Below are 262,199 nucleotides of genomic sequence, written 5' to 3' on the forward strand. Positions count from 1 at the left end.
CCCTGAAGTAACTGATTTGAATGACAAGATCCAGTTGAAGAAACTCCAGGATTTGAGAAATGCCTTCAGAGCATCTTAAATTGCTTTATTTATTCTTGCTTAGTTTACATCTAACGATTAGGTGTATGAAATGAAGAAAAATATTTTTATAGGATCAGTTAATATTATATTATAAAGTAGTTATACAAAAAATATTCGATTAAAATTCGACTGATCGATCAAAAATGTTTGATTAATCAGTTAAAAATTTCAATCGATTCCCAGCCCTAGTCTTAGTTAATGGCTATTGTTAGATCAAGGGAAAATGTTCGATCAAACAAGTCTTGCACCGAGGACTGTTATCTGGTGGACCAGACACATGCCTGTCGTGATCTCACGATGAACTTTCATATAACGATTTCACACGGGAGAGTTTCTTTCAAGATGCTTTCTACTTGTTTTTAATAATAGAAAAAGAGATGTTATAAATAATAGAAAAGATGAAATATTTCTCTTCCTCGGTTTATTGTTCTCGGAGTTGGGAGGAGGGAGCACTATCACCTCCACAAAATCGGAAAAAAGGTTTTCTTCTTGGCATTTTGTGAGCATTTTTTTTTTTTTTTTTGGCTTATGTGGCATTTTGCAGAGGGTTTGGTTGGATAGGGTTGATATTTCATTTCGTCTAAGGTAATTCGATTCAGTTTTTCATTGAAGACATTTTTTTATAGATGCTTAAAAGGAGCCAGGAATGGCGACCTCTGAACTCGTTAAGGTGGTCTTTATGTCCTCTCGCGTGTTTTCAATAAATTTTTTAACTCTTCTCCCCCCCCCCCCCCCGTGTTTCATCATCTCAGACAAACCTTTGACTATCCCGGTGTTTCTCAAACTTTTCTCGCTCGCGGCTCCGTTGGCCAATTCATGGTTCATCTGCGATTTCCGAGAAGAGTTCAGTACATATTGATATTTTCACTTATAAAATAACTACTTTAAAGCATAAATAGGCACACAAACCAATATCTCTAGCTCGCCGCTACGACCCAAACAAAGGTTGGCGATGCCCCTAGGAGCCACGGCACACACTTTGAGAAATACTGGGCTATTCATTAAAAAAATACTAGTCAAGAAATCGGGGATTCTTCTATTGCAGAGGGCTCTTTGCTTAACGGTCACGACGCAAAATTGGGTCGCAGGGGCTTTCAAGATAGGTCGTGCAAATCCACTTCCAGCCGGGAATGTCTTGAGCTGTCGGTCACGGCGCAAACTATCTGCTGGAACTTCCTGGATGAGTCGTACAAATCCAGTCAGGGATTCTTGAGCTACTACTACTACGATTACATCACACATGTGCCCTATCCACAGCATATTTCCCTATGGAACCTGCAACGAATTGATACATGTTTTTATAGTGTCACTATCTGCCATCTAGACTTTGGGACTCTGGAGCTATGGGTTACGATCCAAACTTGATTTGCCGGAGCTTTTGAGATGGGTCGTACAAATTCACTTACACTCCTGTTATAAATGAACCTATTGCGTCGCTGATTTCCACTAATTTCGCAAAACAAACAGTTACTGCAGGGGCGGTTTAAGCGAAAGTGCAAGGGCGGCAGGGTGTAAGGTTTGACAGCCTAAGCTTTTGTTTCGATACATACATTTGCAAAATTTTGGAATAATACAAAATTCACACGACACTACACGCTGTCTCTCTTTTGAGCCATAACATGACAACCGAAATGTTCAGAAAACTTGGGGGAACAGATACGACCTGTGTGTGAGGCCATAATACTGTACTAGAAACAAGAATGGACTCTATGAGCAAGTGTGGATTTGGCATCCTACCCCTCCCCCTTTCCCCTCCCCTACATCCTTAAGCAGGGCCTCTTAGGCTGGGATCTTTGGCAGTCCACCTTGTTAGATTTTTCACAGGGTTCTCTGTAGTAAATTTACGGTGTGAAAAAACAAAAAATAATAAGAATCGTCCCGGGCTGGAGCCCTGTCAGCCCCACTCAGTAATTTTTCGGGAGTGGCCAGATAAAGGCAAAGAAAGAATTTGGGCTCTCACTTGTCCGGAGTCTGAAAAAAGCACCAGGAAACCTTAACTCCGTTAATTTCCGCCATGAGAACCTTGGTGTAGGTATTTTGGCATTCACGAGGTTCAATTTTAGCTGGCATAATTAAGAATAGTGAAATCATTCTGGACCAAAAAACAAAAAAACATGACAGTTATCAAAAGCGGGAAGTATGATTAATTACATTTTGTTGTTAACCTTCGGACATGTGGAAGATCAGATTTATCTCAGAGTCCTCTTGACTGAAGCCCTTTTAACCTTACAACAGGGACGGACGTTTTTAGGGGCGGCACATGAGGTTTTGCAGCCGGGCGACAGGTTAGCTAGAACCAACCGTCCCTGGTCCCATGAGTCGGAAAGCTGATTTTGTTGTTGATTTTATGTCATGGCTGAAAAACCTTTATTGTTTTACGTTTTGCGGAACATTGTTTTTTTACCATGCGTAGTTTTACTTTCCTGACATGACACAAGAACAAGTTTTTCTCATATTTTTACATAGTCATTTGTTTCTGCGCATTTTGACCTAATTGATCCTTGCGCCAATAAAACCAAAATCCAGTCCAATCCATATTACCGTCATAGCAATAAAATCTAAGACTTTTTAAATTAACTCTCGCATTACCAACAGTAAACACGTTAGAGACACGTAATGCATGATGTAACGTTGTTGAAAAAAATCGAAAGCATCCATGGGAAAATTCGAAACTCTCGTGGTTTTGTGGTGTTTAGTTGTCGGTGTGAAAACCATTTGGTACTTGGCAAAGCGTGGGAAAATGAGTCTCTTGAAGAGTGGAGAAAGAGTTAGTGAGAGATCATTTATATATCAGACTCAAAAGAGCATAATACATGACACCAGCAAAAAAGGAAATGGTCGCTCAATTTGTTTATATTTAGGTTTCCTCCTCTCTCTCTCTCTCTTATGGAGTCTAAAATCTAATAGTATCATTGACACCGAAATCGGCACTTTGAACTTCGCACTTTGATGGCGATCATCGGTCTCTTTCGCTCACTCAAAATGATGATCTCTCTTCTTCACGTTCCGGAACATTCGTATAAATTGTAATGTTATATTTTAATGATAGTTTATGAAGAATCCATAAAAAGAAAAGGAAAGAAGATCCAATGACTCACAGAAACTGCATCGAAAAATCGTTATTTCCCCCAGTATAAAAATTTTCCTATTCTTATTTTTTTACTTCTTACATCATTTCGGATGGATGCGTAATTCCGGAGCGATTCGAAGTTCCGCTGATGGCTGCGTCCTATTACCAAATAAAAAAAATTTCCTAGACTCGATTAGGAGATGGTTTTTTATGGGAATGTGATAGTCAACTTTCGCCCAATGGTTAGTTCAGAAAGCTGTTGAATATATGTGCTCATGAATACGCATTTTCGTCCGAACTAATACCACGTTGACGGCGAGAGCTTCCTAGTCGCTGTATAATCCTCTTTTTCCTGGGCCTCGTATTACCGCATCAGCAATCACATTGTATTCGATGACTCACGTTCGATGGCTGAACAAACAGCAATCATTGCCTGGAAAATGAGCTTCCAAAAATACTGCATTTCTTATGTGGTGGAAACCCCGTTTATACGACTCTCATTTATGTGACTTTCAGATTTTTTGGGTTCGGTCACAAACCATTCCTTACATCATTTTTGTTCCCGAAGACCAGTGAAATGTCAGAAATAATTCTGCGGACCACTAATTTATAGAATTGAGTAGTGTGACCACATGTCCCGTTTTCTTGTATGGTATACCCATTTTTGGACGTTTCGACTTTATGCAATCGTTCCGTTTTTCAACGGAACGCATTTCAATTTATAATCTTTACTAAAATCCGTTAATGAAGATAATTTTAACTTTTTGATCTTTACGGGTGAACGAGAAGTCCTGGACACATTTTAAAACTTGGTAACAAATCAACCAATTGGCATAAAAAGGTGCAATTTGCACTAAAATACTAATCATGGCCCGGAGTTTTTTAGTTTTTTTTTGGTAAATTAAAAAAGAGGTTATGTCCCCTATTTTGTTTATATTCCAATTTTCCGTATCTTCTATATTGATCTACCGAAAATGAACGATTTTTGTTTTCAATAGTGTTTTGTTTATTACGATTAATAGAGCCATTTATCCCCCCCCACCCCGCAATTCATCAATCATTTTGTGCAAAACTGCATTTTTCCGCTACAAATAGCGATATCCCTGAGGCTGTAAAACGTACTACTGTCGAATCTCGTTATAACGAACTCTGAACGAAGAAATCACATTGTGATACCTTCGTTGTAAAGGAGTTCCAGATTTGTGCATTGTTTCTATGTAAACTTATTTTGGAGGGATTAGAAAAGCTTTCGTTAAAACGAGATTTTCGCTATGACGGTATTAATTAAAACGGGAATCAACTGTATATAGCCCCTACTACACTCGATTCCGTTATAACGAACTTCAAGAGACCGGAGAAATTACTTCGTTATAACGAAATTACGTTATAAAAGAATTCCAGGTTTTTGCATTGTTCATATGTAAATTTATCTGGCGGGATTAGAAAAGGGTTTGTTAAAACGAGATTTTTTCACTATAACGGTATTCGTTAATACGGGATTCGACTGTCTGGGAGAACAGTTAGCCTCAGTTGTAACAACAAAATTTAGTGGGAAGTTTGATTGCATAAGAATCCTCAAAATTAATTTAAAAATTAAATTTGGTTTCATGATTTATACCCAGTACAGAGTGTGCCATAAATTCGCAAACGGTTTAAAAGTTCATAAAAATTAAATGAACTAGCGTATATATGAATGTGGCTTGTGTAAAAAGTTATTCTCATGATGGAGGGAGGATTTGTTTTTAATACAGAAAAATAGTTCAAAATTTTGTTGATAGAGGGCATTGCATGAAAGCCAATCACAAGAAATAAGCAAATCAGAGTTCTATAAAATGCAGAGTGTGCAATTAACAGCTCATTTCTGAATTTTCCGGTTACTGGCGGTTACTTTAAGGTTTTCATTGCTGTGATTTTATGAACGTTTCGGAAACCGAAGAGATTGAAGAAAGGTTAAAATCCAATCACTCTTGATTTGCTTTCCATGCAATGCTCTTTGTCAACGAAAATTTGAATCATTTTTATATACCAAAAAAAATTCCCCTCATCGTGAGAATAACTTTTTTGCAAACTGCATTCAAATATACCAATTCCCTTCAATTTTTATGGATTTCTAAACCATTTGCAAATTATGAGACACCCTGTATTGTTCATATTCGCATCATTTTTTAAGTAAAATCCGAAAATGAAGAGAAAATAATAATTTTTGAGAGTTTGTAGGTGTAAACTGCAAGTTTCAATTATGCGTTTTTTCCATTTGTACGATTTCTCGCGATTTCTTAAACGTCGTATAAACGGGGAATTTCCACTGTATATTTTATAAATATATAAATAAATGTTTTATATCACATATTGTATAATGCCTCATCAAATGCCCGCGTGTTATATGAACGCATTAAATCTGATGAGACACTTCGATGAACTTGACGGTCGATGGGCCACATTCTTTCATATCTGATGCTATAATGGGTTAGTTTTAGAGGTTAAAACACGGGGCCATAAAGAGTAGACAGAAGTTTTAAAACAAGGTATGGTCACTTCCTGCATTATTAGTTAGGGCTTTTATTTGCGTCTGGGTAAACAAAAGATTTGCTCGAATTGAAAGCGTGACGTGTATAGTCGTTGTTTCGAGGAAGTTTTTTCAACTGATCGGAGACTAACGACTTCACAACTCCGAGGAATGGCCAGAAACTTCCTGATTGGATTATAATTCCATGCGAATGGAAATAAAAGGACCCTGTGAAGTTTGTTTGAATAGTGAAAATATAAAAAAAAAAAAAGGTATTTTCAAAAACTTCTTCCTCAATTTAAATCTTTGTTCTGCAAGAACAATGGGATTACGCGGTGGATTAAGTTCTTAGCACAATTTTGTTTATTTAGTGAATATTGTAATTATTTTATTATTTTTTTCCATCTGTAATGATAATAAAAAGTATTCGAGTATGAAATGTGTGTTTGAGTTTTCTAAATACACATTGATAAAATCTATTGAATTATTATTATTAAATGCTTTGAAAATTAGGCATATTTTAGAATAGAAGCGTTGTGATGCAATTAGAATGTGACGAGGGCTGCGGGAAAAAATACACACTTTGTAGGTGCCGGAATGTGGTGTTTTGCATCCACCTTAGGTCTTTAACCAGGGGTGCACAGCCTTTTCAGTCCGCGGGCCAGATATGCGGTAATTCCGCGCTCGAAGCAGCGCCCCCGGGCAAATTTATTTTTTCTAAGCTCCCATTCACGTGTTTAATCTCGAAATTCTTAACCAAATCTCATTATCATGAGGCCTCCCTCTTGCACTTGTGGTCCCTTCCCCAGGCCGAGCCCGGGTGGGCCCATGCGTTAAGATGGCATTGGCTCGCGGGCCAGAAACTTGTATATGTTGGGCTGTAATAGTTCGGTTAAGGGGGACATTTCCGTAATTCTGATCGGCTCAACTTTTTCATAACATGTCCTGTTCCCCCCCCCCCCGCCCCTATTTTCAAGGAGGCTTACTTTAATTTTTGAGATCAACACCACAATCAAGATTATATTCATTCCTTTGACAATTTTGGTTGTAATTTGCAACTTTTCTTTCGTTTGATAATCTTTTTCTTCTGGGGGGGGGGGGGGGGGGAATGAAAAATATGTAAAATTCAATTCAAAAATATATTTTATCGCTATAATTATCACAATGTAATTTACAAGTTACGGGAATTGTATTTATCCATGATTTCTGTAAAGATTTCAAATTCAAGCACAAGCTTGTAGATTTCTTCAAAATAAACGAGAAAGGAGGCATTTCATTAAAAATTTGTGGCAGCCAAAATTACGGGAAAATGTGGGTCATGTAGTCACGGCGTTTAGCTGCTGTGGTGGTCGAGTGGTCATAGTGACGGACTCGCATCGCTCTGTCCCCATAGGGGGGATATAAGCTGGTCACCCAGAGGGTTTCGGCCATGGTGGAAGAGCGATGCAACGTCCGGAGCACTAAGCACGGAAAGACCACCAGCGGGCAAGAACACAAAAAGTTGAGGTCTCATGGGCAGGTGCATATACGCAGGTCACCAGCAGGCGTCGAAGGGGGGCCCCACGAATAACTATAGACACATATATATATACAAACATATAAAGACTTATTTATATGTAATACATATAAGACAGGCAACATTGTTTGTGTCCATCGACAGCAATGGGAATAAAGGAAGTTCATTGCTCGAACCCGGGTTCGAGCCCCACCGTCACCACAGGTTGGCTGAAGTTGATTTTCTGTGGTTCCCAACTTCGAGGTACAAAGGCGAACCGATCTCCCCGTTGAAAAAGTCTCGCCACAGAGAGCAAACAATACAAATATTCTACTACACTTCTGAAATGTAGATGGCAGAACTGAAAAATCAGACACAACACACGTACTCAAATTGTTAGGTACACACACTTAACACTTACACCACAACTCACTAGGTAGTAAATTGCCCATGTCGATAGACCAGAGTTGCGCTCGGTTTGAAAGAAAGTAAGTCACGGCATTTATTAACAACGAGATGGCAACTGCAGTGTAAATTTAATTATTTCACTTGATTGTGCACAGATTTCTCATTGAACATACTCATCTTGCACTTGCACAGATACTTATTGCACAGATCATTTTTGTCGCACCACGGTCATTTTCTGCGGTGTGCCCGGTCTTCAAAGGTCATTTTCTTCACACGATGGCTAATTAGACCAGGACCTACAATTCATTGCTGATTCCGAACGGCAAGCTTGTTTTTTATACTCGTCGAGAGGTTGATGCTATGACCCTTCGATGGTTGAACTCCCTGCGGTAGCAATTTTTTCTGCTGTCATGTCGCCATTTCTGTTGTACCCCAGTGTCAGGAAAATTTTCTGACAAGGACGAACCGGGTATCGAACTCGCGACACCTCTAAACATCCTTTGGTATTTCAGACGAGTATCTTATCGCCCTGGGCTACCTCGCCCGATACTTACTGGAAAGAAAATCGTATCGCTCGTCATTTAAGTTCTCTCTGTACAGTTCCTTATTCAGCGTATACTGTATGAGAGAGGTTTATACAAATTAACCTATTTTCCTACGAATTTCGCTACTTTCAGAAAAAATGCCGTTACTCAGTTCGCAGTGATGTGTATTTCATTCAACTATAATGAAATATTAAGAAATGTAGGAGGCTTTTTATCAAGTTTTTGTAAAAAAAAATGCCGATCGCACTCTACTCGCGTCTATGAACCCCATCCACACATAAATCTTTAAAAATATATTTTTCTTCAAACCAATTTTAAAAAGTACTTATTTGTATTTCAACCACTTCGGTACAAAAAAAAAACTCCACAGATAAAAGACGCAGAGTGTGCTACAGAGAATATGCAAATCAGAGTCCTATAAAATGCAGGATGTACGATTGAAAACCCATTTTTGAATTTTCGTTAATAGAGGGCGCTGTACGAAAACAAGTAACAAAATTCCTTAACAAACTTTCTTCGATCTCTTTTGCATCCGCGACGTTCGTAAAGCTTCAGTCGGCGTTTCGTGGCTGAGATAACACAACTTTATCCACCAATGTCAATATCAAAATGAGAACCGCTTAGAGATACAAAGCCCAGAAAATTAAATATGAAGTAAGTAGACGGACCCCTACTTTTGAGTTGGATATCCATGCAATAACATTGGTTTCAATTTTTTATTTATATCTTCTGATGCATGAAAATTAATGTCTCCGTATTGTCTTTTGATATTAAACTGCATAAATTCATAGTTTAGGATGTTTTAAAATTAATTATGGGCCCATAAAGTGCATCGAAAAAATTCCACAGCTTTAACTAAGCATTTTTCGAAGCAGAAATTGGCAGATCAATCAATAACTTGTAGTTCAAGGGGGGTGGGGGGAAATCGAAATACTTAGTGTCCCTGAAAAAAAAGGGAAAAAAACTATTCATTTCTACATTTCTTTAAATCTAGATTTGTTTCTTTCATGAGTCGCGCAGAAAGTCGCCATATTGGTTAACTTATACGGTGTGTATGTCCCTTCAAGAAGGAGGGAGATATCACGGGATCCAAAAAGCTTCATTGAAGAAAAACCAGGCAGCGCTGGGCATTATAGCTAGCACTGTATAAAGTTAAATTTCGTACGCTGGATAAACAAAGTCACAGGAGGTCTGAATGTCTAGATTACTCTCGAAGGGTGGAGACTCTCAGACGATCCCCCGTGAAACTGCAAACACACCCGTGGTCACCTGTGAGTCACCCCCCCCCCCCCCACATCCCAGAAAGTCGGAATCACACACACAAGTTTTAGGGTAAATGAAAAAAAAGTTTTATTTCATTGACCCAACTACAGTCTATTGTGAACCAGGCCACCGTGGCATTAATGTAAGAAGCTTTTTTCGTTTTTGGTGTTTCACAGTCACGATGCAGCCCTTCCATTATCATTACACAGCATTACACGTTGCCTTCGAGCTCACAATGAATTCATCAACGCGCACACACGAACGACCTCAACTGCCATAAATGGGAGATCATATGGTCCTGCGGCTGGCTAAATCATGATGGAAATTGAGTCTGGGGGTAATTTTGAGAACATTGGATTCTTTCAACTCTTTTCTTGGCTGGGTCCGTTGCACACACATATTAGGAGCGGACCACACAACGTCTTATGATGAAATCAAATAAACAATTTTTTCTACCCTCATTTGGGCTGTGGGTGGTGTCACAAATAGTTCACGAATCTACTTACTTCACGTTCTACTCTCGTAGAACGCGCATCTGTAACGTCACATTTTGAAGACCTCGGTCATCATAATCTTATACAGATTGCTAATCGTTCCGATGATTTATGCTTTGAGGCTTCACAAACCCGCAGTATAAGACCTGTATTTCGTATCTGGCCCTCGGCGAAATGAATGAGGGCCAGACATTAATAGAAGACACAAATGAAGTCAATTTAAGCAATTTTTTTTCTCCTGGTGCATATATGGAATTATCACAAAGAATCGCTCTTATATTATATTTGTTATAGGCATCTTTTTCTAAGCCATCTCGTTGGGCATTTTGCCTGTTGTGGCCTTGTATTTGTATTTATGGGTGTGCGACGGTGCGTTTGCACCGGCCCCGCACTTACGCTAATAATAATTTATTTCATAAATTCTGAATTTTTATGAATTCTGGAACTATTTCCTTCATGAATTCAGAATTTTTATCAGTTTTGCAATCATTTCTTCCATAAATTTTGGATTTTAATCAATTCAGGAAGAAAAGATTAATGAAATTTTTACGTGCAGATTTTATGCCGCTTTTATTAAGTTGATATTTTAGCCAAATTAACGAAATTAGAATCTGTGGATTACACGCAGGATATTAAAGTGCTTCACATTCAACAGCATATTTTAAAACATTAAAATAAGTCCCAAATCGCTATGCGGCAGCATGAAATTCTCGAATGGGTCAGATTGGCCCTCGGGCCAGAGTTTGCGCATCCATGATTCACATAAATCAACCAGACACCTTAACATATCACCAGTAATTTCCTAAGCTCTTATATTCAAAGAAACATATCCAAATGAAATGTTTCTCCTCACGAAATCTAAATGGTATTTATCATCATAATTTCATATATGGACGTTATAATCTTTACAGAGACTTGCATTTATCTGAACCAAAAAGATGCATTCCACTATTACATGCACCGATTACAGCGATTCACATCGGGCATAGCCTTAACAACTCGCATGAACTGCTATGAGCACATCGAGACGTAGCGTTTTCCCGAAACTATAATCAATCGGAAAATGATTTAAGACGATGTAGAATTATTTTCGATGCACTAAAAAAAAACAACGAGTGGTCACGAAAGTTCGTGGCAGTGAGATTTTATTACGGCCTTTAAAACCAACATGACGTGACCACCACAACAACAACTACAACCGATGGTGACCTTGAATCGGAACCATGCATATCAACATGGCTACAGACCAGTAGCCGCCGACGTCGCCTCTCTTTCGCTCTTTTATGTATTTTTAGTTCCTTTTAAATCAGGGCGTTGTGATGATAAAGGCAACGTTAGCGTAAAGCCATCTCGTTCATTCCCGAAGTGGTTGCGATATTTATGCATCCTGGTGTCATGAAACGGAATTTATTTATGTGACAGCGATCAGCTCCTGTGACATGAAGTGTCACAAGCATTTTGTTGCCATCTATTCTCAGAATTAATATCGTCTGTACATGTTTTTTTCTCTTTTGTTGAAGTTGTTGAGACGATGTAATTATTGTCTTCCTCGTGGAGTAACCTAAACGAAATCAATTGCGTCTCGAACTCTTCAGACAAACACCAGGAAACGGGACAAAACTTAGTGATGAAGCAGAAATTAATGTCATGTCATTCCTTATTGCTCGGGGGGTTCTTAACCTTTCGTGTTCCACGAAACCTTAGTGCCAGTGGAACAAAGGCTGGGAATGAAGACCACGGACTTCTTACAAAATAACATTAAATATACAGGGTGTTTCAAAACTCATGGCACATACATTGGGGGGGAGAGAACGCAAATAGGAAAAAACTCAATACGTAGAACCCATGCCTCAAACTCAAGTGGTTAAGCACTAGAAGGCAGATTCGCCCGCCGACATTGGGGGGGGGGGGGGAATCGAAAATCGTCATACGTCCAGTATATATATTGGACTCAAGCCCGTGCGCAGAAGGCCGAAATGGAGCTTTCCATTTTTTTTGGGGGGGGGGGGGCGGCTCAGCCCTCCTCGCAAAATTTATTGGAAGGGGAGACTCAAATGGCCTTAGCCCCCAGGTTCCGGTGCCTAGAGAGCGGTATGTGCTTTGTCATGGAATGGTGATAAACAAGACCAGCAGACAATGAAAGAGGACAACGATTAATTAAAGGAAAATATTTTATTTTACAACTATTTATGTTACAACTTTCAAATACACAGAGACATCACAGCAACTGCTAAAAATTGTGGTCGCCAACAGTGACGCAAGCTCCACACCGTCGCTGTGCACTCTCTGGGCCACCTTTGCATCACCGTCCGCAGCGCCGTACATGTTATGCATGTCGGTCTTCTGATTCATGTACGCATCCCTCTCGTCGGTGATGCATAGCACAAATGACGACGGTTACTGTGAACAGTATATTTATTGAGTTCACTGGGAAACGTCCTCTAGCGCTCGAGTTCCACGCACAAGTATGTATGGTGATTTGTGCTTGTTTAGTCGTGTTCTATTACCCCCCCCCCCCTCCACTAATGTATGAGCTATGATTTTCGATACACCCTGTATAATTATGTAAAAACACCAAGTTAATTACACATCATTTTATATTTGCACATCAAAGAAAGAAACTTTCTGGATAGTAATGCTGAGGTGAACTTTCCAACGTTCATCCAGAATTAAGTGAGGCTGCGATGTCTTTATATTATCTTCACTTGGCGCATCAGGTTTCTTCTCAGCCTTGATATCCAGAAATTTTCTCTTTTTATGATGTGCTCTAATGATAAAAAACTGCTAAAAATAATCAAGTTGCCAAAGAAGTTTCAATGGTTTTATGATATATCGAGGCTGCTGATTTCAAAACAGGTTTCGGTTGTGCCGAATTAACTCTACGTTTGAGTTAATGCATACTCTGAACATCTCAATATAGTCTCAAGCCACCAATGTTTGAGTCAAAATTTTTATATTTCCCTTTTTTATTCTTTTTTATATTTCATTCACTACATTATTACATTTATATCAACATCAGACATCAATAGTCTGTATGTAATGATTTCTAGAGGATGAACTGCCTACTGGGACAACAAAGCGTAAGTATACATGAAGTACACTGGATTATTTGCTTGTGGAATAGTATAAGGCTCGTAGAGATTGTAAGGGACGAGCCGAGCGTTTGTTTCTGCTATATACATTTACATAAGGAGTCAAATTCAAGGAATCCTTCCTGTTATTAGCAGGTGGTCGAAGACCTGGGCCATGCTGAGAAATGTGCGTGTATGTGTTGCGAACCTAATGTGAAGTGTTGTTTCTGTGTAATGTTTATAATAGTGCTACCATCTGCCATCAATTTTTCAAACTATGAGTGCAGTGTAATGATTGAATAATTGTAGGCCTGTTGCTCTCTGTGGCGAGATTTCTTAACGGGGAGGTCGTCGACCACAAAAGGTTAATGATGACAAGAAGATTCAAATTTGCAATGGTTCACCCTGATCTGTAGGTTGAAAAAAAGAACATAACCGATATTAAGGGGGTACATTCTCGATGCCATCCGGCTAATTTATTTGTCTTTAAAAATTTGTTGCTCCACAACTTGATCAAGAAAAGCAGTCTGACTTCTTGTACAGTTTTTCCAAACTGAATTTGCTCATACAAAAATTATTAATTTTTTTCTAAAAATTTAACTCAAGGGGAATTCGTAAAAGTTCGAATTATCCAAAATTTGTATTAACCAAGTTCTACTGTAGAAATCTCCCACCACTTCATACAAGACTTACCCGATGAAGCCATTCATCAGGACATTCAATGGAAATAATTGCTTATAATGCTTTAGTAAAATGTTTTCTGAAATGAACAATGAAAAGCTGTGAGTAGAAATTTTTTATAGTCTTCACATTTATAAAACTTGTTTCAGATTCAAAAATTTCAGCATCTTTGAGTGATATTGAATCTTTCATTTGATCTCATGTTTCATCTTTATTCATTTATTGCGCACACACACACCCAACACAAACACGAAAGTATACAAACAGAAAATATAACACGATAAAGACCCACACAAGGAAACATAGATAATACAAAATGGGCTGGGCACACACACACACAAAAATAGTATCTATGTGTCTATTTAATAATGTCTCTCCAAGAGACATTTGTCCACCCAGGAAGCCTCAATGTCCTGGTCCAATCTTATACATTACATGAGCAAAAATATTTTTTTTTCTTTTGACTCTTAGTATTTTACTGTTTAGCCACCAATTATACAATTGAACAAGTATTTTGCATTAAGAAGTAGTCTTATTAAAATTTTTTGGGGTAACCACATTGTGTAGTGAACTACGAAGAATTGGCACAAAATGCTTTTCATTCGCAATTAAATTAAAAAAAATTTTCAAAGTTTTGAAGGAATTTGTTGCTAATAGAGCACAAAAGTGTATTTTCTTCACAGTGACTCTGACAAATTTTCAGACATCGTGGGTCATTTTAATGAGGAACAAGGCGAGAGGCATCATAAAGACGTGAAAACAATGGAACAGAAATATCAAGGCAGGTGAGACTGGCATATGATGGCAGAAATACATACAAATAAACTGACACTGCTCAGACGTGTGTAGCGCTCATTCTGATGGACGTATTTTGATGAAGCTTGGTGTATATAGCATCAACTGAGTAGTGTCAGTTGAATTATACTGACACTACTCAGTTGATGGAATTATACTGTCTGTTGTTGTGGACGTATTTCATTGAAACTTGTATATACGTTATTTTTAAGATAGAAAAAAAATAATTGCGATAAAAGTTTGCCATTTTCCCACCTGGTTGTGAAAAATTGAACTATTTTTTATTGAATTTTTGTTTTCCCCATGTGGTCCAACCAATTTTCATCAAAATACCTCTATCAGAATGTATCTATCTATCTACATACGTCTAAGTAGTGTCAGTTTATTTATGTACATATGCATTATTATTATTGTGCACATCATTACCCTGTACATATCGTGTTGAGTGTATTGAAACTTTTCGACTGAATAATCTTTCCCGAACAATTAGAACATCTTGGCAGGCTGGAGGTTGAGTGCCCCTGCAGTGGAATTTATTCGGAAATCAAAATCTGCATAAAACTGAAGCCAAGCTCTCGCAGGTCCAAACCACTTCCGAAGTTCCTTGCGTTGCGTTCAACTAAAATCTAATTCCTTATATTCTCACACATTAGCGATAAGCGTAATGTCTGATCGACAAAATAACGCTCGGAACGAGTTCCTTATGTGAAATTACTAGCAATCTTAATTTGTGGTCATTTACCCAGACCTGAATCTTTCATTTATGATAATAATACAACACGCGGAGACAGGAAGGATCCTAATTCTCCAGATGGGGGGAATTGGGACGTTTGCATTTCGGCGCAATTAGAGCTAATTTAACAGCTCGAGAAGACACGAACTCTTCCAGAGACAGATGAGGAAATGCATCTCGGCACTTGGTCTTCGTATATAACTGCATATATGTATATTTTTCCTTAATTCCTCTTACGAGACCTAAATATGCTAATCGTGTCTGAGGGTCATGCCGATCCGAAAGTTAATTCCATAAAAACTGCCGAGCTCTCGTTAATGAACTAAAATGACTCGAGGAAATGCCTGGGTGTTAGAAAAAAAATTTACATTTGAGGAAAACTAGATACACATCGTTTAGGTTGGAAATTACGACTGGAATTCCTCAGAGTTAGCTTTTGGTAAAGTATTTTCGAGTAATAGTGGCATGGAATAACAGCATCAGAGAACTTTGACATGGGATAAGATTATGCTACCTGGGATGAGGATGTGCTATCCTGGGATTCAGCAAACAAGTGCCGTCTAATGACTTGTTATTGAAGTTATTAGTTTTACAAACAGAACACTACCTCTGCTAATCGGGAAAACTGATGGCTTTAATAACAAGCTACTAAAGAGCACTTGTTTGCTGAATCCAAGAATGGCACATTTTCACCCCAAGGGGCGTGATCTCATCCCATGTACTGTATCTTCTCCTGAAGGAACTTATTTCCTCTAAATTTTCAGGATTGTTTTTTCTAATCCAGTGCATTCTGGCTTTAGATTGCTTTATTTGATTCTACACCGCCATCAGATATACCTTTTCACCCGTCTTAATAAATCCACTTAAACAGGTTTCATTTGATCAACCCTTGCAGATATTTTAATAAATCACTAAAAATAGAACGTATCTAGAAACATCTGAATGTGATTCGGGGTTGTGTAGGGAGATACTTAAGATGAGCAAGCAACACGTGGGAGAAATAATAACCTTGAAGATTCGTGATCTTTTCATTACTCAGAGAGACCGAAAGTATGAGAAGAAGACGGACTAGTGCCCTTAATGCATAGTGAGATCGAAATCTGAGGATCTTCTTCATCCGAGGGACCTTGTACTAGATGATGGAGGAGAGAAAGAGCTAATTCCCAGTGTGTTCATAATAACCCCTATAATCACAAAACGTGTGTCCTGGTTCATGAACATTTCGGAATCGATTGAATCTTAAAATATATATATATATATATATATATATATAAAATGATAATAATGATAATGTACGTTTCATATCGTTGGTCAAAAGATGATGGTGGAATACAGACAACAACAAAAAAGGGAACCCGTTTTTGGAATCAGTGAGGTAGATAATGCTTCCGCCGTTCAAAATGGAGTGAGTGAGCAACTGGTTGAACTAGAAAGTTTCGGGGGTGGAGCAAAAAAAAAGAAAATACTCTCATACACATTGGGTATGGGATAGTAGATGGATGGTTTCGGACGATTGGAAGGTGTATAGGGCTTTTCTTTTCTATTTTATGGTTTATAGAAAAAGCGAGAGAGAAAGAGAGAAGAGCGCGTCCTAAATGACACAGATAGTCAGTCTACAGACTTCCTCTTCAATGATGCGATAGTTCCAGGCTAGATCGTGAACGATCTACTACGAGAGTGTTTCGGTTTTCTCTTTGCCGATCGCGAAAATACACACAGATTGATGATGTACATGATGTACCCTATTGTTTTGCCGAACTAAAGTGATATCATGTTGGATCTTCTTTGTTGTAAAACCGAAGAATGAAGAGCTCGAGATATTTATCAGCCGTCATTACATTCTCCGTGAATTTTCTGCTGTAGAAATTTTATTACATTGGTTGGATTTGAAATTACAGCGATAAAATGTCCAATTCCCATAGAGATCAATACTTTCTATTGTGGTGGCTTGTGTAATGGTGTCGTCACGAGTATTATTCTGAGACACTGTAATTTTTATTGCGAGTGAATCTAACTTACTATTCCCCCGTCTAATTTAGGGGTAGGTACTCATGGATCCCTTTCGCCAGGATTGGATACACGTCTGGTAGTAGTGAGGTTTTTGATTTTTTTTCGATCGGTAATAGACGATGTTGCCGTCTTATTTTCCTATGGACAATGTGAAAAGATGTTTAATGTTCGTGCTTTTCTTGATAAGCTGCTTGATTTTCGCTGTGCTGTGCGCGGCAATGTTCACACAGGAATGGACCCTCGCGAAGCCGGTTAGATCTGGATTGAACGTTAGCATACGGATGTCCAGTGCTAATGATTTGAAGGGCAACCGTTTCCAAGGACTAGTGTATTTCGGATTGTTTCGAGGAAAGAAGATTTTGAACTACGGTTTTGGCAACAGGGAATTTGATCTGAGAAGTGAGTTATCATCAGTTTTGCATTTTATTCAATTTGAACAAATTTAGTTTAAAGAGGAAATGTTATGGGAAATGGCTGTTGCGGTAAATGTGTGATAAATCCGATTATTGTGTATAGTAACCGGTTGTTATGCATAATCGCCAACCATTTTGGTAAGTTTGATGAATTTCTCTAAATTCATCACTTTCACTGGCTGTTATGCATAATACCTAAAGAGTCGTTGGCAACTTTGATAAATGCTGAAAAATTATACCAGCGATTATGCATAATACTCAAGCGTCGTTGGTAAACGTGATAAATCGCGCTAAGTTCATCACATTTGCCGGTTATTATGCATAATCGCCATTTTGTATTGGTAGATAGGATGAATCGATCCCACATTGTCGTGATAAGATTTATTATTTAGTCGAGCGTACTTGTGAATCAGAGTGTGAACCGATTACAATGAACTCTCATTTAACGAATTTTTCTGAACATCCCCGAAATAAATCCCATTTGATGAATTCGAAAATCTGACCTCGATATAACGAAGTCCTATTTAACAAGAAATTACCCCGATATAGTCATCTCTCTTTTAACAAATTTTACGATCGTTCCCCGATATAATGAACTCCTATTTAACAAATTTCACGACTGCATGCCGATATAACGAGCTTTCATTTAGCAAATTCTTCGATTTAACGAATTTTTACACGTTTTTACGCGTATGCAATCGATCGCTTTATAACAAACTCCTATTTCACGAATTCTACAGTCAGGTCCGATATATGCCTACTCATCTGGGAATTTTTTTTTTTTTTTTCATATTCATCAAATTCACTATTTGCATTAAGAAATTAGGCATAACCACCGATAAGAGCGATAAATGTCAAGTATTTATCAAATTCACCAATTGCACTAGGGTATTATGTAGCGGGTAAAAGTTATAAATTTACCAAACTTACCGAGACGATTGGCGATTATGCATAAAACCTGTTATTATGCATAGTATATAACTGATTTATCCAAATTTACTATCACTTTCAAATATGATTTTACGCAAAACATTCATTGAAGAAATAGAAAAAACACTCTGTAATAAAAATTTCAAACATCAAGTAATGCAGAAAATATTCCAATGCTAAAAGAATAATGCTTAAAAACCTGTACTTCAGACAACAAATACATGGTAATCATGACCTGTATTTAAATAAATTCAATTTAGAAAGGAAATCTAGGTATGAAATGCTGTTATACATATATATTTTTCTATTCCGTTCGAATATTACTTTGAGCACAGAAATAGGGAGAACCAGCTGTAAATTTCAAAAATCAAGTGACGCTGAAAATTTTGCAACACTACGAGAAAAGTCCTAAAATTTTTCCCTCTCTCCTTCTGGTACCTTAAGCAGGGGCGTCGGAAGTGTTTCTAAACTGTGAGTGCTCGTCTTTAGTTTTATACCGGAAATTTTAATTTCTGAATCAATTCTGGAGGTGATCGGATCCATGCCACAAATTACTGCATAATACCCCCGACAAACCAGTCACGGTCCAGACTCTGTCCCTCCAGGGATGTAAGCCTTTTACCCTTGCGGGTTGGGTCGCGCTGGGTAGCATAATACCCCCGGCTCCGACGCCACTGATCTTAAGTAACAAATATACAGGATACATAGCAAACAAGGGCTATGGCATTTTACTGGCAAACCGTTGATCCTAGACGTATACTTCCAATTATAAAAAATTTCCAAATGACGTTTAGTACTCAGATATGTCATTTATGTCTCAAGGAACAGTATAGTTATTAAGGGAGTTAAGTTACAGGAGTATAGTTATATTAGGGAGTGTATCATTATTAAAATAAAATAAACTTTTTATACGGCCATCCTGTTCCAAAAAAACCTAATTAGAAAGTTATAGAATGTTGCCCTCTCTCCGTTTTACTCGCATTTATAACGCTGTTTTCCTCCGAATTTCGCCCGTTTTTCAAATTCGAATATCTCAGTGAATATTGTACTTAACACGGAATTATTATTATTATTATTATTTTTTTGCTGGCATCAAGAGGAAACTGGACAACAACTTTATAATTGGTTTCTTGAGCACAGGGTGTCCGTATAAAAAGTTAACATTTTTACTTTAATAACTATGCAATCCCTTGAAACATGAATGACATGTCTGAGTACTAAACGTTATTTGGGAACTTCTGCTAATTGGAAGAATACGTCTAGGATCAACGGTTCGCCAATAAAATGTCATACTCCCTTTTCGCTCCACCCAACCTGTATATTCATCATGACCTGTATTTGAGCAAGTTTTCAGTTAGAAATAAGTTTGAAAGGAAATCAACAAAATTTTATTATATTTCTATTCCGTTCAAATATTTTAGACATAGAAGTAGAGGGAAAACCACCTTTAATGAAAATTTCAAAATTCAAGTAATGCTGAGAATATACCAATTTTATTAAAAGAAACATATTAAAAACTGGTACCTTAACTGGTAACAACAAATACATATTCATCATGACATGTGAGTAAAACTGGAATAACAGGCTTCATTGCCGTCAAATGTACGTAAAAGATGTTAGAACTCGATCTTCTCAAGTACGATTGGAAGATACCTAAAGTAATTATATTCAATAGGATATAATTCAATTGAAAAAACGAGTCACTGTTATCGTGATGAAATGGGTTGCATTAAATGCAATCTAAATAAATAATTTTCTCTTAAAAATCCAAAATGTGATTTTCTTCCTCATTTTCTTAAATTAATATTATTTCAATTTCCTCTGAAACGTCCAAATGAAAGAGAACAACATCGTCTTTCTTCTTTGAGAGCCTTTCGAGACTATGTATATTTTATGATATTTCTGGGGTTTTTTTTTATAAATCGGTTATTATGCATAATCGCCAATCGTCTCGGTGAGTTAGATAAATTTATCACTTTTACCGGCGATTATGTATAATAATACCCAAGCGTCGTTGGTAAATTTGATAAATATGAAAAAATGAAATAAAATCCCAAATGAGTCTGGTGTGTTTGATAAATGTCGTCGGTTCCCCTGATTTAACTGTTAAAATCGTTAATTCATGGTTAGAAATCATTTAATTCGAAGAATTTGGTGAATGGGAGTTCGTTATATCGGAAAACGATCGTAAAATGTGTTAAGTAGGAGTATGTTACATCGAAGTACGATTGCAAAATTTGTTCTATCGAGGTCCGAGTTCAGAATTCGTCAAATAGGAGTTATTTTTGGGATGTTAGGAAAAATTTCGTCTGATCAGAGTCCATTATACCCGGTTTAGACTGGCTCACAAGTACGGTACAAATCACACTAGACTGGGTCAATTCATTGTTATGAAAACATGTCACGGACCACTTAAGTGATCAGTAAATGTGCCGTGGGCCACTTAAGTGCTCTAGCATCGTGTCGCGGGCCGTTTAAATGCTCCGGAATGGTACCGCGGTTGATGTAATACATAATAATATGTAATATGCCGCATGTCACTTGAGTAATCTGGAACTGCGCCGCGTTTAACTAAAATGGTGTGAAGCTGTACCGCGGGCTGCTTAATAAGCGCCCTGTAACTTTGTCGCTGGTCACTCGAAGGATCTAGAAATATACCTCCAAAATCTGAAATGTGAAGCGGGGTGTGTCCGATTCCTCAATGTTCAATATACTTCGGGGTCCCTTAAGTAATCTGGAAATATGCCGCTTAGTTCACATTTTTAAATATTACGTTTTTAGGTCGTTGGCCACATCACATGACCCCGAGAACTACATTTGGCCTGCGGGTCATGGGTTGAGCATGTATTATCTAAATAAAGAATCCTATCGCGGCAATGGGGTCAATTTATAATATTTACCAAAACGAAACGGCGATTATGCATATACAAATACAAATACAATGCCACAACAGGCAAAATGCCCAACGAGGTGGCTGAAAAAAAGATGCCCGTAAAAATATGGATGTCATATATTTCAAAAATACAGCAACCCAATTAAAAATTCAATTAATAAAAATTATAAACAATATATACACGTGATAAAATATTATACAATGCCCATAAAGATACTTATGGTTGTCTTATTCTAAGTATGGACAGCTTCTCGATTTACCCCATAATAACCGGCAAATGAATTTATCACGATTTATCATGTTTACCAACGATGCTTTTGTATTATTATACATAATCACCGGTAAAAGTGATAAATTTAGTGAAATTGTTAAACTTACAAGAAAGATCGGCGATTATGAATAGTACACATTCACCGTAACAAATACACTAAAATACAGCAATTTTGTTTTATTTTTTTTTTCGAAAAGAAGACGTGAGATTCATAAGAAAAAAGAAATTTTTAGTCGAGGTTAAATTAACATCTACATTTTGAGAGAGCTGATGATAATCAGATAAAACATTTTATATGTATGTGTTTGTTCAACTGTGTCTATCGCATTTTTCTTCTCTATTTTTTTCCCCTTTACACTGCGTGTGCATCAATGTTTCCTTATTTGATGTTTTAGATGGAAGTGTTCTAAAACTAGAATGAATGGACACAAAAAAAACTGGGGTAGGCTGTGTCATAGACACGGTGGCCATAAGTTTTGACGTGAATACGTTTTTTATGCTTTTATCACGTGGTAGGTACTGACTGACTTGATGAAATTCGACGTGAAAGTTCGAAATTCAAATGCTTTAGTATATGATGTCTTGAAACTGAAATCATTATTATTTTAAATGCACCACTCAAAACAATTAGGGGATATGCATTATTTATTTAAATTTACTACATTTATTTATAGTCAAATCTCGATAATACGAATGTGCAGCGGCCGACAAAAAACTTCGAGTAATCGTTAATTCGACTTATCAGAAATTCCGATTTCAAGATGCATTAAAACAATATAGCACTATTTACGATTATTGTACTAGTAACACATGTCAAACTTCTATAGATGAAGAAATTCGAAAAGAGATTAGTTATTGTAATTTGATCACATTTAATTACTATGAATGAGAATGTTTACAAATAAAACTAGAAGTGTACATACATAATGTATTATGGAAACGGACGCATACACGATACTCCTATAAATCAAACGAGAAATTATAAATAAAAAAGTGTATACAAGATAATTTTCTGTCGGAAAAATTCAATAATTTTTGGCACAGTCTTTCTCTCTCTTTTCTGTCCTTCTGCCGTGAGAAAGTCATTCACTTTTTTTCAAGCTAAACTCTGCTGCTAAATGCTAATGTTAATTCAATGCACTCAAATGTTAATTCAATGCACTCAAATGTTAATTCAATGCACTCAAATGTTAATTCAATGCACTCAAATGTTAATTCAATGCACTCAAATGTTAATTCCATTCTTAAATGCTGAATTCTATCGCTTAATTCTAAATGCTGAATTCTGTTGCTAAATGCTAAATAATTATGTTGCTAAATGCTAAATAATTATGTTGCTAAATGCTAAATAATTATGTTGCTAAATGCTAAATAATTATGTTGCTAAATGCTAAATAATTATGTTGCTAAATGCTAATTAAATGTTAAAGAATTCTGCTGCTAAATAGTTCTGTTGCTAAACGCAGAATTATATTGCTAAATTTAAAATTCTCTCATTTCCGAAAAGTTCGACTTGAAGGAAGAAAAGTTCGAGTTAAGGGAAAATTTAACACTAAAATACAGAAAAAAAAAGGCTCAGTGAAAAACTTCGATTTAAACAAATACTCGAGTTATCGCGCATTGACTGTATTTAAATTTATTAAAGTTTAGTTGATGATTAACTCTCGTGACACAAATCTTTGTGAATGCCTAAAATGTTCTTTGTCAATATTTTATCAATTAAAATTTTTAAAAACCACAATTAACCTTTTTAACGGTAAATGTTCCAAATCGAAGACATCGGTTTTATTAATTAGAATTTGAAAAATATTTTTCGTACATGAAAGCATTTCTTTATCCTCACACCCTCCTTGAAAGTGTAAGATTCCGAAATTTACAAACCGAATTTTTTTTTCCCACTTGAATTTTTCATTCTATTCTAATTTTTCATGTTCTATATGGACATGATCAAGTCCTAAAAACATATAGATTTGTTTTTCTTTCATGTTAGTGTCCGAAGAAAAAACAGAAAAAACAAAGAAAATCAGTTCAATTCTCAATTTGGCCGGTAAAACATTAAATGAAACCTGCATTTTCCCTAATTGTTTTGAGCTGTGTACTTGAACGGAACTTTTGGAAGAAATTAAGGAAGATTATTTTGAATAACCACTCCATTAACCGATTGTAACTAGCTTCACAATGCTACCAATAACTGAAACTAACTCGCCCCCCTGAAACGGATAGCGTAAGAATCTTGTCCCTGAAACTAAACCCTCCAAGAACCTCAGCTTATTGATGAGGAAAGTTATGTCTCGAATCTTATATGGAATCTTCTTCATTTTATTACCGGTATCAAAACCAGAGTGGCATCATTGGTTTTGTCATGAGAATATCTACCGGATGACACCATGGGCTTATATTTGCATTGCTAACCTCTCGACATATAGCGTGAAACAATTTCGTTACGGATGAGGGCCGCGGGACTGGTGCCAGACCAGAGGAGGTAGTATTTAAACCAGAGTGGTATCATTTGGATTTGTCTAAAAAATATCTACCCCAGATTACACCATGGACTTATATTTGCATTGCGAATTTCTCAATATGTAGCGTAAAACAATTTCTTTACGAATGGGGGCAGGGGTCTGGTGTCCAGACCAGAAGTGATATCAACATCAAAAGGGTGCCATTAGATTTGTCTCACTGAGACCCGCAGACATAAAAAAACACTGATATATTTTGAATGCAGTGAAACTACTCGCTACAACGATACTCAATATAACGATAAATCATTCTACAGCGATATTTTTTCAAATATCATTTGACATTGTCTATACTCTAATGTACCCGGTTCGTCCTCGTCAGAAAACTTTCCTGACACAGGGGTACAACAGAAATGGCGACATGACCACATAAAAAGACTGCTACCGCAGAGAATCCCCCATCGAGGGGTTAGTGCAACAGCCTCTCGATGAGTATAAAAAAAACAAGCCTGCCGTTCGGAGTCGGCAAAAAATTGTAGGTCCCTGTCTAATTAGCCCTAGTGTGCAGAAAATGACCGTGGTGCGACAAAAATGATCAATCATCAATATACTCTAATGTTAAACTGCTGGCTCTCGATATAACGATAATCCCAAAGGAGGAGATAGACTTGGAGGGAGGGGGGGGGGCACAATGATGATGCTGTTGTGGAAGGATGATGTTAATCCATATATATGCATATACATTAGATCAGAAGGTTCAGTCATTACCGCTGTGGTGGTCGAGTGTTCAGAGCGACGGACACCGGGTTCAAACCCCACCGGTGTCACAGTGGTGGTCGGCTGAAGATGGTTTTCTGTGTTTAACAACTTCGAGGCGTGAATGCGAGCCGGCCTCCTATGTTAAAAAATCTCGCCACACAGAGCAACATATCTACAACGGTATAAATATTCAATCACTACAATTCACTCACAATTTGAAATAAACATGGCAGCACACAAAAAACACTATATGCTCATTCAGACTGTTAGTTACACACACACTCACACTTCCTGCTCAATTCTATCGGTAATAAATTGTCCATGGCGATAGACCGGAATTCTGCTCGGTTCGAAAGAAAGTCATTGACGCTGAATCACCCCCCTCATATCTCCGCCCATGGTTAATCCCTCTACAACAGCGGTTCTCAATCGGTGCTCCGTGTGCTGCACCTTCCAGGGGCTCCGCGTCGACTCGAGGAAAATAAAATGAATCAGTTAATTAAATAAGAGAGACCTAAAAGGTTCTGTCATAAAAATTATGTACAAAACAGGGCTCCGCCATAGAAATTATATAGTGGAAAAGTGCTCCGCGAGTCTAAAAAAGGTTGAGAGAGAGAACCGCTGCTCTACAACAATATTTTTTCATGGTACGCAGAATCGTTATATTGAGGTTTCTCAGTACTTCCTGAGATATGAACATTTAAAGCATTTCATTGCGCAATTTTTTTGCGAATGCATCCAGTATTGTCAAATGATTTAAAGGACGTATTTACGTCAAAACAGATAGCTGAATAGATTGAATTCTGAAACTTCCATCATTTTCTATCATCCATTGTTCATATCGCTCAGTTCCACATATGCCGTTTTACGGAACTATAATTTTTTTTTAAATCCTGGTGCTCTTTATCATTTTGTCACATTGACACATATTTCAAAGCATCTTACATACGATAAATCATGTCAGCACACAAAATTTTTCTTCAAAAATAATGCTTATTTAATTCTTTATAAAATATTTCAATCGTGCGTCTGCATACGTTAAAGGATTTTCGAGAGAAAGATCAATCACCTAATTTCCGAAGTTGTCTTCTTTACATTAACATGGCATTTCAAGAATGTTTAATTATTTTTGTCGCACCACGATCGTTTTCTGCACACGAGGGCCAATTAGACAGGGAATTTCAATTTATTGCCGGTTCCGAACGGCAGCCTTTTTTATAGTCATCGAGAGGTTGGTGCACTAACCCCTCGGTGTGGGATTCTCTGCGGTAGCAGTCTTTTAATGTGGTCATGTCACCGTTTCTGTTGTACCTCTGTATCAGGAAAGTGTTCTGACAAGGACGAACCGGATATCGAACTCGCGACACCTCTAAACATCCTTTGGTAGTTCAGGCGAGTATCTCATCGACCTGGGCTACCACGTCCGCGATTCGTGGCGGAGCTTGAACTTCACCAATGGTGATTTATCCACCGGTGTCAACACCCCAATGAAAACCTGACCTGAGCGCCAGTGACATGAAAATTTAAAAACGAGTTGTCAATTGTACACCCTGCATTTTACAGGACTCTGATTTGCATATTTCCTATGATCTTTCATGCAACGCCAAAAAGAAATTTCTGTTCAAAAACTACAACAACCTTCCTGGGAATAACATTTTCGCAAACCGCATTCAAATATACCAATTCCTTTCTTTTTTATCAATTTTTACACTATTTCCGAATTTATGAGACATCTTGTAAAATAACCGCGACTAACTTGTGTATCGATTGGTATGAAGGTGATTAATATATTTTTTTTTTCATTAACATTATGTTGAATTTTCAAGTTGTGTTTTTTAGAGTTCATAATAAAGTGTTGGCTATTTTAGTTTGTTTCTCCAGGAAATCGCTTTTGAATACGCCTGTATAAGAATTGACATTCTTTAAAAAATGATAAAAGTTCATCTATGAATTTTATATTTTTGCTCTGAATAAAAGTTGATTTTTACAATTATTTGAAATTTTGAGAATTAAAATAAAATTAATAATAATAATAATAACAACAACAACAAATAAGTAAATAAATAAAATAATGCTTGATCACCCTCTTGATTTAGAATTTTATTACGGACTTGTCATTTACCTGCTGAATTATACGACATCTTGAAATGGGCGAGGTCGATAAGTAAGATACTCGCCTGAACTACCAAAGGATGTTTAGAGGTGTCGCGAGTTCAATACCCGGTTCGTCCTTGTCAGAAACTTTCATGATATAAAGTACAACAGAAACGGCGGCATTGCCACGGAAAAAGATTGCTACCGCAGGGAATCCCACTTCAAGGGTTTAGTGCACCCACCTCTCGGTGAGTATAAAAAAATTCAGTTTTGAATGCTGCCGTTTGGAACCGGCAATAAATTTTAGGTCCCTGCCATTATTAGCCACCCTCCCCCCCCCCACCCCGTGTGCAGAAAATGACCGTGGTGCGACAAAAACGATCGATAGCCAACGGCCACAAATCGCCGGCTGAAACTATACGAACGTTTCTGACACAGAAGAGATTGAGGAAAGGTTCAGGTCCAGTCACTTCTGCCTATTTTCTCTCCCCCTCTACAGCAAAAAAATTGAACTATTTTTTTTCTTTCTGCACCAAAAAAACATCCCTCTTTGTGGGAATTAATTTTTCGCAAACAAAAATTCAAATATACCAATTAACTTCAATTTTCATGAATTTTCAAACCATTTACGAATTTATGGAACACCATGTATTTCAAAATTAATTAATAATAAAATTTCTGTTAATATTCGATTCAATGTCACCGGTTCGTTTTTGATCTACTCAAATGCATCCGAAATGATGCGAGTTCGAAAATAATTTAAGGTCGTATATTTGGTCCAGTAAATATGGTCGAACTTTGATCATATTATCATCACAACCCCCATCTGAAAAAAAAAAACTAACATTTTCGGAATATATCCACGGTTGAACTTGAACGGGATATATGTGTGTGGCCTCTATTACCCTTTTCTCCTGTCAAATCCATTTGCTTGAAGGTCAGAACGTGTACCAACTTGTGATTTCAGACACCATTATTTTTACTTCAGCTAAAAGGCTGTTAGAAACAAAAATCGGCTTCTTCTCTCCTTCACCTCCAGAAAGAGAGTTTGCCAATTTTACGGTTGGCCTATCCATCTACGTTTAGTTCGTACAAGATAAAAAAAAAAAGAAGATGGATATAGTGTATGTATATTGGAAGGAGATAGTAGAGAAGAGAGTTACGTATATAGGAAGCGGAAGAGTTGCGACTACGGTACCATATCGTCGTCCTTGTGATCGTTAGATATGATGGTTATGGTATAGAGACGACACTGTCTCTTCCATTTTTTTTTTAAACACTCTAATGGTACTTTTCCATACCTTCTTTTTTCTGACACTTCCGCATGAAACAACAAAATAATAGAGTTTCATCTTTTTCTCGTTTTTTGTGCTATTAATGAACTCACAAATAACGAATCGTCAAGGACATTTATCGTCGTTTTATTGCACATTTTATTACTTTGCCCTGTTTTGATGACGGTTGCTATGATGCTCTATTTTATTGCCTTTTTTTTTCCACAATGCAATAAGGAGGGCTGTATTCACAGTTGCTTTCTGAAAATGGCATATTCTTTTTTATATCAGGTATTAGATGAATTTCAATTTCTTTTACAAGTTTAATTCAAATATTGGGTCATTTAAGTTATCTCCGACTATCTTTCTTAGTACTTTTCTATAAAATGGTACTCAGGTGAACGATAATAACATTTTCTGATAGAAAGTGTCTTGGAATGGTCAAAATTATAATAAATTTTGGACTGCCTACGTCATTTTCTATGAAAAAATCATTTTTAAGTCAAATTTTAAGCAAAATTCATGTAATATTTGAAACATGATCGCAAAAAAAATTCTATGAATGTGATATTTCGCTGTTTTCACTGTACATTCAGCTAGTGATGTTGCAGGTTATGAACCAAAAATGTTTCAAATTTACGTAAAAAAAACTCAAATATTTTAAAAAATAGCCGTCTTCGTAATGCGTGTTAAAAGTTTTTATTCACAGATTACTTGATGTAAAAAAGCGACACTAAAGTGGACGTAACTCAGATTCTGACAAAAAAAAAACAACAATAACAACAAATTCCCTGTTTTGAAATCACGAGAAATGGGGCAGATGAAAATTAGAAAAATCCATATTTTCTTCCAAAATGACGTTTCGAACGTAGTCGGATACCTTAAAAGTTCTGAGCATTTTAGCGTTTTCTTGTAAAAAACATGAGAGATGGAGACAAGTTCAAAACTTAACTCTTCATTTGCTTTTTTGGTTTTGAATTTCAATCTATTGTTTTAGTATTTTCAAAATTTTGCCCTTTTAGAATTTTCAGGCAAAAAAGAACAATATCGGTGGCTTTTAACCTTTTGCGGTCCTTTTTCGAGGTGAACTCGATATAGATCCGCATCAGGAAACAACGGTACTTCATTGTTATAACGACCCTTACGATGATGGAAAGGCTTACGTGAAGTTGGCTTCTTAACAGAACTCACATAAACTATACGAAAACTGCAAAGGAAGAAGCATAGAGTAATAATAGTAATATTATTATATATTAGCATATATCTTTAGTCTATGGGAAGAAGCATCCAGGGGACTTTCTCATTACTGGGAGAGTGCTATAAAATACTAATTGTATCAACGAAGTGACGGGAAAACCTCTTGACCACAAAGGGTTAACACACACACACGCAACATCATATCAAAGAAACTTTATTCTTTGAAGTGTACTTCTCTTTTTTCTATTTGAGCTATTCTTTAGAATTCAAGATGAACGCAAAAATTCTCTGGGCTTTGACAAAGAATGCTTTTTCATATTACAAATTTTGAAAAGGGCATTGCAAAGGAAAGGGAGATGGGGCGATATCTGGTCAGTATACCAGTTATATTCTAGCCCAGTGGTTCTCAACCGGTGCTCCGTGTGCACTTCCCAGAGGCTCCGCGGCGACTCAAGGAAAATAAAATAAATCGGTAAATTTGATAGATAAATAAAAAAAAAGATGTCTGCAGGGGGTCCGCCATAAAAATTATACACAAAAAGGGCTCGTCGGGTCAAACAGGTCTCCGCCATAGAAATTATATATTGAAAAGGGCTGAGTTAAAAAAAGTTGAGAACCACTGTTCTAGCCTATCGCATGCAATTTTTTTTTCTTGAGTGTTCTAAGATGAATGGGCCTCAAAAATGTATCCTTGTATTTGTGTTTCAGAAGTCCAACTTACACTGAATATCAATCCATGCCCTTTTTCCCCGACTAGATCCATGGAATAGTTGTTGGCTGTATTGTCAGGAATGTTTACAATTCGAACTAATTTTCTAGTAACAACTTTTTGTTTCCTTCTGTTTCCACCTCTGAGACTTTGATCATTTTTTCATATATCTCGCCAAGGGGTCGGTGCATTAATTTCTAAAAAATAGTGGTTCTTAATCGGGGGGTGCGGGGAAGCATTTATGGGAATGCAAAATAGGGGGAGATGTAACGAGTTGATTGATTATTCAGTAAAATTAGATGTTGAGGAAAAACTACATTTTTCAATTCATTAGAAAATATGGATTGTACTGGCATTTTGACACCCCTTGTTTTTTATCTTTCGCTTGCAGAAATGTCTTGTACGAAATTCAAATTGCAAACGCTTCTTTCCGGTTAGGAAACGGTACTTGCTTTCGATTTTAAATGAAGGAAAATGCCAAAGTATTTTGTGATGTGTTTTCATTCGTACCTCGTGTTATTACTTGATAAAAAAAATTTAATCAAGTGTCAAACAAACAAATATTTACTGTTGTGCTGAATCAATAAGTTGAAAACAATTCACAATGAATCTTTTTCTTTGAAGTTTCGGGAAATGTTAAAGAATTATTTATTTTTTAAAAATTAGTTTTTAAATTATAATTTTTAAAAGAAATAAAAAGAAAAAGAAGCCAAAATTATAACTATTAACTATAATAAAACAGCAATTATCCCATTTTCGACCGCTCTTCCAATTTGTGGCCGAATTGCAGGTTTCTTTTTGTATATAATGAATGGTTACTTGAATAACATATTCGGGAAGTTTCACAACATTTGACGTCAATTTAGTATGTTTTTCATTGCAATTGGTTTAATTTTTGAATTAATTGACCCTCAAGTAAAGTAAATTATATAACTTAATTTTATTAAAATAATTAGTCATTATGATTTCGGGAAACCTCATGTGTCGTGTGACAATAAAAAATGGAAAAAAACGGGGTTTTTTTTTAATTTTTAAAAAATTTGTTTCTGTTCCTGGTTATGAATAATAGCACTAATTTTGAATTCCAGATTAAAAATCAGGAAAGAAATCTCCGAAAGCTTTATTTTTTGAAAAGGATCAAGTTTCTTTTCAAACAAATTTTAAAAAATACCATGACACTCATTAGACCTTTAAATTTCCAAAAATAATTGTTTGGTACAAAAATTTGCCTGAAAAGTTAGTTGTGAAACTTTTTCTAAACAAAGCATTGCGCAAACGCAATGTCAGTCAAAAATGGACGAAATAATATGGTGAAAGAATTTATAAAAATCAATTAATGGATGATTAATGTGATTAATTATAAAGAACTAAATTTTATAACAGATAGGAAACACATTATCCAAGATAAATCATATCGCACGGGGGTGCGGGATGGGAAAAAAGGTCAAGAACCACTGCTCTAAAGACCATCCTCCCACTCCGTGAAATTCTCGATTCGAAATGTTGAACTGATGATTCACGCAAAGAATCTTCTCCATAGATTTCATAAATATTTTACAAGTTTAAGCGAGATTACATTCATTTAAAAAAAAATTATGTTAAACACCCTATTGTGAAAATACACTGAAAAAACGAGAAAAAAAAACATACTAGACACCTATCAACTTTCCTGTGTTTCTACAAAATGTTTATTAGAACATGATAAAAAACACAGCAGCAGCTGCTAAAGCATATACGCCTACTAAACTTAGAACTTTTATTGACGACGTAATATGTCAAAGTTTATAATATGAAAAGATATGAAATGAAAATTGCATTCTCTTGAGAACGATTGCGATATTTGTTATACAAATAGGGCTATGTTTCTACAGTAATTAACTATACTTTCTTGAAGCGTAATATAATGACCCAGTAACATGGTTTGTCCGGCAAGTTTGTCGTAGTCTGTTTTTTTTTTTTTTTTTCTTTCGCAAAGGAATGCTTTTTCTTAGACAAAAAGGTTAAAATGTCTTGTCCAAAAATAGGTTTTTCATGGTTTTCTTGATAAGTCGACGTCAGCGCCACCTATCAGCTGATAGTAAACACCCACGCTTGAACTCACGATGATTTGACAAAGTGTGTGTTTTTTCTCCTCTACAACTTTTATGTGTGTTTCGAGTCAAAAAGGAAGAGGAAGACGAACGTGCAGACATGCGAATGGAAAGTGCTGAGGTCATAATTTCACCCAAAATCAGTCTCTGGCAAATGGCCACATTCCCCCCCCCCCCACACCATTTTATTCATTTTATTTTTTCTAATAGTGCGATTCTTTGTTGTTTGAGGATTTAGTACATGCAACTTCCTATTCGCTGGCACTCGTAGAGAATATCCGAGATTTCGGTTCACGTGATATCATCGTATTAACGTTTGCGGCGTCCTCTTGTTCATATGGTGTCTTTCCCTTTCATTCATTTGTGCAATCGTGTATGTTGTTCTTCTTGACGTAGCTTCAGAACATGAATCAAATCAAACAAAGATCAAGCCGTTGCCGATTTCCTGATGGAAAAAGTTAAACGCCGCGCACGAGCCTAGAACTTTATCAACGGCTTTTAAAATTGCCCCTTCTTTTCTTTTCTTTCTTTTATACCGAGCACAACTCAAGTCTATCGCCGTGGGCAATTTACTACTAAAATTGCCCCTATGTGGGGGGGATGTCTAAATTGAATGAATGTCGTAAAATTGGGGTAGAAGTTCTCAACCCGTGCAACGCCGACAATATTTTAGTGGCTCTCCAAAACACTTTGATCAGTTAGAAATGAAAGCATCATTACACTATCTGAAACTATGATTCGGATTCGCATTCATTTCCAACTTTCCTTCCATTCAGCGAACGATTGGTGTACCTACAGAAAAATCAAATCAAATCCTGACCAAAATTCATACTCACTAGTTTCTACTGGTTTTATATACCTATGATGAAAAAATATTAATAGATATATATACATCACACTCGCTTATAACGAACGCGGATATTACGAATTTCCGCATATAACGAAGTTTTTCCGGGTCCCGTGAATTTCGTGCCGCTTATCTATGCTATTTTGATTGCTTATAACGAACACCGATTTCAGCAAAGCACGTCTATAATTAATTTCCGATCGATTTTCAGACATGGAATTGTCACGGATTTCTTAGTAATCTTATATGAATCTTTTTATCTGTAAATTTACCTTTCTGCAATTGATAATGTCTTGTTTCTTTACCTGGAAGACATTCTAGTGGGGCTGTTTTCGGTACTGTAAAATCGTATTTTGCTTCTTTTTTCTACTTTTTGTTAAATCTTATTTTGTTTGCAGGAAGCCGTATTAGGAAGAAATTGGGTTGAGGTTGTTTATTCCCAAGAGAATCCAACTACCAAACCACCTTTAGTGCATATTTGCCATTTTCAAGCTAGATTCGGACGTTAGTTGTGATCGGCTCATCGTGTGAAAACTATTATTTTGAGAATGTCCAAGTGCAAAACGTTACTCATTGTTTCAAAAATTGTAGCTCTACCTTTGGTTTAAAGCCAAAAAAATTTAAAAAAAAAAGAGTGAGGATTCGAGAAGTACGAGATTACTTGAAGTTCGTAACTTTCTTTTCGAATGGTTCGAAAAAACAAGACGAAACATTTTCCGGTGTCCACGGGCTTTATACAAGAAAAGCATGCTTATTTGGAAAAATGATTTAAACACAAAACGTTCAAAGTCCGAAAAAATATAGAAGCAATATATAAAAAGAATATAGATAAAAGAAGCAATGACTGACGCATATTTTTTGATTGGTGTATTCAGTTATGTGAAATTTTAATTAGGGACCATTCAAGTATTACGTAAGCAGATTTTCAGCCATTTTTGACCCCCACTCCCACCTCCCCCCCACTTTGTCCGCAAAAGTCAGCAAAACACTGATCCCCCCTCCCTCCCGTCAGCAAAATTTCGTCAGCAGCTTAGAATATTTCATATCTTCAAAAAGAAGTGGTTGATGACGTCACAACCTTCAAAACCCCCCCCCCTTGTCATCAAAAGTCAGCAATTCCGAACCCCCCCCCCCCCCGATGATGACGTAATACTTGAATGACCCCTTAAATTTTTAATCTTTATTCAGCTCCGTATTACTGAAAAATGCTTTATTTTGCTTAAACGTATCATTTTTCAAGTCGGTACGGATATAACGAAGTTCGCCTATAACGAAGAGTTTCACTGTTTCTTCCGACTTCGTTATAAACGGGTCCGACTGCATATACATATATATAACAATTATTTATAATGAAATATAATACTTATTTACAATGAAATTTAATAATTATTTATAATGAAATATGACAATTATTTATAATGAAATATGACAATTATTTATAATGAAATATGACAATTATTTATAATGAAATATGACAATTATTTATAATGAAATATGACAATTATTTATAATGAAATATGACAATTATTTATAATGAAATATGACAATTATTTATAATGAAATATGACAATTATTTATAAATAATTCCAATTATATTTATCAAGAATAAAATTCTATAATCAAAACTTTATCGTCATCGTTTTGCTTATAGACCTTTTACACTCAATATTCTTACATTTGATTCATTTTCAGGAATATCGTTGTTTATATGCATTATTTACGTTATTTATTACTATAATTTAGTTCACTGTGATAAAATAAATTGAACTAATTGAAAAAGAGAAAAATTGAACATCAGTTCTCGAAGGACATGAATAATAATTGTGAAAATAATACCTTTGAATATCTATACGAGATGATGCTAGGAAATATTTAGTGATACATTGAATAATGTGTAATTATGTTACTGCCAAAGCCCGAAGTTGGCCGCTTCGCGAACTGGCTGGCCCAGTTGAACCGGCCAATGTCCGAATTTCGGACTTTCGTTGAGCTTTTGTGCCTGCCTATATATATATCGATCCCAATATACGGACTACTAGGATATCGATATTTAGATTCGTTTGATCGTTGAGGTTGACATAACTGACCATAATAAATATGGTTGGCTATGGGTAATTATAAATGGTCATAATTATCACAAAAATACACCAACGTGACAATGACCATGACCCCGAATCATAGGAATCGATATGTAGGGATCGATTGAATTGATCGAGGAATCGCTCTTATTATAATAAGAGACGGCCAATGCTCGGCGAAAGTCCGAATTGCGGACATGAGGCCGGGTCAACTGTGCCGGACAGCTCGCGAACTGGCCAACTTCGGGCTTTGGTAGTAACATATGCATGGTACATGCATTTATTATCATTTAATTTCGAAAAACTACTGTGATTTTCAATACCTAATAATTTTGAGGGTATTATATTGAAAATACAGAATGAACTAGAAGTCCCTATATATACTGCTGTAGAAATTCGTAAAAATTGAGCAAATTGTCGTAAAAGTATGTGGTTTGAATCGAAATTAGTGTCATAAATTTTGATTTCATTTAGTGATGAAAATATAATTAAATCAAACATTTTCCCGATAGGTGGTGGTTCTTCATTAGAACCATAGTTGTGCTAATGAAAACACAAAACTGTTGTCCATCCCCAGAACTTCAATTTTTGTTCTAGATTATCTTTTCAGACATTAAACCCTTAAATGCTCAATTTTTTTTCGAGCTGATTAAAAACCAAATAGATTGTTTTATAAAATTTCATTTCGAATTATACTGCTTATACAGGGTTTTATTGAAGACGTGCAAAGCCTCCAAAATTGCAGGTAAAGTAAGCGCATTGAAGTAATTTTTTACTTTCCAAATACACAACTACCTTCTTTGCGATTCAAACTATAGTAGGGAAAAAAATCGGAATTGCCAACTTCAAATTAAAACGAAAGAAATGCAAACAAAACATTTTAACAAAATTAGCAAAATCGTAGTCACACATGATCTGCAGTAAATAATGATTTGTTGTCGTTAATAGGGATATTTACCAGCAAACTCATTATGTAAAACAGAAACAATATGACCTCAGCTTATGTGTAAGGCAATTCTGAATTTCTATCTTCAAACTCACTGCAGTAATGAAAGTTCAGAGAACCCTTTATGCATATGCTAAGCTACGCATTGAGGGTGGTTTTTACTAGTTCAGATTGGATAAGATTTTGCTAATGGAATTATTCTACCTGAGCAACGGAGAATAAGCTATTTCAGTTCATAACAGTTTTTTGCTCAGACATAATCAAGATATCATTCGAAGAATAGCATGCTAGACCCATCGTCCACTTGAAATTTTGTACAAATATTTTGGTTTTCCCCCCGTACAAAAAGAAAAAAAATTCCAAATTCACATCATGAATTTTGATGCAAACCAAATACTCATTCGACAATGGTTAAAAGTCCAGTTACTTTTAGTTCACCATTTATATGTATTTTTTTCGTGCACAATAAATGATATAGTACTAATGTGTCATTCCATCGGATAATTTAAATTTGTCTAGGGGTTTTCCATATGGGAAAGGGGAATTCGCTGCCCCAAATGATCGACGTGAACCAACACATGCACCAAATGTTTCTTTAATCGTCTTTGTGACACGGTTTTTATGCAAAATGGCGCGTGAAAACGATAGTTTTGACTCGTAATCTCTGAAGTTCTTCACGTCTTTAAAAAATAAAAAATCTCAAGTTTCCAAAAAAAAAACAAAGCTAACCATTTTTTTATAGATAGATGGATGTTTGGTCACTTGAACCTTTTTTCGTTTATGTCACCCTAATATACTTGAACTTTAGAACTCCCATGATAAGATTACACAAAACAACGGTTGGAAATCATTGTCCCAAAATTCATGAGCTTCAGTATAATCCCCAAAATGTCATCTCGCTGCGAGGAGGAGCGGCATTTGTTTAGGAATCACAGCACTACAACAAACATAAAATTATTTTTCAGCATTTAAATCTCCGTCCTTCATTTAAAAAAATATTGTAATAAAATGCAAATAAATTCCCTTCAAAAAAAATTGCAATTCTTATATTCCCATTTAAATTCAAACTTCAACATGAAAATTCGAGGTTTTTTTTTTTTTGTATGAACAACTAAAACTTTTCACGTTTTCCCCCCACCCCGAATTCCTCAATTATAACTTTTTTTATTGGTTTACGTTACTATTATCAGTAGGATATGCAGTGGAACCTCGTTTATACGACGTTCGAGAGGCCGAGTCAAAACGTCATATACAGAGTCGATCTCGGTTAGAAGAGGCCGTTCAAGTATTACGTCATCATTGATGGAGGGGGGGTTCCGATTTGCTTACTTTTGATGACAAGGAGAGAGGGGGGGGGGTTGGATAATGCTTACGTCATCAACCACCCTTTATGAAAATATGAGTTGGATTCAGAGGGGCAGAGCTGATGACGAAATTTTGCTGACAAGTGGGGGGAGGGGGTCAACGTTTTGCTGACTTTTTTATAGATGTTGCGCACGCGCACGCACACACACACACAATTTTTTATATTTAAATCGGTAAGACCGTAACTTTTGTGTTTTGCTGACAAGGGGGGGGGGGGGTCAAATATGGCTAAAAATTTGCTTACGTAATACTTGAACGGCCCCTAACATTCCACCTTATAACGCTTTCTCGCTTAGTAAGATTTATTTCCGTGGTCTCAACTCTAAGTAATTATCTCTAACATTTTCCGTTCAGAGCGTTATCCTGCTTATAACGTTTTTTCATGCTGGTTTTTGAAAACGTTATAAGTGGGATCCACTGTAAATGTGTCAAGTCGAATAACTGGGACTTAAAAAAAAGACTTCTCCCTCCCCCCCCCCTCCCACAAACATACAAAATATTATAAAATTCAATGTTTTTAACTGCATTTCCAATTCTGTTATAAAAAGAAATATCCTACTTGAGGGGGGGGGGGAAGTTAAATCGTGCTTTTCAAATCACTTAAAGAAATAAAATTTAGTGGAACATTACCTTTGCGGCACAACATTGGGTAAAAAATTGCAACAAAATCTTCTCGACTTGGAAAAACTTTGTCATCTTGGACTCTCATTAATTGGCAGTAGAAGATTTGCAACCAGCAACTTGGTCCTTGATTTTGTTCCTCTACGTTATAATCTTTTTCAAAGTTGACATAGGGATCGTTTTGCAAGATCGACTTTCGTCATTAATTTAAAGTTCTTGTCGAATTCTTCCAAAATTTCCATTTTTTTTAGAGAAACCGTTTTTTGTTTTCTCGACATACGAACGGTGGATTTAATACAGCCAGCAAGCAAAGCACCACAACGACAGAAAATTCTACAAGAAACGATTGGAAGAACTTACTGTATATGTGTACCGTATGTGCCTCTTACCGGCAGACTTACTTATACCTTCCAAATTCTCACAATGTGAACTTCATTTACCTCTGGGGAGTAACGCTGAAAACATTGCGAGAAAAAAAAACTCTGAAAGGACATATGGCCATCAAAACAATGAAACCCGTTTGTTTTAAGACTCGTAGCCTTTGCGTATTCTTAAAAAAAAAAAATAAATAAACAAATCACAAAAGTGTCCATTCTCTAAATGGTCACCAGCCAGCTTACTGGCTATTTTCGTATATGTCAGCAATCACCCTAAAACTTATGGGTTTTGCGATGACCATATGTAAGAAGAACTGTATTCCAGCAAACGCGTTTCACTGAATACAAAAACTGTACATTTGATGGGTATAAATGACGTTTTTTTTCCAAAGGATTCGGAGTTGGAGTCGAAGAGGAAACGTCGAATAATTGAGGTTTTACGTCGAATAAATGAATTATTTTAACATTAAAACGTATAGGGACCAACTGAGACCTAAACCAAACGTCGTATAAGCGTGAAAGTCGTATCGCTGATCGACATATAAACGAGGTTCCACTGTAACATATCTTAAGGGTGTTTAAACTAAGTTCATGTAACTAATCTTTTGGACAAAAATATAATAAATTATAATGAATTAATGTTTTTTACGGGACATTCAACGGATCAGGTCCGTCTCGGTCCATAGCGTTACTAGATGACATTGACAAACCCAAGAAAATGACAACGTTAAGTTTTGTCTCATCCCTTGGGGGGGGGGGGGGGTATAATTTGGACAAAAGTTGTGTTCGGAATGGAATAACACCAAGAAAAATGATGACAATAATTTACGAGCAATTTCAAAAAACATTACGGAGGGAAGAATGACGGTTTTATCTTTGTTGACATCATGTCCAATGAGAATTCGCGTATTGTGAGACAATACCTTTTTTATTTAATTCATTGTCTTTCCATTATTCTTGCCATGAACAATGTATTGAAATTCAATAGTTGATATATGCAATCTGATTTGCATGTTTTAGCGAGATGGGTTGACAGGGTAAAGGATTACTTGACACGTATTTAGAAGAAAAGCATTATTAAATGCATTTTCCATTGCATGTTGTGGTTATGAGAAACATGTAGATATAATAATGCTTCATGAATTTTAAAAAAAAAACTGCAATTGTCAATAAATCAATAACAAGTCTATTTCGGTCATCGAAAGGTTCTATAGCATATATGGCAATGTGGTGCGGTTGCCTCCTGGTTCCATGTCTGATTCACGCAATAACAACTTTCCCAGTGGAAACATAGCGTAATTTAATTCAAAGGCAATCAAAAAGGTTGTCAGGCTCCATGAGAATCATTAATAGACATTTCGAAAAATGATTGATGGGATGCACAATGGAAGTCATCCATTTCACCTGTAGCCTATTGGATATAGCAGTCCGGCGTATGCGAAAAATCTTCACCTTTTTTTTGCAGTATATTCAATGACTATAGGTGAAATGAACGACTTTGGTGAGATCACGAGCTTCGCGAGGAGGCTTTCTGCTATAGAAGGTGTTTATCGTAAGGTGATTTAAAAGACGTATTCACGTCAAAACGTTTTAATGCTGTCTCGTAAAGTGGAAAGTCAGTAAGAGGGAGGAAGAAAAATATTTGGAAGGTGTTTTGATTACTTTTCATTGTATTACAAAAAAAAAAAAAGTTATATCAGAAATACACATTTTTTCCTCCAAAATGTGTCTAATTTTTTAATATCATCTTATATACGAGCTTCCAATTTTCTATCGTTTTGGTGGTCCTCAAGTTGGAGGGGTGGGGGGGTCAGCTTATATAAGAGTGTATACGGTAATTACGAAAATGGAGGGGGAAACACGTTCAGGGAACTTATATAATTATGAAAATAAGGGAGGAAACATGTTATAAACTCGCATAATTACAATAACATGATAGAAAACATTTTGCAAACTTGCATAATTACGAAAATATGAGAGAAAACATGTTGGAAACTTGCATAAATACAAAATGCGATAGAAAACGCGTCGCGAACTTGCATAATGACGAAAAAACTGACTAAGTATCAGCACATATTATTTCTCGCAATGACAGTCATCAAAGTTGTCGTTGCTCCATATGTCATACGGAATTCAAAATGATTCAAGTCTCTGATGTTTATAGGATAGATGCCAAGACTATCGCAATGCACCGCGTACCACAGACAAACGCATCTATTGTTGTACGAGGCATTCCAAAAAAAAAAAAACGCTTGTTATCTTATTACTGCAAGCTCTACTCCATTAATCCGATACAACCGATCCTCCTTTTTTTTTTATCATCACCATCGTGGCAAGTATTTTTTACCTTATATAAGGTCAGAGTTGAACAACCTTCCCTTGGCATACTGCCACACTGACTACAAACAACAAAAAATTCATAATATATAAAAAGCGGAAAACACATGCGAGACTGTTTTGTTCTCATGATATGGATGTTTTTTTCCTTTATATATTTTTTGGGCGGATATTATTTTCATATTGTGTCAGACATGGATTTTCTGCTGCAATGGGTGACTTCGGAAAAGAAAAATAGAGGAAGGTCCAATATAATTTTAGAAGCCAGGAAGGCCTTTAGTCATGTAGATTCGGTTGGTTTTGTTTGAGGTCATTCATTCGTGTATAGATGTGCGTACATCATGTTGCGCTTATTCATTGAAAAGCCGAACTCTACCTTTCTGCATTCATCAATGAGATTTTTAATTGGTAAATACGTATACGGACAATCGTCGATCATGACCCAAATATCCACAATTTTTTTTTCCAAGGCTATGGTCATCGTATTTTTGAAGATATAATAATGAAGTATATTGAGGTTATTCGGTTATAAAACTCGCATACACTGATAACCACTTATTAGCAACAGCTCGTTAGAATTTTAGTCCTTATAAAATTTGTAATACAGGGTGTTCCATAAATTCGTAAATAGTTCAAAAATTCATAGAAATTGAAGGAATTGACATATTTAAATGTGGTTGGCGAAAAAGTTATTCTCACGAAAGAAATTATTATTTTGTACAGAAAAAGTTCAAAAACTTTTCAACATGGAAAAACTTTTCAACTGTCAGCCTCTCATTAGGGTCGTCCTTGGGGGCGGGAAAATGAGGTTTCGCACTCTGCGGCAGGTAAACTTGAGCTGCCCCTTAACTGATGAGAGAAATTTGAAGTGAAGTTAATTTCAGACAATTATGATCGATATCACCATTTGATGGGGGCTTACAAATATCAGTAATTTAATTATTTTGAAGAAAAAAAGAGTTGCAAAAAATATCCACATCTTTGTTGTTCTTTTTTGTTCATTTTCCACCATGACTCGAATGGAAATGCATTATCACAACTCAACATACAATTTAGTGCCATCACCACTATTTTTAGTCACCGAGTTAGCTCTGTGATAATTTACGTAAGTTTCTTGCCAAAAAACAAGTCATGGGTTCTGAGAAAGTGCGATTTACGATATTTTCATTCCGTCTCGTGTTATGTTTGCGATAAAAAATTCTGCCATCGTGGATAAGTTTGTTAAACCTTCATTTATTTTCAACAGTATATCATTTTTATATATATTTTTATGCCGCACATCTCCCCTTAACGGACACTTTTTTTTCTTTTTTTTTAATTACGTCAACGGACTACAATGTACAGGGTGGCCCATAAATTCGTATAGTTTAAAAACTCATAAAAATTGAAGAAATTTATGTATCTGAATGTAATTAAATGTGGTTAATCGTACATTCTGCATTTGATAGGACTGTGATTGACATATTTCCAGTGATTTCCTTTAATGCAGCGCCGTCGACCGACAAAAATGTGAACTAATTTTTTTTTCTGTACCAAAAAAAATCCCATTTGTGAATAATAACTTTTTTGTAAACCGCATTCAAATATACCAATTCCTTAATTTTTTTGAATTTCTAAGCTATTTAGGGATTTATAAGACTATTAACAGACACTCCTGGTTAGCGGACAAAGTTTTCACTTCCGTAGGGGTCCGTTATCTAAAGGTAACACTGTATAGTAGCCTACTATTCTCAATCAATCGCAATTCATGGTAAAATTCAATTAATATATTTTTTACTGCACATATTCAGTGACCGAGTTTGCGGCCATTTCCCAAACTGCCTAGGTTTCAATCATTAACCATGATGTACCGTGACTCTCAAAAGCAGCATCTTCAGCCTCGTCAATATATCGTGGTTGTAAGAGCATCATGATGGAATCGAATAGCTAGGTCATAGGTTCGGACCCCACAGGCGATATAATGGTGGTCGCGGTTGAAGCTCTTTTTCCGCGTCTTACCTTTTAGGTACTAAAAAAAAGCAAGCCGGTCTTCCTTTTGTCACCACAGCGAGTAACAGGCCTACTAATATTCAATCATTATCCTTCGCTCATCGTCAAAAAATTGATGGCAGATGACAGCACTATAACAAGCATTGCACATAAACAAACTTCAGGCTAGGTTCGCAACACATACACGCACATTTCCCAGGATGTCCTCAAGGCGGAGCGGCGGGCCTCCATCTGGTTAGGAGAACGATGCCCCCCCCCCCTTGAAAAGAAAAAGAAATCTCGCCATGGCAAGTAACAGACCTTAAATGATGAGGATCCGAGTTCAACAAGATCATATTAGCTATCGCTTTCCTCAAAATTTCGTGGCATCCATTGCGTGTAAAAACGTGCGTAAGGAACTTGGAAACATTTTTATTTGCCGTTTTCTTTGGTTGTAGCGTCTAAAAGTCGACACTTTTGCTTTACTAGTTTTGATTTCAAAATATTTACTGAGTATGAAAAAGAAAAAGGTTTTAACCCGTTAGATACATAGTTTTGCATATGTTTTTGCACAAAAGGTGAGGTTCATTGGCGTACGCAAAGGTGGGGTTCTAATCCCCCCCTTGAGCCAAGATTACAGTGTTATTTTACAGGGAAAAACGTAACCCCCCCCCCCTAGAAGGAAACAGCTGAAACCCTCTCGAGAAAATTCTGCGTACGCCTATGGTGAAGTCGCATTCTTTCCGTTTTATACTGTGAATTTTCTGACAGATGTTCCAATTAATGACAACTCTTTGTTTGTTGCAAAGCATGTGAAGCTGTGAGTTCGCTAATTTGTTAAAGCATTTTGTTTGCATTTCCTTTTTTTTTCAAACCTTGAAATTTGCAATCTGAATTTTCTTCTTACTATAGTTTGAATCACAAAGAATTTGAATCAATATAGTTAATTTATATATTGGGAAAAAGATATTCATTCAAAATGCATTTATTTCAATCATACATTTATTCATTCTTCAATACATTTACTTTATATGCGATTTTTGAGGATTTGCATGTCTTCAGTAAGGCCCTGTAATAAGCAGTACAATTCGAGATTTTTTTTTTAAATAATTTTTCCGGCTTTCAGTACGTATTTAACAGAGGAAAAAAATTAACAGCTTGGAATGAAAATTGAGCATTTAGTTCTTCATTTGGAGGCTTTGCTCTCAAAAAAGCAACGCACACACACAACACGGTTTTCTTATATTTTTCAAATAGAGACGTATTATTTGAACTCGTTTCAGCATTGATGTGCTTTTAAACGAATCCTAAAAACATTCGATTTTTATTTGTGAGATGTTTATGAAGTTTTCTATAATTATAAGCAGACTGGCTCAAAAGTACACGTGTCCTATTTCTTGACAAGCCAAGCGAGAATGATTTTTGGCCCTTGTCTTTTGGAGGTAAATACCATGTGGTGTGCATTGAACATGGTAGGAAAGTAAACTGGTTAACAATAAATGACTTCACTGTATAATGACAGTGAAGTCCCTGAAGTGCAATATCCTATATTTTTCTTAAATATTGACAATCATTTTTTTTTTGTCACGTAAAATAGCATTCAGGGCACCCCTCATTTGCTTAATATACCTCCCTCAAAATGTTTATCCTCTGGATATTTCAATGCTTGCCAATTAGAGGGTTAAAAGAAATTCATAAATGTTTACATTATATGTAATATACGAGACAGATCTCGTAGAAAACACCTAAAAATGATATATTATTAATAAGAAAATGGACAGGTTAATGATCAGCCATCAATAGCTGTTCTCTCTCTGGAAAACGGAAAGGGAAAACGTCGAGTAAAAACTGAACACATAATCGTTGGGTGGCAATTTCGTCGAGGTTAACGACCAGTCGTAAAGATTGATCGTCGTATCGAGGTGTTTCAGAACAATTTACGTAACTTTTCCGATAAATTACTGCTAATCGATTCAGATGCGCGAACAAGGAAATGTTATATGCATTAACATGCCTTCCGTGCGATTTCAAACGCACTTCTTATATTTTCCCAGATGCCTTTATAAGAATAATTCCCCTAAAGGCCTTTACACGCTTCAAGAACAACTGCTTTTGAATGTACAGCCGTTAAGAGGGGGGAAAAAAAGCATTACAATGAATGTTTTACAGAAAATGTACTGAATCGAAGAAACATCAACATTTCACTATTGATCATAACGCACGTAACGCCTCGAGGCTGTGATAGAGTTTGACTTCCTGATATGGTTTGGTTCTTTCTTTCTTTCTTCCCGAATAATGCTTATCGACGATATTCACCACTTTGTTCTTTTATGATCAGTAATATACTGAGCTGCATAAATTGCATACATAGTTTTGAATGGAATTTATCCCTATACTTCACTTCTCATAACATTCTTAGTTTCACATCATGTGAAAAAAAAGGGCTGATATTGTTGGTTGTTATCTTCAGTATCAACAACTTGGAACATGTTGGCATCTAACTCTGGAAGTGGATGATTTTTTTTTCTTTGATTCGACATACTCGTCGCTAACTATTGTAAAACAACAGAAATACCTATACGATTATTGCCTGAGGCATTCGTGGCAGGCTTTCAATGAATTACATACCGTTTCCCGGTTGTTAGGCCAGTCTAAGAAAATCAATTCCTGACATTTCTCCCATATCTGTGGCAGACATCGTCAGAGGTTTAGACACGCGTAGGTCTCTGTGACAGGTGAGAAAGGCGTTGAGTTGTTCCGTCTGAGGCTTGATTGGACGAAGCATTTGTTACGGTAAAATATGATAAACCGGTTATTTCTTTTTTTCTTTCAAACCGAGCACAACTCCGGTCTATCGCCCTGAGCAATTTACTAATGATCAAGTTGTGCGAAATTGTGAGTGTGTGTACCTAACAGTCCGGTGCGTGTATATCATAGTTTCCCAAATTTTTTTTGTCCCATCGCCCCCTTCTTCAGAATTTTTTTCTCCCATCGCAATCTAACCCATAGGATCCTATGATATACCCGTAACTTATACCGCCCCCCCCGGAACATTCCATCGCCCACATTGGGAATCACTGGTGTATATGGTGTTGGGGATGAATTAGTCCTTTCATCTATACTTCAAATTGTGAGTGAAGTGTAATAATTGAACATTTGTGGCGTTGTGGTGCTTTTGCTGAGACTTTTTAACGGGGAGATCAGCTCGCATTCGCGCCTCGAAGTTGAAAACCACAGAAAACCAACTTCAGCCGACCACCACTGTGGTAAGGGAGGGGGTGTTCGGATCCAGGTCCTCGCGTTGCGAGTCCGTCACTATGATAACTCAACCACCACAGAGGAAAATCCTGTTATTATACATAATAGTTTACTTGACTCCAAACCTCTGAAGATGCCTGCTGTCGGAGCGATGACAGATTACTTTGGTTTTTGCTGCTATAAATGGGAGATCATTTCGAACACCGATGTTTCCGGTTGTCCATAGAAAATACAAATATTTCTTGAGGGGGGGGGGGGGAGATCCAGGACTAAAAGTATTTGGAAACCCCTGTTCAAAGTATTTAACACGTGAATTAAAATTTAATCACAGTTACACGTGACTTTCATTTGCGCAGATTTTAGGGGAATACAGTCATTTTAAGAACTGGATGGCAGTCACAACTCAAGTGATGAGTCTTTTCTGAAGTCATACGAAAGTACCATGGGTAGTACACCCATATAGTAAGGAAAAAGACACGTTTTTCCAAATTTCGATCCTAATTAACTAATACCTATGTATTTGTTATGCAAAATCATACCCTGACTCACGAGGTTATCATCGGTCCCTCCTATCGCCTAAATTCGGGGTGTCACTGTATTATGAGTAATGCGTACAGTATAGAGGTGGCCACTGTGTTGATCTAGTGGTCATAGTGACGGACTCGCATCGCGAGGATCCGGGTTCGATCCCCCACCGTCGCCGCAATGGTGGTCGGCTGAAGTTGGTTTTCTGCGGTTCCCAACTTCGAGGCGCGAATGCGAGCTGATCTCCCCGTTTAAAAGTCTCGCCGCCGAGAGCAACACGCCTACAACGGTATAATTATTCATTTATTTCTTCTTATATTCATTATTTATTCATTATATATTCATTATATTCATTATTTCTTCACTCACTATGAGTTGAGGAAGAAACTCATAGTTTAAAAAAACCGATTGCAGACGGCAGCACTACACAAGCATTGCACAGAAACAAACTTCACGGAAGGTTCACTACACACTCATTCGAATATGTACCAGTTCGTTAGAAGTTCCGCAGAGGAATATGGACGAGGTGCATGTCTGGTTTAATAGAAGTAGTATAGAGGTGAACGAACACACATGGACTGGATATTTGTTCCCCGTCGAAGACAGATAGGTCTGTGGGAAGTTTTCAATAACACATGATCATTTTTAGATTTATTTCTATTATAAAGTCATCTTCTGTCGTCAATACAATACATTGGCATTTCCAAAATACTGGAGCGAAATCCAATGGAGACAATACAAGACATTAATAGGTTGATGGATGTGACAATACATTGACAACGTAATCGTTTCAGATTTGAATTGGATCATCATTCATTGTTATAGCTATTGTGCAATATTGTCAAAAATATAAGAATAAATAAGACGGATGGAAGGAATTAAAAAGTGATGATAAAATGAAGATATTATGGTAGAGTGAGAACTTCTACTTTGTAACAATTGTACCAGCAGAAGGATTGCGATAAATCGACAAGAACAAATGCCTCTTTATTTTTTTATGCCAAAATTATCATCAATCCTATCCTTCGGGTAAGAGATGGGGGAAAAAAAGTTATTTTTCTCTACCTTTTACAAAAAAAAAGAAAGAAATAGATAAAAAAAGAAAAGAAACCTAAACGCTTGATTTAAGCGTCACGCCATCTTGGCCGAGCGCCCCGATGAGTTTAGTTCTGGATCTTCAACAGACCGAGAATATCATCATACGAATACTTTTACCCTTAGTTAAGTCGACACGTTCATGGTTGGAAATTAGCGTCGTTAGGCGCCTAAATTACAGGCGTCATTATTCTTGACATACACACACACACACACAAACGTATAGACATCACTGAGACACTGACTATACCTGCTAACAACTGTTCCAGAGAAGTCACGCGTATTTTTGTTTCTGCTTCTTAACAAACTTGAGTTGCCTCCATCTTCTCAAAGGATTAGCTTAAACGATAATAATTTTCTCTCTTTGTCCTGACAGAATAGTTTCGTAACGTGAATGGTACTCGTCGGAATCTTCAATGATTTTCACTGATGTAGTTATGTCATGTCTGTTAATATGTTTGGTGATTTTTCTTTTCCTTTTTTTTCAGTTGTCTGCATTGCCAAGTTGAAGGTATGCATGTATAGCACAAAAGAGAATGCTACAGAGAGAATCAAACAACTTCATGATAATCTCGTCGTTAAAACGTCACATGATGGGAGAGGCAAGTCAATTTTCCAATTTTTGTAGTTGTCTAACAAAAGTTGTGTCACCACAGAGACGCCGACATGAAGGAAACCTTGAGAGGTCTGAAAGTTGCCAGTCGTCCCGTATGTATGGGAGGGGAACGTTGCATCATATATTCATTAATTATTGAGAGGGGGCGCTCAGCCTCACCCCCTTCAAAACTTATTGAAGAATGCGGAAATAGCCTCTGCCCCGCGGTTATAGCACCTATATGGGTCATCTATTTCCTCCTCGGCAAACAAAATAATTTCTGAAATTCTGTGAGACACCAAAGTTGATATTGTCATCGTGCATTCCATGGCCGTAGCAAAGAGAGGAGACGTGAGGGGGGGGGGGGGAGTCCCCCACAGTCAAATTCCCCCCCCCCCCCCCGAAATGGTAGAAAATGAATGGTATAGACCAGGGATGTCTAGCGGGTCGCATGTGGCCCCTAAAGGAACTAGTGGAGGCTCGTGACGTCCCAATAAGATCCAAAAATATTGCGTTTTTTTAATTTAAAAAAAAATTATAAAACTAATAAATAAACTATTTATTAGTTTTTTTAATTAAAACAACTAATAAATAATTTTGTTTAAAAAAAATCATGAATAATTTATTTTAAAAAATGGCAATGAAAGCCTCTACATATAATGAAATCAGCTACATATATATGCGCAAACATTCGAAACCTGTCAACGACGAGGGTTCTTTGGTTAAGGAATGGATGATAAATGCATAAAAAACAAAATATATAAAACAATGATAAACAACCCATTGATATGTGCAAAGCATTTCAAGATATATGACATGAATACCGCTCTCCACTTGTTAATACAAGATATACGTAAGACTGGATGTTATGAAGATATTTATTATTTGAGATGTTACGTTTTTTAAGGAAGGAAAAAACCCATCTCTGCCTCTACCGGGAGTCGAACCCGGGTCCCTCGATTGCCGGACGAGTGCTCTGACCACTAAGCTACAGAGGAGATAGAGATTTTCCTTCGCTAGAGCGTATATGTGCCAAACAGAACCGTGCAATGGACGGTGAACCGATCACTAATAATAGCTCATGGACGACGAGCCACCAGATGGCTATGTATATGACATGAATGTCACTCTCCACTTGTTAATACAAGATATACGGAAGACACATAGGAAAAGGACACATAGTGAAGGCAAATCTCTATCTTCTCTGTAGCTTAGTGGTCAGAGCACTCGTCCGGCAATCGATGGACCCGGGTTCGACTCCCGGTTGAGGCAGAGATGATTTTTTTCCTTCCTTAAAAAATTAACATCTCAAATAATAAATATCTTCACAACATCCAGTCTTCCGTATGTCTTGTATTTCAAGATATTTTTGTATCGAGATACATATATTGAGGTCGAAAAATAATAACAGCAACATCCTATAATTTGCGTGACCAATTGGAAGTAATGCCCTCAAATGCTTATTGCTTATCAATGGTGCTCGTATATATTTCGGGTGTTCATGTGCTTGTCGCAAATGACTAATTTGAGCATCACTGAAGAATTTTTAAACATGTTTTCCATTAATGAAGCCACAACAAGATATTTCTGACATCGTAGCAAACTGTATCAAATTTGTACACCTAAGAAAGTACCAACCTTTTAAATGAACACCCAGGGCCGTCTGAGCATCATGGGCATCATGGCCAAGTGATTTTTCTGAGGCCTTACCTGGCCAATTCCAGAAAAATTCAACCAGTTCTCGTTTTTCTGAGACCCCTCTTCTCTTGAGGCCTCCGGGCCGTGCCCGGGTAGGCCTATGTGTTAAGACGGCACTGTGAACACGTAGCAGTGAGAAAGAGGTGGTACGCTGAATGAATGAACGCCAGAACTTTGCCACTGGACTTATCCCGTTGCCGGGATCTCTTCCAGCCCAGCTTCGTGGCAGAGTCTGGAACACTTTATTTTGTGTCAAAAAAAAAAAAAAAAAGAACAAGCAAAAATTCTTACAACATATTTTCCCCAGACAATTGGGTACTCTAGCAATTAACAAATTTTGTGGTGATTATATACGAGATGGGGTTGGGCGAGAGGTAGTACGCTAGCAATCGGCTGATAAAAATGTAAATTTTGCTTCAAGATTTACAGCGAAAATGAAGGAAATGTATTCAGAGACATTTTTAAATTGCCAATTGCTATTTAACAAATTTTTAATCAGCAATTACATATTTTCGTGAAGAGATAATATTGAAACAACTGGCCTAAGGTCCAATCGAGTCTGACACCTCTGGTATGGACTCCATGGAAAGTGGACGGAAAACTCATGATACATTTTTAAAGTTGATAAAATAAAATCAACCAATTCACGCAATCAAATCCTAGCAAACATTAATTAGGCACTTTTTTGTGTCGCATTTTACTCTGTCAAGTTTCTATTGATACAGCGCCATCTGTGAGTGAAAAATCCACTGATCTTTTTACCGCTTTGGAACCGTTCAAGTATTACGTAAGCAAATTTTTAGCCATTTTTGACCCCCTCCCTCCCTTTTCAGCGAAATTTCGTCATCAGCTCTGCCTCTCTGAATCCTAACGCATATTGGTGGAATCAGAGACATACACGGGGGGGCATAGAGGGCACTTTCTCCCCCCCCCCCTCGACGATCGAAAAAATTTTTTTAATAAAATTTATTTTTTTAATTGAAATTTCGAAAGAAAACACCTTTACATATTGTTATAATCAATTTCTGTTAATTTCAATGTTATTTGAAAAGACTGAACTCAAAATTTATCTTCAATGAATTCATCGCGATCTACCCTCTATATAAGCCATATAATGATAAATCGCATAAAGGTCCTTGGCCCGTGGACCAAATATGGCCCTGGGGGTTATCTGATGTGGCCTACCTTTTCAAACCTAATTTTGTAAGAATGAACTAAGCGGCACATTTACAGATCGCTTAAACGACCCACGGTACAATTCCATAGCATTTAAGCGGCCCGTGGCACATTTTCAGATCACCGGGACAAACACTTAAGCGATCCGTGACACATTTAGAGATCCCTTGAGTGACATGTGGCATAGGTTTAGAGCACTTAAGCGGCCCCCCAGTGCGGTTCGAATTACCCGCGGCACATTCTCAGATTATTCAAGTGATCCGCGGATTATTCAAGTGATTACGGATCACTTGGGTGATGCGTGGCACAGTTCCAGAGCACTTAAGCGGCACGGACACATTTCCAGACCACTTGGATTCGCGAAACATTTAGAGATCACTAAAGTGACTCTGTAGGGCACTTATCAATAAGAAGGAATATTACTTAATTAAGTGCCCACAAACTATCGAAAGGTTTTTTGGTTCACCGAGTATAAGATGCCACTAAAAATATTATTTCATATCTCCATAAAGGGTGGTTGATGACGTAAGCATTATCCAAACCTCCCCCCTCCCCCTTGTCATCAAAAGTCAGCTAATCGGTAGACCCCCCCCCCCCCATCGATGCTGGCGTAATACTTGAATGGCCCCCCTTTATACCAGAATATGATATGCAGAGATGAAAATTTCCATACATCGCCAAGAGGTGATAGCGCTGTGAACACACAAAAACGCAGCATATCCTTTCGACTCTTCATGGAGATACTGTATAATAAAAGAGTAGGCGTAGACACACTTAAGGGACAACGGTTTGAAAATCGATCAAGATTAAAGCTTGAAAAATTTACGCTTGGAAAAATACAGATATCCTCTTTCTCGAATAAATATCGGAATCCTTCTCTTGAAAAGAGAATTTGCATATATTTTCTCGATTTGAAAATTATATGAAATTCAAATACGTAAACATCAACCTAGAAGATGGTCTTGTGGTATTCGTAAGTTTTATTTACGTTTATGGGTATTAAGTTTACATTTTTCAAAAGCACAAGCACTACGTAGTCAATCATATTTTCTATCTCCGGTAATACATATACTCAGGGCTCATACGTATAGAAGTGGGTCTCTAAGCCCAAAATGCCAGGGTGTTTTGCTGGGGACTTTTTCAACTTGATATATTTTTTTTGTTTTTAAATAAAGCCTTTTTATCAATGAAATTGATCTCTCTTGCCCTTCTGCTAGACTCCCGTTAGCCTTTCTTGCCCCATTTGAAGGCTACGATGACCATAGATGAGGGGCTTCTGACCTTTTTCGACCCAAAATCAACAACAATATAAGCTTCGTGACCCATGGGTCGGTTTACTTTTCGAAATTGGTGAAACCAGTGATGCAACGAGTGCGTCTATAACAGGTCTGCAAAAAAGAATTTGTATTAGCCATCTCGGAAGTCCCTGCGAATCTAGTTTGGGCCGTGACCCATAGGTTAAGAACCCCTGTCATAGATAATGTAAAATAATTATTAATACCCGTTAATAGGAGATTTTAGCTGTCGCAATTTATCAAGAATTCTGGAAATATTTTACATTCACCGTAAGAAAAGTAATATTACGATTCTTATAACATAATTTCTTCATAAATTCCAATATTCATCATGTAAAACCATTGATCTAAGCTTTGGAAGAAACAAAAGTTTTTCGGGCCGTATTTTGACAGAAAGTTTATTTTGGCCACATTCAAAATCAAAAACAACTGATCACCGAAAGTCTTGATGAAATTTTCGATATCACTACTTTTTGTGTGATACACCTAAGAGTATTGCGATAAACCTCTTTACAGGGGCAATTCGCATCTAAGGCCGGTGTAAAAGTTTTATATATTTATAGAAGTTTATGAAATTTATGAAGAGGTGATAATTTATGAAGAGAAATTTATAGTTTATGAATAGTCTTTCTATAGAAGTTTTATGAAAGTTCTTTTATAAAACAGTAAAATGCAACCCATGAGCGTATCGGTTATGTTCGAGTTTAAGTTTCTTGATTTCTTTTCAAGCTTTGTAAAAGAACTTTTATCACACTTTTAGTGTAATACTGGCTTAACTGAATTTTGTTAACCAACTAATCAGTTATAAATTTTTGAAGCGAATAAATACTCAAAAGTAAATTTTTTGGTGGTACTGACAACACCGATATTTTTTAGAAAAGATGCCAACAGCAGTATAAATTTGATGGCACGTGATGATAATGTCACCTCTCGACGTAACGATAATCCCTCTACAACGATATTTTTTTCCTGGTCCGCAGAATATCGCTAAATCGAGATTTCCACTGTATTTCATATTAATACCTAGAATTATTTGGATAATAAGAACGTATTTTTGAACTTATAGATCCAAAGAACATTGTAATTTATATTCATGGGGAATAAAAAAATATGAGTACATAATACATCAAGAAAAGGGCGTGGCACCTGATTCCAAAACGTAGATAATAGTTATAATATTTATTCTAACCCCCACAATGTTTCTTATAGCACTTCAAACATTGATATAACAGCAGTCATCCTTCTTTATTTTGTACATTTTGCCCTGGATGATCCATCCGATAGCAAAAACTACTTATTTCGAGTATAATCATAAAAGACTTTCAATCAATGTTTAAAAAATATATATTTACGTATTGTATGAGTATTTTTTTGCAGTCTGATGGTTGATGAAACCGGTAAAAATATGAATCATATTTTTATCGATGTAGTCTATCTCTGTAAGAGAAGCCGTAACAAAAAAAAAAAAAGGTGGGCGTTTTTACCTGAAATCGAAGAATTCTGGGGCTTAAGGATCGGCTCAAAAAGAACGGGGTCAATGTAACGTAATAACATGTGCTATGAAAATGATACTCTCGATATAGAACGTAAAATGAGAGAGAAAAAAACATATTTACATAATATTGTACTTATTTTTTGGCAGTTAAACCCGTTGTTTTTTTTTATGGAAAGTGTATTTTTAAAGAAGAAAAATCTCTCTTGCGGAAGAGATTAGATATGCATGAAAATAAATGCTTTGAATTTTTCTTCGGGAAGCTAGGAATTTTCTGCAAAATATATATAAAATAAAAGAAAATGTGCCAGAGAAGTTTCTTTGAATAATGTCAAACTCGATCATAATGGCACTGGAGATTTGGTGAAATCTATTCGTTATAACGGAGGTGTCGTTACAACCGAAGCTGACGTTCTCACAACCTCTTTTTTGATGAAAAATGCAATATGTTACAGTGAAGTTGTCATTTCATTGTGATTTAGAGTCACCATATTTGATCGATGAATCTTCTTAATTTTTTGTCCTAAAGAAATATCACACTTGTATTAAGAATAACACTTAAAATAATAAGAAATTAACACAGAAATATCGATATCAGGCTAATTGTCATTTTCACAAATATGTAGGTTGAAATGGAAAGAACATAACATCTGGTAACGTGATCGAAAACCGAAGTTCCCCACAAATTTAGTCGTCTTGTAACATTCTGTAAGCGGCTTGCGTGCCAATCACATTTTTACTGAAAAATAAAGTACAAAAGCAAAATTACACCTGGGACCGTTCCCAGAAAGGAAGGGTATTTCTATAATTTTATAAACTCGGGATTCTCTCTCCTATACTTTGCTTCCTTGATATATTCTAAATTAATATTTTGCGGGGATGGAACACGGTTTTGTTCAGACCAGAGTGAAAATTACAAGTCAGATAAGTTAATGTTGGTTTACTGGTTGATTAACGAAACAGGAATCATGACATGCCAAGTTAAAACTTCAGAAATGAAATAATAGATAAGCTTTTACTGTCCTATGCTCTGAAGAATTTCTGCCAGACTTAATTTAAATAAGTGACAAGGGCGTTTCCTAACATCCATTTTGCGATATTTTCTCTCTCTCTCTCTTTTATGTGATGAAAGATAGACTCCGCCTCAATCGCATTTGCAATGTGCAGAACATAATAATTATCCCCCCGACTTACGAACATGTTCTCCCGTAAGCTACAAGCGTGATATCAATTAAGCTTATATAATAACTCATTTCAAGACAATGAGGATGGCGCTCGGAAAAAGCTGCCTTGTTTTCAAAAAGCGTTAAGAATTCAATAGATCATAGGTTTCCAACTGGTGTTCCGTGTTTGCCACGGAATCCGGTGAGCTTTTTTGAAGAAGTTTTCTTGTTACTGGTACTCGTAAAGCTGTTCTTTATTGTGAATTTTGATGCAAAAAAAGTGTCGTTTGTAGAAAAACATTTATTCACTCGGGATGGCCGCTGTGGTAGTCGATTGGTCATAGCGATGGACTCGCATCGCGAGGACCTGGGCTCGCATCCCACCGTTGCATAGTGGTGGTCGGCTGAAGTTGGTTTTCTGTGGTTCCCAACTTCGAGGCGCAAATGCGAGTCGATATTCGTGTTAAAAAGTCGCGATGTGGAGAGCAATAGGCCTACAACGATACGTTATTGAAGAATCATTACACTTCACACATAGTTATAAACATGGATGGCAGATGGCAGCACTACAAATAACAAGCGTTACACACAAACAAACTTCCCGGAAGGTTTGCTACTAGTATACACACATTCCAACACGTACCAATTCGTTTAAGTTCGGCAGAGGAATATGGACGAGGTGCGTGTATGGTTCAGTAGTAATAGCAGTTACTTGATGACAAATGACTGCACAAAACGGAATTTTCAATAGTTTTCTCTCCAGAACTCGCCGGTCAGGGACTGAGGACATTTGAACCATGGAAAGAACCCAAGAAAGGCATTGCACTGCAATTTTTTTTCCTTCAAATTATTCTTTTGTGTAATGCTAAGATTCAAAACATATGGGACATTTCACGAGTAACTATTACTGTATGCGAATGGGCGCGTGAAAATTGTGAAACTCTTGTAAATCCAGCTTCTGAGATGGGTCGTTCAAATCCACTAACAGCCGGGGGCTCTTGAGCTTGAGGTCACGACCCAAACTTGATTCGTAGGGCCTTCCGAGATGGGTCGTTCAAATTCACTAACAGCCAGCCCTTGCCCTATTCATGGTTCACCTGCTGCTTCTGCTTCCCAGAATAATTTAGTAGGTATTGTGATGCATTCATAAAAGAACCATTTCCACGACCCATGATTGTACATTTATTTTCAATTATTTGTTTTTTCTTGTCTTTCAGAGAAATCCAAACCTAACGACAGTTTATTGTCGTTCGGATTGTGGGCATCTACAGTGAGTTTCACTTGCCTGTCCGCCATGTTCTCCTTGATCGCTGGAGCCTTCTCTATAGTCAGTGCCGTCAATTCTTCGGCTGAGGTTGTCACGGGTTTCGTCGGTCTCTACCTGTGGAATATTCTCGGAGGTAAAGTAATGTTATTTTTCATTTTTACATTATATTTTCACCGTTATTATTTTTCGCCTTTCTAAACCATACACCCGATTCTAGAATGCTTTCAAGTTTAAATGTGTATTATAAACACCTAAAAAATGTTATCACACAACCTCATAATGCACCTTCGTGTACTAATTCATCACACACGAATTGGAAATGTTGAATAGGGCTGTCTTAACACTTATAACCCCTCATGAGTAACTTACAGGGAGCCTCATATGTAATTTACAGGAAGCCTCGTGTCCAATCGGGAGGGAGGGGGGGGGGGGGGGACCTCCATCGCAATGAAATGTGGCAGGGGCGGATTTATGGTTTTTTCCGCCCTTTCAAGTCCAATTTTCTTCACCACTCAAATTTGCCACCCCTCTGAACTTGTCAACTTAGGCTACAGCCCGGTTTGTCCCCCCACCATGGATACGCCTCTAAGTCTCTTTTTTAGTCGTTCGCATGCCTGCACACTCTTTTGGATGCTGACTGTCCTGGTCCTTTGCTCTCTAAGTCACTCTTTTTCTCGCTTACTCTCTCTTAACCCTCTCTCTCTCTCTCTCTCAGGACCCTCTTAAGAGCAGCATAGGCCTCCCGGGCAAAATGATTTTTTTCCTGAAGCCCTCTCTTGCAAGACTAGAAATAACAGCCTATACCAATTTACATACTTTTAAAAATTGCAACCAAATCTCATTATCACGAGGCCCCTTCTGTACCTGAGGTCTCTGGACTGTGCCCGGCCGAACCCATGTGTTGAGATGGAACTGCTCCCTCTCTCTCTGGGGAAATTTCGTCGTGTAAATTATTGTAGATTCCCTAGGTAATTTTTTCGGTTTTTCATTGACCTGTCTCGATTTTTGTCACATACCTGGTCGCTCACTAACCTAGTCCATCTTTTGGTCAATCACATGCTTGCACACTATTGTGGTTACTGGGCTTGCATACTCTCTAGGTTTGTTTGTCTTTTTTTTCAAGACCAGTCTCATTCCTGGCAATTACTCTCTAGATTAGGGTTCTTCAAACTCTCAGACATTGCGAGCCAATAAAAAGGAAAGAAGTCCGAGGGCCAACACGTCATACTGCAGCATCAAGATTCACACAGTAGCGTCTTAACAGGAGGGCTCATAAGGGCCCAAGGCTCCGATTCAAACAGAGTGTGCCCCTCCCCTATATCATTGGAGATTTTTTTTTTCATTGTGAGATTAAAGATGAATTTTCATTAATTTTGAAATTTTATTTTAGTTGAAATTATATTAATTTTCATAAATAAAATATAATTTTCATAATTTCCTGAACTTATTTTATCATTAAATACGAATTTTCATTTCTCTGGAAATATTTTTCATAAATTTTCATAAAAAAATTGCTAAACGTTATTTTTCTCACAAAGTCGTACATTTTTTTTATCATTAATTCTAAAACTATTTCTTTCAATACTTATGAAATTTTCTCATTAATTCTGAAATTACGTCTTTCAATAGTTCTTAAGTAGTTTCAATAGTTCTAAGGGTTCTTAAACCCTTTCTAATAGTAATTTTGAAATTATTTCTTTCTCTAATCATCCGGAAGACGTTTTCCTCATTGAGGTTTTTTTTTTTTAGAATTTCTTTAAATTTTATAACTAAGTAAGTATTTTTTCTCCGGCGGGCCACAGCAGAAAAATTCGAGAGCCACGTGTAGCCCGTGAGTTGAAGACCCCGGTCATTCTTTTGGTTTCTCACTTACCCAGTCCGTCAATCTCTGTACAGAGGTGGATTTATGGTTTTGCCGCTCTTGTCCCATCTCATCTATTTTTTTTTTGACCAATCATTTCTCAAATTTTCCGTTCCCTCCTAACTTACCAACCTGCCCTTTAACCCACTTAACACCCCCCCCCCCCCTGTAAATACGCCTTTAAGATATGTTACTACAATTTACGAAGTCACAGACAAAGTCCGTTACTTTTCTCCTGAAGCTTGTAGAGAACCCCAGAACATCACTTTTCCCGTGGGTCCATGGCACATTGTTGAGACGGTCTAAGTATTGAATAAAATAATTGATTTCAGTGATTTTTAAAAATGCCTCAAAGCTCACAAAAACATCTTTTCCACCCCCTTATTTTAAATTATTTTCTCATCTATTTTTTTTTTTATTTCCAGGACTGTGTTCAGTTGGGACCGTGTTCACCTGGTCGGCACAATTCTTCTCCAAGTTCCGCAGGAACGTTATGACCCAGGAAGAGATCCAACAGCTTTGGACATCGGAATACAGGGCATGCATGGGCTACAGCTTTTACCTGGTGGTGCTCGTGACTGTCCTGTTTCTTTCGAACATCGGACTTCTGACGTTGATAGTTAAACAGCCATGGGTCGCTCGGAAGCTGAAGGCGGATCTAAGAAAGAAATTATCCAACCCGAGTTTCTTGCCCAGGGGATCTCCCGCGTCAAGCATAACCAAGAAACGGCATTTCTGAAGTCATCTCGGAAACTTGAATATATCGACGTTGTTTCATCATTTTGTAAATAAAAGTGTTTTTGTTCGTGTGATTTGGTGTTCAATTCGATGGTAATAAGCACAAACTATTCGTACACTTCATACGTGTGCGGAAAATTCACCGACAACAATTCACCGCCATGAAATTTACCGGAAGGAAAATTTGCCACTGGGAAAATTCACTGTCATCGACAAAGTGATGTAGTGAGTGAAAAGATGAGCAGGTGAGTTAGCAAGTGAATGAGTCACTCATACGATAACTCACTCAATCTCTCACTCACTTGATCATTCCTTTTTCCACCTGCTTAGCTTATATCTCTTCCTTGAGAAGAGAGTGACGGGCGGTCATGATCGTCACTCACCCATTTATTCGGTCCCTCATACGGTCACTCACTCCTCACTCTCTCACTTAGTCACTTATATGGTCACTGACGCTATTTCATTCATACGCTCAGTCACTCGGTCATTCACCCACGCAATCGATCACTCATATAGTTACACACTCACTAGTTTATTCGCTAACTCAGTGACTCTCAAAGTGTGTGTCGCGACTCTTAGGGGGCGTCAAGGGAAGCTGGAGATATTGATGTTTGTGCATTGAAATCGGTTCGTTTATGCATGCATAATATCTGTTAACTTTTCAGGGGAGCCACAGATGACTAAGGCAAGGGGGAAGCGGCTGAAAAAAAAAAAGAAGAGAGCCACTGCTCTCTCTAGCTTATTCAGCAATTCATTCGATCACTCACTCAATGGTGAATTTTCTCGTCGGTAAATTGCGTGGTGGTCAATTGTTGTCGGTGAATTTTCCATAAATTTAGCAGCTTTATGAATTGTGCGGTATGTACCGTGGACTAGCAGGAAATTCTCGCAGAATTTATGGGAATTGGAATTCACGAAATCGCGACAACGTGAATCCCTTCTCAGATCAAGACATGACCGTAAAATTTCCCTTTCCACCATCTGGGAATCACTAAGATACAGAAAACAATGGAAATGGATACAAGTTTTGAAAAAAAGATGGAGGAAAGCTAATGACCCTGTAAATACATCAGATAGAGACATGACAGCGACATAATGCTGCATTGAATCGGCAACAAGTTATACCTTGGGTGTGAAACCAATTTTGAACATTCTTCGGTGATAAATTTTCAAAAATTACGGTGACAACAGCAACGGGCGAGAAATAATGCAATTTTATTCAGCGTGGAAAAAAAAAAAATCGTGATCTGAACATTACACGGAAAAAGACACGAGTGTGAAGAGAGTTTTCGTTCATATAAACAGGGTGTCCCATAAATTCGCAAATAGTTTAAAATTTAATAAATATTGAAGGAAAAAATGCATTTGAATGTAGTTTTTAAGATAAAGTTATTCTCACACACACACGAAGAGGGACTTTTTTTTTGGTACCGAAAAGAAATTAGTCCAAGTATTTGTGCCGATGGGGGAGGGGGGGGGGGTCATGGGAAGGTAGCCCGGTGAACTTTTCGTTAATCTCTTCTGTGTTCGAAACGTTAGTAAAGCTTCAGCCGGTGATTCGTTATTTTGACATTACTTCATTTTTTTGTGCTATGATATTTTGTTTCCGTGTGAATTCTAGATGTGTACATTTAATTGTTTTGAATAAAGTTTTCTCCGACTCGGTCCGCCCCTTGACAAGGGCGATGGTTAAGCGCTGTGTTCGGTTTGAATGAAAGAAAGCTGGCGAGAGATTCGTGGCTCCGGTAAAACGACTTCATCAGTAGCGCTTTATCCACCAACGTCAACATCACAATGAAAATTTATGTCAGCGCCAGTAACAGGAAAATTCAGAAATGAGCTGTTTATCGTTAATCGTTAATTACCCTGCATTTCAAACATGGGCGGAGATACGGGGGGAAGGGCGTGCCCCCCCCCCCCCAGCGTCAAAGGTGGAGTCGAATGATCTAACGTATAAATGTATATATGAATTGACATCATCATCATCATCTTGCCCCCCAGCAATAATGACCGTGCCCCCCCCCCAAACTTCCAAGTCTATTCCGCCTATGATTTCAAAGGACTTTGATTTGCATATTTCCAGTGATTTGCTTTCGTGCAGTGTCTTCTATCGACAAAAATTTGAACTAAATTGAAAAAAATTAATCTCACTTTGTGATAATAACATTTTTCAAACAGCATTCCAAAAAATTCAAAACCGTGAATTATTTCAATTTTTATGAATTTTTGAGCCATTTACGAATTTATATACAGGATTATTCAGAAAAGATGGGAAAAACTTTAAGAGGTGATAGTACACACCAATACAAACAATTGCCATCAAAGAATGCGTGGTCTATCATGAAACGCAAACGCGCTAGCGAGGTTTTGAAACAACCGCTCCACAGTCGTTAAAACGGCATTCCTGTTCAAGTTTATTGGGAGAAAAAGAACATCATGCATGCAAATGTAACCTTGGAAAGAAGAAGAAACCATATGCAAATCTGCGTAACAGTGAATAAAAGTCGCGGACACCAGTCTTGAAGTTATTTCATCGTGCAAAACAGTTGTAACGGACAAGATAATGGCGCACACTAGTAATACTGAAAAAGCAGACATGCATTTCATTTACGGAGCTGCAAATAGAAGTACCACAGAGGCAGCACGAATGTACGGTGAGCGTTTTTCCCACAGGCGGTTGCCCAATCAGAAAACATTTGCACACTTGCATCGGCAGCTGTGCGAAACGGGATCCTTTCTTGCTTCCCGGTCTGATGCACGTCGTAAAAGGACTGCCAGAACAGCAGGTGTGGAAGACGAGATTTTGGAAATGGTAGCAGATCAGTCAACTACAAGCACGCGAGCTGTGGGCCGTAGCCTTGGTGTGCCACAATATACGACATGGCGGGTACTGACGTGTGAGAGGTTGCACCCATACCTTTTTCAAAGAATCCAAGCATTGAATGAAGAAGATTATGCTCGTCGCGTAGACTTTGCCCGCTGGCTCCTACAACAGAGTGCAGCACGCCCAGATTTTGCGGCAATTCTGTTCGATGAATGCAACTCCGATGAATGCACTTTCGCACGAGATGGTGCATTTAATACCCACAATAAACATGTCCGGGCTTCTGTAAATACACATGCCGCTTATCCACATGCGCATCAGCGACGTTTCTCCATCAATGTTTAGGCAAGAATCATCGGCGACCACCTAATAGGACCGTATCTTCAGCCGGAACGCCTTGACGAGGCACATACCGGACGTTTCTGCAAGAGGTGCTGTCAGACTTGCCGAAGGATATTCCAACTGCCCTCCGACGGCGTATATGGTTCCAGCCCGATGGAACTCCACACCATTTTGGGCGAGAGGTACGGCACTATCTGGACGTCACTTTTTGCAAACCAATATATCAATCGAGGTGGTTCCCTATCTTGGCCACCACGATCGCCTGATCTATCGTGTTTTGATTTCTTTTTGTGGGGACATCTGAAGAGTCTAGTATATGAGGCTCCTCTCGACTGTGAAGAGGACCTAATCGCAAGACTTTCGGCTGCTGCTGGGGAGGTTCGCGGTATGCCTGGAATATTCCAGAGCGTTCGCCAATCCCTCCTTCGCCGCCTTGTTCTTCTTGCATCACCGTTGGCGGTCGTTCTTTTGAGCAATCATTGTAAATTATTCATTGAAATCGCTTTTTAACGTATACGTTATTCTTGTGTTTTCTTCTCCTATCCTCGGTTTTACTATGTTGCACCCTGTAGCACGTTTGCATTTCATTTTAGACCATGCATTCGTTGATGAAAATTGTTTGTTTTTGTGTGTACCACCTCTTAAAGTTTTTCCCATCTTTTCTGAATCACCCTGTATAGGATTTCCTGTGTATGTATTTTTTACGCAGATAAAATATATTACGTATTTTATCGTGAGCAATAATTGTGAGGACCCAGAGGGCCCTTACAGTTGCCGTTGAAAAAGGCTTTAGCCTGGCGTTAAACTTTTAAATTAGGTTATGTTAAATCGATAAGAAGTCTACTTACTACTGCCCTTTCAACTTGAGAAATGCCGGGATCTATAGTCGCACGCGCGCGTGCGCGAATATCGCGTTAACGTGACCTCGCTTAACATGGAACTCTGGGTCCCGTCTCCTCTATGGTAATATAATGTTAAAAAATAAGCTTAATATGAACCTTTTAAATGGAAAGATCACTTTAAGTAAAAGGAGTTACCAACTTGAATAAAAAAATATGGGAAGGTAAGGATATATTGGGTGAATGTCGTTAGAAAACGGGGGAACGACCTTGGTTGCCATTGGGGAGAAGGGGTTTTCTTCATGGCCGTCTTTAGAGCATCGTGGACTCCCGGGCCAAGCGGTTTTTCCTGAGACCCTACCTGGTAAATTTTTAAAAAAATTTTATCTCACTTTTGTGAGGACCCCTCTTCTCTTCAGGCCGTGACCCGGTGAGCCCATGCGTTAAGATGGCACTGACTTCATTGCTCTAGGGCGTGTTTGTAGTGGGGGGGGGGGGGGGTAATGCCTACGCTCCCTTATCTCCGAGTGGGCTCGTTGTCTTATTTTCAAAACCTGTTGTAACGATTTAGGACTATAGATGGCGTTGTGGCGCAGACTTTCATCCATAGGCGAAAATAGTCGTGAAAATCAGGGAGGGCGAAGGCACGATAATGATTTCTGGCGGGGCATGATGACGACGATGTCAATGCATATATACGAATGTACATTAGATCAGTCGCCTCCACCTTTGACGCTTGTAGGGGGGCATTGCCTCTCCCGTAAGTCCGCCCATGCTTTCGTCCGAGAGGGAGGAAAGAAGAGTTGTATGTTCGCTATATTTTTCATGTCGTGTATGGTCTGTAATTTTTATTCGTGCGAATGTCATTTTTAATACGTTGTGTTTTCCGCCATTAAATGTTGTGATTGTTTAAAATTTGTTGCTTCGTCCATCTTTGTCTATTCGAGTCACGCTACTACACTGTGCACGTGCTATGGAAGATGCTTATTCATTCCCCCATGAGTCGCAAACAGTAGTCAGTTCCTCTTGAAGTTAGGCCAAACAAAAGCCTGAGTTTGGCCTACGCAAAAGACCTAGTTAAAAAAAAATGATTGAATGCTGCTGCTATGTATATTTTTCATTTTAAGAATTCGGAAAAAGGAGCGCTTAAAAGAGAACTTGATGAGTAATTCACACAGTGTATTATATTTACATAAATCCAAGGCCGTAGCGAGGGGGAACTTGAGGGGGGGGGGGTCTTTCTTTCAAACCGAACACAACTCAGGTCCATCACCATCTATGGGCGATTTACTGCCTAGTGAGTTGTGCCGGAAGTGTTGAGTGCGTATGTAGTGTTGCGTGTGTTTGATTTTTCAGTGCTGTCATTTATATTTCAGAAGAGAAGTGAGTGATGTGTTATTATTGAATTACATTTGCACTGTTTGTAGGTCTGCTGCTCTCTGTGGCGAGACTTTTTTAAAGGGGAGATCGGCCATCACCTCCTAGAGATAGAAGGCCTCTGCAGTGTTTGCCATAAGACTACCTAGCAAGTTTGCCACACAGCATCGTATTTCGTTTCGTCTTATTTTGGCGTCGAATCTTCCTGATTGCCTCACAAAAGCCGCATAGTGATTGGATGTGGGGCATAGAAATCGCCAATTCTGAGCTCGATCATTTCTTTTCCTCACAACATTGTTTTTTTCCCTGAATATTTTGAGGGAAAATAGACTACTTACTGACGTGACAGGCAGAGTGCGGAGGCCTTCTATCTCTAGGAGGTAATGGATCGGCTCACATTCGCGCCTTGAAGTTGGGAACCACAGAAAACAGACTTCAGCCGACCACCACTATGGCGGGTTGGAACCGGGGACCTCGCGACGCGAGTCCGTCACTATGACCACCACAGCGGGGTATGGTTCCCCCGAAATGTGAGAAAATGATCGGAAGAAGATGGCCAAATCTATTGGTCTATCACTGCCCCCCCACCCTACGAAATGAAAATGGTCCCCTACCGAACGAAATTTCTGACTACGGGTCTGTATAAATATCTGCACTGTATAAAATTTCAGACTAACCCAAATAGAATGTCGAAAAATCTTTTTCTGTCATGATTATCGTTACCATAAAATTCGGTTTTACGTGAAAAATTTCCGTAGAATCCGGAATTTCACGTTAACCAGGTTCGGCTGTATAATGTCGAAACTGTTGTATTCATGCGTAAATTTTCTTACATAATCCACTCACGAACATTCGTGCAATGTATTTCCATGTAAAATGGAGGAAACTCGAGTCAATATTCCCCCCCCCCCCCATCAAAATGAGTTTATCCAATGAAAAGACTCTTTACATGATTTCATCTACATTTAAATCAATGAAGTCTTCACGTCAATGTTGGATTTTTGCCACGTAAAGTTTTGGTGACGATTAAAAGGTGCTTTGTATGTGTGACACACACGTGATCATGGAAGTCTCCAGCTGTGACATTTTCTTTTTCTTTCAAGCAAATACATGAGAAATATTAAAAATAATATATCTTTTAGATCATTAAAGACGATTATTTCCAAAAATGTACAGGTAAAAACTGTTGTGACGGGAATATGAATTATTCATCTAGATGCGCATTCTAACATTCGGCCATTGCAGTCATTATGAAAAAGTCATCACTTCGGGTTTTTGTAAATTTTCGCGAGTGAAAGCGAGCCTTTGCGTGCCTGGGAAATAAAATATGATGAGCGTGCTAAAGAAACATTATAGGTATGTTTCTTTCGGGGGCCCTTACTAACCGAATGAGGCGAGATTCCTCTTGGAAACTGGAAAGCTGTATACTGCTAAATTATAATTGGTGGAAGAGAAACCTTACCTAGCAACAAAGAACTGAAGGAATCGAAAATTTGGAGGAGATTTTCATTTGGTCGGTTTTGGCGGGGGAGGGGGGGGGGACCACGAGCTCCCGCACAAAGTGAATCCACTTTGGGTGACCCATAGTTCAAGAATTCCTGGCTGTAATTATTTTTTCCCACCATCTGGGAAACCCCAGCGAATTACGTTTCGGTCGTGATCTGTAAGCTCAAGAATCTCTGGCTGTAACTGGATTTGTACGATCCTCTCGGGAGAGACCCTAAGAATGAAATGTGTGTCTTGGTCCATAGCTCAAGAATTCCGGATATTTGTGGGTTTGTCCCCATCTCGGAAAATCCCCCTACTAATCAAGTTTGATCATGACCTATAAATCAAGAGCATATGGCTATTAGTGGATTTGAACGGCCCATTTCAGAAGCTCCGGCGACCCAAGTTTGGGTCATGACGCATAGCTCAAGAATCCTTGCCTGTAATTGTTTTTGTACGACCAATCTCGGAAGCCCGAACGAATCGGGTTTCGGTTGTGACCCACAGTCCGGGAATCTCTGGCTGTTGGTTGATTTGAACGATCCATCTGGGAAGCCTCTGCTACCCAGGTTTTGGTCACGATCCATAGGTTAACACCATTGCTATGCACCAAGGGTTCTTATTACACTATGTGTCGAGACCAGAACTTTGTTTACAGGGGCTTCCGAGAGAGGGATCGTAAATTTCCTATCACAATTCTATTATGTATCCAATGGTTTCACTAATTTCGAAAACAAAACATATTTTGTTAACAAATAATATTTAATACGTTTTTTTATTAAATTAAAAAGAGTGTGCTAGGTCATGAAGTTGATCGTGTTGTTTATTTTAGGTCACGGTTATAGGCGATAAAACCTGGGGGGGCTAAGATTATTGAGTCCCCCCCCCTCCAATAGATTTCGTGAGCAGGCTTAGCCCCCCTCCGCCCCATAATTAGTAAAAACAATGCAACGCACTCTTCCCCCTTCTGCGTACGAGCTTGAATCCCGTGTATACGGGATGACTGGAAACTTTTACCCACCCCCCGCCCCCACAACGTTTTTTTTTCATGTCGGCGTCTCTGATCACGGCTGCTACTACTACCTAAAGACCCCTGTTATGCACCCTATTTCAGAATTTCTTGAAAGTGAACGATATCGCCTCCTCGAGGGAGCTGGAACCGACAGAGGGGCTGTAGAAGCGACCGCGCCGTGGGGGGGGGGGGGGTCGTCTTTAAAGATATACTCTTTTTCCTTTCTTTTCCTTTTTTACGTATTTCAGCAAAGAAAACATTTTAGCCTATTCTTCGGTTACGAATTTACCTCTATTCTTTGAAATATTTTCTATTTTTGTACCACAACTTTAAGCTTTCTCTCGAGTACTTTCGCTCCCTCCTTCTCGGGTTGGGAATAGAGTGGGGTGATTCCCCTTATATACATGATGCATAGCCAACTCCCCTTACCGCAAATTTCTGGCGAACCGTTGATCCTAGAGGTATACTTCAAATTAGAAAAAGTTCATATTGCAAGGGGTTGTATAGTTATTAAAATATAAAACTTTTTATACGAATACCCTGTCCTAAAAAACTCAGTTAAAAGTTTTTGCCTCCTGAGGCAAACAAACAAAAAAGTATCCTTTAAATGAAATATTCGCTGAGATGATAGAATTCAAAAGTCGCTGTAAACGAAGGAAAGAACAGAATAAACTGACGGACAACCTCTTTATTATGCTATTTCCCCTCATTTTCAATGTTTGCGAATTAAAATATCTCAGCAAATACAATGCACTCAAAAACATAGGGTTTTTTTTTTTTTTTTTGCATCAGGAGAAAAGGAGCAGCAACTTTCTAATTGGATTTTTTAAAGATGGTGATCACATATAAAGTGTTTTTTTTTAAACAACTGTACAACCCCTTGCAATATGGATGACGTGTCTGAAGTATACACGTTATTTGGATAATTTTTACAATTGGGAGTATGTCTCTGTGATCAACGGTTCACCAGTAAAACGCGACCAAGGCCGCAACTAGGGAAGACCAGGCGGATCTTGTTCACCGGGACCTGAAATGGGGGTGCCGAATTCACCCTCCAAATGCTCCTTCTGCATTACACGGGGTCGCCAGAATGCGTGGTTGACAAATTATCTAGTTGCGGCACTGAGTGCGACAAGGGGGAGTTTGCTATGCATACTGTAGCATTAAGAGAGGTGAGATCTGCGAAAGCGTATATACTGTAGTTGCAAAATGTAGAAAAATACTCAGCATATACTGCTAAAAATATACGCACGACATAATTTATTAAATTTCAGAATTAATAAAATAAAAAAATTCAGAATTAATAAAATAAAAAAATTCAGAATTAATAAAATAAAAAAATTCAGAATTAATAAAATAAAAAAATTCAGAATTAATAAAATAAAAAAATTCAGAATTAATAAAATAAAAAAATTCAGAATCAATTTTAAAAAAATTTTTAGAATCAGTTGAAGAAATTATTTCGGAATTAAGAAATAATTCTAGAATTGAATTAATTTCAGAAAAAAAAATAATTTCAGAAATTAAGAAATAAGTTCAAAATTAACTAGAAAATTCAGAAAGATAACTAGAAAGAAAGAAAGAAACTACTAAGATTTTAACTAGAAAACTAGAAAATTCAGAATGAATAAAAGAAATAATTTCAAAATTATAAATAAAAAATTTTAGAAATATTAAAATAAAAGAAAAAATTCAGAATTAATAAATCCAAAATCAATCAAAGTAATTATTTCAGATAAATTTCAAAATTTTTAATGAAAAATTCAGAATCAATTGAAAGAATTCAATCAAAGAATCATCATCAGAATTTTTAATAAAAAATTTTCAATAAAAACAAATTTAAGAATTAATGAAATAATAAAATTTAGAATAAACTAAAATAAAAAATGGTCAATATGGAAAAAATTATTTCAGAACAGACATAAAACCTACAGAAAACATAAAAGAAGCTCAATTTCATAAACGAAAAATTTATATGTGCTTGTTAATTGCTCGCATAAAAAAAATGCAATAAAATATAATTAATTTCACTGGAATAAAACTTATTTTCGGTTTGAAATTGGCCCACTCATCTACTAAAATTGAAACACGTTCCGCCATCTAGTGGCATATTGGAGAACTTATATTGTGTTTATCTGGCGTTAGATGGCAGCGTACGTACTGTTCTGGATGTTCTATCAAGTTTTTCTTATACACTAACAGATGGCAGGATGTGTGGCAAATGCTAGCCATGTATTAGCTGACCATATTTGCTCGGAAGAAATACGGGAAATTGAAACTCCAAATACGGGAAAATACAGGACATCGCCAATTATCGCCAAAAATGACGCTAAAAGTAAACAAAGTTGCTAAATATTGGAGAAATGACTAAAAAAATCAAAATGGTGGGAAATGAAGCATTACTGCAAATTGCAATGGATTTAAATGAATTCCACGAAATAAAACGTTCACCAAGACAAATGTGAAAGATTAATTTAATATTCTTATTTATAATTGTAATTATCATAATATAATTTATGAGAGGTAAAGTAATTTCATTCTTTGACTTCAATAAAGAATGAAAATTCAAGTAAGCTTCGTGTAAAAACCGGGACACTTTTGCTAAAAAGTCGGGACGCCCAAAAAAGCAGAAAAAACCGGGACTGTCCCGGTAAATACGGGACGTATGGTCACGTTAGCCATGTATAGCTTGTTTTCGAGTATTTATGAAATGACGTCGTGAATATCAAACAATGAAGGTTAGAGAGTCAAAGCCGTCCGTGTTGTGGTTATAAACAAGTTAATTTTCGTTGAGGCATGGAGAATAAGGAGTTTGTTTGATGAACGATGCTGTCACGTATCGCGACGCCAATGCTTGGCAGCTTCGGAACAATTGGAGGCCATCGGTTATTACCGCTCATCGCCCAATTCAGGTTCAAGAAAGAACCACGTAGGAAGCCAAAGTGGATGCCGAGGGCGCCGAGCAAACTGTACAAGATTCCTGTCCACCCTTACGTCTCGCCCGAAGAAAAAAAACTGTTCGACGCCCTTCTCGATGAATATGAAAGGAAAATGCTGTCAATCAGGTTCGTTTATAAAGAAATAATATTTATCTATAAATACAGGGTGTCCCGGCATTCAAAAGTAACTTTACAGTGAGAGGAAACCCACTCATGATTAGCTATAAATTGAAATTGCATCGAAGAGATGAGTCCCCCAAGTTAATAAATTTCGATTGGAGTACCCTCAGTTCCCAATTCCGAGGCGTGAATGCGAGCCCATTAAAACGTCTTGCCACAGAGAGCAACAGGGCTGCGATGGTACAAATGTTCAGTCATTAGATTTCACTTGTAGTTTTAAATATAGATGCCAGCACTAATTATTCACGCAAAACACCAGATGTTCTCTCAGACTGTTAGGTACATATCCACACCTCCGGCTCATTCGATAGTAAATTGCAGATGAGCCACTTTGCAGTCGTCATGGACTTGCATCACGAGGACCCAGGTTTCAATCCCACTAATGGCATAGTGGTGGTTGGCTGAAGTTGATTTTCTGTGGTATTCCAACTTTAGCCGTTGTGGAAGTCGAGTGGTCATAGTGACGGACTTGCATAGAGAGAATCCGGGTTCAAACCCCACCAGTGCCGCAGTAGTGGTCGGCTGAAGTTGGTTTTCTGTGGTTCCCAACTGTGGGCCATTCAAGTATTACGTAAGCAGATTTTCAGCCATTTTTGACCCCCCCCCCCCCCCCAGCGAAATTTCTCCAGCAGCTTGGAATATTTCATATCTTCAGAAAGGCGTGGTTGATGACGTAAGCAACCTCCAAACCCCCCCCCCCCCCCCGTCCTTGTCATCAAAAGTCAGCAAATCCGAAACCCCCACCCCTCGATGCTGTCGTAATACTTGAATGACCCCTATAGTAGTGGTATTCCAACTTTAAGGCTTTAAGGCAGGAATGCGAGCCGATCTCATGTTCAAATAAGTGATTGAAGTGTGAGATGCATTACAAAATATACTCATAAATAACTAGGATGGGGACTCCTAGTCTCATATTATAACATCTATGATTCTACGAACAGTCGACTCTCCCTCGGTTTCAAAACTTTTGTTCAGGAACCAAAATAGTTCTCCCTCACTATAGAAATCAATTTAAAATTCATTAATTCATCCCAAGAACTCCAAATATTTTTAGTGTGAACTTTCATGGCAGTGCTTTGTGCTTAAGTGCATAATGTAAAACCAATTGAAATCATTAGATTGCCACTGAAAACGCTTTTCTGTAGTAGTGACAATCCCTATTTTGTAAGATAACAGGGCTTATATCCCACATTTAGCAGAAGCGGAGCCATGTCTGGTTTCTTTAATACAGTAAAAAATTCTTTTGCAGAAATCGGCAGGAAAAAAAATTGTCCGTTAAACAGGGGTTTCACAGTATCATCTCAATGCAAATAAAGGCACTCCATTAAGCAGAAATAATCGAATGAGCATAATTCTTACTCTTGAATCATTTGTTTCATCATGAATGTTATTTTTGATCAGCCTGTCAAGCAAAATTTGAACGTGTTTTGAAATTTTTTTTATCTTTTAAGACATTTCTCTGTAATGAAACTTCGGTACAATGTATCAATCTATTGCAGAAAGTTATTCCAGGTAGAACTGGAGAAAACATCAGACACTAGTGCGCTTGCCATGGAATTAGCTAGAATCGAAGAGGAAGAGCACAAGAAATTGATGGAGGAAAACGACCAGGAGAATGAACGAATCAGGAAGATCAGGTAAAACTCGGATCTTGTTAATGACCTTGTTATGTAGTTAATGAAAATAATAATGTAGTTATGTCACTTCACAAATAGAGTTCTTTTGTTTGGGAATTATCACATCAAAACCAACTTTTTTCTCCAGTCTATGAATTGAATCCTGAAATCGATATCGAGTCATTCCTTGTGTCAATTGTGTCCTCAGTAGTTTACATTAAATATATTTGGCACAGAACTTTTTCTTCCATACTTGTAGTGCGTTCTTATCCGTATAGATGGCGCATCCTCCTCATGCTCCTGGTGATTGTAAGAAAAAGTCAGTTGGAATTGTGCCACCAATTTGTATCAACATGTGTCTTCCTTCTCGTTATATTTCCTTCATATATATTAAATCGCTAAGTTTTGATTCTGTTTTATCTTTTCAATACAAGCATTGGATCACCTGTCTATTTATATTCCTTTTTCTGACAAGTCACAGCTCTATTTGTAATTTTTTCAACAGATTTTTTTAAATTTTTGTGAAAATTTTTTCATTTGTTAAGGAAATGTCCTTTTTCAGTCTGTTCTCTGCATTTTTTTTTTCAAATTTTCAAATTAAAAAGTTATATTCTTCTAATACTACCTTAAAACAAAAATACGAGTATATTCGAATTTTTTCAATAATATACCGTATATAGAGAGATATAGATGGCTTTTTTCCTCAGCCAGAGATATCAAGGAAACAGTTATTTTTCCGGATATTATGCTGAGGTGAGCTCGGAAAGAAAAGTCATTCCTTGATACCGTATATACTCGTGTATATGCCGACCCCCCCCCCCCCCACTTCAGGACCATCAAAATCGCAATAAATTGAAAACCCGTGTATAAGCCGACCCCTAAAAATCCAAGCATTTCAGAGAACAAAAATTCTTATATTTTCATGCAAAATTAATAGTTTTTACTGAAATTTACAATAGAAAACGATTCAAACTTTTTAATCCATTTCTTCTGAGTCTCCAAGCTTATCGTAATCCATCAGATCATCATAGAGGGTGCGGCATCTTCGTTTTTATCTTTATCTGGGCTACCATCGCCATTGCCACTTTCAAAGAGGATATCATCTTCATTTCTGTCTATCGCATTGCTGATGCAACACTTTTTGAAGGATCAGATGATAATTTCGGTGGAAACAGAATTCCGCTCCTCATGTACCCATTTTCACACTAGAGCAATGTCAGGTTTCTTCAATGCACTACTTTTTTTTTGTAGTTTCTTTATCATCGGAACTCATCCATTTGATCCACAAATTCTTCAAATAGTCTTTGAAAGACTTGTTGATGCTCACATAAGGCTTTACAATGTAGGTTAGCCCTCTTGGTATCAAAGTCAATGATGTTTCGATGTCTTTGCCTCTATCAGGGTTTTGAACATATCCCATACCAATAATGCCAGTTTCTCGAACACTGCTACAAAAATGACTACTGATTGTGGGGTCGAAATTTTCTCATCAAAAACTGGCCCGAGTATAAGCCGACCCCCCCACTTGAGGAACGAATTTTTCCACAAAAAAACTTGGCTTATACATGAGTATATACGATATATATTTCTAGGTATACATTTCATCTTTTTTAATAAACATATAAACATTTCATCTCTTTAAATGTTTTTATCAATATAGTTTACAGCTAAATGAGAAAGTGTGGCTGTGGTGGTCAAGTGGTCATAGTTACAGACTCGCAGCGCTAGGATCCAAGTTCAAACCCCACCGTCACTACAGTGGTGGTCAGCTGAAGTTTTCTGTGGTTCTCCCAATTTCAAGGTGCGAATGTGAGCCGATCTCCCTGTTAAAAAGTCTTGCCGCAGCGTATCCTACAATGATAAAATTATTCAGTCATAGTGAGAAAAATTGGTGGCAGATGGCAGCACTACATATAACAAGCACACAAAACACAAACTTCACGTCAGGTTCACAACACATTCCAACATCTATCAGTGTGTTATAAGTTCTGCTGAGGAGTATGGACGAGGTGCATGTGTGGTTTAGTAGTATTTGTAGCCAAATGAAAGTTTTCCCTAGCTTCCCCCCTTCCCCCACAATATTGGTTCATGTCCTGCAATACCAGTTGTCACCTATCAAATTTTGTGTTCAAAATGTTAAGAATGTAGCCATCACTCAGAGGTGCTGACATGAAAAAAAACATTGGGGGGAGGGGGGGGGGGGGCTTTCTTTCAAATGAGGACAACTCAGGTCTATCACCATGAGCAATATCTACCTAGTGAGTTGTGCCTGAAGTGTAAGTGTGTGGGCCTAATGGTCTGAGTGCATAACTAGTGTTGTGTCGGATTTTTTCAGTGCTGCCATCTATATTTTAGAAGTGAAATTAGTGAAGCGTAATGATTGAATATTTGTACTGTTTCTCTCTGTGGTGAGACTTTTTAACGGGGAGATCGGCTTGCATTTGTGCCTTGAAGTTGAGAACCACAAAAAACCCTACTTCAACCGACCACCACTGTGGCAACAGTGGGACTCAAACCCAGATGCTTGCATTGCGAGTCCATCACTATGACCACTCAACCACCACAGTGGCCATTGAAGGAGGGTGAAAATTACCATTCGTTCAGTATAGGTCAGTGCACAGGAGGAGGAATGGTGCATTCTATTCATGAATTTTCAGGAGGGCTCCGCACCCTTACAAAAAAAATTTTTTTTGGGGGGGGGGCCTCAAATCAATGAAAGTTTCATTGCAAAAGTTGTCTGGACATATACAATCACTCCCCTATAAGTTTGTTGGTGGCGTTCTGGTCCACACTGTATACAGTAGAATTTCTCTTTTGCAGACACAGGCGAGACAAAAATATTTGTCCACAAAAGAGAGGTGAAAAAGTCATTTTGTAAAGATTTAAAAAATATATATTATTATTATTTGGTCATATAAGAGGGGGTGACTGTTATGGAGAGATTTCAGTGTAAGTATGAGTTGGAGAAGCCATTGAATACAAGTTATTCCTCTTTTTTTTCACGTGACTTGATCATATGTTCCATTTTCTTTTAAAATCCAGAGAAGAAGCTGAGGAGATAAACTTCAAGCAAAAAGAAAAAGAGTTACTCGAAAAATATGAGATTCTGTTAGCTGAACAGCAGAAGAAAAAAATCGAAGCTGACGAGATTGTCAGAGAAGTGAAGGCAAGTGCAACTATTCTGTTCTTTTCACGCATTTCCCCCCCCCCCACTTCCCACAATAGCATGCGTTTGAACTATTAATTTCATACCCTCACAACATTATCATCTTAGAACCATTTGTTTCTGAGAGCAGAAAGCGGAGGAGGTTGCAATACATTCACAGGCAGATTTAATGGTAGGCACACACCCTTGGCCGACTTCTAGAGGGGCTCGCAAAACTCTAATCTTCACACGTTATTCTTATTTAAGGGACACTGTATTTTCCTCTCAACCTACCTTAATCCGTCTCTGAGTGCATTGCAACTGCCACTGTACTGTCATGCGGGCATATATATTATAATTTCAGATTGACTATTTCTGGTATTTCCAGAACGAAATTGTATCAACTTATTTTTTTAACCTTTGTCTGAGTCAGCTACATTCATTTGTTTTTAACAGAATTTCTGAATACACCCATTCTTCTGAATGCGTATATAAGACTCTGAGATGTGAAGTGGGGTGTGTCCAATCTGTCAATGGTCATCATGGTAGACCCTCATCATGAGGATCCAGATTCGAACCCTGTGGTGGTTAATAAAAGTTGATTCTCTGAAGTTTCCCGACTTCAAAGCGCTAACGCAAGCCAGAATCCCATTCGAAAACCTCTCTTCCCCAGGGAAGCAAGCAGACCTTTAACAGGATACTTACAAAGCATGAATATTCTGACATCGGCTGTTCACACTTCAAAATATGGAAGACAGACTGTGTCACCATTAGAACACAAAACATTGATAACTCTGACAACATAAATATATTAGGGCCATATATTATATATATATACACACAATACGTCCTGCATTTAAATAATTCGTTGGAAAGTCCCGAGAAAAATTTTTATGTGTGAGGTGCACCACAGATACATAATAGTGGTAAATATGCACACGAATCTGCTTATAATTATCTCATTACCAAGTGCTCATTAAATCCCATCATTCAGTGTGCCTGTTTTCTAGTCAAAAATCAAGCTTTGAAAACTAAGTTGAAGTACCCTCAGTGGCCAAAAAATTAAGAAACATCCCCCTTCCCCCGCAAACTTCAACTCGTCTGTGCACTGACGTAATAAACCAGATTTGCTGATAAAAAAAGCTATTTTCTTGTTCTTGGTAAGAAGCACCAGTTAACATCGCAATTTGCCTGCTCATGGAAGAAAATGAGTTTTCAGTGACTTTGAATGTGGCATGGGTGGCTTTTTTCAATGTTTTCCCTAACAAGCTTGAGGCGACCACTGACGGACAGTGCCTTCATTTCCAACCCATCTCATCAATAGTAGTAAATTGCAATATAGCGATATGGCCAGAGTTGGTGTTTGATGAAATCGAAGGGGTGGTTACAGTATCTCTGAAGTCACTAAACTTCTTGGCTTTTCTCGTACGACGGTATCTCAACTTCGAGGCGTGAATACTAGCCAATCTCCCTGTTAAAGTCTTGCCGCAGAGAGCAATGTTACAATTATTCATTCATTACACTTCACTCACTATGAGTTGGGAAAAAACTCAGTTTAAAAAACTAATTGCAGATGGCAGCACTACACATAACAAGCATTACACAGAAACAAACTTCACGGAAGGTTCACTATATATACACACACATTCCAACATGTACCAATTGGTTGGAAGTTCCGCAGAGGAGCATGTCTGGTTTAGTAGTAGCATCTCAAGTCTTCAAAGAAATGGCACCTAAGCCAAAAAACTTCAAATAGAAAATGAAATAGTGGGTGGAAATCGCTTGTGAACAAATGTGCCAGGTTGTGTGCAGCTCAAGATCATTCAAAGCATATCCATATGCTCTACAAGAAAGATCTGTTAAAGAATTGGTTTTAATAGCCAGTGACCTTTGATTTTGCTGCAAACCCAAAGAAAACATCTTTTGTGGGCTAGAGAACACCAAAATTGGACACAATGAATGGAAGAAGGTTGTCTGGTATGATGAGTCAGGATCTGCTTGTGGCCAAGCAACCATTGATCCGGCATGCCTCATAATAACTGTTCAAGTTGGTGGCTGTGGAATTACAGTCTGGGGAGCATTTTCCTGGTAATACTCTTGGTTCCATATTTCCATTGGAAACACCATCGATGCCAGCACCAAGTTGGCATTGTTGCTGACCCCTTGCACCCATTTATGGCCATAATGTTTCCTCATGATGATGGCTATTTCTAGCAGAACAATGCACTCTTCCACGGGGTGGAATTATCTCAGATTCTTTTGAGGAACATAGAGTTTCAATTGCATCCCCTGAATCACCCATCTCAATCCAATTGAGCATTTGTGGGACGAGGTTGAAAGGTCTGTCAAAAGCTCCAAAACACACACCTTCTAATCTGAGGGAATCAAGGGCTGTCGTTTTGTTAGCATGGGCTAATGTTCCTCCTCAAGTTTCAGTAACTTGTAGTCTATGCCTAGAATAATATCTGCTGTCATAAAAGCCAGAGGAGGTCCCTCACGATGTTAGTGGTGAATAGTAGGGTGTTCTAATTCTTTTGGCCACTGGGTGCATATAGTGCTACTACTGTACATGCACCTCATACGCATTCCTCTGCGGAAGGAATTTTTAAGGAATCCGTTCATGCTGGAACATGTGTGTGTGTATATATTGTAGGAGTTGTGCTTGTTTTGTGGGTTTTTTTTTGTGGTTTTTTTTGCTGGTGCTGCTATCTATCTGTCTACCATATTTTGAAGTAAAAATATCGAAAGCATGATTTCCATGTTACGTAAGTATTGTGTCTAAGATTCACCTACTCTCTGTGTGAAAAGACTTTTCAAATAGAAGACCAACTTGGTACCTTGAAGTGGGAAATCCAATTTCAGCTGACCACAACTGTGCCGTCAACAGAGTTCGAACCTGACTCCTCACAATGAGAGTCCAGCATAATGCCAACAAGCAACACAACCATAAGTGGCTAGTGCAAAAACAGTAAAACCTCTTTTGTGAACACCCCGCTTCTCATCTCAGAGAGATATCAAAGCGTTCCCGAAGGATGACTTTTGCTGACACTGATGGGATAAAAAAAATCCATCCGCAAAAGAGGTGACCATTCATCAGGGGTTCAAAAAGCATACTTTTATTGTGTAAAGGTAAACTATTATCTGGCCATAAAAGACGGGTGACTGTTAAGAGGGGTTTTACTGCATATGACATTATAATTGACACACAATTACTTTTTTCTCTAGCAAATTTATGATTTCTATTTGATGCTTAGCAGTTAAAAAAATTTCCCCAGTTATAAAGGACAGACAGGAAAGAAAAAAATTCCTTGCGCTCAAACATATCGATTTCTTATCAGAAGTTGAGGAAGTACTTAATCAGCCATTTTTAAAAACTGATCGGTCAGTTTTTTTTATATATAGTCATTTTCCATGCATATTCCTTTCTTCTACATATGAACAAAGTGTTCTCTTGCTCATAAACGATATGCAGCTACAAAAAATGTTTAAAATGTTCTCACTTTCTATTAATTATTTTCTTCCTTACAGAAATACTGCAGCTCTTTTGTGACAAGTGACACTTTGGATGAAGCTATTGAAAAAGCTATCGATAATCCAGTAAACATCAATTTCTCGATCGACCTAAAAGGACATGTGGAATGGGAAGGCACTCCTCCGCCAGAATACGAAAGTAGAGTGAAAGGAATGATGAGCATGAAGAAATAGAACTGTATTTTCTTTACATAGTCATTAAAATATTGTAATCATTAGTGGTATCATTTTCACGAAACAAAGCATGAAATAAAATTTTATTTTTCTTGTATACACAAAAAAAAAAAGCTGGCACTGTTATCTCGATTAAAAAACAAAATAGCAATTAAAGATAATCTGGAAAATCATGAATATCACAGACAGCATGTACAAAGCAACTATACAAAAACAATGCAGTACATTTATTACAATGACGATAAAATGTTGCATACATGAAATATTCCTTTCAATCATTGATGCTCAAGAATTCTCAAACATTTCTTATTTAACAAAAGTGAGCATTTATTTTTGATTTCAATCTCCTATCACCAGGGGGGGAAATATTCTTCTCATTCATTATCATAAAAAAGAATATGATTATATAGACTTTTCTGTATCGATATGCAATTGTAGTTTTATAAAAGAAAAATCAGTTCTTCCACATCAAAATATTTCATTCTATATATTGATATTTGGCACATTTTTTGAGTTAGAGGGTTAAAGAGTGCATTTGTAACAGTTTTCAATGAATTTTATAAATTGTATTTCAAAAGCTATAAATAGCTACATAACTACAATTTTATTCTCCCAACATTTTAACCCATAAGTGCATAATTGTTTTTCATAGTTAATGACACATATTGAAAACCACACAAAAACCATTTTAAAAATATATATTTTGAACTGTGCTGCTTATACAAGGCTTTATGGAAGATGTGCAAGCCTCAAAAATTGCATATAAAATAAATGTATATTGAAGTAATATTACTTTCCAAATACAGTGATATCTCAGCTAATGAATGCCTCGGCTTATGTAGATTTTTTTTTCGTGCTTTTTCTACCTTGGCTAATGAACGTTTTCATTGACATGGATACATGCACTAATATAAAATAGCTGTTGTCTTCAGCTGAATTTTAGCTCCAGTCATCATCAGAATTACTGTTACTCTCTAGCGTGATTAACGGTTGATCACTGTTCCAAGATTCATATGTGGGCATCAGTTGGAACCATTTAATGTAAAACTAAAGATCCAGCCAATAAAAAAAAGACAAGGTTTTCAGAGCATGTGTTCTTTCAGTGCAAGCCTCTTAGCAACAAACTGAACATTCTATAAGAGCTTATCTTTAAAATCTGTACATATCAGACACAAAAATGACCTGACAAATGGATGAGGACACAATGAACTTTGCTGGGTTGTGCTAACACCAGCTTCATTATACTAAAGCTATATGGTTATTGGTAGACTAGAGCTCGTGTTGATTGTGTGCGTAGTGCAAAATAAAATGGTCTTCAGTACCTTATCTTCCTGAAAATTCTCATCACAAATTCTGAGGCCTGTTCATTTTAGCCTTCATTTTACAAGTCAGTTTCTATAACACTCTTTAGTGTTTTAATTGAAAGACTTGTCTTTAAATTTTGAGCAGTGTCTGGAATGAATGAAATGCTTTTCCAAGAAACCTATGTGAAATCACACTAACATGATTCTGGAATGAATCATCTTTGTTAGCTGAAAAAGTAAGCTGTAAATTGTTGAGATGCAGAGTTAGTATTCTAGGGTTAAAGTAAAATATTTAGTTTTCAACAATTTGCCAATGCTGTAATTCTGCAACCTTTACTATTTCATTAGTACAAAATCCACCTAAGTAATTGATAAAATGTTCGCAGCCGTCATCAATTGAGGATTTCTCAAGGAAAAAACTTGTTTTCTCTGTACAAGTTCATTTTCCTCTCTGCTGCAGTATGACGTCATCAGGTGGTTACTAAATTGTATTACTGAATTAGAAGATTCATTTCTAGCTACAAGTTCAAGACTTTTCACCCGCTGGCTGACCAATGATTGCAGTGAGTGCTTGTGCTTTTCTAGCTTGCCAGATGACCACTTAAGAAATGAGCAAGACCACTACATGGATAACTCAATCTTTGTTTTCTTCTCCGTTTTCTGTTCAATCACATCCTTCTAAATTTGTGGGTGGCACTCGTAAGATATCAGCTCAAGTCCACAATGATCAGTCAGAACAAAGCAATACCTGATGAGTTGGGAAAATATAATAAGCCAGTTATTGGGCACCCAAGTGGTGCAGTGGTAAGATGCTCGTCTACTATGATCAGGTCCGCTGGTTTTGGTTTTCCCGCATTGTGCCACCACAGAAAGCCTCTCATCTGCAAAAGGTGTAATCAAGCGTCATGGCCACTATTGCTACATTATGATTCCACAGTGATAAAAGAAATCCGGAATATATGCAAATCAGTGATGCAATCAATTATGATTAGTTGTCTGTTCAGTATAAAAGGCAGAGAGAACGTTGTGTCTTTGTCATCACTTGACTTATATTCAGCTGTACTACTTCACCACTCGATGGTTAACTCCACCTGGGAAGTTAGAATGCCATAGTTTGGAATACCTCTACAGTCCTCAGGCTGCTTTTTCATCATGTAAGGCCTACCAAGGTAAAATAATGGACCAGTCGACTTCAAACATCCAGCTATGATGAACTGACTACCAGTGATTTGAGATATGGATCGATGACTTGGTGATATCAATTTTGTCAAAATTTTAAAAATTTCTAAAATATTCTACGTAAATTAAAAAACACCTAAAAGTAAATTGCTCAGATTTCGACTCTCATTACGCTGGATTGTTTGTGATAATCAGTTGAGATCCTGGTTGTGACAAGTGATTCGTCACAACAGCAATTAAAATTTCATTCATACACTATGCTTAAACCAAAGCGGAAAAAAAACTAATCAAATTCATTACTAAATGCACTATATCACACGGACCTAGTGTTTCTCAGACCAGAAATGGCCCGTGACCAGTAGATAAGTGGTCTGCAGGCAGACGTGATCATTTGATTCTGATTCGATAAAATATTATTCAATTATTGCGATTGATATCAGTAATGCCCTTATGAATAAAGTTTCATCAAAAAAATATCAGATATTGTTAATTTTATCAAAAAAAATGCAATGGGAACATTTGCTAATTATTACAAAAATTACTAAAGGCCAGAGAAAAAAAGAGCAGCTACAAATGGCAGTAAACAAAAATGTATATCATGGAAAAAAACATCAGTCATGACTAGGGTAAAAATCCCATTAAGAGAATTATGAGAAATCTGGATCTTAAACACAGACACTGCCAATTAACACCAAAAACATTGTCGTAAGTATTTACCAATCTCTAAAATTTCTGAAAAATTACTAGTGGACAAGAAATGAAATAGCTGCTGGAAATCACAGTGAACAGAAATGTATTTTGCAGAAGAAGAAAAACGTTGAACATGACAAAAATATATATCCCTGACTGTGCACTGGATGATTTATAACACTAAATATCTGTTGAATGGCTTTTCTCTAAAAATGCATCTGTATGCTCAAACACTTAATGTGAAATCATTCAGTACACGTGATTGTGTGAACGCTCTTTCTCTAAAAGGACTTTCACAACAAACTGTATAGAAAAAATTTAATATTTTGTAGTTTTTTTAAAATATGGACTATAAAAATAATCTCTTGGATTTAGTTCTCTGACAAACAGAATGCAAGTGTACGTGATTCAGTTGATATGCTATAGATATAACATTTCCTGCTTTTGAAGCATAAATGCAGAGATTTTTTTTTTTTTTCAGATCAGATTTCAAACAAAATCAGTTTTCGTATATGATAACATAATGGATGATGGAAATTTCATGGCAACAAATCCAAACTACACACAATACCTTCGCCAAATTAAAAGGAAAAACTAAAACACTGACTAACAAATACTTGATATACATGACTACAAGGAATGTAATGTATGTTACGAAATATAAAATAGAGATTCTCAAGCCTGCTCATGAATTGAGAAATCGTCTATCAAATCTTTAATACAAAGTTCCTGACACACACATACAACTTATGTAGATTAAAACGAAGATTTAAAAAAATGAAATAATGAGAATCATAGGATTTGTTCCATTTGCATTGCAATAGCAAGATTCCCAATATCAAAAAAAGAAAAAAAACCAATAAACTGACACCAAAAAAAAAAAAAATCCATGAACTATTTCAAAAATATCCTCTCATCACTAGAATCCATGCAATTACATTCACTTATATATCTCTACACAAAACGCAAACATCAATGAACATATACGTATGAATTATGAACGGTTCGTATATTCTATTGGCACACGAGTAACACTCAAAAGATTTTTTCCTTAAAATTGTACATGGTTGAAAAAAATCCCCCATACAAATATCACACATGCATCTTTTACAATGTCTATTCAACAATTTACTGGAAGGTATAGTCCTTATAACCTCTGATTGCTTTCAGTTGTTTCTTTAGACTTTTAACAAAGTCCACCGGCTGAACGAGTATCGATATATCCAGTCCCACCGCATTCAATCTGTCATGTACCTAACAAAAGAATCAACAGACCTCACATTATTAGTAAACACCTGATAAGGAAATTGCATTTCATGACAAAGTGCTCATCAAATACAGGAAAATGTTGGGATGTTCATATTTGATATAATTGACAACATTTTGATTTATGCATATGCACTATTTACCTGACATAGGCGACTTTGCTTAAAACATACTTTTTTAATGAGAATATGAGGTATGTGATGGGCATTCAAATAAAGAAAAAGTTACTATCATATATTATGTGCTGTAGCCATCAAATAGCAATTACTAGAAATTAAAGTTTGAAATCATTTTAAAATAAACTCACTTCATTATCCTTGAAAAACAAATTTAATGGACGGTGGTTGATTTCAGTCAGGAACCAATTACAGGAGCCAATAGTATCGACTGGAGGTGCTTTTGGAGAGAGGCCTGATCTAAGAGCTAAGCTGCCAGGTTTGACTTCTTTTATCTGGAATAATATTAATGAACACTTCGTTGCAATCTTTAAAATAAATAAGGTCAATTCTATTATTAACCAGATACATTGAATGAATTCCATGTAATTCCAGCATCATAAGATTCAAAAGCTTGAAGTGTTTTTAATAAAAAGTCAATTTTTAATATCCCAGCAAAAAAAGAAAACTGGAAAATATAAAATAAGGAACGATTACATGAAAGACACTGTATCAAAAATAAAACACTGCTACAGAAACTATAATAATTTTTCAATAAAAAAAGAATACAAGCACATTGATTGATGGAATTTGAATACAAAATTAATATATATATATATATATGTACACATAAATATAGTAAAAATTTGATAAAACGAGTAAAGATTATAATGAGAATCTTGATATGTCAAGTGACGTTGAAGGTACAAAAAATATTCCATTGTAGTAAGTTGAAAATTAGGAAGCCTTCGATATAACATCAAAAAATTCTCAAAAACTACAGTTTCCCCATAGGCGGAATACATTATATTGTTATATACATTATATCAGTCAGCTCTGCTACTAACGCGGGGGGGGGGGGGGGGGGCAAGGCCCCCACCTCGTACCTCCACCCATGGTTTTTTCTTCATTTTCTTAATGAATAGAACATCATGATTTTTATAGTGGCACATGCTCCTCATGATTACTCTGACAAAGAATGGGCACAGAAATAAAAAAGTAAAAAATTTTTTTAGTTCCCTTCTATTTTTTGGCTTCCTGACTATACACATGGGATGTGATGATTTTATTTGACTTTTGTCTCTCCCAGTGACTGAGACCATGGCATAGCTGCCAACTTTTGAAAATGAAAATTCGGGAGATTTTCGCGCACACCCGTATTTTATGCTAAAACCACTCCCTAATAAATACAATAGGGATTTTTCCAAATAAAATAGGGATTTTCCAAACATAAAAGTTAAAGCGTAGGGAATAAAATCCCTACTCAAAAACTGAAGTCAAATTAAAATAGGGATTTTACACACATGGAAGTTAAACCCTTGGGAATAAAATTCCTACGCAAAAAACAAGTGAAATTGGAGGCCAAAACTTCAATAATATAAAAATAAATATTGTGTTCAATCAGAAACGCTGTGAACAAACATTCTGAGCGAATGACCCCAAAATCATCGGAAGATGAAGGAAAACACCGTCAATTTTTGAAGAACACTGACTTTTTGTAACGCTTGCTTGATGGGTTTTTTTTTCATTTCACGAGTGATGATGGCAGTCTTTCCATGACCGATGTTTATGTCCGTAACACAACTTGTACAAAAAGGAAAAGTCGGCCCCTCTTCTGGAACGTTTGATGAAAGGAAATTCATCGGAATAAGTATCTTTAAAATTGATTAAATATGTTTTTGCTTATCAGTATTCGTGTTTTGTTATATCGCACGTTATAACAAAAGAAATTTTGACCACATGCGCGTGACTATAATCTTCAATTATTATCCAGGACTATTGGCTGCTAAGTCATTTCCCTGCACGATAAGACAAACAACTTTCTTGTTACCATCAGAGGGTTTGTAAAACTTCCTTAAAAAGGGAATTTCCCCATTTACGACGTGTGACGTCATTTCGAAAGGGAAAAAAAAGAGGCTTGATGCCCCACAAGAAATTTCTTAGGGATTGTTTTCATAAGCGGGGATTTTTTTTAATGAAGTAGGGAATGTTTACGGACAATTAGGGATTTTTGTGATTTTCGTAAAAATTCGGGAGATTTAAGAACTTTTCGGGAGGTCGAGCGATGAAGTTAAAATTCGGGAGATTCCCGAAAAATTCGGGAGACTTGGCAGCTATGCCATGGGACCAGAAATTACAGATTAAAGTGGTTGTGAATGACTGAACAAATAGCGCTAAAAATCTTTCCGAATATATGGAAAAAATTTGATGAGTCCATGCAGCCATGGAAATGACCAGTGATTAATAATTGAGAATCTTAAATGTTTGGTTCATCGACAATGCTTTGCTAATACAAAATTCTAATAAAAAATGTCTTGGAAAATAAAATGCTGAAAGACTAAAAACATATTATGACTAGAGAGAGAATTCTGTTCATTCATCAATGCTAGAACAAAGTGATCTAAAAAACATTTTAACCATTTAAGCGGCATTGGCACAAGATATATTTCACCACCTTTAAGTCCTTTTATTTTAGCATTGACAAGCCCCGATTATTTAGTAAAATTGATTTCTTGATGCACTACCTTTCTTTATACCCCTTACTTTGCAACTGCTGAAACAATCAGAAGAAATCCTTCTTAATTAAAAGCCATATGACACTTTAAAAACGGTTCAGCGTTTTCTGCCCTGCTGTTGCTGTTTAAAGGGTTAAAGCAGATAGAGTAACAATTTTCTGCAATTTTTTAACCTGGCCGAGCAAAAAATGTAAATTTGCTTATAATGGGAAATCCATTATAATGGCAATTTTTCTCATGATTGCAAGCTATCATTATAAGACTTTCATTGTATTACCTCAGCAGTTCCTCCTTCACGGACAATGCCCAAATCTTGACCTTCATATTCACGTTTGATGGCCAGTACTTTCGCATATGGAGTTCTGCGTACAACAAATTCGACCTGTTGGAAATGCAACACACTATTTGTATTAAACAAGGCTTTAAAAAGGTAATAGAATGCTTCTACAAATATAAAATATAACAGCGGGGAGGAAAAAAAATAATTTTCATTAATATAAGTTGGTAATGAATCATTTAACTCACGGAGAAAAAAATTCATCAAGCTTTTATTGGCCTTAAATTTAATTAATAATGGATTTTTTTGTAGTGATGATAAGCCGCAACATGTGTCCAAAATCTCAAATGCATAATCATTCATAATCGCAAAAACTTAACCTCAAACAGTCTATTCTAATGTAAAACCTCACTTGTAGGATAAATCTAAATTCTTTGGCAAAAATAAATTAGAACTTTAAATTTTTGAACGTTCATAAAAACAATTTTTCTTTAATTCTTCTGGTAGATGGTAGGTGAAATTTTGGGTTTGATTCTTTTGAAACTTTCTTTTTTAAAATAATTAGAATTGTAATAATACTGATTACATACAACTGAAGTCTGAAGTTTTATAATTTTCAAAGCCTCTTGTATATTATGGATTCTATGACCTCCGATACTAGATACCCGGTCACCAATATGGAAGGCACTGTGTAGTAGTGGATGCTCCTTCTGTTTCCAACCAGCAATCCTGAAAATTTGGCAAAAAGTTGTCACAAGTGGGGGAAACAACTACAAATATAAATCATCCAGAACAAAAATATTGTGAACACATGTTTATGAATGGCTTGCACAAATAAATTGCTGTTTGTAAACACTAAATTTAACATATGTCCACAGCAATACATTTCAGAACATATATACAGTCAAAATCAATATAACCAACTCCGATTTAACAAATTTCTCGAATTAGCAAATTTTTTTAGAAGCTTTTGCCCTTAAATTTTTGTTAATCTCAGCCCTGATATTATTTTCCTAGATTTAATGAATAAAATTTTTAGATTTAAGCGATTCATTAAATCAGGGTTTGACTGTATAAGCAGTTAAATGTTGCCATGATATATCAATGAACTTGATAAAACCAGCTCAGCAAAGTAGGGCAAGATTGTGAAGGGATGAAATTCAACTATGAGTGCATGAAGAGGGACTTATGTAACATTACAAGCAGGGTCAACTTCATTATAAATCAAGGTTTAAGTGTACATTGGCTTCTAAAACTTGAGTAGGAGTCTGCTTATATAACATAACACCACTTTAATCCTGCCCCTCTGGACTGGATGGTTAGTGGAACATAAAAACGTGGTACTTGGGCATACAGTCACTTTATGTGGAGCCTTCAGCACACAACACTGGCTGATATTGTCTTACCAAGTGATGCTACATCAGTAAGAGTCATGGAGGTCACACGTAGATTTCACTTGGCTACTGTAGCAATATATTGATCATCAGAGGGGGCTGGTAAGCCTTGGAAAACTGGGCATGTCTTCAAACAACTGTTTGACTTGTTTGGAATCGTTTTCGTAATTGGCATATCACTATAGTACCCAAGCAAAATTGACAAGCAGCCTTTACAACTGTTACATCAATGGTTGTTGCAGAGTACCACATATTTGTGTTCCATTAACCATCCAATACAGAGGAGCAAGATTAAAGTGCTGTCATTATGTTATACAAGCTGGCATGTGCTCAACTTTTGGAAGTCTGTGTATTTATAAGCCTACATGTTACACTAAAAGTGATAAATCTGGTAATCATGCATAATCGCTGGCTATTTTGGTGCGTCTGATAAATTTTATTTTTATATTGCAAATTTATTTTTCACTGGTGATTACATTTTTTTAATCAAAGTTACCATTATCATTCAGAGATTCAATTCAGGGATTATGTATAATTGCCAGTATAATTAATATATAAATACAGCAAAATTAATCAAATTTACAGAGATGATTTGTGATCATGCATATAATTACTAGTTTATCACATTTACAGTTACATATCTTTTAGATGACGTAATCAAGATGATATGTAACTAATGATTTACAGTTACATATTATCTTGATTACGTCATCTAAAAGATTAATTGTTTTATCCATCAGACCACCTCAACCCATTCATATTCTTTGATGAGCTAAAGTCCCACAAGATTGTTTGGCATTTAATTTTTTTTTTTAATTATTAAATTAATTTTTCAAGTGCTGTAACACCTGATATTATTTTAACAAAGATTTTTTAACAGAAAATAAAAAAAAATGAAACAAAGATGTTTTAACAGATTTTTTTTAAGCACAGGATAAAAGATTTGGTTTTCTTTTCTGTAACCTAAAATTTATAGTAAAAAAATGCTTTTAAAAACATGAAAATTGTTCATGATGTATGTAAGCTATATTCTACTTGAAAATATTATATTAATTTGAAGTAAAGCACATCATTCATTCATTCATAATATGTATAAAATCTAATGTAACATATTTTTTAAACTTCTAATATACAGTCGCGGCTTGATTTTATAAACCTTCAATTTACAAACATGCTATTTTTTTACGAAATGGTTCAGAACAGCATGCCATTGAGCTAATGAAAAAATCTGCTCTATTTTATGAATTAACATTTCTATCAACTCTATATTTTACAAACTTTGTTTTTCTTCCACAATTTCCTTTTTCTTTTTTTTTTGGGGGGGGGGGTGGTTCTTTCATTCTTTTAGCTTCTTTCGAGTTAGTTGTAATCAGAAGTAAACTCAAATTTGTATGTTCTATATGTCTTAAGGGAAAATATTACTTGAGAAAATATCACACTATTTAGAGTTCACCAATTTGTCATCACCAATATACAGGTGTTTTGCAAACACGTGCCAGGAAGGAGAGTTTGATTATTGTTGGTTGGGATGACTATGAATCAAGGATGCATTGATATAATTCAATTTTCATGCATACTAATTGGATAAACAGGTGGTTTCAGAAATGATAAAATATGTCAGGTTATTGATAGGCCATTTCTAAGTAGAGAGTCGATTAAACTCTATTTCAGCCAACTGCTTTTCATCCCCTTTGCAATGTCAACAAAACCAAAAAGATTGTGCTTGATATTGATGACAAAAAAAAAATATTTTGAAAAAAATTGTGCGAACTCTTCCAAAGACACAAATTGCTAAAAGTATGGGATTTATCAAATTACATAGTGTCATCTAATCAAAGATCATTTCTATGGCTGGTGGTTCCAGCTGTGTTCCACCATTTTGAAAATATTTCAGAAAAGCGAGAATTGTGTGAAATATTATCCTACATCAATTCTGCGGAATCTTATATTTACCGAAATAGTGTGATGAAGCAAACAAAAATAAATTATTTTCATGGAAATCATCAATAAAAAGGTGAAAAAGTTTATTTCCTGCATTTTTCTCATCATCTCTCCTATTTATGAACTTCCAATTTGACAAACTAATTATCAAATCATTACAGGTTCATAAAAATAAGCTTTAATATGTTATATGAATATTACCAAACACATCCATAGCATTCAACGAAGGCTACAGCATTCAAACAGTCCTTTCGCCTCAACACAAGCCTCACGCCACTTTTATGACTAATTTCAGATTGTAATCTCAGAACTTGCGCTTCTCTGAGCGATAGAATTCTCCCATTTTCATCCTTGGGAAATGGATTGTCCATCACCTACAAATAATAAACAGAAAGATTTTTTTTAGATAATTATTTTGAATTAATTTGATAATAAATTAGATAAAAAAAAATTCAATTCCAACTTTTCAAAGTTGGAATGTTTGTTGTAGGCACACTGACAAAGAATGTGTTGGGTTTTCAAGCTTGTAATCACACATAAAATTATAGGTGCCAATGCCAACCTTTTGGTTGCCATAATTTAAACATAAAAATATGCGGCTTGTTCAAAAGTTATTTGCCCACAGTTTTTCGTGCGTAAACCAATGAAGCTGGAGAGGCGTGGTTTGGTTTGGCTGACGTATGTGGACAATCCTAATGTGCATGTTCGAATTTTTCCCTACTTGCAGAAGCTGCCAGTTGCTGGTATATCACAGATATGTGAAGTGTGCCATCTGATTTTCGTATACTACAAAATGGCTGAAAAACTTGAATGTTACTGCATTAAATTTTGCACAAAGCTTAGTGATTCCCAATGGAAACAATCTAAAAAATTTAACAGACCTTCGGGGGATGAAGTAATGGGTACTACACAGATAAAGGAATGGTACAACCATTTCAAAGATGGTCACACATCAGTGGAGAAACCAGAGTCATGCTGACTTGTCTTCTTTGACTCCAGTGGCATGGTTCATCTCAGAGTAGATCATACACCCCCACTGGGCACAACCAATACCACGAAGTACTACCTAGAGGTTCTGAGTTGCCATCATGATGATGCGAGGCACAAAAAGCCAGACCTGCAGACAATTATTGGTTCCATCACAATAATGTACCTGCTCGTTCTTCACATTTAGTTAAGCATTTTCTGGCCAAACACAACACGACTGTGCTTTTTCAGGCTCCCAACTCTCCTGGCATGGCTCCATGTGAATTTTGGTCCTTCCCCAAGCTGAAACTGCCCCTAAAAAGGACTGAATTTCAGTCAAACAAGAATTTTTGTGATGCTCCCTTACACTTACTGCTGGCAACTGACAGCTTCTGCCGGCAGTGAAAAATTCAAGCATGTGCATTAGGTTCACCTACCCACCAAACCATGGTTTTCTTGGTTTATGCATGAATAGTTATGGTTGAATACTTTTTTGAACAAACCTTGTAACAGCAAGTCTCATTTATACACATAAGTGTGCACATATGAAAACACACTGATTGTCTTACACTTGTCTGAGAGCTTCTAAGATGAGGAGGCATGCCACTATGCACAGATTCTTCAGCATTCTGTGCTTGAGCAGCTGCAGTAGCACTGTGCCCTTGCAATATTCTATTGGGCTGTATGAAAGTCAGCCCAACTAATTCTTCACTTGAATATCGACGTATTATACGACCAGAGCTAGTGAATCGGCTATTCGATAACTGTTCTGTTGCAAGGATTCTAGAGGAGGAACTACTGTTGTTATTGTTGCTGTGACTGCTCCCATTTTCTCTCTGAGATTCCAGATTTTCGCTAGAGCCAACTGAATGTGATCTCCTTGAAATGTTGTTCATTTTTGGTGGCAGTGGTGGATGGGCACTGTTAACTCTTGTTCTGACTGAATCTGGAGGATTTTCATAACTGGGATTCGGAACACAACCAGGTACTACATTCAAGTTTTGATTCAGGGGTGCAGCACAAAACAACGGTTCATACAAGGAATTATCTATCGCACTGCTAGGAAATGCGCAAGTAGGAACAATATGTTGGGGAGAAACAATGGTGGATGCAGCTGCAAGAGATGGCTGAGATGAATGTATATTGTTTTCCTGCTCTGAGAGACTGGACAGCGATGATACGCTCGCAACAGATGTAAGGCTTAATGAAGACTGGATAGACATTGGATTTCTCACATATGCAACAGATGAAGAGGCAACAACTTCACTTCTGTTCTGTGGAGGAATGAGAGGAACAGGAGGGAGAGGTGATGTAGGATCTCTGAGAGATAAACGGCCCAAATCGAAGTTATAAAAGACTTGATTTCCTGTTTGGAAATAAGAGGAGAAAGTTAAGCACCATCAATTTAAAAGTACTCATGCTAATTTATTTCTTCCATCCTATCCAATTAAGAAATCTACAGATTTTAGAACAAAAAAGCCCTTGAAATTAAAAGGAAATTTGAATTTCAACACTTTATAATCATTTATCATACATGTAGTGACCAATCATAAACAATGCTCTGTGACGTTTCCCGTTGTCACATTTTTTGCCTTGCGACGGATGGTAACCTAGCAACGGATCGCGAGAGAGTTTTCAAATGTTTTAATCAGTGTGATTGTATTTCATCATAGAGAATGGATGTCGCGTATAACTTGTCCGTGTGTGTAAATAAATGTTCATGTTTTTAAAAACGCAATTTACATATTCTCATTGCTGTCACCTTTATATAGATGAAAATCAGAGATACAATTGAAGTAAGTTTTTAAAAAATGATTTTCATTCAATTACACTGGACAACAATCAATTTGCATCTGATATGAAAATCTACAATTCTGAATGGTTTGACCTTTTGGACACGAATATCGCCATGAAAAAGATTTATTGGCTCAAGTTATAAAGTGCTTTATGAGGGTTATTGTATGATGAAAAAGGGGTAAGGGGACATTCAAGTATTACGTCAGCATCAATGGGGGGTTCAAGTTTGCTGACTTTTGATGACAAGGGGGGGGGGGGGCTTGAATGATGCTTACATCATCAACCATCCTTTATCGAAATATAAAGTATTAATGCCATCTTCCGGGTATACCAAAAACGAGAAACACCTTTCACCAGTTTGTGGGCTCCTGAATTAACATTCCTCTTATTGTTAAAACCTCTACCCAGAAACTTTAGTGATCTCTATATGTTCCGCGGCTCCTTCAAGTGATCTGGAAATGTATCTGGTCCGCTCAAGTGGTCTAGAAATGTGTGCTGTGTGCCACACAAGTGATCCACGATTATGCTGCAGATCACTTAAGTAATCTGGAAATGTGCCGCAGGTTAATTTAAGTGATGTAGAACTGCACTGGAAGTGGCTTAAGTGCTCTAAAACTACATCACATGTCACTCAAGGGATCTCTAAATGTGCCACGGACTGCTCAAGTGTTCTGAAACTATGTCACGGGTCACACAAATGAATGTGCCATGGACCTTCTTGAGCGATCTGAAAATGTGCCACAGGCTGTTTAAAAGCTCTGGAATTGTGCCATGGGTCACTTAAGCGATTTGAAATGTGCCATTGAGTATATTTTTACAAAATTAAGTTTAAAGTGGCGAGACACACATCAGATAACCCCAGCCACATTTGGTCTGCTGGGCCATGGATTTAACCTATATGGTTTAGAGGGTGGGTCAGACGAATTTTTAAAAAATTAATTTTGAGTTCATAGCCTTCAAATAGCATTGAAATCAACAGATATTGATCATAATAACATATAAAGGTGTTTTCCTATGAAATTAAAAATTTCTTTAAAAATGTTTTTTGCACCAAAAAAATAAATTTATGATCGTCTGGGGGACATTAACCCTGCCTATACCCCCCCCCCACACACACACACACACACATGTCCCTGATCCCAATAAGCATTTGGAGGTGGGGCAGAGCTGACAAGGGGAAGGGGTTACAGTTTAGCTACTTTTGCTGACAAAGGGAGGGGAGGAGGTCAAAAATGGCTAAAAATCTGATGTAATACTTGAACGACCTCTAACTACTCTAGAACAACATTACCAGGGTAAATGTTCAACCTTGATGATGGCTGATTACTACTACAGGACAACTGTGAGAAATGCTCTTTATCGTCTAGTACAAGCGCAATGCAAAACTAAGTATGTATCAGACAAAGATAAATGATCGATCGTGATGCAATACATTTGAATTTCTATGTATTTGTGTGTGCTGTACTATAAAAAACACCAATGTTAAGCCTCTATATGTTAGTAAAGTTTCTATACATTTTATACATTTATGTTGTTTTCTCTATATGTTTTCATCTTGTTTTCTATGTACTTATGTCGTGCTTCAATGTACTCATGTCGTGTTTCAATGTACTTATGTCGTGTTTCAATGTACTTATGTTGTGTTTCAATGAATTGTGTAATTATATGTTTATTAAGTGTGCAATTTCAGAGGAAAACTGTAGCCTTCTTTTTCAGTCAAATTGTGTTCAGCACACCAAATTACATTGTTTATGGCTGTATGTTTGGCTATTTTTGTTCAGGACTTTGTCAAAATTTGTTACTCAGTGTTATTGATGGGGGTCACAATGAAAAAATTCTTTTTTAATTTTTAAGTACAGTTGATTGTAAACAATTAAAATTCAATGAACAAAATAAGGAAATGAAGCAGCCCACCTTCATCAGTAGGTGTACTTGGAAACTCAAAACTTCTGCATTCTGCACTTTTAGGAGATGCTATAGGTTCTCTGCTATACAGATTATCTTTTGGCTGAAAACAAAAAAAATTCCTAATTAATTAAATGTTTTGGAAGAAAATTAAAAGGGAGAGAAAATTCCTGCAAAATTTAAGAATAAAAAAAATATCTCCCACCCCCAAGTCATCACAGCTTTCAGAGATACAAAATATAATTTTTTTTTTTTGTTATTTCTGATCATGGTAAAACAGTGGTTCCAACTTTCATCACTCACAGCTGCCTTGCCTCAGTCAACGTCTATTCGCAGCTCCCTCAGAATAGTCTAACGAAGAATGGCTTCAAAACACAAATATGCACACATCAATACTGACAGCTCACCCTAGCACCCCAACAAAGTTTGGCAACATCCTTTGGAATCTTTAAGATCACCATGGTAAAATAAAACCTTTTTTTCGTCATTAAAAACTGAGTCTAAAAAAATGAATTTGAAGTTTTTGGTGAAATTAAAAGTAAAAGAGAAAAATTTAGAAATAACGGTAAAAAACGAATATGATGAAAAAAAAACCAAAGGAAATAATGGGGGAAAACACTGAATAAAATGTTTGTGAGGAAGAAATAATTCTCAAGCACATACCTCAAGAACTTTCAATTCTCTAAGTTTGTTTCTCATTGTGTCCATCCATTCAACCATCTGCTCCCTGTGTGAAAATTATAGTTCAAAAACAAAATGTAATAACAAAATTGAGAAATGATCAAAGAGTATTTCCATCTACTTATTAGTCATGCATGTTCAAAGGTGAATCATCATGAGCCATTTTGCTTTCACAGTGGAAACTATTTGATTTTCTCACATCAAGCAAAAAGTGTACCTCACTAGTGTAGAAATAAAGGCAATATGGTGAACAAACCTGGTAGATGCAGCCAATCTAATCACTTGCATTTGCAGAGTTATGGCAAACTCGTAGTCATTTTCTTGAACAACGATTGTTGGTGATATATGCAAACACTGATTCAAATCCACGCTGGACAGAGGATTGTGCGAATATGCACTCCTGCGATTTTCATAAAATTCCAAGAACGGATCTTTCTCGTCATGAACACAGAACACGACCCAAAACTTTTCTGGCTTCTGAGCCTAAACAAAAGAGAAAATTATGCACAGAGTGAAAACTAGAATTTTCAAATATATGAAGAAAAAAAAACACGTAAGGAACATTCAGGTAGCCTATTACATAAGCACCCATGGAGAAGAGGGTGGGATTCTGCATTTGCTGACATTGGGGAGGGAGGGGGATTGAATGATAACTACATAAGCAATAAAGTATAGAAATATGAAATTGGGAAATGATCTGATTTCCAAATGTCTTATTTTTGTCACACTACAGTCATTTTCTGCACACAAGGGCTAATTAGATCGGGGCCTACAATTTATTGCTGATTCTGAATGGCAGCTTTTTTTAATACTCACTGAGAGGTTGGTGTTCTAACCCCTCAATATGGGACTCTCTGCAGTAGCAATATTTTTCTGGGGTCATGTCACCGTTTCTGTTGTACCCATGTCAGGAAAGTTGAATGACACCTTTAAACATCCTTTGATACTTTAGACGAGTATTTTATCCACTCAAAGGCATTTTTTCTTCAATTTTTATGAGAACATATTTAAATTTATGTTTTGGAGAACAAGGGAATTCTATTCCCCTGTATACTCCTCTGTGAGTCAGCGAAGTCTCGTAGATAGGGACCAGTATTAGTCTACGAGGCTTTCATCCAGCTTACTTGATTTTGCTAACGGGGTGGGGAGGTCAAAAATTGTCAAAATTCTGCCTATGTATAATTTGGATGTCCCCATAAAAATAATTTCCGTTCAGTTTATATCACTAAATTAAAATGGAAACTCAAATTTCACTCCTTCCAGGCTTGATGATCAAAAATACTTAAAAAAAACTGTACCTTGAATTACAAGTTTTTTCACACGCTCACCAGGCAGCACTTGAGTAGGAAAAGATAAAACTTGTGAAATTCAAAGTGCCATTGTATTTTCATACTTCCCTACAACTGACATGTGATCCTGCTTTTAAGGTATTTGACTTCTATAAAATAACATATTTGCTCTTCCCCCCCCCCCACCCGAGTTCAAAAGCAAAGTTTAAAACATAAAACTGCTATTTTCTGCCCTTTTGAGTTGAGAGTCAATGGGTAATGAGGCTGATCCAGGAACAAATGATGAAATTAATACTGACATGTTCTGGGCTGTCTACAGCCTTAGCTAATAAGGAAAGGGACCTAAAAGCGTAGTCCTGAAATTTTTTTAAAAATTTAAGTACATTTGTCACGGTGGGAAAAGTAGGACACTTTCCCCCCCTTTGACAAAGAAGCCTGACATATTTCAACCCAGAATTGTCATGTCAAATAAGTGAAATTTGCTAAATGTAAATATAATTGTGTTTGTCGCGTGGAAAATATCTGAGCTTCTGTCTTTATATTATTGTGGAAAGCTGAACCGAATCTCGTGGTTGTCTAGTTCCTTTTCCTCTTGTGTTATCATTCCGTCTGATATTCATAAAATGCCCGAGATCTGAACCACAGATCGTTTGTATAGAGTGGACACACACTCTTTATGCATCACACTGTATGTGTTTGTCGGGAAATCCTAAATATTAAATGCTTTGCTTTGACATCTCCATCTTTTGAGTTCAACAACAAATTCCTTGAATTTTTCTGATTCTTCCTGTAAAATTTTGAGAAATTCCGAGTTAAATTGAACAAGAAAATGCGTGTTCTTTTGAATAATATATTCTTTCTTTTGTGAGAGAGACACACCTAATGATCCACTGATAATCAAAGATATTATCGCCATCTTGATGAGTCAGTTTTCTTGTTCCCACACGAACACGTTCGTTCGGTACATGTAAAAGGAAGATAAGATTCCTTTTCTTTTTTCTCTCTTTCTCTCTCACTTGTTCGTAATCTGTTGTATATTTTTTTTTATACTTGAAAAGCCGATTTTTCGCCTTTTGCATATTCTGAGTCGATGGTTTTTTTTTTTAAATAAGGGAAACAAACATTTTTGTTAACCGGGAGTTAAATAATTTTGAGACCGTGTGAGTTTTTCAATTTTAAAAATTTATATATTTTTTTCCCCTTTTTCTCTCCACTGTTTCCAATGCTTTGAAGAAAAAAAAAAGGCTTGTGTTATAAAATATTTTGAGGGAGAGAAACCTTTTGAAATAATGTTATATGCTTGAAATTATTCTCTGTCATCGAGAGAGTGTTGAATTTGAATTTTTTTAAGAATTTCCTTTGTTTGGATTTAAATTTTTCGGCATGTCGCGAAACAAGAATATTTATATATGATGTCGCATATCGTTGGAAAGCTAATTTTTTTCCCCACACAATGATGTTAATGTTTTTTGATTTTGATGAATATTTGTGCATTTAATCCGGAAATCTTATATTGAAAATTATTGTTGTAATTATAAACTTTGCTGAAAGCCGTTCATTTTCTTAAATCGACCCCGTATTGAGAGATGTTTTTCTTTTGGTTTCATGTTTGTGTTCGCGCCTCATGATACAATTGGGTAAAATTTTGGATGACGCAGTTTGCGCGACGAATTAGAGGGTGCGCTTTCTCAAGCCCCGCCCATCACTCAATTTACATATTATCACTGAAAAACTTTGGAGGCGTGCAGTTCATCGGGACCAGTTGCACAAGAAAGCGCGGTCCCGCCGTTGAAGAATCCCCCCCCCCCCACGTAACTTGAAGAGCCCCTGAAACTCATATCCCAAGTCAAGTCACTCAAAACCCCTATGTAGTTCTGAACTGCCAAAAGTCGTAACATTTTACTTGAAGATGTAAGCTCAAGAAAAACAGTATGAAGCATCGTCTCGTCATATCCCCAGTTGGTCATATCCATCAGTTGCTCCAAACTGATCCAGAAAAGAAGGTTTACTGTCATGCCAGAAAGATGAAGCCCAGCAGCTGTCTCTTGCAGTCCAGTCCAAGGATGGTACTTCGACCACACTACCCCGAGTGGTAGTACAGATGGAGAACTTTGATGCTCCGACATCGTAAAGTATGTACGCGGACCGTTGCTTCAGTAGATACAGAGACATTAATCGTTCAATTCGCCAAGCAGATTCGCCAGTCAAAAGGATGACTTATGAGAAAACGAACTGTCCGTACTGAGTGTTCAGGTTAAAGGGAACTGTTCATCGAAATCCGGTTGTCAAGAATGAAGTGACCATAATATGGGAGATGTGAGTAAATTTTCTCTTACAAATTTTGTTGAGTGGTCAGGAAAAACCAAACTGCAGCGATATTTAAATTTTAATTTTTCAATAAGTAAAGTAAGGTATTTCAGCATCGTTGTTTTTTTCTTTTTGGTATTTTGTTTTTGGTTATATGAATTAAGAATTAAAGAACTTAAAGTAATTTAGACCTCTGTGTGTTGACATATTTTTTTTTCTTTGTGACTTTATTGTTTCGGTTAAAATGCTCTAGTACATATTTATTCAGGAGAATTACTCACCGACACACAAAGGGCTGTTGCGGTCACGGTAACAACTCAAAAATGGTACCCCACTAATATGATCACCAGGCCAAAAGTTTTCTTTCTTCGAGTACTGTCAACTTAAATAGTACTCAACAATTTTGCACCACAACATAATTGGTGCTGTGAAAAACAACCATCATCACACTGGTGCCATGACTAAAACTGTAAAAAAGTCAACCGTCACACATTCATCTTGCCCAAAAACAAGTGAAAAACACACAAAAAAAAATTTGGTCCCTCTCTCCACACAAAAAAAATAGTGGTGGATTCCTGGCAATATATATTTTAAAAAAAACCCATTTTAACTTTCTCAAGCACATACCTAGCTCTTCTTTTTCCCTCCAGCTTCTCTCTTTTAGAAAATAGTTTTTTTTTCTCCTCGCCTGTGCTGTGGCTAATCATAGCCTATGTTGTTTGAATGACATCTCTATGAAACCCTGGAGTGGTTGTTTTTAAAGTTATTCTCAACATCTCTATTAGCGTTTAAAATATTAGTATTCACATTTTTACGCAAATTTAAATTAATCAGGGCAATTTTCTCGAAACTTTTCGAAGACATCACCTTGGGACCCTTTCATTGCAAGTTAACCCATAGGAAAGTTATGAAACTTCAGGAATATCTCAGTGAAAGGATAGAAAAAGAAATTGGGAGGAAGAAAAATCAGTTCTGACGTCACCACTAGAATGTGTTTCCAGCACACACTAACTTTTTGTAAGTATGTGACAAAACTGCTCAAGCATTATGGAAGGGTATCTAGACATTTCCAACTGAAACAGACTTTTCTATTTTTATTTATTTACTAAAGACCAGGATGTTGAGTTTGCAACAACATGCTTTGGCGGTGAAACTCTTTTACGAACACTGATTTTGCAACAAAAGCTATTCTGAGATTTAGAATGGAAGTATTTTTGGCTTGCTGTATTTTTGAAATATATGGCATCCATATTTGTTGAGGGCATCTTTTTCTCAGCCACCCCAATGGGCATTTTGCCTGTTCAGGAATTGTATTTTCCGTCTCTACCAGGGGCTTTAAAAATGTCCCCCATTTTTTTTTATTGAGATATCCCTGAAGTTTCATAATTTTCTAGTGGGTAGCTAAGGTCATAGAAAGCCCAGAATATGCCAATTTATATTAATTATAGACCAGGACTTGACAAATCTCAGGTGCTAGGTCACCATGGCAACTAAAAAATTGGTATTGCCCCCTATGAAATCGTCTGTGTGTTCTAGTTTATTGCTCAGACAAAAGAAATACACTTGGCTCCCAGAATGTGTGTTTGATTGTCACATGTATTTCCTCTCTATTTCTCAAGCCCTCTATTATAGATGCTCTATAAATAATGAGTTTTATAAACAACAAAAGAAATCATGTTACATAAATGCTTTACTGCTGCTGCAAAAATAATACCTTGTACAATCGACCAGACCACTTATCAGTAGGTGGAATCTGTTTTAACCAGCTGTTCTTGTATATTTCTCGAACCGATGTATCAGATTGGTTATCCGCATTCGCAGCAATACCATCTTCATTGGCTGCAGAAGCGGCTGATGCAGCTTGATCTTCATCTGATAAATCTGGGTCAACTGGATCAACTAATAGAGCTGATGAAGCCTCTTGGACCTGAATGGAAGTAGCCATTGGTCCTAAAAAGCCTATAGATGAAAAAAAAAAAAGAGTTAAGCATAGGTCTGGGTAAAATACGGGCAATCAAACAAACCTTAGGAGGGACAATAAATGGCATCTGCGGAGAACATCCTGGGTCAATGCCTACCATGGGCTGGAGTTCTGTGAGGTTCCTTCTCGTGCTGGTTTCATTTTGACGTTCCTTCATGGCCATCTTAACATCATGAGACCTTGACCGAAGTAACATACTGCCCCCCCCCCTCACTGTTAGCTAGAAGCAAAAAAGCTTATGTACACATACAGTGCCATCTTAGGGCATGGGCTACACAGGCATGGTCCTGGGACATCATGGTAATAAGATCTCATTTGTATGCTTAATCTGGAAAGATACAAATTAGAGGCATTTCTAGTTAGGGGGGGGGTCTAAAAGTTATTTTGCCTGGGAAAAAAGGGGCAGGGCACTCGAGACCAGAGGCGGCGATATAAAGAAAACATTGGGGGGGGGGCAAAAGCAGCTGGTCGTTCCGTATACACGGGACTCAAGTGCGTATGCAGGAGAGGGAAGCCGCACTGTATTGTTTTTCCAGAAGTTATTGGAGAAGAGGGGAGGAGGCTCAAACGACCTTAGCCCCTAGGTTCTGGCACCTATTCTCAGGACAGGCCTGTACATACACTCAAAAATTAAAGAATCAAATCTCTTCTTGTGGGGCCCCCCATGGATGTGATGCCCAAATTGGCCCACAAGTTAAGATGGTCCTGGTTATATGGCCAGCTATACTGGATCCTGAAAGTAGTCACATTTTTCTCATGCCATATTGCACTTGAAAGCTTCCATCTCTTCACAGCTCACCGTGGCCCCTCTTAGCATATCCCAGGACCGCGAGGGGTGCCACATGGGCCCAGGTTGAGATCTAATGTTAAATATGCATCATCATCATCGACTCTAGTCTCCACCCCACGCCTTTACATCACCATCGTGTTCATTCCCCCCCCCCCCTCTCGCCAAGCCATTCTATATATCTCTGGCGATGATTGCGGGTCGAATAATGTTTTCCGGAAGGGCCAGATTGGCCCGCTGGCCAGAGTTTGTAATCAATGAATTATATCAGCTACATTAATACAGCACATAATGTAGGGAAATAATGTAAACAAACCAACCTGTTTGCTCATGAAAGATCACTTGTCATTAAGTAAAAACTTTTTTTTCGTTGTGTCGAAAAATAAAAGAAATATGAATGATAAAAAGGAAATTAGATAGACATAAGTAAAAATTCATGGGAGACGATTTGACTTGACAACAATCTATGACGTTGCCAATCAATTTTACTATTTTTTTTTATATAAGTTTTGTCTTCACTTTTGAAAAAACTTTAGATGGCGCTGTTTTTGATGACATCATCACTGTCAGCTTAAAATTTTCTCTCTGACCATATTTCATTAAGAAAAACAAAGAAAACATCCTTAGGGGTCATTCAAGTATTACGTCAGAATCGGCAGGGTTAGGGAGGGGGCTTCAGATTTGATGACTTTTGATGACAAGGGGAGGAGGGGGGTTTGAAGGTTTCTTACGTCATCAACCGCCCCTTTTCGAAGGTATGAAATATTCTAAGCTGCTGACGAAATTTTGCTTACAGTGGGAGGGGAGGGGGGGGGGTCAGTCTTTTGCTGACTTTTGCTGACAAGGGGGGAAGGGGTCAAAAATGGCTGAAAATCTGCTTACGTAATGCTTGAATGGCTCCCTATTAATAAGTTCTCTATAGAACTACTTTATCTGTAAATGTCCCGCTGATCCTTCAAGTGAACTGGAAATGTTTCGCTTAAAGTGCTATGAAACTGTCGCGCGTCACTCAAATGATCTCTACGTCGTTGATCACTTAAATAATCTGGGAATGTCCCGCGGGTAACTTGAGTGATGTAGAACTGCACTGCGGGCAGCTTAAGTGCTCCAAAACTGTGCAACATTCCATATAAGAGATCTCTAAATGTGCCACATACAACTCAAGCGTTCTGGAACTGTGCGGTGGGTCACTCAAATGATCTGTAGATGTGTCACGGGTCACTTAAATACTCTGGGATTGCGCTACGGGTCACTTAAGCGATCTGTAAATGTGCCGTTTAGTTAATTTTCACCAAAATTAGGTTTGAGGTGGCTGACCACATCAGATAACCCCGCGGGCCATAAGTTTGACCTTTGTGGCTTAGAGGGTGGGTCATAATGAATTTCTTAAAGAAAAAGTTTTGTTCTTAGCTTTTAAATAGCATTGAAGTTAACAGAAATTGATTATAATAACATGTAAAGGTATTTTTTTCCCAAATTAAATGTTTTTAAGTATTTATTGCATAAAAAAAAAGTTTTTGTTTTATCATCGGGGGGGGGCATAGTGGGGGTTCATGCCACCCCCCCCCGCGTACGTACCTGATTTCAATATGCGTTAAGAGGTGAGGGGAGTGCTGACGAAAATTTGCTGAAGGAAGAGGGAGGGGAAGGAGGTGACTTTTGCTGACAAGGGAAGGTCAAAAATGACTAAAAATCCTGCTGACGTAATACTTAAACGTCCCCTTAACAACGTGTGTGAAAAAAACAGAAAATTAAAAGCAAAGTGTCCAAACAACTAAAATTACCAATGGTTTCAAATTAAGGTCTATTAATAGCCCTTATCTGCAATATGGCAAATCGCAGTTATTGCATTTGACGGGGGAAAAAAGTTGAACATTATTACCAGGCTGATCATATTTCCTCGAAAAAAGTACAAGAAACTGTCGATTGTCACCACAAACATGATACCCAGATTTGTCGCCTAAACTCAATGAAAACGTTTTTGGTAAGTCATAAATGGTATCAAAATTAACGTGATAAAAATAGGCATTATGTCCACTTTAGAAACGTCAAAAAACAACCATATGCAGATACTTCGACTTTCGGAAAATAGATGGCGTCAGGAGAAATAAAAAAAAGTATGAACGCGAGTTGGGAAAAATAAATTACAACATGTTGTCTTATTATTCAGGAATATTGAAATGATAATTTTTTTTTTTCAATTCCTTCTCAGGTGAATCATTCTGACATTTCGACGCCCTATCTTTTTGTCTCCTTCACAGGAATGTCTCACGCGAAATTTGCGATACAAAAGTTCCTTTTTCATTTAGTGATCGTGCATATTTTTGATTTCGATCGAGAGAAACCATCATTAATGCCTAAAATATTTCACGGCTTGTTTCCTTTGAAGGGCTCAGACGCCAATCAGTGTATCGTATTGCTAGTGCCTCTTCTTTGTTAAAATTTTCAGTTGCCAAATCATTCAAGTTAATATCTCTATATTGCAACAGCAAATAGGACCACTTATACAGACCACGAAATAAGAATATCCTTTAAAAGATCCTTTTATCTCATTTTTTTATGTTTATTGACTTTCACTGATTGTCTTTTGAGCCCTCCATTTGTTCCTCGTGTTATTAGCATACTTGCTGCTTAGATTTGATATTATCGTGGACATGACTCGAAAAACGTCAAAAAAATTTAATCAAGTGCCAAAACAAAAACAAACATACACTTTGTTGTTGCAGCTGAAATCTATAAGTGAATAACTGTAATTATTTATTGAATATTTTTGCCAAATTTTGAAAAATGTTAAAATACAGTAACTTCTTTTTTAGTTTAGTTTTTGAATTAATTTTTATTTAAAAAAAAGCTAACGGAAAAAGTAAAAGAATATTATTTGTTATCCATTAATTAATTTCCATAATGTGTTTAATTATAGAAAAAATTATATTTTCTGACAGACAGAAAACACATTATCCAAGGAGGTTCGGGAAGATAAGTTGTATTGCCCTGGGGATGTGGGATGGAAAAAAGAACCACTGGTATAAAACTTGATATGGGCATGATTTTTTACTGACGTCATTGAAATTACAAAAAAAAAAAACACGCCACATCGATCCGACGCTCCCAATCAACGAATTCACTGCAACATTAAAAAAAAATACTTTCGTAAAAATAGTAAAAATATTCATTCATTTTCGATTTGAAAGATAAAGGGCAGCACATCCCAAACACTTGAAATATATATATACCAGAAATTGTAAAAAAACAGAAGCAATGTTTTAAATACGGATACAATCAATTCAGAATTTCAAATTATTTTCCATTCATCAATATTTTTATTTTATCTGTCATCATACGGTAAAAGTTAACACAAGCGTATTGTATGAGTAAGCGTTGAATGAGTAAGACAGAAGCTATTGAATCTCTAGGATAACATGATGGTGTCGAGCGGGATCTCTATAGTAGTTGTAAAAAATTTCTCCCCAACCTGAAATAAAAAATTATAAAAATTGAATAGAAACATAATTATTAAATAATTTTAAAGAATACAAAGAGAGACGCGTTCAATATTCTTCTAGATTCAAATCTAGAGATTCTCAATTCTCTAGATTCTAGAGAACACGCTTCTATTTTACTCTTCGATATCTACTTGAGATGAGAAGCGGGGTGTGTCCGGCCTTTCAATTCTCTAGAATAGTGTTCTTCATCTTTTCAACAACTGTAGACCGGTGGAAGTGGTTTAATAATTCCTCTGACCACCGGAACTGTCAGAAATAATTTTCGGCCCGGAAAAAACAAATAAATGGGAGAAATAATTTGCGGCCCGTCAAAAAATAAATAAATGGAAGAGGAGATATATATAATTTTCGAATTGGCGAAAAACAAATGAATGGGGGAAAATATTTGCTGACTACAAGAAATAATATCTCCTATAAGCATTGCTGTGGAACAGTGTTTCCCAACTTTTTTTCTTTCCCACATCCCCTGAGCAATACGACTTACCTTCCCGCACCCTCTTGGATAATATGTTTTTAACTGTTAGAAAATTCAGGTTTTTTTTGCTGTAATTGATCACATTAATTATCCAATAATTAATTTCTATGAATTATTTTACTCATTGTTTAATGTCTTTTCGGCTGTGGCTAGTGTTTAATTTTGGCTTCATTAATTAGAAAATTAATTCAAAAACGAAACTGAAAAAAAGTTAAAATTTTGTAACATTTTTTGAGATTTGTAAAAAGAAAGATCCACTGAATAATTCTTACTTATCGATTCCAGCTGCAACAACTATAAATTAATATTTCTTTGACATTGTGTGAATTTTTTTGACGTTTTTCCTGAGTCATGTATATTCACGACAGTATCAAATCTAAGCACAACGTGCTAATAACACGAGGTACCGATGTAAACAAACCACGAAATAGTTAAGTAAATAAAGGTATTTTTTCAAGATATTTCACAAGTACGACCGCTAATCGAAAAAGAAACTTTTACCTCGCAAAATTCGTAGTACGACACATTCCTGCGAGTAGAAGTTAGATGATGAGGAGGCGTCAAAATATTGGTATGGTTCATATTTTTTTTGGGAATCAAAAAAATTCAATTTTTATCATCAATTTAGTTTTCCTGAATAATCAGTCAACATGTAATTTTTTTTGTTCCATTTCGCACCCCCAAAAATGCTCTCCTGCACCCTCGGATGGGAACCACTGCCGTAGAACATATTTTTACATCCACTACACTCGTTTATCTAATAATTATTTATTAATTTAATAATTAAGTCTCACATAAACCTACCACTGCAACAAAGGGAAGAAATTAGTTGCGCTTTCAAATGCTAATTACGAACAGCGGTTCGATTTACGAATGTATTCGCGCAAAAATTATTAGAAGTCATCATCATCATCAATAACAATTTTCAATCTACTGTTGGATGAAAGTCTCTAAATTTTTCCATTTTACTCTGTCTGATGCTTCAGCCATCCAGTAGACTTCAGCCACTTTTCTGCTCGCCGATCCATCTTGAGTGGGGACGCCTTCTTGGGCATTTAACATCACGGGGTACCAATATAGAATACTTGTGGTCCAGCACAAGTCTTCTTGCAATATTTCCAGCCCATTTTTATTTTAGATGTTTAATTCTTTCCATGATAGCGTATATCTTTGTGTGACTTCTTATCCAAGTGTTACGTTTTCTGTCTCCCCTTGTGATGCCTAAAATACATCTTTCCATGCTCATTTATGTTGTCTGTTGCCTTTGTATCGTCTTGCTTGTGAGTGTCCATGTTTCAGTTCCGTAAATTAGTGCTGGTATCACATACTGGTTAAACAGTTTTCTTTTTAGGCATAATGACATGTGGCTCTTCAGAATTACACAGTTTTTGTCAAAAGTGCTTCATCCGATCCTGATCCTTCTGCTTATTTCATTAATGATGCTGTTGCCCACGGTAATTTTTGCCCCAAGTAGCTTTCTACTTCTTCTATCTCTGTGCTGTTGAGCAGGATCTTCCAAGAAAAAAAGTGAACATAACTTTAGTCTTTTGCAGATTAATTTTCAAACCACCTGAAAACTTGCCTCCACCAGTTCTTGCATCATTTCTTCTAGTTCATCTGAATTATTACTAATAATAACAATGTCATCGGAAAAACGCAAATGGTTGAGAAATTCTCCATTTATTTTAATTCCTTTCTCATGCCAATCCAGTTTTTTTGAATATTTCTTCTAAAACACCGGTAAAGAGCATTGGTGAGATAATATCACCTTGTCGGACTCCTTTTACAAATTTAACTTTGCTTTCCCTTTATTCAAACGAATGGTTGCAATTGCTTTGTCATACATTTTCTTAATGATATTGATGTGTCTTCTATAACCCAATTATATCTAGAGCTTTAACTGCAGCAAATGTGAAGGCAGAGTGAAACGCTTTCTCAAAATCAACGAAGGCCACACATTGGTAATTCGTATTCTTTGTGTCTCTATGGTTGTGCTTGAATGTGATCAATTGTATTAAATCCACTTCGAAAATCTGCTTGTTCTTTTGGTTGGGATGCGCCCAATGTAGATTCAAGCCTATATGTCAGCACTTTGGCGAAGATTTTATAAATTACTGATAGGAAACCGATTGGTCGATAATTCTGAACAATTACGAACCAAAAACTACAAGTACGAACCAAATATTTTCAAATTTTTGCCATGTCCAAAATTATACACTAGTCACCCCCCCCCCCCAGCCCTTGAGGTATTTTTATTAAGTATGTACATATAGTACTCAAGAAAAAGCTTATGGCCAAGTATTGAAAATTCAAATCTCTCGCTCATTACCCTAAACAAACGTTTCTTAACCTATGGGTCACTGGGGCTTTCGCGATGGATCATTAAAATCCACTAACAACATGGGGCTCTTAAGCTTTAGGTCACTACCCAAACTTGATTCGCAAGGGCTTCCTAGACGAGTCGTACAAATCCACTTAAAGTCCTGCTATAAATGCACTTGCGTCACTGGTTTCACTAATTTCGAAAAAAAGTCTCATGGGTCGTAAAGCTGATCTTGTTGATTCTGGGGTCGCGGCTAACAAAGGTTAAGAACCACTGCACTAAACACTTCAATACCTTCCACAAGTACTCTAGCATGTACCAAAAAGAGCTTGTGTGAATAAGTAATAATATGAGATTTATCATAAAAATTAGACACAATTATCATAAAGAGTTTTTGATTTAACGATTGATTATTATTATTTTATATAGTTTCATATGAAATGAAGAGAAAATAATTATTTTATTTTAAATGCAAAAGAATAAAGGTTAATTTTAAGCAATTGCCAAATCAATATTTGATTGACCTATAAATAAGAAATTGTAAAACTAATTAAAATATATTATATACTTTTTTGTATATAGTAATTAATTCTCCTTTGATATTTGCGTAATGTGGGATCTGATGAGCTTTTGGTTTTCAGAAGTTGCACTTTGAAGTTTCTATAAGAACAAGAGAAGAAGAAATGAGCGATTTCATAATAATAAAATTGTTTTACAGGAAAACACATAAAACTAGAATCATACAAGTGTATAGACACTACTGTACTGTACTGCCAAAGCCCGGAATTGGCATGTTCACGAACTGGCCGGCCCAGTTGACCTGGCCAATGTCTAAATTTCAGGCTTTCGCTGGGCTTGGGTCGGCCAATATATTAGGGGTTCACTACCATAGTAGACCAAGTCCATTTATCTTTGATATGGATAATAACACCTTAAAGTTTTTGTAAAAGTAATAATATAGGTAACTGGACTTGGTCTACTATGGTGGAGAATCCCTCATATGTCCCATAAACAGTCGACTCCGCTGAATGTGATCACGGTGGGACTCGGGATATTTGATAACAATAGCCGATTGATAACTATATACGAAATGAATCCCGGTCACAAATTCGATGATCATATGTCCCGTATCTTATCAAATGGAATGTATGGTCATTGTATTTGAGGCTGGAAAATGGCACAAAATTTTTCTTTCCCAAATAGCTCGTTGCAAAATTTTCAATCGTTTCGTTGCATTTTTCTCCCCTTTTAAGCTAAAAAAAATCCTGCATTCTTTTTTATTCAGTCATTGTGAGGAGTTAGAATATAACTGTCTAATGTGTATCACGAATTCCGATATTTTTTATAATGTCCCATAGCAACGCGTTTATTCATATACATAGATCTCGAGAAAGTCTTTCAGGCGAAAACGGTGAGTCTGGACAACTAATAGAAGTGACCAAGAACTGAAGGAAAGGACTTTTTTTTAAACATTTGTTCACTATAGGAAGGGCATTGCAAAAGCAGATTCACAGTATATGGATCTATACGAATACTACGGCCAATTACATTAAGTACGGAAATGCTTATCTACGCACGGGAGCACTTTCTAGCTTCCTATGTAGTTTTGCAGGCTGATAAAGTTAACTTACGGGGAAAAAACTAAAATGGTGAAACCTTAGCTTGATAATTATAAAAGTCCTGATAATTATAAACTCATTTTTTTTCATTTATGGTATTATATGGTCGTTCCAATATTGCGCGAAAGTAATAACAATAACCAAATGATAACATTATCCAAGATTTTAATAAGTGGCGTCGACTCCATATATATATATCTTCTTTTTTATCCCCATATACTTATTTGTGTGCGATTACTAATACATAGATATTCCGATTCCCTTGATCGTTACAGTTGCCACAACTAACCACAATTATAAATATCCATAATTATCACAAAAAAATACGCCAACGTGGCGATGACCCCGAATCATAGGGATCGATATATGGGGCCGGCCTGTTCGCGAACTGGCTAATGTAGGGTTTTAGCATTAACATATACCCAGAAATTAGGTAGATTGTAATTTTTAATATTTTGCTATAACTTCATCAGACCGAACTTTTTTTATTGTTGTATTTTTAGCATTAATCATTTTTACGCTGTTGTTCAACCATACTATTAGCACACAATATTTTACGAAACGTACCAGGTAATTATTTATTGAAACTTACCTCAGCCATACCGTTATAATTTTCTGATCTTACACCATTTGAAATTTGTCGGTTATCTCCATAAACTCTACATAAAAAAATAAAAAATTCATGCACAAAATATAGTAATGGTTAAAATATTCCATATTAATACTCATTGCAATATTCGATCGCTTCATTAAGCTGCAGGTTTCACTTAAAAATGAATAGTTAATTCATCATCACAGATTTATCATTTGCTTTGAGCAAATGGTTCTGATCGTAGTTTTTATAGACGCTTTACAACTGTAAAAAAATATACGTATTTGAATTATTTTAAAAAATTGAATTAGCTTGACCTGTTGAATTCGTTGATCACGTATTTCATCTTGATGATTGCGGCATCCAGGGCTTCTTCAGAAATGTCCGAATGCAAAACGCAGCGAGCTTCTTTAGAGCACCAGATACTTATCCTTACTGATATTTTTTGGCCTAGCTTCCGCACTTCATCATCATTAACCTATTACAATAATTAACACATGATGTGATTATTAATTATTGTTATGCATCTTGTGGTATACAGTATGCTGCGGTAAATGTGATAAATCCGGTGAATATATGCACAATCACCTAACGTTTGGTAAGGTTGATAAATTCCCCTAAATATTTATAATTTCTACCGGTAATTTCGTATAATTCCCCAGCTCGTATTGGTAAATATGATAAATCGTCAATGATAATTTAGATTTCCCGGCCATTATGCATCAATTTCATACAAGGGTTCCTAACTTTTCTTCGTAACCCATGGGGACTGTTTGGTTTTTGAAATTAGTGAAACCAGCGACGCAATAAGTGCATTTATAACAGGACTATAAGTGCATTCGCGTACGATCCTTCTCGGAAGCTCCTACGAATTAAGTTCGGGTCGGGGCAGGCAATTCCAGTATCCCTGGCTGTAAGCGGATTACATCCGATTAATTCGATCCATCTCGAAAGCCCCCGCGAATCAAGCTTGGGCCGTGACCAAACTTGGATAATAAGTGGTAAACGTTGAATAAAGTATAAGTACTTGTATCCAAATAACGTGTACACCTAAGATACGTCATTCACATTGCAACAAGTTGTTGTTCAACAACTAGTTGTTCACTATATAACTAGTTATTGAAATAAGAAAAATCAACTTTTTTATTTGGTTACACTGTACTAAAAGACACAACAGAGAGTTGTTGCCCTGCCTCTCCTAAGTCCAAGAAAAAAAATTACATTCTTTTAAGTGGAATATTCGCTTAGATATTTTTAAATTCGGAAACAGATGGAAATGAGGGAAAGAACAACATATGAAGCGTAGAATGAGCTTGTCTGTCAGTTCATGAGATTCTTCCCCTCATTTTCAGCAGTTTTTGAATCCAAATTATATCTGCGAATATTGCCCTTGAAAACATACAATGTTTTTGTTGGGCTCAGGAGAGACAGGGCAACCAACAACTTTTTAATTTGGTTTTTTAAGACAGGGTGTCCGTATAAAAATTATTTTTTTTATTTTAATGTCTATACCAGGGGTTCTCAAACTGGGCGCTGTGGTGCCCTGATGCACCTCCAGCCTTTGTCAGGGGCAGCGCGGAGCGATGCGGTTTTTCAAAAATATTCTTTGTTAAACCGCTGTGGAGTGCCTCAGGAGCTCGCGGATAAACATTGAATAGGGGGAAGGTGTGCCACGGGTGGAAAAAGTTTGAGAACCTTTGGACTATACAACCCCTTGCAATATGGATGACGTACCTGACGTTTACACGTTTTTTGGATAATTTTTCTTAATTGTAATTAAGCTTCTAGGATCAAAGGTTAGCGAGTTATTACAGGACAAAGAGACTGATTTTCCTATACATGTTATATTTTGTCACTTCAATATGCTGTATATATATATATATATATATATACATGCATGGAGCGACATTATTGACATTATATATATATATATATATAATGTCAATAATGTCAATAATGTCGCTCCATGCATGTATTTGATTTGATTACATCTTTATGATTAAAAGGTCTTGGAAACGCTAACCTCGGTTGTAACGACAAAACTCAAATGAATATACAGAAACAATCTCAAAATAAAATAGTAAAATCTAAAATTGCTCCACTTGGAAATTCAATGATGCTACCCGAAGGATTTTCGTTGTTTAGTTACTCAAACTTATTTTTCAACTGAAACGATAGCCATGAATGCTTTCCTCACCGTACACCAATTGGTTGGTGTGCACAGGGCCGCAACTAGGTACTTAGTCAGTCGAGGCAAGCACAAATTTTGGCACCCACGTGAAATGAAGAAGAGCAGTTAAATGGGAATTCGATGCCTCCTCAAATCCAGCGCCTATGGCGTCAGACCCGGCTGCCCGCCTCCCAGGTGCAGCCCTGGGTGCGTCATGCATTTTTGATTTTATTAAGGAAGTAAACTTTCTCTACTAAAATAACGCACACACACGTTTTCAATCCTCTTTTTTTCTAAACAAAAATAAAATTCTCACTTTGCTCATCCGGTCAACGAACGTTTCTGCTGTCAACTGATTAGAGATGAAATTGAGAACAACCATATTAGTATGAACTGATGCCAAGTCAACTGTAACGAGTGAACTTCCCATTTCGAAAACAGCTGAAAATCAAAGAAGCGAATATCGTTGCGCATCATTTGCATAAAGCAAAGAATTAATAACAGTTTCATTAAAACAGACAATAATAATAATTATTATAATAAGACGCTTTTAATATACCGTACGTTTCTGTAAACTGTAATGGCTATTTCGCTCAAACGCGATTCCAAATGGATATAATCGTTATAAAATTATAACGGGTTCTATATAATCATTTATATATATATATATATATATATATATAAATAAACGTCCATGTCTCCAGTTAAGATTCCTCTAGAGACGGCGCCCAGCCGACAATCAATAGAATAATCCTGTGACTACTGAACCACATATAGACCTAAGTTCTAAGGGTACAAACATGGTGCACGCTGGATTCCGATTCTGAAAGTCGGTGCCGTTACGGACTGTTTAAAAAACGTGAAATTTATGTTTTTAACCAATCCGTAACTGCACCGACTTGCAGAATATGAAACTCGAGAGCACTGTGTTCGTACCCCAACGTATTAGTACATGAAATCTCATCTCTATCCATATTGATTGACATTTTTCTAGTTTCAGTCAGAAATGTTTCTCAAAAAAAGTCGTACTGATCAGATTATACTATACATCAAAATGTCAATAGTATTTAGTTTTAGATGCTGAACTGAACTGAATTAGAGTTTGGTTTGCTGGTCCCGCGGCACAATTTTTTATGGCCGTTCTACCAGACTTAGATGCGGGCCACGAAGTACGTGGCCTATATTTAGATGCAAAAACTTATCTTGAATATGAAATGAATAAGAGCTCCAATGAACAAGACTCTTTTTATTGGTGAATTTTCTTTGGAAAATACGACATAAGCCGAGGCGGCACTAATGTGCAGCCTGACAATTTGTTCCAGGTTTGGTCAAGAACTAAGTAGATTGGCTTCTCCACCATAGGCAAATAGGAAAATTTTGGAAAATTTGACGATTTCTCTTCGATCAACCAAACTCAGGTTGGTCGAAGAGAACGATCAGGATCTTCCAGTCCCCACCCAGAGTCAAAGTAGCCGTTTTGAGAACGGAAATGGAAGAGGATGAGAGACTTTTTTAAGGTTACGAACGCGTTCGTTCTAGAACAAAATCTCACCTTTGGCCAACTTCATACTATGACTGTGATCATTGAGCAACCGTTTTTTTAGACCTTCCAAAGCAACTATACCAGCAGCGGCTAATACTCCAACTTGTCGCATGGCCCCTCCAAGAACCTTACGGCAACGCAATACCCTTAAATATTAAAAAGGGATTTAAAAAAACATGTTGTTAATAATAAAAAATTTAATTCCCGTAGTAAAATTGACGGTAATTAAAAAATATATATTTGTCCCATTATAAATGACAAAATACGTATAAGTTATGAAATTCACCTTTCAATGAATTCTTTAGTTCCGGCAACAACACTTCCAACTGGTGCCCCAAGACCCTGTGATAAAAGGGAAAAAACGGTAAATATAGTTCATATATAATTTATTTTCATAATCTACCCGCAATGCGTGTGTTTGTGTAACTTAGCCCCTTCTTCAATCACTCTTTTCCCTAAAGAGAATGCTCGCAAAAAAAACACAAATTCGTATATCCTAAACAAAAAAAATGCTGTCTTTGTGAAATCCTAAAAAAGGATTTTCTATTGGTAAAGCTGAAGCGCACTTCACTAACTTTCACAACCCTAATCTATCGCCAGAATCCTTTCAGCACTGTATGCACTAACGTGGGGCTGCTTTTTCTCGCAATAGATATTTTTTTTGCCTCAGGAAATTCAGCCCTCACTTCAAGGATTATGGGTGTTTTGTCGTTGAGGTCGGAGCTGAACCAACATCCCCCCCCCCCAAAAAGATCCCAGCTCGTACACTAGTAAATATGATAAATCGTAAATAATTTGGATTTTTCGGTCATTATGCATGAACTTCAGTCTGGGGGGGGGGGGGGAGAAAAGGTTGATAACTTTTTTCAGCCATAAGGGGCCGTTCAAGTATTACGTAAGCAAATTTTTAGCCATTTTTGACCCCCTTCCCTCCCTCCCTTGTCAGCAAAATTTCGTCATCAGCTCTGCCCCTCTGAATCCTAACTCATATTTTCATAAAGGGTGGTTGATGACATAAGCATTATCCAAACTCCCCCCCCCCCTCCTTGTCATCAAAAGTCAGCAAATCGGAAACCCCACCCCCTCCCCCCATCGATGATGACGTAATACTTGAACGGCTCCTAACCCAAAATCACCAAGATCAGCTTCGTAACCCATGAGGATTGCTTGGTTTTCAAAATTAGTGAAACCAGTGACGCAATAAGTGCATTTATAACAGGACTATAAGGGGCCATTCAGGTATTACGTCTGCAAATTTTTACCCATTTTTGACTCCCTTGTCAGCAAAAGGAAGCAAAAATCTGCCCTCCACTCAGCAAAATTTCGTCAGCACTGCCCCACTACCTCCTAACGCATATTGGTGGGATCAGAAACGTACGCGGGGGGAGAGGGGGGGAAGGGGAGCTCGTCCCCCAGACGAAAAATTTTTTTAAATAAAAATCATTAAAAAAAATTGAAAAATTTCGAAAAAAAATATCTTAATCTGTCATTATAATCGATTTCTGTTAATTTCAATGCTATTTAAAGGGTAAGAACTCATTGCGACCCGTCCTTTAAGCCATATATGGTAAACCCTTGATCCGCGGACCAAATGTAGCCCTGAAAGTTATCTGATGTGGCTTTCCCCTTTACAAACCCAATTCTGTAAAAATGAACTAAGCGGCATATCTTTTGCAGATCGCTTAAATCACCCGTGGTACAATTCCAGAGCATTTAAGTTGCCCGTGGCACATTTTCAGATCACTGAAGTAGGCCTCAAAGATCGCTGAAGTAGGCCTCAAAGATCACTTTCACATTCAAAGATAACTTAAGTAACCCGCGACACAGTTCCAGAACACTTAAATGATCCGTGGCACATTTAGAGATCCCTTGAGTGACATATGGCACAATTTTAGAGCACTTAAGCGGCCCTCCTGCGCACGGTTCTACATCACTCAAGTTACCCGCAGAACATTTCCAGATTACTTAAATGATCCGTGGCCTAATTACGGATCACTTGAGTGATGCGTTGCACATTTCCAGAGCACTTGAAGGATCCGTAAAACATTCAGAGATCGCTGAAGTGGCCTCTGTAAGGGATTTATCATTAGGGAGAATCAGGGGCGTAGCCAGAAATTTCGTTCGGGGGGGGGACCACTTTCATTTCGGGGGGGGACCAAAGTGACAGAACAATGGATTTGGCCATCTTTTTCCCTTTTTTCGGTCATTTTCTCACATTTCGGGGGGGGGGGACCAGACCCCCAAGTCCCCCCCCCCCTGGCTACGCCCTTGGGGAGAATGTTAGTTCAGGTGCCCACAAACTAGCGAAAGATTTTCTTGGTTTTGGCACACCGAGTAAGATGCCATTAAGAATATTTCATAAACGGTGGTTGATGACGTAAGCATCATCCAAACCCCCCTCTCCCCTTGTCATCAAAAGTCAGCAAATCGGAACCCCCCCACCCATCGATGCTGCCGTAATACTTGAATGACACCTATAAGTGGATTCGTGCGATCTTTCTCGGAAGCTCCAGCGAATTAGGTTCGGGTCGGGACCCATAATTCCAGTATCCGTGGCCATAAGCGGATTACAGCTGATTAATTCGATCCATCTCGAAAGCCCTCGCGAATCAAGCTTGGATCGTGACCAAACTTGGACAAGTGGTCAACGTTAAATAAAGTATCCAAATAACTTGTACAATTTAGATACGTCATTAACATTGCAAGGAGTTGTATAGTTATTGAAATACGAGAATTAACTTTTCTATCCCTTTTCTTTAGGGGGTTTTGACTGAACTCTTTGAGGTTAAAAAAAGAATATCTACAACGTGAAAAAACAGCCCCACATCTATAAGTACTGGTCTGAAAGGGATATAATTTATTACTATCACTTCACATCCGAAAGAGATGGCTGTGTCGGAATTGTATTGCATCAGTCCTGTATGTTCATCTTCGGGAGGTGCTACCATCTATCCTCCGTTAGAAACTGAGACATTCGGTGAGGGGTCATTCAAGTATTACGTCAGCATCGGGGGGGGGGGGAGTTTGAAGGTTGTTTATGTCATCAACCATCTGTTTTGTAGATATGAAATATTCTAAGCTGATGACGAAATTTTGCTGACGGGGAGAGGGGTCAGTGTTTTGCTGACTTTTGCTGACGGGGACAGGGGGTCAAAAATGGCTGAAAATCGGCTGACAAAACTTGAATGGCATCTGAATACTTTTCTGCTTATTGTGAGTGCGCTGCTCGCGGGAGGGTGAAACTTATTCTACTGAAGCGACAGGTCGCTAAGGAAAAATACAATAATGAAAAAGTGCGCATTTGATAAAAAAAAAAACTAATGAAGGTATAGCTTCTAACTAAATAAGTGTTTCTGATGTATGTGCATCAGAATCAACTAAAGAAACTACCTGATGAATGTTCAACTCAATTGTTACAAACTCACCTTTGATAGACACATAGAGACCGAATCACAGTCTCGTACTAGCTCGGACACAGGCACTCCCAGATGAGCTGCAGCGTTGTTGATTCTAGCACCGTCCATGTGCACGGGAACACCAAATGATTTCGCTAAACTGCAAATCTGCATCGAAAAAAGGCATATTTACACATTGTATAAGGGTGCGAACATAATGCACGCTGGTTCCCGATTCTGTAAATCGGCGCCATTACGGATTGGTTAAAATTGCTGAAATTCAGGTTTTTAACCAATCATTAATGGCGCCGACTCGCAGAGGCGGAAACAAGCTTGCACTATGTTCGTACCCTTAAGCACCAAACACCAAATTCAAATATCGTAACCCCTCCCCACTCCCGATGCCAGAAACATGAATACGCAAATCTTAATAACTTGGAAAACGGCTTTTTGAATGTACCACTCTACTCATGTTACTTTACGGAGTTGTTTTCAAAAATGTTTTGTAAAATGTATTTCAATAGGGCATAGGCCCACACATTCGCGTTTTAGGTAAAATTTAGATAGCAGAGTAAGTGATCCCACCAGCTGATAAACCCAAAAGTGAAAATTTGCACATTCATATCTCTATTTACTCTCTCTCTGATTGTGATTTATTTTTTCCCTTTACCTCTTTTACATATTCCATGGAGAGGGCGACGCCACCGCATCTGTTGTTAGTATTTTCTAAGCAGAGGACACCAGTGTAGTTGCAGTGGATGTTGGGGTTAATGCTCATCGATTCCCGAACTTCATCAAGGTCAAATGTGCCGTCGGGCTTCGTTCGAAGAGAGCGCAGTCGGACTCCAGCAAGCTGTGGGATCATACAATGACGGAAATATGAGTGTTTATTCACACTTACAAATGAAACATATACTGTATTAAGCTATGAACATAGTGCACGCTAGTTTCCGATTCTGCGATTCAGTGTGGTTGCGGATTGGTTAAAAAACCTTAAATTCTGGTTTTTATCCAATCAGCACCGGCGCCGACTTGCTGAATCGGAAACCAGTGTGCACTATGCATGTACCCTGTGCCGCCTTAACGCATGGGCACGGGGCCTCAAGAGAAGAGGGAGGTCCTCACAAAAATTAGATCTGGAAATTTTCGAGAGTAAGCATGCAAATTTGCCAGGTAGGGTCTCTGGAAAATCACTTGGCTTAGCGGCCCATGATACTCTTAAGGAGGCTTTAAAGAGGACGACTACTACTACTACTAATTAAATGAACATGCACTTCGTACACATCTTTCTCAGGAATTTCTAACGCATCGACACATGTCGGAACATGTTGTGTTGAGTATATGTATGGTGCATGGCGTTAACGTATTTATGTTGTTAGAGTTGTGCTTGTTTCGTGATCTTGCTAGTGCGTCCATCTGTGTTCCATATTTTGAAGTAAAGATTGTAAATACTTGAATTTTCATGTTAGGGCCGTTCAAGTATTACGTCAGAAAAGTTTTAGCCATATTTGACCCCCCCCCCCCTTGTCAGCACTGCCCCTACCTCCTAACGCATATTGGTTGGATCAGAAACGTACGCGGGAGGGGGGACATAGGGGGCTCGTGCGCCTCCCCCCAGACGAAAAAAAATTATTTTTTTAAATGCAAAATTTTATTTTTAATTAAAAAATTTTCGAAGGAAAATACCTTATATGTTATTATAATCAATTTCTCTTAATTTCAATGCTATTTGAAGAGTAAGAACTCAAAATTTCTCTGTAAGAAATTCATTACGACCCACCCTTATATGTTAAACCCGCAGACCAAATGTGGCCCTGAAGGTTATCTGATGTGTCTTGCCCCCCACCAAACTAACTGAGCGGCACATTTACAAATCACTTAAATGACCCGTGGCACAATTCCAGAGCATTTAAGTGGCTCGTGGCACATTTTCAGATCACTGAAGTAGGCCTCAAACATCACTTTCACATTCAAAGATCACTTAAGTAACCCGCGACGCAGTTCCAGAACACTTAAACGATCCGTGGCACATTTAGAGATCCCTTGAGTGACATGTGGCACAGTTTTAGAGCACTTAAGCGGCCCCCAGTGTGGTTCTACATCACTCAAGTTACCCGCAGAACATTTCCAGATTACTTAAATGATCCGTGGCATAATTACGGATCACTTGAGTGATGCGTTGCACAGTTCCAGAGCATTTAAGCGGCCCGGATGCATTCCAAAGCACTTGAAGGATTATTATTCAGGTGCACAATAACTATCGAAAGGTTTTTCCGTTTTTGGCGCACCGAATAAGATGCCATTAAGAATATTTCATATCTTCATAAAGGGTGTGGTTGATGACGTAAGCATCATCATCCAAACCCCCCCCCGTCAGCAATTCGGAACCCCCCCCCCCCCATCCATGTGACGTAATACTTGAATGACCCCCCCTTATGCAAGTATCATGTTGAAAGTCTGCCTGCTCTCTGACTTTTTCAAATAAGGGACCGGTTCGCATTCACGCCTTGATGTTGGAAAACCGTAGAAAATAAATTTCAGAGGGCGATCACTGTGCGTCAACGGGGTTCGAACCTGAATCCTCACGATGAGAGTCCAGCATGATGGCCACATGGCCGTGCAGCGGCTTTGCCCACTGGCAGCCCTGCATACTGTATTCGTTTTATATCGCGCATTTATGTACAACCCACATCTCTTTGATTTTGTCTCATATCATGTTGAGGAAGACTGCTTGACTGGTGGGTGGGGGTGTGTGGCCGAGTCACTGGCTGGAATTTTTTCTGCCGCAATCACGTCCTTCGGGACACTGAGCTGAAATCATTTCGGTGACGGAGACTACGTGTGTCCGGTTTACTCTGTTTTACGAATGAAATGTTGTTTTGATAGAAGATTTGAAGTGTAAATGCTCGTATCTATAAATTTTCTATAAATAAAAAAGAAAAATAAAGATTTTTTCATATGGTTTCAAAAACAGCTCGTTTGACCTATTTACCATCTTCAAATGCTAAAACGTGGGTGAATAATACTACTAATAATAAAAAAACATTAATCTATTTCAACGCGCATATTCGAAAAATGATTCAGGATTAATTCATTCAACAGCATTCTTAATGAGGAATGAAATGAAAATCACATTTTCGAAGTAGCTTTTATTTTCATTGAACTTTTGATAGTTCGTTAATCGCTATTTCATGACACACAGATAAAAGTTGCCTATAAATAATTACCTGAGAGGCACCGGCTTGTTCGAAGAGGTAAATGTGAGTCAGGTCACCTACAAGCGCTTCCCTTCCGCGTTCCCAGCAATGAGCCATAACTGTAGAACAACATAAAAAAAACCACAGAAAAATTATACTAGTCACTACTACTGCATCGTAAATATTCGACTGGGAAATTCATAACGAATTGATACAGGTTGGAGTGTAGTGTGCGTACGTGGATATATATGCATGACCCTAACATGTTCATGCTATCAGAGTTATGCTACTTCCATGTTAACTGGTGCTGCTATCCGTCTTCTACATTTCGAAGTTAAAATCTCAAGGACCTGAATTTTCATAAAAACGAAAATAAACACGAAGAAGAGGTAACCAAAACAATTTGTTAACATATGTTGGCATAGGCTTTTACAGTAAGCTTCTAATGAAAACTGAAAAATTCTCAGCACTGTTTTTTGCATGGTGGCAAAGGTCGTAACCAGAAATATTTCTATTGAAGAAACCGGACTGGTATTTTGTGGTGGTACAAAATGGTAGGGCGATGTAAGATATATCACTAAGATTTGATGATTCAAGCTTAATGACGTGCCTCTACAACATTACCCCCTTTTTCCATATTTCGTAGTAAGGACTAGTCCCCCAAATTCTCCCCCCCCCCCCACTGGCTATAGTCTTCTTCTCTTGTGCTGTGGTCCTTTTACTATGTTGTCTGCATGTTAACGTTGCCATAGCTAACCATAAGTATAAATGCCCATAATTATTACAAAAAAATACGTCAACATGGTGATGACCCCGAATCATGCCTTTTCTTTGGCCCATGATCTCCAGCTACTTCGAGAACTGGTTGACCAAAGCCCGAACTTCGCACATTGCTGGACCAACAGGTGCCGGACAGTCAGACTAGCGAACTGGTCGATTTCGGGCTTTGGCCGCAACATATACAATCCAATACATAATAGGAGTTAGGTCTCACCAGAACCGCCTCGATCGTTAGTGTCTGAAGCGTTATATTAGATGTACATATAAAAAAAAACATTGTCAAAACGGCCCAAGTGTCAAGTGTGATTTTAGCATTATGCACTTCCAAGCATTTTTCAAAGCTTCACATCAAACAAGATACTAAGTAAACTTTCTTACTCGAGCATAGATTTCCCATAGTGCCCGTAGGAACAAAAAGTGCAGCTTCTTTTCCTAACAAATCGGCGACGAGCGTCTCTAATTCTGGAAAGAAAAAAGAAACCGTGCATCGAATGTTCAAGTTATTATTATTTATGTCATTTGAAAATTGTCAAAGAGTTCCCTGGTATTTTATATTTTTTAATGTAAAAACATTTACATAATTTTTTGAGAAATTATTCATCGTTAGAAATCTAGTCTTAATCCCTTAATAATTGGGAACGAGATATCTTCTCAGGACAACGCAAATGAACGAAATACATTCCAGCTCTACACGTTTTCTTTGCGTCTTTTTTTTCATCATCGTCAAGCTTTATTATAACCCTAAGAACGAAAGTTGTTTTTTCTTTTCTATCTTTGTCTTTCTACACTTCCGTTTAGCCGTTTAGTAAACCCCTCCCCATCAACACATACTGTATCTTTCTACTATGTGTATACAGGGTGATGTCTGAAGTTCCTGTGCAGTGAATTACTGGTAAACCATTGAGTGTCTAGAATCATATTTCCAATTAGAGAAAGTATCCGAATAATGTGTAGAGCTCAGATGCGTCATTCATGTTGCAAGGGGTTGTGTAGTTATTAAAATAATGAAAATTTAACTTTTTATACGGACACCCTGTTCTCAAAAACCCAATTAGAAAGCTGTTGTTTGTCTCTTTGGGGCCAACAAAAAAATTCCATGTTTCTAAGCGCAATATTCGATGGGATATTTTTTAATTCAAAAAATCACTGAAAATGATGAAAGAACCACATAAACTAATGGACAAACTCCTTATGCTATTCTTTTCCTTCTTTTCGGCGATTCTTTTTAATTCAAATATCTCAGCGAATATTTCACTTAGATACATGGGATTTTTTTTTTTTGTTAACCTCCGGAAAGACAGAGCAATAACTTTCTAATTGTTTTTAGGACCGGGTGATCAAATTAAAAGTTAAATTTTTTTTAACTATACACCCCTTGAAAAATGAATTACGTACTCAAGGTCAACAAGTTATTTGGATACTTTTTCTAGCTGGAAGTATGCGTCCAGGATCAACGGTTCACCAGTAATTTTGGCCAAGGGACTAAAGACATCACCTTGTGTATACATATGAGAGAGAAAGAGAACACATAGGGGAGAGTGAAAATGTGGTTGATCACTAAAGGGAAATCTATTGCACTCTCATCTTCTTTCCCCTTCTATTTTTATCATGTGAACAAGGAAACCGGTTTTTGAGATTCGTCGCCGATACTTAAAATACAGATCATCCAAAATTTGTTGCCAAAAAGAGGTTAAAAATCTATCCATTTCTTTACACATTTCAGAAAAAATATACGGGGAGCTCCTTGAGAATGGAACACAATTTCGGACTTAATTTTAACGTTAAATCTTGCGACAACAAATCATCATCTACTCACTTATAACAGTAGGATCCTCTCTATAAACATCATCACCGACAACAGCTTCAGCCATTGCTTTCCGCATTTCGGGAGTGGGTTTAGTCACAGTGTCACTTCTGAGATCAACTTCCATGACACCTTTTTCGTTTGCCATCTCTGTCACAAATAAGAAATTTGAAAGCACAAAGATCAGTTAAAGAAATTCAAGACAACACTTCCGTTCGTTTCTTGACCACTGTATGAAAGAACTTGAAGGAAGACGGAGGGAAGAAAAAACCGAACAAAACGGATAATGTTTAATGGATATTCTCGGTTATCTAATCAAGCTTTGCAAACAGATGTTTTGCAGTTACCCTATCGGACGAGAAAGACTCTTAACTGGGGAAGTCAAGCAGTAAAAGAAAGAGCGATGAAAAGGAATGTAGTATATAAAAAATCTTTCAATATAATCTTCATGGTTATTCATTTATGACGTCATCAAGCTTCTTTGCCTTGAAAAGAATTCTTTACTTTTTTTCCCGATCAACCACGATGTGAACCAACCACTTCCATTTGGAGGGCATTTCCATTAGGTTTATCTATGTATTATGTTTATACTGTATCTCCTTTTTCAGTTGTTTAATAAATATTTTTGCATGGTGGCATCGTTATCGCATGTTTACGTAGCACATTATCACGATTTTACGTAACTTTTGAATTCATCCGCATCCAATAAAAAAAGTCTGCAGAGACGTTTCTGAAAAGATCAAAGCGTATGTGATGCAATTAGATCTTCCTACTTATATTTTATTCGTAATTGTTTAGCTACATGAAAATGTTTCTTCCCTGAAGATTCTATCCCTTCTGAGAAAATTTGAGAAATTTCCAGTTTATTTCTGGAAAATAGAAGTATAAAGAAATATAAATATAAAGTATAACTTACGGGGAAAAAAATTATATTTGCGATGATGTGTGAAGCAATAAGGACTCATTACAGTTTCTTGGATCATCTAAGCACCTGAATGGTAACCAGAGTTGCTTGTGGAATTTTGTTTCTGTTTTTTGGAAAATCCCAGAAAACTAACTTCAGCCGGCTTAATAAAATAGGGAAATACCGACCGAGGACAAAAAATTATCAAAAGCTCTACATTATAAAGAGCTATATTGTGCTAAGAGAAATTTAATGCTTTGATAGTTCAATGTATAGAGAAGAGGGAAAAAAAGCCAAAGAGGCCAAGCCCATCTTTGACAATTTTTCTCTTATTTCTATTTAATTATTAACTAAGGATTGACCGGTGATCTGGGGCCGTCGGGTAATGTTTCCTTTGAGTTGTGCCAGTGCGTGACAGCAGGACCGCCCTTATCAGACTCAGGGCCCGGTGCGAAAATAATTTCGGGTCTTTTTAGCTCTGATTTTATACATTTTGGGGGAGTATCAGGCATCTAAAAACCATCAGCATTATCGAAGAATATACAGGAGAATGCTGAAAAATATCCATTTACATAGAAGAAAATGTAGATGCAACTAAATGTATATTATTAGCAAAAAAATTGATGAAAATTTTGGATCGAAGAAAATTTTTAAATTGATGAAAGAAATAATTTCAAAATTTTGGAAAATTTAGAATTGATGAGTTGAAAATGGAAAATAATTGGAAGATATATATAATTCCAGCTGCAATGAAAATTCAGAAATAATGAAAGGAAAATATCTGAGAACTGATGAAAATCAAAATAAATAAATAATTCAAGAATTGATGAAAATTCAGAATTTGTGAAAGTAATAATTGCAGAACTGATAGAAGAAATAGTGATTGACGGCTTTTTCCTCTCTAGGAAAAACAGATATTTTCAGGATTTTATGCGATGAACTCAGAAATAAAAGTGTCATCTGGTCTGCGCCGGGACTCAAACCCTTGCCCTCCTGCATATCGGTGTCACCATCTACATCACTGGAGACATGACCTTGCCTTCCTTATTTCACGAACCGTGGCCTGAGGCACTGAAGTACAGGCATTAGTACCAGTACCCAGGTACTAATTAGTATCCAGGAGCGGATCTACGGAAGGGGGGGGGGGAATTAACCCCCCCCCCAAGCGAAATATGCAATATTGTTCTCAATGCTACAATTTATGAAATTTTCGTAACTTCTGTATGATAATACTGCATTCAATCAAACCGTTGAAAATTTACCAGTATCAACACACGTTTTTGATTAAATAACAAATTCAAGAAAAATTCAACTAAAAAACGGAAAAAATCGGGACGGAGAGGAAAGGGGACTGTTCCGGAAAATACCGAACAAAATGCGGGACGTATTCACAACAATTTTAAAATCAATCCTCCCAATAGGGAGCTCTAGATCCGCCTCTGTTTCAACTTCAGCAAATGGACTCCAGGTGAGACAGTGGAGGTAGAGATAGACGGCTTTTTTCCTCAGCCCAATATCAAAGAAACAGATATTTTCAGGATTTCATGCCGTACCACCTAGGGGCCATTTACTGAAGTTGAGAGAGACTATTAATGCCTCTTCTTCAGCGTCTCGCGCAATAGTGCGTGAAATAAGGAAGACAGGGTCTTGTCCCCAGTGGTGTAGATGGTGGTGTAGTATGCTTGCCCGGTTTGAAAAGGACCTGGATTCGACTTCCGGCGGAGACCAGATGACTTTTCTTTCCGAGTTCACCTCCGCATAAAATCCTGAAAATATCTGTTTTCTTGATAGAAGAAATAATTCCAGAAATACTATAATCTCGGCTCGGAGTGGGGAGCTAACTTGCGTACTCCAGTGACCATCAAAGCAACAAAGTCACGGATGCTAAAAGTTAAAGAACCACTGACCTAAACATTCACTTTTGCGTCAGACTGCTTATTTTGTCTGGTCAGTGATTTCTTTTATAATGAAAGCAATAATTGTAATTTTTGTTTTTCCCAAATCGAAATCTTATTGTTGGCGAAATAAAAACAAAGGAAAAACGAGAAATCAATCATCGTTTACACATTTCGGTCACTTAGATCCAGTAATAGCACTTGAATCAAAATTGCGCTTGAACCCCGGAGATAGATTTTCATTTTTCTTTTTTTTCTAGATTTGAATTCCAAAATTCCTGTCCCAGAAGGTCTTGGGTGACTGCTCGAGGAAAGAAAAGCAAGAGGTTTTTGTTCATCTAGTTAAGAGTTCCACCACTCGAATCCTCTTTCCAAGATGGGGGAAGAATCACAGACTGACCTGGATCGAATCGGTCTCTTTCAAGAAATGAGTTATCTGGTCGGAACTTATGCTCCGAGCCCTCCTGGTAAGTATATATGCAGTGTTTACCTAGGTTTTCCTCAGGGCCGTAACAATATCCTCGGTCAGCCGGGACAACATGCGTTTTGATCCCTTTTGTAGTTTAATGAGAGGTTAAAAGGTGAATTCAGAGGCCCCTCTTAGTCTCTCCCTGTTTGCGGCCCTGTTTGACTTCAGTTAGAAAATACAATATTAATATTCTCTTGAACACGCATTCGTGATTAACGCACGCTTTAGAAGTGACGCTAGAAAAAAAAATGGGGGAAAAGTAGAATTGGAATCTTTTTTAATGAAAAATATTGTGTATAAGGCATAAGCGCCAGAACTTGGGTGCCGAGAGAGTTTGAGCTCATCCCGCCCCAATAAGTTTTACGAGGGTGCTGAGGCCCACTTCAATAATTAATGAATATACAATGTAACGCACTATTCCCTCTCCTGCATAAGGGCTTGAATTCTGTATATACGGGATAACTGGTAACTTTCAGCCTCCTCAATGTTTACTTTATTTCGGCGTCTCTGATGTGAGGAAGAAATGAATGCATAGGCCTAAAAAATTACACAATTTATAGAGAAACAGATGCACATGGCCCCCACAAGGGTGGAGCTGACAGAGCTCCGGCCCGGGGGGGGGCGGGACAATTACCAGCATTTTTTTGTTTTTCATGCTATAAATTCACTATAAAAGGGTCCGTGAAAAGTCTGGTTTAGGAGCCCGCCAAAGATCCCAGCCTAGGGGCCATGCAGATGCATATAGAATTTTCGATGCTTAATGTAGGATTAAAGAAATGATACAGTATTAGTGTGAGAATGTAACTACTTTAAATGCGATATCAACAGTTACTTTCAATGAAGTTAGTGTGTTTACACACTTGCTTCTGGTTTACGGTATGTTCACTATACAGTGTACAGTACACACGGAATTGATTTGTGTAAATATTGCTGGCAGAATTCAATCAAGAAGCTCGGAAAGGGAAGCAAATGATGACCAGCTGTACCAAAATCAAGTCCGGGCGACAAGATGGCTACTTTGACAAGGTTTTCGCCAGAATCTTCGAAGGCGAAGGATACAGTGACCCACTCAGACTAAGAAGGAGGTTCAGGTTGGAGGAAAGCCAGAAAAACCGTCCAGAAATCTGGAAACCCGCGTCTTCTTCCAAAGATATGTGAGTCCGAATGCAATTTTTTGTCCCCTGCAAAGTATTTCATCATTGTTGAGGCCAGGGCCGTGAGTAGGATTTTTGTGCGGGTGGAGGAAAAGGTGACTTCGTTGCCCCATCCAGTGTAAAATTTTATAACGATGTTTCGTCGTTGGGTTTCAGGAGTTTAAATAGTAGAAGTAGTAGCGTCCGAGTGGCGTGGTAGTATGATGCTCGTCTACCACTTTGAAGGTTGATGTGTCACGGTCCTGGATTCAAACCCGAGGGAGGATATAGATAAGATATTTTTCCTAACGAACTTGAGGTGACTACCAATAGACAGCGCCTTCATTTCCAACCCATCTCATTGATGGCAGCAAATTGCAATATAGCGATATGGCCAGAGTTGGTGTTTGGTGAAGTAGTAGTAATGTTTTTGTTCCTACCCTTTCAAATTTGCCACCCTCTGAATTTTGCCGTCCGGGTCAGTTGCTCCCTTCTAGTTTCAGTCCTGATTGAAGTTTGAAGGACGCTATATTCCAAGGATTTCTAAACTGTGATCCGCAGTGCCTTTCTAGGGTGTCCGCGAACGTCTCGCGTATAATGTTCCGAGGAATATCAATAATTCAGAGCGGTAGGTGCACGAGTTGTCTTCCCGTGTTTTCTAATGGGAAAAAATCCCTGCCTTGAAACACTTGAATTTTTCTTTTCACTTCCAGCACTCAATTTGTTTTCTCAAATTTTGTGGGTATTTTTGTACAATTTAACGAGAGTTTTTAAATTTTTAATTTTTTTCCAACTTGCAACTTTTTTTAAAAATCACCAAAATTTCCATTGCATTTCCAACGCAAAAATTTACATCCCTCTCGGGAGAATCCACGACCAAGTTTCTAATATTACTATTACTACATAGGTGTGGCTTCGGAACTTATTATGGCACCTTCGAAGAGTACATGGAAGAAAGGACGCCAGCTTTCAGCCCATTGAGGAGACCATTCGTTAAAGTCGCCTGTTCGGGCAAAAACATGTTGGTCCGGCCTCCACAGAAAGGAACGGGTTACGGGTAAGTAAAACAGGGGAGAGAAAAAAATGTTTACATCATGAATCTACACAATCTTTAATAATAATAATGATTTCTTTTAATTCTACAGGTATCCTAACGTGACAATATCGAAACTTCCGCCTTACTTCTTGGAAGAGGAGTACGAGAAACTCAGGGAAGTGGTAAGGTCATTTAAACACATTCATATAATATAGCAATACACCATATAGTATAATTTTGACTGAATTTTAGTTGACTGCTTTACAAGATACATTTCTTTCTTTTAAACCGAGCACAACTCAGGTCTATCGCCATCTATGGGCAATTTACTACCTAGTGAGTTGTGCTGGAAGTGTAAGTGTGTGTACTAACAGTCTGAGCGCATATTTAGTGTTGTGTCTGATTTTTCAGTGCTGCCATCTAAATTTCAGAGTGAAGTGAAATAATTGAATTAAATTTGTATCCCTATTGCTCTGTGGCGAGACTTTTAAAGGGGGAGATCGGCTCTCATTCGCACCTCGAAGTTTGGAACCACAGAAAACGAACTTCAGCCGACCACCACTGTGGCGACGGTGGGATTCGAACCCAGGACCTCGCGATACGAGTCCTTGATTATGACCACTCGACCACCACGGCGACTTAGCGTGATACAGTGGAACCTCCCATAACAGACACATTTTTCAAATTCCGTCAACGGGCCTCAATATATTATGCCACCTGCTAACGGACAACATTTTCGGTCTCAAGGTTGTCCGCTATCGAGTGGTTCTGCTGTATTCATGAATAATTTACTCTAAAGAACTTTTAAATGTAAGGATTACGTTACAAAATACGGTGCGTAAAACTAAACTATTTTTCGCAGCCTCCTGTAATATTAAACTTCATTTAAAATAAAACGCCGATTGCACTGCTACTTGTTATCAAATACAACTTGTAGTTTTATTAACTTGTTTCTTGATGTTTCCGGATTTTGAGACCTTATTCGAGACAGCGGCTGTTGGAAAACTTTCTGGAAATTTCAGTTTTGCTTCATATAATCAGCGGTGTTAGAAATCATCCTTTCTAATTATCAGTTTGATGCTTTACTTTGGGTAAGAGTGCGTTCATGGATAGTAAGTAGCTCACAACTTTAGGCCGGTCCTCCACTGGAAGCTACTAGGAGCGGAAACAAGTCGCGTGTATGCCCAGTGGACGACCTTCCTTAACCATCTCAGCGGCATTTACGAGATTTCTCTCTCGCCTAATTTGATGCTTTGTATTTAGGCAATTACGATCGAGATATCTAGCTTTCTTAAAACTCATATTTCGGCAATGGCGAGCCCGAAGAGCTTTGCTTTTTATTTCGGCTTCCCCTAATAACATGTTTTCCATTCTCCCAATCTGTCAGATCAAGGGTTAAGGTGTTTTTTTAGAACTGACTTACTTTTATTTACGTTACGAAAGATGAAAATAAATTCATTATAAAGACGTTTTTATTGTGGAAAATCTTTCGCGATCCTCCCCCCTCCCCACCACACGCCCGACATGGTCGTGACCCTCACTTTGGGAAGAAATGCTTGCTCTAACCCAACAAATGGGGTATTATCGTTTGATTACTGATTTATTCAGAAAAATGAAAATATTATTATTTTATCCACGATGTTTGATATTAAAAATTACAAGGCTACCCCGAGTATTAATTCCATCCAAACAGGGCAGTATATTCGGCAGTCAAGGCCCCTTGACAGATTCACATCCAGGCTGCGGATGTCAATCTTTCTTCATCTAATTTGCTCATTTGCAGGTTTCTTGAAGTTCGCGGCGAAAGGGGAATTTCTCTAGTTGAACCCACGTAGTTACGTATGGCCATAAAAATCTCGGGAATAAAGTTTCAGTTATCAATTTTTGTTCTTTTTCAGTCTAAAGAGGGCACAAGCAAGTATGATCCTGGTGAAAAGAAGGCCGTGTTTATACTGGGTACTAGGGAAGAAGATTACTTCGACAAGAATCCATTCCAAACTGAAGGTGGTCCTCAGTACGGGGTATTACCAAAGACTGAACACTTCGACGTGCCGTTTATACCTCCGAGTCCTGGGAAGAAGGTAAGGTCTAAATATGAATGCAATCCTATTTATATTTACTATACAGAAGTCGTAATATATAATTATCTATATTCAAACATTTTTCCTAGGGAACGTTTTGTCCAACAAAAGAAATCATTATTTACCGTTAAACTTTGTGTGAGACTTAATTCTTTTTCTTATTTTTTTCAGGACGGGGGAATGAAAGCTGGCTGTTTCGACAAATTCCCAGAGTTCATGAGCGGGGCATTCTCCGTTGCGCCAACGGGCTATAGGAATGTCGTAAATAGCAGCGGAAAAACTTTTACTCCTTGGCACGGAGTTCGGATATATCCTGTGCGATCAGTTGTAGACAAAAACGTCATGATGTGAGCAAAACTTAGTTCGTAGTACTATAAGAATATCAGCGGCAATTACGAGATATCTCGATTCCTTAAAACCCTCATGTTTAGGTAATAACTAGCTCAAAGAGCTTAGCTGTGTGAATTCGGCTTCTCCTAAGAACATGCTTTCCATCCGCGCCCTCCCAATTCCAACCTGTCAGATCAACTGCCAGCGGGCGGAATCATCTTTTGTTGATTTTGATAACAGAAAAATAGAGGCAGTGTTTTGAGATATACCTTTTTCCCTCTTCCATTTGGGGTAGTATGGGAATATGTGCATACAGTATAAATGATAGAAAAATATCAAGTATTTCTTTACCTCGGTTTATTATCAGAAACTCAGGGTGGAGAGGGGTTGAGGAGCACTATCATCCGCACAAAATCGGAAAAAAGTCTTCATAGAAAAAAAGATGTGGCATTTTACAATGGTTTGGTTATTTTTCAACTGTGCGGAATGACGAAATGTATGAAATCGCAGAAAATATTAAATTGCGCCCGTTAAAGCGAAGCTAAATACATTTTCCTTGAATCTTTGGTTTTTATGAAGCATGTACTAAATTGAAAATACTTGTATTCACCAGAAACGCTTCACACACTACGCCTAGAAGTATACAACAAACACGCCCAGAATCAAAATTTGAATCATTTTTGTCGCACCACGGTCATTCTCTGCACACGAGGGCTGATTAGACTGGGACCTTCAGTTTCATTAGCGTACGCAAGGGGGGGGGGGGTTCTAACTATACCCCCTAAGGCGAGATCAGAGTTATTTTGCAGGAAAAAACGTAAAACCCCCTTTAGAAAAAAAAATTAAACCCCCCCCCTTGTGAGAAAATTCTGTGTACACCTATATACAGTTTATTGCCGATTCTGAACGGCAGCCTTTTTTTTATACTCATTGAGAGGTTGGTGCGCTAACCTCCAGATGTGGGACTCCCTGCGGTAGCCATCTTTTTCTGTGGTCATGTCGCCTCTGATATTCTAAGCATGAAAAATTTGACATTGCACAAAAAAAATTTGACCTATTAAATCAAAAATTGTTCATTGAACATAGTGCCCAACTAAGGTACTCGTGAAATGTGAACCATTATCAAAATCCCATTCTCTTGATATTTAGCTCTTTTCTCTAAAACCTCGATACGCTAATTGCACTAGTTTTAAATTGTTCCTGTTCTTCATCATATTATATACTTACAACTCCCTCAATTGTATTCTCATCAATATCCCACATTTCATTACAGGAGAGTCAATAACAACAATTTGAGCACGCTGAAAGGAGTTGTATACTGCAGCAAATGAAATGCAACACCTGACGGGACAATACCTAAAGTATTATTAGAAAGCACCTTTTCTTGTTGTATTGAATTAAATAGTTTGAAAAAGTTGAATCACCTGAATCATTACTTTTTCACTTTGCCTTTTGTACATTATTTTGCATCCCTCCCATCAACTTCTTCACTGTGATCTTTCATTATGTAATAATTTATAAACTATTATGAAAGTCAGATTGAGATTAAGTTAAATCATTAAAAAAAAGGAAATTCAAGGTTAATACAATTCTGTGCAAGAATTAAATTGAATACAACAAGTATATTATAAAAACAAAAAAGTTAAAACAACAAAAGTTTGTAAAAACAAAAGCTTCGCTCAAAGACTATTATTTGAACTTCCTTTGAAAAAATTCTTGTTAGGGTCAGAGGCAAAGAAGAAAACATGGGAGAAGTTGGGGTTGACTATGTTTGCCAGATAAATATGGAAATTCAAAGATGTTCAACAAAGGGGGGATGGTGTGTGTGGAATCTCTTTTTTCAAAAATTTTCCCCCATCCCTCACATATTATAATCTGACGATCCTTTTCTTTTCACCAGTTTCCAATTTCAAAGGTAGATAGCAGCACTTGAACACAAATCATGCATGAAACTTACATATATGCGCTGCTAGGTTCCACAAAAAGCATGTTTTTGAAATGCTACTTCTTCAGAGGTTGATCATTGATCATTTTTCTCGCACCACTGTCATTTTCTGCACACGAGGGCTAATTAGACCAGGACCTACAATTTATTGCTAATTCCGAACGGCAAGCTTCTTTTTTATACTCATCGAGAGGTTGGTTTGCTAACCCTTCAATGGGGGACGCCCTGCGGTAGCAATTTTTTCTGCTGTCATGTCGCCGCTTTTGTTGTACCCCCGTCTCTTTCACAAGTAAAAATCCTAGTAAATTACTTCTGTGAGAACAGACCCCGTCCCCAATTGGCGAGGGAGGGTTGAGCTCAGGGCTGTCTTAAGAGCATCATAGGCCCCAGAACCAAGTGATTTTTCTGAGGCCCTACCTGGCTGATTATAGAAAATTTCAACCAGTTCTCGTTCTTGTGAGCCCACTCCCGGGCCCATACATTAAGACGGCACTGATTGAGCTCCCAGGTTCTGGCGTGTACGGTCAGGGGTACAATGCTCAGTGGCATCAGAGCAGCAAGTGATCAATTTTTTTTTTGTAGGACGATGCCCCCACAGATTTAAAGTAATCTGAGGATAATATGATTATTTTAATCTCAACAGGTTTATATGCTTTAAATTATAGCACTTGACATAACAAACAATTTTCTAATAAAACTGTAAATATGCAAAAAAAAAGGTAAGATTTCGCATGATGTCATAACTCAAACCAATTTTAATTTATTTACACAACTATATGGGGAAGAGGAGGCAGAAAAGTTGATAGGTTTGAGAATCAGATGTATTTGAATATCACATCTTCTTTTTTCGGAGTACTCTGCAATTCTAGCTTAACAGGGCACTTGAAAATGTAACTCAGAATTTGTTCAGTGTAACCAATCAGGAAATACAACTTTCGAGGTTGAATGTTCTGCACAATGATCCCAGCTATTACTATTAGGTTGTGCCTTCTTTTGATGATTATCTCGGAGACAAATATCCTATGCCAAGTTCCCAGCATGAATTTCCGTATGAAGAAATCTTCAACAGTGGTCTCTGATGGACGTATGCCATCAAGCAAATTGCCTGAAACATGGAAATTATATCTGCATTAGTTAAAGAAAAAACCATAGAAAAATGTTTAAAAAAAAGACTGGAAGAAGGAAAAATAACTAATAATTCAAAAAAATTTTTGGTTAAAAGTTATCAGTTGTGATCAATGTATTATTCACTGTATATATATATGTTGTGCTACTGTAAGGTTACTTGATTCCAAAAGGAAATGAGGAGGGATGCGCATGCACACCTTTAAACTACACTTATATATGCACACAACCGATGGGGCTACTATATCATTGATGAACAATGATTGTTTTCCAAGCAAAACAGAATTATTTTCAATATGTACACAGTGTTTTTTAAGGGTGTTTTTCAAAACCAAGCGTTATTTTAAAGAATCAGGTATTGAGTGCTGTTTCACTAACTTTGTAATCATTTGGATAAACAGATCGGGTAGAAGGGAGAGGGCCCCAAGTATGCTGTTGAGATGGTCCTCGGAAACCCACCCTCTGTTCTGCTTAGAGGTGATTTGGGTTCTGTTTTGTGCAAATTTAAAAAAGATGGTGTTTGGAGGAACTGTGATAGTGATAGGAACCAAGTGATCTGTAATTATGCTGCAGATCACTTAAGTAATCTGGGAATGTGCCACAGGTAACTTGAGTGATGTAGAGACGCACTGGGGACCGCTTAAGTGCTTTAAAACTGTGCCACATATCACTCAAGTGATCTCTAAATGTGCCATGGGCCTACTTGAATAATCTGAAAATGTGCCACAGGCCACTTAAATGCTCTGGAATTGTGCCATGGATCACCTAAGTGATCTGTGAATGTAGAACTTAGTTTCCTTTTTTTTACAAAATTAAATTTGACAGGGCAGGCCATCAGATAACCTTCCTGGTCACATTTGGTCAGTGGGCTAAGGGTTTACCATATATGGCTTAGAGGGTGAGTCGCAATGAATTTTATAAAAATAAATTTTGAGTTCTTAGCCTTCAAATAGCATTGAAACTAACAGAAATTGATTATAGCAACATGTAAAGGTATTTCCTTTCAAAATTTTAATTTAAAAAAAATATTTTTTGCATTAAATTTTTTTTTTTAATTGTCTGGGGGGGGGACATGCACCCCCTATGTTCCCTATCCCTTTTTATCATCTGGGGGGGGGGGCAAGCTCACCCCCCCCCCCCCGCATACATCTTTGATCCCCCCAATATGTGTTAGGAGGTGGGGGGGGCAGAGATGACAAAATTTTTCTGACAAGGGGGAGGGGGTCAAAAATGACTACAAATTTGCTGAAGTATACTTGAACAGCCCCTAACTGTGCTTGGATCAAACGAGTTGAATTTAATGAACGCAAAATGCAGTTTGATATCTATTGTTGCCAATTTAACCAGGAAAAATTATTGCTCTATTTTAGATAGAGTTCATAAAAGTCTGTTGAAAAGTTCAGTTAGGATACAGTCATTCAATAAAAATTAGTTTTAACTGAATTTTTAAAATAATATAAGCATATACATACTTGTATTCCAAGAGTTCCAAGCCTTCTTATGTTTAATTTGCGGAGGTGGAAGAGCTCGTTCATATGTCAAAGGTTTGTCCCTATTCTTAGATGGTTTAGCTTTCGCTGCTTGAACAGTCAAACACAATGGAGAAGTAGAGATACATCTTCTTGGCACCAAACTATTGAAAACGAAAGCTTTCTGCAAATGGAAATGATATTTAAAAGAAAATTAAAATCTGAAAAAAATTTTAAAATTGCATCGCACCAATACACTCATAAAGGCTCAAATGAGCTATGTTTTACCATAGGGGGCTACCATAGGGGTTTTACCAATCGTTCGAGGTGTTCGAACCCACTATAGTGATGGTCTGCTGAAGTTGTTTTCTGTGGTTCCCAACTTCAAGGCGCAAATGCGAGTTGATTTCCCCTTTAAAAAGTCTCGCCACAGAGAGCAACAGACCTACAAACAGTACAAATGTAATTCAATCATAACACATCACTCACTTCACTTCTGAAATATAGATGGCGACACTGAAACATCAAACACAACACTACATATGCACTCAGACTGTTAGATACACACAGTTATACTTCTGGTACAACTCACTAGGTAGTAAATCGTTCATAGATGGTGATAGACCTGAGTTGTACTCAATTTGAAAGAAAGAAAGCAGGACCTAAAAATCTCAAAGATTCCCATTCCTAGCCTATGGGGGATTCGGCACTGCACGCACCTGCAGTGAGTCTTGACACTGTCAAGACTCATGGTCTGTTTATAAAAGAAGGTGGCATAGACTGCAGCTCTGGGGGAAGGCCCTCCTAGAGCCAACAAGAACATGCATAAGGCTGAACATATTGTGAGGCAACCACGAGGTACGGAGTGCATAATGGAGACTAGTGATAAAAACAATTGCACATACTCGAGAGAAAGAGCCACTCAAAGAGGTGCAGAACAACTGTGTTTGTTTTCACCTCGAGGTGATTGATGTTTCTCCCCTTTTTCTCCCTCCCACTTCTGTGGAGGCATCATCATCACACTCTTACATTTCAGAACCCTTCCGACCATCTTCTCTGTCTTCCCTTTTACTGTGTGCAGACATCTCTTCCTCCACCCCTATGCATTTTTTTCTTCTCAGTCACAATTCTTGTACAGCTTACCTCTCTGCTCCACTATAACCGCAACCTAACTTTGCTCTCGATCCCTCTCCACCAAGAAGTCAATGTCTTTCTGTAGGTACAGTCTTAAAAATCTTATGGTACACTCTAATCCAGGAAAAAGTAAGCCCCAGAAAGGTGGAAGGATAACTTTAGGAAAATGTGAAGAGACCTTTTCCGAATGAAATGCAGCATTCTTTTTGCTTTTTTCTTTACCACTGCTGAACAATGTTCAGAAAACCTAAGCCACTCCTTAATGAGAATTCCCAAACTGATGCTCCTAACTGCATTTGAAATAACACCACCATTCAACTCGTAAGTGAAACATGGGTAGTTGAAACAAAAATGAGCAACCATGCACCTGCCAATGCCGAAAGTCATGCTCCAATCGTTAGCCCATGCTGCAATCATATTCAAGTTCATCTGGAACATCTCTCTATCGCTTGGATCCCTGACTACCCCCATTAGCTTCAGGTCATCTGCAAATTTGCAAACAGTCCCATCGATACCCTAATTGAGTTTATCGATAAAAAAGGAAAAAAGAATAGGAGCTGTTCCTTGATGGACTCCACTTTTGACACCAATCGTATCAGAAAATTCCTCGCTCACCATAACCCACTATGACCATCTCCCAATCAGGATTTAAGCTATGGTCGCATTTTTCACAAAATGCGAAAGAAAATCTTAGAATATGAAAGTGGTAATAGCCACTTTCACAAAAATGCATACAGGAGGTATGGAACAAATAGACATCCAACCATCAATCATTACATTAGCATTGTAGCATTTTGCTAAAGCTTTTCTCCCCAATTTCACTTTTTTGCAAAAGGAATTTTTTTATCTAGCTTACACCCTGCTCCCAACTGAGATTCTATCCACTTCAACGAGTTGCCACCAATCCCAATCTCATGTAAAAAAAAAATGCATTGCCCCTGTAAAGTTGTTTACTGCATAGCACTTTTGTGTCTTACACATAAAGTATCAATTACTTTCTTAGCACTTTGAATGAACCTGTGATACAAAATACCGATGTAATGAGACGCATTCAGAAAAACGAAAGCAAGTGCCGAACTTAAAATCAAATTCAAAACGATTTTGAGGAAATTACCAAAAATAATCTTTGTAGCGGTTTTAAAAATATTGTTATAGAGGGATTTATCGTAGTAAAGGATATCGTTGTATCGAGAGGAATTTCGCAATAGACTACAGGCAATTCCAAACAATATTTGAAAAAATATCGTTGTAGAGAGATCCATCGTTATATCGAGTATCGTTGTAGCGAGGTTTAATTGTAATATGAAATAGTATTGAAATTTTCGAAATGAGACAATTAATTTAGGAAATTGTTTATGTCATTGCAAATTGCTTCAATTATTTGACCGGGGAAATATCACGTTTTGAAGTTTAGGAAATACGATTGAAATGACATGTTAATGTTACATAGTAAATTACGGAGACATTAAAAACGATATCAATATGAAACAATCATGTAAAATGCTGTGAGCAAATAGACTGTGAAATTCAATTGAAAAATAGGGGGGGGGGGGAATTACCGTCAAAGGGAAACGTAAAGCCATTCTTGCACTGATTTTTCGTTGAAAAAAACTGCCTCAAATTTAAAGAAAGATCGAGGCATCGGCTGTAAACATGAACGGCCTAAACTGTTTCCTCAAATGCTGAATGACCTTGACCATTCATCAGAAAAATTCGTACTATCGAGAAAATATATAGGCCTAAAACAAGGAGAAATAAGGAATATTGGCCATTTTCAAAGTTATTTTCATGCTCGATTTTTTAAGATTTCAAATTCGAAACAAAATGGGTCATTTTTATCAAGCCAAAAATTACGGACAAATGGTCAACATATTTTTTTTCTCTTTAATAGGTGAGAAGACCAGACGTATGTTTATTTCGCCAGAATCAGAAAAGACAAACTTTGGCGGCTAGTAATGCAGATGTCGCTATATTGAACATTAATAACGGGAAAAACCAAATTGATCAAGAACGAATGTCCATGAAATTAGAATAGAATAGAGTCGAGGCCGAAATATTTTGGTGAAATATGGCGAAAGGAAATAAGCAAAATGGATCGAGAAGTAAAAAAGGCAAAAGGGTGTCTTTAGTAGCCGCTAATAGAAGGCCTATGATGTGAGTATGAATGAACAATAATTCCGTGAAACCTCACTTCAATGATATTCGATATAACGATAAATCCCTCTAAAACGAAAAAGTTAATAGACCCGCTTATAGAATCTCTAATAAGCGGGGTTGTGCCAAATTTTGTGATTTCGCCTACGTTTTTGCCCATTGGCGATCTAGAATTTTTTTGCTCGCCAAACATCATTGCGAATATGAAGATGATCGACAAAAAAGAAATTCGGCAATTTTTTTTTTTTGGCAAGCTAGACCATCGCGAGGAGGAATTCCACGGCCAATGAAAGAAAGCATTTATCTCAGGATCCTCTGTCCTATTCATGGCCCCCATATATGGGGGGGCGGGGGCCTGACAGAGCTCTAGCCCTGGGCAGGACGATTATAATTTTTTTGCTTTTTCACGCTGTAAATTAACTACAGAAGGGGCCTGTTAAAAGTCTGACCGAGGGGCCTGCAAAAGATCCCAGCCTAGGGCCCCGCTACAGGATGTGGGGGGCCATGGTCCCATTACATGTAAAGGGTCAGGGTGAAAAATGCCTTCAGTCCTTGAAACAGGATTTTTGAGGAGACTAAAAACCGAAGTTGGTTTTCTGTGGTTCCTAATTTCAAGGTGCAAATGCAAGCCAAGTCTCGCTACAGAGAGCAACAGGCCTACAGTGGTACAATTATTCAATCAGGGCTGCAACTAAATGCTTGGTCACCTGGGGCAACATACCTGGGGCATTTGGATGCCCTTTTGTAATGTTCAATGACACAGGTTTCAGAATGAAATTTGCGCTCCCCTCTGGTCTAGCGCCCGGGCACGAGACCTGCAGCACTTCCCCCCCTCCCCCAGTTGCAACCCTGTAGTCAATCCTTACACTTCACTTTTAGTTACAAAAACTGATGTAGATGGCAGCACTACACATTAGAAGCATCACACAGGAACAAACTGCGCATTATATTCACAACAAGTACATTCCGGCATATATCAATCATTAGAAATTCCGTAAAGGAATGGGTCAAAACACATCTATAGTACATTAGCCACTGGAATTGCTGTCTATAAGAATCAACCACTTATAAGGATTGAAACGAAAAACATGCTGATTTAACGTAGGAAAATCATCAGTTATAAGAATCAGAAAGAAAAAAAATTATCTCAATAGTGGGGATTTATAGAATATATTTTTGATCATTCACAAACATAGGCGTTCGCAGAATTTTCTCAGGGGGATTTCAGATTTTCCTTTTGTTCCTTCTAAGAGGGTTTTTATTTATTTTTTGTTTTTAGGCGATGGCAATAGTACAGTAGTATTACAGTTACAGAGTAGCATTTCAGTCAGTCTACTTTGACACGAACGATGTATAAGGACAACAATATACTATAGATGTTTAAACGAATTTAAAATTTTAGAAATTAAAATATTTAATAAAAATTGATAAGGCTTCTTTTTTCAGCTTTTACACTAAAAACATAATCTGGCCTGTAGGCCCCACTTCACTCCCTCCATACTACACTAGCAACTAGAAGAATAACGACAAAGATGAACACGATTATCAACCACTTATAAAAATCAAAATGGCTGAACAAAACGTTATTCTCATAAGCGGCGACTACTGTATATTCTTTTTTTTTTTTTTTCTTTGGCAGTTTCTTTTCTAGCCTGTTGGTTCTTTTCTTCCTGGTCGGTAATTTTTTTCCCTGTGCCATATTTTATTTCCCTAGGCTTCTGGGTTGCCATTCTTTGTTTTTAATGTTGTTATTGTCTGGAAAAAAATGTCACACAGTGGAGGTCGCTAGTAATAACAGGCTTTTGTATAGACTTCAGCAGAAAGAAACGATGTCACTCTCCGCTTTTCATACGAAGTACAAAAGCCTGGATAACCAGCAGAGATCAAGATGTTGTTTGGAAAGAAAATTCACATTCCTCTGTGGGGAATCGAGCCACCAATCTCTCACATTGAAAATGTCTGTCCTCTGTAGTTCAATGGTTAGAACACTCTCCCGGACAGTGAGAGATTGGTGGTTCGATTACCCACAGAGGAATGTGAATTTTCTTTCCGAACAACATCTCGATCTCCGCTGGTTATCCAGGCTTTCGTAATTCATAGACTTCAGCAATTGAATTAATTGGGACTAGTATTTTGGAGCTTTTTTTTTGCTCATCATACATTGTATCGTACATACCGTTTTCCCAGTACAGTATGTTACCCCTTGGTGTTTTTTTTTGGAATATTTCATTTGGAATTTGTTCTCAGGATTTTGTGTGGATTCTTTCGGATTCATTTTTTTATTTCCATTTTAATCAATTTTTAGAAAATTAGTGCAGGGGTGGGAACTCTGCGCCAATTGCGCCAAAACTAATATCTTGCGCCATCCTGCTCCAATAGCTTATTTTCGTATTTTTCTGCGCCAAATAGCGAATTTTGCTTCAGTATGCTCGGAATTTCGGAAAGGACGAAAAATTTTTTTTGCTCCAGCTAGCTACGAAACGATTCTTTCCGAGAAGAGCGTGTTTTATTCCACTATATCTAAACTACCGCCTTAAATTATCGGCCCCTCATCGGGCTTTCCATTGTGAAACCCCGATATTATCCGCGATCGTCGAACTGAAGATGGTTTGCAATGTCTTTCAGCGTCAAAGTGCAAATGCGAGTGTTTCCGTTTAAAAAAAAAAAGTCGCCACTGGAAGCAACAGAAATTACTGTAGTCGATCGTCATTGTGTTAAATCCCGATGTTTCGTGAAAAAAAATTTCATTCCGGGAGTAAAAAGCGCATGTCCGCCGAATTACGGATATTAGTTTAGAAACTTTGGCGAATAACGAGCGTTAAATCGTCAATATCGCCAAATAACGAGTGTCAGATCACCAATCTCGCCAGATAATGAGTGCTGAATCGCCAAACATCGTGTTGATTCTTCCGAAATTCTCTCCCATTTTGCAACAAAATCTTTTCAAGTATAAAAAAATTGAAAACTTATAAAAATGTTTTAGCTCATTTGAAGTGCTGCTGTTCAAGGCAGCAAATAGTGCCCTCAGTAAGCAAAAATCATCTTAAATAGGCGGGTGCAAAAAATTTTATGACCGCTGCTCTTTCAAACAAGGTGTCAAAAGCCTAAAACACCAAAAACAAAAATCAAGCTGACGAAAAGATGTTTGATATCAAAAGACAGTGCAGTTTTATTTTGAAAAGGGTTGAGGGTTAACGAAAATATTCTTGTTAATTTCACTGTTCCAATTTATAAATATCTGCTCCGAATCCCATATTTGCTGCTCCAAAACTGCTCCGAATCCTGAATCTTGCTGCTCCAAAGTGGACTTAGTCACTTCCCACCCCTGTTAGTGGTTATAATTTTGATCTTGCAATCATGTTTTTATTGAACCTAGGGAGTATTTTTCGCTCTCACAGTTGTATTATTTACAATACGTTGCCAAAAAATGACTTAACTACAGCTATTCCACTTACATTTTAAGGGTTCACCTCTGTCTGATGAAACCCAGAATTTGTTATCTCCTATTGAATTCAAAACTTAAACCTGTGATTTAGTAAGAACAAATCTTGATACTTTTAATGATGCTCGAACACTTAAAGCAAGGGCGTCGCCAAATTCTTATTGCATCAAATCCCCTGAGTTTTTGGACTTGGAATTTTAAAAAAAGTTGAAAAATATAAATCTGTAATGCTATATCCGTGTATAAAAATTTTTTTTTGGGGGGAGGGGACCCAATTTTTTTGGCAAAAAGGAGTTCTTTATACACATTTAACGGTAGTCACCAAGTAGTAGTAGGCCTATACTATATAATAGTATTTTATTGCTTATGGGTCGCAGGAGTTTCGGAAATGGGGGGTTGTACATATCCACTTATAATCTTGGTATAAATCCACCAGTGTAACTAACTTCGAAGATCAAAAAATTTGTTTATGAGGAATATTTAATAAATACTGTATATACTCATGTATAAGCGGACCCCATAAAATATGTGCATTTTACAGAAAAAAAATCTTATATTTTCATGCAAAATTTACAATAGAAAATGATTCAAACTTTTTAATCCATTTCTTCTGAGTCTCCAAGCTCATCGCAATCCATCAGATCATCATAGGGAGGGCAGCATCTTTGTTTTTATTCTCATCTGGGCTGTCATCGCCGTTGTTACTTTCAAAGAGAATATCATCTTCAGTTCTGTCGATCGCATTGCTGATGCTACACTTTTTGAAGGATCGGCGGAAACAGAATTCCATGCCTCATGTACCCATTGGAAGACTAGGCCAATACCAAGTTTTTTTAAGGCACCACTTTTTGTAGTTTCTTTATCATCAGAACTCATCCATTTGATCCACAAATTCCTCAAATAGTCTTTGAGAGGCTTGTTGATGCTCACATCTAAAGGCTGTACAATCGACGTTAGCCCACCTTGTATCAAAGTCAATGATCTTTTCAATTTCTTTGCCTCTGCTTTGACATTATTGGATCTGTGGGGTTTAAACATATCCCATACCAATAATGTCAGTTTCTCGAACACTGCTACAAAAATGAGTACTGATTGCTGGGGGTCAATATTTTCTCATCAAAAACTGACCCGAGTATAAGCCAACCCCCCCCCCACCCCCTACTTGAGGAACAAATTTTTCCACAAAAAAAAAACTCTGCTTATACACTAGTATATACAGTATTTTTCTTTACTTCAAAATAGGAGTTGCAAAGTTTATAGTATTGTTGGTTTTTTTAGGGGAGGGGTAAAAATATGGAAATTTTCTTAGTTCTTCATTATCTATCCATCTTTTTTATGTGGCTATCACAGAATTTTTATTTTAAGAACGTGTCACCGAAATCTTTGCTCAAATTGGGTCTAACTTTGAAGGAAAAAAATCATTTGTATAACATAAATGCATGGCGACACGAGTCAAGATTACTGTGTATTGATTTTAATTGCTGTTATTGTAGCATATTTAATTAGTCAAATTTTTTATATATATCTCTATTTCTTATTTAGGAGGTTACGAAAAACAAGTGAAAGGGAATATCAATTTCATTTCGAGGAACCTGTTGAGGTAATGTTAAAATACAGAATGTTTTATTTTCACTCAGACTGTGTATTGTTCATGGCATGATGAATAAAAGAGTAATTTAGGCAGCTGCCAAATTTCTTAGGAGCCAAGTATTTTTTTTTCCAAAAAATGGTCAAAATGAAGGGAGGTTTTCTTTTGTTTTGGTGACCTTCAAGTATTCCTATGTAAGATTTATAAATTTGGTGTTGTCAAGCTCAGGGTAATAATTTATCCCTTCTCTCTGGAGTCAAAGTGTTTAACAGGAGCAATGCAAGTTCATGCTTTCCCATTCAGCCCCAAAAATTTTGTTTTTGCTGGATACTTAAAAATCACTTTAAAATTATTTTTTTTTTAATTTCTTTTGTTAAAACTTTTAAGAGGGCATTTTTAAATAGCAAAATGCAGTGTAATTACAGATATAAGTAAATTGATGTTTCTATTTTTTTATTTTGTTTCTAGTCTTTGCTGATTTTGTGAGTTGTGTTTGTTTTTAAAAATTATTTGGAAGCTCATCCTGTTATTCTGCTGAACAATCAGTTCTTTGCATTAATATTCTTCAGCAGGGTGATTCACCACAGGAAGCAGCTAGTGGATACTCATCTGATGCAAGTTCACAGGCCCAGGGACAAGAAATTCCCAGCAGGGTTCCCGATGCTTCAAGACCACTGATGTAAATATAAGATTTATAGCTCTTTTCTCTCACCGCAACTCTTCAGTTGAAGTTGGCACATCATAAACTACATGCTTGTAAAAAAATATGTAATAAGAATTGTAGTGAAAATGCATTGTTGTTACCAGTGCTGCATATATTTACTGGATAAGTGTACTTATTCCCCCCGCCCTAACTCTGGAACTGCTGTAAGGCCAGTATTGCACTATAAAAGTTCTTTTGTGAAAGATCTTATATAAAATATAAGTTTGCCAAAAAAAAATATGACAGTGTCATAGTCATCTTGGGGGCCGTTCACGTATTACATAAGCAAATTTTTAGCCATTTTTGACCCCCCCCCCCCCTGTTAGCAAAATTTCGTCATCAGCTCTGTCCCACTGAATCCTAACTCATATTTTCATAAGGGGTGGTTGATTACGTAAGCATTGTCCAAACCCCCCTCCCCCCTTATCATCAAAAGTCAGCAAATCGGAAACTCCCTTCCCCCCCCCATCGATGATGACGTAATACTTGAACGGCCCCTTAAAGGTTTTTTGAAGGTTAGTAACTCTAAATATTTCTCTGAAATATTTCTCCTGAGTTCCCCCCCCCCCCCCCCCGTATGTATAACTTTTTAATGGTAACAGTGTAATAGTGTAACTTTGATATAAGACAAAGATAACTAATAAAGATGAAGAAAAAATTAATTTGAATAAAAGTTTTATAAAATGACTTTGTCAAAAATATTTATAGTGTGACACCAGTCTAAAGAATCTTTTGTGATGAAATTTACTTACATGTTTACATAAAATTTCCAATGAAATTGAATTTAGAAATTTCAAAAATGATATATTTTATGCTGAGAGAAAAGTGTCTTCGTGAAAGCTCAGTGTTCTTCCAATGCTGATCCATGAAACATTTCTCCCAACTCACATAGTTGCTATATAATTTTAGATTAAATTAATAAAGTACATTCTTTATTTTGGTTTTTATTTGTATTGGCCATCAGCGGGTTTGGGAATTGAGACGTTTACATGGAAAAGCATGTGAACCACAAAAAAAAATCTCAAAAATGATTTTACAAGGCAAGCAAAACACAGTTTTTAGGTATGTTTACATGTGTCATATTTACGACAACTGCAGAAACTAAAGGATTCTTTCTAGTAACTTGCTTGCTTTTACATGCTATAGTTCTTATTTTTCCCCTTTTTTTTTACTTCTGTTTAATTATTTTAACTGGTGTGCAAGTGTAAAAAAGTTGAAGAATGCTGATTTAAATAGTTATGTAATTGATTTTTTTTTCCTAACACTATGCAAGGGATAACAGCAAAAAAATTAAACATAATTTATGATGACTATATGGAATGAATATCCTAAAATTCCATATTTATCCGTCATTAGGTTGTTAAATATCCAGATAATATTTTACAATATAAATCTTTATTAGGCAACATCATATACTGGCATGTGCAGTACTGAAGAATTCTAACTTTAAATGTACTTAACCCTGTAGGCCTACTTAATACGACTCTGACATTAACCTTGGAATAAAAAATTCTTTTTCATGAGAATCTATCTTAGATGTTCAAGAAAATGATAATATTTGAGTCTCTTCAACGTTCTATGTGAAGTTTTCTTTTAAGTATATTTTTACAATTTGAACAGTTTTTATTTTGCTTATATTTTTTGTAACTCTGATGCATTTATATATAGGCGAATGCGAGTACCCACAAAAAGGACTTTTGCCTTTAGTTTACCTCACAGCCTTAATCAAACTCAGGTAGTATAAACATTTACATTTGTTCTCATGAAGTTTTCCATGTGTTAAAAGTGCTGTGATTTGTATTTGAGTTAACCTGCTATAAAATAAGTTATTGGTGTAACCCCCTTGTTATATAGTGTATTTTAGGAGTATAAAGGCAGTAATATAATGAAAATATAATGTAACTGATGACTTTGGGTTTTAATGTTAAATTTCTAACAGTGGATCTCTGGTAAAAGATGAGATACTTGAATGTGTGTTGTAATGAAGCACAATATAAAAGTTTTTAGTTGAAAATATTAGCGCCCAAGTGATGCAGTGGTGAAATGCTCGTCTTCTATCTTGAAAGTTACTGTCAGATTCTACAAGTTTGATCCAGGGAAGAACATCAAAAACAAGTTCTTTACCTACCAAGCCTGGGGGGACAATTAAAGATGGACACCTTCATTTCCCACCCAACTCCATTGGTTAGAAATTGTCATATGGCAATTTAACTGGAGTTGGTGTTTGGCAAAGTAGTAGTTGAAAATATTGAAAAATGGCTGAGAAGCACAAATTTAACGGGCTTTCTATGGGGAAAATTTTCTATTTTTTAAACTTATATATGCAAATTCTACATTTGAGGGCTTATCGTTTAAACATTACCACAAATGGAAGTTTTATCAAAAACAAGTATGAAAACATCATAAAAAATGAAGAATATAGGCAAAACTATTTATCCTGATACTAATGGGTGAGTTCAACAATAGTTTTTGTGATATAAGGAAAAGATATTTCTGTCAATAGAACCATGATGCTGTTGAAAAAAATGGAATAAAAATCTTCAGATATATATATAAATAAATATCGGATAGAATTTGGTGTTGTGGAAAAATCAGATGTACTCTTAATTAATATCAAAATTATATTGATTAATGAAATGAAAAGTTCATTTGAAAAATGAATGACATTTAAATGAAATGTTTCTGATAAAAAAAAGTGGGAAATCAGTAAACTTATTGAACCAGACTAGTTTAAAGACACATTGCTATTTTTTTATGCTTTTTTCATTTCAGATTATTTAACAAAACTTCTTTGACAGCATTTTTCTCCTCAAGAATCTCTAAAATGGTTTTTTCCCCCTTGTTTCTGTAGAAAAAAGACACTGCCTACAGTGACATCAGTGAAACCAGTCAGGAAGGTATAGTAGTAAAGATTCAAGTACCATTTTTGCCTTGAGTTGGTTTTATATTATTAATCCTTTAAGCGGCAATTAAAAATCACTGAACCCCCCCCCCCCCCAAAATGTCATATCTGTTTTTAATGATATAGGCTTTCTTCCGATTTAGCAGGTGCAAATTAAGGAGAATAGGGAAAGTTTTCCCATTGATAAATCAATTTAACAAAATATCTGGGCTTGTCTGTGCTAAAATAGGAGCCTTTTATCGAGGTTAAATGTCTCATCATTACCGCTTAAAGGGTTAAAGATTTTCTTAATTTTTATGGCATAAAAATTAGAAAACCTATGACTTTTAAAAGTTCTTTTACTTCGTGGTTTTCCTTCCAACTTCAAATGTCATTTTTAATGTCAATGATGTTATTAATTATATTAAATTATATTAATTATTACTACATTCAATTATATTAAATGAAATCAGACAGAAACAAAGTAACTCATAATAAATTTTCTTACATTGGTCGAATGAAAATGAAGAGTATTTGCTAAATGATTCATTCAAAATTATCGAAATACACCATGTTTGCCAATATATAGATTACTCTTCCTTCCCTTTTATGTGCCTACCTCTAGATAACTAAACATTCATTTAATAGACAACTGAGTAACACTGATTTAAATTTAGTTATCTAGGGTAATACACCAAATCAAGCACTAACCTAATTTCCATCTTGTTTATCAAACCTACTTTTCGTGGGAAAATTTTTTCTCAACTATGATAATATAAAGAATTGATATTTGAAGTTAGAATAATATCTGTTTCTGTTCTTTTGCTATTATTTTATTTTTTACAATTTTTTTAAAATCACCCTTCTCATACAGAAATGATTGTTTGAGCTGCATCAGTGTATAAATGCAGTAAACCATGGAGCACCTCTTGTCACAAGTCATAGGCACTATAAATTGATTGGGGCACTGATTCTAATTCATTATAAATTTTGTTCATTTTATTCGAACACTATAGGTCATAGGAGGCAGTATGGTTGTTTCGGCACTTTTATCTAATTGGTGCTAGGATTTTTTTCCCACTGTGTTTATGCTGCCTTTGTAAGGTGTCCTGTGCTTTCCTCAAATGAATTCAGGGTGCTTTTTTACAATCATCAGGAAAATGGAAATTTTCGACGGAAAATTTTATCCAAGCATATGTTTGCTTTTTATTTCTCTTCTTTTACACATATAGCTTACATGCTCACATCCCATAGAATATACCTTCGCCTTTATTTTTGCTCAGTGACACTTTTGAAATCATTTACATTGGTAAAAATATATTTCAGTATATCTGAACTCACTTTTAATGCACAAATTTTGCAACAGTAATTTTTTTTTTTTTTTTTCAGATTCCTCAGTCTCGTTTGTATCTAATCAGTATGCTCATCCCAAAGAGGCAGAAAAGGAAAACACCATCCCTCCTAAGCGACGCCATACTATTGCCAGTTTTACTGAGAGTTTCAAAGCATCTAGTCACAGACCAGACATAAATATACCAGTGATTGCATCCACTTCCACTGCCAGACCGTATGAAAATCTAGATACACCAGCTTTGCAAGAAAAAAGAGCTCCTGCAGTTCGTAACCTGATAAGTAAATTTTCGTCTACTAGTATTCAAGAAACTCCAGTTGCTAATGTAAGTCAAAAGTCAAAATCCCCAGAGAAGAAAAGATCATATAGTTATAGGAAAGAAGATATTTTGATTTCTGAAAATGAAGATCGTCCCGATATTTATGCCTCTTTTGCTCAGTCTGATACTGATCTTGTTCCAGATAGTGAGGAATCTGATGTACCTTCAAATTCCCAAATAAATCTTGTCGTAGAGTCACAAAATCCCTTAAAGTCTGTCACAGAAAAGATGTCTCTGGCAGAAGAAATTTCTTTAATTAAGTCTCATGTTGACTCTATTAGAGGCAAATCTAATATTGAACAAGCAGATGAAGCTTCAAATGCTGCTACGGAAGTGTCTCAAAGTAGCAATGCAACTGCTGTGAGTGTTGGTAGAAAAAATAAAAGTAATTTACGTAAAAATATGAAGAATATTGCGGAAGAAAAGATGTATACAGAAAAAATTTTGAATACCACAATAAACAGTGTAAAACCCAAAAGTCCATATTCAACTTTACGTAGAAGTACAGCAAGAACACATCTAGCTGAAAATACAATCGTATTACTTTCTCCTTATAATTCAAAAAATATTGGTAGACAAACAAGTTCTTTGAGGACTATAAATAATTTAGGAAGTGATGGTGGGAAGCAGAATAATATATCAGTGCATTCTCGTGTTCAAGAACAATTGTCTGAGAGCCTTGATAGTGCACCTGACTCTTCAGATCTAGAAGGATCAATATCTCATCGTGAGCGAAAGACAATGTCAAAAGTAGTTGAAGAGCAAGATGATGGTGATGATGCAGATGAATTTTTTGCATATTCTGATCTTGATGACACGCAGTTTCTGGACATTCAAATTCAGCCGCCTTCTGTGAAGAAAAAAAAGTTCTATCATCCTACGCTTAAAGTTGATACTTATTTAAAAAGAAAAATGTTGCCAAGTGATATAGATTTTGAAGTTGAAGAGGTGAAGTATTTTTTTTTTCTGTCTATCAAAAAAATTGACAAAAATTTACTGCCATTCACCTAGTTGTTTTACTTCATTCTAATGCATGACATTAATATCCCTTATGTGAAAAGAAATGGAACAACAGTTACCCATGGGGGAGGAACGAAGGAAGTATACATCTTTCATATATGCATGAAATACAGTAAAACCTGTCTTCAATGGAACCTGTATTAAGCAGAAACCTGTCTTCAATGAAAAAAAATTGTGGTCCCGTGATTTCAATGCCAAGATACACATTAAAAAACCTGAATTAAATGGAATCTGTCTAATCTGGAAACGAAAAGGAAAATTGTACCCTTTAACGGAAAATTTCACACAAATACTGTGAGTGTTTTGAGACCAAAGGATCATGCAAAATGTTGAAGTGCTGTACCGAAATTTTTTACTCGATCTATGCTTGCAAATGCGAGTTCTACATCATCAACCCCTTAGATTAGCAAAAACCGTTTCTGTACTTTATGCAGTGGTTTGATAAACCATATGTATTGAATCAGTTGCTTTCTGAAATTGCTACAAAATTTTTTGGAAAAGCAGGCTTTTCCACGGGAGAAATCAGTGCAACGGTTAAATTTCCAAATGATATGCAAGACTTACAAAATTGTATGCAAGCTCTATGCATTCCGTGATTGCAAGGCTGAGCTGGGCCGTAATTAATTAGAGAGAGGGAAAGGACGTAAAACTCTCTGTCCTGGTGGCAAAATTTATGGGTTGACAAATTTTAGGTGGGAACAAAAGCAATTATAAAATCATTGAATTTCACAGTGGTAGACAGCAAAATCATGTTGCTGTCTTTCTCTTTCCCCTCACAAAATTCTTAGTTACGGCCCTGATGCTGAGTATTACATAAACATAGACGATAATGTACGAACTGAACCTAACACAACAGACAATGACACCCCAATTCAAAATTTTTGTGGAAGTTAAAAAGAATATAAATGTCGTTATTTTAAAAGAAAAACAGAACTTAATATAAATTATACCAAAACTTAAATACAGTATTTAGTAATTATAGACTAATTATTTATTTATTTATATTCAGTTATTTTAAATATAATTAATTGTATCTTCTATTTTCAAATTTATTTTCAATTAATTTATTTTCATATTTTATTTCAATTACCTATGAGATCATTACATGATTTTACACATTATATCAATTGAACCTTTATTAAATGGGAACCTTTGTTCAATGAAGAAAATCTCTGTCCCTTGCGATTCCGTTAAAGACAGGGTTTACTGTATTATCTTTTCTTTGCAAATACTGTACACAACTCATCACTAAAAACCATTTATCATTTTATCTGAAAAGTTGTGTGATTTTTGTAGTAGGTGTATACCCCAAAGCAAAATATGCCAAAATCTGTCACTTACCTTGCAGAACAATCTGGAAGAATTTTAAGAAAAAGTTTATCTATTATGGTGATTTTTACAGAACATTTCCAGTTAGTCGGGGGGCTTGTTGAAGAACAATGCAAAACATTCTGCTTTGGGGAGCATATATCCTGCCATTGTTCTTCAAATTCTTTGAAATAGCAGTCTAAAAACTTTTTGTAGCAGTTAGAAAGTTAATATTTTTTTGCAATAATTGAATTTCATTTGGATTTTTTTTTAATGCAGTATCGTAAACTGGGGTGACTTTGTGCTTTACTGCTGGGAATTTTACTAAAGGTAGTCTCACACATTCCAACTTTTGATTTCTGGTTAAAAAAAATTATGAGAAGAAAGGGACTGAGTTTCTTTCATGTGGCAAATAGTTGCGGGGGGGGGGGGGGGGACTATGTGCCATCACTTATTCTCGCCATTTCAGTCATTTAAAATTATCAATAATTTTATTTTTAATTTAAAAAAACATTTTTATTTATAATTATGATGATTTTTATGAAAAGTTGATATTCAGCCACTGAATATTCTGTATTCGGCCAAAACATGAACCAAATGTTCAGTTATTTAACCCAATCACTATCTGTTCCATCTGTAATTCTTAATGCTATTTTGTTTGGTTCATATTGCATTAATTTGGCGTAATGTTTATTTTAGTTGGTGTCAGTGGACAGAAAGTTCTTCGGGTCTGCTCCTAGAAAGCGGAAACCTAATTCTCCTGTCCAAAGAGCCAGAAATGGGCCAGGTATATATGATGAATAAATTATGATGTTTTCTAACTTTTTTTTCTGATTTTGAATTTTATTTCACAAAATTTCTAAACTTTGATATAAGCCTAAACATTTAAAGAGTATAAAATATATTTCTTTATTAACTGCTTGTTATATCAGCTGTTAATTTGCTGACCCAGTCTCACTCATTCTCAATAATAAATAATGAAAGAAATACTGTGAAATGCCTATATAACTATACCTATAGGACTGGAGAAATGTATCATTATATATGAAGTATATTTACACTATGAAAAAAATGCATTGGGATCATAAAGTAATATAATTATATAGGCGATTATTCTTATAGGGAGTACCATTATATATGTTTTTCACTGTATTAAAAATCTTCATGATGTGAAGGATTAAACTCGTGAATTTCAATGTACATGTTTTTCCCCTTAGACATTCTTTAGAAATCTAATTAGCTGTAACTGTAGAAGCCTTCTGGAACTCACAGTTATAGCCTCATTTCCTTGCATTGTCTTTAAATACCAATAGCAACAATTATGGAAGTAGTTTTTATCTAAAATTACTTCATAATGCTGGATGAAAAGACTGGTACATTTATAGATGCTCTTAGTTAATACACCAATCTTAGAAACTTAAGAGATGCAGAGAAAAGCAATTACAAAATTGTAGAGCATCATTAATTTTGTACGAAATTCAACACTTAACAAAGTAGAATAAAATTGAATAAATATGTCAATTCAAAGCGAGTTCAATATGTTAATTTTCCGTGAATCGGGATATAAAAGGTCATGTTACTTATTTCACACAGCAGTTTATAGCATGCTATTCTGTTTGCCCCATAGTGATCTAGTTTGCAGTGTACATCATGTGCATATTTATGTTGATACATTCTCCCAACAAAATGATATATTGTAGCCAATAGTAGATACATTAGTTGCCATCTAAAATGTATAATTAATGATGTGTTCAAGTATTGCATTTAAACCTTTTATTCGATATCAGTGTACATCAAATGGTTTGTGTTCTTTTTATTTCAGAGATCACAACTATTGAAGATATATTGGTGTACAAAATTGGAGGAATGTCAAGAGATATGACAAGTATTCTAGATCTTGAAGTAGCACTCACTGTTATTCACAATGTTATTGAAGAATTCAGGTAACTCTAGATAACATAATATAAGCTATTCTTACTGTATACCCTTATACAAATACAACGCCACAACAGGCAAAATACCCAATGAGGTGGCTGAGAAAAAGATGCCCATAAAAATATGGATGTCATATATTTCCAAAAAAAAAAAAAAATAGCAACCCAATTAAAACTGCAATTAGCAAAAATTATAATCAATATATACACATAATAAAATACTATTCAATGCCCATAAAGAATACTTATGGTTGTCTTATTCTAAGTATGGATAGCTTCTCGATTTACCCCAACATGTTTATCGTATTTCTTTTTTGTGATCAATGTGTCAATTGTGTTACAATTTACTACCTCCGGGGGTAAGCTATTCCATTTATTAACAACCCTATTAGAGAAAAATTCCCTGCGACACCATAACCTTGCATTGTCCCTCACCAATCGATACTGGTGTTCCCTTGTAAAAGCAATCCTGCGTTCATCCAATGTAAACATATTCAAAAAATGAAGTCTCTCTTCATAACTCAAGCCCAGTGTGCCAATAAGGACTCGTGTAGCTCTTCTCTGCACCCCTTCAACCAAGTCTATGTCCCTCTGTAGGTATGGTCTCCAAAACCTTACGAACTAAGCCTCGAAAAAGCGGAAGAATGACTTTAGGAGAACGCGAAGAGACCTTTCTTAAAATGAGACCAAGTATTCTATTCGATTTTTTGACCACTGCTGAACAATGTTCAGAAAACCCAAGCCGCTCCCTCCTCAATGAGAATTCCCAAATCGGCGACTCTAGTTGCATCCGGGATAGTGGCACCATTCAACTCGTAAGAGAACCGTGAGTTGTTCGAAACAAAATGAGCAACCATGCACTTATCAACGCTAAACATCATGCTCCATTCATTTGCCCATGCTGCAATCCTGTTTTAGTTGGTCTGGAGCAACTCCCTATCGTTTTGATTCCCGATTACCCCCATTAGCTTAACATCATCTGCGAATTTGCTAGTAACCCCATTGATACCCTGATCGAGTTTATCGATAAAAAGTAAAAAAAGTATGGGGCCAAGGACACTTCCTTGAGGAACTCCACTTGCGACGTTTGTCCAACCTGAGAATTTCCCGTTCACCATAACTCGTTGCGACCTATCTCTTAACCACGATTCTATTCAATTCAGCAAGTTGCCCCCAATTTTAATCTCGTGTAAACCCTTCAAGAGTTTACCATGTTGGACCCGATTGAATGCCTTCTGGAAACCAAGGTAAACAACATCTACATTTTGGCTCTTACCCAAAGCCTTAGTCACGTGATCATAGAAGCACAGAAGGTTAGTCACACATGACTTCCCCTTCCTGAACCCATGCTGATTATCCGACAATACATTATTCTCGTCTATCCACTTCACAAACTGCCTTTTGATGATAATTTCCAAAATTTTTGAGAGGGAACTCGTCAAACTCACTGGACAATAATTGGACACCGCCTCTCTACTATCCTTCTTAAATATCGGAGCAACATTAGCAAGTTTCCAATCCCTTGGGATGATCCCCTCAGCAACACTACTCCTGTATATCTGTGCGACTGGCCCCAACAATTCATTAGCACATTCCCTGAGGACCCTGGATAGATATCATCTGGTCCTGGTGCTTTGCTTGCACATACATTTCTTAGAAGATTTAGGACCTCCACGTCTTCTACTTGAATATCGTTGAGGGTTTTATTATCCCATGCAACACTCGTATATCGAATATCATTACCTCCATTAAAAACTGACGCAAAAAAGTCATTGAAAGCACTACACATTTCTACATTGCTCTCTAACCTAGAGTCTCCTATCGAGAGAGGGAGGAATATTTCTTGGCAAGGAATATTTATAATTCTAGTTTTTTTTGTTTTTTGTTAATCACAAAAAATCCTTTTATGCATATTTTTTTTTCATTGTGATCAAAGTAAAATTTTAATTATATATGCAGTGCAGTGTAATAAATATGAAATGAGATATTTTGAAAAAATTTTCAAACTGGACCCATAATATGAAATTATATGTATTATTTATTTTATTTTTTCAAAAAACTGCCAAATGCTAAAATCTGATGTCTTTCTCATTTATAATTTCAGAAATAAAATATCAGGTTTTGATATCTGTTTCAAGTTACAGATATGCTATGATTTTTAAAATCCTATGCTGAACAATTTTGTTAAGCATTATTGGCCACAAAGCAGAATGTTTTACATTGTTATGCAATGAGCCCTCAGCTGACTTAAAATATTTTATGGTAAAAATTCACATAATAGTGTTTCCCCACTTTTCTTTCAGAGATTGTTCTGTGGCGTATATAGCAGCTTTTGATGCATTCTGCTTTGGCAATTGTTGGAGGAGCTGCTATTCTTTGTTGGGGAAGCAATGAATTGGTTTTACTTCATTGTTAGCCTTTATTATGCTGTAGCACTTTCTATAACGTGCTGCAATTAAACAATATTTTGGATTACCTCAAAATCACTTATTTTAGATTTTGTGGGAGCATAGCAATACTTATTATATTAAGACACTTGAGAAAACAATGAAAATTCACTGTCAGCTGAAAATTGAAGCTATCTTCTACATTTTCTTATCATTTTTGCCCATTCAGTCATACTAACATGCCATTGTTAATAAATTTTGGTAAAACATTCCTGTATTTTGCATAAAATTGATATCCACATAATAACATCATTTATTGTTTGATTAGTAGGATCATTTCTTTCTTTCTTTTCAGGGAAAGTACAAATGACTCTAATATGGTGGATCTTTTAAAAAAGTATGAAAAAAGCTTGGTGAAAGATTTAACTGATGTGGTGAGTTTATGTGTGTGTTTGTGTATATATTTTTTCATCATAATTTCATATCATATTAGAACATTATTTGATAGATCATGTTATATTTTAAGTTGATGATGTTATGTCACATGGTGATTTTTACAGAATAGTCTCAATGAATTTGCTAGTAGTTTTGCAGTATTTACATGGAGGCCACTGTGTGTTCATGTGGTGATTGTGCTGGACTCTTGTCCTGAGGATTCAGGTTCGATTCCTGTTGCTGGCTGAATAGGTTTTCTGTGGTTTTCCAGCTTGAAGGTGCCAATGTGAGTCAGTCTTCTATTTGGAAAAGTCTCTCCGCAGAGAGCAGACAGACCTACAACATGATAATGACAAAACATGAAAATACAAACATTTTCATCTTTACTTCAGAAAATGGGAGACAGATGACAGCATGAACACGAAACAAGCGCAACTCAACAACATAAATGTGTTAGGGCCACATATACACTCGGAACACGTATTACGGCATGTGTTGATTTGTTAGAAATTCTGCACAGGAATGTGTACGAGGTGCATGTATGGTTTAGTAGTAGTAGTATTTACATGGAACCACTCACAATTATGACAGAATAATCCTTGGTCCATGTTGCATTAAATTGGTGTGTGAATGCTTAACAAATTGCAGTACTTTTTCTGCAAAGTTCAAAGGCATGTAGTGGTGCACATACAATTCCATAATGTATTCGCAATGCAGGCTACATTGGAAGATTGGCTCACATTCGTGCCTCAAAGTTGGAGCTGATCTCCCCATTAAAAAAGTCTCGCCACAGAGAGCAACAAGGCTACGACAATACAATTATTCACTCATAGTTTGAAAAATTGATGGCAGATAGAAGCACTACAGACAACAAGCATTACACAAACAAATTTCACGTCAGGTTCACAACACATACACACACACATTGCAAGTTGTACCAATTCATTAGAAATTCCATAGAGGAATGTGGATGAGGTGCTTGTATGGGTTTAGTAGTAGTGCAGGCTACAGGATCGATCGCCAACATACAATTGGAGTCCAGGAGAAAGTTCAAATTGGATTATATAAGAAGCCTCCAAAAGTCAACTCACAAATTGAAAACAATAGAAATACTTGGTAAATATTGCTCATAAATGCCAGAAGAAATTATTAAAAAGTGTTATTGTTTCCAATTGTAAGAAAAGTACTTCATTGCTGTTTCGCTGGCTTTTCATTACCTTTGAATGTTCCCCTGAATTCTAATCGTATGTTGGCTCTCAATCCTACTGCCCAGTACATTTACAAACACTCACTGTTTGACAGTGTACTCCATTAAATTCCTCAGAGAAATGCTTAAAGGAGTTGTATGGGCATTTTAGTGATGGCAGTAGTATATGTCTGTGTGTATTGCCTGCACACTACTAACATATTGTGGAATCATACATTCCATATGTCTCTGAATCTTGCAGCAATGTTAGACATTTGCTCACTATTTGATGCACCATAGCTGAAGGATTATTATGTCATAATTGTGAGTGGTTATATGAAAATCATGTCGAATTAATAGCAAATTCATCTAGTTGGTTCTATTAGAATTGCCTTGTCATATATAAGTTCCCTAAATGACTGTACAATCATTATAAGCATATTTTAAGGCAATGTTGTGAGTCAAAATAAATGTATGTGATTCATATTTTTCTTATATACAGTCGGCCCCCGTATTTGGGGGGGTTAAGTTCTTGAGGTGACCACGAATACAGAAATCCGCGCACAACCGAAACCATAAGTTTTTTTTTTGTATATCTCATTTATTGAACATCAGAACAAGAGCAGGGTGACGTAGGGGTAGAAGGATATGTAAAAGAGGGTGGAGATGTTTTCTGAAAGAACATTGTAATTTCTGTTTGCCGTTTCTTCTTCATATCATCAATTGTGTTGGAGTATGTTGATATAAGGCTTCCTCTACTAATTTTTCTACAGAACATACTATAGAAGGATCTATGTCATGAAAATAATCTATTGCTGATTTTTGAACTTGCGAAGCCCTTCCACTATGTTACACATGGTGAACTGGTCTTCTACTTCTTTATCCTGATCTTCATCTAGTACAGCTTCAGTTTCAGGAGCAGTCATTCAGCTGCATTAATTCCTCTTCGGTTAATGCCTCTAAATTGCTATTAATTAGCTGTTCAACTTCTATATCCATATCATTGAACCCTTCTCCCCCACCTGTTTCGTTAACGTGACAATGTGTTTTATAATTTCTTTGGAAATTTTCTAGCTGCGTCCTGGTTAGCAGAGGCCTGATCGTCAGTGATTTTTTTACATTGCATAATACAAATCATTTCTTAAACCTATGAAACCAACATTTACTTGCATAAAGTTCTAATGAAATAGACATTTTACTAGCTCTTTCCTTTATAGAGGAGTAAAATTTTTTCCCCCTTTTCCTTTATAATATTACAATCAATTGGAATACCTTTTCTGTGGCAGTCTTGACCCACAAAAAAAACAGCTTTTTCTGTATGAGAAACACATGGATGCCGTAGGCAATACAAAGTTTTCGCTACCATAGGTGCAGCTACAACCTCGGCTGATTGAATTTCAGATTCTTTTTTCTTCATATATCTCACTGTAGGTTCATTGATTCCATAATGATGGACAACAGCAGCAAATGATTTACTTTCTCCAAACATATATAGTCAATAAATTGAATTTTTTTTGTAAAGTTTTCACTTTTTTTGTCTTTTTGAAACATTATCAGCAGCACTAGAAAAATGAGCCATCCCAAACACGTAAAACTCAAATTTTGTAAACAAAACACGTGAATGATGATTGCTGAGTGTTGGCAAAAAAAATTTTCAATGAAGAAAAAAAAATGTGAATACGGAAACCGCGAGTACGGGGGGGGGGGGTTGACTGTACATTCAAAATTAATTCATATGTACACATTTTTGTGCATATGATGTCATGTATATTATTCATATAAAATATTTAATAACTGTGCTTTATTTAGATGCACTTGTTCATTTAATTGGTCATTAATTAAAATAATATTTATTATTGAAAATTCATTCAAAATAGAATAAATTATTTTCATTTTCATACTTTTAGTAAAGATTGGTATGAGTGCCCCAGATTTCCCCTATAAGCTAGACACAGGCTGCGACTTAAAGCCCAGAGGTCTGCAGAGAGCCTGAAAAATCTGAAACTGATATTTTTCAGAGAAATTGCTCGAAAATCAAATTTTAACACGGAAGTACAAACATTTACACACACACACACACACGGTAGGTCCATAAATTATATATTCAACACAACAAAGCATGATAATCCGTCGTTGACAGAGCAGCTGGAGTTGGACATGCAGGGTGATTCAGAAATGATCATTGGATTTCAAAGTAATATATTTCAAAAAGTATTACAGATAGCAAGATGGATATTTTCTCGTAAGCAGCAGAGACATTTCAAATTTTTTTCCCACTACTTATAAGTGCTCTGTGTGTGTGTCTTCCTTTCGTTACACGCCACACATATACATGGTAGTCCAATTCCTGCCTGATACAGCATGTCAGTAGCCTATTGATGTTTGTAAAAAGTGGTGGTAATTTGGTTCTTGAGTTCATTCAAAGTAGCTGGCTGTGGGGGGCACGTACACAGCATCTTGAATGAAACCCCGAAGGAAAAAGTCACAAATAGTAAAAGATCAGATTAGATCTTAAAGGCTTGTCTGATGAAACAACAACTGTGATCTATATTTTCTTTGGTACGCTTGTTGCACTGAAACAATCAATGAAGATGTCGCATATTCTGATGCACAAAACACTTTTGAAATATTGAATGTTTGGGGAATAATTGCTTCTTCATGCTCTGTTTACTATTAAACAGTACAATTTATATGTTTTAAGTTATATATTTTTTTAAACCTGATGATTATTTTAATAACCCTGTGTGTAATGAGTCATTTACCTTCAGTAGCCTAGGCCCCCCTTCCCCATCAAACCTAAATTCTGCCTTGATCGATATCATAAGTTTACATTAAGTAATGCAGTATTTTGGCCACTGATTAATCATTGGCTTTTTGCTAGTAAAATTATACCTTAAAACAGCTTACTTTTTTATTTATATTTCTAGATCAAGAAAGCTGTGGAATTATCCATAACAAGGAAAAGAAACAGTCAAGTAAGTTTCAAATTATCTCTCTAAAGTACAAGGTAAAGTAAAAAATTATCTTCTCTTTATTGTTTTCAATTTATTAACACAAATGCTGGTGTTGAAAAGGTAAGAAATTTTTCTACTTAGTCATTCCTTTTAGATGCTTCTAGTCCAGTCGTTCACAAGCTTGTGAATTCCCTCTGAAAAAAAGTGTTTGGCTGAAGCTCCGACCATTTATTCACTGTTTCACACACACACATCTTTATCCATGGAAAATTGACAACTTCATAAAGCCTCTTTGAGCAGTCCAAAGAGTCAGAAGTGGTGAGATCTGGGTTGTAGGCAAGGTGCTTCAGTATCTCAAAACCCAAATAGGTAATTGTTTCAATGGTATGGTCAACCTTGTGTGGACTCGCATTGTCATGCAATAATAAGCCTTGGTGTTGAAGTCATCTGCCAAATATTTTAAAGCAAATTATATCAAGGTATTCATAAACTGTTGTGTTGAAAATGCAAATTTTCAGATATCAATATTAAATTTCATTTTTCTAACCCTGGAGTACTTGCACAGTAGAAAGTAAAAAATGTATTTAGAAAGCATCAGAGAAGTGCCACACGAGGACTTTGGGGGCTTATGTTCTCTGTTATTGAAATTTTACTTTTATTCAGTTTTTCGCTATGAATTAATTTTACTTATGTCCATAGTCTTATTATAATTACCAATATCATTCATGCGATAAGTCAATATACTGTATTCTGTTATGTAATCTTAGATGAAATCAGTCAAATGTTTTCTTTGTCCTTTGTTTCTTTTTCGTAGCTTGAAAGATCAATTCGTGAGCTGTCAAAAGAAGTTGGGGTTAAAATTGACAGGAGGATAATGTATGATGTTTTTCAATTATTGAAAGTATTTTTACTAAGGGAAAAACTTCAAAATTTTCATTTAATGCTATTTTTTCAACCAAAAATAATTTAAAAAATTTCCAAAAAAATTTAAAATTTTAAAACTGAAATTTCGATGTCTTTCTTTTCGGTAGGCATTTTTGGTTTTTATTATTATTCATCACATGCATTAATTCCTGCTCTGAGATATATTGTTTTGTATGCCATAAAAAATGAATGTAGGGGATTATCATCTGACCACGAGATGACCCCTCTCCTCATTTTTACGAAGTGAATTTCAAAATTATTGTAAAAAGAAAAAAGAACAATGATTTATCATATCTGTTGATGAAAAGGGATGATTCTCCTATCAACAAGTCATTAATTATACTGCTTCCCTAGTTGGTTTTTTATTGACGTGACATTGAAACAAAACACTTATTGTGACTATACCCTGAACGTGAAGTTTGGATTTCATCCCTCTTGAAACCACTGCAAAATTGTTTCTGCTTTACAATAATTGGCAGACCTCATCAGTCTGTTTTATCATCAAATTTTTGCGGATATATTCATCTGAATTGTTACTACTAATCTATTATGTAATGTAAGCATTTTTTACTCTCGTGGAAGAGGGGCCCCTTTATTTTTGAGGTAATAATTCAAGTAAAAAGCTTCTAGAGTTGATATAGTATGCTCATATCTTCAGATCAGTGTCTCTTAAAGTGTGCATCATGACTACTTGATGTATCAATAACCTTTGTTAAGCACCTCACTGAGAGCTGGAGATATTAATCATTTATGCTTTGAAGCGGTTATTTTATGTGAAAATATCTACTAAAATATTCTGGGAAGCTGCAGATGAATCAGGAATTGGGTAAAGGAGCTGTGGGTGACAAAATTTTGAGAAACATTGTTTTAGATGCTTATTTTGTTCTTTTAAAAAAAAACAAAAAAACTATTTAAACACTAAAAATTCTCTAATTTTAGGCTCCAGTCTGAGCTTGTGGCTCTACATAGAGAGGAAGAAGAAAAATCTACATCAGAAACAGTTTCTTCTGTACAAAATAAATGAAAAAAAATGTGTTTTCAAGCAAAGGTTATTTTATTCACAGAACTTTATTATTGAAATACAATTTTTCTTCCTTCTATTATTTCAATTTTCAGGTCCTAAATTCTTCAGTTATGTTTCTTCATTTTAGTTGTTTTTTTTATTGATGTGACATTGAAACAAAACACTTTTTTCAAGACTATTATTATTTATATGAAATTATGTAAAAGTATTTGGCTGTGACAAAATATTTAAACAAATTTTCACCAGATGTTTTGGTCACTTACTTTCAATACAATTGATCCAAGTTCATATCCTGACAAAGACATGGAAGTTTTTAAGCAACCATCTATAATTAACTTTGAAACTGTTAGCTGGCCCCAGTTTGATTCGCCGCTGAGCATATAAAATACACTTCTTGGCCAAAATAAAAGTTTCACTTTCTGACACAGATAAATCGCCTTAAACATGAATTAAGCACACATTCATTGTGACATTTACTTAATGAAGTCACACAATATTTCCACATTTATTTTTGGCCATATATGCATAAAAAAAATGTATCACCAATATCTCTTTAAAGGATCCAAGAAGAGTTGAATGAATCCTTGCACTCTTGAGTCTTGCACAATAGGTGCAGTAAAATATGGTGTCTGGGAATTTACCTAATTTTCATGATTTACCGTGTTGTAATTTAACTTTTACAGTCAACACTTATTCCATTATAATTATTGGTGTGAAAGGTACCAAATGTTTTCTTATTTATGCCATGCTAATTTTTATCCAATGTAGCAACCTCCTACGAACCAGATCATGGCCTACCACTCTGTCTCAAAAGAGATTTTAGCAGGTGGTCCAGGTCATGCTGGGAAATGCGTGTGTATGTGGTGTGAACCTAGTGTGAAGCTCATTTCTGTGTAATGCTTGTATATAGTGCTTCCATCTGCCATCAGTTTTTCAAACTATGAGTGAAGGGTAAGGATTGAATAATTATATCATTGTAGACCTGTTTCTCTCTGTGGCAAGACTTTTTGACGGGAGATTGGCTCGCATTTGTGTCCTCTAACTTCAAGGCACAAATTTCTGGAAAACCATAGAAACCCCAACTTCAGCCAACCAACAACCTCTGATTGCGTGACGGTGGGGTGTGAACCTATGTCATCATGATGCGAGTCGGTTACTATGACCATTCGATCATCACAGTGGCCAATGTAGGGACCTGTAGATATCATTCAATCTATTACAATAACCCAACTCAGCTCCCATTTTTTGTTCGTTTTTTAAAAGAAATGAACAAAATCTGTCATCTAGTGTGTTTGACATTGATAGTTTATGTTGTTAGAAGAAAGTGTATGAAACATAGATGATTTGAGAATAAAGCATTGTCACTTATACGGATAACCTGGTGGTTAACTAGTGTCATCATTTGAACCAGGTCTAACAATAGCCAAGCACACTGTGGCTTCATAATGAATCATTATGGGAAGTTTTTCTGCATAAGAAACTAGAGAAAACTATTCAAATTGTGAAAGGGGGTCTCATGTCTGGGAAGATTGGCCCTGTTGCATCTGATCTATGCTGCTATGCGTAGTGTATGAATTTGAAAACTCTTATGAAAACTATTAGATGAAGATAAATCTACACACTTTTCAATAAAAAAAATAGCATAAATGGTATATAAATATTCAGCTTTTGAAGGTAAATATCAGGTCTTGAATACAAGTTTTCACTGAAAGCATATTATTCTTGTCTTTGATTTATGTGTAGTTAAAAAAAACTGTTTCATGTAACTTTCACGCTCAACAGAATACTATAAATTCGCCAAATTTTAACTCGGACATCCTCCAGTCTCCTTTATTTTTGCTTATTGATGTAATCGTATCTTTTTTTCTCAGCTAATTTTTTCTCAAACCTTAAATGCATTTTGTTTAAAGAATTGAGGGGATTGTAACATTCAAGGGGTTGATCTTTTTCTTTCTGAAAATGAGCTTGAATTCCCAATTGCATTTTAGATGCAGTATCCTGCTAGAGAAACACTACTTGTGTTGACTTGAAAATTACAAATTCATCCTTGCTCCACTTGCCTTTCATTCGTAATTTGCAGCTTTGATTTTCGGGTGATGAAACTGATCGCATTTGCTGCCCATGTTGGCTAGTATATTCACAAAAGCAGAAAAAATTGCTACTGAAGGGAGTCCCTCATCGAGGGGTTGGTGCACCAACCTCTCGATAAGTATAAAAAACAAGCCTGCCGTTCGGAATCGGCAATAAATTGTAGGTCCCGGTCTAATTAGCCCTTGTGTGCAGAAAATGACTGTGGTGCGACAAAAATGATCAAATCACAAAAGAATTATCTGCATGCAACTTCTTTTTTTTTTTCAGTTGGCTAACTTCAGGGGCGTTGCCAGAAATTTCGTTCGGGGGGGGGGGGGGAACCAAAGTGATAGAACAATAGATTTGGCCATCTTTTTCCCTTTTATCGGTCATTTTCTCACATTTGGGGGGGGGGCAGACCCCCCCAAGTCCCCCCCCCCTTGCTACGCCCTTGGATAACTTGATATTTTGGAAATAGAGTTTTGTATTGTTGGCATCACTGCTTTCATGCTTACAAGAGTGTAAATAACGCCATTGAAAACCAATGTGCCCCAACCAATGCACCAGAAACACTTTTCAATTCCTTATAACATGCATTATTAACCTGGAGTGCTAAGTGGAGACATTGCAGCCTCCCTTAATCAGCTGAATTTTTCTGACAAGGGGGAGAAGAGGAGGTGTCAAAAATGGCTAAAAATTTGCTGACGCAATACTTGCATGGACCCTAGCTAAAAAAAGTGTGAACACACATATAATTGTCTCCTTCGCCTGTTTCTCTCCCAAACTGGTTGAAGTGGAAATTATAAACGTTTTTCCAAGAAACAGGAGTATTTTCTAACAAAAGCCACCATTTCCATCATAAATGAAATGCTAAACTAAGGCATTTATTAAATTTTGAGTTGTAAATCCACTTTCACTCAAGCCCAACCCCCCATACTTCCAGAACCAGTTCAGATTATAAGCATTCATAACTTTTATTTCAAGAAGTAAAAGAGTTCCCTCAAAAGAGAGATCAGATTGACCTAACTTCCTCCCATCCAAAGGACAAAAACTTGCAAAGATACATAGATAGACAGACCCGCTCGCAACCCCGGACTGATGCGAAGCAACTTACTTCTGTTTCTTAAATGAGGCAGGGTTCTGTCAAGAAAAAGTAGCAGAGATTTACTGAGATGGTCTCTTTTGCCCTGTCGCAAGTATCAAATCTCTTGTGTCGTTCTCCCCATGAAGACATCTATCAAATCGATGTAACACACAAGCCATTTGACTAAAAACGGATAGCTGAATTCAGTGCCCAGGGAGAAAAATTGCATGTGTGCCCAGTGGCACATAAGGATTGGAAACAGCAGCTTGGGATTTCAAAAGGAGTGTGGAGAAAATTTGGAGAATAAGTAAGGAGAAGTTGGTACATTGAAATGAGAGGGAGTGTTGAGAATGGTCTAAAATACACAATACATAAAAAATATATATATACAGGACCTTCCTTCCACAGAGGCATATTTATGGTTTTGCTACCTGAGGGTTACACAAATTTTGCTGCCCTTCTCCCATTCTGGTCAAATTATCTTGACTACTCTTTCCTCAAATTCGTCAACCTGTGCTGCAATCCGCTTGTCCCCCATCCTCCTATAAGTGCATTTCTGTAGCCTTTATTATGTTACTGTTTTCCTGTGAGGAAATTATTAATAGGCCTGAGTCTGTAAATTCACTCTATTAGTCATTCACATGCTTGCACACTGTTCTGGTTAACCTAAGACGATAGTTTCAATGTTTGTGCATTCAGTAATAAATCTACAATTGTAGCACTGATTCTCTGGCATTTTTTTCTTTCTTTTATTTAGATTCTTCATCCTCCATTTGAAAAGAGACAGATTCCTGTACTAATTTCTTTATATGTAAAATCAAAGAAATCCCAGGGTGGGTGGGGTTGATCAATCTAAAGAGTCATGTAAATTTCTGTAGCCTTTATTATGTTACTGTTTTCCTGTGAGGAAATTATTAATAAGCCTGACTTTTGCTTTTCATTTTTATCCTTCTCTTTTCAAAAACAGCCGTTTACGAAGGCAGTGCCATAGTCTTCCGCTGTACAAAATCCAAAAGGCGTAGCGCAAGTCCTTTTGATGTACCGGCTGTCGGCGTTTCCTCGTAATGTACGGATTCCGTTGCTCCTCTCGTGAATCTCTAACCTCTCATCCTATTCACATTATACGAGAGCTCAGCAATTTTTTTTTTTTTGTTTTCTCATTTTTTTTCCTTTTTTTTCAAAAATAGCCGTTTGCGAAGGCAGTGCCACAGACTTCCGCTGTACAAAATCCAAAAGGCGTAGCGCAAGTCCTTTTAATGTACCGGCTGTCGGCGTTTCCTCGTAACGTACGGATTCCGTTGCTCCTCTCGTGAATCATTGTTACTTGTCATCCCATTCACATTATACGACAGCTCAGCAAGTTGCTCAACTCAACGACAGCGTGAGTGTGTAGACTGGGAGGGAGGGGGGGGGGTGTTCTTAACATTTTTCAGCCGCGACCCAAAATCAACAACAAGATCAACTTTACGACCCATGGGAATATTTGTTCTTCGAAATTAGTGAAACCGGTGACGCAATAAGTACATTTATAACGTACTGTAAATGGATTCGTACGACCCATCTTGGAAGCCCGCGTGACCCAAGTTTGGGTTGTGACAGATTCTTAACTCCTGGTGAAGACGTACCTTTGCAACACGTGGATTGAAAAAAACCGCTGGTTAAAACTATGAGATGTGTCACTGTAACCCGCTAGAATAATCAGTTGTTTGGTTAACTATCGAAGGCCGCTAATGAAATTCACAGAATGAATTCAAAAGTTTTCGCAAAATTAAGTGGGTCATCAAATGAAGTCATTATCGAAGTTGGAAAATGTACGTATCTGCGTGAGCAGCTCAACATAATCTTTAAAGCACCGGAAACATTTTCTGTGAGCTAACGGATAACCCTCGTTTGTGTAAGTTCTTTGGAAAAACTATTTTTTTATTTATTTTGCTGGTCACGCACTTATCTTTTCCATCCATCTCTTCCTTATGCTAACGTCATTCTTTCTCGGAAACAGGTTCCGAACTTACCAGAGTATATATACGAGGTAACTTGACTTGTTGTTTCTGGTGGCAAAGGTAGCGGTGTGCGGATAAGAGACAGTCTTTTTATACTATATTCGATGTTGAGTCCACGGTTGAACTCTTGCAAGAAAAAAAAAGAAAAATTGACATTAACATCTACATCTTTTTTTTTTCCTCCAAAACTTTCCACTATCAGATGTATCGCTCTTGAGCCACGGCTACGTGTGAATCTTGGCTGAATTTACTAATAAGAACGGCCTTTGATCAACAACTGTGGTAATTAATTTCCACCTCATTAACATTAACCACACGACGTATGTTTGCTGCTGTGGTTTCGTTCCTATTAAATGGATGTCGGAAGCACCGTTTCACCCTGGGACTGTTTGCATTGGCTACGTTCACATGCTATTTGTTTGTGAGTGCGGTTGACATCTTTTGGACCGGTTCTTTTGGGCTCCAAAACGGACCCGTGCATGCCGCGATCACAACGCGGGATAATACCAAGTTGCAGTACAAATCGGTAAGTTGTATGCAATTCATATTTTTCAATTGATCAAATAATATCGAAATAATTGTTCTGTTGTTATCTTATTTTCATTAACTTTTTAAGAGGCAATTAGAAATGACTAACCCCCCCCCCCCCTCAAAACCCATATCTTTTTTAAGGAAGTAGGCTTTCTTTGATTTTCAGCAGGTGGAAGCTAAAGGGTATAGGGAAATTTTTTCCATTGAGAAATCAACTTGACAAAATATCCGGGAATGTCAATGCTGAACTAAGAGGCTTTTATTTCTTTATAGAATTGATATATATATAAGCTGATTTTTTTTCTTATTAACTTGATTTATTTACTGCATTTATCAACCTTCCTCTAGAGCATAGTCTCCCAAACTTTTTGTTCCATCGCCCCCTTCATCAGAAATTTTTTCCTCTCATCGCCCCCCAACTCAAGTAAACCCATAGGATCCTATGTTAAATCAGTAGGTTCTATCGCCCCCTGGACCATTCCACCGCCCACCAGGGGGTGATATTGCCCACTTTGGGAAACACTGCTCTAGAGTGGATTTTTAACCTTTTTTCCGTTCCTCACCCGTTTTTTAGTATAAAACAATTACTTCCCCGCATCCCCCCCCCCCCCCTTGATTAAGACGTTTGATATTTGTTACAAAATTTAGTTTTTGAAATTATTTATGTTAATTTCCGTTAATTAATTTTTTACAAATTCTTGCACATATCAGTCCTTTTTCGGCTATGGTTTATAGTTAGTTTCGGGGGTTTTTTTTTTCATTCACAAACTAAACTAAAAAATACTATTATTTGAGAGAAAAAGATTCAATAAATTGTTTTTTTTTATTGATTCCAATCAAAACAACAATACATACACGTTTGTTTGATACTTGATTTAACTTTTTGACGTTTTTTCTGAGTCATGCTCACGATAGTATCAATCAAATCTAAGCGCAGCATGCTGATCACACGAGGTAAACCGCGAAATATTTCATGTTATTTTCTCTCAGTCGAAATGAAAAGCAAGTACAGCCGCTAACCGAAAAAAAAAAAAAAAAAAAACCCTTTTGCAGCGAATTTCGTGACACATTTCAATGTGAAAATGTCGGTATGCTTCATATTTTTTAAAGGATTGAAAAATCCATTTTTCCCCCCTTATTTCAATTTTCTTGAATAATCAGTCAACACGTTTCTCTTTTTCCATCTAGCACCCTCAAAAATGCTGCGCCGCACCCCCGTTTAAGGACCACTGCTCTATATAGTGACTAGGAATTTTTAAACGAATTATCTGATGGAGATTTATAAAACAAGAAGGGTCCCCCTACATAGATCAAAGAGAATTCTGAACAAAGCAATTTTAATCCGCCGCCCTTTCGATGGGGGTTACATATTTGATCAGTCACGGATATGTTACTTAAATTAGGGGGCTCATTCCGATATCGGACCCAGTGGAAAAGACATTTTTTTACCGTGCATATTTACTTAAAAAAAATTACCGTAAATAAAAAAAGATCTCATAGTATATTCAGTAGTTCTCAACCTAAAGCCGTGGTCCTGGAATATTCTAAGTGGGACAGCTGAGAGAGAAAAAAACCCCGAAGAATAAAGAATGAAACATGGTGAGAGGGAAAAAGAGTGAGCCTACTTCAGAATCCAGCAGAGCTACCCGTAGAATCTAGACCAGTTTCCCGAAGTGGGCAATATCGCCTCCGGTGGGAAATGGAATGATCCGGGGGGGGGGCGATAGAAGCCACAGATATATCCTATGGGTTCGCTTGATTTGGGGGGCAATGAAAGGAAAAAAAAGTTTCTGAAGAAGGGGCGATGTAACAAAAAGTCCGGGAAACTGATCGTGACCAAGGGTGCTCAAACATGGACACTTCATTGATTTGAGAACGTGTCGCGGGCCACTAAATTAAGTGATCAGGAGCTGTACCGCTGGCTTCTTGGTTGATCCGGAATCATGCAGTGAGTCGAAGTGATCTGTTAATGTGCCTCTGGGCTGCTTGAGTGAACTGGAATTGTGCCCCGGGACGCATGAGTTATCTGATATCGTGCCGCGAGCCACTTGAGTGATGCAGGGGAGGGGGTCACTCAAGTGATCTGAAATTGTACCGCGAGTCACTCAAATGATCTATAAATATGTCGTGGGTCACTTAATTGAACTTAGAATGTGCCACTTAAATGACTAGGAAATGTGCCGCTAGTTACTTAAGTGCTCTGAAACTGGCAACAACTCAAGTGATATGTAGATGTGCCACGGATCACTTAAGTGATGTGGAACTGTACAGTGTGTCACTTAAGTCATCTGTTTATGTGCTGCTTTGTTCATTTATACAATGGCCTGCGGGCCATTAGTTGAACATGTATGATCTAGACCAGTGATTCCCAACTTGGGCGTTAACGTTCCCTTAGGGGCGATGGAATGTTCCAGGGGGTGGTAAAAGCAACGGGTATAACATAGGAGATCCTATGGGTTAGATTGCGTTGGGAGAAAAATTTTTTTGGAGAAGTGGGAGATGGGACACAAAAGGTTGGGAAACTATGGTCTATAGATAGCTTCCATCGGCCCCAAGGGGGCGTTAACTCCCATGTTGGGAATCACTGATCTAGACCATAATTTCCAAACCTTTCTATCCCATCGCCCCCTTCAGAATTTTTTTTCCTCTCATCGCCCCCCAACGTAATCTAACCCATAGGATCCTATGTTAAATCCATAGCTTTTGTCTCCCGCTGGACCAGGCTCGTAACCAGAAATTTTCATTCGGGAGAGACCAAATTGATAGAACAATAGATTTTGACATCTTTTTCCCTTGCACTTGGCCCAGAGACCAATAATTTAACAATTCCCGTTTTTCGAACACATTGCGTGACCGGTAAAGATTCAAATATTGATGATGTTTTAATTTATTTTGCTTTATTGAACCATAAAATAAGAGTAACAAACTTAGCGTGTTGATCGCAGAATTTTAAGCAACATTAAAAAGTTTAAGAAAAATGTTCAATTTTATCGATTTCTATAAACTTCAAGTACGATGCGCGACCGGAAAATGTCAACCGATTTTAAAATTTTCTACGTCGTTTTTCTTAGGAGGCAACTTTTCCGTGCTGCAGAGCGATCGTAGAAACTTTAAAAATTCATAAAAACGCCAGGATCGCTAGGTCACGGGAATTTTTTAAGACAAGAAAAAAAAACAGCCGATATGTGGCGCATCCATGACGTACACAAGTCAAAGAAAAGATGCGCAAATAACGAACAGAATGTCTCCAAATCGTTTATTACAGCAGTATGTGTTCCACATGACCACCACCACGGGGGATAATACATTGCAGGCGAGGCACAAATCCAGCAACGGCAGAGTGCAACAGGCCCACATACACGGTTTACAACGGGGAACTGATTGTGGATTAGGAGCGCAAGTTCTTATTTATTTATACAATATTGTTGGCCCTAGGGCCTATACAAGAGAAAGCGATTGAAAATGACAAAGATATTGTTTGATATTGGACAAAAAACTTGTGATAGTGGGGGATTCAACAATAGAGCTTGGGAGTTTGTTCCATTCACTAATGGAAAGAAGCTGTATTTAAAGCAGTCAGTGGAAGCAAAAATAGGTTTTAATTTAAGGGAATGGTCGAGTCTTCTAGAGATGTAGGATAGTTTGGCTAAGATACCAGAAGTATCTATGTTGAATTGATCATGCAAAATTTTATGTAACAATATTAATCGAGAAATGATACGGTAAATTACACAGTCATCAGCAAATAATCTAGTGGTGCAGTTGAGGGATTCTGGAAGGTCATTGATGTAAATTAAGAAAAGTAACGGGGAGAGGACCGATCCTTGGGGGGTCCCAGACTTTACGGGGATGGATGGGGAGTTATGATCATTAAAATGGACAAACTGTTTACGATGTTTTAGGAAAGCCTCCACCCAATTTAAGTAATTGTACGTTAAGGGCAAGGCATGAGAGTTTAAGGAGAAGCTTATCATGGGGAACTTTATCAAAGGCTTTAGAGAAATCTAGGAAAACGATATCAGTTTGTAGGTTTTTATCAATGGCTCCCGAGAGGTCGTGGGAGGTGATTGCCATTGGCCTGAAGTTAAGGGGACCCGATTTGTGGATAGGAATGATTTTATTGATTTTGCAGTCGTTCGGAAGGATAGCAGTATTTAGTGAAACATTAAACAGGATTAAAAGATAGTCGGTGACTTCATCATCACAGAATTTAGGAATAAAATTTGGGATGTCATCGGGGCCAACAGAATAGGGTTTCAGTTTTTTCAATAATTTTAGGATACCCTGTTTGGAGAAGGATATTGCGGGTCAGTTGTGGATAAAATCAAAAAAAGAGTATGCATTGGGGAGGGGACGGGTCTATATTGATAAAACCGAACAAAACGCTAAATTGAATTCGGCAGCCATCTCTGAAGGAGAAGATGTATATTTATTTGAACTTCTGAGGGAAGTGGGACCGACAGATTTAGGTCTAAGGTAACTCCAGAATTTTGTTGGATTAGTTTCTAAGTAATGGGGTAGAAAACAAGAGAGGTATCTGGTCTTTTGGGCGGAAATAAGGTTTCGGGTGTAGGCTGAAATTACGGATTTGAGTGAATTGGATTTGTTGGTTTTATATTTGAAAGCCGTCTCATTTGCATATTTCCACCGAAGTCGCTCGTACTAGCGCCACATATTGACCGTTTTTTTCCAGTCAAAAAAATTCCCGTGACCCAGCGATGCTAACCCTGCAAACCGTTTTTTATATCGGTTATTTTTCCAGTTTTTATTCATTTTTAAAGTTTCTACGGATTTTTTGCCCACCCTGTAGTTTGTTTCTTTATAATGGTTTGTCACTTTTTTCATCCTCCCAGTAATTGAAGAGAACCCGGGCAACTGCGGGAATTGTAGCTAGTAAATTATACTTTGCCAGAGTTCGTATGGTTTTACAGCACGTCAGTGAAATTTTACCAAAAGAAAAACTGTTCCAACGAAGAAACTGAACAAATATCTTATCCCTTTCTCGAATACTCTTCAAATTTCACTTGAATTTCCCACGTTTTCTCGCTAATCAAATACCCAGAGATTTGCGCTGCCCTCTACCAACAAGTTCGAAAAACTATAGCTCGCTTGTCTGAAGCCAGGTGGCATTTCTTTATTTCGTGCTTCTGAAATTTGTCAACTCTGCAGAATCTTTGGCAACAGGTGAATTTCCCATCGCCCATGTTGAATAAGGTAGTGGAAAAGCCCTGCATAATTTAATCGGAATCTGCGGTTGTGGAAAATTTGAAATAAGAATGGTACATATGATGAAGAGAATTGTTTTTTTGTCAACTTCATGCCTAGTTTTTGGATGGTTAACATTGAAATTTCTGGGGATTTCTTTTCTCGTGAGTATTGACATATTTCTACTGAGTTTCGATATTTAGCTCGGATTTCATTGTGATGCTCTACACTGATTTCTAAAAGTTAAGCACGCGGCGGTTTATGCAATGACACCACTTTAATCTTGCCCCTCTGGATTGGACATGAACACATGGTACTCGGGTGACCAGTCCCTTCATGTGAATCCAAGTAAGAAAACTCCAATATCTGTCAGTACGCACAGTGTACTGGCAGATATTGTCTTACCAAGTGATGCTGTAACCATGGATGTAACAGCAGTGAAAACAGGCGCGGATCCAAAAAAATATATCGGGAGGTGCGTCCCGTATTTTATGGGGCAGATCAGTTTTTCCTCACGTCGTTCGGCTCTTGGGAGGAGAGAACCCCACTGGATCCGCGACTATGTGGTGGTCGTTCGTCGATTCCTCTTGGTTACTATAGGTATTTTCCGAAAATGAAAATAATTCCAAACAGTTGACCGGAGACCTTTGTCCAGTTGATCAAGGATTAGCACCCCTTCCAAACAAGGGGGGGGGGGGGGACAGACCTCCAAGTTCCCCCCCCCCCCCGAAATGTGAGAAAATGACTGAAAAGGAGTGGGAAATGGCCAAATCTATTTTTTTATCACATCCCCCTTCCCCGCCAGAAATGCAAGTGGTCCCTCTCCGAACGAAATTTCTGGCAACGCATCTACCTTCTGATGATCGGTATACTGATATAGTAGACAAGCACCTTCACAAGTGTTTACATCCATGGTTGCAGCAGACAACTGCGCGCGACTTGTTTATCGCTTCCAGTGGACGACCGACTTGGAGTGGTTTCGTTATGTCGTCACGTGATTAACTTTTGAAAGCCAGTGAATTATGTGAGATTTAATTATACACAGTATAGTATGTGTTGATTTAATTATTATCTTCCTGCAGGAGAAGGATGCAAATATTGATTGGGAAGAATTGTACGACTCCAGACTGGAGCTCGTCAGGAGAGTCTGCGAAAAAGACGAAGTAGCCATGATGAGGAGAGTGTGGAGAGTCGCGGCAAATAGGAGATTCGGCAAAGACTCTTACTGCAAGACCAAGATGTGCCCTATCATAGTGGACGAACAGAAAGTGCTCTTCTTCTGCTTCATACCAAAAGTCGCATCGACGAAGATAAAAGAATTCTTCCTGAACATCTCGGGCGTCGAAGTGAACGAGAACACTAGGAAGAACGACACGGCCCTGCACGCCCTCGCCAATGACAAGCTGAGGAGAGTGAGTCCCATGTACTACCCGGCAACAACCGCGAGGAGGTTCTTCAAGATGATATTCGTCCGCCACCCCTTCGATCGACTGGTCTCGGCATACCGCAGCAAGGTCGAGGCGCCCAGGAAAGACCTCGAGTACTTTTACGCGACCTACTGGGACAAACTCATGCGGAAACTCAGGCCCAACGTGACCCTGACCGAAGACGACCGGCCGACTTTTCGCGAATTCGTCTGGTACCTGACGCATAGTCTGGAGCGCGATTTCGACGACCACTGGTCGCCTTACTGGAGTCGATGCGACCCTTGCCTCGTCGACTACGATTTCATCGGCAAGCTCGAGACTTCCGAACACGATTTCCCTTACGCGTTCCGTAAAGTAGGGATCGAGTCGCCTCCCGGTTGGTGGAAGGAATACAGCGAAGACAACCACGCGAAGAAGAGGTCTCTGACGCTCAGGTACTTCGCCGACGTCCCGGATGAAGAGATCGAAGAGCTCTACTATAGAGTCTACAGACTCGATTTCGATCTCTTTGGCTACACCCTCGACGGTTTCATCCGCAAGAAGGAAGTGGAAAACAATGAACGGTTCGAAAATTAACCCTTTTTATTTCCTTCAAGAATCGGTTTCCGACTAGGGTAGAGATTGCACCCTCCAGTTATTTGTTACGATAAGTGGAATAAATTCATGGCAGCTGTTCGAAGCAGAGGCGGGTGCATGGTTTTTCCATGGCCTGTGGATTACACACAAATTTTGCTGCCTTTTCCCTAATCTAGTCTAATACTTTAATTTAACCATTCATTCCTCGAATTTTCCGCCTTGGGCAGCTTAGCCCGTCTCCCTCTGATCAGTCTATCTTTTGGTCACTGACATGCGTGCACAGTTTCTTGTTTACTCTTTTGGCCACTCACTGGTCTGGTTACTCCCTATGTCATTCTTTTGGTCATTCAAATTTGTTTCACACTGTTTTGGCTACTCGCTCTAAGTCACTTTTTTGGTTCGCTCACTGACCTACTTTACCGCACACCCACTCCGGTCATATATCATCATACGGCAATTCCCAACCACTGAAGTTGGGGGGGGGGGTGTGAAATGAAGGCGCCATCTATCGGTGGTCGCCCAGGTTTGGTAGGTAAAGAACTTGTCTCTGATGGTCTCGCCTGGACTCGAACCCGGGAACCTTTAGGTCACTGAGTGACCGAGAGAGTGGCCTTGTCCCTTGTTTTCTAGATCATTCACATGCTTGAAAATTCTTTCTGTCACTCTTTTGGTCGCTCAGGGACCTCTTCCCTTGCCTAATGTGTCACACATGATTGCAAACACTCTAGGTCTCTCGTTTGGTCACTCACTGACCTATTCCTCTCTCTCTATCAGGGGTGGATGTGTGGATTTTACCACCAGTGGCGGCTATACAAATTTTGCTTCCCTTGTCTCCCATTCTACTAAGGGTTCATTCAAGTATTACGTCAGCATCGATGGGGGGAGGGGGGTTTCCGATTTGCTGACTTTTGATGACGGGGGAAGGGGATTTGGATAATGCTTACGTCATCAACCACCTTTTATGAAAATATGAAATATTCTTAATGGTCTTATTCGATGCGGCAAAAACGAGAAAAACCTTTCAATAGTTTATGGGCACTTGAAGTAACATTCCCCCTATTGATAAGTGCCCTACAGAGCCACTTTAGTGATCTCTAAATGTTTCGCGGATCCAGGGGGTCTGGAAATGTGTCCGGGCCGCTTAAGTGATCTGGAACTGTGCCACGCATCACTCAAGTGATCCGTAATCATATTCCGCGGATCACTTAAATAATCTGAGAATGTGCCGCGGGTAATTTAGTGATGTAGAACCGCACTGGGAGGCCGCTTAAGTGCTCTAAACCTATGCCACATGTCACTCAAGGGATCCCTAAATGTGTCACGGATCGCTGGATAGTTCTGGAACTGTGTCCCGGATCATTTAAGTGGTCTGAAAATGTGCCGCTTAGTTCATTTTCACAAAATTAGGTTTGAAGAGGGCAAGCCGCATCATATAATTGCCGCTGTGGTGGTCGAGTGGTTATAGTGCCGGACTCGTGATGCGAGGATCCGGGTTCGAACCCCACAGTGGTGGTCGGCTGAAGTTGGTTTTCTGTGGTTCCCAACTTCAAGGCGCAAATGCGAGCCGATCTCCCCGTTAAAAAGTCTCGCCACAGAGAGCAACAGTCCTACAACGGTAAATCATTCAACCATAACACTTCACTCATAGTTAGTAAAACTGGGGGCAGATGACAGCACTACACATAACAAGCATTACACAGAAACAAACATTACGTCAGGTTGCACTACACGTACACGCACATTCCCGCATGTACCGATTCGTTGGGGGGTTCCGCGGGGGGGGGGCATGTGTGATGTAGCAGTAGTAGGTAGGGGCTCGGGGATCCATGATGTTCTTAAGTCAGCCACCTCGTTGGGCAATTTGCCTGTTGTGGCGTTGTATTTGTATTTGTATATAATCATCAGGGCCATATTTGGTCCGCGGGCCAAGGAATTTATTGAAGATAAATTTTGAGTTCAAAGCCCTCAAATAGCATTGAAATTAAGAGAAATCGATTACAATAACACATAAAGGTATTTTCTTCCGAAATTTCAATTTTTAAAAAAATATATTTTTTTGCATTAAAAAAATAAATTTTCTATCGTCGGGGGGGGGGGGGGGGTGGCCATATAGGGGACTAGTTCCCCCCCCCCCCCGGCCCGTGTACGTTTCTGATTCCAACAATATGCGTTAGGATTCAGAGGGGCAGAGCTGATGACGAAATTTTGCTGACGAGGGGGGGGGGATGGGGGTCAAAAATGGTTATATCCAGCAAAGCGGCCAAAGTCCTAATGTCCAACATGCTTCAAACGAATTATATTATTGAATACTTTACACAGTGCACAATACCATAGATTCAATTATCATCCACACCCACCGAAATCGAAACTAGTCTCTATGGAGGGAAGAATTTTTTTTCCCTCCGATATATATTTTATAGTGTGTACAATTTTCCAAATATCTCGTGCTTACGTTTCACTAAAATGTTAAATTCCCAACCGTGTAGCGAAGATGTAATTCGAGAAGGCCTCGTTATATTCATGTTATCAATGCGATTATTAGTGAATATCAAGCTGCTTTTATCGGCATATTATAGGGCTTCCCTTACTGAACGCCGTGCCCGGTAAGATCGTAATAGCGGGGCCAGGAGGTGAAAAAATGTGTCTCCGATATTTTGTATGGGAGAGGGGAATCTCTCTCCAAATGTACAGAAATGCCAAAAAACATATAAATTCACAACGAAATGTAAACTAACACAAACAATTAATGAAAATTTTGAATTTATGAAAATTCAGAACTTAAAATTTAAATTGGTGGAAGGAATAATTTTCTAAAACTTGTTAAAAGAAAATCTGGGAAATATGAAACATTTAAAATTTACGAATTAAAGGTAAGAAAATGATTTAAATAATAAAGGAATAATTAAAATAATAAAGGAATAATTAAAATAATAAAGGAATAATTAAAATAATAAAGGAATAATTAAAATAATAAAGGAATAATTAAAATAATAAAGGAATAATTAAAATAATAAAGAAAATAATTCCAACACCGATGAAAATTTGAAATTAATGAAAGAATTCAAAAAGACATAATTTCAGAATTGATTAAAGTTCAGAATTAAGCACTTTGTTCAACTTACTACAAAAAATTTAGTTGGTAATTTTTTGAATTTTTTTTGTTTTTCACCGGGAATGCGGGGCCAGTGCGACCGCAAGCCTCCCCTTTCCTAAGTACGGCTCTGTGGCATCATATATATTATGTATTTTGTCTTTTATCGCATATATCAGGGATTCTCAAATTTTGCGCCATTGACAAACGTTTTTTCCAAGAGATTCTTTGTTAAACTGCTCTGGGGAGGGAGGGGGGGGGCCGCTGATAAACGTTGATCAGAGAAAGGGGCACAGCTGGTGGGAAAAGTTTGAGAACCCCTGACAAGATAATTTATCCGTTGAATTACAATTAGAATGAAGTTGTTAATGAAGTGGATGTCTTACGTGTCTAATATTTCATCATTGAGAGGCTCGTTACGTGAGATTCGAGACAAAATCGATTTGGAATTCATCATATTTTTTGTTCATAATATTATTAAGTATTCGATTACCCATTCGTTGATCACTGTACGATTACTGGTCTTTATGATAATTACCTGAGAATCTTGCATCAAGTACATCTGTATTATTCTTGCCCGAATATTTGTTTTAATTTCATTGGTTTGTCATTTTTAATGAGTAATTTCATGTCATCTATTTCGATGAGAAAAATAAAATATTCCAAGGGAGAAAAAATTTGCCCTTTTCTAGAACTACGGAAGACTCTCGAGCAGTGGTATAGGTATATTCGGTACGCTTTTCATTTTTTTTTACTTCCTAAAAGAGCCAAGCTTGAACACTTTGTGGCCCTCTTATGTGCCTGTAAAAGTTCTTGAATAAAACTAATTGCGATTTATTAAACATATTATAAGTTTGTTTTTTAAAAATTGGTGGCATATGTTGAGCAGTCAAGATGAAACATGGTTGTTACTTCATATCAACCTTGCTTTATAAAGATCCAAATATTTTACTGCCTGAAAATATACGGAAAATCATTTACCGTCACATTAATTGAAATTGCAAATTGCAAAATTCTGTTTTTGAGAAAATTCCAAGAAACATAAAAGACGATTTTTGATTATTTTTCGCTGCATGTAAAAAATAAATGCAGGTTTTGGCCAAAAAATATATTTTTGTAGGTACAATGCGCCTATTGTATTTAAATTTTGTTTTTCCTCTAGCCAAATGCATTTTCATTGCAATATTATAACAAATGTATTCATTAAACAAAATAAAAGAATTTTTTATTCTGTCCATAAATTTCTGGAGAAGCTAAAATTTATGTTTTTAACCGTTTCGGTATTACGACCTCATGTCACGTCCGTTTTCCGTTAGACGAAGGGGGTCATTATAACGTTTGTGGGCTGTGAGGCTTTTTGAATCACATGATATTTCCTTCTTTTATTGGAGGGTTTGAGGAACATACAAACCATATCCATAGTAACCAACATGGCGACTTCCTCGGCGGCTCGTGAAATCTAGTTTCAATTACATTACGTGTAATCTAGATTTTAGAAACGAATCGATTCTTTTTTCATTGTGATGAGCACTAAATATACCAAAAAAAAAAAAAGAAGTTGAAATATATCGATCTGATCTGCTTGTTTTTATTTCCAAAAATCTCCAATTAAAGTTGCAGAATTTCTTCAATGTAATTTATGGGCCATTACTAGTTTTAAAAAGTCGTAAAGTATAAGAATTGAAGCAATCGAATATTAAAAGACAATACGGAGAGACATTAATTTTCATACTTGAGCAGATATAAATAAAAAACTTGAAATCAATGTTATTATATATCCAACCAATATTCAGTGGATATCCAACTGAAAAGTGGGTCCGGCTAATTATTTTATATTTAATTTTCCAGGCTTCATATCTCTCAGGGCCGTATTCACCGACATCGTTTAAACTGTTGTCACAATTTTTGGATAAGAAGAGATCAACATAGATTGGTTAAAAACCAGCATTTAACCAATCCGTGTCGATCTCAACAAAAAATTGTGACTATAGTTTAAACCATGTCGGTGAATACCGCCCTAAGCGAACTCAATTCCATTTTTCAAATTATTGATGTGGCGAGGAAACCTCCCCCGATTTTACTCATTTCTACATTACCAATTTTAACATTGATTTCTATGGGGATCGTTCTGTGCCTGCCTCTCAAAGTGGTGATGATTATGACGTCCAGAGCCGAAGGGTGAAGCTGCACTGGGCCGCTAAGTTTTAGGGGCTGCAAAACGAATTAAAAATACTTTGTTTACATTGAGAAAAATACGTTGATTCTATTGAGTTACATTTTGACTTATCAAAGCAATATCTCAAGATTCTGTCCAAGACAGGGGACCATCGAGATCTATGATTTTGACAACCCCTCCCGAACCCACGGCCTGCATCTCATAAGTTCGTGCCCTGGGCAAATACTATTTTTGGGCGGCTCGTGTACAGTTTTCTTTGAGGCAGAAGCAGCCAAATTCTGCGCCTGAAAATTTGTGGACACGTGCCCTATTTGCTCAGGGGCGCAGGACAAGAAAGAGCGCTGAATTCTCACTCTAACGACGTACTTATTTATAACTACTTGGGGGATGGGTGCGGCAAAATGCATGCTTGTCACAGCTGGAAAGAGTATTTAGTTGTAACTCTTGAGTAGATAATCCATCGTCTAGCCCTGACAGCCCTTCCATCGTGATGTGCTGTGTATAGATGTTGCAGAGATGGCGCCCACATTTTGCAGGATAATGGGTCCGATGCTTATGCCAGAAAATAGCATAGGTATCGGAACCTGGGGGCTGAGTCTTATTTCAGCCTCCCTCAAGGATCGGGAAAAATAATTTCGGAGGGGGTCGCAAAGCAGCTGTTTTCGCACCGGGCCGCAAAATAGTTGAGCTCGTCCCTGATGACGTCTATGCGAAAAGTCTCATAATTTTTGAGTTGTAATTTTAGTCCTTCATTCGAATAAAGAACAAAAATTTAAGTTGGTTTTTTGAAAATGCGAAAAAGACTGGGACAGTTTTGGGAAAATTACGTAAAATTCAGTGACGTCCCAGAAAATACCGGACATATGGGCAATCAAGATTCCAAATACGGGACATCGCCAATTATCGCGAACAACAACGCCAAAAGAGCACAAAGTTGCCAAATATAGCTGAAATTACAGAAAAATCGAAATGGCGGAAACGAAACGTTACTGCAAATTGCAGTGTATTAAAATGAATTCCTCGAAATAAAGCGTTCAATAAGACAAATGAGGGAGATTAATGTTCTTATTTATAGTCGTAATTATCATAATATAATTTATGAGATGAAAAACAATTTCAATCGTTGACTTCAGTTAAGAATAAAAATCGAAGTAAGCGACATGCAAAAACCGGGACACTTTTGCAAAAAAGTCGGGACGGCCAGAAAAAGAAAAGTAACTGGGACTATCCCGGGAAATACGGGACGTATGGTCACCTTATCGTCACCATATTAAAGTTTCATATTTTGATCATAATTAAAAAAATACTAAGGAATCGATCTTGAATATAATATAATTTTAAAATACTAAAAAAAATACTTTTTAATCAGAATTTTTGATCTATTTGATTTTTTTTCAGTTTTAGAAATAAATTTGTACTTTTTTTTTTAAATCACTCTGCCTCAAATTAAAAAACTGCACAGGCCGTCCATAACTGCATTAAGGTCATTATGATGATGTTTACGATTTTCCAAGTAAACAACAAGATCATATTTGTTAGTTTTTAACAAACTTTGTACGTTTCGGTTTCGTCGAAATTCAACATTTACATTTAGGTAGTGAAATGGTTTCCTTTTTTTTACGTCGATTAGTTTGAAGCCATTTATAAGTAAATTAGTCGCATTAAGCTTAAAACTTTTCCATAGCGTCATATAGGGATGCTACTGTAAAATGTGATAAAAATCGTTTATGATGCATAATCGCCAATAGTCTTAGTAAGTGCGATAAATTTATCACTTTTAAAGGCGATTATGCATAGTACCCACAAGCGTTGTTTGTAAATTTGGTAAATACTAAAAGAATTATCACTTTTACTGGCGGCTATGCATAATACCCAAGTTTGGTTGGTAAATTTGATAAATGTCGGTTACCAGTGATTATGCACAATACGCTAATTTGGTTGGTTAATTTGGTAAATATGAAAATTCCCAAATGAATCAAGTCGAGCATAATATCCAGATAACTACTGATTTCATGTTTCGTGGTCGAGCAAAAATCATCGTCTCTACTGCAGTCATCATTGAGGCCATTAGCCGAAGCTAAGAGAGGCTGTGCATGTCTCTAGTAGCAAGTGTCTCTAGTGCATGTTTCAAAGGGGCAAAACATCGTTGTAGAGGGATTTATCATTATATCGAGTGCAATCATTATATCATTATTATGGTCAGTGGTGCTCTTGTCCGGTATGCAAGAGTTCTTGGGTTTGATTCTTGGTGGAAAAAAACTACATCTTTCCCCCTTAAGCTCACCTAATATATAATAACCAGATAGCCTATTGATTTCATATATCTTGGCCGATTAAAAATCATAGGTCCAGCTCTAAGTCTAGTATGCTTTATAAATATACAATAAAACTGCTGTTTAATGGTGCTCAATATAACGATGAATCCCACTACATGGATTTATTATGATTTATCATGTTTACCAACAATGCTTAGGTATTATGTATAATCGCCGACAGAAATGATAATTTTTGTAGTGTTAATTAAATTTATCAACAACACACTTGTGTGGGTATTAATAACCAGGAAAAGCATATACGTGTATGTTTGATAATAACATTCAGGATTATCATTATATCAAATCAGTGCATACAAATATAATTGATGGAGTCACGTAGGTACCAGAGATGCCGCTGACTCTCAACAGGGTCACAACTAGCGGAGTGCAGACAGGTCTGGTGCCCTGGATGCCGGAGCAGAAGGGGGGGGGGCAAATTTCACCCTTCAACCTCTCCTCCAAGATTACAAGAGGGCAGCAAAATGTGTACTTGTCCTGGCTGACCAAGTATCTAGTTGTGGCTGTGGGTGCGCATAGCGTGTGAAATACCTGGAATTTCGGAAAAAGTCACATAAAAATTTGGTTCACACATCCCATAGGGCATGTTCTCTAATAATAGACAATGAAAATGTGTCTCCGCAGAGAGCAGGCAGACCTACAACACGATACTAACAAAACATGAGAATTCAATCATTTCTCCATCTTTACTTCAGAAAATGGAAGACAGGTGGCAGCAGAGGAACATGAAACAACTGCAACTCGACAACATAAATACGTTAGGGCCACACATACACTTAGAACACACATTCTCTAATGCATGTTCTGATTCATTAGAAATTCTGTATAGGAATGAGTATGAGGTGCATGTACGGCTTAGTAGTAGACAATGAAAAAAAAAAGAATTTAGTCATAAGCTGGTAAATTAATCTTTCCTTTTTTTTCCAATGAACCTTTGGATTGAACATGCTTTTAGAAACAAATTATTTAATTCTCAGAGGATACCAGTGGTGAGGATATGGGTTGAGTTGAGCGTATATGGCTTAGAGTTGGGGGTGGCAAAGAATTTCTTAAAGAGAAATTTTGAGTTCTTATATAGCCTTCAAATAGCATTGAAATGAACAGATATTGATTATAACAACATATACAGGCATTTTCTTCCGATATTTAATTTAAAAAAAAATTTCTTTGCATAGGAGGTGGGGCGGAGCTGACAAAATTTTTCTGGAAATTAAATTACCCTTAGGAGTCATTCAAGTATTACGTCAGCATCGGGGGGGGGGGGGGGGTTCGGATTTGCTGACTTTTGATGACAGGGTGGGGGGGTTGTTTGAAGGTTGCTTACATCATCAACCACCCCCTTTTGGAAGATATGAAATACTCTAAGCTGCTGACGAAATTTTGATGACGACGAGGGGGGGGGGTAAAAAATGGCTGCAAATCTGCTTACGTAATACTTGAATGGCCCCTTAGAGACGCCAAGTCTTTTTTTCTTTTTACTTTCAGCCCAGAGAAAAAAAATCATTCTGGTTTGTAGGAAAGTAAGTTTTTCGATTGCTGTGTATCATTAATCATGCATTCAGCTTTGTTATCATATACTGTTCTTAAGATGCAAAAATATCTGTCTGTTACTTATTATTAATAATTGTAATTGAGCTAAATTTTAATTTGTCTAGGTATGATGATGAAGAGGAGGAATTTCGGAGATTAAGAATCCCCGGTACATATTGAAGAAAGCTTACAACAGCAAAAAAAAAAGAGCTAAGATGGTTACTTTGCTTGATCTGTGTATGCGCAAGACAGCATTTCTACTTTGTGATTGCTACTGGCCATTGAATAACTTCTTGAGCAGCCAAGACGATGAACTCAATCCTTTTGCAAATCTGCCTCCACACATAAATGAGGAACTATTAACACTAGTGACATTGCTCAAGCATAAAGATGGCCAGCTCCATGTGAAGCACTTGTATCCTATACTTTCAAGTGGTCGCATTCGTAACTTCAAGTTCGAAAATGCTAAAATATCTACAGAGGATTTCGTCGCAATATTAGCTGCAATTTCAGTGCATGCATTCAATTTGCATAAATTGATATTGCGCAAGATATTTTTTGATGAAGTTCCTGCAGAAAAATACTCCTCGATCAGAAGTACTGCTATTGAATGTCTGTTATCACTGTCTCCGAATTTAGAGTTTTTGGAAACGGATAAAAATTTCGATTTGAAAGCGCTGCAGAAGATACCATCTTTAAAGCATCTGGAATTGAATTTTCCACCAAAAAATAAGTTATTCGACATTTTACCAAAGATTGATGATTATTGTTTCGTTCCTGGTTATAACTTATCTTATATCTCTGTTTTTGAAGGTTTTCACAACCGTATCTCGCCTGAAGAGATGGCGTTTCTATTACAGTACTGTCCAAAACTCACTGTTGTCACCAGTGACATAGCTGGAGCCTTAGAACTTCTTCATGGCGATGACCTGTACAACGGGATTCTCGAAAAGAGGTATGAGCTCCAACGATACATTCTTGGTGACGCATTAAAGAACACTGATGAAGGGGTTGCGAATGTCGATGCGATACATATTGCTACAATTGCTTGTCCCTTGACTAAATCATTAGATGTTTTGCTGAACAGCCATCAGGCGGTTTCTGCATTAAGCGATTTTAGAGAGATAGAGTCATTGCTCATTCAATGGGAGAACCCAGCTGCTGGTGATTTTCGCTTGGGTCTCGATAACGTTCTTCAGAGTATTGGTCCAGCTATTAACGATTTGAGCATCATAAACTTCTCGTACGTAGATTTTGAAGTCATAGGATTATGCTGCCCAGAGCTTAAAGCTTTGAAAGTCGAATATGATAGCGAGCTCGATACGAATGGTTCTTCTGAAAGCTTCTTCTCCAACTTAGAAAGTCTTCATCTGCAATGCGAGGGATTTGCCGGTGTGAAATCAGATGTGCTGCTTATGCTTCTCTCTAACTGCAAGCAGTTGGTTACTCTGAATCTCGGAAATGTTCGATGTCTGACAGATGAGTTCTTGCAGAATCTACTTCAAAAGAACGATTTATCAAAACTCAGGGACGTATTGCTGACCAACTGCGCTCTGACTGCCAACGGCCTGCAATCACTTATTGAAAGATGCCATTCGCTGGACTTCCTCAGTTTTGAATCGGTTGCTCTGGAATTTGAAGATGCTGTGAATATAGTACATCAGATAAATCCTTTCGTGATGCTGAATGGCAGTGACTGATTTATCGAATGGACGTCCTCGGACTTGGAAGTTTTATTTATGGACGTATTTCAAGACACAATTCGCTATTAGAGAAGATGGGCAGAGGTGTCCAACCTTTTGGGTTTCCTGAACAATGCTGGATGAAGAATTGGCTAAACTTAGAATGCAGACAATTACAGCTGACTCGAACTTTTTAAAGTGGAATTCACTTAATCAAAAAAAGTCATTCAGCGTATCTCCAACTCTTTGTCAGCAAAAAACACTCAAAATCTACCAAGAAGAGTATTTATATTAATGAAATTTATTATTTATATCAGGGCTTGACAAATCACAGGCAACTACAGATTTGCTATCTTCACCTCAAATTTTCTGTATGTCATTATTAAATTGGAGTCTAAGGACTACACTCTAAATTCTTAGAATTCATGTCAGCGTGCATACCAGCACAGACAAGTCCTGAAGAAGGCATGAAGCCGTGTGCGCCTACCTGGAAAATTTCAAGCCATTAATTTAATTATTCAAATTAATTTGATTCCAACTTAACACCATTGAATTACTTTTAATCTAATAAATTTGATAAAATAAGAAAAGAGATATTTTCGGAAGCAGTGATAAAAAAAAAAGTGTTCTGTAAAATGTGGGTCGTATGGGTAATTATAATTAAAGTTCCCGTACACTCCGAGTAGCTTTTCTCAAAAACTGCTTATCCAAATATATTTTTAGGATATGTTAATGAGCCCATGGGGAGAGAGATTTATGAAATATAAAAAAAATAGTTCAATTTTTTTTTATCACAAGGTGAAAAAGTGGTGCTTTTTGAATTTTTGTTTGCCCCATGATCCATATAGCATATATATATATATACCAAGATTCAATGGAGCAGATCTACCAGAATGGGCACTATATGGGTCTGAGTAGTTTCAGTATACTGACTGCTCAGACCAATGTAGCACTCATCAGTATACTACTTCACCAAACACCAACTCTTCCAACTCAACCAACTTCTGGAGGGTATATGTTATTGAAACTTGGCATATACTCTGTATGGTCCATGGGGGAAAAGCACATAATTCAATAAAAATATGCCGCTTTTTCACCGGGTGGTCAAAAATTGCATTTTTTTAAATTTCATAAATCTCTCTCATGGTGTCATTACGATATCCTAAAAGTTTGGGTGTATTCGGATGAGCAGTTTTTGAGGGAAAACTACGCAGTGTATGGGAACTTTAATTATAATCACCCTATACGCACTTTTCTTAAATGTCAAGGATCGGTGCCACTTCTATAGATCTTCTTTCTTGTATTCTTCTTCTTTTCTCATTGGGCGCTTTCCATATCTCGCATCAGAATAGAGAGTCTTGGTATAGTTAGAAATACAAGGGGGAGGTGCAGTTCTAGCAGGGGTCATTACACTCGTTCTGGCTGCTCGGAAAAAAAACCACACATATACTGATGGTAGCTTCTATCTTATAAACCTGTTTTATCTTTTAAATTCTAGTATATTTGAATATAAAAATTTGTTTTAAAATTAGAATGTTATGCACATTTTAAATTAGGATACACAGTATTGAAAGAAAAAATGTTGATTAGGCTTTTACTCCAAAAATTATTTATGTCGTTGTGTTGATAGAGCATTATTTTGTTTAGTACCGTAAAACATAAATGAAAATAATAGATTACCTATATCCAAGGCCTAATTTTGACTCTCCTGGGCAAAGCAGTTGTGCCCTGTTCAACTGGGATTAAAAATATTTGGTTATAGTCAGTGAACATGTGTTTAAATTTTGGTGCCCCAAAATCGAAAGGTTCCCAGCAAATACCCCACTTGCCCATGGGAAAATCAGGCCCCTGCCGGTATCATATTACAATGCAAACAATTTTGAGCCCTCCTTCCCCCAAATTTTTTGTGGCAAACTGCCAATGTGCCACTGTGTACCAACATAAAAAAAGAAAGTCAATTGGTCCCATAAAAAAAAATCGGCTAGCACATAAGTTTTTTTATTTATTTTCTTTTTCCCCGATTTGTCAAGCCTTGATTTATTTGAATTTGAAATAGGTTTCTAGACCGCGTTCATATCCATTCTAGTCCATGGGTTGGACACCCTGGTCTATCTGAGATTGTATTTCATATCAACTTTCACTTGTAGGCAGTTTTTTGACCTATATTGTAAAACACTTACCTTGTGATATCACCTATAAAATCAACCATATTTTTTATTTTATTTATGTTTTCACAAAATTGTTGGTTGACAAATGGTTGGTTAGTTTTTTTATAATTCTGTAATTTTTCGCAAAATTGGAGTCACTTTGCCATTAAGAAATATTGTATTTTTAACGAACTATTATAAATTGATATACACTGAAGAGCCAAAAAACTGGTACAACTGCCTAATATCATGTAGGGCCCCCGCGAGCACGCAGAAGTGCCGCAACACGACGTGGCACGGACTCTACTAATGTCTGAAGTAGTGCTGGAGGTAATTGACACCATGAAATCCTGCAGGGCTGTCCATAAATCCGTAGGAGTAAGAGGGGGGTGGAGATCTCTTCTGAACAGCACGTTGCAAGGCATCCCAGATATGTTCAATAATGTTCCTGTCTGGGGATTTAGGTGGCCAGCGGAAGTGTCTAAAGTCAGAAGAGTGTTCCTGGAGACACTTTGTAGCAATTCTGGACATGTGGGGTGTCGCATTGTCCTGCTGAAATTGTCCAAGTCCGCCGGAATGCACAATGGACATGAATGGGTGCAGGTGATCAGACAGGATGCTTACGTACCTGTCACCTGTCAGAGTCGTATCTAGACGTATCAGGGGTCCCATATCACGCCAACTGCACACGTCCCATACCATCACAGAGCCTCCACCAAATTCAGTCCTCTGTTGACATGTAGACATGTAGGGTCCATGGATTCATGAGGTTGTCTCCATACCCGTACACGTCCATCAGCTCGAAGCAATTGGAACCGAGACTCGTCAGACCAGGCAACGTGTTTCCAGTCCTCAACAGTTCAATGTCGGTGTTGTCGGGCCCAGGCGAGGCGCAAAGCTTTGTGTCGTGCAGTCATCAAGGGTACACGAGTGGGCCTTCAGGTCCGAAAGCCCATATCGATGATGTTTCGTTGAATGGTTCGCACGCTGACACTTGTTGATGGCCCAGCATTGAAATCTGCAGCAATTTGCGGAAGGGTTGCACGTCTGTCACGTTTAATGATTCTCGTCAGTCATCGTTGGTCCCGTTCTTGCATGATCTTTTTCCGGCTGCAGCGATGTCGTAGATTTAATTTTTTACCGGATTCCCGATATTCACGGTACACTCGTGAAATGGTCGTACGTGAAAATCCAAATTTCATCGCTACCTCGGAGATGCTATGTCCCATCTCTCGTGCGCCGACTATAACACCACGTTCAAACTCACTTAAATCTCGATAACCTGCCATTGTAGCAGCAGTAACCGATCTAACAACTATGCCAGACACTTGTTGTGTTATATAGGCGTTGCCGACCGCAGCGCTGTACTCTGATTGGTTCCATATCTCTTTATTTGCATACACATGCCTGTGCCAGTTTTTTTGGCTCTTCAATTTAATACAGCAGTTCCCAAATTCTTTTAATCTTGCCCCTTCCCCCAGTAAGTCTTGGTGTCTGCCATAGACCCCCATTTAAAGCAGCAGAAACTAAACACCATATCATCAGCCATATGTCAGACAGAATGTTTTCGAACAGTGGGGGGGGGGGGGAACACTGTATCCACTAGTGAATATGAAGTGATAGCAATGCCATCTATTGCAATGCAAAAGAATTGAAACAATGTTTCATACTCTTATTGAGAGCTGTCTCCACGAACGCAATTTTTGTCAAATCGTAACAATATTACTGCAGTCAACCAATGTTACAGTATGCTTTTGCACGTTAATGTGATTGAAACCTTTCTTTCAAGTAATTCATTTATATTCATTTTTTTTAAACTTAGAAGTATTTTTTTTATAATTCTATAATTGGCCCATGAACCTCAGTAAAAAATCTGTGCACCCCTAGGAGTCCAGGCACCCCCCTCCAAATTTAGAACTTCTGATACAATGGATTGATTATTAAAATATCAGGTACCTCACACCATTCAGCTGACAAAACCAAGAGCTTAATTTGCAATATTAGAAACAACTTGTTCAGAATGTGAATGAATTTTATTTTGCCTTTCGCTTTTTAGAACTGGTCTGACTGATGTGATAAGGTTAATTCATCATTATATTTTTGCATGCCTTTATTCTAGATTTTAAACTGCCTGTCATGCTATGCATAGTCCTCCAAGCACGAGACAAGACTTGTCAGACAATTCTATTCTTTTCTAGAAGGAGAAGTCAGATGAGAAAGCTTAATTGTTGACAGGGGATTTTCGATGTAAAATTGCTCTACCAAAAAGAAAAGAATAGAATCATCTGACATGATGTAGCCAAATCTCATCTTGTGCTTGGGTGACTATGGATGTCTCTCTCTAGTCTAATTATTTGCCATCAAACACACAAGGTTTCTGTGATCGAAGTTGTTATGTTCTGAACTGTCTATAGTTTCAACTATTCATCAAAAAATTATGAAACTGTAGAAACTTCTCAATGAAAAAATTAAATGTTTGAAGTCTCCCCCCCCCCCCTTTTGAAGACAGAAAATATTGGGATCATAGCTTTTGGTGTAGAACAGTGTTTCCCAAAGTGAGCAATATCGCCCCCAGTGAGTGATGGAATGGTCCAGGAGGACGACAGAAGCTAGGAGTATAAAATAGGATCCTATGGGTTTGCTTGAGTCGGAGGGGAGGCAATGAGACAGAAAGAAATTCTGAAGAAGGGTGTGTGGAATCACAGTGTTTGTGGAAAGTTTCACTAACAAAGCATGTTCTTGTTAACTAAAATGTCAATCTTTAAGAAAGAGAATGGTTCTGCTGTGGAGATTATTAAGATATTATATATATTAAAAATAGAAACCCTGCCACGAAGCTTGAGCAGTTCAGCCACTTGCTTACAAAAGAGCAGCACTTATATTGTATGGAGCTGTGGGGCAAGGATATTTTCAAGAGAATATATATATTTTTTTCTTTTAACACATTCACTGCTGATCTCGCAAAAACACGTGAATCCCTCTAACTATCAACACAACCTAACGTGACCAGCAATGAATGTGTTAAACAATAAAAATTACAGATTTTGTTCATATTATGGAACATAATTAATTTTTCATTGCCTGGAACATTAAAACAAAGCAATGTTTTGCACAATCACTTTACAATGACAATTTTTAATTAAAGGGTATTCTCAGAATGTTCTCTGTTTTGAGGACTTTCAGTCGATTCATTAAAGATTTTGTTGTGAAAACTTTTGGAACTTTTAAAGATTATAAAAATCGTTTTAAAATGAGCTAAGGTTTTAGAAATAAGCTCAAAGCAGAAAGTAAAATTTCTTTCCACTGACAATTAATTCCTTTCCGCTGCATATGTGTAAGATACTGAAACTTTTCGTTGTTACAGTAATTCGAGAAGACAACTTGTCATACTCATTCCAATGTGTGTTCTTTTTCCAACAATGTGACAGCACCAAAACCAAAGTTTCATGTGGCCTGTGTAAAATATGGCTTTCCAGAAGAAAAAACAAGCTATTTTTCTCTTTATTAGGATAGTTCTGAAAGAAACCCTTCTAATGGATAATCTTTTGTAGTTGCCAAGTGGTTAATGAATATCTTGATCTATGCTCATCTTCGTTTAAATTCTATTTACACCATAGAAAATATTTAGAATCCAAAATATCTGAAGCATGGTGGATAGGTTTTAGTGTCACAACAGCTTTTCTTCCCTCACAACTTCAAGTATTGTTTTCTCTTCATGTACAGGCTTTTGGCAACAAATTTGAATGACGTATTAAGGCGCGTATACATTTGCGCTCCAATCTTGCAACGTATGACCTTCCCCCCCCCCCAAAATATATAGTTGTTGCCTCCCATGTGTGTTCTTTCCCCCCTCTCATATACAGTCGATCCCGCTTAAAACGTTTTTCATGACAATTTTTAAAAACGTTTTAAGCGGGATACACCGTATATAAAGATATTTCCCGAGTGATCATAAAAAAAGTTTAAGGGGTTGAAGCTGATTAATTAATATTCATGCCATTGCGAATAATTAGTCATGGTGTCCATTGAGAACAGTTCAGTGTCATTTTAGTGTAGAGATGTGCAGCTTGAATTTTTTTCTACAATCGACTTCTGTTTGCAGAAAAATCGAGCGAAACAAGCGTTCTTTTAAAAAATGTGCTCAATTTACTATTGATTGTTGCCTTTTTTTTAAAACTTGTTCCTGAACATGTTGCATTTTATGAATATTCATAAAATGCAACATGTTCATTCATAGAATGCAATTGAATATTCATTCGCAAGTACGTAAAATCTTTAGAGTAGTTATTTATTATTGCAGCCCTTCCAGAGAATATTTTCAATTACTCTCCTTGATAAGAATATTTTCTAACAGATTATTACCGAGAATCTTACGTCTCTAAATTGCATTACAATTCGCGTAAGAAACGCCCTCTAGTGATAAATGTAAGAACTGTTGTTGTGTGTTTTTTTTTTAACTACTACTACTACTCTCAATTTCTTCCCATTTCTCCAAAAGTTTCTCTTCGTTTTCTGATGGGTAGTTAAGGTTGTAAGCAGCTGAGGTAACTCAAACTCTCTAATTAATTATAGACACCTTGTATTTGATAATTTCACTGTTCATTTGGAATGTTCGAAAATTTTTTACCCAGCTTTCGAAATCAATTGCATCTGATTAATGTATTTTATTGCTCGTTACACTGTTTCTAGTGATAATTTTGGCGGCGTGTTTGTGGTATTGTCTGTGGATCTATATATAATGTGTCTATGTATATATTATTCTTGTGATTGTGTGTGTGTTATTTGCCTGAGTAGATTTTATTGAAGGATTCCTGTGATCAAAAACCTGTATAAATGCTCTGAATGAGGATGGTGAGGGAACTATGGTCTTTTAGTTGTCGATTGGCGACTGAAAATAAGCTCTTATACCTCCCACGACTCAATGTGCATGGCGTTGCTTGTGATATTTGAAAAAAATATGTATCATTTTTTTTCGAGAGATTTAAAATGTGTATCTTGAAAGATATTTTATGTATATCCCGTGGACTTATGGAGAGATATAATGAATAAAACATGTGAAAAGTTTCTCCGTGTGAATGAAAATAAAAGAGTTTATCACATGTAATACTTTACAAGTATTTTATGATAATTCACCGAGTGGCTAAAAAGAATTTGTGTTACTTATTATGCAAGCTTTAGAAGAAATGTTATTAGGGCTTGAGAAATGGAGAAGAAAAAAAAATTAGGCTGTAGCCGAATTTCTTAGGAGCCAAAAACCTGGTTCTTTTTCTCAAGAAACATGGTCCTAAATGATATTTTTTTTCGACCTTTCCTGGACTTATTGAAACCTTTCTACAAGCTGTGTTGTAAAACACACTACCATGGAATCAAATTTTTTTTATTATTCTTCATACTCCAATTTAGTAATCGCACACAAAGTTTTAGGTGTCAATATCGATTTTGTAATCGCCAAGGCGACCTGGCGCATGGGATTTGTAATCACCAGAATGTTATATCTGAATAGCGAATCGTTTGTTTTGGGCTGGACCAGGGTCAGGCCAGAGTCCACAAGATGGAGAGGGGAATTGATTACTATATTTCATAGCTGCCAAGTCTCCCGGATTTTCGGAGAAAACTCAGAACTGAATTTCTACTCTATCATCCGAAAAATTCTTGTACATATTTCCCGAATTACGAAAAAAAAACCTACTTGGAGGAAAAACTCTCCCTTATTCCCAAAAAAAAAGACCGTTGCTTTCATTTACAGTCCCAGAAATGATGTCACAAGCGTAATGTAAATTGTCGCCATTGCGTCGAATAACAAATAAGTATTTCATTTTCGGGGGGAAAAGACGAAATTCGTCAAACAGCCGGCGTCAATCCTGCCTGTGAATCTCCAAAATTGACGAGATGGCTTGTACCTGCCGTGTGACAACATTTTGTGTAACTACAGTCGAATCCCATTATAACGAACTCCAAGAGAAAGAGAAATCATTTCGTTTTAACGAAATTTCATTGTAAAGGAATTTCAAGTTTTTGCATTGTTCCTATATGTAAACTTATCTGGGGGGGGGGGGGAGATTCGAAAAGTGTTCGTTAAAACGAGATTTTTTTTGCTATAACGGTATTCGTTAAAACGGGATTCTACTTGTATAAGACAAGTAACTACCACTGGTGAAAGAAATTAAGAGAATTTGCAGACTTGGTCGATTATCTCTAGAACTACTGTACCGATTTTAATGAAATTTGATATGTACATACATTGATACAATACAAAACAAATAACCATTCAATAATTGTAATACACACGCATTATCGTGCGTAACACTCGTTGGAGTCGGAAGGTATGAAACAGCGGTTGCAGAATAAACAAAAAAATGGGTTAATAAGGGGTATGGTCCCCTCTTACAGATATACAGGTCTCGCAGCGTGATTTCATACTTGAAATAAGGCAGTTTATCATTTCCTGTGGCAATTGGTCCCACTCGTTCAGCAACGCTGTTTTCATTCCCTGGATGGTTCCCGGAGGGGGGGTTGCGAGATGCAATTGTCCTCCCCAGAGCGTCCCAGACATGCTCTATAGGGTTAAGGTCTGGAGATCTGGCTGGCCAATCCATCCGGCGAATATCCTCACTCTCTAGAAAATCGTCGAGCAGAAGAGCTCTATGTGGCCTCGCGTTATCGTCCATTAAAATGAACTCAGGGCCAACTGCACCCCTGAAAAGGCGAACATAGGGCTCCAAGACCTCATCCCTATACCTCACACCAGTCACAGTGCCTCTTTCAAAGACATGGGAGGTGTGCGGCCATCCAACATGATGCCTGCCCAGACCATTAAACCTGCTCCACCATAATGGTCGATTTCGCAGACATTGGAGGGTAGGTAGCGGGTCCCTGGTTCTCTCCATATGAATGTACGGCGAGAATCGGTGCTTAGGCTGAACCGGGACTCATCAGTGAAGAGAACGGTCGCCCATTGATCCATACTCCAATCTCTATGCTCTCTGCACCATGATAAACGGATTTTCCTGTCCGTAGAAGTGAGCGGGACGCAAACAGCACGTCTTCTTGCAAACAACCCTCTCTCATGAAGTCTTTTGGAAACAGTCACCCTTGATACACGGGTTCCTGTGGCTGCATACAAGTCACGAGAGAGCTCACAAGCTGTAGCACTCCTGTTACGCCTCGCTATAATCGATAAATGGCGATCTTCTCTGGCCGTCGTGGCTCTTGGACGACTTGGCCCAGGCTTTCTCTCGATGGATCCGGTATCCTGGAACTGTTTCCATAAGTTACACACGACGCTGGGCGTCAAATTGAACTCTACAAATCTAGACTTGAGATTGGCCTGCTTCTAGCCTCCCCACAATTCGCCACCTCATTCCATCATCTAAACGTTGGTGGTTACTCATTTTTACTGTTACAATTTGAAATTAACCGATTGCTGCAAAATAACACCAAGAAATTCACCGAGGTGTGCTAGCGAACGAAATGCGTCATAACTTACGCGCGCTTAAAAAAAGCCTGTTTCTCTACTGGCTCCGCCTACACACACGTGTACGTTTACGTATTTGACGTACAAGATTTTCATTTTTGTCTAGAAGCAGTGGTTTTACATTCAGTTCAGTTCTTTTCATGAAATTCGATAAAATATGCAAATTCTCTTAATTTATTTCACCAGTGTATAAGACGAAGTTTACTATAAGACAACGTTTCAAGAATTGGCTATTGCATAAGATAAAAGGTTATTAGATAACCATGAACACACACACACACAATATTTATACAGGGTGGGCTAAAAGTCCGTAAAAAATTTAAAAATGAATAAAAACCGGAAAAATGACAGAAATAAAAAACGGTTTGCAGAGTTAGCATCGCTAGGTCAAGGGAATTTTTTTAAGACGGAAAAAAAAAAAACAGCCGATGATGAGCGAATTCAGTGGGCATATGCAAATGAGACGGTTATAAGAACTTGCGCTCCTAATCCACAATCAGTTCACCGTTGTAAACCGTGTATGTGGACCTACTGCACTCTGCCGTTGTTGGATTTGTGACCCACCTGCAATGTGTTATCCCGTGTGGTGGTGGTCATGTGGAACACATACTGCTGTAATAAACGATTTGGAGGCATTCTGTTCGTTATTTGCGTATCTTTTCTTTGACTTGTGTATGTCAGCGCCACCAATCGGCTGTTTAGAGCTTTTTTTCCTGTCTTAAAAAAATTCAAGCGAACCTGCAAACCGTTTTTTTATTTCGGTTGGTTTTCCGGCTTTTGTGAATTTTTAAAGTTTTTACGGACTTTTTGCCCACCCTGTACAAAGTGATGTATAGGAAAGTCCCTTTATCCCAGAATAACTCGCTAACCGTTGATCCTATAAGTATAATGTTAATTAGATGAAGTATCCAAATAACGTGTAGCCTTCGGATACGTCATTCATAGTGTAAGGGAATGTATAGTTATTGCAATAAAAATACTTTTTATTCGGTCACCCTTTCTTAAAAACTCAATCAGTTCTCTCCTGAGCTAAAATAAAATATTAATGTTTCAAAGCGCAGTATTTGCCAAGATATTTGAATTGAAAAATTAAAAAAATGAACGGAGAAAAAACTACATATAAAAACACTAACAGACACGCTCATTCAACGCTTTATATACTGTTCTTTCCCTCATTTTTTTCAGTGATATTCGAATTCAAATATCTCAACGAATATTGCACTTAAAATCATGGAACGTTTTTAGTTGGGTTCAGGAGAGACAAGACAGCAACTTTCTTTTTTAGGTTTTTCAGAACAGGGTGAGCAAATAAAAAGCTTAATTTTTTTTATTTTAATAACTAAACACAACCCTTACAATAGGAATGATTTACATATATCTTTAGTCCACAAGTGTTATTTGAATACTTTTTACATTTGGAAGTATTCTTCCAAGATCAACTTGCGTTAGGATCCAACGGTTCGAGAGTTATTCCAGGATAAGGAACTTTCCTATTCATCTGTATAAAAAAAGCGTGATATATTCGATGTTGAACACTTTTTCATTCTCTCATCCAATAATAGTTTTTTCCTGTTTTTTTTAAAGGAAAATACTTTTTCCTGTTTTTTTTAAAGGAAAATACTTTTTCCTGTGAAAAAAATATTAAAATTACCTTTGGTATGCACATATTTTTCGTACCTTACTATTTACGTACTTTTGTTACATATTGATTGTATTGAATTGTGATATGCGTGACGAGAATAATTTTGCGTATCATGAATGGATCCGGAGGGCTCCTTTCACGAATCAGAAAAGGGTGGCTTTTTGTTGTCATTTGGTTCTTAAAAAGTCGAAAATGTACCCCCGATAGTGTTACTCAATCCCCCCCACCCTTCCTTTTCAGGTATTAGCAGCAGTTATTGATTATCAATTCTGAACCGGTTCAAAACAGGTTCTTCACTTGAAATTCTTGATATAAACATACGCACCTACAGAAATATTAATAATTACCTTTTCCACTTTCATTGAAATGCTGTTATGCACGTGGGTGGTTGGGCTGTTTGCGTGGAAGTTATATATGGCCTTTATAACTATATCTACGCCTAATTTTAGTAACTTCAAGTCCGATTATTTGGCCTAAAAACGATCTGGGTGCGGACAACTGAATTCGTGAGTATTAGATTATCTGAGTAAAATGAGGCATCATACGGTCCACAGGATAAGAAGTCAAGAAAGTCTATTCATGATGAAACGTGCGGCTGTTCACGAGCGAAATTTCGGGATGCTTGTGAAAATATTCAGTGCGTTAGGATTTAGTTCAATATTTGGAAGTAACGTGAAATCAAATCGCCGCTTCAGACTTTTGGAATCAATTACAATCGTGGTGATCCTTGGGATCGGTATCTACGCAATAGCTGGTACAACCAAGGACCTAGCATCAGAAAACTGGCCGAAAGCTTCAAACGTCTTTGCTGTATCTATCTGCATGCTAGCCTTATATTACAGCTTATTTTCAATAAGGGGTGATCTGAAGTCGCTCTTGCGACAGGCGATTCGCCGAAGTACATTCGATCGTCGTCGAAATAAGGTTTATGTGAACTTCACTTTGCTCTTCTTCCTAATTTTCAGTTGCGCACATTCGGTGAGTGTAATGCAAAGATCACCATCCTCTTACAAGAACAAAGCCGAGAGAGATACCTTGTTTTTCCTCCGAAATGATGTCGAATTGACCGTTTGGATAAACTTATCGGGACTATGGAATGACTTTGTAGTCAAGATTTTGGTGGCACTACCGGGTGTTACTACTTTACTGTACTGCTGTTTGTGTTCCGGTGTTAACTGGCAGCTCAAAGAAATTCGAAACGATCTTCTTAATCATGATGATGCTGATGATCTACTTCCACGACAGTCGCTACAACGCATAATAAAACGGTACAGGAATGTTTTAAATATTGTCTCGCAAACCGATAGCACCTTGGGATGGATTGGGCTTTTGCTGCTTCTCGATTACGCTTTTTTTGTCTCTGGGATCTTGATATTCTGTTTGGAAATTAGATGCGACTTCACTTATGCAAGCTCAGTGGTGGTACCTTTGAGCGTTTCCGCGGTGATTGCGACCATCGCATTTACGAGTAATTTGGCGGGTGACCTGAGAGCTATCCGGTTTTTGTTCGCTTCCAAGCGAGAGAAGCTTCTTCTGCTCAATCCTTTCTCGAACGGGAAAAAAAAAAGGGAACTGATTCTCCTAAAACTTCTCAAATGCATAATCAGACGCAAGGTTAGTCTGACGGCGTTCAGAGTCGTTGATATGGATAGAGGATTTCTCATCTCATTTTTCGCTCATACATTAACCTATTCGTTGTTGATAATCGGTCTCGACTGAATTCATGAACTGGAACTTTAATAAAGAGATTTCTTTCAGTGCATACATACATTGTTATAGAACACTATTTATTCTCATTCGATCTTGGCGGGCTCCACATGTCAAGAACAATATCATATACCATAAACTGGGGTGACTTGAGTACAGATTTTTTGGACGTTCTTTGTATTACAGTATCTCCCTTATAAATGTGAAAATTTTTTTACTACTGAAAGTTACCCCGCGAGAGAAGAAAAAAGTGTTTAGTTGTTTGTTTATTCAAGAATAATTGTTTTGCAACTTATTATAGTGGAGGAAAAATGAATACTATGTCGTATCTCCTAGTGACGCCTTCAGGTGGGGTGACTTGGCTGAAGAGTAATATAGTAGTGCACCCAAATCAGCCCACCTGAAGGGGTGATTACCCTATTGCCTTGATATTTCACTTTTCGAAGCGTATGTTTTCATCTCACCCAACTAGAAATAATTAGGAATAATTAAAATTTATATAAATACATAAATGTTATTTTTATTACAAATGCAGGAGAATTCTTTTACGTCTACAATGTAAATCTGCCTATTCGAAGATGCCTGTTTTGGTGTTAATCTGTAAATGCGGTGTTAATCAGTTAAATTAATTAAGAAGTTAATCTTGTTGTTGATCAAAAGGTGATCTTCTGTTTAATTTTTATAGGGCATGGCATTTGTATAAGTGTATGTGTGTGTCTATAACGAATAAAAAATATTGTTCTCAAGTCACTCTGCAAATATTCACCCCGGAACCACTGAAGCTATAAATATCAAATTTGGTCAATAGTTTTGTTCCATGACGTAAATGACGTTTTAAACATAATCTTTGAACTACTATATAAAAATATGTATGTATATATATAGTACTATAACTATACAAAAATGCTTTTTGTTCCATGACGATTTTTAAAGTTCGACCGCTAAAGGGGTCAAAAGGGGGGTTCAAAGGTAACATATTGGAATCATCTCGAGCCAAAACCACTGAAGACCTGAATAATAATAAAATCATGAAATTTATTCAGAAGTGTTATTTCATGACGTAAAAAAAAGTAAAAAGCCCCAGCATACTACGAGTCCTTAGAAAATCACTTTCCCCTTAAGGCCATAATATTGAGCCTGCCTTGAATAGAACTTCCCCTTCCCCATCAAGACGGGAGCTCACTCACCTTATAACCTAGGGATACCCTTAGGGGTGCTTTATAAACTTTTTTTTTTGATCGCAACAAATTTTGATCAATTCAACAAGTGGAAACAGTCTCATTCACATAGTCATAAACCCGGCCCATGGATCCCAGTCCCCCCTACCCCAATATATATATCTGCCACCAATAATAATACCATAATACCTATAGAAATATTGGATTTGAGAGCCCCCTTCTCAATATTTCCAATAACTTTACGCCTGTACCTACTCATACAGTTGGGTGGGGGGGGGGGCTTGGATGAGACAGGGGAGCCACGAGAAAAAAGAAGTTTTAAAGGGGGCCATGTACAAAAAAGGTCATGAACGAATGAACGCCAGAACTTTGCCACTGGACCTATCTCGTTGCCGAGATCTCTTCCAGCCCAGCTTCGTGGCAGAGTCTGGAACAGATAATTGGGTACTGTCGCGATTAACAAATTTTGTGGTGATTATAGACGAGATGGGGTTGGGAGTTGGAGAAAAGTTCCGGGTTTTCATTTAAAAGGATGAATGTACATATATTAGAAAGAAGGTATATTTTAGAAGAAATTTGGGGGGGGAGGGCATGCCATCTCATCTGTTATCTTACACTTGTTATATTATATACATAGGATACAACAAACAAACAACACGAAATTCTTATGCATAATGTAAAATATCCATCGGAGCGAGGCATCTCGCGTAAAACACGTTGTTGGTGAGCAAATGGGTTTGATAACTCGTAGACTAGAAGCCAGTATCAGTTTTATTGGGTTGAGTTCACTCGCTCCGGTGGATCTGGTGAAAATGGACAAAAAAGGTCAAGAGAAGCACTGGCATAAATATGCAGGGTGTCTCATAAATTCGTAAATATGTACTTTAAAAATTCATAAAAATTGAAGGAATTGGTGTATTTCAATGCTGTTTTTGCGAGAAAGTTATTCGCACGAAGAGGGATTTTTTTGTTTTGGTACAGAAAAAAAATTAGTTCAAAGTTTTATTGACCGAAGGTCAATAAAACTTTGCACGAAAGCAAATCACAGGAAACATGCAAATCAGAGTCCTATAAAATGTAGGATGATTTCTGAATTTTCATTTTATTGGGGCTCTTACAAAAGTTTTTCATCGTGATAAAGCACTATTGGTGAAGTTTTTTTCACCTCAGTCACGAATCACCGGCTGAAGCTTTACGAGCGTTTCGGGCACAGAAGACGGTGAAGAAAGGTTCGAGTCCAGAATTTAGTTATTTGCTTTCGTCATGTGTACCCCCATCGACGAAAACTAGAACTTTTTTTCTGCAAGTAAAAAAAAAAAATCCCTCTTAATCAGACTAACCTTTTTTGCAAACCGCATTCAAATACACTAATTCCTTCAACTTTTATGAATTTTTAAACTATTTACGAATTTATGGGACATCCTGTATTGAAAACCGGTCTACAAAATTGATGCATTTCTCCCCTCAGTGTGAAAATGAATAACGGCAAATGTGATTCATTTTTTAAATGACTTCTATCGATGGAAACGAAGACTAATATGTCGTGATAAGAAAGTTTTCCTCGTGCCGAAAAGCTAATTATAATTTCTCCAACCCAGTCCGACCTTGATTGCCTGCAAAACCAAAAAAAAAAATAATAATAAATGAATAAAAATAATAAAATAAATAATAATAATAATTACTTAAAGGAAATATAGCTTAATTTTACTGAGCAATTGCAATTTTCTACAGGTCTGTGTTCGAGGTTGTTTCGAGAGTAAAAAAACGCACATGACAAAATGGAGGAAGAGTAAAAAAAATTCTCCTTATAAGAGTAAATAATTTAAAATTATGCTGGGTCTTTTTCCTTTCATTGCAACACGTAAAACACGTACGTCCTGAGCTTTGAGCTTCTATTTGTCTGCATTTGTGAGACAAACGCCTATTAAAACAGAGAACTGAAGCCTTTTCGATAAGCCCAGAGCTAGATAAGGACACACACAGCGAGCTCAGTGAACTTTCTGCATTTGTTTGTCAGGGTTCGCCTTTACAGTCTGATTCTTTGGCTCAATGTGTCTCTTTAATTGAATTTTTGACAAGTTGCATGTTGATTTTCAACATGACTGGAAGGACGTGTAGCTTCGCTGTTAAAAGACTTTTAAACATCACCCTGAGGAAATATACCGCTGGTAAAAAGTGTGGCTTTTACAGGCTTTATTGCAGCAGCATTAATTCCTCGATTCCGTCTAGAAGTGGATTCAACGACTACGAAAAAGAAAATCGGATTTTTAGTCTGAATGTCCCGGAAAAATATAACTTCGCCTCTGATATTATCGATGTTTGGGCAGAAAAAGAAGTGGTAAGTCCATGTTTTTGAGCTAATTAATGTCAAACTTGCATAATTTCAACTACTTTAACCACCGATACCGTTTCGCAAAAAATACACCTGACAAAAGAAGATTTAAAAAAAAGAAAATTTATGAAAATAGATCACATTTATTCCTCGCTTTGAGCGTTTTCGCAAGCCGCCCCCCCCCCAACTTTAAAATTCGATAATTTTGTAATGGCGTTGTTTGTTCCCACCTAAAACTTCCGCCTCCCCCCTAAATTTTGCCACCCGGAGCAGTTGACCCTCCTGCCCCACCCCCGTCTAGTTCGGCTCTGCTTGGGGATATTACTTCCAACTGGTCGCGCAAATTATTACTTTTATTCTTTCGACCGACCACATTACGTCTCGGTATAAAAATATATCATGAAATGCTCCCGCGTATTTAAGACAGACATTTTCTGAAGCATTTACCATCCATTTCTTAACTAAGGAATCGTCACTAAAAAGCTTGGAATTTTTCGAATATGTAGCCGATTTCATATATGCAGCGGCTCCCACTTCATTAGGATTTTTATAATTTTTTGACTTAAATCTGCTTTATACTTTTTATTTGAAAAAACAAAAAGACAAAGTTTTTTGGATCTTGCCAGGAAGTCGCGGGCCTCCAAGAATTCCTTCGGGGGCCGCGAGATTGACACTCCGATGTAGATTATACAAATATATATGGAAGAAATGCTCAAATCCATCTCACCAGGTATCATTAATGAACATATTTTCGTAACACATCCAATGCCATCCGAATTTTAATCACAAACAATCCTAAATGAATTTACAATTGCCACATTTGCGAAGAATATTCTTCAGAATCCTCCAGCTTCGCTTCCTTTTTATAAAGAGACGAAGAATACTACTCGTGTTAACTAAATCGTGACTGCTTTCATTAAAAATGTTATCAATTTGCCACATCAGGATCTTCAGGAAAGAAAACATCCGCATTCACACTAGAATCAATATGCAGTAGTGACGACAGAAGCAAAAATCAATATAATCCAATTTAATTAATTTAGCCTTAAATTGACGAAATTTATTTATAAGTTTGGACAATTAATCCATTAAATGAAATAGTATTTTGTTGCTGGCAGTTGGGTTTATTTCTTCTCTTATCCCTCCGAAGAAAACCCTTTATCTTATGCTAAATTTAACTCACTTTTACGTGATTTCGTCTTACACGATTATTTTCCAGAACCAGTAAATAGTGGCATAAAGTGAGGGACGCATGTAGTTATAAATATATTTGAAAAAGAAAATGCATTAGTGTAATCTGAGCATCAGGGGCGTATGTAGGCTCGACATTTGGATGGGACGCAAAGGGTTTAGGGCGTAAGTGCTCCACCCATGGTCCGCGGGTCAAATGTAGTCCTTGGAGTCATCTGTGATGAGGCCCGAGTGATTTCAAAACTAATTTCATAAAAATGAACTAAGTGACACATTTTAACGGACATTTTAACATTTTACTCAAGTGACTCGCTGTGCAGTTCTACGTCACTCACGACCGAGGTACATCTCTGGATCAGTTATGGGAGACGCATCATATTTACAGATCATTTGAGTGACCCGAGACACAGTTCCAGACCAATCGAGTGGCCCACGACATATTTATAGATTACCTGAGTGACCCACGGCTCAGTTCCAGAGCACTTAAGTAACCCGTGGTACATCCCCAGATCATTTAACTGATCCACCGTATATTTACAGATCATTTGAGTGACCGACGGCTCAGTTCCAGAGCACTTGAGTAATCCGCGGTATATTTACAGATAACTTGACCTACTCGCGAAGATGTTGCTGATCACTCAAGCGGCCCGTGGCACATTTATAGATCATTTGAGTGACACGCGGCATATTTACAGATCACTTGGGTGACTCAGTTCTAGAGCACTACAGTGGCCCGCGCGGCACATTTTCAGATCACCTAAGTGACCAGCAGCACAGTTCCAAATCACTCAAGTGGCCGTTTCCAAACCAATGAAGTGGCCTGCACTTTTCTAGAGGTTGCGTACTCTTGGTTTAATGGGGCACAAGGAATCCCTTTCAAAGAAATTTTGAGTTACTAACCTTCAAAGGTATTAAAATTGCAACAGAAATTGATTAAAATACCCCGTAAAGGTAATTTCTTTCGACATTTTAATTGTCTTTACAAATATATTTGATCTTTCTTCATCGTCTAGGGGCGTTTCCCCACCCCTCGAGCTCAGATCTACGCTAAGAATTACAATTATTTTTAATGTAAAATGTCGAAACAAAGGTGAAAAAAGCATAAAGTGGAATTTCATCATTTCATTAGTATTCTTTGTTTGAAAACTCATAGTTCATATTAACTAATGTCAACTTATTAATATACATATATTTTTTATATTAAAACGACAGAAAAACGGCAGAAAAATTCCTGCGTTTTGGTTCGTGTATGAAGATGGGAGATCATTGAAATGGAGCTTCCAAGAACTGTCTGAAAATTCCAAAAGGTATACAGTACGTATTATAATTTTCAATGTACATTCATCAATACGCATATGCTGATGAGCCTCATAGACAGATGCGTATTTACGGAGGGGGAAGGTGTGTGGATAAGGCAGCAAATTTCAGGAATGAAGTGGTACAGAAAACTAGTAGGATGGAAAAGGTGGGGAAATTTTTATGGCCCACAGGCGGTAAAACCATGAGGGACCATTCAAGTATTACGTAAGCAGATTTTTAGCCATTTTTGATTCCCTTCCCCTTGTCAGAAAAATTTCGTGGTCTGCCCCTCACCTCCTGATGCACATTGGAATCACAGACGTACGCGGGGGGGGGGGGGGGGAAGTGGCACGAGTTTCCTTACCTATGCCCTTCCCCCCCGAACTCAAAATTTCTCTTCAAGAAGTTCATCGCGACCCACCCTCTAAGCCATATATGCTGAGCTCATGACTCTCGGGGTTACTACCTAATGTGGTTAGACACCTCAAACCTAATTTTGTAAAGAATGATGATTTAAGCGACACATTTACAGATCGCTTAAGTAGTCCCGTGGCTCATTTAGAGATAATCACTAATAAATTAATAATAACTTAATTTCACTTAAGATCCTTTAAATGACATGTGGCACAGTTTTAGAGCGCTTAGGCGGCTCGCAGTGCAGTTCTACATCACTCAAGACGAATGTACCTACGTTGCCCGCGGAACATTCCCAGATTACTTAAGTTATCAGCGACATATTTGTGTACCATTGAGTGACGCGCGGCACTTTCCTAGGGCACTTAAAAGATCCGTAGAACATTTAGTGATCACTAAACTGTATCCATAGAGGACTTATCAATTGTAGGAATATTAGTTCAGGTGCCCGCAAACTAGGGAAAGGTTTTTCTTGTTTTTGGCACACCCAGTAAAGATGCCATTAAGAATATTTCATATTTTATAAATGGTTGTTGATGACGTAAGCATCATTCACTCCTCCCCCCCCCCCGTCATCCAAAAATCAGCAAATCAGCCCCATTCCTCTCCCCATCGATGCTTACGTAATACTTGAATGCCTCCTAAGTCCACTTCTGCCTGGAGAGCGAGGGACTAGATCAGGAAATGACCAAAATGGTGGGAAGGACTAGGTCAGTGAATGACTACAATAGTGACATAGAGAGCTTGCATGTATATGTTAGGCACATACAGATTTTACTGCATTTTTCGCAGACTGTTAGGAAGTTCCCACGGCCCGGTGACAGTCCGCGGATCACCGGTTAAAGAACGCGGTTCTAGAGCCTTCTTTGAAGCCATTCTTGTATGAAGCATTGTTAAAAACTATAGCAGTGAAACACTTCTTTTAAAGCGTTATTAGAAAACATCTGTCGTTGTACAGAATATTATTTTATATCAAGTGGAACAAGAAATATATATATCTATTCATTAAAAAAAACTAATAAAATCCCTCATTGTTGCGTAGAATATTGTTTAACATCATTGTTGCGTAGAATATTGTTTAACATCATTGTTGCGTAGAATATTGTTTAACGTCATTGTTGCGTAGAATATTGTTTAACATCATTGTTGCGTTGGAAATTTTTTAAAATCATTGTTGCGTTGAATTCTTTGTTGCGCAAAATATTGTTGGCATTTTGGGGTGTGTAAAATATTGTTGGAAACCTTTGTTGCTTAAAATACTGTGTTAAAATATTGTTTAAGCTCACTGCTATGTGAAATATCGTTTAAAATATTGTTTAAAATCACTGTTATGTGAAATATCGTTTAAAATATTGTTTAAAATCACTGTTATGTGAAATATCGTTTAAAATATTGTTTAAAATTACTGTTATGTGAAATATCGTTTAAAATCAGTTATGTGAAATATCGTTTAAAATCACTGTTATGTGAAATATCGTTCAAAATCACTGTTATGTGAAATATCGTTTAAAATATTGTTTAAAATCACTGTTATGTGAAATATCTTTTAAAATCATTGATGTATGAAATATTGTTTGAAACCTCCATTGCGTAAAATATTGTTTTAAAATGTAGTTTGAAACCATTGTTACGTAAAATATTGTTTGAAACCATTGTTACGTAAAATATTGTTTGAAACCATTGTTACGTAAAATATTGTTTGAAACCATTGTTACGTAAAATATTGTTTGAAACCATTGTTACGTAAAATATTGTTTGAAACCATTGTTACGTAAAATATTGTTTGAAACCATTGTTACGTAAAATATAGTTAGAAACTATTGTTACGTAAAATATTGTTTTAAAATATAGTTTGAAACTATTGTTACGTAAAATATTGTTTTAAAATATAGTTTGAAACCATTGTTACGTGAAATATTGTTTGAAAATATAGTTTGAAACCATTGTTACGTAAAATATTGTTTGAAATCAACTATTGCGTAAAATATTGTAGGTAACCTTTTATAACATGAACCATTGTTTGAAACAAGTGTTGCGTAAAATATTGTTTAAAACCAATTTTGCGCAGAATATCGTTCGAAATGACTGTTGTCAAGTATTTCGAAACGGTTTTTTCATTAAAATTTTCCTCTTTTTCTCCCTCATAGGGCAGCACGTTTCCTCGAAGACTTTTGTGGAGTCCGGAGAGGCGATAATATGATCGTGATGATTCCGAAACTACCCGAATTTTGGCTTCTTAATGTCGCCGCTATTAGATCAGGTTTACACATTTTCATATATATTCACTCTATATAATTTTTATTCTAACTTCATTTTGGGACTTCTCCCCCCCCCCCCATCTTAAATCAATCAAAATACTCGCAGACAGAAAAATATATATATTTAGACTGATGTGTGTTGGTTGTATTAGCATGGGTATAATAAAAAGTGTTGATGATTAATTTTTTTGCAATCAGCAGTTTGTATTCGGGTCACAAATTAAGTGAAAACAATGAGGAAGTCGCAATATCCGGCCAAAAATGCAGCAAAAGAAAAACTATATATATATATATATCAGGAAATAAAGAGGATATATATAAAGTAAAATAAGAGAGAATATATACCCCACCCTGTATATATATATATATATATTCCACTATTATCGCGCATTGTAAATATTAATCTCACATAATCTCAGCGTTTTTCTTGATGAAATACATGGTGGACCAAAAGTCCTGGATACATTTTAAAAATTAATAACAAATCACAGCCAATTGATATAAAAAGGCGCGGTTTGCACCGAAATACTTACCATGACCTATAGCTTTTTGATAAATTGAAAAAAGTTGAAACTTTCCATTCACAGGTGGCGCTGTAAAACGAAAAACTCGACATCGCACATAAAATGCAACACAAACAGAGCATAATTAATGTTTTTGACAATTTATGTTATATAAAAACTACCATATTTCAACGCATGAGCACCCTTTCACCCGTTTAGATGGTTTAGATGCAGCCCGAGCTAAAAAAAACGCTCAGGTTGAAATGTAACAGTTTTATGTAACTCAAATTGTCATAAACATTAATTAAGGACGTGTGTGTGACACATAAATAAGGACTGTATGTGTTGCATTTTATATGTATTGTAAAATTTTTCGTTTTACAGCCCAACCTGTGACTGAAATTTGAACATTTTTGTAAAAATTTTTATTAGGAAAACTCTTAAGCCATGATAAAAAGGTGCCGGTTTGCACTAAAATATTTGTCAATTGGCTGATTATTAGTTTGTTAGTTTGTACAATGTGTCTAGGACTCCCTCCCTGTACATTTTAATGCACTGCTATTTGTAATAGCCCTGTCTCGTAGGTATTTCTGTGCATTTAAGGTCCCAATTACCCGCATTTTTCTCCATGAAATATGATCAGCCTAGATATTCTTGACCTTTGATCGTATACTCGATATGCTCCTAAACGAATTTCAACTGACTTTGGATACTTAATGACGTCATATTTTCAGGAGTTGTGCTTTCTCCAAGCAGTACGCAGCTCAAAGCTAAAGATCTGAGGTACAGAATCGAAACTTTCCAGCCGAAATGCATTGTGGCTCACGAGAGTGTTGCGGACATCGTGGACGAGGTTAGAATTCACTTTATATAGCTTGATCATTCTGTATTTTGTCTTCGTTCGCATACAGTAGTGGCAAGAATTGTAGCTGCCAGTTGAATACTGGCAATTAAAAAAAAAAGGAACCGTCATAATTTTTCCAAAATTTCTTCAGAGATGATGACTAAAATGGGATCTTGAAAATTTATTTAAAATATTCGCAATACTTTTTCAGAAAATGTATTTTTTTTTAAATTTGCAGTATAATTGGAAAAATTACAAAAGCCACTTGTTCTTTCTCGCATCACTTACCTCATTTGCATATCCTCATATGGCTTGGCATAATTTCTGAGAGCTTCTCAAATAATTAGACGTGGTTGTTTTCCGTGAAACTCTATTCGTAAAGATGGGGCGAAGCAGAAGGCTATCTATCATAGAAACAGGTAAGATCCTCGTTTCAAAAATGTGTGAATTAATTTCTCGAGAAATCTGGATAGAATATTAATATGTCTGAGACACTGGTTAACAGTTTCTTTAAGAACAATGAATTTTATGCTGAGTATAAAAGTGTGTTAGGCCGCCTCTTTAAGAAAAGGTACAGAACAACAGAAATATATCGAGATGGAAAGGAAAAAAATTGTCTTAGGAGAAAATTACGATCGATTTAGAACTCTTGCACCACCTCTTCCTAACCAGATAATGACCAGCCGCATGGCCAAGACACTGTTAACCAGTATCTCAGACATATTAATATTCTATCGATATTTCTCAAGAAATTAATCTACACATTTTTGAAACATAGATCTTACCTTTTGCTATAAGACCGGGATTCCCAAACTGTGCTCCACGAAGAGATAGGAGATTAAATGCAAGAATTTTTTAAACCGAAATTGTCCAGTTAACCTATTCAAAGAGCGTGCGTGCGTGTGTGTAGCTGGAGATTCCTATTCCTTCCTATTTGGACACACGTCACAAGTGGAGTTCCTCAAGGAAGTGTCCTTGGCCCCATACTTTTTTCACTTTTTATCGATAAACTCGATCAGGGTATCGATGGGGTTATCAGCAAATTCGCAGATGATGTTAAGCTAATGGGGGTAATCGGGAATCAAAACGATAGGGAGTTGCTCCAGACCAACTTAAACAGGATTGCAGCATGGGCAAATGAATGGAGCATGACTTTTAACGTTGATAAGTGCATGGTCATTCATTTTGGTTCGAACGACTCACGGTTCTCTTACGAGTTGAATGTTGTCACTATCCCGGATGCAACTAGAGTCACCGATTTGGGAATTCTCATTGAGGAGGGAGCGGCTTGGGTTTTCTGAACATTGTTCAGCGGTGGTCAAAAAATCGAATAGAATGCTTGGTCTCATTTTAAAAAAGGTCTCTTCGCGTTCTCCTAAAGTCATCCTTCCGCTTTTTCGAGGCTTAGTTCGTCCTAGACTGAAGTATGCTGTAAGGTTTTGGAGACCATACCTACAGAGGGACATAGACTTGGTTGAAGGGGTGCAGAGAAGAGCTACGCGTGTCCTTATTGGCACACGGGGCTTGAGTTATGAAGAGGGACTTCATTTTTTGAATACGTTTACATTGTATGAACGCAGGTGTCGAGGAGATATGATCGAAGTGGTCAAAATTTTCAATGGGATGGATAGGATGGACCATGAACTTTTAGTACATCGCCAATCGACTGCTTTTACAAGGGGACGCGAGTATCGATTGGTGAGGGACAATGCAAGGCTATGGTGTAGCAGGGAATTTTTCTCTAATAGGGTTGTTAATAAATGGAATAGCTTACCTCTGGAGGTAGTAAATTGTAACACAATTGACACATTTAAAAAGAAATACGATGAACATGTTGGGGTAAATCAAGAAGCTATCAATTCTTAGAATAAGACAACCATAATTCTTTATGGGCATTGTATAATATTTTATCATGTGTATATATTGTTTACAATTTTTGTTAATTGCATTTTTAATTGGGTTGCTATATTTTTGAAACATATGACATCCATATTTTTATGGGCATCTTTTTCTCAGCCACCTCATTGGGCATTTTGCCTGTTGTGGCGCTGTATTTGTATTTGTATTTATAATACCGAGAGATATCAATTCCCTAAGGTATCGATATTCCAATTCCTTTGATCGTTAGGGTTGCTATAGTTAACCATAATTATAAGTGGTGATAATTATTACAAAAAAAAATTCTGATCGTAGGCCGTACTTAACTTGGCCGTAGCATATACACATATTTCGGCATGTATCGGTTCGTTAGCAATTTCACAGAAGAATATATACGTACGAGGTACATGTACGAGATTAAGGATACTGGCATTGCATTTCATTCTAGCAGTAGTAGTGGTTTTTAGCCAAGAACTTTAAAAATCTTGATAATTTGTGGGACCTTTTTTGATCGTGGAAAGCGAGGGGTTACATACAGTATTATCAGTGATAAGTTGTGTTAAAATAAAACGCTTTTATCGATTTATTTCCATAGAGTACATCAACTCCATCAACGGTGAATGCGAAGGTACTTGTGTCAAGCCGTCCGAATACGTAAGTCATTAATTAAACATGATAGAATTTAGCATTAAGCAATAGAATTCAGCATTAAGCAATAGAATTCAGCATTAAGAAATAGAATTCAGCATTTATTAACAGAATTCTGCATTTAGCTGAGGAATTTATCAGATTCATTAAGCGAATTCATTTGTCTACTGGCAAAAAGTAAATGACTTTCTGAAGTAAGAAGGACAATCAACAATCACTGAATTTTTGAAAAATCACTGACGGAAAATAATTTGTATACACATAATTTATAATTCGTTTCATTTATACGCGTATCATGTATGCGTCCGTTTCCATAATGCAGTATGTATACGTGTAGTTTATTTGTAAATATTCCCATTCAATAATTCACACAGTATGATTAAATTAAATAACTTTCATCTCCAGTTCAGCATGTTTTACTAATACGACGTTCGTATAAAAATAGTTCATTCATTTTAATAAATCTTGCTTTTCTCCAACTTTTTGAAATGAGAATATCTGTTAAGTCGAACTAACGATAACTCGAAGTTTTCTGTGGGCCGCTGCACGAATTCGACTTATCGATATTTGTCTGTATTTCCAAAATACAGCAACCCAATTAAAAAAGTGCAATTATAAAAATCAAAAAAACATACAGGGCAGGGTGCTTAGGTAGCAGGGCGTACGGCATTTTACGGGTGAACCGTGGATCTTAAAGTCATACCTCCAATTAGAAAGAGCATCCAAATAATGTGTAGTACTCAGATGTGTCATTCATGCTGCAAGGGGTTGTATAGTTATTGAAATAAAATAAAAATAACTTGTATACCGTCCTCGTGTGCCCAAGAACCCATTTAAAAAGCTGTTGCCCTGTCTCTCCAATGCGGGAAACCCGTTTTACACGCATTCAATGCTGTTTTTTTACCAATTTTCCTCTGTTTTTCGAATTGGAATATCTCAGTGAATACTGCATTTAAAAACGTGATTTTTTTTTTTTTTTGGTCTCAGAAGAGACAGGGCTACAACTTTTTAATTGGGTTCTTGCGCACGGGGACGGTATAAAAAATTAATTTGTTTATTTTAATAACTGTACAACCCCTTGCAACATGAACCACGCATCCGGGTACTACACGTTCTTTTGGTACTTTTTCTAACTGGAAGTATGCCTCTGAGATCAACGGTTCGCCAGTAAAATGTCATACGTTCTGTTATACGTATACATGATACCTATGCACCCTGTATATACATGATAAAATATAATACACTGCCCATTAGACAATATTTATTGTTGTCTTATCTAAGAATGGATAGCTTCTCGATTTACCCCAATATGTTCATTATGATTTATTATCAATACGATACAATAAATGTTAAATACATACTTTTATATACATATAATATATTTTCATATGCATATATTTATTACGTTTATTATCATATGATAACGATTATTATGCATTCTCATAGACTTCTTGTATTAAATTACAGGAGGAAAGGGTGGTTAGATTTTGGTGAACTTTTACAAAAATCCTCAGCTGATTACAAGGTTTGTGTGTGCATAATTTATTTATTCAGTCAGAAGTGATTAAATTAAACTAAGTTTAATTAATGCGATAACTTCAATATTTAGTATACTCAGTCAATTGCATGAGTAATGTATGTGTTAAATCTGGTCTTGAATAATACTGTTTATTCAAGTTCTGTAGCACGTGCAGAACGTTATATTTCACTCTTCTATGTCTCTTTGCTTGTTACATGCATAGTGCTTATACTATATACCTCGTTTCCTCGTCGTATTTTGCATCGCACTTGACTGGCATAACGTTTTTGTTCTGCATTTGTGTCTCTTCTGTAATTGTTGCGTACGGTATTGTATATATACAGTATGTCAATGGTTTTTCGCCCCCCCCCCCCTTTGAGGCTTGCTTGCGACGTGCGTATCTTTGTAAGTGTCTGCCCAATGTAAACTCAATTCTGTGTCTTCTTGCCTTCTGGTGGTGTTTCGGTGTTTAATACTTCCGCCATAGCACAAAGCCTCCAGTAACCAGCTTATATTCCACTGTAGGTCATGATCGGTTTCAGGTCCTCGCAATGCGAATTTCGCCTGAGACTGATCGATGACAAAGACACCGATGCAAAGAAAACATTCGAGAGACTTGGTATTGTCGGACATCCCGTATGTACGGCATTCAATGGCGTATGCATGGTGGATTGTATCAGGGCCGTCTTAAGAGCATCATGGGTCCCCGTGCCCAGTGATTTTTCTGAGGCCTTACCTGGTAAATTCTAGAAACTTTTAACTGGATCTCATTTTTGTGAGGCCCTCTTCTCTTGAGCACCCCCCCCCCCCCGGGCCGGGCCCGGGTGGGCCCATGCGTTAAGACGACACTGGATTGTACACTGAAGAGCCAAAAAAAACTGGTCACCTGCCTAATATCGTGTAGGGCCCCGCGAGCACGCAGAAGTGCCGCAACACGACGTGGCATGGACTCGACTAATGTCTGAAGTAGTGCTGGAGGTAATTGACACCATGAATCCTGCAGGGCTGTCCATAAATCCGTAGGAGTAGGAGGGGGTGGAGATCTCTTCTGAACAGCACGTTGCAAGGCATCCCAGATATGTTCAATAATGTTCATGTCTGGGGATTTTGGTGGCCAGCGGAAGTGTCTAAAGTCAGAAGAGTGTTCCTGGAGCCACTTTGTAGCAATTCTGGACGTGTGGGGTGTCGCATTGTCCTGCTGAAATTGTCCAAGTCCGTCGGAATGCACAATGGACATGAATGGGTGCAGGTGATCAGACAGGATGCTTACGTACCTGTCACCTGACAGAGTCGTATCTAGACGTATCAGGGGACCCATATCACGCCAACTGCACACACCCCATACCATCACAGAGCCTCCACCAGCTTGAACAGTCCCCTGTTGACATGTAGGGTCCATGGATTCATGAGGTTGTCTCCATACCCGTACACGTCCATCAGCTCGAAGCAATTGGAACCGAGACTCGTCAGACCAGGCAACGTGTTTCCAGTCCTCAACAGTCCAATGTCGGTGTTGTCGAGCCCAGGCGAGGCGTAAAGCTTTGTGTCGTGCAGTCATCAAGGGTACACGAGTGGGCCTTCGCCTCCGAAAGCCCATATCGACGATGTTTCGTTGAATGGTTCGCACGCTGACACTTGTTGATGGCCCAGCATTGAAATCTGCAGCAATTTGCGGAAGGGTTGCACGTCTGTCACGTTTAATGATTCTCGTCAGTCGTCGTTGGTCCCGTTCTTGCATGATCTTTTTCCGGCCGCAGCGATGTCGTAGATTTAATTTTTTACCGGATTCCCGATATTCACGGTACACTCGTGAAATGGTCGTACGTGAAAATCCAAATTTCATCGCTACCTCGGAGATGCCATGTCCCATCTCTCGTGCGCCGACTATAACACCACGTTCAAACTCACTCAAATCTCGATAACCTGCCATTGTAGCAGCAGTAACCGATCTAACAACTATGCCAGACTCTTGTTGTGTTATATAGGCGTTGCCGACCGCAGCGCCGTACTCTGATTGGTTTCATATCTCTTTATTTGCATACGCATGCCTGTGCCAGTTTTTTTGGCTCTTCAGTTTATACTCCTGAAGTATTAGGCAGAACCTTTACCACATCATAGTTTTTCATGATCAGGGGTAGGGGAGTTCCAGTGCCGATGATACTATGCCATCGAAGTCACATTCAAGAATCAGCATTTTGTTGATTGAGTATGATTGCACGTCAGAAATTTGCGTGCTCTTCTTTAAATGCTGTGCTCGCTGTGCTTCAAAATTTTGAAGACAACCACTCTATTAAGAAGCAATTATAATTGGTACATGTACTATAAGGGGTCATTCAAGTATTACGTCAGCATTGAGGGGGAGGTGGTTTCGGATTTGCTGACTTTTGATGCCAAGGGGGGGGGGGGTTTGAAGGTTGCTTACGTCATCAACCACCCCTTTTTGAAGATATGAAATATTCTAAGCTGCTGACGTGGGGGGGGGGGGGTAAAAAATGGCTGAAAATCTGCTTACGTAATACTTGAATGGCTCCTAACTGATAATTATCTATGCAATAGTAAATGATAATTTTTGCCATGAAATTATTGTTACTATTATTTTCCATATAATCATCCAGACTGTTGATACGTCTTCAGACGAGACCATGATGGTATTTTTTACCAGCGGTACATCGGGGTTACCCAAGATGGTAGAGCATTCTCACTTCAGCTACGGACACTGCCTTGGATATTCTGGGAGGTATGAACAGAATAACCCAGTTGAAAACGTATTTTAGAAACAGAATGAATAAGAAGCATTCTTATTTGTTTTTTTTTTTTTCTGAATTAACTTCGACTGTCAAACTTATTTGTTTTTTATTTAAAACAATTTTGTGATGATTGCATATGTTACTGCGAAAACCCGAAGTGCGTCCAATTCGTGAAATGGCCGAGAGGTTTCGCCAAAATCTGATTTGCAGAAATGATTCGGGCTTTGATCGGCCAATGCACCAGGTGGCTGGAGATCCCTGGTCAATGCCCGATGTAAGACGTGTCCGGTAGGCCCCACATCCACTACAAACACTCTTCCAGCTAATATTGGTCAAATTTGCCAAGAACTTGTCCATTCCACCAGCTTCCCAAAGAGCCTGGAATAAACCAAAAATTGATCATCCAGTTAAGATTTTTTGTGCAAATCAAATTGACGCCAAAATCTCTAACCGCCTATTCCGAATTTTCGCCTAATATTTACTTACAAACGCTGATTTCAGTGATGTATATTGCAAACAAAAGACTAAATTTCTCCTGAACTAGAAAACCCCGATATGATTTATTTTAATCTCTTTCGGAAGCTGGTGGAATGGACAAGTTTTGGCAAATTTGGTCGATTGTAGCTAGAAGAGTGTTTTGCACAGAATCGGCGATTAAAAATTTTTGTGACAATTGGATTTTGAACTTTGTCAATCTTTCAGCGCTTGTAGCTCACCATTAAAACCAGATATTTCAATGAAATTGGTGTGACCCCCTTATAGGATTTTCCTACTCTTTCTAAATGTGTGCTTACATATATAGTTTGTGTATAGATCTCCCAGAAACTTCACAAATTCTGGTTTGTTTTTTTTTCAGACTTGACGCATTTTTTTTCCATAATCGATTATCCACCATACTTCGAAAACGGTTTCAGATAGGACAGGGTTGGGGGGGGGGGGGTTTATGATCCACTTGGGCTCGTCTGTCACCCCCTTTCGTTTGGCAGAATGGGTCGGATTCACCCTGTGTGTGTGTGTCAGCTGCATTCTGTATTGGAATAGCTCATTGTGGTGAGAGAAAAAAAAACAAATTTGAGAGAAAAACTATTTTATAACGCGAATATTGACTTATAGTTTTTTATGTCAAATTTTGAAGGCAAAAAGAAAGATCACCTCATCGTGACTGCGGGTCGGTGGGTTGCCATAGTTAACGTAGACATAATCATCATGAAAAAAGTACGCCAACTTGGCGATGACCCCGAATCATGTCTTTTGTTATCGGTCTCTGGGCAGGGATCTCCTGCCACTTCGCGAACTGGTTGGCCAAAGGACGAAATTCGAACATTGGCCGAGTTAATATTCATCGAAATCGGCAGTAATATATACACCTATACGAAATGGTGAATATGCATAATAACCGACAAATGCGATGTACGATTCATAAAATTTACCAAAGACGCTTAGGCATTATGCATAATAGCGAGTAAAAGTGATAAATTTAGAGGAAATTTTTGAAACTTACCAAAATGGTCGGTGATTATGCATAATATTAACCGGATATAACACATATATATAGTCAAACTTCAATTAAAGCGATTAAAACACCTTTTTTTTGCATAATTCTGGAGCTATAACAAGTTCGGTGTTATATCAAATCACGATTGCAAAATTTCTAAATGGAAGATTTTTTCACAGAAAATTTCTTGTGATAAATCCGGGTTCGACTGTATCTTACAGTTTGTGTGTACTGTTTTGTCATACTGAATAATGTCTCCGGACAAACAAATTATTCGACTCTCTTATCACAGGTACCTAATGGACTTGACTGAGAATTCGATCTTATGGAACCTTTCGGACCCGGGATGGGCGAAAACAGCTTATGGAAGCATCTTCGGTCCCTGGATCCAAGGGGCATGCGTATTCATCCACGAAATGCCGAGATTTTCTCCGCCTCTGTTACTCAAAGTATGTGTGACTGACTTGAAAATGAAGATATGAAGAGTTTAGTTTCAAAAAGGGAACATTTCCATAATTACTAAATTTACACAGTAGAATTGAAAAAACCTTTTTCTCTAGAATGGGCTACCTTACAAAAGTGTGAAATAGCCCGAAAGGTAGAATATGGGAGTGGTATAAGAATATTCAAATATTATGTTTCTTGATCAACTCTGACGGTTAAAGTTATCTACATTCAAATTTTGGAAATGCTCCGTTTTGGAAGAATGTTACCTTTTTTGATGAAAAATTAGAGCTGGTCAAGTCTGAAAAATTCGAAATTGCTACGCCACCTGTTCATTCCAGAAGTTTTCACCTAGCCAAGGAAGGTACCCCTAACTATACTCTCTCGTGAGTAACATAAGAAACACGGTCATTCTATAGTACAACCTCCCATGACAGACACTCCTCTTAGTCGACACCTCCTCTAACGGACACTTTCTTGAATTACATCGTAAGGACTCGATGTACAGGGTGGTTATTAGAGGTCCCGTACTCTTCATGGTTTTCTCAAAAACTACTCATCCGAACACAGCCAAATTTTCCTTATATCTTAATGATACCATGGGATTTATGCAATAAAAAAATAGTTCAATTTCGACCACCAGGTAAAAAAGTGACGCTTTTTATTGCATTTTACATTTTCCCCAGTTATCCATATAGCGTATATACTAAGTTTCAATGGAATGCGTCCTCCAGAACGGACGCAACAGAGGTCTGAGTAGTTTCAGTATACTGACACTGCTCAGACCAATGTAGCGCCCGTCGGTATACTGACACTACTCTGACTTATATAGCACCCATTCTGGAGGACGTATTCCATTGAAACTTGGTATATATACGGTATATGGAACATGGGAAAAGGGAAAATGCAATAAGAAGGGTCACTTTTTCACCTGGTGATTAAAAGTTGAACTATTCTATCTCCCATGGTGTCATTAAGATATCCTAAAAATTTGGATGTGTTCGGATGAGTAGTTTTTGAGGAAAACTATTCACAAAGTACTGGAACTTTAATTATAATCACCCTGTATTTTACTATCTATTAACGGACACTCCTCGTTAGCGGACAAAATTTCCGGTCCCAAGGGTGTCCGTTATCCAGTGTTGCCAACAGTCAAAAAATTTTCCAACTAGATTCTTCATCAAAAACAATTAGGAACCGGGCCTAAACAACTAGCATTAATTTTAGTCTTTATTTAGATTACTATACGTCCCGTATTTCTCGGGATATCCCCCGTATTTTCATGTAATTTAAAAATAGAGTACTAGTACACAGGAATTTAGTTTTGAAAAAAGACTAGAAAAACAGCTAGTAAAACACAAGGAAAAACAACTAGATGCGCATTTTTTTAACTAAATGGCCGAAAAAAAGACCAGACCTAGTTGGAAAATAACCAAGATGGCAACACTGCGATTATCTGGAGGACGTTGTAAGGTTGTTAAAGGTTGTACTGTAAAATGCGACTTCGTAAAATGTGACGTTTCAAAAAAAAGTCCTTTAACGCAAGTACGGCGACCATTTTGTTATGTTCCCTTTTCAATGAAAAATACCGAAGTGAATCAACAATGTGGAAATGGTCCCTTTTAATAGAAACGACAAACTTTACATTGTAATTTTCACCGAAAGTATTCCCGTTTGAATAACCCTATTGCATGTATAATTCGACAGAGCCCATCCTAAAGATTCAGAAACCATTAAAAAGTACATTTCGAAAAAAAAGTGGAAATGTTCCTTTCTGAAAATCTGAAGCTAAATTCCCCAACATTATTCATGTGAAGAAATATTTGTCACTTTTCATATTATGCATTCTGGCCACTTTTCTGTTAGATGTTATCCGAGGTCCCCATCGACACGTTGTGTGCGGCTCCCACGATGTTCCGGATGTTGGTACAAGAAGACCTATCGAAATTCAAACCGATGAATCTTTCTCATTGTCTTAGCGGAGGAGAGGCATTGGTAATGTCGAAATTTTTCTTTAAAACATTCCGTTACGGAGGTAATTTGAGTTTCGAGGAATTTTTATCACAATTGTTTAATAATACAGTAGAGCATCGATTATCCGAATACCGATCAACCGAATCATCGGCTAACCGAAACCATTCCAGTCGGCAAATTCAAATTTGCGTGCCATGTAGAAGTTACGCTAGTACTTTCCCCGCCTGAAATAAGCTCCTTCCATCAGATAAGTCTGCACCTAAGAGCCATCAAACAGCCAATTCGTATCGGAACTGCCTTGACTGATGAAAGAATCTTCAGGATTTGAAAAATGCGACCTGGAAAACATTCAAGACTGGCAAGAATGTGATGTCGATGACCCTGCTATCAAGTAATTTGACGGACCATGAAATCATTACTAGTGTCATCGACGACTCTTGCGGACGAGGAAGAGCTTAGTGATGACGACCGTGCTGAAAAAATGACCATCCAGTGAATGATAGGTTATCCGAAAAATCACTTATCTGAACACCCCAGTTCCGAGTTGTTTCTGATAACCGATGCTCTACTGTACGTCGATGCAATTCGAACGAGTTATTCGTTATATCCAGGGTGTCTATTTGCAGTAATTCGTATTTTACAGAACATTTTTTGGAACGTGTTTTTGGATGTCCCGCTTCTTTTATTCGTAAATGTGTCCCGTTTTCCCTCGGTTACGGACGTTTCGGACACAGAAGAGATCGGAGAAAGGTTCAGGTAAAAAAATCCAGGATTTTCTTTCATGCAGTGCCCACTATATCCACTGAAATTTAAGCTGAATATATTTCTTCTCTACCGAAAAAAAATCCCCCTCCGGGATAATAATTTTGCAAAAACCGCATTCAAATATACTGTTCCAGATTATGTCTCAAGTCCTTGAAATGATCAGAGGAGATGAAGCAGTTTTCAGGACGTCGCAGATTTATTCACAGAAAACAGCTATTTTACACATATTTACAAGCAGGCAGAACGCAATCAACAAATAAGAATCTCACACTAAGCTTAAAGTCCAACAACACCGACTGCCCTCTTGTGATCACATCACTTTTTTACAGGTACGGTCGAACCTTCGGGAATAAGAAAATTACAGAAAACTACATTTCACAGTTTGGCGGCGCCACCAGACGGGCAGAAAATCGTCGTTCCAGAAAAATCTGGATGTTTCGCGCCGTACCATCGCATTTCTTTCGATATTTTTCGTAACAAAATACCAATTCCTTCAATTTTTATGGATTTTAAACTATTTACGAGTTTATGGGACACCCTGTATATGCGAAGAGTAAATTTTACTGCTTTTTTTTTTATTGTAAACGAGGTGATCATATTTTTGAAATATTTTCCTCCAGTTTTATCATTAATTTAATGAGTAAATAAATAAATATGTCTTTTCAGACTGCTGAGGTGATACAGTCATGGCATAAGCACACGAACGTTCGAATATATGAAGGTTATGGACAAACGGAAACTGTACGAGTTCGTTTCTTTAATTAATTTACGCAACTGCCTCAGTTATTATGAGCATTAACTGCCAATCTTAAAAATGCGCCCAAATTACACGAATCTTTCACAATTTCTCATTTTCAATCCACAGGTTATGTTGATCGGTATGTACAAGTGTTTGAAGTACAAGCCGGGATCCATTGGGAAACCACCGCCAGGAGTAAAAATCGCTGTAGGTTTGTTCAGAAGTTGTTGTATGTATGAAGATTATATGTGCAGAGTATAATATGTGATAATACACATATCAAATGGTCATGATATATGAGTTATTATAGTTTAACTCATACATGCTCGGCCCATAACCAGTGGGTGAAATGTGGCCCACGGGGTCGTCTGATGCGTATGAATACGGTCCGCAACTTCAAACCTAATTTTATAGAAATGAAATAAATGGCATATATTTACAAAACACAAAGTGACTCCAGGCACATTTACATCCCTAGACGACTTATGTGACCCGAGGCATATTTACCGATCACTTGAGTGACTCACGGCGCATGTCAGATCACTCAAGTGACCCGCGGCACACTTACTTAAGTGGACTACGGCACATTTCTAAATCAAATCACTTAGGGTACTTGCGGCATACTTATAGATGACTTGAGTCACCCCTTTTACATATTCACAGATTCCTTAAGTGACTCGCGACACATTTAGAGATAACTTAAATAGCCCGCGCCATATCTACAAATCACTCGAGTGACTCGTGATACAGTTCTAGATCACTCAGGTGAACCATTACATATTTACAGATCACTTCAGTGATCCGCGATGCATTCACAGATCACTCAAGTGGTCAGCGGCACATTTTCAGATCACTTAAGGACACTTAATAGTTCGCCAAACTAATACAAATACAAAAAACTGAGTTTACGAAGACTGTAAGGGTATGTTGAATATTGGAAACTAGCCTGATTCCCGTATTTGTACAGAAGTAGCGTGATTGGTCATTACAGTCTGTAAGGATAAGAGTGAGATATTTAGCTAGCGGAATACAAGGCACGTATTCAAACTGGATTTAGAAGGACTGTAAGGATACTTGGAACTTTGGAAACTAGTTTGAGTTTTGTACTTGCACAGAAGTCACGTTTCTTTGTCACTTAGGGATTCGAACCCGGATGAGAGTCAGATATCTTAACTACAATGACTCTAAATATTATAATTTTCCCGATTGTTTTATTTCGGTTATTATTTTTTTTTTTTTTGTCTTCAGATACTTGACGATAACTTCAATGAACTCGGGCCAAACGAACAAGGCCAAATAGCAGTGAAAAGTTGCTCGTTCCAAACAGTGGGACTCTTCAAAGGATACAAGGTTTGTGCGACACAAAGGCGCTTTTTCATTATACATTTCTTTATACACAGTAGACTCTCGATAATCCGGACCGTCCAATAATCCGACGTTTTTCCTTCAAGCCACAGAAGAGGGAAAACATGCCACTGCATGTCTGCGGGCCACTTCTTCCCAAATAGGGCATTGTGAATCGAGTATGGGAACGATTGTCGACAAGGAAAGGGTACATCTACCTCCTACATAGACTTGCAGGTTGATATCGATAATTTACCGAGAAAGAAAGTCTGGTTCAACCCCAGTGTCAAAATACGCAATAAAACTTCTGACGAGGGAAAAAAATGATAACAGAAACCGAAATTCTGATAACTATAAATGCATTTTTTCCATGTTATTGGTCTGTTTTGTATTTAGCAAAAGTCATAACAATGCCCGAATAATGATAACATCCGTGACTCTGATATGCGGCGTCTACTGTATTATTCAAATGGGATTTTTCAACTAACTTCCAGCAATCTAGCGATTTCGGTAATCCGGCACACCCTGGTCTGATATGCGCCGGATAATCGAGAGTCTAATGTATTGCAAATGTATCTTTCCAAGTGAGTTTAAGTAACCATCTCTCTCGCCCGGCTTTAATTCATATATCCAGGGTGATCCTGAAAAGACTGCGAGTCGTTTCGTTGGAGATTATTTTTTGACAGGTGACTTGGCGTATTATGATGACGAAGGCTACTTTTGGTTCGTCGGAAGAGCTGATGATGTCATCAATTCCGCTGGGTTCGTACATTTTATTCATATCTGTTCATGAATAAAAAAAAATCGAGTGCGCTTTGTTGAAAAATGGGACATTTTGAAATCATCATAGATAAACGGGAAAATATGGGGGATATCGCCAATCCTCGCCAAAAGAATAGGCCAAACATGAAGAAAGTGTCGATCCACATCGCTATAAAATTGCTATTACATATTTGGGAATTATTAACCTCCACAGGCTTGTGGCAACAAATTTGGACGATCTGTATTTGAAATTTGAAGTGTGGGCGGTAAATCTAAAAAAAAGACTGGTTTCCTTGCTCCCATGTTAAAAATAGAAGTGGGGGGGGGGGAAGAGTACAGTAGATTTCTACTTCGCCCTCACCCTCCCCTGCGTGTTTTCTCTCTCCCTCTTATATGCAAGGTGCCGCAGAAAATTCTATTTATCCTAGAACAGTGTTTCCCAAAGTGGGCAATAGGGAATCGCCTGGTGGACGATGGGATTGTCCGGGGGAGGAAGGAGATAGTAGCTACGGATTTAACATAAGATCTTATGGATTCACTTGAGTTGGGGGGCGATGAGAGGAAAAACATTTCTGATGAAGTGGGGTGATGGAGCAAAATGTTTGGGAAACTGTCCTAGAGTAACTCAAGCAACCGTTGATCTTAGAAGCATACTTCTAAACAGAAAAATTATCCAAATAACGTGTAGGGCCAACACCACCTATAGAACAAGTCAACCGCACGAAGCCCGTGACGTCACTGAAGAAGACCATTTCACCTATTGCCATTGGATATAGCAGGCCGACGCATGTGATATCTTTAAATTTTTTTTTTTTTTTAGCAGTACATCCAATGGCAACAGGATAAATGGCCTTCTTCACTGACGTCACAAACTTCGTTCGGAGGCCTTGTTCTATAGGTGGTGTTCGTAGGGATCAGATACGTCATTGATACTGCGAAGGGGTTGTATAGTTATTAAAATAAGAGAAAAATTTAACTTTTGATTTGGTTACCCTGTCCTAAAAAACCCAATGAGAAAGTTGTTGCCCAATCTTTCTCCTGAGCAGAACGAACAAAAAAAATGTACCATGTTTTCAAGTGCAATATTCTCTGAGATATTGGAATTCAAAAATCTTAAAATTAGAGAAAGAACCGCATAATCATCATCTGTGTGTGGGGCTCCCCAGAAAAATTTAGTCTCTCTCTCTCTTTCTCTCACACACACAGGGCCGATACTAGATACTTTTTCAGCCGGGGCAAGAACGCATTTTGGCACTCACATGTAATGTAGAAGAAGCATTTAAAAGGTGCATTCGGCGCCCCCTTTCGTCGAGCGCCTGGGGCACAAGACCCACCTGCTTCCCCCTAGTTGCGGCCCTGCACACACACACACACTTCACACTTGTAAGAGAACCCCCTTCAAAGCTTAAGTGGGCACACAAAGGTTGGCGACACCCCTCTAGAGGCCACCACACACAGTTTAACCCTTTCAGACCCGAGCATTCATTTTTTTAGAATTTTCAAAACGTTTTTGCATTTTTATACCCAAAAAAATGCATTAAAGCATAAAAATCCTTACTTTCCAGTTTTCCTTTGAAATTTAAAATTTTTTGTTGTGAAGAAATAATTCACTTCGTTCAAATTTTTTTCAATGAAGATGATGCGGGGAATATTCATCTTCACATAAATGTATTTTCCGCAATTTTATTGCTAAATTTTATGCAATGAATTACATCTTTTTCCCGGAGACACCCTCTGAAAGTTCAACTTCAAGTGCTGCACTCTGATAAAAGCCCCTAAACTTCATATTCACCACATTTCTGACTCAAAACTTACGCACACAATCCTTCAAGTCAGGTCTTAACTCTCTGAGGTCAAAAGAAAAAATTCTACTGTTAGAGAAAAGCAACCCACTCATTCGTGGTACCAGGGTTTGGAAAGGGTTAAGAAATACTGAATTCGGGTGCCACCCTTGAAATGCGGGTCATACCTGTATACTAACCCCCTACTCTATTTATATTGCCTTGAAGAAAGAGGAGTCATATAATTTTGCCTAGTTAGTCATAAAATTGTTTCGATTTAATTTTTTGAATATAAATTGTTTAATGATTTATTTGGTGATTGTCAATGGTGATTTATGATGGGATCCGGAAATTTTTCGCCTCCGACATTTAGCCCCGGCACGGTACGCCTCCGGAAATTTCGCGCCTGACATTTAGCCTACCCTGAACGTATGAATGACTGACTGTGTGAGTGACCAAGTGAGTGAGTGACCGTATAAATGATCAAGTGAGTGAGTGACCGTATAAATGATCAAGTGAGTGACCGTATAAATGATCAAGTGAGTGACCGTATAAATGATCAAGTGAGTAAATTATCAAGTGAGATCAAGTGACCGTATGTGTGAGTGTGCAGTTGAGTGTATGAGTGAGTGACCATATGAGTGACCAAGTGACTGCGTGATTAACCAAGTAATTGACCAAATGGGTGACCATTTGAGTGTGAGTGGCCGTATAGTTGAGTAATCAGCTATGTGAATGACCAAATGACGGTTAATCAAAACATTGTATGCATTGCTGAAATTTTTTCTGCAGACTTACATAATATTTACACAAGAGGCGAAATGTCGGGTTTGAAATATCCGGGGTGATTGATTGTCCAACTCTCTTAGTCGATCTCTTGGTCACTCACTTGATCAGTCATATGGCCACTCACTTGATCAGTCATATGGTCACTCACTTGATTACTCATATGGTCACTCACTTGATTACTCATATGGTCACTCACTTGATTACTCATATGGTCACTCACTTGATTACTCATATGGTCACTCACTTGATTACTCATATGGTCAGGCACTTGACAATTATACAGTCACTCATACACTCAGGGCAGGTGAAGTGCCAGGGGATGGTAAATGTCCAACCCACTGGTCACTCATACGGTTAGGTCAGGTGAAATGTCCGGGAACTAAATGTACAGGGGACAAAACGTGCTAGAGGTGAAATGTCGGGGGCAAAGTTTCCGTAAGCCATTTATGATATAGGTTGATGAGAAATTTTTAACCCTTTCGACACCACAGATACCGAATCGGTCCGTATGAAGTGGAAAGTGCATTGATGGAGCATCCGTTTGTCGTCGAAGTCGGAGTTACGAGCAGCCCAGATGAACTCCGAGGCGAGGTAAGAGCTATTTTGGTTTTTCTATATTAATTTCTCTTCTTACCTCATGAAAATCAGGAATACAAATGACCTAAAACCGTACAGCTGTTTCCAATTCTATTGTATGTATATTGTCATAACGATTAACGAATGTGTATTGTCCCCTACGAAAGGGGGGAGGGGGCGGGCTAATCTCCTTCCTTTGTGTTTCAGAATTTTCTCCGGCGATTTCAGCGCCCTCCGAGGGGCAATGAGCTAAAATCGCGTAAACGACAGAGCCTGGTCGTGTTCGGTCTGTTCTGTTTCTAATTCTTTCGGAAAAAATAAAATAAAAGTCATACGTGTGCTGTAAGCAGGGGCGTCGGAATTTTTTGGAAATTGTTTGTGCTCATCTTGATCCTTGCGTAGGAAATTTCGATTTCTGAATCAATTCAGTGGGTGCTCAAACCCATACATAAATTACCGTGGGTGCTCGAGCACCAACAGCTCCGACGCCACTGGCTGTAAGTATGGAATGAAGTCGTTTTTTCGCAGCCAAACCATTCTAATAAACAAAAAACCGCGAAAAATACGGTAAAATACGGGATATCATCAAAAAAAATGAAATGATGCCAAGAATAAGCGAAGTTGGCAGTTACTGCTCGATTTAATTCCCGAAAACTGCCAATGGAGCGAAATGAAGCACTGTTACAAATCGCAATTAATTAAAATGAATTCTATGCGCAAAATATATACATATACCGGAGTAAATAGAATACACATAAATTCGTAATTAGTTAAGAACTCTTAAAAATTGAAAGAATTGGTATATGTATTTGAATGTTGTTTGGGAAAATTTTATTCACGAAGGGGGATTGTTTTTTTGGTAGAGAAAAAAAATGGTTCAAATTTTTATCGATAGAGTGCGCTGTGCGAGAGCAAGTCAAGATTGATTGGACCTGAACCTTTCTTCAATCTCTTCTGTACCCGAAACGTTCGTAAAACTTCAGCCAACTAGTCATGGCTGAGAAAAAACAACTTCACCAATAGTGAATGCTTTGTACATCTCACTGAAAATCTTATGTATGCGCCAGTTACAGTAAAATTCAGAAATGAGCTGTTAATCGTGCACCCTGCATTTTATGACTCTGATTTGCATATTTCCAGGGATTTGCTTCTGTGAAGCGCCCTCTATAAAAGAAAAAATTGAACTACATTTTTTTCTGCACAAAAAAAAATCCTCTTCGTGAACTTTTTCGCAAACCACATTCAAATATAGAAGAGTTGATCAATTTCGCCCAAGAATATTAAGAAGACACCAACGAATAAGGCAAATACACGAAAATACAAAAAGTCCTAATGCATTTCAACACCAATGGGTGCCGTCTTCAGAGGAAAATTTAACCACTAGTCACACGCTGACCGAGTTTCCCACTTGGGTTGAATACCAAATCTTAACGCTCGGCTGCTCCGTCTGTTCACTTCAAACGTCGTGGTCAGAATGATTAGAAATTCAAATAGACCAATCGGATTGCACTATTTCGCAAGTGTCCAATCAGGACGCTGCATTAGTATCTCACGCAGGCTCACAGCTTCATTCTGACCACGACGTTTGAAATGAACAGACGTACTTTTTCCGCTGAGCAACCGAGCGTTAAATTCAACCCAAGTGGGAAACTCGGTCAGTGGTTAAATTTTCCCCTGAAGACGGAACGCATTAGTGTTGAAATGCATTAGGAATTTTGTATTTTCGTGTATTTGCCTTATTCGTCGGTGTTTTCTTAAAAAAAAACATTCAAATGTAGCAATGCCTTCAATTTTTATGAATTTTTAAACTATTTACGAATTTATTTGACATTCTGTAGTTTTAATTGTCGCGTTTTTTTGGAAATTATTACTGGACTCATGTATTTGATTCACTCAAGCTTTTTCATTGCAGATTGTGACGGCATATGTCGTCCTTCAGACGAGACACAAAAACACCAATAAAGAATCCCTCACGAAAGAACTTCAGGAACATGTGAAAACAGTGACTGCCCCGTACAAGTATCCCAGGAAGGTGAGCATAATTTGGCCATAATCAATCAAAGAGACAGTGTATCGTAAAACCTGTCTATAATGATACTGTAAGGATTTAGTAAAACATTGTTATAGACAGGTTATCGTTACAGACAGATTGAAAATTTGCGCACCTAGTGTTTACGTACGTATAATGTATAACGTGTGCATGTAATATAACACTTGAATAATTTCATTGCGCATATTTATTCATCTTACAAATACTCTTTTATAAAAAAATTTATTTTATAAACCTTAAATTATTTAAACTTTCTTTAAGAATTCCAAAGTGAAAAAATTTACTAACAATATACTGTGTACATGAAAGTATGCATAAAAGGGATGTGTATATAAGCATAATTTTATTTCGTAATAAAAATACAGAGTAAAAAATCTGTTAATTTTGTTTGTTTACTTGTTGATGCAAATGACATTTGCATACACATATGTTTGATCCCATCTAACGGGTTCAGACCGGAAACATTTGGTAATGTTGAAACGAAATCCTGTAGAGTGGTTAATTTGGGATATGATATATTAGCCGTAATTTGTGGTTTCTCTTGTGAATTTCAATCGCTAACCAAGTTCTATCCCCCAATTTTATTGCAATCGTTTATTATCATCCGCGTACTACAATCTTTTGTTATCTCACATTATGAACCATTAGATGTCGTTTTCCAAGATAACAAAAAAAAAAAATTATATACTGTATAATATACTACCAGCTTTCTAAAAAGGTAAAATTATCGTTATAGACAGGTGCATTTAAAAAGTGATTATCGCTGTAGGTTGGTTCAAAATACAGTAAAACCCCCGCTTAACAGTCACCCCCCTGTTTTACTGCCAAATAAAAATATCCCGGCAAAAAGCCTATTTAAGTAATGTATTTCGAACTCCCGTTTAACGGTCACCCTCAGATACGGTCACGGACAATATTTTCGTCATTCGCAACATTGGATTACAATGGACACAAATCGTTGCAATTTCGGTTCAAATTATGCTCATTATAGATAGCATCACAAGTTCTAATATTTCACTCACTTTTTGGTTGCTTTGCAGTGAAATTTTTGCTTGAAGATTTTGTTAAAATGTTTGCAACTGGGGTGTCAGTTTTCTGGTTGCGCTCGTATATTTTATATAATTTCACGCTGTTTAATACGGCTTTTACTAGTAAATCCTGAATTTCTATCTCTAAGAGAAAAGATTCCGAAGAGAAAAAAAATAAATTCAGTGAGAAACTCAAATGGAAGTTCTTGCTCTTCCAAATGAACGCAACGTCGGGAGGACACAGATATGATCCATTTTGAAGAAAAAGGAATATTGGCAAGAAGAATGGCTGAAAAACTGAAATCAAGCTAGGAAAAATAATTTCTGGAGACAGAAGGGGACTTGCCGTAGACACAATTGTGTACTATTGGATTGTTCCCTCAAGAAGCAAGAATTCACCTGTTTCCGGCCGAATTCCACAAGAAAATGCTCGAGAAGCTACAGAAGAACGCGGACTCATCAACTTCAAAGCTTCAAATGGTTGGTTAAATACAGGGCCATAGTGTGCCTTTCATGGCCCCCGGGACAGACTTTTTTCTTGTAAGCGCTTTGAATACTCAGAGGAAAGGGGTTTTGCCCCCCCCCCCCCATTCGTTTTGTGTGCGTTACGAAATTTATTTAAGAAATTATGTAGTGAATCTGCTGATGTCAATGCTGATGAGTGCGAAGAATACAGTAAAAAAATTGCCAAAATTATCGAGGAATATTCAGCCAATAAATATATACCGGGGTGGCCAACAGCTGGCCCGCGGGCCGCATGTGGCCAATGTTAGAATGAGGTTGGGATACTCAGCAAAACTATCCAAATATTGATCATTTTTTTCCAAAAGATGTAAAATTTCAGTATACAAACTTTGTGTAATATTTCTTTTTTAATTTGTGCAATAATTATGTACATGATTTGAACGCATCTTATATTGTCAAAATTTCATTCATTTGCAAACAAAAAACCGTTTCGAATATTGTTAATACTGTATTTTGCAGTTTCAACAGAAACCCCCTCCCTAATGCGGTCACCCCTCTTTTTCGGTCGAATTTTTTTTGTCCAGTGAGTGTCCGCAAAAGAGGGGTTTTACTGTATATTGAGTAAATCGGAATTCAGTTGGGGCCAAAGAAAATATAATAGGTGGTTTATCGTTTTCTCTGTAATCATAGATTATGTAACAAAAGGGATTTAAATTACTATTAATTTACTACTAATATTTAAAAATTATTTTTCTTATGCAGGTAATATTTGTGGATGAGCTTCCAAAGACCGTAAGTGGGAAAATCAAGAGATCCGAATTGAGGAAAATGGAGTGGCAAAAAAAGTAGAGAGAACACCTGCCTTACTAATTGGGAATTTAACTACGTCAGTTAATACTGCTGAATGACCTGAACATGAAGCTGAAACGAATGTTATTGGAAATAAATTACTCGACATCGTTTCAATCATTCAATGGCTTCCATCGAAGAAGATTGGCGAACAGATGTTAATTACAGCCGGGAGTCGCTGTACTTCACTTATTATTTATGTTATTGATCTCTTTCAGTGATGGAATTAAAATCAACTGATTTATTTTTAAAAAAAAATGTAATGCTGATAATTTCAGACGTCAATTCAAGAATTTATTTATTTCAAGTTTGTCCAACTGTTCCATTTTGATGTGGTCCTTTTTCTTCTCTTCATATGCTTTTTTTTTGACGTAATGACGTCTTTAAAATCGGTGCAGGGTGTGACGAGGCAATCGCGCTCAAATCAGTCACAATTTCTGTCGAAGTAATTTCTAACCCCAAGTAACTCAGGTTAAAATAGAAATGGGGCACCTATATCTTGGTCTTGTTTTAAAGAGGAATAATGATAGTTTGTGCCAGTACTGCTCCGACATTTTGTGGCAGCTGGACGTTTCGAACTACGCTCACGCAAATTGAACCCACGATTTTCGACTTTCCAGAATCGACACGTACCCACAAACGGAATCATATTTCAGAGACTGATTATCCGATCAGAGTGAACTAAGTGTTGTTTGGAAGAAGAGTGTACATGCTATGACTCTATTGAGTTCCAAGTCTGTATCTTTGAAACTCGAAGAGACACAAAGCTGTGAATTTGAAAAAGTTTGAAGATTTCCTGATTTTACAAATTTCGTTTTACATTGCTGACGTATAGAAACATAAGCTAAGACAGTGTTTTTCAACCGCCGGGCCCTGGTATCATTCATACCGGGTCGCGAGTGATTAGCCGTTTCATTTTTCCTCATTCATTTTCCTTTGGTCGAGTGTTTGACCGGGCCTTCGACTCACAAAAATGAATGAAACCGGGCCGCGGGCTTGGAAAGGTTGAGAACCCCTGAGCTAAAATACCCATCACAGCATTTCATAGTAGGGAAAAAATTAATTTCAATTTACTGTATACGATTGTTTTCACGAAAATAACTGCGGCATTTTCGGACGTTGCCTATTCTTTTTTCAGGATAAACATTTCGACTACAAACGGGACATATACAGTGCGTCCCATAAATTCATAAGAAAAAATTTAAAAATTCGTAAAGATTAAAGAATTGATATACAAATACAACGCCACAACAGGCAAATTGCCCAACGAGGTGGCTGACTTAAGAACATCATGGATTCCCGAGCAATTTTTTGGAGGCCCTACCTACTACTGCTACACCACACATGCACTGTTCTGCGAAAACAAGCCAAATGTAATAGCGCAGAACCTGTTCTTTCCCCGACAATACTGCTCATCTTTTCTTCACGTTCGACAAGTTTTATGAATAGCGTGCGCTGTCTATTATATCTTAGTCTATGTCACTAACCTGGCTTCTCGCTCTCTAAAAGTCATTCACATACTTGCACACCGTTTTCGTCACTAACGTGCACAGCTTTGCTAACGTGCTTGCACACTCTTTAAAGTGACTTGTCTTGTTAGACTCTCAAAGTTCTTCTTTCGGCCGCTCACCTGATCCCTACTCTCTATAGGTAGAGGCGGATTTATGGTTTGCCACCCTTTTCGCATTATAGTCCTATTTTCTTGATCACTCATTCCTCAAACCTGCTACCCCTCCGAAGGTACCGCCCTGTGCTATAGCCTGCTTAGTTCCCCCCCCTCCCATCCTTAAAAACATGCTTCTGATCACGTGTGTAATTATTGGGCTGTTGATAGTTACCACCCTGCATAGCGGCTGGCTATATGAGTTGGACGAAATTATTTGCGGACTGGCAGGAAGTTCTCAAGGACCGACACCAGTCTTGCCGCCCTGAGGCCCCTCCCCAAGTAATTACGCCTCTGAACTTATATGCTCGCAGAAATACTCCAATATATATAATATATACGGTCAAACCTCGTTAGTGCGTCACCCGGTTAACACGTCACTCCGCTTACCGGGTCACTTCCTGGAAGTCCCAATGGTCCTCTGGCAGGAATTGGCACAGCTATGGCTTACTCCGTTTAACGAGTCACTCCGCTTACTAAGTCATATTTTTGCTCTCCCAAGGGTGACGCATTAACGAGGTTTGACTGTATATATATATATATTATATATATATACATATGTATATACAGTCAAACCTCGTTAGTGCGTCACCTGGTTAACACGTCACTCCGCTTACCGGATCACTTTTTGGAAGTCCCAATTATCCTCATGAAGGAATTGGCACAGCTATGGCTTACTCCGTTTAACGAGTCACTCCGCTTATCAAGTCATATTTTTGCTCTCCCAAGAGTGACTCATTAACGAGGTTTGACTGTATATGTATTCTGTATATATGTCTTTTAAATTTATTTCGTACCGTTTTACAGCAAGTCTTTAAAATTTCCCAATAGAAAAGTTGTTTCAACGAAAAAAAAACACCGAACAAAAATCCCATTTCTTTTCTCGGATGCGCTTTAAATTTTAAATATTTGAATTTAGCGCGTTCTTCCCTTAATCGAATATCTATGGTAAGACATGTGCTTCCATCTATCAACACGTTCAAGAAACTGTTAGTTTGTTCGTTTGACACTAGATGTCACTTATAAAACGTTTTGTTTCATTTCCATGCTGCTTTTCTTCTTGAAGTCCGTAGATTCTGGTGAATCTAGTCGGTAGATTTATAAATATTTTTCCCGTTCCCGATCGCCATTTATGGCAACATCACTTACGTATTAAAGTTTTTTTTTTTTTTTGGTTTTTTTTCAATGTCAACAAAATTGACGATTATTGCGTGACATAGCGTTGCATCTAAATGCGTTGTTTGAGCATTTATCTCATTAAATATAGTAGAAAATAAAATATGCATTTATATGCATGTTTAGATTCAAATTCGATTGGGTATGGGATGCGTGTTTTAAAAGAGTAAACAAATTCATCCACCATGGACATCATCTCATCCATTGCTGTCATCCTTTTCATCTCGTGGGAAATTAGTAAGTTCATCCTTATTGTCCGTTGCCCTCCGATTTACATCGTTTTTCAGATTGTATATTGTGTGGTTCTATTTTTCCTCTAATTGTGAATTGTTACGAATAGTTGCTCCTCGTTATAGCATCTGTGCTATCTTCAAAGGTGGATTTACGGTTTTGCCGCCCTATTCTAGTCTAATTTTCTTCTCCGCCCATTCCTCGAATCCGCCGCCCTGTGCTATAATCCGCTTCCCCCTCCTTAAATCCTGTAAATACGACTGTGATAAGTCACACTTTTGGTCATTCTCACATGCTTGCCTACTCTTTTTGGTCACGCGCGTTTGCCTACTTACTCTTTACGTCACTCGCATGCTCCTACGCTCTTTAAATCACTCTCTGGGTCACTCTTTTGATCATTTGAAATGTTTTATTCTAGTTCACTCTTTCGGTTAGTCCCATGCTCACACATTCTCTAAGTCCCTCGTTGGCCTGGCCCTCCGCGTTCTAGGTCATTCTTATGCTTGCAGCTGCATTACAACACTCTTGCAGCCAGTCCCATGCTCAGACACTCTCTAGGTCACTCACTGACGTAATATATATCTTTCCATATCACTCTTTCAGTCTTTCTTTTCATTTCCCCATGCTCACATGCAATCTTTTGGTCATTCACTGATATGGTCTCTAGGTCACTCTTTTTCATCATGGAAACGCATATGCTTTAGGTCACTCTTTGGGCATTTATGTCCTTCCACACACTCTTTTGCTGACTCACATGCTTTCACAGGCTTTGTATCACTCTTTTGGACATTTGCATGCTTGTACACTGTTTTGGGCTTTCACATGCTTGCACAAGCTCTATAAGTCACTCTTTTGCTTACTTATGTTCTTACACAAACTCTAGATTATTCTTATGGACATTTACATGCTTGCAGGGCCACAACTTAGGGGGGAATAGGTGGGTCTGGTGCTCTGGGCTAAATGGGGCGACAAATTCACCCTTTAACTGATCCTTTTACATTACACGGAGGCACCAAAATGTGTGCTTGGCCCGGATGACAAAGTACCTAGTTGTGACTCTGCATATTTGTACACTGCTTTGGTTGTTCACATCCTGCTTGAACATGCTCTATAAGTCATTTTTTTTCGCACTCACATGCTTACATACTGTTATGTTCACTCATATAGTTGTGAACTCTCTAAGTCACTTGTTTGGTTACTCACTGGCCTAGTCACTCACTCAGCGAAAGCAAATTTATTGTAGGCTGGAGAAGTCTTGGGATAAGATAGACCATGTGAAAAAAATATGGTCCAAAGAGGGGTATTGTGAGCAAAGAAATGATAAAAACACACTAGGTTTTAGTGCAACAGTTAGCAGTAGCTCTATAAAATTCTCTCTATAATGCTCGTCTCTGTTATTTTGTGACATTAGCAGAGAGAGAGAGAGACGTAATTGTTCGGGAAAAAAAACCCCTTGTTTATCACTTAATAGACAAATGTAGAATGAATCTTAAAGTATGTCCAATGAATACTACCACAACACACACTATGCACGCACATCATCCATATTCCTCTGTGGAATTTCTAACGAATGAGTACATGTGGCAATGTGCGTTTATGTGTTTTGATCCTGATGTGAAATTTGTTTTGTTGTAGTGCTTGCTATAGTGCTGCCATCTATTTTTTGAACTGTGAGTGAAGTGGGTTGACTGAATAATCGTACCGTTGTAGACCCGTTGCAATCAATGGATAGTTGGTCCAATTTGTCAAAGAAAACAGGGGAAATGGTAATTCCATTTGACTGAGCGCTAGAAAACTAGAGATATAAAATTTTCAAGAATAATCTTTCAGAGAATATTCTCATCAAGGACTACTATTATAAACAACTTGATAATATTCGTGTAAGTTCTTGATGAGAATAATCTCCTGTTATTTATAATATAGTTACATATAATATCCTGGAGAATATTTTCTGGAAGGACTACTTTCATAAATTACTGGGGGAATATTTTTATACGAAATAATAAGAATTATTCTCAAGTTAATAATAGTCCTTCCAGAGAATGTTCTAGCATGTTCTCCTCGATGAGAATATTCTTCAGTTATACTGAAATCTTTATACATTTTACATTACCCAATTTTATACATTTTGTGGGGGAGAGAGAAATCAGTTTCATACATCATCACAGAATACACGGGAATGCTGAAAAATGTCTACTCACCTGTGAAATTACTACTTACACCTATGGAAATTCATAATTAATCAAAGAAAATAATCCTGAAGTTGATGAAAATTTAAAATTAATGAGAGAAAAAATCCTAAAATTAATGAAAATCCACGATTAATGGCGGAAAAAAAATTCCAGAATTTTTGGAAAACCAGTTGATGAGAACAAATCACAGAATTGCTTGACATTCGGAAGTAGTTACAGAAAGAATGCGAAAAAATTGAGATAAAAATTCAGAATTAATGACAGGAATAGTTCTAGAATTTACGCAAATTCCAGAATCAAATCAGTTAAAGCTCAGACGAGTGTGGGGGGGGGGGGGAGCCCAAACCGCAGGACCAGGTGCAACCACACCTGTCGCTCACCCCTAAAGGCAGCTGTGCACTGCACAATCATGTGATATTTATGTTACATGCATTTGTGTGAACGTGGGTAATTTACTAGTATTAAAACTGAGATCTCATACTTTTTTAAAAATATTTCACAGGTCCTGCGACGAGTTTGAAGTCGCAATCTACCAAATACAAGTGCCATATGTGTGATGGATCATGTGATCAAATCTCTGTTTGCGATAATGCTTTTGTGGTAAGTTTGTTCAAGTCATTTTAAAGATATCACTGAAGATGTTCCATATGATTAAAATAATTCATCATAGTTTCTTTTATACACTTATAATTTTGGGTTATAAGTCTGGCAAAATAATATTAATCCTTGATTTCAGTGCAGTATAAAAAAATTCAAGTTGTCTTTGCTGAATGTTCATTATAGTGATAGTGGTAGGAACTGAGGGACACCCAGGCTCTGTAACACTCAGTGATTTAAGCACCTGAGGAACTTGTATGCCTCCAGGGAATTTTGCCGTTTATTTAAGCTTGAAAAAAAATATATATACATACATGGGCAGGTGACATTATACACTTTACCAGTAAACAAGTATAAAATTTATGATAGAAAAATTATGATAGGTGTAAATAAATCGCTGTTATAAATCATATAATAGGGAATAGTTCTTGATAATTGATAAAATTTCATCGGCTTCTGATCAGGGATTTTCATTGACTACTTTTATGATGTATCTGGTTTCATTTGCTTCTCCCACTGGTGACTGAATCAATCTGCAGCTGAGTTGATCCAATCACTGGACTGCAATGTTTGATCCAGTCCAAAACACATTCATCCGACTCAACAATTGCTACCTGTATACAGCTTCTCGGTAAGCCTGGGTGGATCATATCTATCCTAGGCTATTCTGACTCTCCTCCTCCTCTCTAAAGATTGTATGAGGTCACTGTATGTGTGTTCTGGACATCTTATTCTTGTAGATCTCTCAGCTGGTTCTCTGAAGTGGAAGGCTGTTGTCTTGGGACGTAGAGCTACATAGTGAAGAGGCCTACCTATGGCCGAACATTCACATTTATTAATGGGGATTGATTTGAACCTATGAAGGTTAGCCAGAAACGGACCATGACCCATTACGAACATTATCGTATCAGGTGACCACTTATGGTTACAGGGTGTTATATATCGCCGGATGCTATGGGTTAATCAACCAGGCTCTGTATTGTCATTCTTCTCTGCTGCCATTTATTCAATAGAATGAATTTCTAATGATTCCTTTTTCCGTGGTATCTGCCAATTCATTGCCTATTGGCCTATATTACCCAGGAAATGCTTATTCTGGAATGTTTGCCGAGGCACATTCTTATTGTCTTTGCCATTTCGTGGCAAAATACAGAAAAAATGGGAGGTTTTCATTTAAAAAAAAGCAGAGACGGCAAAAAATACAGAAACGTTCTAGGAAAATGGGTCGAATGGTCACCCTATGCAATCTCAAAAAATCCCTTGGTTTTTCTTTTTATTTGCATGACATGTTTTTTCTGTCCAAAATATTTCATGATCAACTACAGATTTTTTCAAGTCTAGGAATTGGCACCCATGATCATCTAATTCTCGTATTTCTATTTTTCAGTGCTACAGTTTCAGTGTTAGCGATGCATACGGTATGTCAAGATTCCAGAAAGGGTGCGTAATACAGAGGGAAAGGTTTCCTATGCTGTGCAGCACAAAGCAGCATGGTGGTGATCGGCCAAATACTGGACAGTACAGTGGCTTGTGCTGTGAAGGTGACTTTTGCAACAACGGATCATTCCCAACTCTTAGTCCAAGAACATTCAGCAGTGCGTAAACTTATTTTTCCACCTTTAAATTTCAATGAAATAACTATTTCTTTGATTGTTTTTAAAAGAAAAGCATCAACTACCGTATTAGGTTGTTAATTCTCTCTATCTTTTTATTTTGTTCTCATTCTCAGCTTCTGGTGATGACAGTAAAGATTCAGACTTTGTAGTGAAACTCCTGTTGTCGGTTCTTTGTCCTGTGGTGGGTTTGTGTATCTTATTGTCTATCATAATAGTAGTCATGCGATATTCTCACAAACGGAGGATGGCTTCTTTAGTCGGTCAACAGGATTTGGAACATTTCTATCATGATGATCTTCGAGCTACTGCTGCAGGAGACAGTACTCTAAAGGTAGATTGGCTTTAATAAATGAAAATAAATATTGAAAATATGTGTATGATATATGCTAATAGTATAGCTGCCAAGTCTCCCGAATTTCCACTCCATCTCCGTGACTACAAAAAAAATTCTTATGTCTCCAGGATTTCGACCGTGATTTTGAAAAATCCCAACTTTTTTTTGTGGGGGGGGGGGGATATTCTGGGGGGACAAAATTAGCCAAACATCCAGCACCAATTCAGCCTTCTGATATCTGAAATTGGTCAGGTGAATCTGTATATCTCGTTTCGGACCCACTGTCGATTTTTTTTGTTGGCAAAATTTGATTTGAGAATAGTAATGGCAGGTAATTTAACCTACTGGTTGGGAATGATTGACGACTTGGCATCGATCATGATGGTTTGTATGGTGACACGTTTTTTTGCAAAGGGGAAAAAATCTTTATAATTTTACTTTTATTCATGAAAACCCCCATATTGTTTTTAAAAAAATCCTTTTATACAGAATTTGGATCTATCCCAACTCTAATTCTCAGAAGTTAGCAGCTATGCTACTGTGGTGGTGGTAAAGTGGTTATAATGACAGACTTGCATCGCGAGGACCCACATTTGAACTTTGTCATCACAGTGGTGGTCTGCTGAAATTGGTTTATGTGGTTCCCAACTTTGAGGCACAAATGAAAGCCGCTCTTCCCCTTTGAAAAGTCTCAACATAGAGAGCAACAGGCCTACAATAGTATAATTATTCAATCATTATACCTCACCAGGGTTTAAGCTGGATAAAAAATTCCTTTCGCAAAAAAGCGAAAATGGGAGGAAAAGCTTTAGCAAACTGCTACGATGCTAAGGGGCCATTCAAGTATTATGTCAGCAGAATTGGATCCATTTTTGACCCCCCTCCCCCCTTGTCAGCAAAAGTCAGCAAAACACTGACCCCCTCCACCTCTTGTCAGCGAAATTTAGTCAGCAGCTTAGAATATTTCATATCTTCAAAAAGGGTGGTTGATGACGTAAGCAACCTTCAAACCCCCCCCCCCCCGATGCTGACGTAATACTTGAATGACCCCTAATGTAATGATTGATGGTTGGATGTCTACTCATTGCGTACCTCCTGTATGCATTTTTGTGAAAATGGCTACTACTTTTTTCGCATTCTACGATTTTCTTCCGCATTTTGCGAAAAATGTGACCGTAGCTTAAACCCTGTACCTCACTCACAGTTACAAAAATTGATGGCCGATGGCAGCACTACACATAACAAGTATTACGCAGTGCCGAACTTCACGCTAAGTTCACAAAACTTATACACACATTCCAGCATGTACCAATGTAATGTTAGGAATGTGGATGAGATGCATGTGTGGTTTAGTAGCAGTAGCTATGACACCAGAGCCTGGGGGCTCAGCCTCCATCCCAGTAATCAATAAATAATGTGCTCTCTCTTCCTGTATATGTGTACTTAGTATATACAGGATGACTTGCAACTTTCAGCATCTCCACCCAATATGTTGGGGCCTGCTACTAGCAAAAATCTGGCATTTCATTATACAGGTTTTAGTCAAAGGCTGAAATGCAATTAAACCATGATAAATTTATTTGTGGATAGCTCAAAATTCATTATTCCTATTGTTAGCAGGGCTACTTACCAGGCCAGGGATGAGAACAATAGCAGGGCTACTTTGCAGGCAATGGTGTCTCCACGAGTTAGCCAAAAACAGCTATGTAAAGAGCGCCAAATCAAACAGGGCTCCCAATTTCTTGCAGGCTTTCCATCAATTCTGGAATTATTTCTTTCATATATTCTGAATTTTCATTAAGCCTTTCATCAGTTTTCAGTTATTTTTTTTATCAGTTCTGAATTTCCTGTAATTCTGGGTTTTATAATTACGGTACTTCTGGAAATATTTCTGGGTGGCTCTTATGGTTTAACACAATACAAAATTCAAAATGGGCAAAAACACTAACTTGGCACATGTTGGCTGAAATCTTGTTGTGTCGACTATGCTTAATAATGCTATCACCAATCATTTTTTGTCATTGGTCGCATGCTGTTCAGTTCAAAAGATTTCACGATATTGCTCTAGTGTATTTTAAAAATTCTTTGCTTCAATTTTTTTGTTATGTTTGTTGAGAATTCCTCCTTATGTTTTGGGGCAAGGCATCGCTCTCGAATCTGAAAATTTGACCCGTAGCTTACAAAAGCAACAGATAGTGCAAATGGCATTGGAAAATATTTGGTCAGTGTTTGAGAAATCTGGATCAAAAATTTTCATGGGAAAAATGTGAGAAAATCTTCAAAGTTCTCATTTTGTACAATTGTTCTGCTCATTCAAAAATGACTGATCTTCAATCAAAAAGTATTCTTTTTTGCCGCCTAATTCAACTTTAATTTCACAAATATTAGATTTAGACATCGTTCTCCGTGCAGAAACGTTCATAGAAAATTATAGATAAATAAATGTTGTGAATATGTGCTCCAGAAATGACCTGAAGCATATACCAGATCCAATACAGTAGACTCTCGATAATCCAAACATGCACTAGTCCAGCCCGTCCTGTAAACCAGATTTTTAGGTGAATTTTCTTGGAGCATAGAAGAGGAAAATGAGTCACTGCATGTCTATGAGGGGATTTTTAAAATGCTCAAATGGGCTTTTTCAACTTAACAACATTTACATGAGTCAGGTGATTAAGTAGTTGACCAAACTTATCGAGTGCTCAAAAACTCTCCCAATGTAAGTAGTGAAAATCGTAAAAATCAAGTAAAAAAATGCAAGGAAGTAAAAATCAAGTAGTGAATGCTCATTGGATAATACAAGGCCCTACCCACTGGTGCATGCACATACTTCCTACTTAATTGAGAGAACCACGAGACTAACAGGCGCTATCACACAAGGTGATTTCAGCACATTGTCTCATGGAAGCTTGGGTACCTCCAGAGATCTATTGAAACGTGAAAATGACATCACTGGCAGCTGATACAAGTTTTCATACAGGGCCAATCTTGCACATGGTCGGTGAGTTTCAGCTAATGTAATCAAAACGTGTGGAAATAAAACTAATCACTTGTATTGCCTTCCTAACAAAAAAAAGTTGTTGACCAGACTATCTACTTCACAACTAAATCACTTACCAACTAAACCCATGTAAACAGTCCTTAACATCTGCAAAAATTTCAAAGTACTTTGCAACCTAAAATTTAGTAAACTTCTAAATTACTTGACCTTTGTAAATGGTCCTCAACTTCCAGTAATCCGGCACTACTGTGGTCTGATATCTACCAGATTAGTGAGAGTCTACTGAATTTCCATTCAAGCTGTGACTTTTCCCCTAATTTATGATGTATATTATATTTTTTAGCTCAATGTACCGAATGCTTCTTCTTTTTTTTTCAGGAAATCTTTGAGCATTCTGTGACTTCTGGCAGTGGTTCGGGTCTTCCTCTTTTGATCCAGAGAACTCTAGCGAGACAGATTACCTTAACTGATTGCATAGGTAACCACAGTTAATAGAAGGCATATACAGCTTATCATGCATGAAATTATTGTGTTTTGTGTAATTTATTTGTTAGTGATTATATAAAAAAAAATGGAAAATGTGTTTCTATTTGATTTTATCATTGCAACATTCATTTCATTTAGAGCTGGTGGCGTGATATTATTTATGTAATTTTTACTAGCGTGTCTGTAGGATTGAAATAAATTAAAATTCCAAGAATCCTGTAGTAAATGTCTAAGAATCCTGATGAAAAATTATTCTATTATGGATACATTGTTTTCTGCAAAAGAGTGATTATTCATTGAGAACATACATAACTTAGACAAGTCTCGTTACATGGTATCATATGATTCTTCTTTTTATTTTCAAGCAATCTCAAAAAAGCAATTCAGGAACTCCATGTGAAATCACTGTCATTTGGCATCTTTTGTGATACTGTGACATCCTATAAAGTTTATCTACTGTGCCAGAGTAAATATGAAGTAGCAGAGAAAAAAAATTGTGATGAAAAACTTGTTTGCTGTGAGACAGCAAGTCAGCAACCCTGAAGAATTTTCATCCATTAAGCTCATAACAAAGGGACCCTCTTTCTTAGGGACATTCCAAAGTCTGATCTCATTGTGGGATAATATAACCCTGAAATATTTTTGATGGGTGAAAAAATTAATAAATATTTGATCAATTTTGTTGCACTGCAGTCAATTTATGTGCAAATTCAAGCCAATTTCCCATTCGAAAAAGTCTCTTCAGAGAGCGGACAGACTTTCAACAGGATATTAGCATAACATGAAAATTTGGGCATTCGTCATTTTCACTTCAAAATATGGAAGAAAGACAGCTGCACCAGTATAACACGAAAACAAGCCTAACTCAGGTAACATAAATATGTTAAGGCCAGCATAGAATACGTTCCTGCATGTAACCAAACTGTTAGAAATTCTGCTGAAGAATGTTCATAACGTGTGTGTTTATGTACTTTAAATAGTAATTTTATGTGCACGTGAGAATGTCTCGCCCTGGTGGGTTAGTGTACTATCTATTAGGTGTAGGGACTTTCTTCTGAGTGATCTTTTTGGCAGCATCTCTTTCCCATAAGTGAAAGTTGTACATTTACAGGTATATCAGAAAAGATTCAGATGAGGATTCAGCAGATTTTGAATTTCCCATTAAAAAGACTCACTACAGAAAGCAACAGGGCTACAATGGTACAAATATTCAAACATCACTCTTCACTCAGAATTCATAATATAGATGGCACCACTAAAAATTCACACACAACCACTATATACAGTCAAACCTCGTTAATGAGTCACTCGTGGGAGAGCAAAAATATGACTTGATAAGCGGAGTGACTCGTTAAATGGAGTAAGCCATAGCTGTGCCAATTCCTGCATGAAGATAATTGGGACTTCCAAAAAGTGATCCGGTAAGCGGAGTAACGTGTTAACCAGGTGACGCACTAACGAGGTTTGACTGTACACACTCAGACTGTTAGGTACAAATACTCACACTTTTGGCCCAACTCAATCAGTAGTAAATTACCTATAGTGATAGATTGGAGTTGTGCTTGGCTAGAAAGAAAGGAAGTACCATAAATGATTATCTTATCAATATGAGCTACTGCACTGATCAAGGAAAAAAAAAATTGTGTATTTTTAAAGAAAATAATTTCCATGGACGCATTTACATCTTAGAAATTTATGGTGTATTTATTGTAGCTACTATCATATGATTTTGTGTGAATCAAATCATTACTGAATTTTTCTGTTGTCTTTCCCCCCACTCCCAGGTAAAGGTAGATATGGTGAAGTCTGGCGGGGAATATGGCATGGAGAAAATGTCGCTGTCAAGATATTTTTCTCCAGGGACGAAGCATCTTGGTCTCGAGAGACAGAAATCTACAGCACAGTGCTTCTTAGACATGAGAACGTACTTGGGTACATGGGCTCCGATGTTACATCTGTCAATTCCTGCACTCAGCTCTGGCTCATCACTCACTATCACGAATACGGATCATTATACGACTACCTGAATAGCGTCACGATCAGCGCACAACAGATGATGAAGCTTGTCCTATCTGCTATTTCTGGGATCACCCATCTTCATACGGAGATATTTGGTATGGAGGGCAAACCGGCTATCGCTCATAGAGATATAAAAGTAAGAAGCATCAGTTTCTTTTTTTCTGTCGTAACATTTTCTGTTTTTCATCTGTTTTGGTCAGTTTATTACCACAAAGTCCTCACTGGACTCAACAGTACAATCCCTGATAACTATTGTTACCTATAAATTTACTTTTGATTTGTGTCATCTTTTGTGAGACTTTAAGGTATTTATGTACTTGTGTTTTTATTTATTTTTTCTCATATAATTTAGAGTAAGAATATTCTGGTGAAACTGAATGGCACAAGTGTCATTGCTGATTTTGGTCTGGCCGTGACGCATATCCAAGCTACAGGTGCTCTGAATGTTGCAGAAAATTACAGAGTAGGCACCAAACGATACATGGCTCCTGAAATCTTAGATGAGTCTATTAATTCGATCGTTTTTGAATCGTATCGGCGGGTTGACATGTATGCTTTTGGACTCGTCTTATGGGAAGTCTGCCTGAGGTGCCTTATTGGTGGTAAGTTGTCATTCATTTAACATTGAGATATCATCAGTATTTTCGGATAATTTATAATACATAAATTTCTTTAAAATCTAGAATGAAGCATGTGAAGCATTCCACTTTTTTTCAATGCATGTACATTATATGGTTGTTTTCAATCTTGTCAGAAAATCTCGCCCAGCGTCATCTCCTGGGCTGCTAGTAGGCTGGCATACATTACAGTTGCATACAGCAAAAGTAGCAAACTCTGGTGATTTACGCCGTTGAGCTTTTTGAAAATTTTGTGTTGAATATCCTGAATTCATCTTCCCTCTATTTTTGTACCTTTTCAGTATTTGGATGAAGTGACACCATCAAAGAATATGTGGTTGTCTCACTCATTTCTGTTACCAGTTGGACTTATTAATTTTTGTTTTCTAACAGGAATAGCGGAAGATTATCATCCACCGTTCTACGATGCAGTTCCAAGTGACCCAAGCTTTGAGGACATGAGGAAAGTTGTGTGTGTTGATCAACAGCGGCCAGCCATACCAAATCGATGGGCATCCGATTCTGTAAGGCTTTCTGTTTCCCCTCCATTTTTATTGTGCTACAGTTTTTTATGCATCTAAATAAGCTGGGGGAAAAATTGTAATTAGTTGATTATCAAAACTCGGTAAAAAAAGGGGAGGGGTATAGCATATCACAATTTTGTATATTATGCAGAAATTAGCGATATAAGGATGACTTAATACTTTTTGGGATCAGGTGGTGCAAAATACTGATGTTTAGGGCTAGGATTTTTACGACCAAGAAACATGATAGGAAATGTTCTGTAAAAAATGCATTTATGCACCCCTAAAACAATTTAAAATTGATGTGAACTGAATTATGAAGTGAAAAATCTTGAAAATATGCTCTATAACAGTATCAGAAAATATGCTCTATCACAGGAGAACAATCAATGCCATTACCAAGAAATAGATATTGTTCGGGAGTACAATTATATATTTGGGTATCACAATACAGAATGATCTTAAATGGAACACGCACTGTGATATTTTAGTAAAAAAGATTAGAAAATATGAAGTGATTATTTACAAAATGAAAAACTTGATTGATGAACATGTTTTAAAAGATTTATTCTATGCATGGATATATTTAATTGTCAATTATGTAATCAGTGCCTGGGGAGGAGCATATTACTAGAATATTCACAAATTAGATAATATATATAACAGAATAAAATCTCAAATATTAATCGATAGTTCCAAAATACAATGCCATACTCTAACTTTAAGACAAAACTTTTTGTACAGAGTTATCAAATATTCACAATTAAATGAAAATTAATTAACGGTAAATGAAAATAGAACTACAAATAGATGTAATCGAGTTTATCAAGTGCCGAAACCAAATGAAACATTATATAAAATGAGTTTTTCCTTCCTTGCCCCTAAGATATTAAACATTTTTCACTCTGAAAATCAATTTAATAATAATAAAAACAAATCATGTGATTTTTGACTTCATCAGGCGCATAGATTACGAAAGCATTTAGATGAATGTATTGAAAGAGTAAATAAAAACAATAGTGAACCGAGTACAAGTAAAGAGTATAATAATAAAAAAGAGAAATGATTTTAAGTCGTTTGTTAATCAAATTGCTTCACGATAAGCAAATTAATTGTGAGCTTTATTCAGATATATATACATAAACGAGAAAATACATTGGAACACATATCTAATAAATATAATAATGCTGCTGCAAAAGAGGAAAAAAATATTCTGTAGCTTATTCCTTTAGGCCTGCTGGAAGGACTTTTTATTCCCTTGAGGCTACAAAATGTTTGTTTGTAATATGTGTGTATGTATTTTTTGTGTATTATATATGTGTTTGTATTCATGTAACAATTAGATACGTGTAACATTAGACTTGTAATACACAATGTCTAAATTTATGTATTACAAGTTTGTATTCGTGTAACCCCCCTTTTTTTTAATTGTGAAATAATAATAATAAATAACCAAAAAAAATTTTAGTTTTCTATTTCCAGTAATATTAATTTTAGCAGAATAATGTTAGAATAAGGAATATTAACCCATTTGTACCTAGGATTTGGCTTTGTATAATATCTTAGCCTTGCAGCTAATTGTATACTTTAGCACATGTAGATGACAACTCTGCTCAGAGATTGACATTGATAAAATTCTCGAGAAGCTATTCCTAGTTTATAGAAATGAACTCTTGAATGTTGTATTTTAATATCTCATGGGTACTTTTGTTTTCCACCTCATATTATCAATATTATATTGTTATTTTCATACAAGTGATTCTTTTGCATGTTTAGATTACAGTTTAATGTGAATAACTAACACAATTTAATTTTGTTTCACTTCAACTTTTTTTTTTTCGAATTTTTCGTCATATTTTGCTGTTGTCAATTGAAGACACTTGCCACCCAGTGTCATGCTTCCTGTTGATGTATTTAAAAAATCTCTCGGACTATAATTTAATTGGTGCAAAATTTCAACGAAATACTCCAATATCGAAATAGAATTCAAGGTGCAAGCACAAACGAGTTCCTGCAATTAATACTTTAATACCAATTTAAGAAAATTAGCTATTGTTGGACTGAAATTCTTTGGTTTACTAACGTACACATGTATATCACAGAATCAGTAATTAATACTAGCAGACTGAAAGAAGGGGGGAATCTTAAGATGGACTTCCAGTTTGATGTCATCCCCAATGGCTGCTTTGTTTGAAAACTGTAAAAGATGTGAAACTATTGAGACCTTGTTATATATCTACATGATCTGCCCAGATGATGAATAAATTTCCAGCCATGCTATTGGGATGAGGTCAGCGGGAAGGGACCTTCTCGTGCCAGCTTAAAGAAGGAATCTGTAAGTTTCAAATAGGATGAATGTACAGATGTCCTGAACATAGGTCCACCCCTTTTCATCTCATCATGCGCAAGTCTTTCAAAATTGAGATAGCTGAGGAAAAGAAAAACATTTCAATTGAAAATGCTTAAATATTCAAAAAAGAAGCTAAAAAAAAAATGAAAATATAACTTAAAATGACTAAAAATCATGAAAATATGCTTTATCACATAAAAATAGTGAAATATGCACAGTCATAGAAATCATAGCTCCTATTGATGTTATTAAATGCTCTTGGCAGAAAAAAAGAAATATGCAAAGAATTTAAAATTATACTGAAAGTAATTTTGAGCGAGATATAAAGAAATGTTGTAGTGATTTCAAAAAATATCATTATGCAGGGATTTGTCATAGTAAATTTATAATTTTATTAATTTTGAAGTTCTACATTCAGAGCTATCAAATTTTCGGATTTACCCTGGCATTACCAGATTTCGCTACATTCTCAGGGTTTCCAAATTATGAATTCATATTTGCCAGTTTTTGATTATCGCTATCAACTTAAAAAAAATTAACTTGAAAAAGAAATATTGAGTTTGCAGGTTTTTGCTGCTAATATTTTTACTTTTTTGTAAAGCTGCTCCTGTCCCTATTACATATTCAATTAAAAAACTATTGCAACATTGCACTTTTTAGACTCCAAACATAGTAGCCTGTATAAAAGGTGATTGAAGCCATCTAAATCTATAAATGTAAACAAGCATGGCGACCAATTCACATTAAAAAAGTTTTTTTTGTATATGTGTTTAATTGTGAAACTGCTGATAGATGATTCAATCACCATTTTTTCTTTTTATATATGAGATATCATATATGGTCAGAATATCACTATCGCGTGATCATATTTAGTAGGCATAGCAGGTATTACAAAAAATCTGAATCTATATACCAGAAAATACAGGACATTGCCAGTTGTGAACAAAATTCCTCATTGATTGCTGAAAATTGCAGATGGGCAGGAAATTGAGGGCTCCTACAAATCTTGGTCAATTATAATTATTTCATGAAAAAAAAAATTAACGTAATGAAAATGTCCAGCAGCGGTGTTTGGAGTCTGCGGTGCTGTGGATGCTCGAGCACCTACAGAAATTTGTAGAGCGGGTTCGAGCACCTCCAGAAAATCGATTCAAAAATTAAAATTTCTTACATGAAACTTAAACGAGCACCCACAGGTTCAAAACACTCCCGACCCCCTGATATCTGGTAAATATCAGAAATTCATGGAAGCATCATTGAAGAAACTGAACATTTGTTTGGAATAGTCAGACACCGAATGATAACGGGAAAATAAGGCTATGCTATGTTTCGTAAAATATGGGTTAATACATTCACCTTATGAATTACTTATTTTGATTCTTATTATGTCCATAAAACATTCGTGGGTACAGTTTTAAACATTCCTGTAACAGAAAGTTACACGATTTTTACCTTCTGGTGGTTGGCAGGTCTGTACATTGGATTAAAATAAATTTCAAACAACAGTTGCGATAAATCTCATTGTTGAGAGATTTATCGAGTATCATTTAATTGCACGAATATCTTGATAGTAAAACCGTAAAAAATATTGACTTTTCTTTTCTTTTTCCTCTATCGGTTAGACATTAAGTGCCATGGCGAAACTGATGAAGGAATGTTGGAATCCCAATCCATCTGCTCGTCTGACTGCACTTCGCGTGAAAAAGTCTTTAGTCAAGATAGCTGCTGCAGATCCGAGGATATGCCTGGATTTCTAAGATCGTCTGGAGAGTATTTTTCCGTTATAACGATCATCTATTCGCACATGAAGGCACAGTGATGTGTCTTAGCATTATTTTTTAATGAAATTACTTGTGTGTTCGTTGATGCCTATATTATTACCAAAACAAACAAGAAAAAAACATAGATCTGACCTAGAACAGGGAATGAGAGTTGACCATAACAGGAATATAGGTCACGCACGTGAACGGTAATAATTAGTGCCTGCATAGTATTTTACAATGGTTGTGATTGTAACGGGGATCAATAGTGCATATTTTTAATCACACAGATGCTCCGATGGAGTAATGGTCTACACCTGTACTGTAATCGGAGCATATTATGATGTATGTGCCATTTTTTTCGTTCCTGTATATATAATTTCGATTTGAACTTTTTTTCATATCTGTGACAGATGCGTAACTAAAATTTGTATTTTAATTCTGTATCACTAATATGGTTTAATCGATATATGCTCGATGAGCTTTTTTTAAAATATACACAGTATATACTTAGACTAAAGGTGTTGCCATGATTATGAAGTGGAAGTTTGTTTTTTATGTATATATTTGTATTCAACATTTGTTTTTTTTTTTAAAACGTACAATGCCAACTAGAATTCAGTGCAGCTCAGCTCAAGGAATCACATTCTGCGACTGCGATGTTATGCTCATGCAGCTGTTATTATATATGTATGGATATTGATGTGCAAATTTACGAGTGTGTTGTCTCTGGAGATGTTTTATCGTTTATTATTCTTGTTATTTTATTCCTCTGGATGTCGGTTTCTTGTAATGAGAATCGATTGACGGAAGCAATTGTATCGAGAGCTTTTTTTTAAAAATGTTTTTATCGACCCTGTATCATTTACAGGTGCATGTGTGTCTGTGCGCATACTGATATTTCGACTCTTATTTATATTATTTATTATCTGCATTACTTTGAAATAGGATGGATGATGTCATTGTGGTTTGATGAATGAAGAGTTTTCTCTGTGAATTTTTAGATGGGGGGAATATGTCTAACATGATATAAAGTGGGGTGACACAACCTCTGCCCTGCAGGTCAAATGCGACCCTCTGATGGGTTCCATCCAGCCAGCAAAAATTGTCATGGTAGATGAATATCCATACACAAAACATGATAAATACCTAGTCTGGCCATATTTCTTTCATAAAAATATATGATATTGCGCAATAAATACCCAAGCCAAGTAAATTGCCAACTGCAATAAAAAGGAATTGTCAAAGGAAAAGAAGTTACCACTTATCGCTACAATTGCGGAAAATGATGGATAAAGTCATTTTAATTTTTCTGCAAGTCAAAATTTAATTCACCAAAGAAAACTTATATGTTTGACAAATATCTTAGATGAATATATTTATATGGCTATATAATTAATTGTGATAATTTTAGTCATAACTATCATAATATAATTTAGAATTTATGGAAATAATCTTAATTTCAAAAATCCAACTACACCTTGGGGAACAAAAACGAGACATTTCATTAAAAAGTTAGGGTGGCCAAAATTTTGCTAGAATATCCTACAAAATACAGGTACATGGTCATTCTTTATATATATAAACATTTCTGGCCCACGGACTGAAAAAGGTTGTGCACCCCCTGGTGTAAGGCAACTTCAAGATTACTTGCGGATTGGCTGTAGGTTTGTTTTTTTTTCAGTGATGTGGTGAAAAACATTGTGGATAATTTTCTCGAATTCATTGCCTAGGTATATAAACATGGAATTTATAAGCTCGATCCGCTATGAGAAATTGTTTTTTTACTAGTAGTCTGCTCCCTGTTTATGTTAGTGGTTCTAAATCGGAATTCTCAAAAACTAAAAATAGATGTTTATATGTCAAATTTATTGTGGAAAACTCGTAGACCTTTATTGATGTATATTAGTGATGATTAGACTTGACACATAGATTTTGAGTAAAACTTATGTCATGAATAGTTTGTTCTGAAAAAAATATAGCTGTTACAAGAGTTTCATCTGAGAATTGTAACACGATTTGAAAATTTTAAACAACAGATTAACATCACTGAACAACAAATTTTGACAAAGTTTCTGTCTGGAAACAAAAATAGATATTTCTTATATAATTTGATGTACTGAACACGAATTTGACCACAAGAAAGCTTGATTGGCTACAGTTTTCTCTCAAATTGCACATTTAATTACACATATAATAATACAATACAACAACATGAGTATATAGAAAACAAGAAAAAAACCACAAATACAGTGAAACATATCCTTTTTGATAAACTAATTAAGAATTCAATAAAATCTAAGATGAAATAAGACGACACAAAATAGCACCACAACAACACTCATGTGACTGGGAAGAGTAAAAAAATTAACAGTGGAAAAAAGTGGCGGCAATTTTACTTCTAACCCCTACTACTCCAAGCGCTTTGCTGCACAAATGTACGACAGATTTCCTCCATATACACAGTGACAACACTTTACCTTACAAACAGCTTTGGGTTCGACAGTGCCAACACCCTTTTTACGGCCATAATATTATGTTTAAACCACAATGGAATAAATTTAAATAAGTTCTCTCTGTGTTTTCTCTTCTCTCTATCTTTACCATCGTGAAGTTATATAGAGTAACCCTTACTTTTTCTTTCACTTTTGATTTTTTACACTCATAATGTATCTTTCTACACGTGTAAGACGGGGAGAGAACTCTTATCTATTATAATCTTTCCTTTTACATTTTTTTTTCTTTCTCCTTTCCTTTTTCTAACATGCAGTTAGGTTAGGACAAGGTTACCAGAATTTTTGCCGATTCATCAAATAGAGATAATTGAAATTTCTTGTCAAAACCTTGTATGTGAAGTGGTTAATAGACATGATAACACAACATACATAACACACATGGAAACACAAATGCATAGAAAAACAAATGTATTCCAGCAAATTAATTCATTTATCTGCGCCAGACATGCTTTGGTTTGCATTGTTCATATTTGTACTGAACACAAGGAGCGTCTCTTATGATTGTCCAACATTAGTCAGCCATCATTTAGGTTGACCACTTTCCCTGATAAAGTTGTTCTATGGTCCTCACCACTTTTTCACCATACAGTAAGGTAACACTCGTAAAGCACTTTTTAACTGTCAATGGGGGTAATATTTTAAAAACAAGAGCCGATAGTACTTTTTCATGGTGACATTTGTGTTTAGCAGGTCAAAATCATTCGGAGTCATTCATTTTCATGTGGGGCGCAGTTTCATTGTTGTCCAGTGTAATTGCCTTAGTTTGTTTGACATTCATAACTCAGTAAATGATCGTCAAATTACCTTTCATCCAGGAATGGAATAAATTGCGGAAAAATTGTCATGCTCAGTCGGGCATGTGAATTGAAATAATAGATGCCAAAACACTGATATTTTGCGTGCCTGAAAAATATAAGGATTAATTTATGCAAACCACAAAATATTATTACTGGATCTACATTGAAAAGAAAAAATCTAAAGTTTTGAAAGAGATACAAAAAACCTAAAATCAGTCAACAGCTAATTATGATTCCTGCACTGTTCTTGGAGTCATGGCCGATTTAAGGACCGGAAGCAGATGCAAAACTGCACTCATAGCTTCCACATAAAAGGGCTGAATAAACAGCGTGTATAGCAGACAGGCAGCAATTAATTTTACTGACGAACCTTTGATTCTGGAGGCATACTTCAAATTAGAAAAAGTATTCAAATATCGTGTAGTATAGTCATATATGTCATTCATGTTGCTAGGGGTTGTATAGTTATGTAAATAAAATAGCTTTACCTTGTGCTCAAAAACCCAATTAAAAAGTTGTTGCCTTGTCTCTTGATGCTAACTAAAAAAATTCCACGTTTAAGTGCAATATTTGCTGAGATATTTGAGTACGAAAAATTGAGAAAAGGTGAGAAAAAACAGCATTTTAAATGCGGGTAAAATGGTTTTTCCCCATTCAGAGCTGTTTTTCGAATTCTAATACATTAGTGAATATTGAACTTAGAAACATGGATTTTTTTCTGTTGTTGGCATCAGAAGAGATGGGGCAATAACTTTCTAATTTTGTTTTGAGGCACACCATAGGACTGTATAAAAAGTTATTTTTTATTAATAACTATACAATGCCTTAAAACATGAATGACATATGAGTACTACACGTTGTTTGCAAACTTTTTCTAATTGGAAGTATACCTCCAATTAGATCAACGGTCGCCAGTAAAATACCATACCCCCCCCCTTTTCCCATTTGCTATGCACCCTAGTTATGCCTTATAAAGTCAACGCTCGTTATAACAACCCATTATCATACCGTCAAAAACCAACATCGTATAGGATGGTTGTTTTATTGAAACAAAAACACATATAGGATAGTCATTATATGAAAACATTTGGGTTCATCCTACCAGTCATTTGTTTTCTTAAACAAATTTGTGAAACTTGTCATGTCTACAACAGAACTACATGCACTTGACGCTCCGCAAGACATTTTGTTACGTGTTAATTTTCCAAAGATCCTACTGTGGCAAAATGTTTTAGAAGATACCTTTTGACTTGTTATATGTATATTGTGAACATCAAGACAAATTATTTTTGAAACAAGATATTAATTTGATCGTAATTGAGAATGAAATTATTCTTTTTTATCTTGAGACTATAAGAACCTTTTATGTATATAATTAACAATCTTTCATCATTAACACTTTCATTCTAATGAAATTTCCATTCAATGCCATGTTATCACAGCACTGTGTTTAATATTTATATGACTTTCTGCACTGAAATAATAACGAACTTTGTGTCTGGATTTTAATTTCTCTGGTATGCGATAGGGGAAAAAAATCTAGAATTTATTTGCAAATACAGTTTAACTCTCTTATAATGAAGTTTTTCCCCATGCCTCTTAGAATTCATATTATTTATTCATCTATGTTATTTTGATTGCGTATGACTAGGGCTCAGACTTCTAACGACTTTGCATATTTTTTTTAAGTTTTTTGCATATTTCAGTATTTTTACATGTTAAAGCATTTTTCCATGATTTTAAGACATTTTTCATATTTTTTGGAATTTGGGGCATGTTTTCATACTTTCTAGAGCATTATTTTTGCATATTTAAGCAGAACGATGAAAAGGGATTTCCATTTTTCCATCCCCCCCCCCCCCCCCCCCAAGCTCACTAATTACTAGCTTCATTTCCTACAATTGGCAAGTTTTCGATGATTTTATCAATAATTGGCAGTTTTACTTATTTTTGGCAATGATTGGCGATTTTTCGACAATATTAGCAACAGTTGGGAATTTTACTTGTGTGCCTTTGGCACCCTTTTCGGACAATGATTTGCAATTTCCTCAAGGAAACATGGTCAACCTATTTATAAAGGCATATCCTTAGGTTTTTACAACATATTTAAAATTTTTTTAGAGCATAAATTATTTTTTATATACCATCGGTTTTTGGGATCATAAAAATCCTAGCCCTATTTATAACCAAGGCCCAGATGTTTTTTACCTTAAAAAATCATTAAAAATTGCCTAAAAACTCAATTTTTAGGGAAAAAATTCCTCAAAAATTTCAGGCGAAAAAAATGTCCTAAAGTGAAAAAAAAATGCTATCAAAATCACAAAACAAATTTCTCGGAAACAGATTATGTTCGAAACTGAAAAGGAAATTTTTTAATACTATTGAAAATCTCATGTAAATTTATTCGCAACATTGCATTTCATTGAAATTGCCAATGGAATTTTTCAAGTAAAAAATTTTTAATTTATGAATGACTTTATGAAATCTGAAAGACAAAACGTAAATTTCTGTGAATGAAGTTTTATACCAAGATAAATGTTTGCCAACATCTACAAATGTTATTCGGGGATATTTTTGAAGGAAAAAGCTAATCCCTCAAGTTGATTCTCCCGTCAATTTTAAAGTGTTTAAACGTTCCCATCAAGACATCAGAAAATATTTCAAGTCCACCACTGTTTTTGTTTTGATTGTTTTGTCAGATTTCATTGTAGCGAATTGGCCTACCCCCATCCTTAGCACACTTAGTTTAAAGAACTTCACTGACTTTATTCACATAGCATCAATAAGATCCATGCCTTTTTTTCTGTAAGGACCAAGTGGTGGAAACCAAAATGTTGTATGCCATCTGCCCTTCAATATTCCCTTGGCCAAACAAAGCTTGCGAAATCTTAATGCATGCACCACTGCACAGATAATAATGTGATCTTGACGTATTCCCAAAGGATCAGCATGATCTGTCCAGGGAATTTGTTAGTGTTAGGTTAGTAGACATCCATGCCTGAACTGGGATCAAAATCATTTAACATGAATTTGAAGATTTTAAAATTTTCTGTGTATTATACACAATCATTTTTCCCAATCAACACTTTTACATAAGTGAAAAAAAAAAAGTTCTGCTCAATCTCTCTCATATATATAATTAAAATACTTTGAGTTTGCTTTCATTTATTGTTTTGTGAACTGACTAACTCTTGGAATTTTAACTAAAGACTAAATTTACTTTGGAATTAGTATTAAGCTTTGCCATTCAGCTATAGATACAAATAAATGATGAAAGCAATGCATCTCTTTTGTTAACCCCTTTGTGATCAGGGACGTAATATTGCGGCCAAATAACAGTGGAATGAATTCAATCATGCTGACTATTTCTTCAATCGCTTTTTCCCTTCATTTATTGAAACACTATAAAACAAAGTTGTGTGTGTTTTCCCCCACCACATATATATAATGTAACCACCTCAGAACTAATCCTTCGATTATGTACTGTACATGGAAGTGAGAAAGAGAAAGGTACTGTATTTCTACTGTCTGTACTGTTCCTCCCCACCCTTATTGCTTCTTCCCCTTTCTTCTAACTTGTGAACAAGGCTACCATATTTATTACCTCTACATCTAATATTTATCACAAACAACTTGTACATGAAGGGGTTGAAGAAAAGGAATTACAGCCTAATTTTCCATAATTATCAAATGCAATTGACATACGTATAATTTCTAACCTTTTTTATTCTGAAAAAAATTTAAGTGAAAAAATTATTCTAAAAATGCCCTGAAACTTGGGAAAAGTGGAGAGAAATGCAAAATGCTATCTGCATCCGTGTCCTGGTTATGTACAAATGTGTAACTTATGTAAAAAATGATACGAAAGAAAAAGAGAAAAGTTATAGATATATAACCACATATAAATTTTTGCTGCTTTCTTCAACTTCATTATAAGTGGATGTCTAACTGTATTTGTATTTTTGTAAAACAATTGCTGTTAACTGTCTTGAAAACGAATCAGTTACAGCAAATCAAATGTCTACGCAGCTTGCTTTATCTATGTGTTATACACCAGTATTTTACAAAAACATTATCTGTGCCAGAAACATGTTTTGTATTTATTCACTAGGAAAATATATATATGTACTCTTACATAATAAATTTTAAGTTTTTATTTTCCAACGTGCCGATTGTTTTATTTTTTTAAAAACTATAAAGAGATGTGAGGACAGAGAATGTAAAATTTGGAGAACAATCGAGATTATTGTTTTCTCTTTTGAATAATTATTATTCAAATTATAGTCCATAATATAATTTTTTTTTTAAATATTATTAATATTTAAAAAAAAAATTATATTATGGACTATAATTCATTCCTGGAAATATTTGAAAGAATACAATTTTTGGCACAATCAAATTATGAGACAGCTTTTGATTCGAGAATGCTTTCAAAGAAATTTGCGTTGTTGAAATAGTTCTTACACATTGTCACCATACTTTGCTGACGTATACGAAAATAGCCATTGAGTTAACTGGCGGATACATATTTAGAGTGGACACTTATAAGTGATTTGTTTATTGCTTATTTCCCAAAACACGGAGATGTGACCGTCGCATTGTGACTTTTCCTCTCCCTCTCTTTTTTTTTTCCAAATATTTTCAACCTTATCCCTATATGATGGGAAAGTCCATTGCAAGCAGTTGGAAGGGTACAATAAATTTCCAGTTCGGAATTAGCTCATAACTAAATAATATACAATGATGCTAAAAGAAAAATGGAAGAAAGTCTTTTTGAAAAAATAACCAGTAGAAATTAAGGCTCAGGGTCGTAGCTATAAGATGGGGCAACCGGGGCACTGACCCCGAGCCGAATGGGGGGCTCCAACATTTTACATGTTTACATTTGTTTTGCCTAATTATAAGCCTTTCGAGAGGGGCCCTAAGTAAAAGTCTACCCTGGGGCCCCGAGAAGGCACACTAGGGCCTTGTTAAGGTTTCTTGTCATTCCGGAAATTTCCAGATGTTGAAACGTATAGACAAATAAAAAAAATATATGCTCAGTCAAAATTTCTACGCATCTGGGCATTTGCCCAGCTCTGGCTACTACATTTCAAATATAATAAATAAGCACCATGGAATACAGAGGGAATCAACCACAGGCGTTGGAAGGTTTCAGACCTGTGGGTGCTCAGATTGAACTTTATGCAGGAAATTATCTCTCATTTGTGATTTAATTCTGGAGGTGCTCGAATCCTGTTCTACAAATTTCTGTGGGTGCTCCAGTACCCCTGCCTCCGACGCCACTGGAATCAAGTTTTCAAACATTATTTTAATGATTAGGCTTATTTAGATTAATGATTTCATACTCATGTTTATACTATATTTTGTAATGTATGTTTTTTGTATACAGGGTGCATAGGTAACAGGGCACGTGACATTTTACTGGTGAACTATTGATCCTAGACACATCCTTCCACCAGCGCCGTCTTAACGCATGGGACCACCCGGGGGCCTCAGAAAAACGAGAAGTGGTTGAATTTTTCGAAAATTGGCCAGGTAGGGCCTCAGAAAAATCACTTGGCCCGGGGGCCTATGATGCTCTTAATATGGCTCTGCCTTCCACTTAGGAAAGGTATCCAAATAACGTGTAGAATTCAGAAACGTCATTCATGTTGCAAGGGGATGTATAGTTATTGAAATAAAAATGTTGACTTTTTATACGGACTCCCTGTGCTCAAGAACCCAATTACACAATGTTCTTGCCCTGTCGCTCCTGCTGCAAAGAAACAATATTCCAGTTTTCTGAAAGTGCAATATGCGTTGAGATATTCGAAAAAAGGAGGAAAGTTGGGAAAGAGCAGCATCAAATCACGACCACCTAGATAACCTAGATTATATAGGAGGCCGTGATCAAATGCGGTCTAATGCAGCATAAAACGGTTTACCGTATTTTTTTTTTTAATACAGTTTTTTCCCAACTTTCTTCCGTTTTTCGAACATTTTAGCCAATATTGCATTTAGAATAGGGCAACAACTTTCTAATTGGGTCTTTGATAAAAAGGTGTCCGTAAAGAAAGTTAACTTCTTTTTTTAAGAAACTTTACAACCCCTTGCAACATGAATGTTGTATCTGAGTACACGCTATTTGGATACATTTTCTAACTGGAAGTATGCCTCCTAGGATCAACGATTTGCTAGTGAAATGTCATACGCCCTGTTACCTATGTACCCTTTATAAATAAATTGCCAGAAGTACAAAGTCCGCAAGGACAATGAGCCGATATTGCCGTATCGGCGATGTGGACCTGCATATCCCTCGGTTTGTGGCCCTCGGAATAATCTGAAATGAGTGACCCATGACACAGTTCTAGATCACTTGTGATTTGGAACCGTGTCGCAAGTTCCTTAATTGCTCTGTAACTGTGCCGTAGATTCATTGATTGCTCTGTAACTGTGCCGTGGGTTCCTCCAGTGATTTATAAATATCTTAAGTCATTTGGGAATATGTTGTGGGTCACTTAAGTCATGTGGAAATGTGTCGTGGGTAACTTGAGTGATGTAAAATTCTACCGCGGGCCACGTAGGTGCTCAGGAACTGTGCCACGAGTCACTCAAGTGACCTGGAAATTTTCAGCCACCTCGTTGGGCATTTTGCCTGTTGTGGCGTTGTATTTGTTTGACGGTTTAGGCTCGTGAAAACAGAAGAAACGTTGCGTTAATCGATATTTGAGTGTATTCGATTATTTTATAAGTGGGCGCAGCTTATTGAAACAATCAAGTATTCTGCAAATTATTGAGAAATCGATTTATTGTATTAAAAAAAAAATCGATAGAGAGGAAAAAAAAACATTACCAAAATTCATACGTGTAAAATTAGAAAATACTGTTCGGAGTCAAAGATAAATGACGCTGAAAAACGAAAAACTAATATATTTTGACACGCATAATTACATTACTGAAAATTTCTTCTAAAATAAATTTTTAAAAAAATTTAATCGATATCTGATTGCATCAAATTTCTCTATAATTAAGTTCAATTGCAATGAATTTTATCAAAATAATAACTTTCAATATGACTTTATACAGAACAACAAATACTGTTGCTAAAAAAATACATCAATTGAAAAATTTGTGTTTTAAATCAACAGCAGATTACGCTAATAAAATTGCTTTTTTTAATGATGCGCGTCAATTGAAACTGAAAGGGTCGAAGTCGGGAAGTATATAATAAAGTCATATTAGTTTTTAAGCTCTATTTTTAGCAAAGGTGGATAACTTTTTTAATTTCAATTAATATAATTACCGGTTGAATAAATGTAATATTTATTACTTTGAATACATTTTGCTGGCCTGAATCATTGCTCGGTTATTATTACTGGGGATAGTTTTCAGCAAAAACCTATAGAATGATTAACGCAGTGAAAATGACCCCCCCCCCCATGTTGAGCCTTTGCGAAATTCCACGATTTTGTGATGCCAATTGAAAATTGAGGCAAATAATACAAATTAATATACTTAAATTTATAAACTTTCAAGACTGAACTCATTTCAATAACAAAAACTTGGTTTTATATACATGAGCAGGGCAGCAACTAGATGCTTGGTCAACCAGGTCAAGCACACATTTTGGCGCTCCCATGTAATTTTAAAGGACAGATTAAAGAGTGAAATTTGCGCCTCTCCCCCGATCCGGTGCACCGGATCAACACCTTCTAGAGCAGAAGGTTCTTTACTGCTTTAATCTTTATTCCACTCTAGAAGGTGTTGACCAGATCTGCCTGCCCCTTTCTAATTGTGGTCCTGTGCATGAGTGCATCATTAGGAGAGAGGAAATACCAAAATCCTGTCTTATTCCATCTATTGAGTCACTCAGCTTACAAGCTCATATATTTTTTATCTCCAAAGAGTGACCCGTTAACGAGGTTTTACAGTATCAAACGCTTTGTAAAACAACACACACACACTTTTGTCCATGGAAAATTGTTTATTTGATGACAAAATAATAAAGGACAAAAAATAAATAAACCTATTTACAGCGCAGTCATCCTAGAACAGAATCGTCATCATAGCAAAGACAAAAAAAAAAGTAATCCTGAATAGCTTTTACAATTATACGAACATTTGTATATTTTATACACATTTCCCATGTGAAAAACCTCAGCAGAAAAACAAAAGAAATCATATGTATCAAATTTATCATCCCATAATCACACACAGTAAATGGCAATCAGAGGAATGATCATATTTTCATATAAGCACCCATCTCATCGATTAATTGAATGTTTGAGCAAACACACTCTCACGGATAAAATTGACACAACAAAAGTGCCTCAGAAATTTTGAAATGAATGTAAAAAAACAACTTATCTTTTATCCAGTAAGTAGAGTTTACCCCAAATTAAACTGGTCTCAATAATCTAAGAAGTAGTATATATAGCCCCCCCCCCTCCTTTAATTCAAATATATAAACAATATTTACAGCCACATAGCAGCCAAATGCTTAGTGTACCAACTCCATTCTGGGTTCAAATACATATTTCAACATGAACGCACACCTGTCTAGGTCAGTGAAAATACCTCCAAATAAGTTTTTCCAGCATAATTAAGTCCATACAAAGTTAGACTTCGATAAATCTAACTTGTTTCACTCAAATTCTGATGTTTCAATATATAGTGATACCTTGGCTAGAAACACCTCAGGTTACAAATTTTAAGCTAACAAAGATTTTTGTTGATATGAATTTGAACGCTAACATGACACAGCAGCATCGTGAGCTGAATTTTCTAACTTATTACAATCAGAGAATCACTGTCACTCCTGCCCGATTAATCCATGTCCACCTCGATATTTTTCCAGATGTACTTTCACTTCCCTCTCAGGAAGTTATTGAATTATTTCACGTAACATAAAAGATTAAGCTATGAAAAATTCATGAAAAAAAGTAACCTAAACTTGAATATTTACACTACACGACTCACTCATAGCATCAAACCAAACAGCCAGGGACTTTCCAAGAGATTTTTTCATCTGCATGTATAAAACATAGAAATGATCTGATTAAATCACAAATGGATGGGGACACCTACGACCCCAACTGGATTGTGGGCATAATATAAAATGAAAAGATCTTCAGTATCTCATCTTCCTGTGAATTATAATTTATCCAATTTTGAAGCTGTTTATTTTATCCATTAGTCAGTTTTTGTGATTTTATAGCACTTCTTAGTAATTTTAAGAACCACATCTTTAAATTCTGGGCATTAATTACAAATTAAACAATTTTCTGCTAATGAACATGAATCTGGAATGAATTAGCTTCATTAGCCAAGGTATCATCATATTTTATATAAATTGAAGTTATATCAGTTGCCAGAACCACATAAGAGACATCAAAGTTCAATTGTAAATTCACAAAAATGATTGTGGTGTGATCAAATGAATGTATCAATGTATTTATCGAACAACAGATTTTTACACTAAAACCAGCAAATTTATTTTGATCAGTGAAGCCTCATAAGAAATAAGCTAAATAAAATACACAGGCATAAAATTTATGTGTGTATATATATAATGTAACTATTTTTTTGTATTAATAAATTAATTCGCCAAAATTTCTAGCCATTAATCTGTGGCATAATCAGCACATGCAAACTTCAATACTTTGATGACGAAATGTCATCCTATAATTTGCATAAAAAATGGAAGATTTGTCAGAACAGAAACATTTTTTGAAAATTATAACTTTATACCATCTGTTCCATTAAAAAAATTCTGAATTATTTTTTTAAACACTGTATTTTTACGTGAACTTCGAAGAAAGAAAAAAAAAGTTATAGATAATATGCTGCAGATATATGATATGATAATGTGCTGTCTAGAAGATACACCAAGGAAAAGTTTAATAACATATAATCTACTTATTCTTACTTCTTACATAGTTTCACTGATCAAAATTAAATCTTTTGTTCTACTTATCAAAGATGGTGCTTTACATACAATTTTTATAAATTCTAATAATTTCTTGTCCCAATTACGAGATAAAAGTGAGCCAGTCGTTTCTATTTCAGTCAAAGATCAGTAATACTGACGGAATGTGTCAATGTTTTCAAAGTTGAAAAAATTGAACCACAAAAACTGCATATGAACATAAAACTAAATCGTACAAAAATATAAAAAAAAGAAGACAAGAACTAGATTTCAAAAGCTTGGTGAAGTAGTTAAAAAAAAGGCAATCAAACAACATTATATGATTCCTAGTAATCCTGTAACCACTCATTTTTCAAGGGTATTTTCTTTTCCGTGGTTTTTTTTTTCACCTGCAAAATTTGATTTGTTCAAACTCTATATTTATCTATTTTTGAGAATTCAACCTTTTAAACCCTATTTCAGATGCAAAATAAGCAATACTCTCAC

General features: G+C 37.0%; 11 protein-coding genes across 13 annotated transcripts; 8 read left to right on the top strand and 3 right to left on the bottom strand.

The window, feature by feature from the left end:
* Window positions 1-16,612: 16,612 nt before the first annotated feature.
* Window positions 16,613-59,017, top strand: LOC149076988 (clarin-3-like). The gene is made up of 4 exons (XM_089242609.1): window positions 16,613-17,551; window positions 48,147-48,260; window positions 56,295-56,477; window positions 58,631-59,017. Exons 1-4 carry the CDS (start codon window positions 17,272-17,274, stop codon window positions 58,942-58,944), a joined length of 891 nt encoding a protein of 296 aa, XP_089098735.1. The 5' UTR covers window positions 16,613-17,271; the 3' UTR covers window positions 58,945-59,017.
* A 10,554-nt stretch (window positions 59,018-69,571) lies between these two features.
* On the top strand, window positions 69,572-78,454 carry mRpS26 (mitochondrial ribosomal protein S26). Its single transcript, XM_089244721.1, has 4 exons — window positions 69,572-69,890; window positions 71,444-71,581; window positions 74,603-74,726; window positions 78,234-78,454. Exons 1-4 carry the CDS (start codon window positions 69,652-69,654, stop codon window positions 78,408-78,410), a joined length of 678 nt encoding a protein of 225 aa, XP_089100847.1. The 5' UTR covers window positions 69,572-69,651; the 3' UTR covers window positions 78,411-78,454.
* A 168-nt stretch (window positions 78,455-78,622) lies between these two features.
* On the bottom strand, window positions 78,623-101,320 carry LOC149076990 (uncharacterized). The gene is made up of 11 exons (XM_089244720.1): window positions 101,166-101,320; window positions 99,792-100,036; window positions 94,738-94,964; window positions 94,464-94,527; window positions 93,810-93,903; window positions 90,668-91,464; window positions 89,334-89,506; window positions 86,388-86,526; window positions 85,798-85,902; window positions 83,157-83,300; window positions 78,623-82,837 (listed from the first exon to the last, which is right to left on the bottom strand). Exons 2-11 carry the CDS (start codon window positions 100,020-100,022, stop codon window positions 82,712-82,714), a joined length of 2,100 nt encoding a protein of 699 aa, XP_089100846.1. The 5' UTR covers window positions 100,023-100,036; window positions 101,166-101,320; the 3' UTR covers window positions 78,623-82,711.
* A 2,189-nt stretch (window positions 101,321-103,509) lies between these two features.
* LOC149076991 (uncharacterized) lies at window positions 103,510-122,833 on the bottom strand. Its single transcript, XM_089244722.1, has 12 exons — window positions 122,259-122,833; window positions 120,821-120,904; window positions 119,693-119,781; window positions 117,136-117,318; window positions 116,496-116,633; window positions 113,357-113,412; window positions 113,080-113,216; window positions 111,844-111,968; window positions 109,675-109,835; window positions 109,358-109,424; window positions 107,715-107,806; window positions 103,510-104,317 (listed from the first exon to the last, which is right to left on the bottom strand). The coding sequence occupies exons 1-11, from the start codon at window positions 122,392-122,394 to the stop codon at window positions 107,732-107,734; spliced, it is 1,251 nt and encodes a 416-aa protein (XP_089100848.1). The 5' UTR covers window positions 122,395-122,833; the 3' UTR covers window positions 103,510-104,317; window positions 107,715-107,731.
* A 2,588-nt stretch (window positions 122,834-125,421) lies between these two features.
* Window positions 125,422-131,425, top strand: LOC149076992 (cilia-and flagella-associated protein 96-like). The gene is made up of 7 exons (XM_089242318.1): window positions 125,422-125,512; window positions 126,452-126,668; window positions 127,555-127,704; window positions 127,793-127,865; window positions 129,582-129,764; window positions 129,936-130,111; window positions 131,368-131,425. The coding sequence occupies exons 1-7, from the start codon at window positions 125,422-125,424 to the stop codon at window positions 131,423-131,425; spliced, it is 948 nt and encodes a 315-aa protein (XP_089098444.1).
* Window positions 131,426-132,771: 1,346 nt separating this feature from the next.
* mRpS24 (mitochondrial ribosomal protein S24) lies at window positions 132,772-137,454 on the bottom strand. Its single transcript, XM_089242611.1, has 3 exons — window positions 137,327-137,454; window positions 134,637-134,817; window positions 132,772-133,144 (listed from the first exon to the last, which is right to left on the bottom strand). Exons 1-3 carry the CDS (start codon window positions 137,348-137,350, stop codon window positions 132,855-132,857), a joined length of 495 nt encoding a protein of 164 aa, XP_089098737.1. The 5' UTR covers window positions 137,351-137,454; the 3' UTR covers window positions 132,772-132,854.
* A 235-nt stretch (window positions 137,455-137,689) lies between these two features.
* On the top strand, window positions 137,690-163,190 carry LOC149076994 (uncharacterized). 2 transcript variants are annotated; one of them, XM_089244723.1, is made up of 12 exons: window positions 137,690-137,921; window positions 142,906-142,963; window positions 143,521-143,630; window positions 145,323-145,389; window positions 146,506-146,551; window positions 147,925-149,153; window positions 151,233-151,320; window positions 152,356-152,476; window positions 155,210-155,288; window positions 159,403-159,450; window positions 160,244-160,305; window positions 161,293-163,190. In XM_089244723.1, the coding sequence occupies exons 1-12, from the start codon at window positions 137,836-137,838 to the stop codon at window positions 161,375-161,377; spliced, it is 2,079 nt and encodes a 692-aa protein (XP_089100849.1). In that variant the 5' UTR covers window positions 137,690-137,835; the 3' UTR covers window positions 161,378-163,190. The 2 variants fall into 2 exon arrangements, with proteins under 2 accessions (XP_089100849.1, XP_089100850.1); XM_089244724.1 differs by having other exon boundaries at window positions 137,703-137,921; window positions 143,524-143,630; window positions 161,293-161,624.
* A 3,393-nt stretch (window positions 163,191-166,583) lies between these two features.
* On the top strand, window positions 166,584-174,438 carry LOC149076995 (carbohydrate sulfotransferase 11-like). Its single transcript, XM_089244725.1, has 2 exons — window positions 166,584-167,057; window positions 173,350-174,438. The coding sequence occupies exons 1-2, from the start codon at window positions 166,854-166,856 to the stop codon at window positions 174,268-174,270; spliced, it is 1,125 nt and encodes a 374-aa protein (XP_089100851.1). The 5' UTR covers window positions 166,584-166,853; the 3' UTR covers window positions 174,271-174,438.
* A 6,561-nt stretch (window positions 174,439-180,999) lies between these two features.
* On the top strand, window positions 181,000-192,314 carry LOC149076996 (uncharacterized). Of its 2 annotated transcripts, none has more exons than XM_089244726.1 (2): window positions 181,000-181,131; window positions 183,526-192,314. In XM_089244726.1, the coding sequence occupies exon 2, from the start codon at window positions 183,616-183,618 to the stop codon at window positions 185,098-185,100; it is 1,485 nt and encodes a 494-aa protein (XP_089100852.1). In that variant the 5' UTR covers window positions 181,000-181,131; window positions 183,526-183,615; the 3' UTR covers window positions 185,101-192,314. The 2 variants fall into 2 exon arrangements, with proteins under 2 accessions (XP_089100852.1, XP_089100854.1); XM_089244728.1 differs by lacking the exon at window positions 181,000-181,131 and adding an exon at window positions 181,145-181,290.
* An 8,867-nt stretch (window positions 192,315-201,181) lies between these two features.
* Window positions 201,182-229,991, top strand: LOC149076997 (acyl-coenzyme A synthetase ACSM3, mitochondrial-like). The gene is made up of 16 exons (XM_089244729.1): window positions 201,182-201,568; window positions 203,966-204,060; window positions 206,614-206,726; window positions 207,962-208,080; window positions 210,545-210,603; window positions 212,065-212,122; window positions 214,732-214,853; window positions 216,651-216,807; window positions 218,669-218,797; window positions 220,208-220,288; window positions 220,407-220,487; window positions 221,529-221,630; window positions 222,259-222,386; window positions 225,448-225,547; window positions 227,445-227,564; window positions 229,838-229,991. Exons 1-16 carry the CDS (start codon window positions 201,314-201,316, stop codon window positions 229,922-229,924), a joined length of 1,806 nt encoding a protein of 601 aa, XP_089100855.1. The 5' UTR covers window positions 201,182-201,313; the 3' UTR covers window positions 229,925-229,991.
* Window positions 229,992-232,771: 2,780 nt separating this feature from the next.
* Window positions 232,772-250,445, top strand: sax (type I BMP receptor saxophone). The gene is made up of 9 exons (XM_089244730.1): window positions 232,772-233,000; window positions 235,689-235,786; window positions 237,171-237,378; window positions 237,513-237,730; window positions 241,113-241,212; window positions 243,005-243,375; window positions 243,592-243,841; window positions 244,250-244,380; window positions 248,353-250,445. The coding sequence occupies exons 1-9, from the start codon at window positions 232,949-232,951 to the stop codon at window positions 248,485-248,487; spliced, it is 1,563 nt and encodes a 520-aa protein (XP_089100856.1). The 5' UTR covers window positions 232,772-232,948; the 3' UTR covers window positions 248,488-250,445.
* Window positions 250,446-262,199: the final 11,754 nt, after the last annotated feature.

The sequence above is a fragment of the Pholcus phalangioides genome, unplaced genomic scaffold (assembly GCF_987345545.1).
Source record: "Pholcus phalangioides strain wild (caught in Gottingen) unplaced genomic scaffold, Ppha-v1.0 ptg000015l_1, whole genome shotgun sequence".
Taxonomy (NCBI): domain Eukaryota; kingdom Metazoa; phylum Arthropoda; class Arachnida; order Araneae; family Pholcidae; genus Pholcus; species Pholcus phalangioides.

Bases quoted from the DNA above. Each gene is read 5' to 3' on its own strand.
- LOC149076988 (XM_089242609.1), top strand. From the start codon at position 17,272: ATGTTGCCGTCTTATTTTCCTATGGACAATGTGAAAAGATGTTTAATG. The intron at 17,552-48,146 runs GTGAGTTATCAT...CTTTTTTTTCAG, and splicing joins CAGGGAATTTGATCTGAGAA to TTGTCTGCATTGCCAAGTTG. The intron at 56,478-58,630 runs GTAAAGTAATGT...TTTTATTTCCAG, and splicing joins CCTGTGGAATATTCTCGGAG to GACTGTGTTCAGTTGGGACC.
- mRpS26 (XM_089244721.1), top strand. From the start codon at position 69,652: ATGCTGTCACGTATCGCGACGCCAATGCTTGGCAGCTTCGGAACAATT. The intron at 69,891-71,443 runs GTTCGTTTATAA...AATCTATTGCAG, and splicing joins AGGAAAATGCTGTCAATCAG to AAAGTTATTCCAGGTAGAAC. The intron at 74,727-78,233 runs GCAAGTGCAACT...TCTTCCTTACAG, and splicing joins AGATTGTCAGAGAAGTGAAG to AAATACTGCAGCTCTTTTGT.
- LOC149076990 (XM_089244720.1), bottom strand. From the start codon at position 100,022: ATGGCTACTTCCATTCAGGTCCAAGAGGCTTCATCAGCTCTATTAGTT. The intron at 91,465-93,809 runs GTGGGCTGCTTC...ATTTCCAAACAG, and splicing joins AAGTACACCTACTGATGAAG to GAAATCAAGTCTTTTATAAC. The intron at 83,301-85,797 runs GTAATACAATGA...ATATTATTCCAG, and splicing joins GTGAAGGAGGAACTGCTGAG to ATAAAAGAAGTCAAACCTGG.
- LOC149076991 (XM_089244722.1), bottom strand. From the start codon at position 122,394: ATGGCAAACGAAAAAGGTGTCATGGAAGTTGATCTCAGAAGTGACACT. The intron at 116,634-117,135 runs GTAAAGGGAAAA...TTTTCGATGCAG, and splicing joins CCATGGAATATGTAAAAGAG to ATTTGCAGTTTAGCGAAATC. The intron at 111,969-113,079 runs GTGAGATTTTGT...TTTGATTTTCAG, and splicing joins TAGTATGAAGTTGGCCAAAG to CTGTTTTCGAAATGGGAAGT.
- LOC149076992 (XM_089242318.1), top strand. From the start codon at position 125,422: ATGGGGGAAGAATCACAGACTGACCTGGATCGAATCGGTCTCTTTCAA. The intron at 129,765-129,935 runs GTAAGGTCTAAA...TATTTTTTTCAG, and splicing joins CTCCGAGTCCTGGGAAGAAG to GACGGGGGAATGAAAGCTGG. The intron at 130,112-131,367 runs GTGAGCAAAACT...ATTTCATTACAG, and splicing joins GTAGACAAAAACGTCATGAT to GAGAGTCAATAACAACAATT.
- mRpS24 (XM_089242611.1), bottom strand. From the start codon at position 137,350: ATGGCTTTACGTTTCCCTTTGACG. The intron at 134,818-137,326 runs GTAATTCCCCCC...TTCCATTTGCAG, and splicing joins CTTTACGTTTCCCTTTGACG to AAAGCTTTCGTTTTCAATAG. The intron at 133,145-134,636 runs GTATGTATATGC...TCCATGTTTCAG, and splicing joins TTGGAACTCTTGGAATACAA to GCAATTTGCTTGATGGCATA.
- LOC149076994 (XM_089244723.1), top strand. From the start codon at position 137,836: ATGGCGAAAGGAAATAAGCAAAATGGATCGAGAAGTAAAAAAGGCAAA. The intron at 145,390-146,505 runs GTAGTATAAACA...TTGTTTCTGTAG, and splicing joins ACAGCCTTAATCAAACTCAG to AAAAAAGACACTGCCTACAG. The intron at 160,306-161,292 runs GTATGATGTTTT...CTCTAATTTTAG, and splicing joins AAAATTGACAGGAGGATAAT to GCTCCAGTCTGAGCTTGTGG.
- LOC149076995 (XM_089244725.1), top strand. From the start codon at position 166,854: ATGTTTGCTGCTGTGGTTTCGTTCCTATTAAATGGATGTCGGAAGCAC. The intron at 167,058-173,349 runs GTAAGTTGTATG...ATCTTCCTGCAG, and splicing joins CCAAGTTGCAGTACAAATCG to GAGAAGGATGCAAATATTGA.
- LOC149076996 (XM_089244726.1), top strand. From the start codon at position 183,616: ATGGTTACTTTGCTTGATCTGTGTATGCGCAAGACAGCATTTCTACTT.
- LOC149076997 (XM_089244729.1), top strand. From the start codon at position 201,314: ATGTTGATTTTCAACATGACTGGAAGGACGTGTAGCTTCGCTGTTAAA. The intron at 220,488-221,528 runs GTAGGTTTGTTC...TTTTGTCTTCAG, and splicing joins CGCCAGGAGTAAAAATCGCT to ATACTTGACGATAACTTCAA. The intron at 225,548-227,444 runs GTAAGAGCTATT...TTTTCATTGCAG, and splicing joins CAGATGAACTCCGAGGCGAG to ATTGTGACGGCATATGTCGT.
- sax (XM_089244730.1), top strand. From the start codon at position 232,949: ATGGACATCATCTCATCCATTGCTGTCATCCTTTTCATCTCGTGGGAA. The intron at 233,001-235,688 runs GTAAGTTCATCC...AATATTTCACAG, and splicing joins TTTCATCTCGTGGGAAATTA to GTCCTGCGACGAGTTTGAAG. The intron at 235,787-237,170 runs GTAAGTTTGTTC...TCTATTTTTCAG, and splicing joins TTTGCGATAATGCTTTTGTG to TGCTACAGTTTCAGTGTTAG.